A 288,358-nucleotide genomic window follows, 5' to 3' on the forward strand; every position below is an offset into this window, starting at 1 on the left:
AACCCACCTGAAGTTACCTGGAATCTACTTTGAACTGGCATATGGTACCAAGCCTGGGGCCCTGAGGCCCCTGGCTTTACAAAACTCTTCATGTGATTCAGTGAGTTCCTCCCCTGATATCACGACCTCCTTATTTTAAGTTGTTGGCCCTGACTTTTATTCAAGCTGTTAAGATCTTAAGATTAGGAGTCTTAAGGAGTCAGGGTTACTGGTACATTTCCTAGGTGAAAGGGATCTAGGGGGAATTTCCTAGGCAAGGAAAGCCTAGGGGGAATTTTGGAATGAACTGGGCTGGCTGACCTCTTTTTTTTTTTTTTTTTTTTTTTTTTTTTTTGCGGTACACGGGCCTCTCACTGCTGTGGCCTCTCCCGTTGCGGAGCACAGGCTCCGGATGCGCAGGCCCAGCGGCTACGGCCCACAGGCCCAGCCACTCCGCAGCATGTGGGATCCTCCCAGACTGGGGCATGAACCCGTGTCCCCTGCATCGGCAGGCGGACTCTCAACCACTGCGCCACCAGGGAAGCCCCTGACCTCTTTTTAATTTGGATTAAAACTGGAAATATTTATCTATATCTATATCGTCTTAACAAACTGTTTGACAGCAAAATGAGAAACTGAGTTAATTCAGCTTCAAAGAGAAGGGACACTAGCTCCTTCCAGCCTCAAGGTGTTCTTAGGTGACTGAGAACCTAGCAGAAGAGTCTGAGGATTGATCCTTGTGATGTGTAGTGGTCCTATAGGGAACCCCATCATGACACCTTAAGTAATTGTTGGCTTACCAAGGGACACACACATAAGGATTGGTCATCCAGTGCTTCAAGCCCACATGGTGGCTTTAGACTGCCAGAAGGAAAAACCAAGACACGAAAGAGGTGAACCAAAGGTGCCACCTTGAGAAGGTAAGCTCACAAGCAGCACACTTCTGACCCAATACACTGTCCTTAGAAATTGTTCAGACTTTGTAGTAAAATGAAACTAAAACAAAATGCAAAGTTGTGCTTTTAAAGCCTACCAGCTCCAAGATGGACAGGCACCCACTGGAACTCTGGCTGGTTTTATGTACAACATGTAGGGAGCCAATAATTGCAAGTACTTGACAAATGGGAAGATTTAACAAAAAATAACTTAGATCTTAAATGGCCAAAATGGGGCTCTTTTGACATTCCAAAATTGGTTTTTTGCATACACAGTGAGAAAGCCAGCTTGATGAAACGTCTTTTCAAAATTCTGATCCTAAGGGAACTAAAGTCCTTCTAGAGAAAGCTTACACTTTCTTTCTTTCTCCCTTAAAGTTATAAATCTTATGTCTTTGAAATGTAAACACAGCCCACATTGCCTGACACTACAACCTTGGCTCAATCAGAGGAACCTAAAACTAAAAGGAAAAAAAAAAAAGGAAACGAAGCATTTTTAAACTCAAATGAGTAAAGTTAACTTATTCCATCTGTTATGTATGGACTAGTGAGTTTTATATTGTAATACCTGATTCATGACTAAGTCTTAAAATGAAAACTGAGACCTCTGTCTGTGTCTTTCTGGATGTATGTATGTCTATGTATGTATATTATAAATGTTTCTACCTTCAGATGGCATTACCAAAATTAACTTGTAAAAGGGCTATATTTAATTGGCTTAAAGAAAATTAAACACTTATATAAATTCTCTCAGAAATATAATGGAAACTACCCAAAGGAATTTCAGGTTCACATGATCTGGGAAATATTCAATATTAAATTAATATTGATTTTATTTTTACTTTTTATTGAAATATAGTTGATTATCCTAAAATTATCCTAATTTTATTAGGATAATAAAATCCTAATAAATTAGGATATCCTAATTATCCTAATTATCCAGAAATTATCCTAATTTCTGCTGTACTGCAAAATGACTCATTTATACACATATATACATTCTTTTTTTATATTCTTTTCCATTATGGTTTATCCCAGGAGAATGGATATAGTTCCCTGTCCTATACTGTAGGACCTTTTGTTTATCCATTCTAAATGTAATAGTTTGCATCTACTAACCCCAAACTCCTACTCCATCCCTCTCCCTCCCCCCATCCTTGGCAACCACAAGTCTGTTCTCTATGTCTGCGAGTCTGTTTCTGTTTTGTAGGTAGGTTCATTTGTGCCATATGTTAGATTCCACATATAAGTGATATGGTATTTGCCTTTCTCTTTCTGACTTACTTCACTTAGTATGATAATGTCTAGGTCTATCCATGTCACTGCAAATGGCATTATTTCATTCTTTTTTATGGCTTAGTAGTATTCCATTGTATATATGTACCACATCTTCTTTATCCATTCATCTGTAAATGGACACTTAGGTGGTTTCCATGTCTTGGCTATGGTGAATAGTGCTGTTGTGAACATAGGGGTGCATGTATATTTTTGAATTGTAGTTTTGTCCAGGTAGACGTCCAGGAATGGGATTGCTGGATCATAGGGTAATTCTATTTTTAGTTTTTTGAGGAACCTCCATACTGTTCTCCATAGTGGCAGTACCAATTTATATTCCCACCACAAGTGTAGGAGGGTTCCCTTTTCTCCACACACTCTCCAGCATTTGTTACTTGTAGCCTTTTTAAATTAATTTATTTTATTTATTTATTTTTTTATCTTGGTTGCGTTGGGTCTTCGTTGCTGCATGGGGGCTTTCTCTAGTTGTGGCAAGCGGTGGCTACTCTTCATTGTGGTGTGCAGGCTTCTCATTGTGGTGGTTTCTCTTGCTGTGGAGCATGGGCTCTAGGCATGTGGACTTCAGTAATTGTGACGTGGGCTCAGTAATTGTGGCGCATGGGCTTAGTTGCTCTGCAGCATGTGGGATCCTCCCGGACCAGGGATTGAACCCATGTCCCTGCATTGGCAGGTGGATTCTTAACCACTGAACCACCAGGAAAGTCCCACTTGTAGACTTTTTAAAGATAGCCATTCTGACTGGTGTGAGGTAGTTTTGATTTGCAATTTTTGAATAATTAGTTATGTTGAGCATCTTTTCATGTGTCTATTGGCCATTTGTATGTCTTCTTTGGAGAAATATCTATCAGGGTCTTCTGTACATTTTTCGATTGGGTTGTTTGTTTTTTTGTTGTTGAGTTGTATGAGCTGTTTGTATATTTTGGAGATTAAGCCCTTGTTGGTTGCATTGTTTGCAAATATTTTCTCCCATTCCATAGGTTGTCTTTTAATTTTTCTTTAATGCTTCCTTTGCTATGCAAAAGCTTGTAAGTTTGATTAGGTCCCCTTTGTTTAGTTTTGTTTTTATTTCTATTGCCTTAGGAGACCTAAGAAAACACTGGTATGATTTATGTCAGAGAATGTTTTGCCTATGCTCTCTTCTAGAAGTTTTACGGTGCCATGTCTTATGTTTAAGTCTTTAAGCCTTTTTGAGTTTATTTTTGTGCATGGTGAGAGGTGTGTTCAAATTTCATTGATTTACATTCAGCTGTCCAACTTTCCCAGAACCACTTGTTGAAGAGACTTTTTCTGATTTTATATTTTTGCCTCCTTTATTGAACATTAATTGACCATAATTGTGTGGGTTTACTTCTGGGCTCGCTATTCTGTTCCATTGATCTGTATGTCTGTTTTTGTACCAATACCACGCTGTTTTGATTACTGTAGATTTTGTAGGATTGTCTGAAGTCTGGGAGAATTATGCCTCCTGCTTTGTTTTTTTTGTCAGGATTGCTTTGGCAATTCTGGGTCTTTTATGGTTCCATATAAATTTTTGGATTATTCTAGTTCTGTGGAAAATGTCATGGGTAATTTGATAGGGATTGCATTAAATCTGTAGATTGCTTTGGGTAGTATTGCCATTTTAACAATATGAATTATTCCAATCTAAGATCATGGGATATCTTTCCATTTCTTTGGATCCTCTTCAGTTTCCTTTATTAATATTTTATAGTTCTCAGTGTATAAGTCTTTCACCTCCTTGGTCAGATTTATTCCTAGGTATTTTTTTTTTTTTGGTGTGATTTTAAAAGGAATTGTTTGTTTACATTTCCTTACTGTTATTTCATTGTTAGTGTAAAGAAATGAAACTGATTTCTGAATGTCGATCTTGTATCCTGCTACTTTGCTGAATTCATTTATTAGATCTAGTAGTTTTGTGGGGAGTCCTTAGGGTTTCTATATATATCAGTAGTATCATGTCATTTGCATATAGAGTTTTACCTCTTCCCTTACAATTTGGATACTTTTATTTCTTTTTCTTGTCTGATTGCTGGAACTAGGGCTTCCAGTGGTATGTTGAATAGAAGTGCCGAGAGTGGGCATCCTTGTCTTATTGCAGATTTTAGTGGGAACGCTTTTAGCTTTTCACCGCTGCGTATTATATTGGCTATGAGTTTGTCATAAATGGCTTTTATTCTGTTGAGATATGTTCCCTCTATACCCACTGTGGTAAGAGTTTTTTATCATGAATGGATGTCACATTTTGTCAAATGCTTTTTCTGCATCTATTGAGATGATCACGTGATTTTTGACTTTTCTTTGTTGATGTGGTGTATTGCATTGATTGATTTGCATATGTTGAACCATCCTTGTGAACTTGTGCTGAATCTCACTTGGTCATTGTGTATGATCTTTTTATGTGTTGTTGGATTCAGTTTGCTAATATTTTGTTGAGAATTTTTGCATCTATATTCATCAAAGATGTTGGCCTGTAATTTTCTTTTTTTGATGGTGTCTTTGTCTGGTTTTGGTATCAGGGTGATGGTGTGTTCCCTCCTCTTCAGTCTTTTGGAAGAGTTTGAGAAGGATAAGTATAGGTTCTTCTTTGTATGTTTGGCAGAATTTGCCTGTGAAGCCATCTGGTCCTGGACTTTTGTTTGTAGGGAGTTTTTTTTTTTTTTTAATTACAGATTATATTTCCCTTCTAGTGATCAAGGTGTTCAAATTATCTATTTCTTCTTGATTCAGTTTTGGTGGGCTGTATGTTTCTAGAAAGTTGTCCATTTCTTCTAGGTTGTCAATTTTTTTGGCATATAGTTGTTCATAGTATTCTCTTATGGTTTTTTAGTATTGCTGTGGTATCGGTTGAGATTTCTCCTTTTTCATTTCTTATTTTGTTTGTTTGGGTTCCCTCTCTTTTCTTTTCTTCTTGGTGAGCCTGGCCAGAGGTTTGTCAATTTTGTTTACACTTTCAAAGAACCAGCTCTCTGTTTTATTGATTTTCTTTCTATTGTTTTCTAATCTCTATTTTATGTATTTCCTCCCTGATCTTTATTATTATTTTTTCCTTTTTCTGACTTTAGGTTTTGTTTGTTCTTCTTTTTGTAATTCTTTTAGGTGGTATGTTAGGTTGTTTATTTGAGATTTTTCTTGTTTTTTGAGGAAGGCCTGTATTGCTATGAACATCCCTTGAAGACCTGCTTTTGCTGTACCCCATAGATTTTGTATGGTTTAGTCTTCATTGTAATTTTTATCAAGGTATTTTTAAATTTTCTTTTTTATTTCCTTGTTGACCCATCGTTCTTTTAGTAGCATGTCGTTTAGGCTCCATGTCATCATTTTTTTCTCATTTCTTTCCCTGTGGTTGATTTCTAGTTTCATGCCATTGTGGTCAGAGAAGATGCTTGAAATAATTTCTATACTCTTAAATTTGTTGAGGTTAGTTTTATGCCCGAGTATGTGGTCAATCCTAGAGAATGTTCCATGTGCACTTGAAAAGAATGTGTATTCTGGGTCTTTTGGATGTAATGTCCTGAAAATATCAATTAAGTCTAACTGTTCCATTGTATCATTTAGGATCTTTTGCCTTACTGATTTTCTGTCTAGAAGATCTATCCACTGACATGAGTGGGGTGTTAAAGTGTCCTAATATTATTGTATTCCCATCGATTTCTCCCTTTATGTCTGTTAGCATTTGTTTTATGTATTTGGGTGCTCCTATATTAGGTGCATATATGTTGATGGGTATAAAATCCTCTTGTATTAATCCTTTTACCATTACATAGTGTCCTACTTTATCTTTCTTTATGGTCTTTTTTTTTTTTTTACGGTATGCGGGCCTCTCACTGTTGTGGCCTCTCCCATTGCGGAGCACAGGCTCCGGACGCGCAGGCTCAGTGGCCATGGCTCATGGGCCCAGCCGCTCCGCGGCATGTGGGATCCTCCCGGACTGGGGCACGAACCTGTGTCCCCTGCATCGGCAGGCGGACTCTCAACCACTGCGCCACCAGGGAAGCCCTACGGCCTTTGTTTTAAAGTCTATTTTTGTCTGATATGAGTACTGCAACTCTTGCTTTCTTGTCATTTCCGTTTGCATGAAATATCTTTTTCCATCCCCTCACTTTCAATCTATGTGTGTCCTTTGCCCTAAGATGGATCTCTTGAAGGCAGCATATTGTAGGCTCTTGTTTTTTTATCCTGTCTGCCACTCTATGTCTTTTTTTTAAATATATAAATTTATTTATTTTATTTTTGGCTGCCTTGGGTCTTTGTTGCTGCACGCGGTCTTTTCTCTGGTTGCAGTGAGCGGGGGCTACTCCTCGTTGTGGTGCATAAGCTTCTCATTGTGGTGACTTCTCTTGTTGGCAGCACGGGCTCTAGGCGCGCGGGCTTCAGTTGTTGTGGCACGTGGGCTCAGTAGTTGTGGCTCATGGGCTCTAGAGCGCAGGCTCAGTAGTTGTGGCACATGGGCTTAGTTGCTCTGTGGCATGTGGGATCTTCCTGGACCAGGGCTCGAACCCGTGTCTCCTGCATTGGCCGGCGGATTCTTAACCACTGCCCCATCAGGGAAGTCCCCACTCTGTCTTTTGATTGGAGTATTCAGTCCATTGACATTTAAGGTAATTATTGATACATATGTATTTATTGCCATTTTAAACCTTGTTTTCCAGATGATTTGATGTTTCTTCTTTGTTCCTTTTTCTTTTTTTTTTTGTGGTTTGATGATTTCCTTCTATTTTATGCTTGTGTTCTCTTATTTTTGGTCTTTGTGAATCTACTGTATGTTTTTGATTTGTGGTTGCCCTGTTTTACAAGTATGTTAACCCCTTCCTATATCTGCTTACGTTAGACTGATAGTAATATAGGCTCAGGTACATTCTAAAAAAAAAATTCTACATTTTCTTACTCTCCTTCCCCACCTTTTATGATTTTGATGTCCTATTTCACTTCTTCATGTTTGTCCTTTTGCTGTTCCTTATGTTTATCATCACTTTCATAAATAGTTTTTTTTTTCTTCCTGATCTGTTTACTAGCTAATTTAAGTGATTTACTTTCCAATTATGATTTCCTCCTTCCTGTATCATCTTCTTTACTATTTAGAGAACACTTTCAATATTTCTTTTAGGATAGGTTTAGTATTGCTGTATTCTTTTCATTTTTGCTTGTCTGAGAAATTCTTTATTTCTTCTCTTATTCTAAATGGTAATCTTGCTGGGTAGAGTATTCTAGGTTGAAGTTTTCTTTTCCTTTCAAGACTTTGAGTATATTTTGCTATTCCCTTCTTGCCTGTAGAGAAATCAGCTGATAGCCTTATGGGGGTTCCCTTGTAATTAACTCTTTGTTTTTCTCTTGCTGCCTTCAGAATCCTCTTTAACTTTTGCCTTTTATTATAATATGTCTTGATATAGGTCTGTTTGGGTTCATCTTGTTTGGGACCCTTTGTGCCTCCTGTATCTGGATATCTGTTTCCTTCTTTAGGTTTGGGAAGTTTTCAGCCATAATTTCTTCAAATACATTTTCAGTCCTCTTTTCTCTTTCTTCTCCTTCTGGAATCCCTATTATGCATAGATTGACCCAGTTTATATTAGCCCATAGGTCTTTTATATTGCTTTCATTTTTTTAATTTGGTTTTCTGTCTGCCATTTTGACTGGGTAATTTCCATTATTCTTTCTTCCAGATACTTATTCTTTCTTCTGCATTATTCATTCTACTATTCATTGCCTTTAGCTCAGTTATTGTCTTGGCAAATTAATTTTCTAATTTTTCTTGACTCCTCCTTAAAATTTCTAATTCCTTTTTACAGTAATCTGCTTTTCTGTTGATAGCCTTTCTTAATTCCTTCAGTATTTTCATTACCTCCTTTTGAACGCAGTGTCTATTAGACTGAAGAGGTCTGTTTCACTGTTTGTTCCTTCAGGGGAATTCTGTCAGTCTTTTAACTGGGAGTGGTTCCTCTGCTTCTTCACTTTGCTTATATTTCTCTAAGGAAAAACAATTATCTACTGTAGTCTTGGAGGGCTATTTATATGTGGGAGTGGCCCTGTGTAGCTTGTGTGGGTATAATATGTTTTTGGTGTGAAGGCTGTTTTTGGTTTGAATGCTTGCCATCTCTTTCCTCAGTGTGTGCTGGCCGTTATCCCCTTGATAGGGTGTGTGCAGGTGCGCAGCCCACACACACTCCCAGGAAGGCAGGGGCAGCGGTTGGCACCCTTTTTTGGGACCCTCAGTGGTGGCAGCGGTCTGCGCCCACCTCTGGAGTCTGAGATGGTAGTGGCAGCTCACTCCCGCCCCTGAAGTTCATGTAGGCAGTGCCCTGCCACCTGAGAGCTTGAGTGGAGAGAGACGTTCCTATGGCAGTCCCTCCCCTCTTTTCACACCCCCTCTCAACAATGGCGCCTTGCCTTTTTGGCGGGCCCAGGCTTCTTCCTGTATTCCCTGGGTTATGGTACACCACACCCTTGCCCCCTCAGGCTGTCTCCACACAGCCAACCCCAGTCCTTTCCCCAGGTCTGACCTCTGAAGCCTGAGCCTCAGCCCCCAGCCCCCGCCCATCCCAGTGGAGGGGCATTTCAGGTTGGGGAGTGCCAGGTGGTGGTACCAATTGTGCAGGTCCCTCTGTGCTTTGCCCTCCTCAAAGCAAACCAATTGCTGTGCTCTCCTCTGAGGCTCCAAAGCTTCCCCTTTGTCTCGGCTATCTCCCTGCCAGTGAGGTGACTTACAGTGTGTGGAAACCTTTCCTCAGCTTATTTCTGTTACAAAATTTTGTCAACAAGAAAAATGACTTGGTATGATAAAAATTTTTATAAGTAATGAAATAGATATAAATGATATGAGAGTTTTTAGCTAAAAGAAAAATTATGTTTTGGGGTATGTCTATTTAAAAATAGTTTCCTCAAAACCTTTGGTAACTTAAACCTTAGAGTTTTGTTAAGTTAAATTAAATAATGGAAATTCATTGAATGTCTAGATAATTTTTAAATGAGATAAAATACTGAAACATTAATTGCTTAAGAAGTCTATTTTTATCTACTTTTGACCCCTTATTATAGAGACTAAATATGTTTGAGACTATTAATAAATATATTTTGTGCTTTATTGAAATATTGTACTAAAATTACTAGAAATAATAAGATTAAAAAATGACTGTATGTGTAAAGTAGGATATGTGTTTTCAGTAAGAGAAAGTATAAGGAATGGAAATGCATCTTGTTAAAGGAAAAGAAAATAATTTTGTCCTAAGAGAGGTAGGAAAAAAAGAGAAAAGAGAAAGAGGGAAAGTATAGGACAAAATCTGAAGGTAAAAAAAGAAGTTATAGAAAGCTTGTAGAAAAGAAATCCTAAGAAAAAATTTTGTATGTGATCAGGACTGGCTAAGATTGGAATGAATTTAATTAAGTAAATGAGTTTTAATATTAAATGTAAGGGTGGTACAAAACTAGAATCTGATTTTCTCTGTCTATTAAGAAGACAAAGTCTTCTTGGAATAATTATCTGGCTTTGATAAAAGATTGTAAAGTTTCTTTAACCTTTTAAGGAATCTGTTGCAACTTTCTGTATTTGCCTTTGAAATCGTTTTCATTACCTTGGTTTAGAGAATAAGTATTGTTTCGCAGTGACCTATGACCCCATTTGAGTAAGTGTTTTAAGATCTTTTTGGTATTTTTGACAAACTTCCTCCAAATCAAATTCTAATAAAGTCTTTTGACTTACAACTTTGGATGTCCTCTCTCCTTACAAAAAGAGAGACATTTAACTAATCATGTATATTTGATTTGTTAAATTACATAAGAAGCATTATCAGATAAGAAGCAATGTTAAGCTTTCTTTATGTTGTGTCTGTACAGATATAAATGTTCCAGAATATTATGTGAAATTTCTAGAAGCCTTGTATGTCCTGAGGTAAAATGTTATCTGTCATCAAAATTGAAGCTCACACTAAAAGGACTGAACCCAAGTATCAGGGAAATGCCCAAACTGACTTTCATACAAAGGCAGAAACAATAAAAGAATCTGTAAAGATTGTGACATATGTGGATAAAGCCCATTCTGCTTCTGCAAAAATTTGATCTCTCATTGCCAGACTTTTGCAATCCTGATGTCCTTGTAACATGGCAACAGTCTGCTCCTGAATCAGAGAATTTAAGATGAGTAAACAACAGCTATAAAGGAAACAAACAGCGCAGTGGGAAACCCAAGGTGGTCGCTTGGTTCTTCCCAGCTCCCTGGCAAACCTCCTTTTTCATGTGATGTGTGAAAGCCTCCTCTTGCCATGAGGCTGATGCCCTCACAATAGCAAAGAAACTGTTTAAAAAATGTGTTTTCCACTTGGGGTATACCTTTCACAATGTCTAGTGAGGAAGGCACCCACTTCACGAGGTGAATCGTGAAAGTGTTAAGAAAAACCTTGTGGAGGCATCCCTGGTGGTCCAGTGGTTAGGACTCTGCGCTTCCACTGCAGGGGGCGTGGGTTTGTTCCATGGTCAGGGAACTAAGATCCCACATGCCATGCGGTGTGGCCAAAAGAGAAAAACAAACCTTGCAAACCTCTTGAAATTATCACTGTCCCTAACACCTTCAGTCATCAGGCAAGGTCAGTGGAACTAATGGAAAAACTGGACTCAAGCAGAGCAAGAATTAATTACATGGGGGACTTCCCTGGTGGTCCAGTGGATAAGGCTCCATGCTCCCAATGCAGGGGGCCCGGGGTTCGTTCCCTAGTCAGGGAACTAGATCCCGCATGCCACAACTAGAGATGCTGCAAGCCACAACTAAAGACCCACATGCTGCAGTGAAGATCCTGTATGCTGCAACTAAGACCTGGTGCAGCCAAACAAACAAATATTTAAAAACAAAAAAAATCCTTTAAAAAAGAATTAATTACATGGCGGGGGGCTGGTGGTGGTGGGATGAATTGGGAGATTGGGATTGACGTATATACACTAATATGTATAAAATAGATAACTAATAACCTGTATAAAAAATAAAATTCAAAAATAAAATGAAAAAAATTACATAGGATTGAATGAACTGATAAATATGATTATAATTTTTTATCGTTTTGTCTAAAATACTACTGATTTTTAATAATTTGTTTTCCAGATAAAAGGAAAAAATTTTAAAGACTTAAAACAATTTGGTAAATTAAACATTTTTAAGCAGAATTGAAACACTTATCTTTTTCTCCCTGATTTCTCCAGAATTCTCAAACTAAGCCCTTTTTCTGAAGCTAAATGACTTGATACAAACTTCAGACAAATTGCCACAACAGCTCATATTTAAATAATCCTCATGTTTGTTTCTGTATGAGCCACTCAGAAAGTTTACTTGAACACCTGGTGACATCATTAGAGACATTTCAAACTGCAAAAGATGCTTTGACCCTGACATTTAGAAATCCTGATTGACTGCCTCTTGGGCCCAGAAACTGGTTTATAAGTTGCTCTAATGATTAACCTTTGTTTTTCTTTCATTTCTATGAAAGTCCTCTTATTAAACACCAGATTGCTTGCCCCATAGTCCCAGCTTTGGGAACACACCTGTATCACCACCTCCTAAAATGAGATATAACTGTTTAACTAAACTGAGCTGTTTTCAGAACTAAAAACTGGTTCAAAGAAATGGAAGACTCTACTAACCCATTCTCTTCACAGTTACCAGCTCAGCTTTTAATACGTGAAACTTGCAGGGATGTTTCAGAAGAGGAAACTATTGGGCCCCTAGGTAGGCAACCTCAAAATGTGCCTCAATGGCATATTGATTATTTTGAATTAAAGTTACTTAAGAAACAGCCAATGCAAGGGGGACACTCTCACCCTCCTTTCTGTCTCCCTGAAAGCAGGAAATATATCTCCCATGTGAAAAGTGCACCCCCTGCATCTGGAAGTAGAAGGACACCCTTATCACCAGAAATAGGAAATTCAGGCCAAGAATCCTATATAAACAAATATTATATCTTTAAGTTACTATACCAAGCCCAAACTCTGTTAAATTAAAAGGAATTAAATTAAATAATCAGGTGTAATTCTGGTTATTGTAACCAAGTTTCTTTATTGATTACTCTGTAACCAGATATTTAACCATGCCTTTTAAGTCTTATTTATAGACAGTTATTATTGTACTCTGATGCTGTTGCAAAAGTGCTTCATCTTCAAGACGATTCATAAGAAGCCTATGGAAGCAGTTAACAGTTCCACATCAAGAGGATGGCTGTGCGAGGATTCTAGCCCACACTGACTTAAAACAAGGAGCTGTCCTGCAGCTAGAGCCCCTAAATAAGGCATCCAGAGATTTTTACTCCCTGACAGGCAGGGTCAATGCCCCTCCTCAACACTGAAGCAGCTACAGGAAACAGATCATCTATCGCCCCTCTGCTTCCCATACAATTATAGGAGTAAAATCTCTGAAGGGGGAATGAGGTTTGGGGGGAAGGGGCAGGGCACATGAAAAGAATGACACAGCTGTTGAGGATATGACAAAAACTGGTTAGAGCCAATTAGGCCCAACGTGGAGGAAGATTCGACTTCCAGTAGACCTTGAGCCTCATTTTATGCTCATTGTAATATAAATATGGGCATCTAAATGACGCACCCAGAGGTGCCATGACAGTTCTGAGGCCAACCATAAAAGGCCAAAAAGTGGGTGGTGGCCCAATTCCTGGAAATCCCTGCCCCTTCCCCAAAATAGCTGGAATAATCCTCCCAATTATGAGCCTATGAAATTACCCACCCTATAAAAACTAACCACCTCCACACCTTTGAGAGGGCCCACACTCTGTCTATGGAGTGTGTATCTCCCAGGGCTGCTTTCCACTTTTGAGACAGACGCATAAGGAACGTGTATCTCTCTAAATAAACCTGCTTTTCCACTTAGAGCCCCCTTGCCTGTCCGCTTGTATCCTTCACAAGCATCCTATATTAATCTACTTCTTGCCTGTCGTCTTTGCCTCTTGCAGAATTCCTTCTGTGCTGAAACATAAAGAACCTGAGCTTCATTAAGTCCTGAGACCAGGTATGTGATTTCAGCTGGGAGGTTGTGGGTTTGAGTCCCCTCCTAAGCCAGAGATTGTGGATTCAAGTCCCATCTGAAGTGCAAATGGGTTCGAGTCCGAATCTGAGATGTGCAGTTTCAATTATATCCCTGAGGGATCAACTAACCTCGATTGTAATCAAAACGCGACCTGCCTGAGACCATACCCCTGAAGTCTATCTGGGCTCAAATGTGACCCAAGCTTGTAACAGACTCTTCTTTTTCCTCCTTGCAATGTGAATTTCCTGGGGGCAAATCTACCCCAGCTCTGAGGAACTCAGTGGATTTGGAGCAGGTTATTAGCCATTCCGGCGATGAAAGGGACATGAGACCAAAATTGATCATCAGTGCTTTCTAAAGGAAAGATTTCAATGATGACATATTTAAGATCAATTAAAAATTAAGATGGAGTAACTGGGGTTCAGACATCCAAAATGGAGCCTGGTGGCCATTGTGGATATGGTTTCAGACATGTTCCTGCATCCCTGAGAACTTGAATTTTCTGAGCTGTATCAAACTCAAGGATACCACCATTCATTTTCAAAACAGCATCTGCCAGAGGCTGCCAGCTGCAACCTTATGGTCTCAAGGTCTCCCTCTGTGACTGTGCAACTATTTTGGACACCAACTAACCTTGCTTAACAAGCATCCTTACTTCTTGCCAGCTCCAATACTATTTCTTGACAAACAACTTCTGTAACTTTGTGGTTTTTGCCTATATAAGCCTCCCCCATTTTGCAGTCAGGCAGAACACAGTTCAAGTGCTTCTTGAATCTGTGCTCCCTGGCTATAGTCCTCAGCTTGGCTTGAATAAAACTCTCTTCTATTCCTTAATATAGATTGTTTATTGATTATTTGTGTTGATAATAGCATGAGGTAGCACGATTTGGTTATCCCATTGACCCAGCACCATGTATTGTAAAGACCTGAACTACAATGGTGATTTTGTCATACTCGAGTGACTGTGTAAGTGCAGCTATCTGTTCACGAGAGGAATTGGTCAATAAATTCTTTTTAATAATGTCCTTATTGATGTTCATTTTAAGGTAATGTTCTCTTAAAAAGCATTGCAAACTACTACATGTTTTTCTAGTTTCTGGAAATGTTTGTATAAGGTTGGTGTTATCTCTTTCTTAAGGGTTTGGGGAAATTCATCAGGAAAACACTTTGGGCTTGGAGTGTTCTTTGTGGGTGATGTCTAATTTGTCATTCAATTTCTTTAATAGATGTAGAACTTTTCATATTTTAAATTTTCCTTGTATCATTTTTGTTAAATTGTGTTTCTCAAGGAATTTATCAATTTCATCTAAATTTTCAAATTTATTGGCATAAAATTATTCATAACATCCTCTTACTGTCCATTGGTACTGACCAGTACCAATGTCCCCCTTTTCATTCCTCATATTGGTTATTTGCTTCTTCTTTTGTACTTATTTTTTCTTGATCAGTTTGGCTAAAGGTTTGTCAATACTATTATCCTTGCAAAAAGACTCAAATTTGGCTTCATTTCTTTATAGTATTTTCCCTCATTTCGTTGATGTCTACTCTTTATTATTTCTATCTTTTTGTTTCTTTGAATTTAATTGGTTTGCTTTTTGGCTTCTTGAGATTGATACTTAGATAATTAATTTTCAATCTTTTATCATTTCTAATATTTGCATTTAATGCTATATATTTTCTTTTAAGAATGGGTCTACCTGCATCTTTCACATGTTGATGTGGTATTTTTTATCACCATTCAGTTCAAAAATATTTTCTTATATCCATTTGTTGTTTAATTTAATCCCTAGTTTAATTCTAGTTTAATCTGATTATTTAGAAGTGCATTGCTTAAATTCTGAACATCAAATATTTGGGGACTTTTTTAGTTTTCTTTTTTTCTTATTGATTCCTTGTTTAATTCTAATGTGGTCAGAGAACATACTTTTTATGATTTTGGTCTTTGAAAGTGATAAAGCTTACTTTCAGTTACAGTATAAAGTCAATTTTATAAATTACATGTATGAACTTGAAAAAATTCATATTCTGAAGGTTTGGGGAGCAGTGATGCTTATATCACATTTGTAAATCATGTTTTCCAAGTCTTGTGTATGTCTATTGATTTCTTTCTTTCTTTTTTTTTTTTTTTTTTTACTGCTTATTACATCAGTTAATGTGTTTAAAATCTTCCTCTGTGATTGTGGATTTGCCTATTTCTCCTTCAAGTTTGTTAAATTTTTTATTTATATATTTTGAGGCTGGTTGGGTCCTATAACATTTAGGGTTGTTATGGCATTGTGTTGTCTTGACACATTTATCATTATGAAATGTCCTTATTGATGTCTCCTAAGGTTACTAAGAATAGTACTTTCTATGACTTCAACTCTTTGAGAGAGGCAATAACCACTTAGAACATACGTTCTCTGCCTTTGGTTTAGAGATGAATTCAAATACATTAAGCTGCAAATAATTTTATACTTAAGCCTGGGTATATGGTAGAGGAGTCATTATTGATATTTGTTCAAATTTATGTGTAAGCTTCCCTCAGGGGATTTTACAAATTTATTGGTAAGCTTTTTATTTGTAACAGTGATTTGGGAGGTGAGAGCATTAGTGTCTTTAGTGCATTAGGGCCAGGGATGTTATGTATTCTGTGAGGCATGGGACAGTCCTTTACAAGGACCAATAGTTACTGTTTTGCACAACTTTCAATAGTTCATTTGGTTATTCATTTGGGTGATATAACTGTTAATAATTTTATGCTCTATGCTGACTCTTTTACATATGAACCCTAAAATATATTTTGTATTCTTTAGATAGACACTGAATTCTCCATAAATAGTACACAGAGGGACTACTGTGTTTTGTTTGTTTGGAGTTTTATGGAGAGTCAGTCACAATTTGGGGAAAGCACATCAGCTACCCTATTCTGCCCATGGAATTTTTGTTTTTTATACAACTCGCCTATATTTTGTCAGCAGTGCAACACATAGCCTGTATGTGTGTTGAAGAGGATTCTATAGATAGATGCAAGCATCTGATCACTTCATTGATCTTCTACATTTCATAATGAAACAATATTTTGTTATAAATTTCCTTCTCTATTTTTTCTTTAAAGTTGGAGCTTTGTTGTGTATATTCATTTAAAAATTATTTGTTTAGGTACATGATATTATGTACAACTTTAGCTCAAGATAATTAATATTTCATTTAGGGATTTTTGTTGTAAAAAGGGAAAGCCGGAATCTGATTGGTTGAGAACTTGGTAGAATCACGATGTTTGCTAAGACAACTCAAAGAAGTCTTTTTATTTCTACTATTTATTGTTATTATTATTTTTAAAAGTTAGCATTGTTACATAAGTTGGTTTTAGGCAGGAGAGCCAATTGCCTCCGGGCCGGGAACGTTTTGTCCCCCAGTGCCAGAGGCACGCCTAGGCAGTCCAGGTTGAGAGCCGGCCGGAACCTTGGCGCCGCGACGCCAGTTTCCGGCGGGCTCCTTAGAGCGCGGAACAGCTTTGGACCGAAGGACCATGAGAGGGCCGGAACCGGGTCCCGAAGCTACGATGGAGGGGGACGTGCTTGACACTCTAGAGGCACTGGGGTGAGTAGTCCTGGGGCCGCCTTTCCCCCGAAAACGTAAGCTGTACCTCCGATGGCTGCCTCAGTCTCCGCTGAGCTCTTGCCGCTCGGTGCAGGCCTCCGTCCCTGCCTCGCTGTCTCCGGCGCGGACAGAGTTAAGAGAGAGGCGGGAGAGAAATCCGCTTGGGGGGTGGAGCAGGCCCGGAGAGCTGGGGCGCTTGTCCCCCTCTTCCGAACTACTTGCCTCGGAACTCCGCAGCCGGGACCCGCGGCGAAGGCGCGGAGGGGCCCGGCTGGCAGCACTCCTTTGGGGAATTAGTTGCTGCCCCGCGGGTGGTATTATTGTTGACGCTCCGGGGGAGAGGTGCTGGAAGCCGGAGCGCAGCTGTTGACTGTTGTCTCCTACCTTGTACAACCTGTGGATTAATTAGGGCGCGGGAGCGAATCTCCTGCTTCCTTGACCCGAGAAAGGGGTTTTAGTTCAGTGCAAGTCCATTCATTTCACCGTTTCTTCCATTCATTAACAACATATTAATTTGGTGTTAATCTGTATTTGTGTGCTAGGCCGAGGAGGAAGACAGTTTTCAGATTACTAGTAGGTTACCTAGTCGGGGAATATAAAGAGTCCACTGGTGTTTGCAATTCAGAGTGGTTAAGTGCTATGAGAGCTCCTGGAATGATGTTAATACTTGCAGGCATGGGTATCAATACATGCAAAATAGTCTCTCCTTCAGCCTCATCCTGTTTTTCTTCACAGCCCTGGGGTCCCAATCCCAAATTATCTTGTCCTGAACATTTATTTATTGTCTCTTGAACATCCACCCTCCACCCACTAATACACAAAAGTCAGCTCCAGGAGAACAGGTACCTTACTTGTCTTGTTCCCCAAAACATCCTACAACCAGATCTGCTACAATAAATAGTGGTTGGATGAATGGGTAAGTAAATGAAGAAAAGTTCAAAGCAGAGAGTGCACAGAGGTAAGCATAGGGCCAGATAGTTGCAAGTCAAAAAAATACACATTAATTAAAGACATTGGAGCCATCTGTAAAATTGTGTGCCCTGCCACGTCTGGAGTTTCTTGGATAGGATAGGCTGTGCCTTTGCAGTACTATCGTGAAGCTTGAACCACCCTCTCGCCCCCCTTTATTTTTCTTAAAACTGCACTTGCTCCTCTATCAATTGCTTCTTTGGGACCCTGATAGTACCTACTTTGCAGTGACTCATTGTTACAGAGCCTTGCACTTACTAGATCCTGAATAAATATTTGTCAAGTGAAAGAACAGAGCCAGTGATTACTTAGGGGGCATTTTTACTTCTGTGAAATCCCGTGGAAATTTTCACGTAACTTGGTTAAGGAAGTAACCAACACAAAAAGTTAAAATAATTAAAGTGTTTTGCACCCAAATAGTTTGAGCTCCCAAGTATTCCAGATAAGACTAGTGGGATTCTATAAATAGTTTTTGAAAACTGGAAAGTCAGTGCTTTTTTTTTTCTTTCATTCTTTGAATTTGTTTATATTATAGGTGTTTTGAAAAATGAAGTTTGGTGTAATCTTGGCTTTTATCAAGGAAAATTATTTTAGATTATTCACTATAGAAAGTAAAACAGTTTAGAACTGATTTAAAACATACTTTAGAACTGATTTTTCCTGGAATAATTAAGGACAAGATTTTGAAGTTTGAATTTTCCTATAATGATAATGAAAAGTGAAAAAAGTAATTGTTTATTTACAATATGTGTTGTAATTGAACATGCGTTTCAAAATTTCCATGTAGATTGTGAATAATGCATTTTCTGTTGTGATTAAAACATTTAGGATATCAGTGAAGGTACTTCAGTTTATCAGATAAAATAGGAAATTAAAGGGAGGAATTAAAAGGGAAAATCTATGTGAAAGAACAGTTTAGTGATGTAGTACATTATAAACGAAAACAGTGTAGTAATAACTTAGTTTCCTAATCTGTGAAAGGAGCAGGCTGGATCAGATTTCAGAAGTCTCAGTTCTGACAATCTATGATTTTTGTAGAACAGTGTATCTCGACCCTGGTAATACATCAAAATCATGTTTGGAGCTTGTAAAAAAATGTTTCAGTGTGGTATATACCACCAGCTGTGTGAAGCATGATCTTCAGGGGTGCGATATAGGCATGCATATTTTTAAAAAGCTTCACAGCCTAGGTTGAGAACCACCATTGTGGAGGGAAATTTATTTCACATATTTACTGAGCACAGCTCTGTATTGGACGCTGTTCTGAGAAGTCATTGGTGAGCAAAACAGACTTGGTTCCTGTCCCAATGGAGCTTACAGTCTGGTGGAGAAAAAGACATGATCACACAAATATTTATAAACTAAAATAAGTGTTTCAAAGGAAAAGAACAGGGTGACATAATGTGGCAGGAGGACCTATGTAGTCTTAGGGGTTAGTGACAGATTACTGAGGAAGTGACATTTGAGTTGAAATAGGAAGGGTGAGTAGGAGTTAACTAGGTGAAATTGGCTGGGAAAGGAGGACAAAGGTGTCCTTACAGTGAGGACAAAATATGAAAGACCTTAAAGTGGAAAGGATCTGCCATATTAGGAGAACTGGAAGGGGGCTGATGTAGCCGGAGGGCAGAGAGCAAGGACCAGTGTTAGAAGATTGGATCAGCGAGGAACAGGGCATGCAGCACCTTTCAGGCCATGTTGAGGATTTTGTTCTTTGTCGTGACAGCAATACGACATGATTGAAGAATTTTAAATAAAAAAGGGAGTGATTAGATCAGGGGTCCCCAACCCCCCCGGGGCTGTGGGCCAGTAGTGGTCTGAGGCCTGTTAGGAACCAGGCTGCGCAGCAGGAGGTGAGCGTGGAGCGAGCAAAGCTTCATCTGCTGCTCCCCATGGCTCACATTACCGCCTGAACCAGCTCCCCTACTCCCCTCCCTCTGCCCCCTCTGTGGAAAAATTGTCTTCCACAAAACTGGTCCTTGGTGCCAAAAAGGTTGGGGACCGCTGGATTAGATGTCTAGTTTGAAAAGTTACCTCTGTCAGCAAGGTGGAAAATAGATTGGAGAATTAGTTAGTAGTCTAGGCAAGAAGTGATGGTTGCTCAGTGGCAGTGGATATAGAAAGAAGTATATTACTGGTCTCAGTGATTTGATTGGCTATTAGAGCTGAAGGAGATGACAGTATAAAGGATTCATTTCTTCAACAGGTGTTTATTGAGCAACAAAATAAAATGATACACTTTGGAATCTCAATTGGACAGGGAAGAAAGTGAAGACAGCCGGAATCTAGGAAATGCAGAGAATGTGGAGGGACCATAGGAACTGAGGTAGAGATGATATTAAGTGTGGTCAAAAGAGCAAGCTGGAAGGATAGATAGTAGGCTATGGTCAGGGAGTGACATGTTCAAATTAGTGATTTCGGAGGTGACGTAGTTCCAGGTGATGGCATGATCTGGGTGTGGCTTACTTATGTGCAGTGGCAAAGGTTGGAAAAGAGGAGGTTAGGGAATTGAGAGCTCAGGGTATTGGAAAGGGTATACATATGGACTTCGAAGAAACTCAGTATAATTGAAAAAAATAGGAATGGAGAGGAAAAACTGAGCACAGGGAATGTTGAAGAGTGTCCAAGAGATTGATAGGTGAAAACCACGAGAGAAAGAGGGTGGCATATCTGACTGGCCTGAGCCTGGAGAGAGCGGGAGATATTTATAAGATAATGAGGGAGTCGATCAAAAAATGGGCAGAAGATCTAAATAGACATTTCTCCAAAGAAGACATACAGATGGCCAAAAAGCACGTGAAAAGATGCTCAACATCTCTAATTATTAGAGAAATGCAAATCAAAACTACCATCACCTCACACTGGTCAGAATGACCATCTTCAAAAAGTCTACAAACAATAAATGCTGGACAGGGTGTGGAGAAAAGGGAACCCTCCTACACTGTTGGTGGGAATGTAAATTGGTGCAGCCACTATGGAGAACAGTATGGAGGTTCCTTAAAAAACTAAAAGTAGAACTACCATATGAGCCTGCAGTCCCACTCCTGGGCATACATCTGGAGAAAACCATAATTTGAAAAAATACATGCACTCCAATGTTCATTGCAGCACTATTTATAATAGCCAAGACATGGAAGCAACCTAAATGTCCATCGATGGAGGAATGGATAAAGAAGATGTGGTGTATTTATACAATGGAATATTAGTCATAAAAAAGAATGAAATAATGCCATTTGCAGCAACATGGATGGACTTAGAGATTATCATACTAAATGAAGTAAGCCAGAGAAAGATAAATATCATATAATATCACTTATATGTGGAATCTAAAAAAAGAATGATACAAAAATGAACTTATATACAAAACAGAAATAGACCCACAGGACATAGAAAACAAACTTACGGTTACCAAAGAGGAAAGTGTGTGGGTGGGGAGGGGTAAATTAGGAGTTTGGGATTAACATATACATGCTACTGTATATAAAATAGATAAACAAGGACCTACTGTATAGCTCAGGGAACTATAACTCAGTATTTTTTAATAACCTATAAGGGAAAAGAGTCTGAAAAAAAATAGATACATATGTACGTATAATGAATCACTTTGCTGTGCATCTGAAACTAACAACATTGTAAATCAACTATGTTTCAATTTAAAAAAAAAGATAATGGGAGAGCAGTGATATGGATGCTGTATTCGGAAGCAAGGAGGACAAAAACCCCACCATTTGACCATCAGGCACTTAAGAGTAAAATACCCAAAGCTAGAGGCAGTAGGGATAAATCTTTCTGAGAAGACATTGACAGAATAGGAGAGTTGTTTTTTATGGATGGAACATATGGAAGAGTTTGAGAAGCAGGAAGAAGTGGAGAGCTGGATCAGAGGCAAGCCAGTAGGGTGGGTAAATGACAGGGGGAAAGAAAGGGTCTAATATTTTATATGTTGGCCGATGAAAATAGAAAACAGAAAGTAAGTTAGACCCCGGCTGTGTCTTTGTGAAGGTTTACCAATGGCCCTACTGGACTGAAGGTTTGGTTCACCCAGCTTAGAGCAGTGTCAGATCAGCAACTATGGTTCAAGTGTGCATGGCCCTGGGGGAGTCTAGGCCTAGGGGAGGTGTCCCCAGTTACTACTAAGTTATTACTCTTCGGAGTTACTCTTTGGAGTAAGAGTAGCACTTTCCTAATTCAATAAGAATTTATAGAACAAACTAAGCATGATAATAATACCTATCTTACAGGATATTGTGACAGTTAAATAAGGTAATATACATACAGCACATAGCACTGGCCTAAGATTAGTTTATAAATGTTAGTTGCTATATGATTATGATTGTTATTAGATATTCAGGTTTGTTAAATGCATTTCTTTTTTCTTTTTCTTTTTACCTATTTTGAGGAACTGAGGCATTAAAGCTTGTGTATTCAGGATTTAGTATTTTTGGTGATTTAGTAAATTTTTGCTGAATTTTAAAATTGGCATTTCAGTAAAAATAACTTACCAATAATATGAATTAGTTACATTTTTTCAGGAGCTTATGATTATTGCTTTATTGCAGAAGTGAAAGCATGTAGGGGGAAATAAGATATTTACTGCTAAGTCTCAATGAGAGGTGCTGTAAGATATGGTAGAAAGGTAATACAGGGGAACCAGTCTTGGTTGGAGGAGCAGAGACTGGTCTAGTCCCAGCTGTCTTTACCTGGCTGCATTACCTGGCCAGGTTATTTACTTTGTTTCCTTATTAGTGTAGACAGAAGTTTGAGTTCACATGGAGCATTTGGGGTCAAATCTGGATTTAAATCAGAGTGTCGTCATTGAACTTCTGATATTATCTTCTGGTCCTACAGAATTAGGATAATAATAACTTCAAATCATTGCTGTAAAGAGTAGATGAATTGGAATATTCATCTGGCCTGCTACTTAAGGCAGGTATCCTAACCTTGTTGAGCCTTAATTTCTTATCTGCAAAATGGGGCTTTGAAACTACTCACCCTTCGTGAAATATGACCAGAGAATTTAGAGAAAAAGAAACACAAATGGCCTTTAAACATATCAAAAGATGTACAGTCGTGCCATAAGAGAAATGTAAATTAAAACTATACTGAGGTACCAGATGGTCAAAAATCCAGATTTTTGACATGAGTCAAATGTTTGGTAAGTTATGGGTAATGGATACTCTTCTACTTCAGTGGTACAACCCCTGTATAGGCAAATTTAACATTAGCCAGCAAAGTTGGATAGCCATTTACCCTTTGATCCAGTGATCCTACCTCTAGAAATCTATTCCAGATATACACTGACAAAAATTTGCCCAATTTTTTTAATAGCAAAGCATTACAAAAAACCAAAATGTCCTTCAGTGAGGGCATAGCAAATAAAATATGGTATATCCAGACAGTGGATACAACTATAAAAATGTTTGAATAGTATCTCTACAGATCTCTAGTATATATAAATATGTGTCTGTGCATGTGTATGTTTAAAAAAAGGAATAGAACAGTAGATAGTAGGCTGCCTTTTATCTAAAAAAGATACATTTATATATATATATATATTTTGTGTATATATATGTTTATATTTTAAAACATTATGGTTTGACAACCCCAAACTAATAAATACGGTTTCCTATGAGGAAGGGAGGAAACAGAGTACTAGATGGAACAGTATTAAGATTGCAAGCTAGAATTGTCTGAATGTACCTTGTTTTGTTTTAGACTTTGAAACCGTATAAATGTTTTACATAATTGTAAAGCAAAATTAAAATGAAATCAAAACAAAAAAAGAGAGACAAACCCCTAAAAATTAAAAGCAAAATGAAAAAAATACCTATCAGTGTATTGAGTAGGAGGTTTAATCACATGGAAAGGAATTGTTTTTCTATACATCCTTACTGGAATCTATCCTAATGATAAAAATATAAATTGTTTTCATTAATTTTATTTTTAGTAATAATGCTTGTTTTTTCTATTCTGAAACTATGTAATTTATGTTATTTTTATATTTACTAGGATTCTGTAAATGTCATAAAAAAACAGAATTTTCATTGTAAGAGAAAAATAGATAAAAATGTAAAACAAAATAGGTAAAAACCCTATAATTCTAAATTTGAACTGGAAATAGCAGTGTGAACTCCTGATATAATTTCTTTTAAAAAGGTACAGATACAGTGATTAACCTTTACGACCAGATTGTGTATTCTAAATACCATTGAAGAGAATCAGGGCTTCTTGGAGAAATGGCTGATTACAGGTATAGGGGAGGAACATATTGTCATAGAAAGCAAGGAAAATATTTAAAGAATAATGGGGACAAATCAAAGGACTCATTGAGTAACATGAATGTGCTCCCACTAATCAGAGATAGGACAATTTGAGTATCAAACGAAAAGTAAATGCAATGGATTAAAACCCATCAACTGTGCTAAAACTTACAAGTTTAATAATGTGGGGGAAAAAAAGGCTCAGTTACAGAAAGAACAGTAAAAGTAGAAAACTGGTATCAAATTCAATTAAGGTAATATATAAAAATGGTTTGAAAATTTAAGGTTCTATTCAAATACACTTTGTAGCAGTGTTTAAAAGTATAAAATTATAAAAGAAATGGTTAAGGTTAAAGTCTCCTATGTCCTCAGTTTTAATTTTTTTAATTTAAATTTGCATCTGTTCTTTTTTCACTATATTACCTTTTTCTTATTCTTGTAAGAATAAGAAAAGTTATAGTTATTAGACTCTATTCTATTTGACCTTGTTATATGTAATATTTATCTTAAAATTGGTTGATAATTTTACTAAAAAATTTTAAAACAAAGTCAAATGTTAATTATATAGAGCAGAAATCAGCAAACTATTTCTGTAACAGACCAGATAGTAAAAATTTAGGCTTTACTGGCCACACTGTCTCTGTCACAAATACAGGAAAACAGCCAGAGAGAGTTTGTAAATGGGTACAGTTGTTGGCTGTGTTCCAATAATATTTTATTTACAAAGACAGGCAGCAGACGTTGATTAAAAAGTATTAGGTGTATTAGGGTTTTGTTTGTTTGTTTTAACCTTTTATATCTTCCTTTCTAGGTATAAGGGACCACTGTTAGAAGAGCAAGCCCTTATAAAGGCAGCAGAGGGTGGACTATCTTCACCTGAATTTTCAGAGCTCTGTGTTTGGTTAGGCTCTCAAATAAAATCATTGTGCAACTTGGAAGAAAGTATCACTTCAGCTGGTATTGCTATTGAGTTTTATTTACTTTTCTGTTTACTAGTAAAATGAAATGATAGGTTATGATTTACAGTTTTATCTATAATGTGCTCACTGTACAAAGAAAAGTCATTACTACAAACAACTTCAATATGTGATTTAAATATCTTTGGATTAAATTTTATATTGACTAATCCAAAATTGGTTCTTAAATTTATATAAAATTATAAATAATTATTGTTTATCTGCTGCCTTGAATTTAGTATTGTTCTTTAGAAAAAGAAGAGTCTGAATTTGGTTATTTAAAAAGTTTAAGTTTTGAATACTGCTTATTTTGAATTAAGGTGTTTTTTCCCCCTAAAGTATGCATATATTTAATCCCTAATTTAAGTTGTATTACCAAACCTATAACTCAGGACATGGATTCACATAGGAATACGTTTATAAAAAACTCCTGTACTAGCTCACAAGGTTTATTTAATTCACTACTGTACTGGTAGCTGGAGTTCTTGTGGGTCTTTGATTGGTAGAATTTCAGACATGTAATAAAATGAAAAATAAAATTTGTGGGGGCATTTGCTAGGAGACCAGTAGCCTTCCCTTCTGATGCTGTCCTTTTAAATTGTTTTTTTCCTTGCCAAATCTAATAGAATTCACTTGAAGCTAAGTAAAATAAGCTGAATTCAGAACTTATGACACAAGTTCCCACATAATTAGATGATGAAAGAAAGATAAGCGCTGAGGCTTAATTTGATGATAGCATTTATTATCCAAATCCATAGAAATACAATAGAAATGGATCATTTGCTCTGAAGCCAATTAATAATTATAGCCATAATAATGCTTTTAATATTTCAGTTACTAACATAAAATATTTCCATTTTATCTGCTTTTATGGAAAGCCCATTGGAAGATATCAGAGATTTAAATATAAAAATATTTATAATTTCATGATTAGATACTTATGTTCTTGAATTTAAATGTTGCTTTCCATATGTAGAAATATGTTTTGGTTACTTTGACCTAAGCTTTTGGGGTCACACATTTAAGGATTTAATGTCAAAGTGAAAATTTGGAATTGAATATAAAATTAAAATCAACTAGTGGTAGATTTGATAGTATCAGATTACATGGTAAATATTTAGTAAATGTTTTATACCTTTTCTTGTTTAAAGGGAAAGATGATCTAGAAAGCTTCCAGCTTGAGATAAGTGGCTTTTTAAAAGAAATGGCATGTCCATATTCTGTACTCGTATCAGGAGATATTAAAGACCGTTTAAAAAAGAAGGATGACTGTTTGAAACTTCTATGTAAGTTATGTTTCTTTGAACAATTTAAATGCATGTGTTTAATCTGGTTTGTGTTATTTTCAAGTCAAGATTTATGAACTTTAATGAATCATTAGATATTTTGTGTATTAGAAAGTTTTTAATATTTGGCTTAAAATATGAAACTAACTCAGAGATTTTTATATAAATGTAGTATAAATTCTACTAAAGTACTCTTTAAGATTTCTAACACTTATGATTTATTTGGCCAATGTAGAATGCCCAGTGTTTGTGACTTGTATGGTACTTCAGTAATTTTTCCTTCACCTAATTCATCTCTTTACATTTATGACTAATTGGCTAAAGTGGTGATCTCCAAACTGCTATTTAATCTTAAAACTCTCTGAAACTAGGCTGCTAAGCAGATTATTAGATGATAGGCACTGAATGATGGTTCAAAAATATTCATTGATCCCTTTCTACTGTACCAGAAACTGCTCTAAGCATTAGGGATGTATCAGTTTAAAAAAAAAATTGTGCCCTTGTGCCACTTGAATTTTAGTGAGTGTGGCCTATTTTCATCAGGGGTGAATTTGGAGTACAGATTACCTATATCTAAACAATTACTATGAATAACATCCATTTATTTATATTGGCTCCCTTAAAATTTTTTTAAATTCAGTTAGTTTAATTTCATGCTATTTTGGAAGTTCTACAAGCGGTGACTATTTGAAAGAATTTTTCTAACATCTTCTATTATTGAAGATTTCTATTTTAGGTTGTACCATTTATAAAAAGATGCATGTGATATATTCCTCTATGTTCTAGTGTTAAAATGTTAGTTTCATTAGAGCAGAAATCATGTTTATGTGTTTAACTACTGGTGGTGTTGGAAGTGTTGACATTTGAATTATCTTGTTTGTTTCGGGGAGGATAAAAATTATGTGCCCTTCCCCCTTTTCTTACACTATTTCCTTGTCTTCCTCCCATTCAGTGTAAGTCACTGATTTAATGAACCATTGTTACTAATGGGAGGTCACAGTAACCCTTAGGTGTATTGGGACACAAAGGAAGGTAAGAAGCACTGGCCATGAGGAACTTGCATATAGATATAGGTAATCCTTAGATTACCTTATCCTTAACCTTAGATATAGGTAATCTGTAATTCTTTATGTTAGTCAGTGAGAACTGTGTAAATCATCATGTTTCCCTTTTTGCCTTTGCTTCTAAGAAGCTCAGCAATAACGGTAATACAAGTTTCTGGTCCAAATAAAAGTAAAGAGGAGATATAAGAGAGGTTGGTATAGTTTTTTCTGATTATAAACATACATGCTCAGGAGGTGTGGTGAAATGGGGAATTGTTAAATGAGTACAAAGTTTCAGTTGAGGAAGATGAAAATATTCTGGAGATGGATGGATGGATGGTGGTGATGGTTATACAACCGTGTGAATGCACTTAATGCCACTGTACACTTAAAAATAGAATGGTAAATTTTATGTTACATGTTGAAAAAATACATGCTCATCATAGAAATCTTACAAAGTAGATAAATATGAAAAGAAGAAAATAATTTATAATTTCACTCCCCAGAGAGGATCATGAATAACTTTTCAGTGTATTTCCTTTTCCTTCTCTTTTTCCTTTGTACACACATATTTAAATAAGATTTAGATCTGTTACAGATGTAGTTCCTGCTCTTCCTCTTCTTCATTTAATGTATTGTGAGCATTTTCCCATCACTTAGTATTTTTTGAAAAAATGATTTAAATTGGCTACATAACATTCTATGTTATGGGCATTTTTACTTAAGATTTCAAATTTGGGGGTATTTGGATTTTTCTAATTTATCTATCTATCTATCTGTTTATGGCTATGTTGGGTCTTTGTTGCGTGTAGGCTTTCTCTAGTTGCGGTGAGCGGGGGCTACTCTTCGTTGCGGTGCGTGGGCTTCTTATTGTGGTGGCTTCTGTTGTTGCAGAGCATGGGCTCTAGGCGTGTGGGCTCAGTAGTTGTGGCTTGCGGGCTCTAGAGCGCAGGCTCAGTAGTTGTGGCGCATGGGCTTAGTTGCTCCACTGCATGTCTAATCTTCCTGGACCAGGGCTTGAACCTGTGTCCCCTGCATTGGCAGGCAGATTCTTAACCACTGCGCCACCAGGGAAGTCCCAATTTTTCTATTTTAAATTAATTTTTTTGTTCATATTTTTGGTTACTTAGACAAAGATCATGAACATTTAAAAAAATTCTCTGGTCTAGATATATTGCCATAATTTGCTCCAGAAAGGTTATACCAATTCACAATCTTACCAGCATCTATTTCAGCTTTATCTTTAGTTTGACTACCTTTAAAACATACTGATATAATAAGCTTCTTCATGTTCTTTTAGAATTGTTTGCAACGTGTGTAAAATGAAAAGGGCCACATTCCTTACTATGTGGAGAGCTTTTATAGAGATAAAAACTCACTGGACTACTGAGCCTGCGCGTCTGGAGCCTGTGCTCCGCAAAAAGAGAGGCCACAACAGTGAGAGGCCTGCGCAACGCGATGAACAGTGGCCCCCGCTTGCCACAACTAGAGAAAGCCCTTGCACAGAAACGGAGACCCAACACAGCCAAAAAAATAAAAATAAATATAAATAAAAAAACTCACTGGAAAAATATGTAAAGTACATAAGGCATGAAAAGGCATTCTACAGAAAAAAGTTAAAAAAAAATTGTTTCTAAACATGAAAAGATGCACAGTTATACCCCAGAGTTAAAGAGTTACAAAAGAAAAAAAAAAAAGGATACCATTTTTCACTTACCAGACTAGCAAATACCAGAAAAAAAAAAAAGTCATAATACAAGTTTGGGGGGAGTAAGCCTTCTCATATACTACAGGCGTTGGAGTGTGGTGGGAGAGTAATTGGTACAATCTTTTGGAAAGGCAAATTTTCAATAACACAATTAAAATTCACCTGTCTTTTGACTTGGCAGTTCAATGACTAGGAGTTCATACTAACTGTACAAAGATATATGAAAATAATGTTCATTATGGCATTGTTTGTAGTAGTTAAATAGAAATGGTACATCTTTGCAGTGATATCATTCTATAGCCATTAGAATGAGTAGATAAAATGTGTAAATATGGAATGATCTCTAAGATATATTGGTAAATAAAAAATATACAGAACATGTATCGTATGCTCTTGTTTCTCTAAAAGAAATAAAAGTGCATAGGTGGTAGAGACATATACTAAATATATACACACACACACACACACACACACACACACACACGCACATGCCTAAAAATATGCCCAAGAAACTAACACTGCTGATTGCCTCTGGGGAGGGGGAATCTGAGGATCTGTGGTGGGAAGAAGACTTTTCACTGTATTATTTCCCATCTGTGAGGATTAGCATTTTAAATACTAGACTGAACTCTTGTTTGTACTGTTACATACAGCATGTTTCCATAGAACAAAGACAGACTTCAGCCATGATTGTGCACAAAATATAAATTTTTGAAGAACTGGTGATCTGCTTAATGAAGTTAAAAAATCAGAGGGACCTTGGCATAGTCCTCATGTGCAAAGTTTGATACATGTTGGTCTTAACTTTTTGTGGATTCTTTAGACTATCGTGTATAAATTACATGAAAAAATCTTAAATTAGTGGCTCTCGATCCTGCCTGCCCATGAGAGTCACCTTGGGTCTAAAACCACACAGATTCCCAGATCCTACTTCAGACCTACTGGTTCAGAATCTCTGAGGGTGGGACCCTGGTACTTGTACTTTTAAACAATTTCTCAGATATTTTTTCTGCTCAGCTGAAGTCGAAACTGTTGTATTAAATTGTGTGTGTGTATAACTTTAAACAAATAAAAACAAACCCCAATATCTTTACTGTTGTAAAAGTTAATTTTAAAAAAGACTGTAATGATTTAAGATAATTTTTTGCTTTCCAAAATGATATTTTTTAGTTTTTTTTAATTGAAATAGAGTTCACATAAAATATTGTTAGTTTCAGGTGTACCACATAGTGATTTGACATCTGCATACATTATGAAATGGTCATCATGGTAAATCTAACCATCTGTCCCCATACAAGGTTATTACAGTATTATTGACCATATTTTATATTGTGTGCTACACCCCCATGGCTGATTCCTTTTCTTTCTGGAGGTTTGTACCTCTTAAGCCCCTTCACCTATTCTACCCCACCCCCACACCCCTTCTTTCTGGCAACTACCTATTTGTTCTCTGTGTATATGAGTCTGTTTCCATTTTGTGTTGTTTGTTTTGTTTTTTCCATCTAAGATTTTTGAATGATTTTTTAAAATATGGCTGTTGAAAGGATGAAATAAAATGTTGACAGTGAAAGGACTTGTGAACAGCCTGGGGTGGTCTGTCTTAAAGGCAGTTTTTCAAATTGCTCAATCTGCTTAATCAGTTAAAGCTATACATTCTCCCCTGGCTTGAGCTGTGCATATCAGAGAGAGAATATTTTATCAGTCTTACACATTCTTAAGCATTTTAAAATTGTTGAAGTACAGGTGGGTCTCTCCTACTAGGCTTTAAACTCTTTGCAAGTAGGCACTATTTAAAAAAAAAAATTCCTTCTGCCCTCTTTATTATTCTTTCTTTTTGTGATAAGAATACTTAATGTAAGATTTACTGTCTTAGCAAATTTTTAAGTGTACAATATAGTATTGTTAACTATAGGCACTATGCTGTAAAGTAGATCTCTAGGACTTATTCATCTTATATAACCAGTATGTATCAAACTTTGCTTATGAGGACTATGCCAAGGTCCCTCTGATTTTTTAACGTATTTATTTTTTTTTGGCTGCGTTGGGTCTTAGTTACTGCGCGCGGGCTTTCTCTAGTTGTGGCGAGTGGGGACTACTCTTCGTTGTGTTGCACGGGCTTCTCATTGCGATGGGTTCTCTTGTTGTGGAGGACAGACTCTAGGCGCATGGGCTTCGGTAGTTGTGGCTCGCGGGCTCTAGAGCGCAGGCTCAGTAGTTGTGGCGCACGGGCTTAGTTGCTCCGCGGCATGTGGGATCTTCCCAGACCAGGGATTGAACCTGTGTCCCCTGCATTGGCAGGCAGATTCTTAACCACTGCGCCACCAGGGAAGTCCTGGTCCCTCTGATTATAAAACTTCAATAAAACAGATCACCAGTTCTTCAGAAATTTATATTTAACCAATATAAAATTTATATTTAACTAAACGCCTTGTTTCCTCCTTCCCCGGCCTGGCAATCACCATTCTACTTTCTACTTTAGGAGTTTGACTGTTTTAGATTCCTCATAAAAGTGATATCATTAGTATTTGTCTTTCTGCGTCTGGCTTATTTCTCTTTGCACAGTGTCCTCCAGGTTCATCCATGTTGTCACAAATGGCTGGATTTTCTTCTTTTTTAAAGCTGGATAATAATTCCATTGTATACATATACCACATTTTCTTTATCCATTCATGTGTTGAAGGACATCTAGGTTGTTTCCAAATCTAGGCTGTTATGAACAGTACAGTAGTGAATATGGTAGTGAAGATCTCTTTGAGATCCTGATTTTCCCTTTGCATGTATACCCAGAAGTGGGATCTTTAAAGCATTCTTGTGCATTTTAACATTATTTGTTTTTCCCTTTTCTTATTATAGTATTTTTAAGTACAGAGCTTCAAGCTTTACAGATATTACAGAACAAGAAACGTAAAAGTTCTCAATTAGATAAAAATAGTGAAATTTATCAGGAAGTTCAAGCTATCTGCGATACCCTTGGTATTCCCAAGTCAACAACTTCTGACATTCCGCTTATGCTGAACCAAGTGGAATCAAAGGTATTGTATTTGTTTTATTTTTCATTTCCCCCAAATTCAGTTAAATGCTGATATGTAAATGTTGAATTAAAAATGAAAATACAGTTGACCCTTGAACAATGTGGGACTTAGGGGTGCTAACCCTCTGCAGAGTCGATAATTAACATACAACTTCACTGTTGTCCCCCTGTATCTGCAGTTCGCATTTGTAAATTCAACCACCGGTGGATCAGATAGTACTGTAATTTTATTTAGTGAAAAAAATTCACATATAAGTGGACCAGCACAGTTCAAACCCATGTTGTTCAAGGGTCAACTGTATTTCCTTTAAGTACAAGATATACATTCTATTTAAAGAAACATTTATCTTCGTGTAAACTAAATTTTGGATTTGGAGTTAATATGCATGTGACCTAATTTGACTGTAAGTAATATTCGGGAATCAGATCTTAATGAGTGAGTGCTAGGCTTTGTGAAGGTTTGCCCTGATAGAAATCCTTTTGCAAATTTAAGGGTCCCTTTTCTAAACAAGGTTGTATTACGGTATAATGAAAGAAGTATAGTTATCCTATGAAGTCAAAGGCAAACTAAATTTCTTTTTAATGGATGTTGTTAATAGAATTGCAGTGTGGTTGTCTTTGGCAGTGAGCAAAGAAATGCACAATTTCTGGTGAATAAGTGTTTAGTAAATGTTTGTTGTATAGTGAATAAATGAATGAGTACCCTGATGGAGTAGTTAAAAACAACTAAAACCTGTGTACTTCTAGCTTTTTTTTCCCCAGTTATTAAACTGTCCTTGTTCCCAGTCAAGCCATCGATTAGAGAGAATGATACTCTCACAGACTAAATTCTGGCTTAATTCCTAGGTTTTGTAGGAGTCCTCTAGGGGAATAATACAAGATTCATTTTTAAGGAAAAGAAAATTCTCACCCTCAAGAATAGGTACTAAAACTCTGTTTTTAGACATGCTGTTTTAAACTAAATTCTTGAATAAAGTACTCTTTGCATTGATAATTTATGAACTGAAAAATAAAAAGATTTGTCTTACTGAATGTCAGAGAATTTTAGTATCATTAAGATGAAAACACAGTATAAAAACTTTTTTTTTCCCCCTAGAACTTGTAAACCAAAGAATAAGCCTATGAATCCCAGCTCAGAAACACTGGTTAGAGTGTAGAGTTAATAAGTTGCTCTTCAGAATTTGTTTCTCTGGATTAAGAATGATCTGGGGTTGGCTAAAATATCTGGGGCTATTTCAAATTGAGACAGATTTCTAGACTCTTCCTAATCTCCCAGTGCTTACACATATTGATCCCAGAGAGGTTTTTTCCTTTTATGAATTTCAGTTAGAATTTAAAAATACCCCCAAACCTCTTTTCCCTGCTTAAAGCAGGCTGTAATGCCTGTGTTCAAGTGCTGGCAGGCTAATTATAAGGTAGTAGTTACTATGGCCATCATGGCTAAATATTTACCTATAATGACTTACTTCTCCATTCAGTTCCTATCAAAAGCAAAAATTTCCATATTTTCTTCTATGTACGATGTGTCCAGAAGACACTTCTCACCATTGGGGAGGAAATTTATCATTATCTTTTAGCTCGAAGCTGTTCAAATGTAAATCTAAAGTAATTATAGTAATATTAACAGCACACATACAGCATTTACTGTGCTAAATGTTTATATGTAATAACTCATTGCATTCTTACATCACCTATAATGAAGTAGTAATATTATTATTTACAACAGCCATTTGAGAAAATTGAGGTACTGAAAGATTTAATAAATTAGACAAGCAAGTTTCTAAGTAGTAGTAGTGGTAGACTGGAGTTTCAAACCCAGGTGGTCAACCTCAGAGTCTGCTCTTAACTCCCTCTTTATCACAAGTAATTCTCAAAGTTATTAAAACTGTTATCTAATGTTGAAATACAGGGAATGTGATTATATGTGAGAAACTTAAGCATGCATTCAGAGTCCCTCTTGAGTAAGGGGTTATGACTAAAACTTTTAGTAGTATATGAAATATCAAAATCGAAGGTACTTACAATAGTGAGGAATCTACAGAAATGGTATGTTTTAAGAAAATAATAATTCTTTTCAATGTGTAAGAGCAGTGTCAGTAATCACTGTTGTAGTGGTAGATTTACTGTGATGTAAAGCTTAAGCTTTGGGACCCCCTAATTTGCACAAGTTCTTTCTAAGCTCATTTTTCAAAAATAGCTTTCTCAAGATTTAATTTAAGTGCTATAAAATTCGCCCATTTAAAGTGTACAATTCAATGAATTTTAGTATATTTACAGAGTACAACATCATCAAAATCTAATTTTAGAACATTTCCATCATTCTCAGAAGAAACCATGTGCCCATTTACAGTCACTTCCCATTACCACCACCAGTTTCCAAGCTAATTTTGTGTTCATAATTTTTAATTCTTTTTAAAAGAGGTCCCCCAACATTAAATAAGGTTCATACTCCTCAAAATGTGAACTCTTCCTGATTATTTTCTCTAGTTACTTTATAACTAAGCAACTGTAAATATTTCATTCTGTTTGAATGACCTCTGATATTGCTGAAGCAAAAGCGAATGTCTAAATCTTGTTCACCAAAATAAAAATGTTTCAAGTAATTCAAATCAGTGGCTTTGCAAAAGTAATGAAATGTGTATGTGGCGACTAATTGAGAGGGCTTGCTCTCCTGTGTTGTCTTGCTAAACAATGGAATGTGTACAGAATATTTCAGGGAGTAAAACCAACATACTCAGCAAAGGTTTTAGTATCCCTTTTGAGAATTTGTCAGCATGTAAGAGCGTGCCATCTTAAGAAGAAACTCTGAATTTATTTCACATATAAATTATAGATTCTCATAATAAAACCTTTTAGTAGCTACTTCTTTAGTTGTCCATGTACATTATTTCTTACTCTGGAAAAGGTGTGCTATAGCTTGAATTAATGTAACTAATGCTTCTTTGAGAAAGATACTCTGCATTGTAGTGATATTCTTTCCTATTATGTGAAGGTATATTTTAACTATTTCTCTTTAACATTTTATTAATTCTCTAGCATTCAAAGCGTTTTAAGCAAGAATAAGATCGTTTTAAATTAGGGATACACATTTTCACAATCTTTTATGTTTAATTTTAGGTGAAAGATATTCTCTCACATGTCCAGAAAAATCACGTGGGAAAACCACTGCTGAAAATTGATTTAAATCTGGAACAGGCGGTAAGTCACCCCCCCCACCTTTTTATTAGCTTTATGTAATTAAAGTAGTGAATATGACTTAATTTTATAGATGGACATCTAGATTTTACAGTGTGTAGCATGCATTTTTTATATTGGAGAATTAAAATGGAATGATATTCTAGAACAGTAGGTCCTAACATTTCTTCACTCAGATTATTAATTAAAAAAAAAAAAACCTGGCCAAAAGTATTTATAGTCCCTAATATGTTAGCATAGTTGTAATTTGAAAAGTGTAGTAGCTCAACGCCAACAAGATGGGAAGTTGTTGGTATTTTCTTTCCTTATTGGTCCAGACTACTTTGCAAGTTGACGTTTTATGTAAATTAACATGTTTGATTGAAGATCAGGTAAACTGTACCAATTGTAGAGTTTAATTTGTATGTTTAGTATCTTCCGAATATTTTATATGTTCTATCAAATATCTTTATCTAAATAATTTACTGTAAAGTCTCATGGGATCAGAAAATGACCATCAAGTACCACCTTTTGAATTAATAGGACGTATTGACCACAATTCTGAAATTTCTTTTCTGTGCATAATGAGTCTAAATATTCCTTAGGAACAACTGGAAAGAATCAACGATGCCCTTTCCTGTGAATATGAGTGCCGTCGGCGGATGTTGATGAAACGATTAGATGTAACAGTGCAGTCCTTTGGATGGTCTGATAGAGCAAAGGTAAGGCTGTTTTTCCATTTGTGTCCTGTAGGTGGTACTCTGTGACAGCTCTTCCAGGCTCTCTTGTCTGTTAGGTAACGATGCCACATTTGTACTTTATCACTCTGTCTGAAGCTCCTGCCCAGGCCAACTGCTGGTCTTAAATAATGATCCTGGTCTTGTATAAGTCCCTGTTTGCAAATATCTTAATTTCTCCCCATATCTTTCACATTTATTTAAAATTCATAGATGTTGTGATTTATGCAAGGATGTACATAAAAGAAGGCATCATATGTGATAGTGAGATAGATATAGTGAGCAACTGGTCAAGAAAGAAGGATTTACTGCTAAACACCCTACAGTACACAGGATAGCCCTTCACAACAAGATCTGTCTGGTCCAAAAGATCAAAAGTAGTGGTTGACAAAATCTGTTTCTGATGATATGAGATCAGATTTTTCTTTATACATAATATATTGTTATTTTCATTCAACAAATAGTTGAATGCCTACTCTATTTCATGTACACATTAAAGGACATTTATTAAAACATATTTGAACAGCAAGTGCAATGTGGCACACTGTACACAAAAAGAGGTGACTCTTCTGTAAGCATCATGCCTGTCTGCTTATTGTGCTTACTGTCGCTTTGTTTATTTAACTAATGTGAGGTTCATTATTCTTTTTCAGCTTTGCAATCTGGTTAAAGTAACACATCACTCCTCAGTGTTATCCTGTCTAAATCTTCTCTGATAAATAGCACCTGTCTGCAGAAAGCACCTGCTCAGAAGCAGTGTTAGACTCCCTGTTACTGTTAAGCTTGTGAGAGGTCACCCAGGCTGAGAGGAAAGAAATTAACAGACAAGCTGCTACTGTGTTCTGAAATGATGGGACTGAGGCCACGTATTCTCTGGTTTCTCTCCTCATGGCCTTTGCAGTCTTTCCAGTATAGTATGTCTCTCTTCCTATTCCACAGAGGGATCAAAACCCTTTTTTCCCATTTGATATATGTCTAAATCCTTTTATTCAACTGTCGAAAAAGTAAAATACTGATTTCTTTTTTCAAAAGAAAGAAGGATTTAGGAATGAATCAGGTAGCCCTGATGCCTGAACAAACCTTCTTAAAGGTGGCTTAAGGCTGTGGAGTGTGTTCCAGTTGAAGAGGGTGTTGGAGGGTGGGGGCATTCCCAAATATGGATCTCTTCAGGTAGTTTTCTAGAGAGCTGTCACCCATCATTCCCATTATATGCCTGTAATCTGTACCCAGGCGGCGTCTGGGATCCTCCACTCCAGACTGTAAGCTGGGACAATTATAGGAAAACATTTGCTTCCCCTGTTTGAGGGAGCATTGTGTCCTGTGCTCCTTGATGTCCAGTGTCTGAAAATCACTGGTTCTCGTGGGTTGTCCAGTTTTATAGTTGTTTCAGGTAGGAGGGTAAATCTGTGCCTGTTACTCTCAGATATTATTATTACATTGTTTGGATTAACTGGGTAGTTGTCCTGCCCCCATATTGTATCAACTGGGGTCATTTATGCAGCTTCATTCAACTGATACCTGGGCTGGGTTGGGCTGGAACATCCAAGACGGTTGCCTCACATGTCTGGGTTTTGCTAACTGTTTCTTGGGGTGCTTCACTTGTCATCTTGGCCCTTAGGTGGTCTCTCTCTCCATGTGGTGCCCCACATTGGTTTCCTATGGCTGCTGTAATAAATTACCACAAACTTCGTGGTTTAAATAATACACATTTATTTTCTTACAAATCTAGAGATCAGAAGTCCTAAAATGAAGGTATTGGCAGGGTTGCATTCCTCCCGGACACTTCAGGGGAGAATCTGTTTCCTTGCATTTACTAGCTTCCAGATACCACCTGTGTACCTCGAGTCATGACCTCATCCTCCATCTTCAAAATCAATAGTGTAGGATCTTCCATTCTTTCTCCTTCTGCTTCCATTGTCACATGCCTTCTGCTGTCTCTCTCTTATCAGGAGCCTTGTGGTTACACTGGGCTTACCCAGATAATCCATCTCAAGATCCCTAACTTAACTCACATCTGTATCTTCAAGGTGACATATTCACAGGTTCCAGGGATTAGGATGTGGAGATCTCGGGGGAGCCATTCTGTTTACCAGGTGTCTTCTAATTGGAGTTTATTTTTTTCCTGCATTGTATTTTGTTATCATATGCGGCTGCTGCTTTTTTTTTTCTTTTTCTCTTTTTTAAATATACTTTTAAAAATCAAGTATTCTAATGAGTCCTCTTTTCTATACTTTCCCTCCTAAAAGCTTGTATCCTTCTACTGCAGTTTGGGCTGTTTGCGTGCCTATCCTTGGCTACTCCACTATTTCCTGGATTCCATGGCCTTCTCTTTCATTGTTTATTCCCTCAATCTGCCATAGTAAGTCCACAAATAACTTCCTAACAAAGGGTGCATAGGAGTGATTTTTCTGAACCCTTGAATTCTAAAAATGTTTATTCTGCTGCCACATTTGATTGATAGTTTGGGTAAATATAAAATTCTAGGTGGAAAACATTTTTCTCTAAGAATATCGAAGGCAAAAAAAAAAAAGAATATTGAAGGCATTGCTTCATTGTTTTCTAGCATATAGTGCTGCTGTTGAGAAACCCAGTGCCATTGCCTGTCCTTTTGGATGACCTTTTATTTTTCACTGGGAGCTTTTGGACCCTCTTCTTTTTTTGAGAGTTACATTTTATTTGACAGACTTGCTGAGGACTTAAGCCTGGAAGACAGCCTCTCAGATGACTCTGAGGGACTGCTCTGAAGAGAGGTAAGGGAGGAGTCAGGATATATAGGAGTTTTTGCAAGGAACGAGGTAGTAGGAACATCAAAAGATCATTGTTAAAAAAAAAGAAAGAAAGATCATTGTTAATTAAAGAAAAACAGGGACTTCCCTGGTGGTTGGACTCTCTTCTTTATCCTTGGAGTTCTGAAATTTCACGGCATATGTCAGTCTGGGTCTTCCTGAATTCATTGTGCTAAACATTAGGTGGGCATTTCAATCTGTAGACTCTTAGCTTTTATATTTCTCTTTATTAATTTCTTCCCTTTTGTTTTCTCTTTCTGAAACTCTTGTTATTCAGATATTAGACCCCCTGGATAGATCCACTTGAGTTTCTTTATTTTTTTTCTCATTTTCTGTCTCTTCCTTTTTGATTGACTTTCTTGGAAATGTCCTCAATTTTATTTTGTGCTTGGCACTAAATTTTTGTTTCTGCCATAATTTTTTCATTTCCAGGAATTCTTTTTGCTTCTTGAGTTTTCCTTTTTCATGTTTTTTTTTTCTTGTTTTATGAATGTGCTATCTTCTTCAATGGGGATGAAAAATTTTTTTAAAAAAAGGTTGTTTTTTTTTTTCCCCCCTTTAATTATTTCTGTCTCTTCCAGGGCAATTTTTGGTTTGTTTTTCTTGGTCTCTCTCTCGTGGTGGCTTTCTTCAAATCATGATGGTCCTTTGTTGTCCATATTTAAGAGAAGACACTGAAAAACTGATTGGGAACTGTAGTCGTTGATCAGGATTGTTGATGTCAGACTCTGGAGCTGCCTCCTGTGCTGTGGAAATTCCTGATGCTCATTTGGAGAAGTCTTTTCTCTGTAGCTGCTCAGTGTTTCAAGAAGGGAAGCCTCATTTTTTTTTCTATACATTATTCTCCTTTGGCCAGAGGAGGAGGAGTGGCAACATGGCACCAGGGGTTGGAAGAATAGACTATTCCACAAATAGACAGTTAACCCCTATTTTTGGCTCCCAGTTTCATTTTCTGAGATGTTGGTTCCCTTCTTACCTGTATCCCCTTTTTCCATTCTGTTTATTGTAGTATATGTATATTTTTTGAAAAAAATAATTTAGTGTGTTTGAGAAAATACCTTTAGGAAATATCTTGATATCTTCTCATCTTGGTCTTTTTTCATCATGTTTTAGGACAAGGAGGTTGTGTTTTTGTTGTTTTTCCCTTAGTCCGGAAGATTTTTTAAATACCTTTTTTCTCAGAGTATAGGTCAAATTTTGGCCTTTCATGCCATCCTTTTCAATTGATTATGTGAGTATATACATTTATACCCTGAGTTTTCTTTTCTTGTTAAATTTAATATATCTTTATCTTATTCTCCCTATTTCATGTGTCTGATGTTGAATGACTCATCAAATATTGTTCTACAGCATTTAAAATCTTTTGCATACAGATATACTCTATTGATTGACATTGAGTTTTCCTTTAATTTTGTCTCCTTTGACCCTGTAATGAAATTTTTGGCAGCTAAATTTTTGTTCATGTCCATGATATATTCCTAAAAGTGGAATTCCTTGATCAAAGAATATGCATTATAATGCTTTTGATGCACACTCCAGAGTTGCCCTTCAAAAAGATTATACATGTTTATTAGTATGGTTAATCTGGTTTCTCTGTTACTTTGCTGGTATTGAAATAGGACTGAGTATACTTTTATAGTTTGCTTTTTTTTTTTTTTTTTCCTGAATATATTGTGATCATGGTCCCATATCTCTAAAAGTTCTATTTCGGTGTCCTTTTAAAATTGATTTTTAATTTATTTCTTATTTTTTGAGTTATAATTCACCATCTTAAAGTGTACAGTTCAGTGGTTTTTAGTATATTCACTGTATTCTGTGCCATTATCTAATTCCACAACGTTTCCCTCACCGCCAAAAGAAACATGCACCTATTAGTGGTCATTTGTTGTACCTTCAACTTCCTTTTCTGACACTCACTACTATAACCTACTTTCTGTCTCTTTGGATTTGCCTGTTCTGGATATTTCATATATATAAGGAGTCATACAATATGTGGCTTTTTATGTCTGGCTTCTTAGCATAATGCTTTCAAGTTTCATCCATGTTGTCCCATGTAACTGCACAATCAGCCCTCCATGTCTGCAGATGTGAAACCCATGGATTCCTAGGAATTCCTAAATGGAAATTTACTGTGTGAAAGGTTATGACTCTTAATGCTCTTGATTCACATCACCAAATTGTTTTTTTACAAAGTTTGTATGAATTTAAGCTCCTACAAGTAGGGTAAATGAAATTTTGCCTTCACTTTAGCTTCTTTAGTATTTAGAATATTATCAATTTTATGGCTAACTTGATGGTTAAAAAAGACTAAGTTGTTTTAACTTGTATATTTTTTATTAGTGGTACAGTTGAACATTTTTTCATAAGCTTATTAGTCATTTGAATTTCCTCTTTTTTGAAATTTCTATTTGTGTCTTGTCTTTTTTTCCCCTTAAGGTCTTCCTGTTTTCCTTCTGATTGAGCTTTTTATATGTTAAGGAAGTTAGCTAGTTGCTTTATTTGTTGAAAATATTTTCCCCAGTGGTCTTTTGTTTTATGTCTTTTGCTGTGCAGAAATTTTAGTCTATAATATGGTTAAGTTTTTCAGTTTAAAATAAAACTTTAAACAGTGAACTCTTTTTAAAAATTTATAATTAATTTTTTTATTGGAGTGTAGTTGATTTACAGTGTTGTGTGAGTTTCTGCTGTACAGCAAAGTGAGTCAGTTATACATATACCTATATCCACTCTTTTGTAGATTCTATTCCCATATAGGTCATTACAGAGTATTGAATAGAGTTCCCTGTGCTATAAGGTAGGTTCTTATTAGTTATCTATTTTATATATAGTAGTGTGTCTATGTCAGTCCGAATCTCCCAGTTTATCCCTCCCCCCTCCCTTTCCCCCTTGGTAACCATAAGTTTGTTTTCTACATCTGTGACTCGATTTCTGTTTTGTAAATAGGTTCTTTTGTACGATTTTTTTGGATTCCACATATAAGTGATATCATATGATACTTGTCTTTCTCTGTCTGACTTACTTACTATGATAAACTCTAGGTCCATCCATGTTGCTGCAGATGGCATTATTTCATTCTTTTTTATGGCTGAGTAATATTTCATTGTATATATGTACCACATCTTCGTTATCCATTCCTCTTTTGATGGACATTTAGGTTGCTTCCATGTCCTGGTTATTGTAAGTAGTGCTGCAGTGAACATTGGGGTACATGTACCCTTTCTAATTATGGTTTTCTCCAGATATATGCCTATGAGTGGGATTGCTAGATCATATGGTAGCTCTACTTTTAGTTTTTTAAGGAATCTCCATACTGTTCTCCATAGTGGCTGTACCAATTTACATTCCCACCAACAGTGTAGGAGGGTTCCCTTTTCTCCACTCCCTCTCCAACATTTATTGTTTGTAGATTTTTTGATGATGGCCATTCTAACAAGTGTGAGGTGATACCTCATTGTAGTTTTGATTTGCATTTCTCTAATAATTAGTGACATTGAGCATCTTTTCATGTGCTTTTTTTTTTTTTTTGCATACAAATTCTTGACCTTATATATTCATTTTGTCATTTTTTCCCCTGCCTGTAATGGGTTTCTTAACACGAAGTCAGTCCATGCCCAGGATTTCTTTTTTTTTTGTTCATCAACATTAGACTATATTTTGCATTTATATAATAAAATATAGAAGACAATAAAAATAAGTGAGTATTGCTGTAAGCAACAACAGAAATAAAACACATGAGCAATATTCAGCAAAACAAGGCAGACATAAAATGATATACATTGTATGGTTTCTTTTTAAAAAATTCAAAACTGGGCAAAACAAATTTATGGTGAAGGTAGTAGTGATTATGGGAACAGAAAGCAGGGGTCATGACCAGGAAATAGTATAAGGAAGGCTTCCGAGGTGCTGGGAAAGTTCTGTTTCTTGATCTGAGTAGTGGTTATACTAGTGGGAGTTCAGATAACTCACATAAGTCATAAGTTTATAGTTAAACTTACGACTTATACACTTTTCTCTGTGTTATAACTTATTAAAAAAAGCTAAGACAAAAGCCTTATTTAGTTCATTAAGATCAGCAGTTGGCAAAGAATTACTGAATATTATTTTAGACACCTACAAAGTTCAAGGAAGTGTCTTAGGTGATCAAAGATTCCAAGTCCATTCCACTATCAAATATATATTTTTTTCTTATTAGTCATCCATATTATACACATCAGTGTATACATGTCAATCCCAATCTCCCAGTTCATCACACCACTCCCGCCCCACACCACTTACCCCCTTGGTGTCCATATGTTTTTTCTCTGCTTCTCTGTCTCAATTTCTGCTCAGCAAACTGGATCATCTGTACCATTTTCTAGGTTCCACATATATGCGTTAATATACAATATTTGTTTTTCTCTTTCTGACTTCACTCTGTATGACAGTCTCTAGATCCATCCACGTTTCAACAAATGACCCAATTTCGTTCCTTTTTATGGCTGAGTAATATTTCATTGTATATATGTACCACATCTTCTTTATCCATTCGTCTGTCGATGGGCATTTAGGTTGCTTCCATGACCTGGCTATTGTAAATAGTGCTGCAATGAACATTGGGGTGCATGTGTCTTTGAATCATGGTTTTCTCTGGCTATATGCCCGGGAGTGGGATTGCTGGGTCATGTGGTAATTCTATTTTTAGTTTCTTGAGGAACCTCCATACTGTTCTCAATAGTGGCTGTATCAATTTACATTCCCACCAACAGTGTAGGAGGGTTCCCTTTTCTCCACACCCTCTCCAGCATTTGTTGTATGTAGATTTTTTGATGATGGCCATAACAAGTGTGAGATGATACCTCATTGTAGTTTTGATTTGCATTCTCTAATAATTAGTGATATTGAGCATCTTTTCATGTGCTTTTTAGCCATCTGTATGTCTTCTTTGGAGAAATGTCTATTTAGATCTTCTGCCCATTTGTTGATTGGGTTGTTTGTTTTTTTGATATTAGGCTGCATGAGCGGTTTGTATATTTTGGAGATTAATCCCTTGTCAGTCACTTTGTTTGCAAATATTTTCTCCCATTCTGTGGGTTTTCTTTTAGTTTTACTGATGATTTCCTTTGCCGTTCAAAAGCTTTTAAGTTTCATTAGGTCCCATTTGTTTTTATTTTCATTACTCTTGGAGGAGGATCAAAAAAGATCTTGCTGCAGTTTATGTCAGTGTTCTGCATATGTTTTCCTCTAAGAGTTTTATAGTATCTGGTCTTACATTTAAGTCTTTAATCCATTTTGAGTTTATTTTTGTGTATGGTGTTAGGGAATGTGCTAATTTCATTCTTTTACATGTAGCTGTCCAGTTTCCCCAGCACCTCTTATTGAAGAGACTGTCTTTTCTCCAGTATATAGTCTTGCCTCCTTTGTCGTAGATTAGGTGACCATGGGTATGTGAGTTTATCTCTGGGCTTTCTGTACTGTTCCATTAATCTATATTTCTGTTTCTGTGCCAGTACCATACTGTTTTGATTACTGTAGCTTTGTAGTATAGTCTGAAGTCAGGGAGCCTGATTCCTCCAGCTCCGTTTTTCTTTCTCAAGATTGCATTGGCTATTCAGGATCTTTTGTGTCTCCATACAAATTGTAACATTTTCTTGTTCTAATTCTGTGAAAAATGCTATTGATAATTTGATAGGGATTGCATCGAATCTGTGGATTACTTTGGGTAGTATAGTCATTTTGACAATATTGATTCTTCCAATCCAAGAATATGGTATATCTTTCCATCTGTTTGTGTCATCTTTGATTTCTTTCCTCAATATCTTATAGTTTTCTGAGTACAGGTCTTTTGCCTCCTGAGTACAGGTATTTTATGTGGTGGTAGATGGGATTGTTTCCCTAATTTCTCTTTCTGATCTTTAATTGTTAATGTATAGGAATGCAAGAAATATCTGTGTATTAATTTTATATCCTACAACTTTACCAAATTCATTGATGAGCTCTAGTAGTTTTCTGGTAGCATCTTTAGGATTTTCTATGTATAGTATCATGTCATCTGCAAACAGTGATAGTTTTACTTCTTTTCCTATTTGGATTCCTTTTATTTCTTTTTCTTCTCTGATTGCCATGCCTAGGACTTTTAAATCTGTGTTGAATAAAAGTGGAGACAGTGGACATCCTTGTCTTGTTCTTGATCTTAGAGGAAATGCTTTCAGTTTTTCACCATTGAGAATGATGTTTGCTGTGGGTTTGTTGTATATGGCCTTTACTATGTTGAGATATGCTTCCTCTGTGTCCACTTTCTGGAGAGTTTGTATCATAGATGAGTGTTGATTTTTGTCAGAAGCTTTTTCTGCATCTATTGAGATGGTCATATGGTTTTTATTCAGTTTGTTAATGTCGTGTATCACATTGATTTATGTATGTTGAAGAATCCTTATATCCCTGGGATAAATCCCACTTGATCATTGTATATGATTGTTTTAATGTGTTGTTGCATTTAGTTTACTAGTATTTTGTTGAGGATTTTTGCATCTATATTCATCAGTGATATTGGCCTGTAATTTTCTTTTTTTGTGATATCTTTGTCTGTTTTTGGTATCAGGGTGATGGTGGCCTTGTAGAATGAGCTTGGGGGTTGTTACTTTCTCTGCAAGTTTGAGAAGGATAGGTGTTAACCCTTCTCTAAATGTTTGACAGAATTCGCCTGTGAAGCCATCTGGTCCTGGACTTTTGTTTGTTGGAAGTTTTTAAATCACTGTTTCAATTTCAGTACTTGTGATTGATGTGTTCATATTTTCTATTTCTTCCTGGTTCAGTCTTGGAAGCTTGTATCTTTTTGAGAATTTGTCCATTTCTTCTAGGTTGTCCATTTTATTGGCATATAGTTGCTTGTAGTTAAACAATGAACTCTTTATTATATTTGGAATCCCCTTAGTTATATGTTGATTATTATTATTATTTTACAATTAGACAACAGTTCATTGCAGCACGATTTAAAAAATCTATTTCTTTTCTCATTGCTCTTTTTTTTAATGTTTTAATATTCTTCATTTTTAGAGCAGTTAAAGGTTCATAGCAATATTGAACAGAAGGTTTTGAGATTTCCATTTACCTGCTGCCCCCCCCCCACATAACCCGCCCATCATCATCCCCCACGAGAGTAGTAAATTTTTGCAGCTGATGAACCTACATTGATACATCATTATTATCCAAAGTCCCATAGTTTATATTAGGTTTCACTCTTGGTGCTGCACATTCTATGGTTTTGAAAAAATACACAAAGACAGGTATCCACCATTATAGTATCGTACAGAATATTTTCACTGCCAGAAAAATCTTCTCTGCTTTGCCTATTCTTCCCTCCCTCCGCACAACCCCTGACAACCCATTTAATCTTTTTACTATCTCTATAGTTTTGCTTTTTCCAGAATGTCATATAGTTGAAGTCATACAGATTATTATTTTCAGATTAGCTTCTTTCACTTAATAATAGACATTTAAGTTTCCTTCATGCCTTTTTGTCTCACTGATCTTTGATGCCTCCTCTATCATTTATTGCATTCATGCATTTATGAGGCCCTGAATCTCAATTGCCTCTTTTGTTTCATCAATCTATTCCCCCTACCAGTTCCATTTAATTAGACCGAGGTAGGATAGTATAGTGTTATCTATACAACCACTCTAAAAGGATGTTTTGAAGATTAAAGATATGATATTAGATGAAGAATAAATAGCTTGGCTCATTTAACAAGTAGTCAATGAATGTTAACTCTTAAGGCAATGATGATTTAGATATCCCCTACCTCCCTGCCCACCACTCTCCCCCAAAAAATATTCCAGTAGGACTGCAATAATTCTATAAGTTAATTTTGAGGGAAACCAACAATACTCAATGTCCCCATCCAGAAACTTGGTATTTCTGTTTATTCAAGTTTTACTTCTGTTTTTGTAGATTTACTAATGTTTTCTTCTTAAAGGTTCTGTGTGTGTTTTTGGTACAGCTATTTTTAGGTATTTTGCTTTTTGTTAATATGAATGGGATTTTTTTTTCGTTACTTTTTATATGAGTTGTTACTGGTAGTTATGTAGCCTTTTAGCATCTGTTGGGCTTTTTTTTTCCTCATTCTACTTACAGATTATCAGATATTTGAATGTTTTGCTCCTCTGTTTCTTTGCTTGTGTTATTATCTCCTTTTTTTCTTTCTGAAGATTATGATTGCCATCGCCCTTTTTTAAAATTAATTAATTAATTTGGCTGCGTTGGGTCTTAGTTGTGGCACGCGGGATCTTTGCAGCATGCAGGATCTTTAGTTGCGGCATGCAGGATCTTTGTTATAGTACGTGGGATCTTTAGTTGTGACATGCAGGATCTTTAGTGTGGCATGCAGGATCTTTTGTTATTGCGTGCGGACTTCTCAGTTGTGGCGCACGGGCTCTAGAGCGCGTGGGCTGAGTAGTTGGGGTACGCAGGCTGAGTTGCCCCACGGCATGTGGGATCTTAGTTCCCTGACAAGGGATGGAACCCACGTCCCCTGCATTGGAAGGTGGAGTCTTAACCACTGGATCACCAGGGAAGTCCCACCATTGCTCTTTCATTGAAATGTTCTTTGGTTCCTTTTTTCCCTGAATTTTGTCATTTAGATAAAAACAGATGACATAGCAAGAATTTACCAGCCTAAGCGTTACGCTTTGTCACCCAAGACAACAATAACCTTGGCACATCTACTTGCTGCCCGTGAAGATCTATCCAAGATCATCAGGACAAGTAGTGGCTCCAGCCGGGAGAAGACAGCATGTGCCATTAATAAGGTTGGTCTTTCTTTCAGTAACAGCGGATAATGAATTTATAATATCCTTGTTTGATGTTTTTACAGATTTAATCCATTTTTCTTTTAATCCTAGTGAACTCCTAGAAAAGAGAGTGGTGGAGGGCCTTCAGTCAATTTAGGCTTAGTAATGTTTTCTGTGTGCATGTTTGTTTGAATTTCTGTATTCATAAATTAAACCACAGTTTTATCTGAATTAGAGGAATTAAGAATTATTTTTATGAATAGCATTAGCAAGAATTATTTGCCTTCTTTCGAATAATGTAATCATTTTTTGTCAGTAAAAATCTGTAGGAGTCATTTCGGGTACTCACATATTCCTTAGATCCTTGGTGTAAAGGGAGGAGTCCATGCTTTGGGTTCACATCCTAGCTCTTTCATTTACTTAGAGCAGTCACCTTGGGCAAGTTGCGGAATCTCTTGGAGGTTCCATTTCCTGATTCAGAGTATAGATCCATTGCTCTGACAGTAGTCTTAAATAAGCTCAGAGTCTGAATTTTTTACTTTATGACATTAGCATTAACAATAAACTAATTTAGAATGTTTATATTAGCTTGATTAGCATATACTTTTTATTTAGATAGATCACTCTATGACAAACTACTACAAAAGAGCAAGAAATCAGAAGTAAGGGATTTGGGTAATTTTAAAACATCGTTTCTCACTCAATGCAGTGAGAAAGGTATCCTGTATCAAGGGATAGCTGTATGTAAAGTCAGTTTGCTAATTATTGCTAAGTTAGGCACCAGTGTTTGGGCCTTCCTGCTTCCATTTTAGACCAACCTCCTCTCTTCTTAAAGTGTTCTGTCTTTAAATATGTTACTTAATGTCTTGCATCAGGTTATAAGCTAGTCTTGATGGATCAAGAGTTCTATTTCTTTAAGTGACATTACCTATCTCTTTTCTGAGTTTGTAATTTATAGTCTGGTTATTTGAGGGCAATCTTATGAGATCTTGGAACAGCGTCCCTGTATATCCACCCACATAGCATGTTTGGTGGAGAGACCAATGAAGATAACAACCAAGAAAAAAGCTACTGATATTTTTTGGATTTGGTAATTAGGATGTTATTGCTGACTTTTAAAAGAAAGTTTGCTTCTTCGAACCTTGTCCCACAGTGAGGATGTTGTACTTTTTGTTTTTCATTTATGACATAAAGTAGTAAAACATGATTTTGATTAGAGAATCAAAGGAAGTAGAACACAACTGATTCATAGATCATTTTAGTTGAGGCACTTCTGGTTTACCTTCTTTCCTGAAAGAGACTAGCAGGAAGCTATTTGCTTCCTGTTGGTCTCTGTACACAGGCATATAAAGTAGTTCCTTTCTACAGAAAGTTGGGGACTTAAAGCAAACTCTTCCTTGGTTTATCCTTCAAAGCATTATAAAGCATGGTTAAGGAAGTGTATCAAGTCTCTCTTTTCTCTATAATATAGTAACTAGTATCATTGAAAGTTAGCTTAATTTCTCATAAAAAAGGAATAGTTCAGGCTTCCCTGGTGGCGCAGTGGTTGAGAGTCCGCCTGCCGATGCAGGGGACATGGGTTTGTGCCCCGGTCCGGGAAGATCCCACATGCCGTGGAGCGGCTGGGCCCGTGAGCCATGGCCGCTGAGCCTGCGCATCCAGAGCCTGTGCTCCGCAACGGGAGAGGCCACAACAGTGAGAGGCCTGTGTGCCACAAAAAAAAAAAAAAAAAAAGGAATAGTTCATTGAAAATCCTTGTATCTCTTTACAGTGATAACCTTGGATTATAGCCATTATGTTCATCTCTGACTGCATTATACCCACATGTTATCATATATACTTCATACTCTGTTGAAATAAAATGTGCTCAGAAATAGTCTTTTATTGGATAATCTATTACCAAACCAATGGCAATAGAAAGTCCAGAGTTGTTGCATAAACGGATATGAAGTCATGTAAGGTATGTATTTTATGTATACTGTAAATGTTTTGCTAAAAAAATTTCTTAGTGTGATGGGTACTACATTTGTTATAAAATTTGCTAAACAAATTTAAACAAGTCGTTAAGTTTCAGAAATATTCCCCCACATTGCTTAAAAATAACAGCACATTGTGAGGAATTTGTCACACATCACATTTGTATTTTCAATATTAATTCATACTGCTGTGTCTGATACTTTCATGTCCTTAAATACTTGACTTCTGTTTCTTTATTAGAACAATAACTTCAATATTGCTTGTATCCTTTATGTAAATTTTAACTTTTAAAATATTGGAAACTGAAAGAAGATATTTCTTTACACAGGTGCTGATGGGAAGGGTGCCTGACAGGGGAGGACGGCCGAATGAAATTGAACCACCACCCCCTGAAATGCCCCCTTGGCAAAAGAGACAAGAAGGCGGCGGAAGGGGTGGTTGGGGTGGTGGAGGTGGAGGTAGAGGAGGTGGTGGGAGTGGAAGAGGCGGTTGGGGAGGGGGAGGGGGAGGGGGGTGGGGTGGAGGTGGAGGAGGGGGTGGTAGAGGAGGAGGTTTCCAAGGCAGGGGAGATTATGGTGGAAGAGGGGGCTATGGAGGAAGAGGGGGCTATGGAGGAAGAGGTTATGGAGATCCATATGGAGGAGGTGGAGGAGGTGGTGGTGGATATAGAAGATATTAAAAGCTAAGCATTTAGATAGCAGGCTTACTTCTTAATAGATACATTAGGCATAGTGTTCTAACTAACTACTTGAATGTCATCTTTGAAGTAAACACCATGTTAGATTCCCTGATGATATCATTCTTGAATTGGGTTTAGTATGTAAAGAGCATTGTTTTATACTACTATTTGATCTTAGACAAAGTGATGATTTTTTCTGTATTCTGTGTACTCTTGAGCATGTTATGTCTTTTTAAAAAACGAGCAAAAATTATTTTTAAAAGTGTAAATATATTATTACCATCAAACTTGGAAAATAGAAAGTATTTTATTGTCATGATTGAATTTAGATTGTTACCTGTATTTTATTCAGGTCTGAAACACATAAATGACCCCACTTGTAGTGGAAAGGAATATAGACTATTGCCTCATCTGTATTCCTGTGGCTGTGTTTTGTGTTTGTTAATCCTACTTTACAAAATAGGGAAAGGGACTGATTGATAGTTGTGTTCAGGAGGAAGATTTCTTGACTTTTTCTTTCTTTTATATGAGCAATTCCTCTGGCCAGGTTTGTGTTAAAATTCCATTAATTGAAGCTGAAGTCTGGTTTTTGCTATGCATATTTGATTTATTTTCCAACTGGATTTGAAATCTATATGGTTTTGTTTGACAGCAGAATTAAAGACTGAGGTCAGAATTACTCTAAAGGGACAAAGACATGTACTAATTTTACATGGTGGTGTGAAAAATATGTCTGTAAATTGGTTTCTTCATCATTTGTGCCATCACTTTAGGTCTCCAAATATTAAAAGGCAGGCTGCACTGTGCTACACAGGATTAGGACACTCATATCCAGTTTCAGTAGATCAGAGGCAGGGCCAGGGTATCCCGTGGTAATTCTGATTCTCAGCTAGATTTGGGAAACAAAGGGTTGGGGAATGATTAAATGTGGTTTGGTGGTTGGAGCAGTCGAAGGCTTGAGAATCAGGAGTTGTGAATTCAAATCATGGCACTAGTCCAGGGGTGCTATGGGTTGAAATGGCCATAGCTCTCAAGGATTAATTTGTCCTCATTTGTCAAATAAGAAATGTGATACTTGTACCTTCTCAGGTTGTTTTATAAAGACCTAAGTACAGGTCCAATTTGTTGAGAATTTATAAAGGCCTGTTGTGAATGGTTTAAGAGGTGGCCCAAGTAATGCATTTTTCTCTTAGTGTAGAGAGAGAAAAAGATAGTCACATAAATGTTTTCAATCCCACTTTAAAATCTGTAGGCTCCTGGTCAACTCTTGTGCATAACAACTTTCTGTGGTCTAACCAACTCAACAGATAGAAGGCTGAGTACCTGTGGACAAATGGTATTTGATATTTGGCAGTGTTATTCTTGTTGTTGTTTTGTTTTACAGTAAACCCTGTGGAGAAATCTAAAATAATGTTAAACCTTCACATATTGTGTACACTGCAGTCTTGGCCATGTATTTTTCAAGCTAACCCTTTGAGGAAATTTGTTCAGGATAGGAAAACATAAATTTTTTTGGTTATTCTTAAGCTTAGATTTTAAAAAAATTTTACATGTAATGAAGAGACTTAATTTCATTTGTGATAGTTGAAGAAAAGCCTTTCCATATAAGGAAACACTTTTATCAGTAGCTATGAACTCTGAAAAATAAATAATTTTTAAAAATATATACACAAAGACCACTGGAGTAAAATATTTCTAAAAAGTTATTACTTAAACTGTTCATTTAAAACCTTTACATTTCTGCTTCATTTCTTTTCAGGAGCTTTAGTTGCTGATACGGGATGGGTTTACAACTACTTTCAGCTTCTTTTATTACTAAAGGTTTATGGCTGATAATGGTAGAAACATTAGTTTATTAATTTCTGTAAGATTTCTTTGTACCTTCTTAGGAGTGCTGTTGGGTTATCTGCTACTCACTGTAAATCTTATCCAAGTTTAGCACTTGCTCCTGGAATCTTGTTGGAGCCGGAACCACTCTTATTTACACATTCCTATAAACTTCACTTGAATGAAAAGCTGAGTGGTCTAGAACCTAGTATCTTATTCTTTCCTGTGAGGTAGGATTTTCATGAAAATCTTCTTTCAGTAAAAATTTCTTTCATAGAAAAGTTTGCTAAGCAATATCTAGAATAGCAGTAAGGCAATTTGGGGCCTTAATGTGAAAGGCCATAATGTGAAAATGCTTTTATAAATTGAATGCAATACAAATGCAGAGTATGATGAATGGCACTTCACTGCTTCCTAAAATCTAACACCTTCTTCTGTGCCACCTCTTCATCATTCTTTTTTGCCTAGTTCTTAATCTTATTTTTTCCTACTACCTCATTTTCCCTCCCCTTTTTTCTTCTCCCTGCCTTGGTCTATCCTGTGGTATCTAATAGCACCTATAGACATGATCTTACTGGGAGTTTCTGGATTAAAGAAGTAACTGACCTCTTACCTGGATTTGTCCATCCATACATAATTACCACAACATTACACATAAGCTCTCGGTAAAAGAAGAGATGAAGTATTTCCTTTTAACCTGTTCCCTTGTGTTCTGCAGATCAGGGAAATCTTGCCTCACTAAACAGAAAAAAACATCTTAAACCAAAAAGCATTTAATTACCTTTATGTGTGTCAAAAGAAGGTATGATAACCCCCAAAATATTTGTGATGGAGAATGTTCTGAGGAATGATACAATCTATACCTTGTAATGGGCACAGGGTAGAGAGATTTGGAGTGGGAATTGTGGGTGGAGGAGAGGGTAGGTAGTTTAATCTCTCTTCTAGGGCCAAGTTGTCAGTGTGACTTCATTGTTTTGTATGAAGGACTATGAAATGCCAAAATGATAAATATACCACATCCAAGTGTACCAGAATACATTCCACCATGGAATTTGAGTGATTGGAGTATGTCCCTGTTCTCCCCCCCCCACCCCCCTTCATTGGTCTAGTTAAACAAAAGTTGGCTGATCATTAAGGAAAAATCACAGCTATCTCTAATCACTCTAGATAATCATGAGCATAAATGAATTGCTCTGGGTGATCTGTCCACTAGATTGAACCATCCTCTACCAATTCCATCCATAGCTTCAAAGTTTCTCTTCTTTACTTGCTAGTTTTCTTAGATAAAACTGTGGAATTAAAGCTGAAAGCCACAGGAATGACAACCTCAGATTTGTCTCCTTCAGTGTTAAGTATTTGTAGATATAATATTTGGGGATCACTGTAAGTCATTATGCAATAAGATGGGAAAAGGTTGAATATTTCTATGTTACTACTTCATGTTATAGAAAGATTTAGAAAAATGTATACTGAATAATTAGTTGCTTTGCTTTTCCTTTCAGGAAGACTCAGTTTGGTTTGGTTAACAGAAGTAGGGAGTGGTCTCAGCTGTCGATTATAGTAAAAATTCAGGTGAGGCTTCTATATGTTCATGAACTAGAAGAAACACAGGACATCTATGCCGTAGGGATCCTAATGTCTTTTATCATACAAATATTACACAAAGAAAACTTACATTAGGTATCAAAAAAAAACCACCTTTACAATCTGTACATTTGTTTTTTCCTTGCAGTTCTTTTACATTATACATCTTTAAACAGAAATTCACATTTGGCCAGTAAAACAGCAAATCAATTACCAAAGAAAATAAGAAATGACACTGTTGTTAACAAGATTTGTCCTTGTTTCAGCAGATAAATATATGCCCAAATTTATTTCAAGTTGATACAAGACACAAATTTGTATCCTAGGCTTGATGAACAAAAAATTTGTTTCATATTATTTCTGTAGATTTCATTAATCCCATGTAGTTCAGAGCAAATAATATTAATTTATACACTATACTTATTTGGCCCTTGCTGGACTGTAAAGACTTGTGGTGAAACTACTGCTTCCTATCCATTTCAGTGATAAATTCTGGTATGCTTGAGACTTTCTAGCCATGTTAATTTGACTAATTAAGGAGACTGTGACCTTTTGAATTCCTCTAGATCACAAATTATTTACATAGAAACTAACCGGGGCTCTGTATTTTGGATCCTGGGTAACAAGAATGAAAAAAATTTAATTGTGTTTCATAACTATGCTTAAAGAAATTGCATTGTACCGTCTTTGGTCAGAGGAAAAGAATAGGTGAAGAATATGAATTTTAAGGATGATTATAAACTCATATTTGTTCCACATAAGGTAAATAAGTAGCAAAGTACTTCTTATAGGATTATATACCAAGTGGTGGACCTAAGCAGCCCTGCCATGGGGATTTCTGAGTTTGGATTTAGAAAAAGGTAGATTTGTGTGTAAAGTGATTCCTTAAATCACTAACTGAAAGCTTTTTCACTAAAGCTCAGTTCAGTACAAGGAGGTATGCAAATGGGAACTGGTCTTTCATCAAAGAAACTTCTTAAATGATATGAATTCTCCAAGGAAGCTAATACTATATATATAATTTGTTTCTGATTAAGACTTGGTGTTGTTGGCTTTAGGTTTGGAACTTTTGGTTGCTGAGATTATATGCTTGGCAGTTGGTCAACTTGTGTATGAACTTTAAGTCAGCTTGGTGTCAGGCTTTCCAAGCATGGAAGGTAAGTTCTCCCCACCAAAAGAAAATGATCATATGAATTTTTTTTTTAGAGAAATAAAGAGTCTGACAAAGAAATTTGTGAATAGTTGCCCAGATAATTAAATGAGCCCATTTATCATTAACCTTAACAGAAAACTCACAGGACTCTTGTGATTTTGCCAAACAATACAATTTACATTCTGAGCAATTTCTTGATCTTGTAGCAAACTGAACTTCGTGAATTTGTGTACATGACCAAAAGTCGTTTAACTCACACATTTTACTAAAGAAGAAACAGAATTCCAAGCCACATGCATGACTGATGTTGTATATACATGATATGTACATATGTACATGCTGTCAGCTGTTATTGAAGCCTCTGATCCAATTAGCTTATTTCTAAATAGTATTAATAGTGAAGACAGTACAAGCACAAATTCAGTTCAGAAACTTCAAGAAAAAAAAAAAGGATGGCATATGAGAGTTAAACATTTTAAAAAAGCCATAAATTCTTCATTCTATCCAGTGTAGATTATATGAGGGACAAACATCATGTTTGCGTTATGTTTGTTTTAGCTAATTAGCCAGCCATGTGTGAGGTGCTAATAGCCACATTTCCAGGTACTTAACTTGGCTACTTCTTCTATGACTCAGACTAAAACTATGAGTTGACCTGTAATTGGATGATGTCATGTTGTTTAATAGTCCCTTCCTGCTCTCCCCAAATTTATGGCTACATCTCTAGAAGTTCTCTTCTAGGTAGATATCCTCATGTGTGTTAGAATGTAGTGAGGAAGAAGGGGAAAAGGCAAATTGAGTAGATCTGAGGTAGTGAAGTGGGAACCAGATTTGTAAAGAATGCTGAAATATAGAGGAAGCGGTTCTACTTTTGGAATGTGAGTATTTTTCCACTATAAGCAAGCTTTGGATGGAACAAAATAAATGCCTCAGGAAAAAACGGGAAGGAAACAAATTCATTTTCCAGGGATTTTAGTTCTAAGGAAGCAGCAGCTGGGCAGGCCACATAGAAGCTATCTTGTCAGAAAACTATAGTCATGTTTTTTATCATGCTTTTGATATTAGTCCCGGTGGTGGGGGGGTAAATTCTGGTATGAATGGCAAATACTTTGCATTCTTCAGCTTTCCTCCCTTTGATTCAACTGGCTGGAAGAGAAAACCATACCACACAGTTGGAATCTTTTAAGTAACAAAAGAGTAACCAGCTTTCCTTCTTTAAAGTACCCTTTTGAAAGCCAGTCAGTCTAAGGTTTCCCAGGTCTTTGTGTTAAGAGGTTTAGGAAATGAGATCTCTGATACACTCTGCAGTTTGTGCTGCTTGAGTTTCTGGGCTAAGAACAGTCACCCTGCTCCATCTGAGCCAAGACATGATTGCTTCTTGCAAGGTGGAGGGTTTCTATCTTCTTCTGTGCATATTTCAGTTGGATCTTTAGAGCATTATTATCTGCTTTCAGGGTGTTTATTTCCTTTAAAAAAAAAGAATGAGGTATGTTAATAAAGCAGCAACGAATGGCAAATCAGTTACAGTACTGGGAGTACTACACTTGATTGGCATCTATTCACTGTGGCTGAGAATTAAAAAGTGTTTTCAAGGCATGTATTTTGCCCTGAATAAAAAATAATACATTAAATATCAAATGAGCATGTGTAAACAACAATTAGTTTTGTTACATCAAAGATGTGAGTGGCTAGCAGGCAGAATAAACCATTCCTGGGCAATAGATGAATAATGAGAAAATCTTTGAATATTGTGTAACAGACCTAAACTTGGCAGAAATAGTCTTGGTCAGGTCTGAGGTATGAAAGCAGTGACTTGGAATTCTATAATATGTGATATTATAGTTCACATGCGATATTACATATATAATCATATTACATATTTTCTCCTCCAAATCATTGAAAACTAACAGACTCTTGAGAAAGATAAGAATTTTATCCCATCCCCGTAAACTGGGATTTATTTAATTTGCAGTGATTTAGTTATAGAGGCAGCTGTTGATTTCCAGTGTTGTAAGTGGCAGAATTTCATTCTTTGTTTATGGCTGAGTAATATTCCATTGCATGTATGTATATGCATATATATATATACATACATCTTCTTTATCAATTCATCTGTTGATGGACACTTAAGTTGCTTCTATATCTTGGCTATTGTAAATAATGGTAAGAACATTGGGGTGTGTGTATCTTTTTGAATTAAGTGTTTTCATTTTCTTTGGATATATACGCAGGAGTGGAATTGCTGGATCATATAGTAGTTTTTTTCAGTCTTTTGAGAAATCTCCATAGTGTTTTCCATATTGGCTGCACCAATTTTCATTCCCCCCAGCAGTGCACGAGGGTTCCCTTTTCTGAACATCCTCATGAGCACTTGTTATCTTGTGTTCTTGATGATGGCCATCCTAATAGGTGTGAGATGATATCTCATTGTGGTTTTTTTTTTTTTCTTTTTTTTGCGGTACGCGGGCCTCTCACTGCTGTGGCCTCTCCCATTGCGGAGCACAGGCTCCGGACGTGCAGGCTCAGCAGCCATGGCTCACGGGCCCAGCCGCTCTGCGGCATGTGGGATCTTCCCAGACTGGGGCACGAACCCATGTCCCCTGCATCGGCAGGCAGACTCTCAAACACTGCGCCACCAGGGAAGCCCTCATTGTGGTTTTGAATTGCACTTCTCTGATGATGGGTGATGTGGAGCATCTTTTCATATACCTGTCGGCCATTTGTATGTTTTCTTTGGGAAAAAAGTCTATATAGTTCTTCTGTTTTGTAATCAGATTTTGTTGTTATTGAGTTGTATGAGTTCTTTACATATTTTAAATAACTCCTTACCAGATATATCATTTGCAAATATCTTCCCCCATTCAGTTGATTGCCTTTTCATTTTATTGATGGTTTCCTTGCTGTGCAAAAGCTTTTTAGTTAATGTAGTCCCATCTGATGATTTTTTGCTTTTGGTGTCATATCCAAAAATTCATTGCCAAAGACCAGTGACAAGGAGCTTCTTCCTTCGTTTTTTTCAAGGAGTTTCATAGTATCAGGCTTCATGTTTATCTCTTTGATCCATTTTGAGTGAATTTTTATCAGTGGTGTAAGATGGGGGTCGAATTTCGTTGCTCTGCATGTGCTTATCCAGTTTTCCCAACAACATTTGTGAAGAGACTTTCCTTTCTGCTTGGGTGCTCTGGGCTCCCTTGTTGAATATATTAGTTGACTGTATATGCAGGGGTTTAATTCTGGGCTCTTTTCTGTTCCATTAGTTTATGTGTCTGTTTTTGTGCCAGTACCATTCTGTTTTTATTACTGTAGCTTTGTAGTATAATTTGAAATTAAGTGTGGTACCTCCAGCTTTGTGCTCTTGCATCAGGATTACTTTGGTTATTCAGGATCTTTCATGGTTCCATATAAATTTTAGGACTTTTTTTTCTATTTCTGTAAAGAATTCCATTGGTATTTTGATGAGGATTGCATTGAAGCTATAGATTGCTTTGGATAGTATGGATATTTTAAGTCTTTTAAAAAAACTTGTTGAAGTCTAGTTGATTTACAATGTTGTGTTAGTTTCTGCTATACAGCAAAGTAATTCAGTTATAAACATATACATATTCTTTTTTCATATTCTTTTCCATTATGGTTTATCACAGGATATTGAATATAGTTCTCTGTGCTATACAGTAGGACCTTGTTGTTTATCCACTCTGTATGTTAATAGTTTGCATCTGCTAATCCCAAATTCCCAATCGACCCCTCCCCCACCCCTTCCCCCCTTGGCAACCACAAGTCTGTTCTCTGTGTCTGTGAGTCTGTTTCTGTTTCATGGATAAGTTCATTTAGGTCATATTTTAGATTCCACATACGGTAAGTGATATCATACAGTATTTTTCTACTGACTTCACTTAGTATGATAATCTCTAGGTCCATCCATGTTGCTACAAGTGGCATTATTTCATTCTTTTTTATGGCCGAGTAGTATTGCATTGTGTGTATATATATATATATATATATATATATACCACTAAATCCATACTATATCTTTATCCATTCATCTGTTGATGGGCACTTAGGTTGCTTCTGTGTCTTGGCTGTTGTAAATAGTGCTGCTGTGAACAGTGGGGTTCATGTATCTTTTTGAATTATAGTTTTGTCCAGATATATGCCCAGGAATGGGATTGCTGGATCACATGGTAGTTCTACTTTTAGTTTTTTAAGGAACCCCCATACTGTTTTCCATAGTGGTTGTACCAATTTACATTCCCACCAACAGTGTAGGAGGGTTCCCTTTTCTCCACACCCTCTCCAGTGTTTATTATTTGTAGACTTTTTAATGATGGCCATTCTGACCAGTGTGAGGTGGTACCTCATTGTAGTTCTGATTTTCATTTCTCTAATAATTAGTGATGATGAGCATCTTTTCATGAGCCTTTGGGCCATCTGTATGTCTCCTCTGGAAGGAAAGAATTCAGGTCTTCTGCCAGACCTTTTAGCAATCTTAATTCTTCTGATCCATGAACACAGGATGTCTTTCTGCAAAGTCTTGTAGTTTTCATTGTAGAAATCTTTCATTTCCTTGATTAAATTTATTCCAATTTTATTGTTTCTGATGCTGTTGTGAATGGGAAAGATTTCTTTTTCAGATGTTTCGTCCTTAGTGTATATAGAAATACAACTGATTCTATAAGTTGACTTTGTATACTGCAGCTTAACAAAAAATGTTTATTAGTTTCAACAGATTTTTTTGCTTAATCTTTAGGTTTTTCTGTATACAGACTCATCATCTGCAAACAGTGACAGTTTTGCTATATCTTTCCTGATTTGGATGCTTTTTTACTTTCTTGTTTTGCCTAATCGCTGTAGCTGAGACTGTCAGTACTTTAGGTCATATTTTAGATTCCACATGTAAGTGATATTATATGGTATTTTTCTGACTGACTTCACTTAGTATGATAATCTCTAGGTCCCCTCCATGTTGCTGCAAGTGGCATTATTTCACTCTTTTTTATGGCTGAGTAGTATTGCATTGTATATATATACACCACTAAATCCATACCATATCTTTATCCGTTCATCTATTGATGGGCACTTAGTGGTGAGAGTGTTCTTGATCTTGGTGGAAAAGCTTTGAAATTTTCTCCATTGAGTATAATGTTAGCTGTGGGTTTGTCATATATGGCCCTTATTATGTTGAGGTTTATTCCTTTTATCCAGTCTGAGCAGGGTTTTTATCATGAAATTTTGTCAGATGTTTTTCTGCATCTGTTGAGATGACCACATGATTTTTATCTTTCATTTTACTAATGTGATGATTACATTTATTGATTTGCCTATGTTGAACTGTCTTTGCATGCTAGGGATAAACCCTACTTTTCATGGTGTATAAAAATCTTTTTGATGTGTTCTTGAGTTCAGTATGCTAATATTTTGTTGAGAATTTTTGCATGTATAGTCATCAGTGATACTGGTCTGTAGTTTGGTTTTCTTGTAGTTTCTTTATCTGGCTTCGGTATCAGGGTAAAACTGCCCTCGCAGAATGAGTTTGCAAATATTCCCTCTATTTTTTGGAAGGTTTTAAGAAGGACTGGTGTTAATTCTTTGAGTATTGGGTAGAATTTGCCAGTGAAGCCGTCTGATCCTGGGGTTTTCTGTGTTGGGAGGATTTTGATTACTGATTCAAAGACTTTGTTACTGGTCTGTTCAGATTTTCTGTATTTTTCTTGATTCAGTCGTTTGGTTGTATATTTCTGTAAATGTATTCATTTCTTCTAGGTTATCTAGTTTGTTGGCATATAATTACTCATAATAGTCTCTTATGGGCCTATGTATTTGTGTAGTAACACTTGTAATGTCTCCTTTTGTCATTTTAATTTTACATATTTGAGCCTTCTCCCTCCCTTTCTTTCTCTCCCTCTCCCTCTCTTTCTGGCTGTGTCAGGTCTTAGTTGCAACACGTGGGATCTTCCTTGCGGCATGTGGGACCTTTCATTGCAGTGCATGGGCTCCAGAGCACGTGGGCTTAGTTGCCCCACGGCATGTGGGAATCTTAGCTCCCTGACCTGCGTCCCGTGCATTGGAAGGCAGATTCTTTACCACTGGACCACCAGGGAAGTCCCTCTTTTTTCTTAGTGTGAATAAAGGTTTGTCCATTTTGTTTATCTATCTTTTGTCAGTGTACATGAAGCTTTGGTTTGCTGTGGCGCAACTGGCTGTTTTAAGAGCAGTTACTGCTAAATGATTATCGATTTTATCTTTTTTGTCGATCCTTTCTATTTGTTTTTCTGGTCTCTATTTTATTTATTTCCAGTCTGATCTTTTTCCTCCTGATAGCAGCAAGTTGACGTGGGGCAGGCTCACCAACTCCCTTGGCTTCACAGCCCTCTCTGAGGTCCTGTGAAGCTATTCTCTTCTCTGAAGAACAGGTGGGTAGAAATCTACTGGGTGGTCTGGTGTAAGGTGTAGAGTCACTTTTGTTTGTTTATGAATGACCAGTTTAGCTGTAAATAAAAGGAGAGAGAAAAAAGGAGCAACACATGCCACCGTGATGCTGATGTTGCTGGTCTTCAAGACTTTGAATCTCGTGTTTTTACCTTACTTATACCATACTGATTACCCCCCAAAATATGGGAGGGTAATTTGGGATACATGAGTTGTTTCTCAACATAAATTACCTAGATAGCTGTCTGGTAGCTACTGTGTAATATTGAGTATTTGCTATGTGCCAGGTACTGTGTTACATGATTAATAGAGGTGGATATAGTATCAGACTGGGGATTTGAACCTAAGAGGCTTTGCATTTTCTTTTGTCCTGTGGTGGCTTAGAGGTATACACATACTTAAAATAATGTATAATATTTATTAATTATAATATGAATATTACATATTATTTTAAATACTCTAAAACATGCATAGTGAATTCTGGTCCTTAGGTCCCAATGACAAGGATAAAAGTAAAGAGGGTTTACCAGCTCTGGTATTACCGGGTAGGAATGAATACTGGACCTAACTAACTCAGTCACCTGAAATCTTTCTACCTTCTTGCAGCAAGAAGTCACTGTTGCCAACAACTACATTGCTCCTTTTACACGGCATGTAAAATGTCAGGATCTGAAGCAAGCTGTAGAGTGCATGGACTGTATTTTACAGAGGACCAAACAGGTCACAGAGTTTATCAGCAGGAGTAAGAAATATCTGGGACTAGAAGCACAGATCTTTGTCCCCAAGACTGAAGTTCTTTCTACTCTATCAAGTTCACTTTTCAAGGTTTCTTTCATTGTTCTTGAAAGTTGATTCTGGCTGCTTCTACCCCTAGAGAGGGCTTTGTGTCACCCGCATCGGAAGATGTTCTGATTGATTCTTAAAGCATGTCTTAAAATAGTCTGAGTGACTACTTTTAATCCAGAAAATCTGTTCTTTTCTCAAGCGTTCCTCCTAATATTATGTTTTTGTTCTAGGCACCAAACCAAGAGTTTCACATACATTATCTAACATGTTTCTTCAATTCCTGGGGGTCTGACAGGGAAGGTGCAACCCTGAGGACCAGGTAGGGAATCCTGAGAACCTCTTGGGCAGTTTTACTATGTAGTGTGTAGAATTATGTAAGGAATTCTAGGCAGTTAGATGTTGGTTTTGTGTTTGTACTGATTGATAGGCCTCCAAATGATGTTTTGGGGAAAAAAGGCAGACAGGCCTTACCCTATCTTTGGTAAGAAACTACTGTCCCATGACAAGAGGTCTGTCTAAACCAGCTCTCACCCTGAGCTTTGTACTCTAAACAAAAACAAGTTATTAGTGATGACCCTATGGAATTGAGTATTTGGACAACTGCCTGTTGTCCCCAGTTGTCCTAGCTCCTACTTTCTTTTTTTCTATTCTTAACCTTATTATCCCCCTTCTCATCAAAGCTTGGCATCATATTCTTCTTGGTAAACCTTATTTTGTCTTTTCTAACACCTCCATTAGATAACTTATGATTAGGACATTGTGAGCCTAACAGATAAAAAGCAATTCTGCTACCACAACTGTTACCATTTACTACATTATATTGCTATAGATTATAATCAATGGTGCATTTTCCAACTACTGTTGATTTAGCTGTGTGTGTATGTAAAATCAGCACATCCCCTGATGTTTTAGAGAAGAGTTCCCTCATTCTGTATTAGGAAGAAGGCTTTTTCTGCAGTGAGCTAAATACTCCCTCCCTTTTTTTTGATAGCACGGTGCTTACCTCCTTTTAGGAAGATGTCCAGGCAACCATGAAGGCCCCCAAAGACCTCTAGGGAGGGAGGATTTAGGCAACTTGCTTTTAAGTCTAGAAAAAGGGTGTGGTGTCACCACAGTAAAGCTGATCAATAGAAAGTGGTTTTTCTCAAGGAGCCTACTGTGCACAGAGCTTTGGGCCCTGGTACCAACACTTTGAGATTGTACCTTTATGGCAATAGGAGCCCTGTCTATCCTGTCCTAGTTACATAATGTGAACCAGGGCCCCCCACTGGTTTCTTTGAGACAAAGCAGAATCCTTTTTTTCCCCCTTTATCTTTCTAATAATCAACCTGGTCTGAATCTTCAGTTTACATGTTCTTCCCTGGTTGAGCCCCACTTTTCTCAGAGTCTGAAAAAAAGGAAAAGAGGGTACCTGTTCCAGCTCTTGGTAGGTTGGGAGTCTGAGGTGACGGAGCTCCTCCTTTGATTTTATGAGGGATTCTTTATTCTCCCACTTGACGAAAGCCCGCTTTCTGACCAAGACTGGGCTGGGGCATGGAGATGTAGTGCTGGGAAGTACATACAGAGTATCCTGGGCCGTCTTCCTTGGGGAAGATAGCACAAAGTGACTGGAAGGGCCCTCACTGCCAAGCCAAGACAGTGCTTCGGTCTGGGTGGCCTTGTGGGCAACAGTCCTCTTCAACCGAACAGAAATCTTCTGTGAGGACACTCCCATGAGCATGATGGTCCGATCCTTACTTTCTTCATTGTGTTCCACAGCCTCCCCATTAGGGAATGTGAAAGGTCCTTCCTCGGGTGCTGTAGGAAGGTACGTGACATGTTAGTACTTTGGCTCAGAAGAGCAGAGACTCAATGTTGACACATTAGTTTCAAATGAGACTTTTCTTATTGGTACAGGAGTTCCATAGGCCCAAAGTGGACTCATTTTCAAGCAGGCAGTTTAGGGGGTAAGGGGGCTGAAATCCAGGGGCCTTGCTGGCCAAGCTATGGCCACTGGTGTCAGGCTGCATCCACCCTGAGGAAAGGCCATCCTTAAAGGCTCCTTTTCTGTTGCTTTTTTCTATTTGCTTGCTTGCTTTCTTTTGCTCCCCAAAAGGTAGCGTGCCTAAGATTCCGTCCCAAGCTTTGTGTATGTCTAGGGTTTATATTTACCATTTAATAGATAACAGTGATAACCAGTAGTCGGTTTTTTCACTACAAGCAGACCTTGCCGATAGCACTTCTACAGCAATTTTCATTTGTTGCCCATGATACACCTATGTTTAACCTACCTATTAGTCTACTTCCTGGCAGTCCTCCTCTTGTCACTATTGGGCAAAGCTCTGGGGACTGGGGAGAGATGGTCTGGAGAAGAGAAACCTCTAGGTGCAGCCCCTTTCCAGGCTTCACTCTGAGGCCGCAGACCTTCATGGTGCTGTCTGCCACTTTTCTCCCAAGAAAGTCTGCATTGTGTGTGACAGAATTGTGTCCACAGCTGAAATGGAACTCTTAAAATACAGGGTGCATAATATGCAGGCATGTTTGTGGTGGTTTTTATTACAAGTAGGAAGGATAAAGGTAATCTTTCTTCCCCGAAAACCATATTCTTCTACCTTCACTTCCCAAGATGAACATTCCCAGTGCTTGCTTACCATGGTGCAGATCTTTGGCTCCCAATGAGCAAAGGTTGGACGTTGGCCCCACAGAGGTGCTGTTCTCTGTGGGAGCTGTTGAGTTCTTGGCTCGCTTCTTGCACTCGAACACAACCAGGTCTTTGCATTGTTTGTGGCAGTTCATCCCGCAGTCTGTGGACAAGACACCCTGATCAGGAAGTCTTTCACTTTCTCCTCCAGGGTCTCAAAACCACATGCATGCAGTGCTCTCGTCACACATGCCTGTCCTGTCTTCTGGAGCTAGGACACTTAACACTTCTATTGAACTTAGCATTCTTCTCACTGGTTCAACCCTGGATCTCACAACCTTGTCACAGCCCTTATGAGTCTGGGAATCAGAAGTGGCATCCTGCTCTCCTAGACAGAAATGGTGTTTTTCTTGGTCATCCTGCACATACTGCCTACTCTAAGGAGACCCTCTGGAGGCTCCCAGCTGTTAGGTCTTATTCTTTCTTCCTTGCAGTAAAAGGTCTTTTCTCCTTTACTCCTGAACTTTTCTAGTCATAAGGAAGGACAATTATCCTGGGATATCTACTGATAAAAGGAAAGCTGACAAGGGCCTTTGGTAATCACTTACCTTTTGTTTCAGAAGTGATTCTGTGCCTGTCTTTGGGGACCCATGACCATATGAGAGCATAATCTACCAGTCATCCCTATTTCCAGGGCAAACAAGGCAAAGTGAGGCTCTTGTAATGAGCTGCATAACTAGTCACCCAGATTCCTCTCTTCTTTGTGGTGGCAATCACTCTCAGGGGGTGCTCTAGGGAAGCCAGTTTGAAGATGAGGTTGTGAGGTGTGCTGAGAAGCTGTGGACTGAATGGACAACTACTATGGGTAGAGAGACAACACACTGGACAAAGCTGGGCCTTACCTTTACACCGATACCCTTGTTTGATCACTCCCCAGAGCTGTGGGACAAAGAAGAGACAGTTAGAATGCACCACAGGTCCTTCATCTACCTGGTAGGAGGCTAGACATCCATTCTTTGTTTTCCCTCATTCTACTCTACCTCAAGTGGGAAGGAAACCTCATTTATCTCTCATGTGTCTTAATCCCTCCTGGCCTTAAACTGAAAACAGGAAAAGTTTGTGCTGATCAGAGGTGAATGTTCTCAAGAAGCTTACTACAGTGGATTTATGACCCAGGCCTGAAGTGGATGAATCACAGGACAAATAGGCTTCTTGAGACTCCAAACTAAAGAGCAAGTATACAGAATCCTGGGGTCACGAACTGAGTTTAGGAGGAAACTGTTGGTCGGGGTGGGACAGGGGAGGGGCAGAGCCCAAGTGACTTCTTAAAAGGCAGTTCCTTTTGAAGGGGTGAGGATGTCTCATATTTCTCTTTTCTAACAGCATATGGATATAATACTTTAAAAGTATATCCCAAATTCAACATTTCCTCACCATTTATCCCAGGCCCTTCTACCAGAGGAGAAAATAAACCAGGAAGAAACGGGAAAAGATGAGTGCAAGTAAAACCCATGCATTTGAGGACGAGGTTATTGTAGGTGTTTGCTTAGGCTCTAGGCAGGAAGAGTTGATAAAGGTGCATGAGGTCTGTACCTGGCTTAATCACTTTAAACTGCCTCATACCCCTCCCCACGTTCAACCCCGAAGCACTCTGAGAACAACTCACAAATCCAGCACAGTTGTCACAGAAAGTGGGCTTCAGGTAGGTTGTCTCTTGGAAGTTGTGAGGAAAGCCCAGGCCCAGCTTGGAGTAGATGGAGCTGGCCCTCATGAAGTAGGCAGTGATCTCTTCTCTGCTGATGAGACCTTCCCTGCCCGCAAATGAGGGAGAAGGATGTGAGCGGGGCTGGGTAGCAAGGCAGCTTCTAGCCTTAGAAACTCTCTCTCTTTGTATCCTTGAGGGGTAGTACAGTATGTATTACCTGACACTTACTTCCATGAGCCCTCCTTTTAATAAGGATGTCTGGGTAGCATGTGTAAGGAGGTGAGATGGCATTACTCATTTCCACAGAGTCACTCTTTGGCTAAACCAGGTTTTCCTAACTAACTTAACCACTATTCACAAGACTTGAAAAAGAAGTGATGGAAATGTGGGTATAGGGAAATATCTTATGCTGAGGTTTCTGACTTTAGACAGCACCTACTATATAACTGTAACCCACCAACCAAACATTTGGTTTCACACAGAGAACCAACTTCTTGAGAAAAGTAAATATGCAAAATATTAGTAAATATTAGTTGTTCCTCATAATCTGTAAGGACAAAGCAAGAAGGAAGACTAAACTTTTTCTTAACTTACAGTTGACTAGACTATTCCTAAACTGGCAGAATTATGGAGTCTTTGCATTTAAAACATGCATTTTTCATGGTGAAGCCGGACAGGCATCTGCTTGATAATGGCTCTCTTAGCACTGAGATTCATTAAGTGACCACATCAGCAACACATCTGAGTTTACAAATTCTTCTAGTGACACACCCATAAAGCGTTCTTACCAACAGGTTCACAGCCACATATTCCCATACACAAACCCTCACCTGTCTTTGTCCATCACACAGAAGGAAAATGGAAAACTCGCAGCAATCTTTTCAAATTCTTCCTGGGAAATGTATCCATCCTGGTCATGATCATAGTTCTTGAATACAGACTGTGAAAAAGGAGTTTCTTTGGTGATTACGAAAGAGAAACCAATCATAGCCAAATGACAAAGGGGCCAGAACACCTCAGTCTGAGTGAGAGGAACAAGGAAACCTGCTCCTTAAGCTGCTGCCGAGATTCAGTGGGCCACATCCCAGGTCTCTGCAGGTACCAGCATCTGGAGGGTGGCCAGATGCTTTCAATTCCATTAGCATGTCAATATGCCCTCACCCCAGCTGCTCTGTACTCCTAGCTCACTGCACTGGGGGATGTTCCCCCTTCACTCTGCCCTTTCTTCACTGCACAGCTCAGATTGCCACTTCTCTGTGTAGCTTCTACTAACAGCCCAGTCGGAAGTGCTCCCTACCCCCTCTTAATCCTCTACCAATTGTTCTGTCACTTGCTGGCTCGTTCTTTTCTTGTTACACTGGAATGGTCCACAGGATAAATGTAGAAATATGAAGGTATACCCCTCCTCAGCATTTAGCACAGTGAATTGAATCAAGCAGTGTCACACTTCTCAGTTTTAGATTCTCATCACCCTTACTTACACTCAAATCTTTTCCAACCTCTCTCTGCCCCCAAATCAACTGACAACCTTTAAATACATGATCTCTTGCTAGGCCTTTAAGAGGTACACCTCCCCCCAGAAGAGGCCGAGGTGTGTTGGCAAAATGTAACTTCTGAACTGTTCTGCAGCCACAATATGAGAAGTAACTGGTTCCCTGTGCTCACATAGGAACGAGTTTCAAGTTTCTTACCTTTGTGTTTCTACCACTGTGCTCCCCTCTCCCCACACACAACACTAAGCCAGGCAATGCCTTGCTTTTCATCTGTGCAAACACAGCTGTACTTACATCTACCATCCTCTGGACGTGTTTGCTTATGGTCTTTGGATCAGGTTTGGGAGACACTCCAGAGGCCCAGTCCACAACTACTGGTGGCTTTGAAGGTGTTAGTGGCTAAAATGAAATATTCAGAGAAATCCCCATGACTATAATGCAATGCTATAACCTTAAGCTCCTTCCTTTCCCATTACCTGGTAGCTGCAGCTGTGGACAACCCTCAACTATGTGCAGTGGCCAGGAGCAGAGGGCCCGCACGTAACTGAAATCTAGAACAGTAACCTTGCCTAACACAAGTGTTGTGCTTTAACACAAGTGTTGTGCTTTACAGTTTATAAAGAGCTCCTCACATACATTGTCTCCATCTAAGATAATTTAAAATTTTCAATATGCCTGGAGTTTCACTTCCCTCTCTATTAAAGCTTTTGTTGAAGCTATCAACAAAGAGTAAAGTAGATCATTTAAATTTTCTCTTTCTAAAGCAACTACAGAAAGAAGAACAAACAAAACCCAGTTAGTAGAAGGAGAGAAATCATAAAGATCAGAGCAGAAATAAATGAGATAGAGATGAAGAAAACAATAGCAAAGATCAATGAAACTAAAAGCTGGTTCTTTGAAAAGATAGATAAAATTGATAAACCTTTAGCCAGACTCATCAAGAAAAAGAGGGAGAGGGCTCAAATCAATAAAGTTAGAAATGAAAAAGAAGTTGCAACTGACACCACAGAAATACAGACTACTACAAACAACTCTGTGCCAATAAAATGGACAACCTAGAAGAAATGGACAAATTCTTAGAAAGATACAAGCTTCCAAGACTGAACCAGGAAGAAATAGAAAATATGAACAGACCAATCTCAAGTACTGAAATTGAAACAGTGATTTAAAAACTTCCAACAAACAAAAGTCCAGGACCAGATGGCTTCACAGGTGAATTCTATCAAACAAAAAAAAACAAAAAAAGAGTTTAACACCTGTCCTTCTCAAACTCCTCCAAAATATTGCAGTGGAAGGAACACTCCCAAGCTCATTCTAGGAGGCAACCATCACCCTGATACCAAAACCAGACAAAGATACCCCCCGCCGACCGCAAAAAAAAGAAAGAAATTACAGGCCAGTATCACTGATGAACACAGATGCAAAAACTCAACAAAATATCAATACTAGCAAACCGAATCTAATAATACATTAAAAGGATCATACACCATGATCAAATAGGATTTATCCAGGGATACAAGGATTTTTCAATATCTGCAAATCAATCAGTGTGATACACCACATTAACAAACTAAAGAGTAAAAATCATATGATGCTTTCAATAGATGCAGTTAAAAGCTTTTGACAAAATTCAACACCCATTTATGATAAAAACTCTCCAGAAAGTGGGCATAGAGGGGACCTACCTCAACATAATAAAGGCCATATATGACAAACCCACAGCTAACACTGTTCTCAATGGTGAAAAGCTGAAAGCATTCCCTCTAAGATCAGGAACAAGACAAGGGTGTCCACTGTCTCCAGTTTTATTCAACATAGTTTTGGAAGTTCTAGCCATGGGACTCAGAGAAGAAAAATAAAAGGAATCCAAATTGGAAAAGAAGTAAAACTATCACTGTTTGCAGATGACATGGTACTTACTATACACAGAACATCCTAAAGATTCTACCAGGAAACTACTAGATCTCATCAGTGCATTTGGTAGTTTCAGGATACAAAATTAATACACAGAAATCTCTTGCATTCCTACACACTAACAATGAAAGATCAGAATGAGAAATAAAGGAAACAACATAATTTGCCATCGAATCAAAAGAATACCTAGGAATAAACCTACCTAAGGAGACAAAACACCTGTACTCCGAAAACTATAAGACACTGGTGAAAGCAACTGAGGATGACACAAACAGATGGAAAGATATACCATGTTCTTGGATTGGAAGAATAAATATTTTCAAAATGACTATACCACCCAGAGTAATCTACAGATTCAATGTAATCCCTATCAAATTACCAATGGCATTTTTCACAGAACTAGAACAAAAAATTTTTAAATTTGTATGGAAACACAAAAGACCTCAAATAGCCAAAGCAATCCTGAGAAAGAAAAACGGAGCTGGAGGAATCAGGCCCCCTGACTTCAGACTATACTACAAAGCTACAGTAATCAAAAACAGTATGGTATTGGTGCAAAAACAGAAATATAGATCAATGGAACAGGATAGAAAACCCAGAAATAAACCTATACACCTATGGTCAATTAATCTATGATAAAGGAGACAAGAATATACAGTGGAGGAAAGACAGTCTCTTCAATAAGTGGTGCTGGGAAAACTGGACAGCTATGTGTAAGAGAATGAAATTAGAACATTCTCTAACCCCATACACAAAAATAAACTCAAAACAGATCAAGACCTAAATGTAAGGCTGGACACTATAAAACTCTTGGAAGGAAACATAGGCAGAACACTCTTTGACATAAATCGCAGCAAGATCTTTTTTGATCCACCTCCTAGAGTAATGAAAATTAAAAAAAAATAAACTGGGATCTAATTAAACTTAAAGGCTTTTGCACAGCAAAGGAAACCACAAAAAACAAAAACCCAGCCCACAGAATGGGAGAAAATATTTGCAAATGAAGTGGCTGACAAAGGATTAATCTCCAAAATAAACAACTCATGCAGCTCTATATCAAACAAAGCCACAAACGACCCAATCAAAAAATGGGCAGAAGATCTAAATAGACATTTCTCCGAAGAAGACATACAGATGGCCAAAATTCACATGAAAAGATGGTCAGCATCACTAATTATCAGAGAAATGCAAATCAAAACCACCATGAGGTATCACCTCACACTGGTCAGAATGGCCATCATCAAAATGTCTACAAACAATAAATGCTGGAGAGGGTGTGGAGAAAAGGGAACCCTCCTACACTGTTGGTGGGAATGTAAATTGGTACAACCACTATGGAGAACAGTTAAAAGCTAAAAATAGAGCTACCATATGATCCAGCAATCCCACTCCTGGGCATATATCTGGAGAAAACCATAATTCGAAAAGATACATGCACTCCAGTGTTCACTGCAGCACTATTTACAATAGCCAGGACATGGAAGCAACCTAAATGTCCATTGACAGAAGAAAGGATAAAGAAGATGTACGTATATATGATGGAATATTACTCAGCCATAAAAAAGAATGATATAATGCCCTTTGCAACAACATGGATAGACCTAGAGATTATCATACTAAGTAAGTCAGACAAATATCATATATCACTCATATGTGAAATCTAATTTTAAAAATGATACAAATGAACTTATTTACAAAACAGAAACATACTTACAGATATCAAAAACAAACTTATGGTTACCAAAGGGGAAATGTTGGGGGGAGGGATAAATCAGGAATTTGGGATTAACATACACACACTACTATATATAAAACAGATAACCAACAAGGACCTACTGTATAGCACAGGAAACTTTACTCAATGTTCTGTGATAAACCTATATGAGAAAAGAATCTGAAAAAGAATGAATATATGTATACGTATAACTGAATCACTTTGCTGTACACCTGAACAGCAGGTACACTCCAGTAACATTAAAAAAAATTTTTCCTCTCTGTTCTCTACTTACTATTTAGTAGAGACAAGGATGAGGAGAAAAATAGCTAAAAGGCAGGAAGACACGCAAGAAAAAAAAACAAGAAGCGAGGCCTAGACAAGCTGAGATGGAATCCATTCCTAAGTATCTGAGACTTGGCCCAAATTAAAATCTCTTCGAAAAATGAAAGAAGGTCCCCTTTTCGTTGGAATGCCCTCCAACACCCTGAAACCTGCCGAATATGTTCAGTGAACATCTTTGGTTACAATAGCATGCTAGAACTTGGTCTTTCTGTATAGAAACAATGAAATTTAGCCATCTGAACAGATAAGCTGAATTTCTCATGTACAGGCAACTCTCTACCCTTGAGTACCACTTGCTTGGAGCTGGGGAGCTGCCCAGGAGACTGTGGGAATTATTGGTTCTTCAGAAGGAAGACTGAAATTATTTCACCTGCCTGTAGGAAGCCAGGGCCAGATAACCTGTGAAGTCCCTACTGTGCAGCCAGGACTGTGCACAGGACTTCTCATCATAAGAGGTCAAAAGACCCAGCAGACTGCTCTTTCTGACCCACGTGAATACAAGATGTGGGGGCTTTTCTATCTACCAAGTTGAAAGTCCTCTGAAGCTGAGCATCTGATGAATATACATATCATTATCATCAACAAATCATGAAGAGAAACAACTGCCTTGAGGACACTTTATAATTAATAGGAGGGAGAGGTCACTCCAGCGTACCATGCTATATCCCTTCTCTAACTAGTAAACCACTGGCTGATTCCCCCACTCCTTCTGACACTCATGGCATGTAGTTATTTACTGTTCACATATTAGTCTTATCCCCTCGAGTTGTGTACAAACTCTTTATGGTCAGGAACTATTCCTAATACATATGCTGAAGCTTTTCTTATTCCTAGCACAATGTTGGGCACATAGTAAAAAGATAATATGCTTTTTAACCTGAACTAAAGTCCATTCCAAGATGGATGACCTTGATGAGAGGCTTGTAAAGCACCTGTTACACATGGGCGTCTTACTATGAAAAACTCACGGGGGCTTTGTGGTTCCTGGGCTCCCGGGCATAAGAAAGCTCGTAGATTTCGTCTTCAGTGTAGTAGAGATCTAGGGATAACTGCAGATCAAAGGAGAACAGAGTTAATTGCTAGGATGCTGTTTGCCTTTCCCAGGGCCGATGTGTTTCTTGGTTCTTCCTCTCTAGTGGTTTACCCTTTTAGGCTGTAAATCATTTGTTTTTAAAAATTCACAAAATTTGGGGGGTATAACATCTACCATTGCAGTAGGGCAAGCGTTAGTTTTTGTTAAAGTATTTTTAAACTTTGGAGACGTCTCAAGATGCCCACTTTTAAACTATGGTTTAATAGCTAAGCTTCTAGGCAGAGCTTAGGCCAAAGGCCCTATCTAGTCAGATGGTCCACACCTCACGTGTTCTCTCCCAAAGCAGACGGATGATCTGAAGGGACAGTTTGCATGGCCTGATACCATTAAAATTTGATTCCAGCAACAGAACCCAGTTTAAATGAGAACAGGTAATATCAAACAATATTAAGAGTTTCATATAAGAAAAACTTTAGAGGAGAGAGGTCTTAGAAATAATCTTGTTCCTAATCTGGATTCTGTGGATGGGCTTCAGGGGGTTCAGAACTCAAAAACATCCATATTTTTTAGTATATATGGCTTACGTATATTTTGGGAGGGAAATGCTTAGTTTTCCTCACAGAATTTGTGAACCAAGAAAGTTAAGGTTCAGTGCCTCTTTCCTCAGATAATGCGGTCTAAGGCTGAAACTAGCCAAGGTCACCTGGACAATTAGCAAAAGGGCTGGGATTAGACACCAGCTGGATGCAAAGCCTGAGGCACTATCAGAATAATCCTGTGAGGTAGGAAGAGGCTACAGTGATTATTCCGTTCTGCAAAAAAAGCAGATTAAAAATTGTCTAATTTTAGAACTGAAAGAGAAGGGAGAAGTCATTGCAGAGATGAATCCCTCTGATTTTACAGAGAAGGAAACAGAGAGAGTTATGTGCCCACAGTCAGTCACACAGCTGGTGAACTACAGAATCACAGGTCTGGAAGGGAGTTCATCTGATCTCACCCCCCACCCAAAGTGCAAATCCTGGTCTCCTGCATCACAAGTGTTCGCCTGCCCTTGGCTTAAATGCCTCTGGGATCCAAGCCAGTGGTAGCAGGACCCAAATAATGAACCTATTTTTTCCTTTTTTTTTAAACTCAATGCCTTGTCCTTTTTTTAAATGAAAACCGACTGTCTCCAATCTCTTACCAAGCCTTGTATCCTGATTTGCTATCAGCTCCTCCCAGAGAGCTTAGGACTGGCTTTTGTAGGGGGAGGGGAACACTCCTAGAGGTCCAAAGGGCATGGTGCTTAAGAGCACAGCCCCGGAGTCCCACCACCCGGGTCTGAGCCCAGGATCTGCTGCTTAATAACGTGTGGCTTCTGGAAAGTTACGTCTTTGTGCCTCAGAATCCCCATCCATAAAATGGAGGTAATGAGAGTATCCACTTCATAGAGTTCTTGTGAGGCTTAACTGAGCTGATCTTTGATGAGGTAGCGCTCAGTAATTTGTCTCCCATGGAGCCTCACCGTCAGCAGGTGCACCAGGTCCTTGTTGGCCTCCAGGGGTGGGGCCACCTCTTGCAGCTGGACCAGTTCATTGATATGATTGTAAAGGGCCAGCAGCTTGTGGACGTTCACCTTCCCCTCCTCCAGATAGTCGGGCATGGCTTCATACAGGGAGATGAGGTCCTTGAGGTGTACCCCCAGGATGGGGATCTTGAAGCGGGTGCACTCCCCGTAGGCACGCCGGTAGTTGTCATAGTTTCTGCAGGAGGACAGCAGCTCGGTCATCTCACCCAGAACCTACAAAGCAGAGGAAGGGAGCCAGTCACAGGTACCATCCAGGCAGGCTGCGTTTCTGCAGCGGCTGCCTTTTACTCTCAGCTCCTACCATAATTTCACCCCATCCCTGATTTGTCAGGCAGGGGGTGGTCCACCTAAAGGTGTAGATTCTGACTCCCCAGTTAAAACTCCAGCTTATGTCAAACATCGCAGAGTAGATTTAGAAAACGCAAGGTGTGCTTTACAACATAACTGGAAAATTCTAGATGAGGTTTTTTTTTTTTTTTTTTTTTTGCGGTACGCGGGCCTCTCACTGTTGTGGCCTCTCCCGTTGCGGAGCACAGGCTCCGGACGCGCAGGCTCAGCGGCCATGGCTCACGGGCCCAGCTGCTCCGCGGCATGTGGGACACTCCCGGATCGGGGCACGAACCCATGTCTCCTGCATCGGCAGGCGGACTCTCAACCACTGCGCCACCAGGGAAGCCCCTAGATGAGGTTTTATTTACCATTTTTATGCTAAAATTGTTCTTTAAAAAAATAAGTAAGCACACGATAAAAAAGATTTTAAAAGTACACGAGTATACAGTGCATAGTAAGTGTCTCTCTGACTTCTACCCCAAGCCACGCAGTCCCCTTCCCTAGTGTCTCCCGAATGATTCCAAAGACACTGCACCGCACAACACTTCAAGTGTGCTGCCCACGCAGCTGGCGCGGGGAAGCGTGTTTCCAGCGTGGCGCTTCAGTCACCTGTCAAGTGGTGTTATTCCTTATGCTGCGCTCTGTGGGCCTTGGCTCGGTGAGTCTCAAGATGGGCCTATGCCTAGGAAGCAGGTGACATTCCACCCATGACCGAAACCCTAGATAGGGAGACTGAACAGACTAGACCAATTCCCAGCAATGGACCTGAGAGAGGACGAGGCAGAGGCCGTGGGGGGCTCTGCGTTAGAGCCTGTGCTCTGCCGTGGCCAGAGGGCGTGTGGCCGCTCCCAGCACAGCAAGGGCACAGCCAGGTCTGCTGTTCCTTCCAGTGCACCTGCTTTAAGTCAGCACGCAGTTCACAGAACCCCACCCCCACGTGTGGTGACCGGCCTTCTCAGAAGCAAAGACAGGAAGGACAGACTCACGTCACAACACAAAACAACCATTTTAAACACTGTGCCGGAAATTCCTGTAATAAAATCGTGGCCTAAAGTACCCTTTCTCCCGATGAAGAGCTTGAGGTCTGGGAGTCAGCCCCCGGCAGCCATGTGGCTGCCAAGAGAGCCTCCTCACACACCTCTAAGGAAACAGGGCGCGCGAGTGTGGAGTGTGGCAAATGCTCACAAGACGAGAGACTAGCAGCAAAGATGACAGAGGTATTTTTGTTCCCCTTGGAAGGTGACATAAACTACTGCAGGACGCTAGCTTTAATTCTGGACTTAGGAATTCACTATGCAGACCACCCCGAAGGTCAAGCAGCTACAGACAGTCCGCACTGCTATGGGGGGACCCCAAGCTGCAGAGCAGCAAGCTACATCTCGTAAACGAAATGACACGAAGGCCCTTGAAATTCTGTGATTCTCTCCCTCCGAGACACAGGCAGTCTTCAGTTGTTCTGCCAGCTCCCAGCCAGCACTATGAGGGAATTATAAGGTGACCAGACCACTGGGAGGTGGGGGTGGAGCGGTGTCCCTAGACCCCAGCATTGTCAGAGTAAGGATGATTAATAAGAGGCTTTCTGAAAGGAGGCTGAACACCTGGGAAAACGGATGTGGCACCGAGGCTCATACATCTCTCCCTAAGAAGAGAGCTCGCGAGGGGACTGGGGTTTGAGTTCAGTAAGGGAGGCCAAATGAGATGAAATGCCCAGAGCAGCTGTTATCAAACCCATACCATAAGTAGCTGCATTTATACCTGTACTATATCATAGTGGTTTACATGTGTGATAACAGCCGTAGGTATAAAGGATTAAAGTCCTTTCTATAAAATCTAATTAATAACGTAGGAAAGTACATAGGACACTTAAGAAAAATGTTCCTCAATAAAATACCACCTATTAAAAAATGGTACCTGAAAAGCTCATTTCCAACTATCTGGAAAAATTTAGCTCTCCATAATGTCACTCTCCAAGGGTTCCAGCTAGCTAGGTTTCTAACGTGTCACTAAATAACCTCACTTGACATGCAGACTGAACTATGGTCACTGAACCACTCTTCCTTGCTAGAGCAAGTGAGTTCTCACTAAAGATGGTGACTCCGGATACTCAGTGGCATATGAACATGGGAAAGACACACACATTGTTTCAAATCACCAGCGGGAACGGGTGCAGTAACACTGCGGCCAGACTGAGTCACAGTCACTCTCAAATCTGTGACATCCCCGTTCCTGTCCTGTGGGTTTTCTTAGGGTTGCTTCCTTGGTATTTTGCCTGGTTGAAAAGGGATGCTTTGGTTCGGAAATGCTCTCTGGGCTGCCCCTCAAGGAGGAAACGCTGACGTTAGTCCTAGGAATGCTGCTAAGAGGCCCGGGAGGAGACAGGAGCACTGACCTTATTGATTTCATGCGGGACATGTGAACTTGTCTCCTTGAGCCTGGAGATTGAGCTGTGACAGAGCCCTCCTATCACAGCCATCAACGTATTGAAGTTCTGTAGTTGGTGGAGCTTCTGTGACACAGAAAACAGAGTCACTGTACATGTCACTTACATGGGAGCTTAGATGCTGCCTCTCATCTCTGTGTCATGAGTCCTTCTAATTCTGGCCAAAGGCTAGCAATCAGGTATTGCAATTTTCTGTCCATTTCTTTCCTAAGGCTTAATTCCAGACCAGGAGGTCCCAAATCTAGCAAAGCGTCATGTCTTCCTCCTTTAGTTTCAGCTGGTCTGTGGACCACCCTCTACAGCAGTGGCTTCTAACACCCAAAGTACTTGTTTAACCCAAAGATTTCTGGACTCAAGTACAGATGTTCTGATTCCCCGGATCTGGGGTTGAGCTTAGGGATCCGTGCTTTAGTTAACATCAGAGCAGGTGGTCCATGTACCACACTTTAAGAAACACTGGTCTAGAACATCTAGAGATGAAAAAATATATCGTTCAGCATAATCCTTTATATCCTTTACCCCAAAGTAACCAGACTTTTATTTCTGAGGGCAACGCCAATGCCTACATAGGACAGTAACTGGGACAGAGATGCTAGAATCTCTGTGAAATTTCAAATATGTGTTCACAGTATCTGCTTTTCTCTTATCAGATGCCTAAACTCTGTCCCTCCAACACTAAACCCAGCCATTCAACACAACATGGGCTCACAGACCTAAATCAGGCTGGTCCAGCTCCACTAAAACCTGAAATTACCCTTTCCTTTGCCATGTGGGCCACATTTGGTAAAACAATATAGGCTGGTAAGCATCTTCTGAAAAATGTTAAAGATCTAAACAGATCTAACCATATCCTGACCTTGAAGATGGCCTGTAGGGCCCTCTCTATACTGCCCTTGTGTGGGATGTAGAAGAGTTACCGTATCTAGATCTGGGGACAGGTAATAAAAGTGCACAACCCCACCCGGAGGTTCATGATGAGAAAGCAGCTCTAATGGATAGACTAGGCTGGGGGAAGAGGGGATAATTTACCTCTTAGCCCAGGCGCTAAGTCTTAATCCAGTCACTCACCTGAGCCACCTGGATGAACTTGATGAAGACTTCAGCTCGGAGCTGGGGGGTGGGACGGCTGAGAACCATCAGTTGTACCCACTGGGAGATGCCGTTACACAGGGCAATGGACCGCTCCATGGTAGGGTTCTCCTTCACGCAGCTATTTACGAGGTAATTCTGATAATCGGAGAACTGGGGAAAAAGAAACTCATCAGGACTGCCACTCCAGTATTCTGGGAGACCCGAGGGGCATATTACCTCTGCTGAGTTGATGGCTAGAATCTGCTAAGGGACAGAGGAGCTCTTGGCTTTCCTCTCCTGCAGACAAGGATGGTAGGAAGGACATCTTTCTTATTCTACCCACAGCATGGTCCCTCTACATCAAACGTCGTTAGGCCTAAATGGATGTGTACACATACAAGTTAACCCCAATATTATGTTGAGTAGATAGGGATAGTGCCCCTTTTCAATTCTAAAGAATACAGTATACAAGAAAAATCTCAGTACTAGTTCCAGCTATGTTGCTGAAGGTAAGGGGGAAAAAAAAAGATCATCTCACAAAATCTGTGTCACACACTCTTTTTCTCTCTCTCCTAGCTGTTTTCTTAACTTAAAAATGGGATAGGGCTTCCCTGGTGGCGCAGTGGTTGAGAGACCACCTGCCGATGCAGGGGACACGGGTTCGTGCCCCGGTCTGGGAAGATCCCACATGCTGCGGAGCGGCTGGGCCCGTGAGCCATGGCCACTGAGCCTGCGCATCCGGAGCCTGTGCTCCGCAAAGGGAGAGGCCACAACAGTGAGAGACCCGCGTACCGCAAAAACAAAAACAAAAACAAAACCGGGATAACATCTGTCCTATTTAGGACACGGAATTGTTAATAAGATCAAACATGATAACCTGTGAAAGCACTTGAACTTTTCAAAGTACTACATAAGTGTGAGGTGGTGCTAACAGGATATTATTAACCTCATGATCAAACAGACCTGTTTGGATTTCCCTCTATTCGCCAACTCAAGCAGGGGCGAAGTGAGTGGGGTACGTGACACTGGTTAGCTATTATTTGGAGACCACAGCTTCCCATTCACCTGGGCAATGGCATTCACTATGGCTGACGCTGAAACAAACAGCAGATGTGAAGCTGGAAATGTCCCAGAAGATCAGTGTATAAGTCATGACTGCAGCTACTGTGTCCCTGTCACAAACAATCCTTCTGCTCAAATAGTGTAACAGAGGGAGGAGAGTTTGCTCTGCTCCAGTGCTCCCATGGGAGTTTTCAGTGCTGTTCCCCAGCTATTTCCAGCTCTCCATTTCTCAACTCTGCCCTTTGAGATCAGGTGTGACCACATGACAGTTTAGCCAGGAGAATGTCAGTGGAAGTGACGTGATGACTTTTTTTTTTTTTTTTGCAGAAACAAGGGAACTGTTTTAATAATGATATTTATATTAGTAATATGCACATTCCAGAAATAAAGAAAAATCCTCTCGCTGGGATTGTATTGGAACGAATGCTTTTCAGGGAAATTCTTTTAGGAAGTTGAGCACACTATCATTTCATACCCTAAAAATCTTCAGATATTTAGGAGTTGCTGATAGATGTGACGACTTTTGAGATAGAAGAGCCAGTGAATGATTGGCTATGTTGCCTTTCCAGGCTGCAGAGATCGTGGAGATCTATGTCAAGATGAAGCCTCCCACACCCAGGCTCTGAGCACCTGTGGTCAGCAGAGGCCCCTGTGCAGCAGGAGTGAAAAATAAACTTTTGCTTTGTTAGGCCGCTGAGATTGGGTGGGAAGGGTTGAGGGGGTTGTCATCAGTGTACACACCTTAGTCCTGCCTGACTAGTAATACACTGATGAGAAGATCTCATAACCTGAATAAAATGAATGCAGATTAACTGAGCCCCATTCTTCTGTGCTGTTTGCTGATGGGTGGAAAAATATGAGTAGACCAAACCTACTCCTTAAGAGAGACATATACAGCACAAATCTTACCGGTTCTAAGAAAAAGTTCCCCGATTCATTCCAGTGACTACATTTATATACCCCTCCCATTCGAAATGTAACATATTGAATCCACTTGTTTTTTTAAAAGAATTATCTCAGTATAATTCTTCCCCCCTCCAAAGTATTATAATAATAAGCAGAAAATACCAAATGTCACTCAATTCACAGCAGAGATAAATTTCCCTCCCACCCTACATGGGGAAAACTGTTTAGAACTGTGTAGGTAAAACAAAAAGATCCCCCCCAAAAGTCTTCTACGAGGCGACCGTGACATTCAAAAGAAATGAAAGTTCAAGCTGATGTCTTCATTTGCAGCTAGAACCCTGCACCGACACTGGGGGAGCACTGGCGCAGAGGCCTTGTTCTGCACTGATTCTTCCCTTCCACCTCCACTGATCTGAGCCCTGGCAGGGAGCAGACAGCCCACAGGCCTGACAGAGCAGTCCTACCAGTTGGGCCCCAGTACAGCTCAGATTTCCAGTGTGATAAATGGCTCTTTTCAGTGTCCTTCCCCCGTGACACGAGAGGCACTGCCAAATGGAAACCCCCCAGGGGGAGCGTTCCAACTGGGGCCTGTGGTTCTGTCTGAGGGGAGCCAGTGAGGAGACTGGAGGTCGCCATGCAGATGAATGCTTGGAGACGTATTTCCAAATTGGGCTGGAGGGGGTGGGGAGGTTCCTGGCTGATTGGCAAAAGAGCTGTGTGAAAACAGGGAGGCTGTCAACATTATGGGAGAAAAGCTATAATAACCCCTGTAACCTGGTTTGCAGCTCTCCTTCCAAACACAAGCAGCCTCAATTAATTGGTGCTGAGTGACCGAGAGAGGCTTGTGATCCTGGTCTCAGCTCTGACTCTAATAAACTGTGTGACCTGGTCCAAGCCACCCCTGGGCCTCCATCACCTCAGCAGGGAACAGGTACATCTAAGAAATGCATCCAGCAACTAGGTAGTCTCTACTTTTAGAGCAAAGCTCAGAACTGTATCTTTCCATAGCGGTAGGGGCTGAATGGAGTCGTTTCTCAGGAAATCATATCGGCCAGTGAGGCTCTGTTGGCAAGTTCTCTTGTGTGGAGCTGGTGTTCTTTGGTATCACATATGGAGTTTCAGTGAGCAAGGTTTGTGTCAGCACAGTTTCTCTCTAGAATCAGGGGAGACTGCTGGGCCATGTCAGCACCACCTCAAGGGTTTAGGTAAATTCTGGGCTAGACCAGTAGCATCTGATTTATTTTGAGAATTCCCACAGCCATCCAAAGCCTATTCTAGAATGAATTCAAGTCCTCTTACAGGACTTAGCCTCATTTTTTGGGAGGAAAATTAAAAAAAAACATTCTGGAAGCCTAATGATTATCAGGAATAAAATTGTGTGTGTGTGTGCGCATGCATGTTGTGTGTACACTCACGTGTGCAGGGTACCATGTGTGCCCACAGTATTGCCACTTGAGCGAGTGGTGGGCTGAGGGAGGTGGGCTTGGAGGATGGGAGCGTGCAGCAAAGCAGGAGCAACAAACAAGGCAGCGTGTCCTGATTTTCCCAATGACACAGAGTGATGGGAAAGCCTACCAGCGCTGAGGGGGCCTCTAGGGTTAGGAGGTGGATGGCCTGTTGAATTCCTCTGCTTATTTTCAGAGATATCCCAGGGAAGCTTTTCTCCGGCCCCTCGGGTACATACAGATATCCTCCGGAAGGACTTGAACTCCAGGTAGGTAAGGTGCTCGGAGAGCTCTTCTGGTTCCAGATGGTCAAAGAGCAGGGAGACTTTTCGTTTCTTGCTGGTGTTCGATTTTATCCTTTGAGTCAGTTTCCTGGACCAGTCACGGGCATTGCTTTTGTGGGTAAAAATGAAAGGGAGAAGACAGGGAAAAAGAATAAATCAAAATTGCTTTTTAATGCAAATAAATCCATTAACGCTTCCCACAAGACTATGCAAAGCACCGTTACCTAACTTTCCTTGGTCAAAGCAATGCATTAACAGTTTCCCCACATCAGTTTTTCCTACGGTGGCGACTAGGAAGCTTTGATGGTTTTCCCTGAGCCTTCTGAACGTGCCATGGGAACTGGGTAAAATGCATTTGTCTTAAGTCTGTGGGAAGGACAGAGTCTCGGGCATTGTTCACAGTGTCCTGGCTCCTCTGTGTAGCCCTGGCAGGTCTGCTCTCTCCATGCCTTCTGTGTGTTTCCTCATCTCATGAGGGTGATGGGGACTCTATGTGGTTGGAAATCTCAAGGTAGTGGGGCAGTTTTCATGCCAGAAAAGCACAGAGAACCACAGAGAGGAGATGCCATGCTGGGTAATCATGTGTAGGAACAGGTGGTCACTCTGGGCAGACTTGTGGCATTTTCCTCAAATGTCCCCAGCCACTGAAATGACCAAGGAAGTCTAGCTAACCCTAGAGTTAGCCCCCCACACATTTTCTTGTAATCAATCCACGTGTTTCTTACTCAGTTTCAATTTCCTACACTAAGGAAGCAAAGAGAAAGGTAGCAGGCTGCAGATCTGTGTTTCCCAAACCTGTATTCCTGAGAACCTTGTCTCTTGACAAAAGGGTTCTGTGGTCAAATGAGTTTGGGAAATGCTACAAATTCTGCAGCCCCCATAGCCAAAGAGCATATTACACACTCTGAGATGCATTGCAAAAAGGAAGTTCGACTCTCTCAAGTATATCTGGTCGGGCAATATCCCACTGACTAATTCCTAAAGAATATACCGTGGAAAATATTGGTAGAGGAAAGTCAGCTAGGGGTGTATTGGGATAAGGAAATCAGGGTTTGAGAACTGCCCTGGGCCCTGTGTGCTGCATTTAAAAAATGAAGACACTGTTACTGTAAAACCTTCTTTTACCTCTCAAGTTATTATAATTCTAAGCAAAGAAGTACAGAGAGTCCAACCCGCTATGTAGATTTAATTGGGACTCTGACATGTGATTTGGAAATCATTTCCACACGGCCACGGCACAGGGCACTGAGGGCTCTCACAGTCCAGATTCTGCTCTGCCATTAACTCAGCTAGCTGTGTGACCCCAGAGAAGCAAGCCTTGCTGAGCCTGTTTCCCAGGACGTTGGATAAAATCATCTTGAAAATATGTTTCAGTCCTAGAATTCTATGTCCTAGGGATCTGTATTATTCTAAAACAAAGGGGCCACATTGTGAAAACCTTAGCATATGATGAGTGTACTCTCCTCTCCCCAGATTAGGACAGGCATTCATTTTTCCAGAGTGGGACCATCTCATAAATAAGAAATCCAAGGAATAATCTGCAGTACTCCTGAGATCCTTTCTATCTCTGCATAGGTCTAAGTGTCTCTTGCAGAACTTTTTGGCCTACCGAATATGTTATAAACCCTTTGCTCGATCCATTTTCCAGCAGTCCCTTCCCCATTTATAAGTGCAGGGGCCCTCCAGGCGTTAGCTGCTGAAGAGGCACCAATTTAGTCACCACACTTGCAGTTTATTGGGATTTAGACAAATTTTAGTCAATATCTGGCTTCCTGATTTCTTTTTCACTGAGACTTCTTTTTTCCTACTCTTGGATATTAGTCACGTACACCGTTATCACCAGGGGGCTTCTCTGCTTTCCTGCTACATGTCAAGCTTTTCTCTTTCATGAGGCCATCTGAACCTGCCTGAGGGCTTCTTGGGGTGGGTAGAGCAGACGTCACAGCGGGACGCAGAGCCTTGCTGAGCGGCCTGGGTTGTATTACAGGAGGGAGGTGGTTTCGAAAGAGGCGTCAAAACCACGACACTCACATTTGAGTTGTGTCAATCAGGCGGCAGTGCAGCTCCTCGCCGTTAGCTTTCACCAGTTCCTGAAACCCTTCCATAGTGCTTGCCAAGCTGGCATCTATTTTAAACATGATCCAGAATTCTGTTATCCAATACCTACATGGTGGGATTTAAAAAACACAAGCCAAAACTGAAGCCAAGGACTCACATTGTGGTGGGTTCTTCCCGCAAAAAGGATTCAGAAAAAGACAGGGGCTGGTTTGTTCTATATTCCTGGGAATATAGAATCTATATTCTCTACACAGAATATAAGGAACTGGAGTAGGGGTGGGGGGAAGAGAAGAAAACCACCCACTGACAATCCTCTGCGCCCCACATATTAAATGCTGTGCTATGATAAGATGAATCATAATGAAGGGAGCCACTGCAAAGATTTAGGCACAACCATGTGTATCAGAGAGAATGATAAATAAGACAACGGCAGACAAACCAAACGTCCAAAGACTGGACAATGCATCTGTAAATTACACTTTATTATACCTCAGGATATTACATGGCCATTAAAAATAATGTTTACAAAAAGTTTTTAATGACTAGAGAAGATTCCTATGATTTAAAGTTAAGTGAAAACTACAGGATACAAAAGTTTGTATGTATTTTGATCTCTACTATGTTAAAAAAAACCTACTTGGAAAGAGACAAGGGAAATATACCAAAATAGGTAGTTGGATATAAGTGATTATTACTATAGTTATATTCTTCTCTATATTTTCAAAGTGCTCTAATATGAGCTTCATTACTTTTATACTTGGGAATAAAAACAAACAAAATAACCTTTCCCTTATGTCACTTGATACCAAAATGCTGTAAGGTTGACAAAAACATTGGTATAAAATATTAAGCTCAGGCACATCAGAAAAAACCGACTATGCTCTTTGAGGAATTTCCAGTACTAACAATTGCCCTTTCTGGTCTGTCCAGAGGTGTTGTATAGGTGGTCAGGAAGGGAAAGGCAGGGAGGACAAGGAAAGAGCTAGAGTCTCTGGCTCTTTCATTTCACCCCACTCCACAAAGTCCCAAATGCATGCAGAAATGTTACCTTACAAAATAGCAGATCTTCAGGCAAAGCCCTGGTGAATTCTTTGCCAAGGCATCCTTATAGGTATGGCTGTGGTTAAGGGAAATGGAAGCCTCTGTTATAGAAACCAAACAACCTTTCATCTTTGCAAGTATTGCTAAAACTACCCTCCCTCCAGCCCCACAAATAGTTTCTTTTAATGTTTCTTCTCTCCCTGGCCATAGGATAAAACCAACTCAATGTGTGCAGCTGTATGCTTATGAAGGGCAAAGATGGTGACTTTAGCCCATGCTGAAGTCGCTTATGGAAGAAGGCCACAGCATCTCCTCTGCAGAAGTAGGAAGTCAACAGCCCAGCAATCTCCCCGCACAGGTGACCTGTAAGAAGTAAAGAAGGGGCAAGTGACCTCTGCCCATGCCCAAGACTAGGAGTCTGCTGGAGACAAGCTAAAAAGAAGAGCTTGTTCTTATCTTTTCAGCAACTGATAAAAAATCTGTGCATTGAATTAGAAGAAAGGGAAGGAATAAATATTCAGATGTATTGTAATGATAATCAAGGCAATAATAGGAAAATGATAATACATGCCTAGAAAATGTCAGTAGATTGATCTTACAGGTTGTAATAGCAAGTCAGAAAAAGCCATGTAAATGATCCAAATACAACTGGAGAGCACATTAAGGATCAATACCATTCGGAATATTCCACGAGAATGATGCCATTCTAAGAACAAGAAAGAATAGCAAAGTTCCACCAAGTTCACGCATCTCTAGAGATATACGGAAAGAATAAGTGTTTACTGTAAAGGTCACAGAAATGCAAAATCCAATCCAGTGGCGAACCTGGGTGGTCCTACCCTCTTCCATCAACATACTGAGGAATCAGGCTATGTGGGCTGTGTGCCCCGCAAGACACTGCCCTCTTTCTCCTCTAAAAACCATGTCAAATTAACCACAATCCAGGGCTCTGTGAATTTCAGCAGGGCCCCTGAGAGGAATCCACTGAGCAGCCAGCAGATGTCTCAGTTAACTGGGGCTGTGCAGTCTTCTTTCAGTGGCTATGCATATTTTAACCCTTGGAAAACTCAGACTTAAATATAGCAAAGTAAAAAACAGGCCAAATCATATTACTGATTTTTTTATTAGGAAGGGATCTATGCCTTTTGAAATCTTATATACCTGTAATGTTTAAGAGCATATTAGAACGAGAGTCTTGAAACTTCAATCTGGAATATACAATTAAGGGATTTACACTTGTGATTTTAAATTCAAATCTTATTAAGTTTATGCATAGCTTTGGAACATCTAAGATAATGTTAGCTTTACTGTTTATAATTTTAATTTACTGAAGTTATAAAAACTATTTAGAATTCAGAAAAGCCTCTGAAGTATTTAAAAAATCTAAGATTTAAAATTACAAGTACATACCTATCAATAATTACTTTATATGTAAATGAACTAAATGCTTCAGTCAAAAGACATGGAGTGGCTGAATGGATACAAAACCAAGATCCGTATGTATGCTGCCTACAAGAGATGCACTTCAGATCTAAATAGTTAAGACTCTTCAAGAAAAAAAATGGGAGGGCCCAAATCAATAAAATCAGAAATAAAAAAGAAGTTACAATCAATACCACAGAAATATAAAAGAAAGTAAGAGATTACTACAACCAGTTACATGCCAATAAAATGGACAACCTAGAAGAAAGGTACAAATTCCTAGACATGTACAATCTTCCAAGACTGAGCCGGGAAGAAATAGAAAATATGAGCAGACCAATTACCAATAATGAAATTGAATCAGTAATTTTAAAAAAACAAAACAAAAACAAACTCTCAGCAAAGAAAAGTCCAGGACCAGATGGCTTCACAGGTGAATTCTACCAAACATTTAGAAAAGAGTAAACACCTATCAAACTATTCCAAAAAACTGCAGAAGAAGGACCACTTCCTAACTCATTCTACGAGGCCAGCATCACCCTGCTACTAAAACCAGTCAAAGATATCACAAAAAAAGAAAATTACAGGCTAATATCAGTGATAAAAATATGATGAACATAGATTCAAAAATTCTCAACAAAATATTAGCAAACCAAATACAACAATATAGTAAAAGAATTATACGCCATGATCAAGTGGAATTTATCCAATGAATGCAAGGATAGTTCAATATCCACAAATCAGTCAGTGGGATATACCTCATTGACAAATTGAAGAATATATAAATAAAGAATAAAAATCATATGATCATCTCAATAGATACAGAAAAGGATTTGAGAAAATTCAACAATTTATGATTAAAAAAAACTTTCCATGAAGATGTATAGAGGGAACAATACCTCAACATAGTAAATGTCATATATTATAAGCCCAGAGCTAACATCATACTCAATGGTGAAAACTGAAAGAATTTCTTCTACGATCAGGAACAAGACAAGGATGCCCACTCTCACCACTTTTATTCCTAGCCAGAGCAATCAGACAAGAAAAAGAAATGAATCCAAATTGGAAAAGAAGAAGTAAAACTGTTACTGTTTGAAGATGACATGATACTATACATAGAAAATCCTAAATATACCACCAAAATACTACCAGAGTTCATCAAAATTCAGTAAAGTTGCAGGGTACAAGATTAATATATAAAAATCTGTTGCATTTCTATATACTAACAAGAAACTATCAGAAAGAGAAATTAAGAAAACAATCCCATTTAAATCACATCGAAAAGGATAGAATATCCAGGAATAAATCCAACTATGTAAGTAAAAGACCCACAGTCAGAAAACTTTAAGACACTGATGAAAAAAATTGAAGATGACAGAACAGATGGAAAGACATACCATATTCATGGATTAGAAGAATATCGTTAAAATGACCATACTACCCAAGGCAACCTACTGATTCAATGCAATCCTATCAAAACACCAATGGCATTTTTCACAGAACTAAAACAAATAATTCTAAAATTCTATGGAAAGAAAAGTCCCCAAATAGCAAAACAATCTTGAGAAAGAAGAACAGAGCTGGAGGTATCACACTCCCGGACTTCAGACTATACTACAAAGCTAGTGTCATCAAAACTGTATGGTACCAGCACAAAAACAAACAAGTAGATCAATGGAACAGAATAAAGAGCCCAGAAATTAACCCACACACTTATGGTTAATTAATCTAAAACAAAGGAGGCAAGAACATACAATGGAGAAAAGACAGTCTCTTAAATAAATGGTATTGTGGAAACTGGACAGTTACATGCAAAAGAATCAAACTGGACTATTCTGGACACTATGCAAACTGGATACTATGCACAAAAATGAATTCAAAACTGATTACGAACTTAAATGTAAGACCTGAGCTGCCTGGAAGCAGAGAGGCAGCATGTCCAAAGGGCTGCCTCCATAGTGTGGAGTTCAGGAGTTTGGAGAGCCCTTTGGGGGTCCCAGTTTTACCTAAGAGATGTCAACTTGAGAGTGTGCTGAACTTCACCTTATGCTCCCATATCACGTGTAGTCATCAAAGTGTTTTCTCTGCGGTTTGGCAGACATTCTCAGAGGGGAATCAGGAAGATGGTGGAAGAGTAAGAGGTGGAGATCACCTTCCTCTCCACAGATACACCAGAAATACATCTACACGTGGAACAACTCCTACAGAAGACCTACTGAACGCTGGCAGAAGACCCCACACCTCCCAAAAGGCAAGAAATTCCAGACATACCTGGGTAAGGCAAAAGAAAAAAGAATAAACAGAGACAAAAGAATAGGGACAGGACCTGCACCTCTGGAAGGGAGCTGTGAAGGAGGAAAGGTTTCCACACATTAGGAAGCCCCTTTGCGGGCGGAGACTGCAGGTGGTGGAGGGGAAAAGCTTCAGAGCCATGGAGGAGAGCACAGCAACAGGGGTGCGGAGGGCAAAGCGGAGAGATTCCGTCACAGAGGATCGGTGCCCACCAGCACTCACCAGCCCGAGAGGCTTGTCTGCTCACCCACCGGGGCAGGTGGGGCTGGGAGTTGAGGCTCGGGCTTTGGTTGGAGCGCAGGGAGAGGACTGGGGTTGGCGGCGTGAACACAGCCTGCAGGGGGTTAGTGCACCACAGCTAGCCGGGAGGGAATCCGGGGAAAAGTATGGACCTGCCAAAGAGGCAAGAGACTTTTTCTTCTCTCTTTGTTTCCTGGTGCATGAGGAGAGGGGATTAAGAGCTCTGCTTAAAGGAGCTCCAGAGACAGGCGTGAGCTGCAGCTAACAGTGCGGACCCCAGAGACAGGCATGGGATGCTAAGGCTGCTGCTGCTGCCACCAAGAAGCCTGTGTATGAGCACAGGTCACTATCCACACCTGCCCTCCCAGGAGCCTGTGCAGCCTGTCACTGCCAGGGTCCCGGGATCCAGGGACAACTTCCCCGGGAGAACACGCGGCACGCCTCAGGTTGGTGCAACGTCCTGCCAGCCTCTGCCACTGCAGGCTCTTCCCGCATCCATACCCCTCCCTCCCCCTGGCCTGAGTGAGCCAGAGCCCCTGAAGCAGCTGCTCCTTTAACCCTGTCCTGAGCGAAAAACAGACACCCTCCAGCGACCTACATGCAGAGGCAGGGCCAAATCCAAAGCTGAGCCCCGGGAGCTGTGCGAACAAAGAAGAGAAAGGGAAATCTCTCCCAGCAGCCTCAGAAGCAGCGGATTAAAGCTTCACAATCAACTCGATGTACCCTGCATCTGTAGAATACATGAATAGACAACGAATCATCCCAAATTGAGGAGGTGGACTTTAAGAGCAAGGTTTATGATTTTTTCCCCTTTTCCTCTTTCTGTGAGTGTGTGTGTGTATGCTTCTGTGTGAGATTTTGTCTGTATAGCTTTGCTTTCACCATTTGTCCTAAGGTTCTATCTGTCCGTTTTTTTTTCTTTTTTAAAAAAATTTCTTAATTATTTTTTCTATTAATAACTTTATTTTATTTTATCTTACTTTATTTTATTTTATCCCCTTCCTCCCTTCCTTCCTCCCTCCCTCTCTATTTCTTTTTCTTCCTTCCTTCCTTCCTCTTTCTTTCTTTCTACTTTTTCTCCCTTTTATTCTGAGCCGTGTGGATGAAAGGCTCTTGGTGCTGCAGCCAGGAGTCAGTGCTGTGCCTCTGAGGTGGGAGAGCCAACTTCAGGACACTGGTCCACAAGAGACCTCCCAGCTCCACATAATATCAAATGGTGAAAATCTCCCAGAGATCTCCATCTCAACACCAGCACCCAGCTTCACTCAATGACCAGCAAGCTACAGTGCTGGACACCCTATGCCAAACAACTAGCAACACAGGAACACAACCCCACCCAATAGCAGAGAGGCTGCCTAAAATCATAATAAGTCCACAGACACCCCAAAACACACCACCAGATGTGGACCTGCCCACCAGAAAGACAAGATCCAGCCTCATCCACCAGAACACAGGCACTAGTCCCCTCGACCAGGAAGCCTACACAACCCACTGAACCAACTTTAGCCACTGGGGACAGACACCAAAAACAACGGGAACTACGAACCTGCAGCCTGCAAAAAGGAGACCCCAAACACAGTAAGATAAGCAAAATGAGAAGACAGAAAAACACACAGCAGATGAAGGAGCAAGATGAAAACTGACCAGACCTAAAAAATGAAGAGGAAATAGGCAGTCTACCTGAAAAAGAATTAAGAATAATGACAGTAAAGATGATCCAAGATCTTGGAAATAGAATAGAGAAAATGCAAGAAACATTTAACAAGGACCTAGAAGAACTAAAGATGAAAGAAGCAACAATGAACAACACAATAAATGAAATTAAAAATACTCTAGAGATGGGATCAATAGCAGAATAACTGAGGCAGAAGAACGGATAAGTGACCTGGAAGATAAAATAGTGGAAATAACTACTGCAGAGCAGAATAAAGGAAAAAGAATGAAAAGAACTGAGGACAGTCTCAGAGACCTCTGGGACAACATTAAATGCACCAACATTCGAATTATAGGGGTTCCAGAAGAAGAAGAGAAAAAGAAAGGGACTGAGAAAATATTTGAAGAGATTATAGTTGAAAACTTCCCTAACATGGGAAAGGAAATAGTTAATCAAGCCCAGGAAGCACAGAGAGTCCCATACAGGATAAATCCAAGGAGAAACACGCCAAGACACATATTAGTCAAACTATCAAAAATTAAATACAAAGAAAACATATTAAAAGCAGCAAGGGAAAAATAACACACAAGGGAATCCCCATAAGGTTAACAGCGGATCTTTCAGCAGAAACTCTGCAAGCCAGTAGGGACTGGCAGGACATATTTAAAGTGATGAAGGAGAAAAATCTATAACCAAGATTACTCTACCCAGCAAAGATCTCATTCAAACTCGATGGAGAAATTAAAACCTTTACAGACAAGCAAAAGCTGAGAGAGTTCAGCACCACCAAACCAGCTTTACAACAAATGCTAAATGAACTTCTCTAGGCAGGAAAAACAAGAGAAGGAAAAGACCTACAAAAACAAACCCCAAACAATTAAGAAAATGGTAATAGGAACATACCTATCGATAATTACCTTAAATGTAAATGGATTAAATGCTCCCACCAAAAGACACAGACTGGCTGAATGGATACAAAAACAAGACCCATATATATGCTGTCTACAAGAGACCCACTTCAGACCTAGAGACACATACAGACTGAAAGTGAGGGGATGGAAAAAGATATTCCATGCAAATGGAAACCAAAAGAAAGCTGGAGTAGCAATTCTCATATCAGAGAAAATAGACTTTAAGATAAAGAGTATAAGAAGAGACAAAGAAGGACACTACATAATGATCAAGGGATCGATCCAAGAAGAAGATATAACAATTGTAAATATTTCTGCACCCAACATAGGAGCACCTCAATACATAAGGCAAATACTAACAGCCATAAAAGGGGAAATAGACAGTAACATATTCATAGTAGGGGACTTTAACACCCCACTTTCACCAATGGACAGATCATCCAAAATGAAAATAAGGAAACACAAGTTTTAAATGATACATTAAACTAGATGGACTTAATTGATATTTATAGGACATTCCATCCAAAAACAACAGAATACACATTTCTCTAAAGTGCTCATGGAACATTCTCCAGGATAGATCATATCTTGGGTCACAAATCAAGCCTTGGTAAATTTAAGAAAATTGAAATTGTATGAAGTACCTTTTCCGACCACAAAGCTATGAGACTAGATATCAATTACTGGAAAAGATCTGTAAAAAATACAAACACATGGAGGCTAAACAATACACTACTTAATAACGAAGTGATCACTGAAGAAATCAAAGAGAAAATTAAAAAATACCTAGAAACAAATGACAATGGAGACATGATGACCCAAAACCTATGGGATGCAGCGAAAGCAGTTCTAAGAGGGAAGTTTATAGCAATACAATCCTACCTTAAGAAACAGGAAACATCTCGAATAAACAACCTAACCTTGCACCTAAAGCAATCAGAGAAAGAAGAACAAAAAAACTCCAAAGTTAGCAGAAGGAAAGAAATAAAGATCAGATCAGAAACAAATGAAAAAGAAATGAAGGAAACGATAGCAAAGATCAATAAAACTAAAAGCTGGTTCTTTGAGAAGATAAACAAAATTGATAAACCAGTAGCCAGACTCATCAAGAAAAAAAGGGAGAAGACTCAAATGAATAGAATTAGAAATGAAAAAGAAGAAGTAACAACTGACACTGCAGAAATACAAAAGATCATGAGAGATTACTACAAGCAACTCTATGCCAATAAAATGGACAACCTGGAAGAAATGGACAAATTCTTAGAAATGCACAACTGCTAAGACTGAACCAGGAAGAAATAGAAAATATGAACAGACCAATCACAAGCACTGAAATTGAAACTGTGATTAAAAATCTTCCAACAAACAAAAGCCCAGGACCAGGTGGCTTCACAGGCGAATTCTATCAAACATTTAGAGAAGAGCTAACACCTATCCTCCTCAAACTCTTCCAAAATATAGCAGAGGGAGGAACACTCCCAAACTCATTCTACGAGGCCACCATCACCCTGATACCAAAACCAGACAAGGATGTCACAAAGAAAGAAAACTACAGGCCAATATCACTGATGAACACAGATGCAAAAATCCTCAACAAAATACTAGCAAACAGAATCCAACAGCACATTAAAAGGATCATACACCATGATCAAGTGGGGTTTATTCCAGGAATGCAAGGATTCTTCAATATACGCAAATCAATCAACGTGATACACCATATTCACAAATTGAAGGAGAAAAACCATATGATCATCTCAATAGATGCAGAGAAAGCTTTTGACAAAATTCAACACCCATTTATGATAAAAACCCTGCAGAAAGTAGGCATAGAGGGAACTTTCCTCAACATAATAAAGGCCATATATGACAAACCCACAGGCAACATCATCCTCAATGGTGAAAAACTGAAAGCTTTTCCACTAAGGTCAGGAACAAGACAAGGTTGCCCACTCTCACCACTCTTATTGAACATAGTTTTGGAAGTTTTAGCCACAGCAATCAGAGAAGAAAAGGAAATAAAAGGAATCCAAATCGGAAAAGAAGAAGTAAAGCTGTCACTGTTTGCAGATGACATGATACTATACATACAGAATCCTCAAGATGCTACCAGAAAACTACTAGAGCTAATCAATGAATTTGGTAAAGTAGCAGGATACAAAATTAATGCACAGAAATCGCTGGCATTCCTATACACTAATGATGAAAAATCTGAAAGTGAAATCAAGAAAACACTCCCATTTACCACTGCAACAAAAATAATAAAATATCTAGGAATAAACTTACCTAAGGAGACAAAAGACCTGTATGCAGAAAATTATAAGACACTGATGAAAGAAATTAAAGATGATACAAATAGATGGAGAGATATACCATGTTCTTGGATTGGAAGAATCAACATTGTGAAAATGACTCTACTACCCAAAGCAATCTACAGATTCAATGCAATCCCTATCAAACTACCACTGGCAGTTTTCACAGAACTAGAACAAAAAATTTCACAATTTGTATGGAAACATAAAAGACCCCGAATAGCCAAAGCAATCTTGAGAACGAAAAACAGAGTTGGAGGAATCAGGCTCCCTGACTTCAGACTATACTACAAAGCTACAGTAATCAAGACAGTATGGTACTGGTACAAAAACAGAAATATAGATCAATGGAAAAGGACAGAAAACCCAGAGATAAACCCACGCACATATGGTCACCTTATCATTGATAAAGCAGGCAGGAATGTACAGTGGAGAAAGGACAGCCTCTTCAATAAGTGGTGCTGGAAAAACTGGACAGGTACATGTAAAAGTATGAGATTAGATCACTCTCTAACACCATACATAAAAATAAGCTCCAAATGGATTAAAGATCTAAATGTAAGGCCAGAAACTATCAAACTCTTAGAAGAAAACATAGGCAGAACACTCTATGACATAAATCACAGCAAGATCCTTTTTGACCCACCTCCTAGAGAAATGGAAATAAAAATAAACAAATGGTACCTAATGAAACTTCAAAGCTTTTGCACAGCAAAGGAAACCATAAACAAGACCAAAAGACAACCCTCACAATGTAGAAAATATTTGCAAATGAAGCAACTGACAAAGGATTAATCTCCAAATTTACAAGCAGCTCATGCAGCTCCATAACGAAAAAACAAACAGCCCAATCCAAAAATGGGCAGAAGACCTAAATAGACATTTCTCCAAAGAAGGTATACAGACTGCAACAAACACATGAAAGAATGCTCAACATCATTAATCATTAGAGAAATGCAAATCAAAACTACAATGAGATATCATCTCACACCAGTTAGAATGGCCATCATCAAAAAATCTAGAAACAATAAATGCTGGAGAGGGTGTGGAGAAAAGGGAACCCTCTTACACGGTTGGTGGGAAAGTAACCTGATACAGCCACTATGGAGAACAGTATGGAGATTCCTTAAAAAAGTAAATATAGAACTACCATATGACCCAGCAATCCCACTACTGGGCATATACCCTGAGAAAACCATAATTCAAAAAGAGTCATGTACCAAAATGTTCATTGCAGCTCTATTTACAATAGCCCGGAGATGGAAACAACCTAAGTGTCCATCATCGGATGAATGGATAAAGATGTGGCACATATATACAATGGAATATTACTCAGCCATAAAAAGAAACGAAATTGAGCTATTTGTAATGAGGTGCATGGACCTAGATTCTGTCATACAGAGTGAAGTAAGGCAGAAAGAGAAAGACAAATACTGTATACTAACACACACATATGGAATTTAAGAAAAAAGTGTCATGAAGAACCTAGGGGTAAGACAGGAATAAAAACACAGACCTACTAGAGAATGGACTTGAGGATATGGGGAGGGGGAAGGGTGAGAAAGGGAAGCTGTGAGAAAGCGAGAGAGTGGCATGGACATATATACACTACCAAACGTAAAATAGATAGCTAGTGGGAAGGAGCCACATAGCACAGGGAGATCAGCTCGGTGCTTTGTGACCACCTAGAGGGGTGGGATAGGGAGGGTGGGAGGGAGGGAGACGCAAGAGGGAAGAGATATGGGAACATATGTATATGTATAACTGAGTCAGTTTGTTATAAAGCAGCAACAAACACACCATTGTACAGCAATTATACTCCAATAAAGATGTAAAAAAAAAAAAAAAGTAAGACCTGAAACCATAAAACTTATAGAAGAAAACATAGGTATATGATCTTTGACATCAGTCTTCATAACATTGTTTTTGGATATGTCTCCTCAGGCAAGGGAAACAAAAGCAAAAATAAACAAATGAGACTAGGGCTTCCCTGATAGCACAGTGGTTAAGAATTCTCTTGCTGGTGCAGGGGACACAGATTCGAGCCCTGGGCTGGGAAGATCCCACATGCTGCAGAGCAACTAAGCCTGTGTGCCACAACTACTGAGCCTGCACTCTAGGGCCCATGAGCCACAACTACTGAGCCCGCATGCCACAACTACTGAAGTCTGCGCACCTAGAGCCCATGCTCCGCAACAAGAGAAGTCACTGTAATAAGAAGCCTGCACACTGCAACAAGGAGTAGCCCCTGTTTGCTGCAACTAGAGAAAGCCCGTGTACAGCAACGAAGACCCAACACAGCCAAAAATAAATATATTAAAAAAAAAAACAACCAAATGGGACTATATCTAACTAAAGCTTTCGCACAGTGAAGGAAAAGAAACCACCAACAAAATGAAAAGGCCACCTACTAAATGGTGAAGATATTTGCAAATGATATATCCAATAAGGGGTTAATATCCAAAACATACAAAGAACTCATACAACTCAACATCAAAAAACCAACGTGATTAAAAAACTGGCAGAGGATCTGTATATACATTTTCCCCAAGGAAGACAAATGGCCAAAAGCCACATGAGAAGATGCTCAACATTACTAATTATCAGGAAAATGCAAATCAAAACCACAATGAGGTATCATCTCACACTTGTTAGAATGGCTGTTATCAAAAAGACAACAAATGACAAGTGTTGGTGAAGATGTGGAGAAAACAGAACCCTTGCACACTGTTGCTGGGAACATAAATTGGTGCAGCCACTATGGAAAACAGTATGGAGATTCCTCAAACAATTAAAAATAGAACTACCATATGGTCCAGAATTTCCACTCCTGTGTATTTATCTGAAGAAAACAAAAACATTAATTAGAAGAGATATATGCAGCCATGTGTTCAATGCAGCATTATTCACAATAGCTAAGATATGGAAGCAACCTAAGTGTCCATCAAGAGACGAAAGTATAAAGAAGATGTGGTACACACACACACACACACACACACACACACACACACACTGGAATATTACTCAGCCATAAAAAAGAATGAAATCTTGCCATTTGAGACAACATGGATAGACTCAGAGGGTACATGCTAAGTGAAATAAGTCAGCTAGAGAAAGACAAATACTGTATGATTTTATTTATATGTGGAATGTGAAAAAACAAATGCACAAACATAACAAAACAGAGTTATAGGTACAGAGAACAAACAAGTGTTTGCCACAGGGGAGGGAAGTAGGGGGAAGAAAGAAATAAGTGAGGAAGATTAAGAGGTACAAACTTCCATTTGCGAAATAAATGAGACATGGGTAAGAAATGCACCGTATGGGGAATACAGTTAATAACTATGTAATATCTTTGTAGGGTGACATAACCGTAACTAGACTTATTGTGGTGACCAGTTTGATATGTATAGACATATCAAATCACTGTTATGTAACAGAAACTAACATAGTGTTGTAGGTCAATTATACTTCAAAAACGGACAAAGAAACAACAAACATAGAAAAATAGATCAGATATGTGGTTACCAGAGGCAGGGGATGGGAAAAGGGGGGAATGTATGAAGGCAGTCAAAAGATACAAACTTATAAGATGAATAAGTACCAGGGATGTAATGTACAACATGATAAAAATATAATGAACACTGCTCGACGTTATACATGAAAGTTGCTAAGAGGGAAAATTCTAAGTTCTCATCACAAGAAAAGAAATTTAAATTTCTTTAATTTTGTTTCTATATGAGATGATAGATGTTCACTAAACTTATCATGAATCACGCTTCAAACCTTAAACTTACACAGTATTTTATGTTGGTTATATCTCAATAAAACTGGAAGAAGAAATAAAATTCATAATTATAGTTTAAAACCATTATTCCAATTAACCAAACATTTTTCAAGGTTCCTTAAAAGTGCCTGGTGGGACATTCTAGACTTATAGGAAGAACAGTAAGATTTGCAAGCTAAATTTGAACCCCTAAAGAAAAACTATGGCTGTGAAATTTGTACATTTCATAAAATGACTTTAACTTAAAAAACCTAAATTTTGATAGATTTACTGTTATAAAATCTGTCCCTGAGAGCACCAAAATCAAACAGAAACACAAAACACACACACACCAAGAACAAAGGTAATGAATCCAAAAAATAAGCCCAGGCAACTGGCAAATTTCATGAAGTGAATGGTTCCAATGCTTGCCTTTCTTTGGACATAAAAGGGAGGAGTGAGAATGACATGACTTTACATTTCTCTTTACATTTCTTTATACCACATGGGTAAGAAAATGCATCCCTTTGGTGCAAAGAGATTCAAGCATAAGGCACATTCTAGATAAATACGTCTTAGAGTCTATATTTTTATTATTTGATCTAGTTGTTGAAAGATTTAACTTCTTCCTTATTAATGAGGAAGGCACTCACACACACAAAAAACCCACTTTTCTTTTAAGACAACTGGGTGGACATAAGAATCAACATGGTACCTTTCATCATGGAGTTTACCTTCCTTCTGTTTGCTCCCTACCCTTCTCTTCACACGTCCGTTCCCCAGTGCACAGTGCCAGGTGCCATCCAGGAGGGCAGAGTCTCCCAAGGTCGCAGAGCCCTTGTGCCACAGCGGAGGCAGCCTCGAGCAAGGCAGGCACTGCTTTCTCACGTGAGGAGATGAAGCAAACAGCAGCACACGCAGGCCAGTAATCAGGGGCTCAGGCATCTGCTGACCTGGGGTAATCGTCATTGTTTGCTGCAAGCTTCAGGCTCCACATCCTCATAGGCAGTGCTGTGGCCATGAAGTACCAGGGCAGTTCTGGCTGTACTTCTCAGGCATCTGAACTATTCAAAGCATGTTGTTAAATTTTTTTTCTCTCTCTAACAATGGAAAAACAGGAAACAAAAGGAAGGCATCCGAGCTTCTTTAACTGACAGGTAAAAGGAGCCATTCCAGTCTGGTATGTTGAAACGTTCACCGTGGAGGGGAAAGGGTTTCTGAGAGAGCTGAGGATAGAGCAGGAGGGGCACCCTGGGCCAGCCTGTGGAGGGCCATTTCCTGGCAACCGAGGATCTGCCATTACCCTCTATTTGCAGAGGCTCTGGTGCATGGCCTGCCTGATTCGCTTCTCAGCAAAGTAACTGCAGAGGTGGATAAACGAGGGAGAGGGTGGCTGTGAAGATGAGAAGCCCAGGATGGGACAGAGGCTGGGGAGAGAGACGGTGAGGGCCCAAACAAAGGCAGAGACATGGGAATGGAGAGAAAAGAGTCACTTCTGACGCAGGAACCCTGAGATTGGGTGACGGACTCTGTAGATGAAAGGCAGGGAGGACTGTGAGTGCTTTGATGTTGCCGCTTTAAGACCATCGGATGGGCAGCAATACCATGAACTGAAACTGAAAATACAGGTATCAAAGCAGAACTCATAGTAGTAGTAGTTGAGGTGGTGAGTTAATGAGTTAAGTTTTAAGCATATTAGATTGCAGTGTCTGCAGGATAAAGTGGTACAAACGTTAAAAAAAAAATGGTTTGGGTTAGAGAAATATGGACTTGAAAGACCTCAGAGGAATGGTGGTGGAAATCCTGGTGGGAAATCACCCAGGGGAAGTGCAGTGAGAAGAAACCAGGATGTTATTCCCATCTCGAGGAGGTACGCAAAGAAAAGGCTGGATGGAGAGGTGGAGGAGGGCAGCCCAGGAGGAGGGAGAGCCGGGAAGGTGCAGTTCCCAGGGCTCTGGAGGGAGTCTGGAGAGGCAGGGGGTGTCAACAAGGCCTCTACACGGACATCGCTGTAAACAAGGGTGGAAACAAAAGCCACCAGGCTTGGCAGCTAGGAGGTCACTGGTGACATCAGAGGAAAGTCTGAGTACAGGGGTGGGGCCCACAGTCGGGTTAAGGACTGAGTGGGAGTTGAGCGATGGGAGAGAGTGAGTGCGGACTATTTTAAGAAGTCTGTGCATCACATTTCTAACCCTATCAATGGAATGAAGGGGAGGCAGGGTTGAGAGTTTATTTTTAGGTTGGGGAGACTTGAATGTGTTTTAGGCTGAGAGGCAGGTGCCCCTGAAGAGGCAGGGTTTAGAAGGACAGGAGAGAGGGGAGATAACTGATAGAGAAAGATTCTGTGAGAGTGGGAGGGAGGATGGGGAGGAAGAGGGCTCTGCTGTCACCGTGGGGGCAGGTACCTGGCAGGGCACCAAGACAGGCGCCCCAGGTACAGCTCAGTCCTTAGAGCAACAAAATTTTTTCAGCGAGGAGTATTTAATCACTGACATTGTTTAGAATTGCTGGTACGTGGAGTTAATAAAAAGTAGACCAACTCTGAGTCTGTTTTATTACGGTTTTAAAATTCTCTGCAGACCAGACATCCAATTATTACCTGCACCTCTCATCACGTGGACCCCTCCCAAGGTTGCACCCTTGGAATGCCACTAAAAACACCTCCTCTGAGATGAGTAAAGGTTTATGAGTCACTTTAGAGAAGAGATTCAGTCTTTACGTTTTTTTCCGTGTGCCATGAGATGAAAAGGGATGGCTGAGGAGAGCGGTAAAGGATTAGAACAGCTACAAAGCATGACTCAGTGCCAGGGACCTGGGCTGCAAGGTGCTAAACAGTCTCAGCCCACCTACAGCCCACAGTGTCATCAGTCATCAGGGAGAGGGAGAAGGCAGCCGTTTTCTCCACCCAACTCCATTCACACCCCCAGAAGAAGGTTAGAATCCGGCAGGGTTTGCTTGGCACGTAGCCAGCGCCTCTGCCTAAGCAAAAAGGCACCAGCAGCCTCTCCAGATGCTCTGGCATCAGAAAGCGCTCTTCAGAACCTGAGGAAGGCTGAAGAATTGGACAGGAAAGCCACAGTGCAGTTTATCACTTGAGTCATGCTTGCACCCTTGTCATTTTGCATGGGATAAATATGAATTTTGATTAATCTACAGGAAAACGATTTTTCACTAGCAAGAACTAACAAAGAAGACTATGTTTGCATGTTGATTTCTTTGGCCTCTTCCCAGAGCAATCAGCATCAATAACATTGCCTCGCCCAACAGAAGACACACACACATACACATGCATACACACACACATGCACACAGACACGCACACCGTGCCATGAAAGGACGTATGAACCCATTAACCACTCAGGGTTATGCAAAACCAACCAAAGTGAAAGCATCCTTCCAATTTCAAGACACTGCTGAAGGAATCCTACTTGGGGACCGCCAGGCACTGCGCTAAAGGATATAGAGTGATAACTTTTTGGAGCAGTTCAGCAGAGGAAATGAGAATTCGGTGCATGGTCAGCAGGACTTGCAACAGTTGGTTACTTCGACACAGGTTTCCGTCTGCATCTGAAAACATAAAGAGCAGCTTCTGAGCGAGGCCCCAGAGAGGAATTAGTTACCTGGTGGGACACCTGCCAGCCCCCCATCACTCCCGGTGGAAGACCAGAGGGCGGGCTCTGCAGGCCCAGCGCCCTGCCCCCACTGACTCTGACACCACACATCCATCCCTCCGTTCTTTGCTTTTCTTTATCCTCCAGCTGCATCCTCCCCAACCCCAAGTGTCCGTTTTGAGGCTCATGAACCACGCTGCCAGAAAGGTGGTAGAATCGTGGGGAAAGGATAACATTTACACTGGTACGAGCGAGTCTCTGTTGAAAGCAGAAGCAGATCCAGGCTTTGTGATGCCTGAAAGGCATATAACGGGGGAAGGAGGAAGTCCTTTCTGGGGTCAGAGGGAAAAAAGTTAATAGTCTTACCAGATTACAGTTAAAATACCTTATTCTTGCAAGTTTTACAAAAACATATGACCACATGAATACATTTCTAGGGCTGCCCCATGGCCTTGGAAGTGGGCTCATGCAAACGAGGGGCCCTGAAATGGAAGCTTCCCTAGTTTTACGGGCAGTGCGCTCTGGATGGGAATAAAGGAGGAAGACTATGGGCAAACATGACTTTTGGAGATTATGGGTGGGTTACAAGTACCCATGATGATTTGTATCAAAGATCATGGTTAGCTCCTTACTTGGGTTTTGCAAATCCTGCTGGTACCACATAACAAGATGCATTCCATACAATGGCATTGGGTGCAAAGATTCCCCCTGGAGTGGTTTTCAAAATCTTTTAACATTTACGGCATGAAGTGTTAAGGGCTGTGCTGGTTATTCACTGCAGATCTAGTCTCTGTCCTTCACCGTGGACTGCATCACCAGGCTCCTTGCTAGCCAGCTTCCAGTTGGGTTCAGCCATTGGGATGCATCGGCAAGAGATGGGAGGAGAGAGAAGTAGGTACTTCTTTCTCCTTCCCTCTCTGCTTGGCACTACTTCCCTGTAGCTACAGGTCTCTTCAATGAGTGATCACGCTGCTTGGTCCCTCTTTGAGGGCTCTAGCTCTCACTGGGTGAGGGTGGTAACGACTTCTGGCTGTTGATAGTCTCTGGGTGCAGCATCTCTTAATTCCACTCTCATCTCTGTAAGTAGGCCCCCATCATTAAAGTGTCTTCACTTAAACAAACCATGTGAATTCTGTTCCCTGCTGGGAACTTGAATGATTCAGGGGAAAAAATCCAATGAAAGAATATACATGGGTTCTTTTATCATTTGCTAGCTCTTTAAAGCACGTTATACAAAAGGGGTTATCATTTTCATTCTTTCCAAGTATACCAAATGGTAAATGAAGGACATAGTGCATTTGGGCTCAGGATTCAGAAGTTCTGGCTCGCTCGCAAATGATGAGTTAAAGTCATAGCTCATTGAGGAAATATAAGCAAACGCGACAAGATCGCTCACCTTCCCACCGCCAAATCCACCAATTTACCCGCATTCTATTACTCTTACTGCCTGCCTTCCTCTATTACCATGGAAGGCACTTCACAGGTCAATGCTTCCACTGAGCTCTGGGTCTCCTTTTTCTCAAGGACACTGACACTGTCTTTGTCCACGTTCTCTCCTCCAGTATCAACTTTCCTCTTTCTCTCGCCTGGTTTACTTCCACTGGCATTTAAGCACACCCCAGAATCTCCTATTTAAAACGAAATGAAATAAAACTAAACCTGAAACTCTAGGCACCTCTCCATTTTGTTCCCCTTTTCAGCAAAACCTCAGTCATCAATTTCTCATCTCCCATTCCCTTTCATCCATACCATTTTTGACTCCTACCTCTCTTTCTTTTGTTGTTTTTTTTTGCGGTACGCGGGCCTCTCACTGTTGTGGCCTCTCCCGTTGCGGAGCACAGGCTCCGGACGCGCAGGCTCAGCGGCCATGGCTCACGGGCCCAGCTGCTCCGCGGCATGTGGGATCTTCCCAGACCGGGACACGAACCCGTGTCCCCTGCATCGGCAGGCGGACTCTCAACCACTGCGCCACCAGGGAAGCCCTCTCCTACCTTTCTTATTCTACAAAATCTTTTATTTTCAAGGTCTCCAATCTTTTATTTTCAAGGCCCACATTGCCAAATCCAAGGGTTCATGCCTCTGTCCTCATCTTACTTTATGACTTGAGTTGCATTCAACCCAACCCAACCCAAGCTGACAACTCTCTCCTCCTTCCTGGAGCATTTTCTTCGCTTGGCTTCCACAACATCACACTCTCTCAGCTTCCCTCTCCAGCTCTTGTTCTGTCTCTTCTTCGTTTGCCGAGCTTTTAAATGTTACTGTGCTCTGTGGCTTAGTCCTCCCACTTCTTTTTTTTCCTAACAATTTTTAAAGTCTAAAACTTTTTAAGTTTTAAATTAAAAAAATTTAACTTCTTTCTTCTAGGTAGGGGAATTCATCTAGTCGTTTGGCGAAAATACCATTGATATGCTCATGACTGCCCAACAGACATCTTCAGCCCTGAGTACTGAATTCTTATGTCCCACATCCTCCTTGGCGAATCCACATAGATGTGTAATTTCTGACTTAACTCACACAAACAAAATTCATGACCTCTCCGTCCCCTAATTCACTTCTCCTCCATTTTTCCTCATCTCAGGAAATGGTACCATCAGCCATCCTCTCAGTTACCCAAACAAAAAACCTAGTGGTCATCCTTCATTTCTCATTTTTCCTCGCATCCAATACATTAGCAAGTCTTGATTCTACTTTCAAAATATGCCTCAAACCTCTCCATGTTTCCCCATCCTTGCCATCATGCTGTGTAGCCATTACCACGATGACCTAATTGACCTCCCTGTTTTCACTCTTATCCACTTACCCACAAACTGCTCTTCACACAGCAGCCAGGAGTGAGCTCCTAAAACCCATAAATCAGGTCATGTGCTTAATACGCTTCAATGGGTTCCATTATACTTGTAATAACACATGGACTCCTTGCTACAGCCAACAGAGCTCTACATGTTCTGGCCCGTTAGCCTCCCACTTCATTTCATACCATATTACTCCTCTCTATACCACTGTTTATACCTCGAACGCTCCAAGCTTATTCCTACTTTGCATTTGTTATTTCCGTCAGTGTGGCCTTTCTTCCCTTGGCCCATTCATGTCATTTATGTCTTAGTTTCAAGGTCACATCCTCATAAAGGTCTTCCTTAAACTACTTAAGGTAGCCATGGTCCTGCCTGAGTTTCTTCACAACACTTACCAGTGATCTGAAGTTCTCTTTTTTTATTTGATTTTTATTTTCTGAGTCTCTGCTAGAATATAAGCTTCATGAGACCTGACCTTATCTGTTTTTTCCACAACCATATCTCTAGGGTCTACAACAGTGCTGATACATGACAGTTACTCATTAAACACTTCTTGAGTAAATGAGTGAACTACACCAAATAGGAGACCCCTTAACTCTCCATGTATCTTTGGATATTGAGTTTGCTTTTTTCATTAGCTATTTCATTAATGATATATAATATACACACATTTTCTTCTTGGCCACAGTTTATAAAAGAAACAAAGTTACAATCTGATAAATCATTTTTAAGAAGTATTCATCTAGCCTGTTACAGTTTTATAAATCGTTCATTACTTATTCTAAGCTTACACTCTGGTGAGGTGGGGTTAGTACTGCTATCTGTTTTCTGGCCCACATAATTTCTGTAATATTTATCTCCTGCCACAAAAATTCTGCATAACAAAACACCCCAAAATTCAGTGCCTGAAAACAGTAATCTTTTTTTTTTTTCCTCAAGAGTAAGTTGGCTAGGGGTTGGCTGATATAGGCTGGGCTTTGCTAGGGCTCCTATCCTACATGCCCCCCCAACTTCCCTGGACCAGTGGGCTAGCCAGGGTATGCTCTTCTCATGGTGATGGCAGGGTGCTGTAGGACAACTGAAAGTATCCAAGGCCTCTCAGGCCTAGGCTTAGAACTGGCATGCTGTCACTTCTGCTTTATTCTGTGGGCCGAAGAAAGTAACTGCTGAATCTCAAGTCAAAGGGCAGGAACCTCAAAGTCATATGGAAAAGATCACTGACACAGAGAAGGTAAAATTGGGCGAGGAGGCAATAACACAATCAAATCTACCACAATTATACGGATGTAAGTTTTCAAGTCAGCATCTGACAATATAGTTTTTATAAGGCACCTTTCCTCACAGAATTATATAGTAGTGCTTCCATTCCTGTACGTTATGGTACAAAGCAGGAGAAACTGAAATATATTTGTAGGGTATGCATTAGAATGTTCCTGGAGTTATGGACACAGTCGCAGACTTATTCAGTATGAATAAAATCTAAGACTTGCTATCTCAATTGTTCTTTGTGGCTGGCTAGCATCCTTCCTGGATGCTCGTATATTAGGGAAAGGGGCTTAGCAGTAGCCTGGGTGAGATGAAAACCAAGTCACATACAGAAAGATTCAAGGACCCAAATAGGTTTACCATGGAGAAGACTCAGTAGAGATATTAAAATTATCTTCAAATATTTGTAACGTTAACTGTGGGAGAATGTTTAGACTTGTTCTGTGGGGCCACAAATGGCAGAACCAGAGAGGATGAATAGAAAAAGTTATGGGAAAGAGAACGGGGCACAACACGTGGCAGAAAATTCTAACCATTAAGCCTGCCCAACAACGGAAGCATTTGCATCACAGACCTCTGTATTCAAGAGGAGGCTGGGGAGGGACACTTTATTCAATTATTGTAATTGGCATTGAACCTCTTATTTACTGAAGTCCTACTCAATACCAGGGGCTATGCTCAGCACTTTGATGTTATTTCTAATTCTCACAACACCTCTGCAGTGTTGATACTACTCACAATTTATAACTGAGGAAATGAAAGCACAGAGAGATTAGGTCGTTTATTCTAGGTCAAAGAGACAATGGGTGGAGGAGCTCAGGATCTGGCTCCTGGTCTGTTTGATTCCAGATCCCCAGCTCTTTCCAAGACACTGCATGACCATTTGTCAGGATAGGGAATTCAAGTATTAAATGGGGGAAGGGGGCTAGAGTAGATGAGCTTTAAGATGTCTTCCAGTCCCTAGGGCTACAAGTCTAAGAGACACCACTGGAATATTGGATTGGAACCAATTAATGCACATTTGAAAGGATAGCTTTTTGCATCTGATGATTTCTGAAAAACTCTCACATGCCTTGGCGGATTGACAGTGATCATTCAAGTTGACTTTAAAATAAGAAGGGTGCTGTGCCTAAGATTCACAGTCACAGTCATTCTCCACTTTTGCCTCACACCCCCTCTTCCACAGAGTCCTGTGATGGTCCCCCACTACGGCGTGTTAATCCCCACATGCTCTGTGGGAGGGCAGGCTGGCATACGGTAAGGCCAGGAGGGCATCTCTCGGCACCTTGTTTCACAACCCCCTCGTAGATGCCCCTTCTTCTACAGAACTTCCTGGCATGTTCACTTGCCCTCATTCCCGCCACCACCTCTCCCCAACTCGACCATCGACCTCCCTACAACCTCATCAAGGATGCACTCCCCTCCCGCCCTCATCTCACGGAGCAGCACTTCTCCCTTCTTGAGGGGAAGAGCCACCCTTTGAAAGTCAGATTTCAAAGTGGCTGGTCAAGGGGAATCTACCTTCTAGACTGCTGGATTTTATTTTGATAATTTGATATAATTGCTGTAAGCTGATTTAAACATTTCAGTGAATAATTTAATTTTGTTTGCAGCTTTAGGCTTCTGAAAAATGCAGGGTGTCATACTAAAAATTCTAATACGTAAAATGTGCAATGCATAATAAAATGTGCATATTTTCTCATTACCATCTGCTTCTCCTTCTACTTCAGGGGGAGACTTCTTTAAAGGGTTGAAACCTCAGTGGGACACAAATTGCCCATCTTACGTACTCCATCACTCAACCTGGGGAGCAATGTGTGCTGCTAGGGAAGTATGCTAGTCAAAGATCCACCCGACCTGTGGACCATTTGCTCTACAGAGCAAACAGAAAAGCCATGTGGAGAGTCATTTCTCTGTGAGCCAGCAACTGGTTTTCCATCATCAGACTCAGTGCTGGCGTTAGCTATGCTTCATGGAATCACAGACTCTCACGGTGGAAAAGACTTTAGCTGTCTTCCACCTCAACCTTCTAGCTGTTGCATTACTTCCTCCTAAGGGCATCACAGGTAACTGGCTGACTAGGCTCTACTTACACCCTTCCAACGAGAGGATACAGCTCTCTAACTACTCTGTAGAGCAACTTTCATTCTACTTCAATTAAAAACATTTTATAATTAATCGACTCTGTGCAAGGCACTGTCCTAGGTACCAAAGGAGATATGAAGAGCTATAAGGAAACTCTTGTCTAGTTGGAGAATAAGACACGCACCCAACATACTTCATAATATCAGGCAGTCAATGTTAGAAGTGAAACCCGTGGAGATCATGCTGAATGGTGGCAAAGTTCAGGGGAAGGAGAGATCCTATCCAGTCGTGGTGATTCAGGAAGCATCTCTTGCCATCTGCAGTGAGGTGACCCAAAGCTTCAGGATTCAAGAGGCCATCTGGTCTAGCCGTCTATCTCTCAACCTGCCCATAGCCTCTTTTCTTCCTTTCTGTGGTTTAATCTTAAATAAGCTGCTTGCCTAGAGTGATGCCCTGCTCCCTGATATGACTCCTGTGAGAACAAACTTGCAAATGGCTGCATTCGAGGCACTGCTTCTTGCTGACAAGGGGTGGGGGCAACGTTCCTACAGTGAAGGCTTGTCTGGGGGATGAGGCAGCAATGACTCGCTGCAAAATGGACATAAAACATGTCCAACACCAGAGAAACTCCAGTACGGAGTCCCTTCTTCCCCTATGTTTCGGTTTCCATGGAAATCCCTTGATGTGCGAAGGGATTTTGTATGTATCAAAGACAGAATATCAGAAATTGGTATATTGAGGGTAAGCAAGCTATCAGCATTGGGAGGGAATCACACAAAAGAACAGGTGTGTTGAAAACGGGGGCCAGAAAATGGCGATGGGAAAGCTAGTATCAGAAAGCCACGGGGCAGGTTTGGATCCAGAGCCTAGAGCAGGGCTGCAGCTGCTAATGCAGGTCAGTATCTCCAGTAACAGGAGAGACTGGATCTAGGCAGAACCTGACAGATACACACAGAGTTCTGAACGCATTACAACACGGTAAATGTTCCAAAGAAATAAACTCTACTTGACAGCAAGACTATTACACTCATTAGATCCTGTTTGGAGAGTGCAGAAAAACTGACAAGCTGAAAATAAGTTTACTGGTTTGCTGTGTGTTTGTTGGTCTGGTTTTTTAGGGCCGACAGCTGCAGCTGGGGTAGGAAGTGCATGCGAAGAAAGAATGTGGTGACGCACACATACTTGGAGCCCTCAGAGCTTTTACTACCTGAGCAGCTTACAACATGTATCGGCAGCACCTTAATCTTTTCTCCAACCAGGAGAAAGCAAGGGATTTGCTAAGGACGGAGTCTCGCTTCACAGGGCAAGCGTGAGAACCCGCGTGGCTGCCACTGGGGGAGCACTGGTGAGAGTTTAAACAACAGCTCTCCTGGGGGGTGAGGGGGACCCTGATTTGTGGTGCATGCAGATTTCTGTGGTATTAATACCCCCACTGTGGCCGATTCCAAGCCACCAATATGAAGTCAGACGGTGGAGCTGGGAGGAGATGCTTGCAGTCAGCTCTCAGCACCATGGGCTGCCGCTCTCATCCATGGACCCGGGGTCGGAAGGGCGGTGCCTGCTCAGCTTCCGTCCTACCTGGCACCTCGTTCCCAGGTGCTCCCAAACCCACTTTCCTCCTCACCTCACTCCTGACCTCACGCCCTCTGGGCCTTGCCTGGTGACTGCTCACCAGTTAACCCTGATGAGCACATTCCTCGGGGAGGAGGGGAGGACGCATGGGTGGATCCTCTCAGATGTCTGCATAGCAACAGCGACTTCTTGGAGTACTTGGTGCTCTAACCCAAGGAAGAACATTTTAACATAGGGTGAGAATGCGGGAGAAGGGAAGCTCCCAGCCCTTATAAATCTAAGCCCCGCTCTGGTTCCCTCTGGGATACCCTGGTATATCATACCCAGACAAAACGTGCGCGTGCACACACAGCTGTCCTTGAAGCCCCCAGCAGCGGGAGAGCCACTGCTCTCCCTGGATGGGAACGCCTGAGGGCAAGACTTTGTTTTCACAGCACTGAGGCTCAAGGGACAGAACCACCTGGGCTGAGCACCTGAGTGGAACCGCTCTGCGAGCAACTGGCACTGTGGGCACAGTTTCAAAGAGGAGGACACCGAGGCGTCGTGCGTTGGCCATGGTCTAGGGCTGGTGAGTGGAAGGTCCTGGACAGGATCGGCCCTCTGGCCCCCAGCCCAGGGCTCCTTCCTTGGCATCTACCTCTCCTCGGGGGATTGCTGGGAGGTGAGCGGGGGTAAGGCCTAGGTATACTGGGAAGAGCTCTGACTTCCAGCTGTGCACGCTACAAGGCTAAACCTCTTACACCCATATCTCTTTTTCTCCCCCAAAAGCCCTACATCCACATACCAACCCTGCCCTTCTCACTGCAGTCACGGTACAGACTAAAAATCTTCCTGGAGACCCGAACCCTTAAACCCACCACTTCTCATGACATCAGCACAAAGGCTGTTACTGGCACCATTTAGCTAGGACGACTAGACCCCAGAGAGCCCGTGGCCAGGTGGGTGAAAACACCAGTGCCCTGAGAGCTCACAGCCCCTGAGTGGCCCACCTCTCCCTCTTCCTGCAACAGAAGCTCCGCTCCCTCAGCCAAAGCAGACGGCCACGGGGACGGTCCTCCCCGCGCACGGCTTTGCTTCCGAAGCGTGAAGCTCTATGTAAAGGATGACCTAGATTTTTTGGATGAGCGACTGCAATCTATAAATGTCTAATCATGCGCACGAATTGCCTAAAGTGAAGAAGAGCTTTCAGCTCTATTGCCTCTGCTGAGCAAGGCCGTGGCCTTCCTTGGGGACTGCAGCCTCCATCCAGACCTGTCACGTCTCAAGAATCAGGGGTCTGAGAAGTCGTGAGGGAAGCTGTCCTCTTCAGTTCTGCAAATTGGACACAGTCCCGAGTGTGGAGGTCAGGGGGCTGGGCCGGCACTAAAAGACAAGGGGCGGGAGGAGGCGTGATGGGTATGGGGTAGGCCCGGTGATGGGGTCTGCGACCCAGTGATGGAGTCTGCGACCCAGTGATGGAGTCTGCGACCCAGTGATGGAGTCTGCGACCCTGTGATGGACTCTGGGACGAAGCCATGACCTCAAATTCTAAGAGCCGTTGTTGGAAGGCGGCACCAACTGAACACCCTGGGCAGGTGGCCGCTTCTCCGAGGCCCATCTAAGTCCCTGGGAACAATCGAATTGTCCAGCTGGGTAGAGAAGCTGTGATTTGAGTCCTTGGTGAGCTGCTGTCAACGCAGCCTACTTGGCTCACACAGTGACTGTCCCCCGCACAGCACCACAAGAATGTGCCCGGCGGGGGGCGGACAGGCAGCAGGGCCCAGGCTCAGCTTCCCGAGGACATAGAGAGCTGCCCGCAGGTGGCTGGAGGGAGGCCAGCGGACCCAAGACAAAGACACAACACAACCGGGAAGGGAATCTGGGGCAGCCCTCCCTCGGCTCTCTCCTTGCTTGCTGGAGCACGTTCCTATCGCTTCAATCTTGTCTGTTAAATCCTGGGCCTTTTTTAGCGTATTTGTTGACAGGCTGGATAGGTATTAAGCAGCAGCTCAGGGAACTTTCCAAACACTGACCTAGTGAAATAACACAAGGCCTGTCTGAGACTTACTGGTTAGCCACGAACTCAGCCTTCTTCAGAAAGTTTTTCTCAGTATTGATTTGATCCTAACAGACCTAGACGCCTAGTTAATCTCGTTCCGGTGCACGACAGGGCTGAAGCAATCGGTGTACGTTGCCATAAAATGGCACTGCCCCCAACACTGTCTCACCACAAACTGTGCTTTCACCGTACGAACTGTCCTTGACTCATAATTCTCTGCAATGAACAGGCCTGGACAAAAAACATCATCACACCATCATGTATGGTAAAAGGACTGAGTAAAATCTTTTGTAATCAGACAGAAGTTATTCTGAAAGCCTCCTCGCCCCTTCTTTGGTTGTGGTTAGGATTAGATTACCTTTGATTAAAGACAGAGAAACGCTTAGTAAACTGGGAAGCACTGTCACGGTGGCGACCTGTTCTTATTTCTCTTGCTGGATTTGGAACACTACTTTGCTGCTGCTAGGCTTTCGTTATTCCAGAGTGGAACAATGATTTTTCATGAAATACTTCATTTTAACCACAACCCAAAGAGGGGCTGTCCACGCTGGTCTGTCACACTGTCCGTGCCCATGAGACCAGATGTGGTTTCCTGCAAGCATGGTTCCAATCCATGGCAGAGTAAGTAGGGGCCTTCCAAACTTCTTTCCAGTTCTACGTTCTAAGTGCAACCCGCCCCTCGGGCCCTCAAGATAGAAGGATTTCTTAGGGTTTACCGAGGTGCTAGAGAGAAATCTGCATGAGGACCCAGGAATGACTCTGAAAGACAGAGCTTCACAGGTGGGTGAGGAATCTCTTATTCACTGAAGGAAAGAAAAAACTGCTCTCTACTCAGGAGCCAAGAGCAAATAAGAAGGGGTTTCAAAGCAGCTCACGTCATGAACTGGCGCGGTGTCACCATCTTACAGAATAGCCAAAATGCAACGGAGACTCACAAAGTGGATACCAATCGGAAGATGGGAAGGCCGGGAGCACTAGCTGGTGTTCTGCCGGAGGAAATACAGCATCTGACCGGAACAAGTGAACTACATTCAAAGTCCAGCCTGACTTTCTCTCCCTCTCCCTCTCCCACTGGCGGTCTCTGTTGCTCTCCAGCTGTTAAACATACATGGGGCGCAGTACCAGGCCCTGTTCCAAGAGGGTCTTCACATGTATTAACTCTACGAGGTAGGTGGTATTGTCATGATAGATGAAGAAACCGAGGTTAAAAAAGGGGTAAGGCAACGTGCCCAAGTCTAGCTAGTCAAGGGCAGTCCTGGGATCTGAACCCAGGCTACCAAGCCCTGAGATAGCGCTGTCATTTCCACGCCTCAGTTTGCTCGTTTGCAGAATAAAAGCTTGATAATATCTTGCCTCCATCCCTCCCAGCACAGAGATAATCAGGAGATCAGTCAAGATAAGGAAAGCACTTTGATATCTTTTGGGGAGAACAAGGTCCTGCACTAAGTCCAAACCACCGTGATATCTGGTTGATTGGTGGGTCCTAAACATCTAGGCTGCCTGACAGTACAGTAGTCACGTAGCACACGAAACCTCGCGCCACTGCTGAAGTACAAACAACATGCATTTATTAGGGCCTTCTCTCCTCGCACGTTAGCTTATTTGAACCTCACACCAACTCTGCAGGATGGGTATTATTTTTATTATTTTACAGACGAGGAAACGGAGTAAGGTGAGGTGAGCTGCTTAAAGTCACGTGCGTGGTGAGTGCCTGACCTGAGTCCAGGTCTTTCAACTCAAGCCTGGCCCTTTCCACTGTATCCCACTGCTGCTCATTCTGGGTTGAGCAGATTAAAGGCACATCCTTTCCATCTCAGCTCTGGAGGGTTTCTGGTGCCAGCCTACCTGGAAAGGTACTGAGCATCCCTGGTGCTTGGGCAGGCTAGGCTATTGTGGTGATAGTTGTATTTGTTTTTTCTGTTTTGTAGCACAAGTGCCTGACCTAAGCTTTGATTGCTGAGGCATCCATTTCAAAGAGGTACCCTTCAAAGACGGCTATCTCTCAAATAAACACACTGCCAGCCACAAGACTAGATAAAGGGCCAGGCCACCTCCCTGCACTGAGGCTCCTTGGTTTTAGACATTGTGGTTGATTTCAATAACTGACCATTGGGCTACTTGTTTTTGCCTCTCCTCATACTTTAGAAACTCCTGCCCTTATGTCTTAATTTCACCAATAAAGACTGAGCCCATCAAACATTAGACCCACCCTCGACCCCAATATATTCAGAACCCCTGGCCTGCGTGCCCTTTCTCTTTCTTTCTCTCCTCTCTCCCTCCCCCCACCCCAACCTTGCTGTGTGGCCCTAGGTATGCTGTGTAATTTCCAGGTCTTGTAAGCAATAAACTTTTATTTTTTCAAAGTTTCCTGAGGGTTATTGCTGAACAGTGACTTGTAATCATAATAAGAACCATCTCCTTTTGAGATGGGCACAGAAGAGCCCTGCTATAGGCATTCTAATTTTCGCCACAGCTCTGCAGGGTAGACGTTGCTGTTTCACACATGAAGAAACAGACACAAGGGAGGTAAAATTACTCATCCTTACCACTCATTTGTAGTCCCACAGCTAGGAAGTGGCAGGAAGGGACTACAAATTATTGTGCTGGTTATTTTCTCATTCTGAGTCCAGAGCTGTAGTCTCTGGGGTACATTCCAACACCCCCAGTGGATGCCTGCAACCAAAGATAGTGCCAAACCCTATACTATATACACCATGTATGTTTTTTCCTATACCAGTGAGTGGGTAGAGTCTACAGTGTGGATCTGCTGGACAAAGGGATGATTCATGTCCTGGGCAGGATGAAGCAGGACGGTGTGAGATTTCATCATCATACTCGGAATGCCATGCAATTAAAAAACTAAAAATAGAGTTACCATAGGATCCTGCAATCCCACTACATATATCTAGAGAAAACTCTAATTCGAAAAGATACATGCACCTCATTGTTCATAGCAGCACTATTTACGATAGCCAAGACATGGAAGCAACCTAGATGTCCACTGACAGATGAATGGATAAGGAAGATGTGGAGTGTGTGTGTGTGTGTACACACACACACACACACACACACACAAACGGAATATTACTTGGCCATAAAAAGAATGAAATAATGCCATTTGCAGCAACATGGATGGACCTGGAGATTATCATACTAAGTGAAGTAAGCCGGACAAAGACAAATACCCTATGATATCACTTATACGTGGAATCTAAAAATTAGTACAAATGAACTTATTTACAAAACAGAAACAGTCTCACAGACATAGAAAACAAACTTATGGTTACCAAAGGGGAAAGGGGAGGAGGGATAAATTAGGAATTTGGGATTAACAGATACACACCACTATATATAAAATAGATAAACAATGAGGATTTACTGTATAGCACAGGGAACTGTACTGAATATTTTGTAATAACCTATAAGGGAAAAGAATCTGAAAAAGAATATATATATATATATATGTATACACACACACACATATATACACATATATATGTATATATATACACATACATACATACATATATATATATATATCTGAATCACTTTGCTGTACACCTGAAACTAACATGATATTGTAAATCAACTCTACTTCAATAAAAAAAAAATAATAAAAAAACAGATTTAAAAATATCCCATAAAAAATAAGAAAATGAAACCTATGAATTATTTACTTCTGGAATTTTCCATTTAATATTTTCAGACTGCAGTTGACCATGGGTAACAAACTTCAGAAAGCAAAGCCTCAGATAAGGGGAGACTGCTCTGTATAAGAACAGATACTGACTAGTAGCCAGTGATAAACACAAAACAGTAGCTGTGCACTTATTGAAAGAGTTAAATGTCTTTGGAAGAAAGATGTATGTAGAAAGGATTTTTATGCCTGAGATGTGAGGGGATGCAAGGAGGTGATGGTAAAGGAATAATCACAGTTTTTAAGAAGAAAGGGTAAAAAGACGAATCAAGAAATGATAAGGACATAAAGCAGGACCTAATGTTCAGGCTCTTCTTTCAATCTGTGTTAATGCCACTGGCATTTAATTCCATTTACAGATCTAGACAGAGCATCCCCTTGACACAGTGACAATCAGAGATTCCCAGATATCTTTAAGGGTCCTGAAATTTAACGTCATTGTGCAATAGAACAATTCTCAAGTGAGAAAAGCTTCGACTACAGTTCAAAAAGCCTTCCTGGGCTTGCGATCTAGATAAGAATTGCCAAAATATATCCACTGAAAAACTGACATTTTCAGGACTGAAAGGGTAAAGGGAGATGCCTGAAGAAGCTGATATCCTGAGTTTCTGTGGGATCTAATAGGTTGATGCCAAGATTTCTTCGACTTGTGTCCGCAACTGATCAGCAAGTCCTTGGTCAGCTCTGGAGCCTGCTCTGAGCAGAGCAGAGCAGGAGGGGATGCCGAGGGCAGGGCCACCAACCCCACATGGCACTGAAAATAACACTAAACAGCTGGACACGCCTGAGCACAGCACTTTTCACCTTACACAGTACTTCCACATGCTTGGTCTCATTTGACCATCACATCCACCTTGTGAGGTGGGTAGGGACACAGTCACTTTGCAGATGAAAAAGGCACAAAAACAGGGCTGATGTTCAGTCTGTCCAAGTGGCATCTGCGTGGACTGATGGGGCCTGTGCCGTGCCAGTTACTAAGTATTTTGAATATCACCCTGGATGAACAACTGGCCCATGGTTAATACCACCAGTGGCAGGGATGGTGTTCCAGGCTTGGATGTTCTCATAACAAGTCCAGGGTCTTTGTTCTAAGAGAGCTGTGCCTAGTAGTGTGGGGAATGCAGAGATAACCAGGGTCCTGTCCCAGCAACTGTCCAGAAGCTGCTAGCTATAATATGGTACAGAACACAGAAGGGCCTGGAGGGAGGTACAAACAAAACACTAAGGCAGTGTGGGGAAAGGGGAAGGCTAGATGTGACTGGAAGAAATGGCTCAACCTTTATGAAGAGGTGGCATGAGGTGGGTCTTGAAGGAGGGGTCAAATATTGACAGACTAAGATGGAGGTAAAGACATTCTGGGTGAGGGAAGAAATGGTTTCTACTCTCGGAGATCAGAGAGTTAAAAGTATATTCAGGAAAGGATGCGAAGTCCAGTTTGGCTTAGTTAGAAAGCATTTGTAGACAGGAAGTATGAAAATGCGGATATGGGTCACAGTGTTGGGGACCTCATATACCAAACTGGGGAGTTGCCCATACTCAGATCTTCACTTTAAAATGCTGCAAAAGCAGATGGTCTGTCCACAGAAAGGGGAGAGCAGCACCCTCTCACCCAGCAATCTTTTAAAACTGGTTATACCTTACAACCCGAGCCCTAAAGGCTCTTTTCCAGGTGGATCATTTCTAAAGAACCTAGTACCTTATTTTAATTTCTACTTGCATCTTTTCCCTAACTGCATAGCTACTAAGGGAAGGTTACAGAGTGTGTGAGTGTGTGTGTGTATGTGGGCATGTGTGTACACTTACTGCTACAGTGAGATCATATCAGAGCATGAAATAAAGGTTGGTTTTTGCCTAACATGACTAGTTTTGCTGTTCTTCAGGAAGCTCAGTTACTTGAATTGATTATTTTTCCTCCCACACTTGGTCAGCATTAGTACCTTAACTCAGTTTCCTTCCCTGTCAACATCCTTCCCGACTGCTTTAAAAGCCAAGGAGCCATACAGATGGCCATCTATGATTACAAGAGAGCAAGGACTCTAGGGCTTCCCCGATCTGTCACAGGGACGCTGGATCATCCACTTGCAAAAAAATTCAGACCCCAAAATATACAAGAAGTCAGCAAGGATGGGGCTGAACGTTGGCAAGGCCTTGGCTTCATCTGCTTGCTCAGAGTTTGGTCACAGTGGGTCAATATCATTATTTCATCTTTGGCCTCTCATGTGCACCAGCTGACACATGTGTCCCTCCCTGATCCGTGCTAGCGATTTAGGTAAAATGAGGATGCTGTCGCCAGTCTGAATAGGTATAGAGCAGGCTGTGTAGTAGGAAGCACTTCAATACTTTCCCCACTTAGTGTGTTTTCCCCCTTTACCTCTCACCTTTCCACACACCTGGTCACCTGTGGAAACCATAGGAAAGATCTTCCTGTGTTAAGGTGTTGTAGACTTCAGTATTCCTCTGGTCATATTTGTATAATAATTGTCACTCTGAGAGGAGATAACATAATGAAAAAAAATTCACAATTGGTAAATTTGGGGGCTTTAGTGGGTGATTTTTTCTTCTTTTTCTAGTGAGGTGGTCTTAATTTAGTGGAGAGTTTCAGGAGAAAAAAATCAAATGTTTTCTATCCTAGGGTGCATATGTTCAGGCTTACCCAGAAGTAAATGAACATATTAAACCTGACTGACTTTTCAAGACCTGCTGGTTAGCTTAAAAATAAGACGAGACAAAAAATAAACCAAACGACCTTCCCCCCAAATAGATCCCAAGGCTTTATCTCATACCTATTGCATCAAAATATTCAAGGATGGACACAGAATTTGTATTTTTAAAAATCTCTCCAATGATATGATGGTCAGTCAAGTTTGATTAGACTGCTTTAGACCACTTAGTTTATTCCTTGCCCTGGGGTAGGTCTATAAGCTACTAAATGACCTCATGAAGACATCTCCAATTGCAGAAATCAGTGGTGAGGTCTTTCAGTTGTTTTCAGGGCTAGACACAAGGGAAGTACTTAACAAATAGGTGATTTGGTGCCAACGTTACAGACTCCTGGGTGGGGACTCAGGAAGCACAATCGGAAGCACAATCAGAAGCACATCAGAAAGCAATGTGGGCTGAGCCAGAGGACCATGATCAAAGGTAACTGATCTGGGCCACAGGGAGTTTCCCGTCGTACATTAGTAAAGCTCCCCTCTCCCTCGGGCCTGCACAGCCATATTCTGAGGGGATATTTTATCCCTGAAGCCAGAGACCAGGGTCCTTCACACCCTGCAACATAAAGATGTCAGTTCTCCCGGGGCGTTCACAGGCTCTGCTGATTAAGGGTCTTTCCCTGTGGTGTCTGGGCAGTCTTCTCTCTCCCCTCTTCCCTGGAACCCTGGGAAGTGTCCACTGGGGTCTATCACTTTCCAGGCATTAATGAAGGGGCACTGAAAGCTCAATCCCAGGGATGACCCTGCTGTACTTTGTCTGGCCGGGGCATTTTATCCAGGATATGAAAACATATCATTTTCCCTTTCCCACCATCCAACTCTTGGGCCTTTTACCACTCACAATATTTCTGCCAGAGAGAGGAACCAGAAGGGGATTGAACATTAGTCATTTTATAGTATTTCAGCAACTCTGGTAAAACAGCTGGAACAGACTCACAAGTAGGATTAAAATGAAATGTGTGGGTTCTTGGTAAATTTCAATGAACCCCTCTTCTACAATGGCATGGTCTCATGAGTTAACTTTCAAGGAGTCTGCCATTTCACCTCTGTAGTTCGTGGGGTGTTACAAAGAGTATTTCACTAGCAGCAGGTCAACTGATTAAATACGGATGTTCTTGGCAGGGTTTTATTTATCTCCCCACCCCTGCCCAGTGATCATCAGAAGGGTGCTCTGGTTTCTGAGTCACTAGACATTTGTCTCTCCGATCTTGGCCCTCACATATTTGATCACACACAATCATAGAGGAACCCAAAGGATTAAACCAGAGATGAAACAAAAGTTAGTCATCTTCACTTGCTATCTGGTAGGCCTTGAAAATCTTGGCCTTACCTTCTAGCAAGCTCTACCACATGGGAATAGATTGTGAAAAGATGTCCTCTCACTTAAAGTTCCTACAGAAGAAATTTCTACCAGTTTTCTGCTAGCCAGTTTTGGTGTTTTTTTTTTTTTTTTTGCGGTATGCGGGCCTCTCACTGTTGTGGCCTCTCCTGTTGCGGAGCACAGGCTCCGGACACGCAGGATCAACGGCCATGGCTCACGGGCCCAGCTGCTCCGCGGCATGTGGGATCTTCCCGGACCGGGACATGAACCCGTGTCCCCTGCATCGGCAGGCGGACTCTCAACCACTGCGCCACCAGGGAAGCCCTGATGTTTGTTTTTTGAAAAAAAAAATTTCTATCTTACTGAGGTACAGTGGAAAGCACAAATTTTAACATATAGTTTGATGTCTTCTGACAAATACATACATCCTTATAACCCAAACCCTCTCAAGATTTAGCATATTTCTATGACCCAGTAAGTTCCCTTATCTTCCCAGTCAGTTCCTCCAACTCAGCCCGCCATAAAGCCATTTTTCTTATTTTTTTAAAATCATAAATTAGTTTTACCTATTTTAGAACTTCATATATTGGAATCATACAGTATGTATTTTTTGTGTGTAATGCTTCTTTCATGAAGCAAAACATTTTTGAGATTACTCAATGTTGACTACATCAGCAGTGCATTCCTTTTTATTGATGAGTAGGTATTCCATTGTATACATAGCGTATTGTTTATTCTTTCTCATGTTGAGTGATATTTGGGTTGTTTCCAGTTTTGGATCTGTATGGCAAAAGCTGCTATGGACATTCTTGTATAAGTCATATCATGGGCATGTTTTCCTTCCTCCTGTATAAGTGCCTAGGAGTACAACTGATGGGACACAGGGTAGGTGTATATTTGTAAGAAACTGCTGAACAGTTTTCCGAAGTGATTATATCATTTTACAATCCCATTCATAATGTTTAAGAGTTCGAGATGCTCCACATCCTCACCAACAGCTGGTGCTGTCAGTCTTCTGATTTCATTGTTTCCATTTATCTGTTGAGTTACTCTTCTGTTCACCTTCCTCTGAGTCCTTCAACATATTTATAATAGCTGTTTTAAATTCCCTAGTTACTAATTCCAACATCTGTGTCAACTCTGAGTCTATTTCTCTTAACTTTTTTTCCTTCTGGTTATGGGTCACATTTTCCTGCTTTTTCAAATGTCTTGTAATTTTATATTACATGCTGGGCATTGTGGATACAATGTTTAGAATTTGGATCATGTTAATTTATAGACACATTTAATTTACTGGAGCTTTAAACTCATCCTGTCAAGGCCTGGATTTAGGCTTTGTTAGGGTGGCTCAAGAGTAGCTCTTACTCTAGGGCTCTAGTACTCCTATTCCTGTGGTGTGGTCTTTTTCATGTCTCAGCTGAATGCCTCAGGTGTTATATCTTTCCATTCTGGCTGGTTCCAAACTACAATATTTCCCAGACTATAAGACTTCCTCTGACTCACAGACCCCCAGTAACAATTTGGTGGCATGGAGTCTTACCATATTTGTACACAGTTTAGCACTTGGCCAAAGACAAGAGATCCCTTCTTTCCAATACCCTAATCCACAAATTCCAGCCATCCCAGAAGCCCTGAACGCAAACTCTGTTTCCTCTGCCAGGCAAGATGCTGCTCCCTGAGTTCTAGTCCTCTGTACAACAATTTGTACAGTGCCAGGAGAAAGCCAAGATAAGTTTTGAGGTTACCTTATATCTTTTCATTTTATCCATAATCACAAGTCTGTCTTGTTTTCTAATACCTAAAAATAGTTGCTTCAGACTTCGCCGGTGGTCCAGTGGGTAAGACTCTGCCCTCCCAATGCAGGGGGTCCGAGTTCGATCCCTGGTCGGGGAACGAGATCCCACATGCATGCTGCAACTAAGAAGTCCACATGCTGCAACTAAGAAGTCCACATGCCACAACTAAGAGTCCACATGCTGCAACTAAGAAATCCACAAGCTGCAACTAAGAAGTCCGCATGCCCCAACTAAAGATCCCACACGCCGCAACTAAGCCCGGCTCAACCAAAATAAATAAATAAATTTAAAAAATGCATGTTAAAAAAAATAGTTGCTTCACATGTTATGTCCAGTTTTATAGTTGTTTACAGCAGAAAAATAATTCCAATACCCAATAATCTATCATGGCCAGAACTGGGAGTTTGTGTTTTGATATTTAATATGTGTATAAATGGGAAGTCCATTTACTCTGTATCTGTCCTCTGGGAGGACATATACATACTAACTCTTCTATGCATAACATTATCAAGACATACATACACTTAACACTGTTAAGACTAAGAAGAAAGAAAACACTAATTTGTCATCTTTTCAGATGCTGCCATCTTATATCCTCATAGATTTTATTTCTATGTCATTCCTTAACTATTTATCTCCTCTGTACTCTTTCTAGCTTTCTATTCCTGTCTTAAAACCCAGAGACTAAACCTAAATTTAATAATGCCCTGCACTCTAGTGCTCGGTCTGATCTTGGTGTAATAGACAGATGTTGGTTTTTTTTTCTTCTTTCATCACACCACCACCACCTCCCACCCCTGCTTTCCCCACCTTGGTGTCCATACATTTGTTCTCTACATCTGTGTCTCTATTTCTGTCTTGCAAACCAGTTCATCTGTACCAGTTATCTAGATCCCACATATATGCGTTAATATACGATATTTGTTTTTCTTTCTGACTTACTTCACTCTGTATGACAGTCTCTAGGTCCATCCACATCTCTACAAATGACCCAATTTCGTTCCTTGCTATGGCTGAGTAATATTCCATTGTATAAAAGTACCACATTTTCTTTATCCATTCGTCTGTCGATGGGCATTTACACTGCTTCCATGACCTGGCTATTGTAAATAGTGGTGCAATGAACGTTGGGGTGCATGTATCTTTTTGAATTATGGTTTTCTCTGGGTATATGTCCAGTAGTGGGATTGCTGGGTCATATGGTAATTCTATTTTTAGTTTTTTGAGGAACCTCCACACTGTTCTCCATAGTGGCTGTATCAATTTACATTCCTACCAACAGTGCAAGAGGGTTCCCTTTTCTCCACACCCTCTCCAGCATTTGTTGTTTGTAGATTTTCTGATGATGCCCATTCTGACTGGTGTGAGGTAATACCTCACTGGAGTTTTGATTTGCATTTCTCTAATAATGATGTTGAGCAGCTTTTCATGTGCCTCTTGGCCACCTGTATGTCTTCTCTGGGACATTGTTGTTTTAATGTGCCCAGAACATCAGCATTCCTTTGGGAAAAATTTCTTCCCCAAATTCAGTAATGTGGTTCTAGAGAGAAATGCTCCATTCTTAAATTACTCCACCCCTGTGGCCATAGTTGATTGGTTCAAGCAGTAGCCATCTACCCCAATTTGAACCAACCAAAGTTCTTCCCTGGCAATTTTTTCACTGAACTTGAGGAAAAAAATATTAAATCTCTAATGGTTAGAGATACAGGATTTGCAGTTGTTAGCGCCATATTCCCTGTCCAGGGAGGAAACAAATCTTCAGTGAAAGAAAATGATTAGCTGACAAGCAGAGAAGCAAGTCAGAGAAAGAAGAAAGAGACAGAAATACATGCTGGTATCTCCTGATGGTGTTCTAGTCCCTAATTTCAGATGTTTCCAAGGCCTACAGGTATCTTGTACTCCTTCTGTGCTTCAGTTATATGAAATACCTGTATTCCTTCAATAAATTCTGTAAGATAGTTCATGTTGGATTTCTGTCATTGTCCTAATATTTTGAAAAATGAGGGAATTACGTTTTGGGGTCTTATTCACTAAATGCCTATTAATATAGCTCATATTCATGTAAAATTTAAAATTACAGTACTACGTACTAGGTTCATACCTGCCTGTGTCTATTATGACAACATCCGGTAATTCTTTTGACACAACCATTTCAACCAGATACCTCCATCTTGTATCTCCAAGATGCAATTATGCACCCTTTGGCAGTTTGCATTATTAATCTGGGAGGATGATACACTAACATTCAAGTCTATAACCTAACCCTAAACCCTAAATCCTAACCCTAACATTCTGATTATCTACTATTTTTGATTTATCTATTTTTGATTATCTACTATAATGGTATTTTGATAAAATTTTACATAAATGATTTCTTTCTACTAAGATTCCACTTCACAACAATATAGAGGATATGTATTAACTTTCATGTTGATAGAAACTGAGTCTCAGAAATGTTAAGAAACTCGCTAAGGGCAAAAAGTTCTAGCATTAGGACTAGACCTTATAATTCAATCAGGGTATTAGTCCCTTAACCTGGAAAGTCTATTTCGATTAAAGCAATATTTTTTTGAGAAGTCACATGGCACTATAGGCTCATATTGAATTTAAAATCTACTAATAGCCTTTGGTATTTTTCATAAGATGGCAAGTACCCTAGTTTTTCTCCATCCAGAATATATATAAAGCAATATTATTACATTTCAGTGCAAGACATTTATTCCTATTGAAATGCTGTCCAAGTCCTCTGCTCTTCCTTATTGACCTTCCTGAACTTTGATTTTCATCTAATGTACTTATTTCCATCAGTGTGTCTAACAAAAACATAGATTGTGTTTAAGTCTGATGAAAATGTCCAGAGCCACCCGTAAGTGTTTACACCTGCAGAACGACATCCATCCATACCCATGTCTGTATGTATACACTTTGAGTATGATTATTAACCAGCTCTGAATCTATCTGGACCTATATGTAGCCTATATTTGCCCATCCAACATTTACTGAGCATTTACTTTGTAGCAGAGCCGTCAGTACCCCCACCCACATACTCTCAGGCCCTCCTATTATAGTGTATGCCCACCCAACTTCAACCTGCCTGAGGGCTTCCTTTGGAGGTCCTTCCCATCCCCACCTGTGCGCACGGCAGCCCAGACATGCTGGAGAAAACATGCTGGAGAATTAACACCTAGAAGCAGCCCTTAACCAATGACTGGAGGTATTTGCCATATAAATACCCCAGCTCCTTTGCCTTCGGTAGGATAGTTCTGAAGCCTTCTCCCTTGATTCTAGAGTAATGACCCACTTGACAATGCACCCTTTATAAGCCGCCTTCCCAGTTTTTTCCTAGGATCATTTTCCAAAGTAAACTATTTGTATTCAAATCCTTGTCTCAGGATCTGCTTCTGAGGAAACCTACCTAAGACAAACATTTAATTTTCACCCAAACTAAAATGACCTTTAAAACCTTTCACCATTATTATCTGTTTTGCAGATGAGAAAACTGCAGTAAAATAACTTGCCTAAGGCCAACATCTGGTAAATGGCAGAGTCAGGAGTGGATTCCAAAGACTACCATGCTGTGTGGCATCCCATGGCCTCCTCTGTAATCTGCTCACTGCCTTCTTTGGATCAGGCTCTACCAAGACCATGGCATTTCCCTAATCAAAACTGTGTGTGTGTGTGTGTGTGTGTGTGTGTGTGTGTGTGTGTGTGTGTGTGTGTGTGTGTGTGTGTGTGTGTGTGTGTGTGTGTGTGTGTGAGAGAGAGGGAGAGGGAGAGGGAGAGGGAGAGGGAGAGGGAGAGGGAGAGGGAGAGGGAGAGGGAGAGGGAGAGGGAGAGGGAGAGGGAGAGGGAGAGGGAGAGGGAGGGGGGGAGAGAGAGAGGGAGTGAGGGAGGGAGAGAGGGAGGGGGAGGGAGAGGGAGAGGGAGAGGTGGGGTGGGGAGGAGAGTATTACATTCTCTCAGTCACTTAACTCCAAGTCCTGCCTCTGATAGTAGGGTTGAAGATTAAAGTCTGCAGTTTTATTTGTTTTGTTTTGGTCTTTCTGGATACCGGGAGTTCAACATCTCAGTGCTGAAGCAGGGAGTGGGCTGAATGTGATGTGGGGTGTCAAGTACAGGACACGAATAAGGTATTTCAGTGCTGTGCAACCAAAGTACCCTATGTTTATTCTTGACTTTCCTCTTCCCTCTTTAAGACAGACATAGCACTCTGTTTCATCACCCAAGAAAATTAGACTAGATTCCTTTGAATTTTCTGGAATTCGTAATCATATATTTTTCTTAGGTTTGAGAATACTTTTCTTTTTAAGATCTCAATAGGGAAAATTATAAGCATATACCATAGTAGGCAAAAACAATGTAAGGGACCTCTATGGACCTATCTGGCTTCAACAATGATCAGAACATGGCCAATTCATCTATACTCCACTCACTTTTCCCTCCCATATTATTTAAAAGCAAATACCAAACATGATATTTCATCAGTAACTATTTCAGTATGTATTTTAAAAAATAAGAACTCCTAAGAAAAAGAAAACCCAATGCGTCATTAACATGCCTCAAATAAAATCGATAGTAATTCCTTAATATCATTAAATATCCATTCAGCATACAAATTTCCAAGTACATATAATTATATAATAATTATGAATATGTGTGTGTGTACATTTAGAAAAAAGGTTAACATGTTATGACTGGTTGAAATGTCCCTTAAATCTCTTTTAGTCCAGAGAATCCTCCTCTATCTTTCTTGCAATTTTCAGGGCACACTTTCTCAGTTAACTGAAGCTAAGTCCATCTCGGGCAGATGTTGGTGGTTGCTGACCAGGTAACAGGACTCTGAGCCACTGAGGGCAGAGACGGTGGGGGAACCACAGGCACAGTAATTGTGGGGAATAGGTCCTTCTGGGTTCATTTAAAGCGGTGCCAAACAGTCAGGTGGACCCCAGTCACCACACACTCAGCTCATCCTTGGCAATAACTGAAGACAAAGTCCAGCAGCCAGGAGTGTGGCAACTACAGCTGTCTTCTGGAAAGCAACACATCAGAAGCCTGAGTGACTCACTGTGTGTCTTGAACTACCTGGGAGTGGAGGGAAATGGTGAACCCACCAAAGGAGGTTTGGATGGAGTAAATCTGGAACCCAGGATGCAAGTGCCTGGGGAGGAAGAAGGGGGGAAGGGAGCATGAAAACATCCCTATGCACCTGGCATTAAATAAGTGAATGCAAAATTAACCAAAAGGATTAACTGCTCACCAGACTTAAGGATGCTCTGTAGGCTGTAACTACATTCTAACAAGATAGACTCATAAATCATAATGCTGGGACATTTCTTGGCTTCCTAAATGTCCTGGGTGCCTCCTTTAAATGGGGCTCTTCACAAGATGACAAAAACAAGTCCTGGGGGAACAGCGGTTCACAGACATCCGTGAAGGGAAGCCAGCCAAAGCTACCTTTGCTCCCCTACCCCAGAAATTCCCAAGTGACTTCATCCTTGACTGCCTTACTACTCCGGTTACTCCACTCTCTCCTTCACTCTAAAGCTGCCAGTCTCTGCTTCCCCTCCCCCCTCAAGAACAGTACCTCTGGTCCCTACTCCCTTTGTTCATTTCAACTAATTGCTGGTGTCCCTCTAATCCAAGCTCCATCCTGGCAGCATCTTCTGCCTGAAGATTTTAATAAGAACCTCAGCAGGCTCTCCAGGGCCCTTGACCACTCTTCGGAAAAAACCAAAGCAGACGACATGTCCTCCCTCACACCACTGCCCACCGTCTCCACAGAAGAATCACAAACGTACCAAACTGTAGCATCTTTGTGCTTCTGCTATGTAGCTTTCCCAGTTGCTACTTCTTAAGATTCTCTTAGAAAGTTAACAGAGACGCAAGATTTTTCCACTGTTTCTGTTTCCCTTCAGCAAAACCCTGCTGACTTTCCCTATACATAAAAGAAAAAAAAAAACCTCACCTCTAGACTTTTAAGTTAATGGGAGCATTTTTTGTTTCCTTCATTTATTACAACTATAATCAGTCATGTTTATCATAATTCACATTTAGCATTGGAAAGAAATGAGTAACTACTTTTCTTTTCTTGTAATGTTTTTAAGTCCTCATTAGAATCATTTTAGTTGCCAAGCAACCTTCACTTCTATGCCTCATATGTGAAGAGATTAGGCCAGAATTATTTTTTAAAATCAATTTTAGGATTGAATAGCAACTTTGTGTGCTAGCACACCTCTTTATAAATGCTAATACTGATTTTAAGATCATAATTGTTTAAAATGTGAATTAGGAAAAGCAAAGAGGTAATTGTAGTCAATCTACCATAAAAAAGTTAATATCACTGCAGTACATAAACACGCATAGAAGAGAATCTAGTATACCCAAGTGTGTCGACAGTGCTTATCTTGCTTTGGTGGTAGAATGGATGAATGCAATTTTCTTCTTTTTGCTAGTCTGTATTTTATAAGCTTTCTATAGTGAACATAAATAATTTAAAAAGTTATTAAAATGTTAGCAATTATACTCCAATAAAGATGTTTAAAAAAAGTTATTAAAATTTAAAAAGTAAGACAGGAGAGCTGAGTTACAATTAGATCTTTGTAGATACAAATATGAGAAGATGGATGTTAGCTGCACTTATTGTGGTAATCATTTCATAATATATGTCAATCAAACCATTATGCTGTACACCTTAAACTTATACAGTGATGTATGTCAATTATGTCTCAAAAAAAAACTGGAAAAAAAGTAAGTGTGTGAGCTGAGTTATAGTTAGATCTTTGTAAATACAAGAACTTATAAAGTAGTGGGAATTAAATGAGAATGTGTATATAAAAATATTAATATAAACACTGTGCTGTTCATAGTAAATACTCAAAAGGTAACTATTACTAGAAAAAATTTTAAAGTCTACGTACGTGGTATATTTTATGTTATGTACATTTTACCACAATAAAAAAGTCTATGTAAGTACAATATAGATTCAGTCTATACTAATAATTTAGGGAAAAAATCTATTTAAATTTGGTTGGTCTTTTAAGTCTTCACCCTAAGGATACTGGCTCTTCTAATAATCAAAAGTACTTGCTTTAAAAAAAGACAAATTCCCAAAGGACTTACAAGTTCACAGTCAACATCATGATTGAGACCCCATTACGCCTTCTCCCAGACATTTTCAGTCTCAGAAATCATTTCAGGAGTCTGACAGTGAGGGGAAATTGAGGCTCTGAGTTACAAAGTGACAGTCCAAGTGCTCTGGGTTTAAGCCAATGACAACCTCAAAAACAAGACTGAAGGCTTCTTTTTTTTTTTCAGCAAAAACTGTTGACAAAGTTTTTCTGATCATCCACAATAGTGGAATATGGAATGATATCATACAATAGATTTAATAAAACTTTTATTAAAATGACGATGGAATAGTCACAAAGTCTTTGGAATAGGGATTCTTTTTTCAAGTTCAGAGTTAATAAAGGAAAAGATAAAGAAAACATGAAAAATTTAACTACATAAAAATGTAATATTTCATTAATGTCCCCAAAACAACATAAAAACTGAAACGAGAGTGAGGAAAAAAAATGCCTGTAGCAAATGCCAATCAAAGAGTTAACAGGCTTTTTTTTTTTAACCATAAAAAGCTTTCATAACCTCTAATAATAAAAACATTAAACAAGTGATAAATAGGCAAAGATATGGACAGCTCACAAAGTTAGAAATATAGTTAGCAAACAAACTTATGAAAACACACTCAACAAAAACTTGGTTTTATGTATCAATAGTGCCTGTTACCAGATAGAGAGAAACGAAGGTAAACGATTAAACAGATGGAATCAGAAACGAAGAGAGACAGCGTATAATGTTAGCATTTATGAAGAATAGAAGTCACAAAATTGAGGTTTAGTTGATCAGAAATAAGGGAAAGTTTCATCAGGGAGAATTTTTAGAGGAGGTAAATTAAAAAGACAAAAACACAGAATAACTTCGACTCCAAAATGAGAATCTCTCAATCTTAAATTTCCACTGTGACTTTTTTTTCTTTTTACTGTTACATAAGTTTCAGGTGTACAACACTATAATTCAATGTTTGTATATACACTACACAGTGATCACCCCCAAAAGTCTACCTACCATCTGTCACCATACAATTGACCCTCTTCACCCCTTTTACCCACCCCCCCAGCCCCCTTCCCCTCTTGTGACCACAGATCTGACACTTCAAAAAAATTTCTCAACTTCACTGACATGTGACTCCTTATCGGTAAGAGATATGGTTCCTTTTCTTTGAAGAACACATGGAGAGTTGTTTATAAGATACTTAGATGAAAGTAGCAAAACAACGGCAAATAATACTTTCTCCTAAACAGGTAACACAAAGTAAAATTTCCAGTTTTCAGCTTCCCGCCTTTGCCCTTTGCCGTGTAAGCACCCTCTGTAGCTGGGGGAAGGTGCTGGTAAAAGCTTAACGATGGCCTCTCCAGAGGTGGGGTCGAGACAAACCCGATTGGTAGTGTTTGCCCATTTCCCTGGAATAAATACTCCCAACACAGGGAACGTCAAGCTCCTGGCGTGACTTTCATGGACCACGGAGCTGGGAAGAGACGCAGCTATCTCCACACCACTATGTGTATATGTATGATACGTATGTGCTATACGTGTATAGCATATCACTATATAGCATTTGTACCATACAGACACAGTGGCCATCTCAAGAAGATGGATGACAGTAAAATGTGGTAATACACTAGAAAATGACGAGTTTTGAGGGTTTATTTTTATTTTTAATATAACTGTAAGTTTATATAATTTAATTTTTATTGATGCCTGTATTTAGCAATTGGCCTGCTAAACTCCTGATAACGTAACAACCTGCTCTCACAGAGTAAGACTTTCAAGATTGTGACAGCATCCCGTCAAGTGTGGTGCCCTGTGCATCTGCGTAGGACGTGCGTAGCTGACCCTGCTTCTTCTCTCGCTCTTTCCCTGCTGTCTTCCTCATAACCACTCTAGGACAACCCCAACTAGCTGGTAGCCCAAACTACCTGCAGACCAAGGCACCAAGTCCAGCAGCTGTAACAGCTCCAGGCAGAAACAGGCAGGTCCTACCAACAGGAGGTGGGCCAGGGGTGGGTCTGCACTTCAGATAACCTTCCCTGGTGGTCTCACTGCCAACCACAGCCAACAAGTGAACACACCATTTTTGCTTTCATGTTATTTCCTAATGTGTTTCCATCATGGACTTAACAACCGGCATGTCAATATAGGGCCTTAAAAAGTCTGCTGCAAAAGCAGCACTTTTGAAGAAGTGCTCAGAGGAGCACGTCTCCAGTTCCCTCAGCTAAGCCACTACTTCTGGGTCTCTGATCCATGGGGAACTGGCATATACTAGGGAGCCAGGCCCCCAGCATCACACGAAACGGGTCTGAGTGTGGCTTAAAGGTGGAAATACACATTGGGAATGCTGCCTTTGAGTGCAAGGAACCAAATCATAGTAATAATAGACCACCACTTTCCGTTTATTTCCACGGCCAAAAGACTGACAGGCGGGAAGTTTTCAAAAGAGTTCCTGCATTTGAAAAGGGACAGAAATACAGGAAAATCTGGGCTTCCCTGGTGGTGCAGTGGTTGAGAGTCCGCCTGCCGATGCAGGGGACACGGGTTCGTGCCCTGGTCTGGGAAGATCCCACATGCCGCGGAGCGGCTGGGCCCGTGAGCCATGGCCACTGAGCCTGCGCGTCCAGAGCCTGTGCTACACAACGGGAGAGGCCACAACAGTGAGAGGCCTGCGTACCGCAAAAAAACAAAACAAAACAAAAAATATACAGGAAAATCTGACAGCAGTGGGACCAGAGTTGCAAACCTGCTCAAAGGCAGGCCTCTCTCTAGTTAGATCTGGCCTGATTGCTTTAGAGATGGCCAGGACACTGGCTTCGCCTCGTGATTGTCTAGTTCATACAGTTGAAAACCTATTTGCTCTATCGTTTTTCAGAGGATTTGTATTCTTTAAGTTTTCCGTGTTTCCCTAGCAAGCCTGAGAAAATGCTCTGGGATGTCCAAGAAGCAAGTGTGCTATAGGACGGTATTTCTCAAAATCAGTTTGTGGGGTCACCTCCTTCAAAACCACGAGACTGAATGAAAAGCTCTGGAGTTGACCCTCAGGAACCTGAAAGTTGAACACACCCCACAATGATGACTATTCATGCTGAAGCTGGAGAACCTCTGGTAGAGTGGAGAGAACAGGAGTGTCAGAGTTCAGATCTCAGCGGCTCTCCCACTAATGAGTTTGGCCACTTTCCACAGGTTACTAACATTCCTGAGCTTCAATTACCTGTTAATTAAAAGAGCAAAATAATATCCACCTCACCGAGTTGTTGTGAAGATGAATGGGGCCAATTCAGGTAAAGGCCCAGCCTGCCAGGCCTAAGAAAGGAGGAGATGGGAAATTCCCTCTAGTCACTGTACCTCACACCTGGAGAGGGCAGACATGCCAGCCTATCACAGATGCAGCAAGGAGGCTCCTTGCCAATACACAGCATCCCAATCAGAGAATACGAATTCACTCCAGAGGGCTAAGAACAGCCATGCCCGGGAGCTGCTCTGATGCCAGGAGCCTCAGGACGTGGGTGCCCAAAGGACCATCCTATACATATGGTATCTTGCAACCATGACTCCCAGAGATGGGAGATGCCACTGAGGAGGCTGCTGGGACAGCTGTGGTCTTCTTCCCAAAGAGCCTGTCTTCACAATGGCCAGCTTTCCTGACCCTACACTTGGCTTTGTTCCTTGGAGTTGCTGGTTCCTGGGTCCGACCGCCCTTCAACATCATGGCCCTTGGCGCCTGGTCTTGTGCTTTTGTTGCCTCTGGGCACTCGGCTTTGGTGCACAGACTAAGTTGCAGAGGGGTGAGGAACACTGAATCTTCCCTCTGCCACGGAGGGAACAACAGTCCCAACGAGTGTGTGTTTGCCTTTTTTGGATCTAACTTTAAAAATAGATGTAGTGTTTTACCCTTAATACGCTGAGGTCTATACAATGCTTTTAACATCCAACTGCAGGAAATACATCTATTAGTGGTACGGGAAATATACCTATTAGTCTGGAGGTTTCTTTTGTTTGGGAGATACAATGCACACACTAATTTAAATTAATTCAGAATTTGTTTGAGAATTCCAAGCAGATATCTGGTATATAGATGGGGTCCAATGAATGTTTCCTACATTGAATGGAGTTTAATTTCTAATCTGGGAGACACCAGGCCTGCAGACTGTGGGCACAGAGTGCAGACTTGTCCTGTGGGGCATGCAGGTCCCCCCGAGTGAAGGGAGCTTGCCCTAGGAGAAGGACCTAAGCATGGCCCAGCTCAGCTTTCCAGAGGCTTCTGGAAGCGTGTTTTCTCTTTAGACTGGGCTGGGGGGCTGGGGGCATGAGGCAAGTTGTTTCAGTTCTCACAGGCTCCACTTATCGTCTCCTCTGTCCATAGAGACACTAATACCTGCCCTATTTCAGAGTTGTTTTGAGTTTCAAAGAAAATGGATACATATAGCCCTCCAAGGAAGAAATAAACAACACACCGTAAATAAGACACTAGCTAAGCTGTGTTTCCTTTCTCGCTGTCGGGTAAGACAAAGATGTGGAGTTTCTTCCCACACTCGACCTGGGAGCAGGAGAGCTGCGTGCTGAGGGTCCCTTGCTGGGACATGTCTGCAGCTTACTTCCTGAGGCTGTCAGAAGTTGTCTTGCATTCAGAGGGGGCCAGAACTGGGACATCTGAAGCCCTCCATTCGGCCCTCAAAGCTGGCAGCCCTCTTACAAAGTGAACACGTTATAAAAAGCCCGGATGATCTCATAGGTCTTTCCTACCTCTGAAACAGATGGTGTGATTCACATACGTTTGACATAAACGTACCAGCGTTGTGATGATTTGCCTCATTATGCTCAGTGGAAGAGTGGATTAATGAGCAATGATATGGTGACAATGTAAAGCATGACCTCTGATTAAAACAGAAGGTGGGAGTGGGTTGTTTCATGGTGAAAGCAACACACTATGACTCAAGGCTCTGAATTTCTAATCAGAGATCTGTAACCTTGTATGGGGCGTCGGGAGGCTTGCTAGAGGCCTTAATTTGTACGTGCCGGCCACCCATGCCTAACAGCCTTGTAATAAGTCCTTCCTCTGAAATGAATGGTTAATAATACTAAAGAGAGAGCCATCAGTAAAGACTGCCAAATGCCCAGGATGCCTTAGACAGGAGTCAGACTATTAGCTGGAGCTGCTAGAAAAATGCAAATCCCACACTGCTTTTGCCCTTCTGGTCAACCATCTACCCAGGCCAGTGCTATCCCATGGGCTTTCTGCAAAGAAGGGAGTATTTTCTACTTACTCTGTCCAGCAGCAGGTACCACTTGTGGCTATTGAGCACTTGAACTATGGCTGGTGAAGCTTAGGAACTAAATTTTACATTTGATTTAATTTTAATTAAGCAAAATGTCTACATAAATAGCCACAGGTGGGTAGTGGCTGCCATACTGGCCAGCACAGCTGTAGCCAGTTCAAACCTCTTCAAGGCATCTGCATCAAGGTGAGGTTGAGACAGTAGTAAAAAGTAGATGGACTAATTAGTCAGTCTGAGTTCAAAAGAGGTTTTATTTCCTCCCTTTTTTTTTTCAAGTTGTTGGGAGGAGTGGCTGAAACCTGAGTCTGAAGGGAGAGATGAACCCCCCCCCCCCCCGCACCACTCCTCCCGATAAAAAAAACTTTCCCCACACTTTGGTAGTGCTATTTCCCTCGCTTTCCATGGGTATTCAAATGAGAAGACTTCTAAACTCATGAGCAAAAAACTAAGCTCGATTGTTTTACTCTAAAGCAAAAACTCTTCTTTACGAACCAGAGAAAATAACCAGTAAGGTAAGTTTCAAGAGAAGCATCAGCCTCGCGTTACTGTTCTCGGATCACGTCTGACGAAACCTCCAGAAGCACAAGCAATGTCCTACCGTGGATAGCTGCCTGTCACAATCCAGCTTTGGCTCCCCGGCCCCCAGCTCTAGCTCCACACCCCTGCCCCACTAGACACGTCCACTGATTCGCAGACAATTCGCAGACAAAAGGGTCATCTCCCATTCCCTCCAGACATAGGGTGTCTTTTCTTTTTTGCCTCTTTCATGTAAATTCTGTGGCAGGAAACCCTGCAGGACCTCAGGTGCAAACCCTTGCCTCTGATGGCTCCTTGCTGCCTTCTGGCAGCATTCCCACGCCCTGCACGAGAGGGGTTTGAACAGACCGCGGCTGCTCTCCCTAGTCTACGTCCTCACCTTTGGTGTGAACTCGCTCAGAGTCTACATGGTTTAAAGAATTTATTCTTCCTGCACACCTTACCTTAACATTGCCCTGGCTTTGGTACATTTTTTCTTTCCCCGAACGGTGCATTCCTCAGGTATTCTAAGCTTGAATAATGGAATAGAGGTTCGGTCACTGTAATTCTCTCATGCAATGCCCAGCCAAGTGTCAGATGCAATTAGGGGCTTAATTAGGGGCTACTGAGACTTCATGATAATGGATAAAAGACTGTTAGACTCAATGGCTTTTTTTTAAAAATAGCTTTGGGATTTTAAGGTACTTTTCAGTTCAACATAACAGTATCTTTAGCCCTGCTAGGATTCACTGAGGGGAGTGGGTCAGGCTTGGTCATTTTTTATTTCGCAGGACCTCAGAATCGGTCATGTATTTTTCAGGTTGAGGTCATGATGATTTGAAGGTTAGGGCAACAGCCTTGAACTGAGTGGGCAGCTAAATGACTGGCAGGGGAGGAAGAAAGATGGCATGATAAAACTATTGTTGGACCTTGTTTTCTCAACAGTGAAATGGAAAGAGAATAAAAATGCTTATTCATGAAATAGTCACAGTGCCCTGCTAAAGACCAGTAAATAAGACTATCACGACTGTATGAGGAACTTTGCAGCTTATCAAGTCGGGAACCAGGTGAAAGTAAAGTGCATAATGAATAATGGCTCGTTACAGCCATGCTTCCACCCATCCCCCCATCTTCTAGCTTATCTCCTTGCATGGATATTTTCCACAGAGATTATTTTGAAATAGAAAACCATTCAGTCTGCTCCCAAATTCATCCCAGCTGAAAGACTAAAGTGTAACTAAATAGAAATTTAATTAAAATTTAATGCTAAACTAGTAAAAATACTCCCTCTTTTCCAAGTTAAAAAAAATCGATAATAAACAAGAAAGCAGTGATTCTCAAAGTGAGGTTCTCGGAGCAGCTGCAGCAGCATCACCCGGGAAAATGACAGAAATGTAAATTCTCGGGCCCTACCCCAGACCTGCTAGAGCAGCCAGCCTGCGGGTGGGGCCCAGCAATCTGTTTTACAAAAAACCTCTGTGTGATTTCGCAGAACATTTGAGAACCGCTGCTTTAAACCAAATGGTGGAATCACCAAAACTATTCTTTTTTTTTTAACATCTTTATTGGAGTATAATTGTTTTACAGTGGTGTGTTAACTTCTGCTGTATAACAAAGTGAATCAGCTATACATATACATATATCCCCCCAAAAACTATTCAATGTTTTGCTAAATTGTACTAAATGAGAATCTCCAAAATGTCAGTTTTTTCTGAATTCTACAAATAAGGTTTGACTGAGCACTAAACAGGTCCAGCCAATGAATAATCCCTAGCTCTGAGCTCTAACAGCCCGGCATGTTGTGCTACCTGGGATCTGACCAAGCCTCCCCTATACTCCCTGGGAGGCACCAGGGCAGGGCCGGCTGGTGGTGCTTCTGTGCTGAGACACACATGCTCATCTGCTTCCGGTGGGAGATGGAGGGGTTTCTAAAGGGGCAAGGAGGGGGACCGGTGATATTGAAACTCTATGAATCTTCCATCATTTCTTTTTGGGAACGGGAACAAACACTTAGTACTTTTCAATCACTACTTCACATATAACAATCAAAAGAAAGACAGTGCCTACAAAATTTAAAAAAAAAAGGGCATCTTTGTTGATAATTGCTTGTCAGCTGCGCTAAGTTGCTCATCCCTCACTGTGAGTACGGGTGATGACAGAGTGCACGCCTAGATAACTCCCTGCCCCTGTGTCTGTCTGCTCATTTTATAGATCCTCAATCCTCAATCACACTGCTCATTTGCCAGTACCTTTCAGGCACAGACATCTGGCTTTGCCTGGTCCTTTCCTATTGCTCCACAACCACCCTCAAGATTGTGAGGGGAATTATTAAGACTTTATTTTCCAAATGATCCAAAGGCTTTCGAATTTCTATTTGATAACAGCGTTTGCTCACGTAACCTAGTCTTCGTGTGCCCCACGAACACAAGGACAGAAAAGCACCAGATGTACCACTGCATTTTATCATATTTTTCATCACAAGAAAAACCTCCATCGTGAGAAAATTGGAAATGCAAACTCTCCTCAGTAACTTTTCTTGCTTTAAATCGCGCTTCTCATCACGACCTATTACACCCACATAGTCATGTGCCATAGGCACTGCACAGTCTCCAACATTTCAAAGGCTCAAGAGCTATTTTTAAACCCCAAATGCAATCTAGGTTGCTATTCTATAACGCACTTTTTAAGGAAGAACAAAGTAAGAGAGTGATTTTTATGCATGTGGGCAGTTCGCCAACTCACCGAAAGATTGAACACAGCTGTCGATGAGATCGTCCAGGCTGGCTCCTTTGGCTAAATGTCCCAGAGACACCATCATTCGGAACTGGGTGATCTGGGCCAGGCTGGAATGGGAGGGGAGGGGGCTGCTGGAGGGCTTCCCCTCTAGTCTTGCTTTAGGGGCTGCTCTGCAGCCATGAGAAGGTTTCCTGGGGAAAGAGAAAAGGCAGGGAGAGTAGAGCAGCCAGAGGACGACCACACTGACAGCTCTGCGCTCTGCAGGCAGATTGAAGAGGAAAGGAGTAGAGATACGACAATTAATCCCGGGAGTTGGACTGATAAGACATACCCCTCCCACTTGGTAAGGGCACCAAACGGACTGGTTAGCTGTTAAAGAGACATCTCTCACACTAATAGCAAGGTGAGACTTCAGGTTGCAAACAGGGCTCCTCAGCCTGGGGTTAGGATTGCTTTGGCCTGCTTTCTCCAGCTCCTGAAAGGAAGAGGCAGACGCAAGACTATTCTTGGCAGTTTTTAGCTCCTAGCAATACATTTTTATTTTAGCCCTGAGACCACTGACTTGGGTCTTAAGAATTATTTAAGTTTGGTCTCATCTTCAGCTAAATTCGTTTGTCTTGAGCAACATCAGAGTTACTGTAGAAAGTCAGGTGGCCTCAGAAACATCTTTAAGGATTTTGGGGGAGAAGGCAAAGACCGAGGACCCGTGTGCAGGGGGTGAGGGTTATGGCGGTGGTGTTTAGATGTTAATCTAGCCCTTTTTCACAAATCTTGGTTGGTTCTAAGATTCTGTTTTTCATTACTGATAATCATTCTGAGTCATTTTTATCATTCAACATTATTCTATCAAGTCCTTACTGATTATGAGAGCTTTATTCCAGAAGTGAATACAAAAAGACAAGTCTGAATCTGAAAGTGGCTTTAGAGCCCAAGAGGTCACTTTCCTCCACTTTCACTTAGCTTTATCTTTGGTCGTGACCTCAACAGTATAAGTCAAGTTGTTTGCAAAATGATATCAGTAGGTTAATTAAGCATTTTATTTTTCCTTCCATTAAAAAAATAAACATAACATACAGAGACATATCTATCATCTTTGAAGGTTTACTAGTGATACGTGTTGTTGCTGATAACTCCTTTGAGTATATTCTCCTCTCCTTACTGTGGCTTTGGCTATTTCATGTTTATTACCAAAGAGGAGATGAAGAAAAGAAATATATCGGAGATCCATAACTTTAACTAACCACTATATATTTGATAAACACATGATGGCATTAATTAATCAATAAGTACTTAGCCTATGAGCAACACATGTGTGACAGGCCAGAGAGGACCAGTGAGATGGTCTGTGAAAGTACTTTGCAAACTGTAAAACATACTCATTATGTGTTAGTTGTTGTAGTATGAAGGTGATCTGGAAGTTCCTTAATACAAAAATCTAGTTGGAGAATCAGAACCAGACCAAGAAAAGATAACTCTATAAATCTTAAATAACTGTCCTGTGAGTGTCAAGGGCAAAAAGTGTGATGTTCTCAGAGGAGGGAAAACCAGTTCTAGGTGGAGTGTTGAGGAAAGCTTCTTGATAAGATGTAACCTCACCCAGAAGGGACTGAAGAAGTACTCAGATCAAAATAAAATGCTGGGGCACACATGGATTTTGGGAAACCACCCTGTTAAAAAGACAGTGGGACCACTCAGTACAAAGCCAGACTCGTGAAGGGAACACACTGACCTTCGAGTTCCCTTTCAAAGGAGCTCCAGAATGCTGGTCTGGCATTGGCTGCCGCCACCTGTTCCAACCTAGGATGGGCTCAGTGAAATCCAATCAGAAACTGGCGCTTGGGAATCTGCTAACCCAAGGCAGTGATTTCTGAAAGATCAGGTTGGTGTTACAGGACTTGATCAAGTTTCTGGTCATTACTGATTTTTACCCAGGCCCTGTGATAGCCCCAAGATCAGATCAGCATCTGAAAATGAAAGAAAATAATGGCCACTCTGAATTGAGTACCTTTGATAGGGCAGGCTCTGGGCTGGGGATTTACATGGTCTTCAAAGCTTACAGCCCAGAGAGATGTTATCTCCATTTCACGATGCTGAAACTGAGTCTAAAAGAGGCTGAATGACATAGACAAGGTTGTAGAACTCATATGTACTTGATCTGGGATTTGTACTTGGCACCTCTCTGGTTTGGTTTAATAAATATTTACTGTGCCTGGGACTATGCACCTTCCACTACATCAGAATTAGCAAGAGGAACTGAAAGGTTCAATTCAACTTAAGACAAAAGTAAAAACCTCCAAAAGCATAGCTGATAACATAAAGGCTGAATCTTGGGTCCTACTTCTTTTTCAGGTCCCCCAAAGTCCTCAGATCCCAGAGCTGGATGGCCCCTCCATGGTCATTCTCCAAGCCCTTCACCCATACATGTGGGGGTCTGGGCTCGGAAGGGCAATGTGACTGGGCACCAGTGCAGAGCCAGGCAGAAGCCAAGCCTCCTGTGTCCATGCCATGCTCCCTTCCCTCCGCAGAAGCAGTGATGTCTCTCTAAACCTGGCACTTATTGTGCAGTGTTGGGATAAGTCAGCTTTTGGCCTTAGCTGTTGCCTCTTCACCATTAAGACCTCTACCCAAGGCAGACTTGGGAAAGATGAAAACAAAGTCCTTCTTGTTAGAAGCCTCTTTTTCTCTTAGGCCTTCCATATTACTTCTCCTTAGCCCCAAGAGAAGAGGCCCCGGCAACTGGAGGCTGTCTCCACACACAGCTCTTCCCACTGGGGCCGGGATGTGGGTGTCTACCTCTGTCTCTCATCTGGCCAGTCCAGGAAAAATTCTATTTTCTCCCTCAGTTGGTAGCATCAACAATTCAGGACTCCAAAAACTGCCCTGGCTCTAATTCTGGCAATGTTTCCTAGTGTCACCTGTAGGGGAAACTACTTTGGCGCAGGAGGTGATTCTCAGAGGTAGATGCTTTTTATCAGAACTAGGAGGGACTGGTACAATACAAGCAGAAAGAATGAACTTGAAGGGAGTATTTAGGGGACGGGGAAGGGAGGGTGAGATGCAGTCGGGGGGAGGCCGCTGAGACTCAGAGGGCTTGGGCAGGAGAAACCAGGGAGAAGAGAAACTGCTAAAACCCAAATGGCATCCTGAGAGGTCCGGAAGATGGGGGTTATGTGCACCATAAACTAGGAAACTGGGCAATTTTGCTGTGAAAATCTCTTGACTGACTGCTACGTGACAAACCTTCAAAGTGTTCTCTTCTGGTGAAATGGCTATAGATAAGGATTTATAAAATGCTTTATTTTAGACATAGAATGCATTCGCCTCTAAGTCTGCAAAGGCATATGTATTTTTAAAGGAAAGTAGGCAAATGTCTCCTCACCAGCTCCCTCAAGTATTAAGAAAAAAAAGAAAGAAAAAAAAAGCGCCCTAGAGAAACAACTTGAAAGTGTTTCCTGAGGCTAAAACTGGCTAAGGCCCCATCCAGTTTGCCGAAGGAGACTGTCAAAACTCTGAAGTGGTTCAGGTGCAATCCATTCCAGCCTCAGGTATCTCAGTGGGGGTCACAATTTCGGGTTGAACTTTTCATGAAATTCAGCCCAGAAGAGTAAGGGATGAAATGGACAAGGAGAACGAACGGAAGCTTCCACAACTTTCTTTGCAGTGGAAGATGGCTTTGATTGACTTCTAGTGAGGATTTCTTCCAGTCCTGTCCTCTCCCCATTCCCATAATACAGACTCAGTTGAATGTACTTAAGCTCCTCCTCTCAGTCCGGTGCAAGGCAAAGCGCTGGACCTTCACGGTGCAGGACGGGGTGGGGGAGGGCATAAAGGACCAAGAACTTTTAGATCCGTAAGGTCCAGCAGGGCAACACTTCCTGCCTCGACTGGGCACGGCCAGGAGCAACAGAGTCTGCATGGATGGAGGTGGAAAGAGCACAGCTTTCCCGGCCCTATGCTGAGCCCAGGCTGTCGCCAGGCAGTTGTCTAGTTCTGGCCCTTTGGGGGACAAACTCAAAGTTGCCCGGCCCCTCCAGGCCTCCTTCTCCTGCCAATAGCTTTTTCACTCACGGTCACTTTTCCTTCATCTTCTGTCACCCCCAAGACACTCCTAAAACATGTCTCTAGGATCACGGTGGGTGGAGGGGAGTGCAGGTTTCCACCCAGGTGGTTATGTGGCTCACTGACCCCTGTGCACTCCTGGCAAAGGCAGTTAGTTTGTGGGCCTTCTGGGTCCGGCCCCACGTCCGCAGGGCAGGACGGGCCGCCAGGTGGCGCTGCAGGAGCTGCGGCAGATGCAGGGGGCGCGTAAAGTCCGTGAGTGGGAGTTTCAGGGGCCCGGCGCCGGGGGACCAGGTCGCTAAGCGCGATTCCGGGGCTCGCCGGGCCAACTCTGGCCGCGCGTCCGCACAACCCGGCTCCCTCCCCAGTCCATCGGGCGAGACGCGCAGGGCGCTCCGGGTTCGTCCGTCCCTCGAGCCCGTCTCCCCCGACTTCGGCCGAGATCCCGACCGGCTGCCGCCGTCCGCACCCCGGGCCCGCAACTTCCCGGAGGAGGCAGCGCCGTGCTGGCCCCCACCCCACTTCCCATCCCGGCGAGGTCCTGGGGCCGCGCGCGCTGTGGCCCCCGCCCCAAGAAAGGAAACGGGCGCCCCTACTCACCGCGGAGCTTCTCTCGCTTTGCCCAGGGTGCCCATGGCCGCGGCCGCGCTCCAGGAGCCACCTCACCCAGCGCGGCGGGACAGGCTCGGCGGGGTGTGGCGCATCGCCACCACCCCCTGCCGGGCCCCTCCGCCCCGGCCTCCTCTCCCAGGACGCCCGATCGCGGCGAACCCGCAGGCACAAACTTTGTGTGAGCGCGCCCCTCGTCCTCCTCCTTGCGCGCGCGCGCGCACACACGCCCGCTCCAACCACCTGACAAGCGCTGATGTTATCGCCGAGGAAATGTGTGGCGCTGTTCAGCTCTTCCCCGAAAACTGCCCCCATTACTCGGTAGTCCCCGGAGGCCTGCGCCTTCCTCCAATCTCGTCTTTTACCCCTGGCGGCTGCTTCTCCCGGCCCGAGGCTGAAGTCGGAAGCGGAGCTGGAAGGGCGGGGAGGCTCCAGGTGCCCTCGACATCACCAAACCAGCGCCAGGAGAGGGGTTGGGAGCCGGGGGAAACCGGCTTCACCTGGTGGCTCTCGGGGCAACGCCCCCTCCCCGCCCCCACCTTCCAGAATTTCAGTCCAGTTTCCCGAAGACCCCTCGTCCCCTCGCAGGCCTCTCTGGTATATATCAGAGCGTAGAGTTGGGGGTGGGGTAAAGAACGAATACACGGTTGTGGGTCCGCCTTAGCCTGTGCCTTTGGGTGTCTTCTTGGTAGCAATTAACAAGACTGGTCTGGAGATACGTGCTCGGCACCCTGCGGGAGGCAGCGAGTCTGCAGGTGCGCTGCAGGTCAGGCGGGACACAGCTGCCTGGCGTCTGTGGATATGGCAGAGAGGGGGTCAGGGCTGGGGAGGACTTTCTGACGGCAGATCTGGTCAGAAATGGCTGCCTACCCCTGCTTGCCGAAAAGATAGTGATGACAGCAATAGCTAATGTTGACTAAGTGCCTTGTGCTAAGTGCTTTCTGTACGTTCCTCATGTACGCCGTCTCCCCCAAATACCAAGAGGTCACTGTTTTAAAGATGAAAAAAACGAAGGGTTAGAGAATAATATGCTTCCCATCACACAACTAGTATACAACAGAGAGAACCACGACCTGGGCTGAGATCCGGCTGACTCCCTGTAATCGCTGTGGGGTTGTCCTAATAACATACCCATTATCAGTGTCACATGCCCTAACTCTAGTCACATTAATAAGTCCTTTCCCAGCCATAATGTTCTGGACCTTAAAGCCTCATATGTATGTGCCACCTTATCCTAAACACAACAAATAGTTCAAGATAGCTTACAAAGATGTGTAACTCACAAAAAGAAGTGTATGAAATGAAATGAAAAGTGAAAATTAAAGTACATGAAATGCAGCCAGAAATGAATTTTGTTATTAATGCATCCCATGGAGTCCAAAACACTTGCTACAAGTGGGACCAAAGATTTGTCTCCTGGATTTCTAGCAGTCATGTTCAAAAGGGAAGCCTTGTCTAAAATTCAATCTCTGTCACATGCAAGACAAAAAAAAAAAATTGCTCAAGAGAAGATCAACTCTTTTGATCCTGAGCAGTAAGAAATTTCTCCAGAGAATCCTCATGAACATTGTGTAATAGAACCAAGTCCTCAGTCACAGCCATACACACAGAAGGAACATTTGGATATTTAATAAATATTAAATTATGACACTCTTCCAGAATTACACTGTATATGCATATGTATACATGCCAAATGGATAAACACGTACCTTTATATAAATGCATAAATATATGTAAATGTGTTTAGATAGATAGGCTACTGGGTGTATACACACACTACTGAACACAGTTGCAGGCAGTTGTATGCAGCTATACACCTGCAGTTCACTATGTAATAAGTACAGAAATGATTAGCTATTAGTTCATTCAAGAAACAAGTCTTGTGAGTCTTGCTGAGTTTTCTAAAGAAAGAGGCCTGCTTCTATCTAGGAGGCTGCTTCTGCTCGGGCTTCCTGAGAGCTCTGCATTCCACTTGCACCTGATTGGGTTTCTGGGCCCAGCTGAGCTCTTTGAAGAGGCTTTCTGGCTGTTCCTACTTGAGCAACTTGTCTTTTCCAAACACCTAAAAAATGAGAAGTTAGCTCCATCTCTTTCTTCATCTTCTGCCATGTGGTTAGTCTCCATGGTGCTGAGACACCTCTGACCTCAGGAACAAAGTGCTCCTTCTTTTCTCTTGTTCTCTTATCCTCTTTTCTGCTTCTCCAAACTCTTTGATAGGCAGTAGTCAATGTCTCTGTAACAGTTGAGAAAGGTTGGGGACCACTGTTGTCTTCTGCTCACCCTTTGGGTAAGGTCATTCCTTGGGACCCTTTCTCTGTTATTCTTTCTTCTTTCAACCAGGGACTCTTAACTGATATCCCCAGACCTTTTACTTGGCTTTTTGGTGAGTATCTGCGAAGCCTCTGAAACTAAAAACACCTGTTTTCATCAGATTTTCTAAACGATCCACTACTCAAATCCGGTGGGTTTTTTTTTCAAATTAGGTGTTTTTAATTTCTTCCATGACTTCAACAGGACCCAAATGACTCCCATGTCTGAATATCTAACCTTGATATCTAACATCCCAAACCATATTTCCAACTGGTCGCCTCCCCGAATTGTCCCCCAGGGCTTCCTCTCCATCTCCACAGCCACATGTCTTGGCCCCAGTTATCTCTGAACCTGAACATGTGTCATAGCCTCATAAATGGCCTCCCTATAGAACCTCCTCTTCTCTGATCCTTTTTTCATGTTGTTTTCAGAATTACCTGATCATGTCATTTCTTTGCTTCCAAACTGCCAAGGAATTCTCCAGTTGCCTACAGAATAAACTACAAACTTCTTAACGCTGCTCACCTTCACAACTAACCTTACCTGTCCAGCCTGGCCTCCAGCCATGCCCTCCCAGGCACCTGACCTCTTAGGTTGTGACTTGGTCACTGCTGGTAACTGCTGTGCCCTGTGCCCTCACGAGCCTCAGTGCTCTTGCTTGTGTATTTCCTTCCGCCTGCCATCTCTTTTCACCTAGATCACAAAGGCACAGTTACACGAAACGCATAGCAGACTGTCAAGTCGCCCCAGAGGGCACACGCAGGGCTGCCTTCCAGAGGCAGGGGGTGCAAACCCATCTTGCAGAATCTGCCTGATGACTGGTTATGCTTGGAGTACCTACTGGCCACCACAGCTTCCACTCTGTGGTCTAACATTTTTTCATCCATTTGAGATACATTCACTGCGTGCCTACTTAGTGTCAGATGTTGTCCTTGGCATTGAGAATCTGACAGAGAACATGACAGACAAGAGCCTTGTTCACATGAGCTTATGTGTCTAATAAACAGACAAGTCCAAATATGCTAGGATGTTATACGCTGATTTCCAGGAGCTGCCACCGCAGAGTTGGGTTACCCCCGCTCTCATGGGGACACCATGGGGTATTCCGGTTAAGGCACCCATATGGACCAATGAGGACAAAGCTGCCACATTTAGGGACACACAGCTCCACGGGAGAGTGAAGAGAGATGGAGAGAGAAAAGGAAGGAGGGGATGTAGCACCATCCTTTCCTCTCCTGCTGAGTGTTGCTTCTGTTTCTGAGACAGGGAGAATTGGCCTCATTATTTTATTATTGTGACTGGCCATCCCACACTGAACACTGTACATCCCCGGTGCTGCTCACCTTGGACCAAAGCTAGAGAAACTGCCCACGTGAGAAGCAGCCACTTTTGCTCCGGACCTGTAGTTTGGGGGCTTCTGGTTAGACTCCTGCATGTTTCTTTGTCCTCGGCATCTTCTCATGGAGGCAGCCCACGCCTCTTTGGGAGTCTCTCTGTCCATGGGCCAGCTCTTCTGGAGAGCGTTCTACCTCCTTAAGGTACCCCCAGGATTCTCTAAAGGGAATTTGATGAATGTCATATAAATGGTATTTTAAGATATCCATTCTTGTTCTCAGCTGAAGGATGCTGCTCGTCTCTGTTGAAGCCCCTTCTCAGGGACCCTCTCCCCACAACAGGTCATGTTTCTTTACATCATGGAGCCCATATGTTTTATTTGATTTGGGAATTGTTTTAGGATATTAACAAACAAACAGAAATATATGTTGTCTCATGGCTTTTGCTCTCAGCGAGATGGGGGTCCCTGGAAGAGTTTGAACAGAGGAGCGAGGGGATCTGACTTCTGCTTTACAGGGTCCGGCTGCTGAGTTCCAGAGTGACTCATGGGAAGTAAGGGTGGGAGGTTCTCTGTGGAAGCGGCCTTCATAATGTCCAACTTCTGGGTCTGCCCGGTCGGTGGCCTTCCAACAGCTTTGAATATTACTCCGTGGTGAGAAGTGTAACGTCACATTTTACACTCTGTGACTCAGATGTACATTTGTGTTACACGTCAAACTGAAACACAAGCTGTGTGAAACATGATCCTTTCAAATCTTTTTTTTTTTTTTAATGACATTAAAAAACAAATGCTGGTCAGGACCCTCAAAATCGATCCATTAGTAGGCTGGGATCATAGTTTACAAAATACATCTCTAGGGCTACCTCTCATGAGGATAATAGATCTCAGTAGTTATCTCTGGAAAAGGGGAACTAGGTGGCTCTGAGTAGGGGGAATCTTGCTTTTCATTGTTTCCCCTTTTGTAACTTTTATTTTTGTATCGTGTGCAAGAATTTAGTCCATCAATGAATCCTATTTTGAATCATTCTGGCATAGAACTTCTTGCTTTCTGATTCTGGCCCAAATAGCTTAAAAAAACCAGAAGCTGGGGCCAGAAAAGGTTAAGTTGTCGGTGAATCTGCTTTGTTCAAGTTTATCAAAAAATATCAAACAATATGTTTTTCACAAATATTTGGGAGGCAGAATGGCACAGTAATTCAAAGTGTGAGCTCTGGAGTTAGACTGATTTTGAATTTCAGCCCTCATGCTTCCTAGTAATGTGACCCTGAGCAAGTTAACTTTTCTAAGCCTCAGTTTCCATGTCTGTAAAAATGGGTACAAACAAGGCCTACCTCATGCAACTTTGCTAATGACTATATGACATGGTCTATGCCTAGCACGTAGCAACCACTGTGGACACACTAATGTTTTAAGTGCCAGGTTGAGGTGAATGTTTTGGTAACCTAGTAAGTGCTATGCAATCACATCCAAGGGACACCTGCACTAGTCTTGGTCGATGGGGAGCCGACTTCTCAGAGGAAGTGAGGTGGGGGTTAAGATGTAAAGGATGACATGAACAGCTCACTAGCCAAAGAAAAGTGAGGGAAGAGGAAAGGCGAGGCCCGTGTTTCAGAGATGAGGAAGATGCAGAGGTAAAGAAGAAGCAGGGCAGAGTGCTTTGCTGAACTACAAACAGGAACTTTGATTCTCCCCACCCCCTGCCAATACATAAACAAGGTTCTCAAGTCTGACTTAATCTTATTGCCTTTGCAGAATCTGAGAGGCTTCTCACTTTGAAGGGTCCCCCATGAGCGCCTTGAGTCCCTCACTCCACTTTAGATGTGATTCAATTAACGCCGCTTCCCAAGAGAGCCTCTGGGTGCTTGGGTTGAGCGCTGCTGGAAAGAGGGCTGAGTTAATTACCATCCAACACTGAGCTTGTCAAATGGCTGTGCTGCAGTCAGAACAGCAACAATTTAAAAGCTAAAACTAGTTTAGTAATGCAACCGCTATTTTTAAAACTCTGATTGTGCACCTGAGCACCACCCTAGCACTAATACTACTTAATCATTTAACACCTACAAAGACACGGGTAGAAGCTCGAAAAAAACCCAGTTAATAGAAAGATTCGAGTGGCCTGGACCAGTCAAAGGATGTGGTTTTCTGAGTACAAAAACTGTTTAATATGCATTCAAAAAAGTACTGTGATAAGCATAGTATTAAAGTGAAAACTCCTGAGTATTAATAAAGACACTTGCATGTGAGCGATGGAGAAAATCATTGTAAATTTATATGGGTAGGTGCTTCTCACACGGGTATCATCAGCAGACACATCCTTAAGGGTCTAGAAGAAATTTTTTTCCCCCTTAAAAGGGGTCATATTTTACTCATATTTAAGAAATACTGAAGTAGGCCATTTCACACACAACTCACAAGCATTTTACTTCTTGATTTGACAGTGGAGTTCTAACACCCCAGCCCACTCCCCTGTGCCAAAGCCCAATTTTCCACCCTACGTGGGATGTTAAGTATCTTTTTCTTCCGTCTGATTCTTTGTGGTGGGAATAGAGAGTGAAACTCTCATGGGCAGATAGCAGGCTTAGGAAAGTATACATTGGGATGGAATAATCTGTCTTGCCTGTTCCTCTGGATTTGGAGGTGGGAAGTGAGCCCAACTAAAAAGGCTGTGACTTAACCCTGTAGGTAGCTGTGTTCCCTTGGTACAGAGACTGCTCTTCACAAATAATAGTCACACCCAAGACAGCATCATGAAAATTAGAAATTCACTGATTAAAAAACAAAGCCGAAGGCTTAAGTTTGCTGCAAGTATTGATCAAGATTGATCCGCCTCCCTGTCTCACTGGTAACAGACTCAACACATTTTGGTTGAAGAAATTTCTTGGCATTCATCCAAATGATAGCCAGCATTTACTGTAAAAGAAAACTGTCTTTTTTTGTCTTGTCTTGTTTTGTTTTGTTTCTGCACCTTGCATCAAACTGAGAAAACTTGCCTCTGAACAAAGTGTACAGCTGGAGTAGTCTACATGATGGCTTCATAAGTATGGATGGAGACCCAACCAAGTGTTCAGCTGAGTTGATTTTTCAACTAAATCAATCAGTGAAAAGTATCGCCATATGTTGTGATAAATCCAATCAGTGCCCATTTATATATGATTTTCAAGTGCCCCAGAAATGAGGCTTTGTTTCCTGAGGAAGGTCACCTCATGCTGGCCCTTAACCTGGCTCATGCAGGTGTGATCCTGATGTTGTGTTAGTGCTCTGGCATCGTTTGTATTTGGGTGGAGGTGTGAAGAAGTCTGGGTTAGACATATGATGGAAACAGACAAGTTCTATATAATCAATGTTGGCAGTTGTTTAAAACATCCTCTTTTTTAAAAAACTGAAGTATAGTTGATTTACAATGTTGTGTTAGTTTCAGGTATACAGCAAGGTGATTCGGTTATACATATATATGATTCGGTTATATGTATATATATATATATATTTTTCAGATTCTTTTCCCTTACAGGTTATTACAAAATACTCAGTACAGTTCCCTGTGCTACATAAAAAATCCTCTTAAAAATCTGAGTCGCTGTGACTTTTTGTCCTGTACCAGACAGAGGAAATAAATGGGTCACGTAGGAGGCAGGGTCCAGGTGGGCGAGTTTGCCTCCGGTTCTCCCCACATAGGACCACTCTTAACTCAGCAGGAGTGGCAGGGCCACAGTGTATTTGTGAGCCCCTTCCTCCATAAAAATATATTTTAAAGTATATTTTATGATTGTGTTGGCATAAAGATGAATAGAATCCGGAATGGATTCAATGATTATACATACGTTCTTATCACCTTCATTTTTTTCTTTGGTTTTAAAAAGAAATTTGAACCTCTTTGTGGGCCCCTCTAGGTCCTGTGGGCTCTTGGCCCCAAGCCTCCTGAGTCCGCCTTCAGCGTGAGCCTGGCTCCTTCAAGAGAGACAAAGTGCTCTTTTCTGGCTGTGACAGAGTACTGTCTTCTGGCTATTGAGAAATGTTGGTATAAATATAAGGTGAAAGGTGAGTTTCAAGGATGGGCTCCCTCTGTCCCTTTTGAACACCCGGTAGGGAGGCATATGAAAGGTGACCTGGAGGGCAGTGAGGTGAGAAATTGCATGAAAAGTGGAGGTTTGCCTGGGGAGGCGAGATAAAACTAGGGGCGCCGGAGGGTCATTCAAGGCCAGAGGGCCCGGCTTGGAGGAGCTAAGAAAGCAGTACTTACTGACCAACTGGCGGTCGGTATAGGGAATAAGGAATACTAGCGCTGTGCCAGGGAGTGAGTAAGTACCTACTGCTTCCATGTCAGACTTGAACTTGAAACTATAGTACCCAGAGGCCTAGCCAGAAAAGACCTGGCAGCCCCTGGGCTATTGCAGAAAGTAGGCTAGACTGTTGGGCGCAGTTGGTAGGCAGCAAAAACAACCAACCAAACAAACAGAAAAGGGCCGACTTACATGTTAAGCTATGCTGAGCTAGATTCTACGATCAAACAGAATGCTTTTTACTTTTTTGTCTGTATTTTCTGTTTACCCTAGGTTCCTCACGATGATTCTATGAGCTGACATATTGAGCACTTCCTACATGTCAAGCACTGTGCCAAGAAATAAGTACACATTATTTCATGTCACCCTTACAAAAAGAATTTATGATTTACCCTTGTTGTCCTCTCTTTATAGATGGTGGGGTTTAAGGCTCAAAAAGGTTAAGTGACTCATGCAAGGACACACAGCTAGTGAAATGTGAAGCTGGGTTTCAATTCAGTGTGATTCTGAAGCCCAAGCTTATCACCATTTTGTTACACCTCCCACTCATAATATATTAGATTATGTACCCAAAACAGTTGATCTCATTGGCTGTAGCCTATTAGAAAATTCTGGGTGAGGTAAAGAGGATCAGTAAACCAGCACTAACCATACTGTTGATGGTCTCAATGAAGTGCTGAGGCTTTAGCTGTCTTATCAGCCACAGCCAGAGAATCAAATGGTCAGAATTTTGGTCTAGTTACACTGATAGTCGGCCCAGCTCAAACCGGAATTGCCTCTGAAAAGACTTGGCCATTGGTTTGGGGAGGGAGAGCCACTGACTTAAGATTTCTTTAGGCCCAAGTTTTCACTTTCAGTTATTTGAAAAGTGAAAGTATAACTGTTGTCAATGTGCTGTTAATACGTTGGTCGGGGCCTTGTTACCTTATTATGTCACTTCTCATATAACATGTATCATACCTCTCGTGTGTGTGTGTCTGTGTGTGTGTGCCTACACCTGTGAATGTTTCCTTAGCAGATTGGGCTAAAAATGCAGTTCCTACTGTAATTTCTTCTCCATGACTCATTTTTTAGGGGCTTTGGTCTTCTCTTTAAAAATGGGGAATTATTATATCAAGTGATTCCAGCATTATTCCTTAGGGCTTCTTTACTACAACCCAAGAGTGCTGATTTGTTTGTGTGTTTATTCATTTGTGTGAAGAGAGTTTTAGCTCATCATTATACTTCAAAAAAATTCTCATGACTGTACTCCAATCTTAAAATCTACCCTCAACAGGTGTGACTATTTTTCTGAGGTGCCAATATAAGTTCAGTCTTTTGGTCTCACCTGGTCAAATTAGGAGTTAAGTCTGATTTTGACTTCTGGTGTTTATTTTGCCTAGTCCCTCAATTTCCCATTTGGACCATCCTTTCCTGGAACATCCCAGAAACCCAGTGTTCTCAGTATCCCCCTACCTTGTGGTCCCACCCAACGTGCTTACAGCTTCTGATACAGATCTGGGCACTGAAGAAAAAGGGTCCCTCGCTTGCCTTGCTTTCAACACAGAGCAAATCACATGCTGGGAAGTTCCTGACTCAGCAGTGCTGCTTCTCTTCCTGGTTCCCAGCCTCTCTAAAAGACTCACAGATGACATGTCAACTTCCATTTCTTGCTATTTCCATCAGTGTCTTGCCTTTCCTTTTTCTCTTCCAGGACATTTGAGGACCACTTTTTATTTTACCTTCTGTTTAATGTGATGTCTCGCATCTCTGCCAGCCCCAAGAGTACATGACAAAACCTGTCCTTACAGACACTGGAATACATGAAGGAAGGGCAAGATAGCCAACTATCCAAGATGCCTATAAAATGGGGGGCTAGAGATAAGGAAATACATGGATATGCAGTAAGCAGGAAGGCTTGCCTACTTTCTAGCTTCTGCTACAGAGAAGCATGATAGGTCCAGGTTCCTGAGAACTTAACTATGTCCTGTCCTATTTCATCCTCTGGGAAAGATTTTTTTCCTTTGAACAGTCTTGTGTTTTTTGCCCTCATCACTTGGAGGCAGGGGGTTGGGCTGCCTGAGACTGACAACAGTCTTAATATTTGTTGCACCGTAACTTTACTAATGTTGTGGATATCCCAAACCTAGGATAGGCTTCTGAGAGTCAGGGATGGCTTTTGATTCAGACTCTCAAGACCCAATGTTTTTGGCAGATGGAGCTCCTTCTGAACAGTAAGTCATTGTTGAGTGACACGAATAGGACCAGAGCTAAAGGAAATTAGGCTTTAAAAAGATGGCCTAAAACAAAAGTCCTTTCAGTCCCTGGTATTCCTGATTTCACCCCTGACTGAACCAAGGTTGCTCATTTTTGCAGGGAGAAAGCACACGAAACTGTGCAGTCTGGAATCCAAGCACACTTTGATTGGCAGGTCAGTCGCCATTTACAGATAGGAAGTGCTCATTCCTTGGCATTAAGTTTCATCTGGAAGAGGAAGAAACAGCTAACCCTTTCCTGTCCTACCTATACTTATTCTCATCTTGTATTTCATGAGGGGCATGGCTGTCATTATAGGTACGAATCAAACAGAAAACACCATCATTCCAGCAGATAAAAGAACTCAGGGAAATGGTTGCCAGTTTGCCAGGTTCCTTCTTCCCTATGTCTTTTTTTTCCCCCATTTTTCTTGAAAGCTGCTGGGGTCTAGTTGTTCCCTAAGGAGGTTTAACTCAGATCTCAGCCAGTGCTGATCTAGAGGACTCAGGAAGGTCTCATCAATTGTGGTGTCAAACAAAGCAAATCCTGTTCTGGGCATAACTAGGAGGACCCAGAACTCTGAGACCTGTAAGAACCCTATTTATGGACACTTAACGAGGGACTTGTTTGCTGAGGGAGAGTTAGGGTTGTGAGAGTCCCCTGGAAACATGCCAGACTGAGACTTCATGACTGGGGACTAGACTTTCAGGGCTGAGGGGTGGGGAACTGCAAACCTTCCTGAGTTTTTCCTGAGATTTTGGTAGACAGATGGTTCCTCTTAGTTCACAGAGGACTTTCCATCCCTGTTCTTTGCTCATTATTCACAAGAGTCTGTGCCATGGCACGGAGCTAAGTGACTCGGTTTGGGCCACAAGGTGAACCAATTAACTAATTGAGAATTGCATCATGTCTTCAAAGTCTAGCTTGGCCTCTTGACCAAAACAGCATCGAGTCTTTCTAGAAAAGATTATGTCACAGGTGGTAAGGCATTTGTCTTTGTCTTTCTTCATCTCATTTCTGTTTCGTGGTGTCTAGCACGTATTACCTGAAGAGTCTGGTTAGCTTCATAATTGATTCATATTATACAATTTGATTTTTATATGCTCCCCCTCTGTTGAGTTCTTTTGTTTCATTAAAAAGAGGAGAAATCTATGTAATAAAAACAATAAACTGGTATGTCAAAATTGTCTCTGTCCCTGAAATCATCTCCATTGCGACACTTGCTCTGTGCTGCACCTGGTCTTGTAGTTTAGGAAAGCAAGTACTCAGCTCAATCCCTAAAAGCAGTTTTAGTCTTGACCTTAAATATGTCATTTGGGGTTTTTTTTTTTGTTTTTTTTTTTTGCGGTACTCAGGCCTCTCACTGTTGTGGCCTCTCACTGTTGTGGCCTCTCCCGTTGCGGAGCACAGGCTCCGGATGCGCAGGCTCAGCGGCCACGGCTCACAGGCCCAGCCGCTCCGCTGCACGTGGGATCTTCCCAGACCGGGGCACGAACCCGTGTCCCCTGCAACGGCAGGTGGACTCTCAACCACTGCGCCACCAGGGAAGCCCCAAAACAAATATTTTTGTGTATGTCAAGTGTTCTTCGTCCATGGGGATGACTCCTTCTCACATAATTTGGATTTTTCTACTTCCAGATATTATTTGGGATTTCATGGTTTCAAAGTCATTTCCGGCCATATGCCCATATGTCCCTTGCTGGTGGTTCTGGTTGTCAACTCTGGAGAAGTGGTGCTGACACCTGCACAGAGCAAAGGCTTCCTCATCACAGCTCAGGAGTGTGTGGCCAGGGACAGAGGCTTTGGAGAGCCTCTTTCCAGGTGGACAGATAACAAAATGATATCATCAGCGTTCGTTCAACAAAAACAGCTTCCTCACTCGCTGGCTCCTAAGCTTGAGATTCCTGTAGAGTCTTTACCATTCATAGTTCCCTTTAAAAGGCCATACTAGATGTCCTTTGTGTAACAATTAAGGCTATAGTCTGTCTGATTATCTATCTATCTATCTTCATATTATTATATAGTAATAATAAGTATATAAACTACATATAATTATAAATTTATATATATTACATATATTATATATTAATATGTGATATAATATTTATATATAAAATATTTTATATAATTATATCTAATAAGGAAATTGAAGCTTTCTAAGAAAGGGCTACTCAAGTTACATAACTAGTAAATGGAACCTTGATCTTTTGTCTTCAAATTTTGTGTTATTACTAACAATGTTGCTTCCTCTATAAAATATTCTACCATAAAAAATATTTTAACACAATTAGTTCAGCAGATTAAGAGCCTCCAACAGATAAATTTTCCCTGTTTGGAATGGAGTCTAGGGCAGGAGTGTGTGTGTGTGTGTGCGCGCGTGTGTGTGTGCGCGCGCGTGTGTGTGTGTGTGTGTGTGTGTGTGTGTGTGTGTGTGTCTTTTACCCAAGTTTTTATTATCAATTTCAAACATAGAGGGAAGTTGAAAAAATAGTACATAGGACATCCATCTGCCTTCAACCTAGATTCAATAATGATTAACAGTTTGCCATATTTGCTTTCTTTCAAGAACATTCTTTTCAAGAATAATTTTCAACATCATGACATTTTATCCCTGAACACTTCAGCCTAAAACTCCTAAGTATAAAGACACTCTCTCACATACCCATAGTATTTCACTTATAACTAATAATAGTTCTATAATAGTATCTAATAACTAGTCCACAGTCAATTTTTTTTCCATTTGTGCAGTCCCTATTCAAATGTTCTCAATTGCCCTAAGAATGTCTTTTATAGAACTAGATTCCAGATTAGAATCACCCACTGATTTTGGTCATTGGGTCACTTTATTTCTTTTAATAGAGAACCACACTCTCCTGTGCCATAGCTACTAGCCAGATGTGGCTTTTGGGCACTTGAAGTGTGGCTACTCCAAATTGAGATGTGCTTTAAGTGCAAAATATACGGCAGATTCTGAAGACTCAGCATGAAATAAAGAGCATAAAATATCTCATTAGTGTAATTTTAATATTGACTACATGCTGAAATAATACTTTGGCTATATTGAGTTAAATAAAATATATTATAAAAATTAGTTTCATCTGTTTCTTTTTATTGTTTTTTTTAATGTGACCACTCAGGGATTAAAAATGACATGGCTTGCATTGTCTACCAGACAGAGCTATTCTAGAAAGAGCCTCCTTCCTTTTTTCCCCCATGACATTGACTGAATTAAGTGTATATGACAGTCATCTTTAGAATGAGTCAGGTATATTTTGGTGGGAAAAAAGGGGGCTAGGAAAAATCTGCAGGAAGGGCTGCTTCCTGGGAGGAACCCTAAGGAACCTGCTGGAAGGTTGCTATAAACCTCCACTGTCATGTGTCTGCTCAGTGTGGGCCAGCCTGTTGAGCTTTGCTCTGTCTGCCTCCTTCATACAGATTTGTAAAGTGTCTGAGGATTCCCCTTCGTGTTAATATTTTGGTTTTTCCTTTTTTGCCTAAAGAATTTTTTCTCATTTTTTCCCCTTCTTCTTCTTGTGCCTGCTCACTTCTCAATTCATTCTCTCAGTTCACTTTGGGGGAAGCCCGGTGTTCCTGAGTTCTACTCTACCCATCCCTCAAGAGTCCCTGGACATTATCACCCTGGGTAAATTAATGGGTATTAGAGACATTCCAGACCACACGCTGTATCTCCCGTTGACACCCGTTGACCCTTCCCCTCCCACTAAGCTGCAGATGCCTGACTCCTAGCTGGCTCTCTTTTAGGACTTTGATGAAATGTCCTAAAACTCAAGAAGAGTTCTCTTCTTGAAAATAATAACTTCTCATTTTTATTACAAAAGTTATATGTGTTCAATTTGGTAAAGATAAGAAACATAGATAAGCAAAAAAATTCTTACCCCCCCAACCATTATACAATAGGATCGTTCAGCTGCTCCGAGCACAACAGCAATATTCCCACCCTCCTCTATTCGTTTCCTAGTTCTGCTGTAACAATTACTCTGAATTTAGTGACTTAACACAACACAAATATATAACCTCACTGTTCAGCAAGTCAGAAGTCTGAAAGGATACCCAAAGACAAAGCCACTACCAAAAAAGAAAATTACAGGCCAGTATCTCTGATGAATATAGATGCAAAAATTCTCAACAAAATATTAACAAAGAGAATTCAACAACACATAAAAAAGATCATACACCATGACCAAGCTGGATTCATGCCAGGGACACAAGCATGATTCAACATACACAAATCAATCAATGTGATACACCGCATCAACAAAAGAAAAGACAAAAACTATATGATCATCTCAATAGATGCAGAAAAAGCACTCAATAAAATTCAACAACGATTCAAGATAAAAACTCATACCAAGGTGGGTATAGAGGGAACATATCTCAACATAATAAAAGCTATTTATGACAAACCCACAGCCACTATAATACTCAATGGTGAAAAACTGAAAGCCGTCCTGCTAAAATCTGGAACAAGACAGGGATGCCCATTCTCACCACTTCTCTTCAACACAGTATGGGAAGTCTTAGCCACAGCAATCAGACAAGAAAAAGAAATAAGAGGTATTCAAATTGGTAGGGAAGAGGTAAAGTTGTCATTAAATGAAGAACACATGATACTACATATATAAAACCCTAAATACTCCACACAAAAACTACTAGAACTGATAAATGAATTCAGCAAGGTGGCAGGATACAAGATTAACACACAGAAATCAATTGCATTTCTTTACACTAACAATGAAATATCAGAAAGGGAATGTAAAAAAACAATCCCTTTTATAATCACATAGAAAAAATACTTCAGAATAAACCTCACCAAGGAGGTGAATGACTTATATGCTGAGAAAGAAATGGAAAGATATCCCATGCTCTTGGATTAGAAGAATTAATATTGTTAAAATGGTCACACTACTTAAAGCAATCTATAGCTTTAATGTGATCCCTATCAAATTACCCATGACATTTTTCACAGAACCAGAACAAGTAATCCTAAAATTTACATGGTAACCCTCTGCTGAAAACTGGGAAGTGAATGAATCAGAGGTGAACCCACTCTGGTGAGAAGGGGCCCATCTGTTGCTGCCTCCCCGGCCCTCAGCTGCCAGGGGCACTGAGGAACCTCCAGGTCCCTGAGGCACACAGTTTGCAAACCACAGGGTGAGGTGACCTCACATTCCCTCCCACTGACATCTCACCATCAGGTGTTTTGCTGTCAATGAACTGCTGGCTGTCTAGACGGGTCTGAGATCACTATTGCTGGGGCCTGCCGTGCCTGCTCCCTAAGTGGTCAGCAGGTCCTTGTTAGTCTTAGATAATAGCCATTTCACAACAGGTATGAGGCAGGAAGGACCCTGCAGGCCAAGCTGAATGGGAAGAAACTGGGCCACACCCACTTGGGGGAGATGAGTCTGGAGCCTCGATGAGACAGATGAATCAGGGGAATTCCTGTGACTCTGAACTTGGGGAATGTACACAGTATATAATGAACATATCATCTTAAACATACAGGTGACTCTGAATATTGACTCTAACCTCCTCTTTTTGTAGATGAGAAAATGGAACCAGAGAAGGTAAAGGTCTCACCCCAGGGCACACAGCAACTTAGTGGCATAATCAGGCAACCTAAAAACTACACACAGGTTCTTTTGCTTTTACTACATTTGAACATTCCTCCCTACCCCCTATAAAGGGAAAAGGACAGAAGGGAGGAAGAAACTAACATTTAAAACACCAATTATATGCCAGACAATGATCTAGATGCCTTCCTTATACTTTGCTTACCGTCGGGATGGGGCAATGTACTGTTGTGCATGTGTGGTCTTTGCTTCACAAAGACCTGGGGTCCAGAGGCACCCAGCGGTGAGTGATCGTGCTGCGAATTGAGCTCAATCTCTCACTCCAACGACTAACCTTTCCCAACTTGGATCTATTTTATTAACCTAGAAAGGTACCTGTTGCCTAAATATCAGATTGCAGAGGAATTTGGGAAGTAATTTTGAGACTAAAGAAGGTAAAAGGTGATAAACCAGAAAATGATAATAGGTAAGACTCTAAATAGGATGTAGACACAGTGATTTGATTCAAAAACATCGACTTAGGAGAACATGACCTGAAACCCTGCCCAGAACATGTCCTTGAGGGGGTGTTTCTTGGCATGAAGGTTGGTGCTGCAGGAAGTGGTGTAAGATATAGAGAGAAATCCTCTCCCTCGAGTCAGATTCCTCTGGGAAATTCCATCTAGAGGATGGAATTCCATCAACATTCTAATGTCCTCTCTGCCTGGAAAACTTAGGGTACTCTTCATAAGAACGTGAGGTTTGGGTGTAGATCTCTAGTCACTCAGAAGGCTTGGGTACCCAAAATGCAGGCACAGGGGTTAATCCTTGGGGAGATGAGGGGCTGTGGAGGCCAGGATAGGTGCACAACTACCTTAAGTTTGAACTCTAGCACCACCTTTGGTCCAGTCCAAGTCTACAGCAGAAACTGTGGCTGGAGCCCTGCTCTGCTTCTCCATCTCCGAAGAGTGGATTCCAAAGCCACTGCTCTTTGCCCAAGTCATGTAAGAGTGGCCTTTTATTCCTGAAAACTCCAAGCTGCTACAGCAGTCTGGAATGCTCTCCATTGCCTCTCAAACTCACACCTCCATGGAGGCCCATCCCCTGTTGCCTTCCTGGCGGCATCACCCCCTACTGTCTTCCCTATGTACATTGGTTACATCTTTCCTCTCTTAAACCACAGAGATTGTCACTAGCTGCTACATTGTATTGCTCTCCGATTTTTCATGTGTGCGAATCCCATTGAACTCAAAATTTACACATTTCTTGAGATTAAGGCAGAGATGGGGTAATGAATTTGACTACCATTTCAGTGCAGTAAATCTTAGAGAATGAATGCACGAGAGCAGGACTTTAAGTCAGAGTGCCTGAGTTTCAATGCAGACTCTGCCTCGATCAAGTTACTTAACTGACCTGTGCTCCAGTCTCCTCATCCATAAAATGGGCATAAAAATGGCACCTACCTCACAGGGCACTAATTAAATCAGAGAATTCATAGAAAGTGCCTGGCACATTAGAAGTCCTCAGAAATGTCAGCTATTATTATGCCCACGTGCCAAGCACTGCGTGAGCCATTTTCATTCACCCTCTCGTCTGCTCATCACGAGAGTTTCATGGGGTGGTGTAGTGAACATCATTGGTTGCTGCATCAGCCACCTACTGCTTCTTCCTCGTCCACAAAGTCCTGCTATTATTTAGGTTTCTGTCCTCCTATCATCCTGTCTTTGGGGAAGCTGATTCTGCCCTCAGCCTAGGGGTAAGTGCTGACTACTTTAAACCAATCGTGGCCTCTGTCACCAGTGACTGGGTCACAGGTGGTCGTGTGAACCATTCAAGCCAGTGAGGTACGAGGGAAGCCTGGCCGGTGGTGGGTGGGAGTTTGGGAAGCCTTCCTCAATGATGAAAAAGAGGCATTTAGGGAGAGATACCCCTTCTTCCTGCTCTGGACCTTGTGGTGTCTGGATGTTTGCCTGGCGCTTCTATGTAAAGGAAGCCAACACGGATGGAGGAGGTCAGAGCCAAGCAAAGCAGAGGCAGGCCCCAACCCCTGGCATAGCTGTGCACTGGCTGATATGTGAGACGGGACTGACCATTATTGTTAAAGCACTTGAGTCATGCTTTTTCTGTAACCTGCACCCCCGAAAAAGCATCCTAACTAATACACTTAAGTATTTTGCTCCTTATGTCTCAGACAAGGAAACTGAAGTTCAAAGGGATTTGCATTATTTACTCAGAGTCAGACAGACAGCAAGTGGTCCTGCAGAGCAGTGTCCTATGTCCCCTGTAGCCTCCAGTGCCCAGGGCATCACAGGACAAATAATTGTTGTTTAATAAGGAGGTAGCATCTCGGAGACTCCTGATGCTCTTACCTGCCTTACCTGCGGGTGTTCTAAGACTTCTGTGGCCAGGAGTGCTGAACGTGACATGCTTCAGCAGTTTTAATGACTTTCCAATGCAGTGTGCACAGCGAGTCTCATGAATTCTCTTAAAAGCAAGAAAAGTCATTATCTAAAGTGATTCTCGTTTCCAGAGCATACTTCAACACACTCAGCTCTGTCATAAGTAATGCTTGCTCTTTATTTAAATGACAGACTTTGGTTTGGTAGTTACCACTTCTTAACGTCATCTTCTTTTAAAGAGACAAGATTCATGCTATAAATGCTTAGGATGTCTAGTTCTCCTTCTCTTCTGCAAATTGTGCTGAATTGATCTTGACGTTTATCTCTACTCTAAGAGTCCTCTAACTGGGGGTCTGGTAGGAAAGCTTGGGGTGGGTGTATGGGAACAAGAGCCAGTCGGGGTGAGAAGGGGATGTCTCACATTTTTCTTATCTGAGGAGCCTGTGTCATGTCTTAATAGATGCCTCTGATCTTTGTCAGGGCATAGAACACCAAAATACACCTTTAATTCTATGGGAAGCTCACCAAGGGAAAGTAACTACCAGTGACATACTGCATAGTCTCAGAGGCAATGACTGGGTTCCCCTTTGTGTCCCTGCCTCATGCCAAGGTCTAACCAAGCTCAGTCTCCATTGAACACGCACCTGGGCAGAACTTCAAGGACAGTGACCTTGACTGATAGGGCCAAATGAGGGAGTTATGGGCCAGTGGGCTAAGATTGTAGCCGGGAAATTGCCTCAGTATTATACCCGTGATAGCTAAATTAATTGTTAAACCCTCCTCCTACCTGAAGAAATAATCATAGGAGAGAAGCCAAGAGTAATAAGTGTGACAGTTAATATTTACTGAGCACTTAACACACATCAAGCTCTATTTTAAACTCTATACATATATTGATTTTTTTTTTTTAAACAACAGAAATTTATTTTCTCATAGCACTGGAGGCCAGGAGTCTAAGATCAAGGTGGCAGCAGATCCAGTTTCTTGCAAGGCTCTCTTCCTGGCTTGCAGATGGCCACCTTTTCCCTGGGTCCTCATGTGGCCTTTTCTCTGCTTGTGCTGGGGAGGGAGCCATACATACATACATATATATATATATATATATATATATATATATATATATATAAATTTTTAGAATATTTATTTTATATTGGAGCATAGTTGATTAAAAATGCTGTGTTACTTTCAGCAAAGTGATTCAGTTATACATATATATGTATCTATCCTTTTTCAAATTCTTTTCCCATTTAGGTTATTATAGAATATTGAGCAGCATTCCCTGTGCTATACAGTAGGTCCTTGTTGGTTACATATTTTAAACATTGCAGTGTGTACATGTCAATGCCAAACTCCCAGTCTATTCCTCCCCCTGATTACCATAAATTTGTTCTCTAAGTCTGTGGGTCTGTTTCTGTTTTGTAAATGAGTTCATTTGTACCATTTCTTTTTCGATTCTGCATATAAGCAATATCATATGATATCTGTCTTTCTCTGTCTGGCTTACTTCACTTAGTATGATAATTTCTAGGTCCATCCATGTTGCTGCAAATGGCATTATTTCATTCTTTTTAATGGCTGAGTAATATTCCATTGTATATTCGTACCACATCTTCTTTATCCATTCATCTGTCGATGAACATTTAGATTGCTTCCATGCTTGGCTATTGTAAACAGCACTGCAATGAACACTGGGGTGCACATATCCTTCTAGACCATGTCTTTCTCTGGGTATATGCTCAGGAATGGAATTGCTGGATCATATGGTAGCTCTATATTTTTTTCCTTAAGGAACCTCTCCATACTGTTCTCCATAGTGGCTGTACCAATTTACCTTCCCACCAACAGTGCAAAAGGGTTCCCTTTTCTCCACACCCTCTCCAGCATTTATTGCTTATAGATTTTTCGATGATGGCCATTCTGACTGGTGTGAGGTAATATCTCATTGTAGTTTTGATTTGCATTTCTCTGATAATTAGTAATGTTGAACATCTTTTCATGTGCTTTTTGGCCATCTGTATTTCTTCTTTGGAGAAATGTCTGTTTAGGTCTTCTGCCCATTTTTTGATTGGGTTGTTTGTGTTTTTTATATTGAGCCCCATGAACTGTCTGTAAATTCTGGAGACTAATCCCTTGTCGGTCACATTGCTTGCAAATATTTTCTCCCATTCTGTGGGTTGTCTTTTCATTTTGTTTATGGTTTCCTTTTCTGTGCAGAAGGTTTTGAGTTTAATTAGGTCCCATTTGTTTATTTTTGTTTTTATTTCCATTACTCTAGGATCTTGCTGCAATGTATGTCAAAGAGTGTTGTGCCTACGTTTTCCTCTAAGAGTTTTATAGTATCTGGTCTTACATTTAGGTCTTTAATCCATTTTGAGTTTATTTTTGTGTATGGTATTAAAGAATGGTCACATTTCACTTTTTTACATGTAGCTGTCCAGTTTTCCCCGCACCATTTATTGAAGAGACTGTCTTTCCTCCGTTGTATAGTCTTGCCTCCTTTGTCATAGATTAATTGACCATAGGTATGTGGGTTCACTTCTGGGCTTTCTATCCTGTTGCATTGATGAATAAGTCTGTCTTTGTGCCAGTACCATACTGTTTTGATGACTGTAGCTTTGTAGTATACTCTGAAGCCAGGGAGCCTGATACCTCCAGCTCTGTTTTTTTTTTTTCTCAAGATTGCTTTGGCTATTTTGTGTCTCCATACAAATTTTAAGATTTTTTGTTCTAGTTCTGTGAGAAATGACATTGGTAATTTGATGGGGATTGCACTGAATTTGTAGATTGCCTTGGGTAGTATAGTCATTTTGACAATATTCATTCTTCCAATCCAAGAACATGGTATATCTTTTCATCTCTTGTGTCACCTTTGATTTCTTTCATCAGCATCTTATAGTTTTCGGAGTACAGGTCTTTTGTCTCCTTAGGTAGGTTTATTCCTAGTCATTTTATTCTTTTTTATATGATGGTACATGGGATTGTTTCTTTAATTTCTCTTTCTGATCTTCTGTTTTTAGTGTATAGAAATGCAACAGATTTCTGTGTGTTAATTTTGTATCCTGCAACTTTACTGAATTCATTGATGCGTTCTTTGTATATTGTAATTTGAATTCATATAACCTGTGTTAGTTAAACTGTCACAGCTTGTGTTAATTAGGATACCTCTCACAACAGTAATAGTAGATACCACTATTATAGATGAGAAAACTGAGCCACTGATACATGAACTAACTTACCCAGGGTTTCAAAGCTAGGAAGTGGCAAAGTCAGAATTTAAATCCTGGTCCAGAATCCAGCTCTACTCACCACCCTCTAGTGCCTTAATAGCCAAGATAGTTCATGAGAAGGAACAGATGGTTTGAAAATGGTAAGCAGATGGTGAAGAGAAAAACACTTTGATCAAGCCCATTTTATTTCTCCACCTTAACTGTGCCTGAGAGGCAGTGGGGCAGTGGGGAGAGCCTGCATGTCGAGATATCTGGAGCCCAGTTTGAATTCTGCCCTGACTGGTGTTTAAGGCCCACAGAGGATAAGCACCACCCTCCCCTCTTTTTGCTATTTCGACTGAAATATAATGAATTACAAACTTCGAAGCATACTCAAATCACCATTGGTTCACAATCTTTAGGATGGAGAAAACGCATCTGATTTTATTTTATTTATTTATTTTTTTTGCGGTACGCGGACCTCTCACTGTTGTGGCCTCTCCCGTTGCAGAGCGCAGGCTCCGGACGCGCAGGCTCAGCGGCCATGGCACACGGGCCCAGCCGCTCCACGGCATGTGGGATCTTCCCGGACTGGGGCACGAACCCATGTCCCCTGCATCGGCAGGCGGACTCTCAACCACTGCGCCACCAGGGAAGCCCACATCTGATTTTTTAAAAAGTTCTCCTGGTTATTCAGATGCAGGTGGGCTTTGGATCAGGCCTGGAAACCAGCTGATTCTTGGGGCTCGTTCTGCCCCTTATTTAGTGACAACAGGCTCCTTGCCCTGGTGGTTATGTTTCTGGTCTGCTTTTGTCTGCAGAGGGGATCAGGGGCAGTGGGAAAAGCAAGGCTGGGGAGTCAGCAGTTTGTGACTGCGGCCCCTGCCTTGCCAGCGTACTGATTCTTCTGAACTAAGATTCACAATGCAGGGGGCGAACGTCCTGGTGCTGTTGTTGTTGTCGTTTAGGTTCTAATTCGTCCCCACTCCGGTCCTGGTTACTGTACTCAGTAGATTTAGATGGCATGGACTTGAAATAAAGCACCCTTGTGTTTAAAAAAAAAAAAAAAAAAAAAGGCTACTGTTCACTGCCTCCAACCTTATTTTTTTTTTTTTTTCATGTAAAGTAGGATAAAGGAGACCAAAAATCAGGGGCATGGAATGAAATAGCTGCTCGGTAATGTCGGCGGCCATCCCCTGATCATTACAGCCACATTCTAGTCTATGTTGCCATGTCTGAATTAAGAGCACTGCAGAGAAAAGTTGGAATCTAAACAGTCACTAATTCTTTTTTTTTTAATGTTTTACTTTTATTGATTGATTGTGGTAAGAACACTTAACATGAGATCTACCCTCTTAACAAAATTTGTAAGTGTACAGTACAACATTGCTGACTACAGGCATAGTGGATCTCTAGAACTTATCTTGTATAACTGAAACTTTATACCCACTGTACAGTAAACCTATTTTCCCTCCCCCCTAGCCCCTGGCAACCATTTTACTCTGTTTCTATGACGATTTCAGACACTTCATATAAGTGGAATTATGCTGTATTTGTACTGCTGTGACTGACTTATTTCACTTAGTATAATGTCTTCCAGGTTCATCCATGTTGTCACCATGTGGCAGGATTTCCTTCTTTGAAAAAACTGAATAATATTCCACTGATCTTGAAAATGATTTCTTATACATGACACCAAAAGCACAGGCAATTAAAGCAAGAATAGGTAAGTGGGGCTATAAAAATAAACTAAAGAAACCCCAATTCTTTTTTTTTTCTTGCGGTACGCGGACCTCTCACTGTTGTGGCCTCTCCTGCCGTGGAGCACAGGCTCTGGACGCGCAGGCTCAGCGGTCATGGCTCACGGGCCCAGCCGCTCCGCAGCATGTGGGATCTTCCTGGACCGGGGCATGAACCTGTGTCCCCTGCATTGGCAGGCGGACTCTCAACCACTGCGCCACCAGGGAAGCCCCAAGAAACCCCAATTCTTAACTAACTTAAGTAACACAAGTTAGAACTCTCTCTTGCTCTCTTCATCTAGGTTTTTGCATCCCTCTCTTTAAGAAGATTCTGTCCAGGCTCCCTTAGTGTGGGTCTAGCGTACACATGGTGTACCGGCAGACATACCTCTCATGTCCTTTCTTTGCACTGATACTGCGAGTTGATATTTTCCGGTTGGCCCAGGTGCATCTCAGTGCTCCAGGAAGTCTCTGCCAATGAATTAAAGATGCTTTATGAGTCCTAGTCCTCAGGGTGGGGGAAGGATGGGTTGGGAGTTTGGGATTAGCAGATGCAAACTATTACATATAGAATGAATAAACAACAAGGTCCTACTGTATAGCACAGGGAACTATATTCAATATTCTGAGATAAACCATAATGGAAAAGAATATAAAAAAGAATGTATGTATAACTGAGTCACTTTGCTATACAGCAGAAATTAATACAACATTGTAAATCAACTATACTTTAATGCAAAAATAATTAAGTCCTAGTCCCCTTGCAAGGAACCTTTTAAAACTTTATTTACTTTTAAAGTTGCCTCTTTTTGAGCGTCAGCATGATCTGGCATCTGGTCTAATCTTAAGGTCACACCCTAGAAGAGTAAGAAAGGATTTTTATTGCTAGCTATCAAATTGTGGAATCTCTATTGTCAGAGAATAATTCTTTTTAAAAGGTAAAATTGTGACTCTTGGGCTTCCCTGGTGGCGCAGTGGTTGAGAGTCCGCCTGCCAATGCAGGGGACACAGGTTCGTGCCCTGGTCCGGGAAGATCCCACATGCCGCGGAGCGGCTGGGCCTGTGAGCCATGGCCGCTGAGCCTGCGCGTCTGGATCCTGTGCTCCGCAACGGGAGAGGCCACAACAGTGAGAGGTCCGCGTACCGCAAAAAAAAAAAAAAAAAAAAGTGACTCTCATACAAATTGAATACACATCAAATATTCACTCATGAATATTGAGAGAACTAGTAAGATATTACAACTAGCTCAAAGGCAAAGCTGAAGTCCAGTTCTTTATATAGGCAATCAGAAATGCTGGTCTACATTGCTGCTAGATGCAAAAACAGCCTGTCCCACAGGGTGGAAATCAGTTTTATTTTTCACAGGACAAAATTCGTTTGGTTTTTCATGAACAGGAATCATTTGCATCGCTCTCAGCTCTCCATGAGTTAAAGTCTGTCTCTACAGAGTTGCAAAATTGTTGAAGACCGAGAAAGGCACGGACCGCTAATGAATCAGACAATCCTGGGAGGGTCCTCCAGACAATATCTTGCATTTCACTGAAAGGATACTCGATAATATTTTTGCTCATTTCAAAGTTTTTTGCCGTTTTTCTTGACCCTGCTTTGTGCTTAAATCTGCAGGGATGCTAAACATCCTTTGAAATCATGACAGGACATCCCCTCTTGCTACATTATTATATAGTTGGAAACCAGTTAAAATGAGCATAAAGTTCTCCTTGAAACTGGTACTTGCTCTGACCCTCCTGCCTCCTGTCCACCTGACCCGGCCACTGAGACCTAGTGCTAGTGACTGGACCCCAAGAGGTGGTTCTGTCTTGCTTTCCCCCACCACCCAGGACCTTCTCAGGGAGTTCGTGAAAAAGAGCTCAAGGATGAAGAGGGAGAACAAGGCGGAACTCGAGTCTTGATTAGAACTCAAGTCTTCTGATCCCTAACTTAGCCCAATTTCTTAGAAAAGAAGTAGCACTAGGGGGAATGCAGGGGGGCAAACCTGGTGTGTGCGTGTGTGTGTGTGTGTGTGTGTGTGTGTGTGTGTGTGTGTGTTGACAAAGACTCTCTCTTTGACCAAACTTTCATCAGGTATCTCTCTCTGAGCCCCTTTCGCGAAGTGTTGACCTTGTCCTGTCTTGGGCCTATTTGGTGCAATTTTAGCAAGAATCCTGCTGAGTCAGTTAAGCAAGAACGCCCCCCCTACCCTTGATATCTGATCAAGTGCCTCATCCCCCATCTTTGATGTCTAAGTCTTTGGCCTGCCTTCCCAGGTAAGAATCTTGTTAGACCAGTTTAGCAAGAATACCCCTACCTTTGATGTCTCCTCTTAGTAATTTTCCATCCACTGGACCCTCCTGGACTCAGTCCCTACTGGCCCTGAGCACAAGAGAACCCAGCAGCCCATTTTACCCTACTGAGAATGCAGGGGGAGGAGGCAGGGTAGCTCCCAACCAGGTTCATGCTCCATTTCTAGGTGGCATCTCAGCTTCCCAGCCCTGCTCTTTCCCTTCATCTCCATGAGGGGGACACCAGGACACAGAGTCCGGGAGGAAAAGGTAACACCAGCTCTGCCACTCACTACACTAGCTGAATAGGGAATTTACTTTACCTTTCTCTCCCTCAGTTTTCTAGTCTGTAAAATGGACACAATAAGAGTACCTATCTCATAACATTGTCATGTGAGTTTATTAATATTGTATTTATGAAATATAAACATTAATATTTATAAAGCAGTTATGTACATTTCACATATATGTTTGATTTTGTTATTATTTAAATAACTATTAGGTAAAAGTGTTACCTTAACCTTTAAGAGAAGTGTCATTACTAATCTAGGTAGAGTGATATAAATGGTAAAAAGGGCATTACAAGCAGCTAAGAAGGGGAGTCATTTGAGTAGGGGTGCTTTTTTCTGCTCTGGGTGGTTAAATTCTGCAAGAAAGCATCCTTCACTCTGTAATGTCTAGCAAGTTAACTTTGCTCTCGCTCTGAGCAAGCGAGAGAGAGATAAAAGACATGGTAACAGGCTGGACTTCCCAGAAGGGTGACTCAGCAGTGCTCAGGGTTGGCCGTAAAGTATCAGCCAAACGATGGAGGGGGCAGCCCTCAGTCAGCCGGCTCCCCAAGAGGAACCATGCAGGAGCGCACTGTCTTGCTGGGGAACATCGGCTTCAGGGCCCTGGAGATAGTGGAGGCATGGAAGGTGCAGTGGTGGCTGGGAATCCTCTCTCCATCTCCCAGCGGGCGCTCAGGAAGGCACTAACTCATCTCACTCTTGAGAAGCCCTCTTAGAAGGAATACATTCCCTGTTTCTGGAGGGCAGGTTGGACTGCTGAGGAAGTGATGTCTGCAGCCTGTGGGCCAGAGAAGGGGCTGCCCTCTGGGGCACGTTGTCTTAAACACTGAGGCTGTTTCCTGGAAGAACCACTCTGATGGTACAGAAGAAACCTTAGAGATGAGAACATGAGTCGGAGAAAAGTTCTGGGAGCACTAGGCCATGTTGGATCATGTGAGAAGGAAAACACGTTACAGAAAGTGGCCAGTCTCCTAAACCCTCCCTCGGCCCCAGGTGAGGACAAAGACTAGAAAAAACATCTTAAAATATGACTGCTCTTGGGAATGGCCACAGGCGAGGAAGCTCGTGCGTTTCCCCAAGTGGGAAATGTGTTCAGTAAATTGGTAACTTGGATCAATGAATTTAATCCGGATGTAAAAGAGGTAGGGCCAAGCAGTCTCAAAATTAATTCTTTCAAGGGAAGTTGCTTTGGTAGATAACTGGGGAGCTCCGGCCACTGATAAGAAGGTGTGAGAAAGTAGTTTAATAATGAAAGGCTCACTCTGTGCAGTGGATGTTGGTTGCTTAATGAACAGTCCCTTTCTCCTTAATGCTGCCATCATTGTTCCCAGCAACCACAGGGTGGTTGCTTTCATCTTCATAGAAGATGCTGATCTCCAGAAAGACAATTTTCCCAGGGGATTAAAGAAAGTTCTCTTTAGGGGGAAAGCCACAAGATGAGGAAGGAAAGGAGAACCATCTCAACTCCACACAGCTCTGAAACTGACCTAGATAAACGAAAAGTATGTAGGGGGAGAGAAAAAATGAAGAGAGAAGGCTACCTGGAGTTTCTGTAGGCCACCTTGAAGTTGGAGATAGAAACTCTATTTCTATATTAATCAGCCCTCTTAATGCCTACTTCAAATCTTTCAAGTTTCATCTCCCTTTATATGCCTCCTAACAGCACACTGCATGTCCAAAAAGCTTCCTTAGAATTAGTATCACTTCTAGAAATTTGTTTGGGCCTAAGAAACTGAGGATCAAGCAAAACAGAATGAGGCATAATTTTTTAGTTAATTTACTTATGTCACTGAATGATTGTTTTTAACATAGTCTAAAACATTTTCCAAAGAATAGTCCACTGTATGATATTAATAAATAACAGGGCTTCCCTGGTGGCGCAGTGGTTGAGGGTCCGCCTGCCGATGCAGGGGACACGGGTTTGTGCCCCGGTCCGGGAGCATCCCACGTGCCGCGGAGCGGCTGGGCCCGTGAGCCATGGCCGCTGAGCCTGCGCGTCCAGAGCCTGTGCTCCGCAACGGGAGAGGCCACAACAGTGAGAGGCCCACGTACCGCAAAAAAAAAAAAATAAGACTAATAACATACCCCAAAAGAGTTTGATGGTCAAATAGGTTTGAGGATTACAGGGTTAATATAAATTATATAGATTCCTTTGTGTACAATTGCTCCGAGCCTTTAACAAACTAATGTATATTATAAATCAAGATGGGCTACTTGGTAAGCAGTAATTCCCAAGCATATTCTCAAAGCATAATGACACAATAGTGATTTAAGGAACACATCTTAAGACACGCCGGTTATTTCTCAGCCAGGTGATTTCACTATTTGGAAGGTTCCTTCTATAGTTTTCACCATGAGCACACACCACAGGGAGACATCATGGGGCAGTGAAATGACAGGTCAGTCAGGAGACCTGGGTTCTAGAGTCCTTCTAGTTCTTCTCACTAGCAGTGGCAATAGTAGTAATTTGCTTGGCCTCAACCTTATCATCTGGAAAATTGGAGAACAGAGGCTTTACTTTGTTTGCAGGGCAATAGTTGGGAATCAAATGAAAATTTTGAAATAACACAAATATAAGTTGGTGGCTGTTGTTACGCCTGGGCTGAGAAATACCTTATCTTGTTTGTCTGGATGACGCCGCAGGGCAGCACTGCCTCCTTCCGTTCTTTATCTACTCTTTACAGAATCAACAAAAGTCAGAATGCCTGTTTTGTATAAGGCTCTGTTTACAGGGATTCTAGAAGAACTATCTGGGGTTCATAGCAATCCTCTGGAAATGCTTAAATTCCCTGGCTGGGTACGGTGCCATCACTTAGGGATATCGTGTAAATGCATAAACTCACTCTGGCTGTCTGGACAAGCTCAGTCTGACAGTCCTTTTTGCCTGTTATTTATGCTCATTAATGAATGACTTCCTTGTTAAATGGGCCAGTGGAGCAAAACCTATGCCTTCAGGAGCAGAATTTGCTGTTGGGCATATCTGCTTATTGCTTCTGTGAATTCTATTTTCTTCCTTTAAGACCCTCCCAAAGATAAAAGCTAGCATTGGTTTGGGTCACTTTAGAATAGCCCTGGACATTTTCAGACTGGGAATTATCCACCTTTGTTGTCTAAGGGTGTTATCAAACCCACACTGGAAGAGGATGTGCTTCCAGAGACATTTGAGTTTGGCAATTGTTGAAGCATATGTTTTTGGGTTTTTTAAAAATAAATTTATTTGTTATTTATTTATTTTTGGCTGTGTTGGGTCTTTGTTGCTGCACGCGGGCTTTCTCTAGTTGTGGCGAGCGGGGGCTACTCTGTTGCGGTGCGTGGGCTTTTCATTGCAGTGGCTTCTCTTGTTGCAGCGCACTGGCTCTGGGCGCATGGGCTTCAGTAGTTGTGGCTCGCAGGTTCTAGAGCGCAGGCTCAGTAGTTGTGGCGCGCGGGCTTAGGTGCTCCGTGGCATGTGGGATCTTCCTGGACCAGGGCTCGAACCCGTGTCCCCTGTATTGGCAGGCAGATTCTTAACCCCTGCGCCACCAGGGAAGACCCGAAGCATATGTTCTTGAACTAGGTGGGTCAGGCAAACAAACTAAGTTGGGAGTCAAGGGCATAGCATACTAGAATACCAGAGCAAACATGGTTGTAGTACAGCTTGAATAATAATGCCATTCATAGCAATTATTCTGTACCAGGCACAAAGTAATGCACTATACACTTCCCATGGATTAACTCCTTTAAATCTCATCATAGCACGATGGGGATGTGCCATTATTAGCCTGATTCTACATAGGAGGCAAGCAGCAAATTTACAGTGCCTACTCCAGGTTTCTGTTTCCAAGGATAGTGATGTCCCGATATAATGTACATATCTGGCAATTTATCTGTACTACCCATAGTTCTGGGGTGACCCTCCTGGCTATAGGTGATTGGTTCCTGGATAGATACCTGACTCAAAGGCAGCCAATTCACTGGATAGTCATATACTCTCAAGAATCTGAATTGGGAGTCATAGAGATATGAGTCTCTATAAAAGCTCTAGGGATGAGGCAGCCGTCTTGTATCACATGCCAGTAGCTGAGAAAGTAGAAGGAGCTCTTCTACTGAGCGAGGCAGAGAAGAAAAGAGCCACCTGATGCTAAGAAATGGAAAGACTGGATAAACACTCCAACTCACGGGTCTGACAGGCTAGGGTTCTAACCTGGACTCTGTTATTTGTGAACATGGACAAATTACCTAACTGCTCTAGGACTCAATTTCCTCATCTTTAAAGAAGTAGGATGGTATCGCCATCAGGTGAATTGCCCAGCACAGTGTCTGGCACAGGATAAGCACTCACAAAAGAATAGCTATTAGCATTATTATTACTACTTCTGATGGCTTTTCAGTGCTCCTAAGGCTTGACTTAATTCCCTTTTCTAAGATTCCGTCATCTCTGTGTCCTTATCATAACCCTCCTTCTACTAGAATGAGACTTGATGGAAATGCATGAGTTGTCACACAGCACAATGATAACTAACCCTCTCCTTCACTTTTTAAAAATAGACTTTATTTTTACAGAAAATTTGAGAAGGCACGGAGATTTCCCATATACTCCCACCCCACATGTGCACAGCCTCCCCCATTACCAACCTCCTCCGAAGTGGGACATTTGTTACAATTGATGAACCACTGTCAACACATGATTATCGCCCAAAGTCCAGAGTTTACATTAAGGTTCACTCCTGGTGTTTTTCATTCTATGGGTTCGGACAAATTAATAATGACATGTATCCATCATTATAGTATCACACAGAGTAGTTTCACTGCTCTAAAAACCCTCTGTGCTCCACCTATTCATCCTTCCCTCCCCACAACCCCTTGCGACCCCGATCTTTTTACTGTCTCTATGGTTTCGCTTTTTCCAAAATGTCATATAGGTGGAATCACATAGTATGAAGCCTTTTCAGATCGGTTTCTTTCACTTATTAATATGCTTTTGAGCTTCCTCCATGTCTTTTCATGGCTTAATATCTTATTTCTTTTTAGCACGGAATAATATTCCATTGTTCAGACATACCATGGTTTATTTACCCATTCACCTACTGAAGGGCATCTTGGTTGCTTCCAAGATTCGGTAATTATGAATAAAGCGGATATAAATATCCATGATTGGGTTTTTGTGTGGCCATAAGTTTTCAGTAAACACCAAGTAGTACCACTGCTGGATCGTGTGCTAAGAGTATGTTTAGTTTTGAAGGAAATTTCCAAACTGTCTCCCAAAGTGGCTGTCCCATTTTGCATTCCCACCAGCACTGAATGAGAGTTCCTGTTAATTTATATCTTCATTTGGCATTGTCAGTGCTCTGGATTCAGCCACAACCCTTCCCTTTTAAGACCAGCTCTTTACGGCATGGTCTGGGGCATGTATAGGATTTGTTCTTCATAGAATCACAACAAAAGGAAGACATATAAGACAATATAAATCATTCACTTTCCCACCATTCCATTTCCTTCTCTCCTCATCAGGCGTGGCAATCTAGCACCAACAATTTATTATATCTTCACCGTGTACTGCACTGAACTGTGTGTGTGTGTGTGTGTGTGTGTGTGTGTGTGTGTGTGAGTGAGTGGGGAGCCCTGCTCCTGGACAGAGCAGCTGATGCATTGGTAGGAAAAAAAAAAGGTAGCAAACTCCAAACAGTAAAAACCCTTATGACAGTGTATGTCAAATACGACACGGTTCTTTAGAGACCAGTGACTCTTAAATGAGGGTCTACAGGTACATAAAAAAACAAACCAACCCAAACCCAAACGCAAACCAAAAAGACAGATTTCCCATCCTGACTCCCAAAACTTCAAGTTCAGACAGTCTGAGGATGGTGATGGTAAATATTTAAAGAGCTCCTCAGAGAGTTTTGTTTTGCCCCAGATTTCAGAACCACCCCAAGGATTATAAGTACAGTTAGAATTTCTGGAGTTCAGAGTTGTCAAGGATGCCTTGATAGGAGGTTGAAAGTTAGAGCTGAATCTTAGAAGGTACGAGATAGAGAAACAAAAGGGGGAAACATTCCAGAAAAGGAGGAGCATATGCAGGGGATTTGGAATCTCCATGGTTTCTGTTAAGGGGTGGGAGGTGGGTGAAGTAACAAGACCTATGAAACAGGAGCCGTAGGTCCAAAAGGGAGAACCGCTGAGGCGAAGTATCATGCTTACATTCTGCATCTACATTTGCAGAGTCAGCATCATCTTGGCCTATTTTTGCAGCAGTCTTTCGCAAGGTGGGTGGAGCAGTACTCCTGCTGGTCCTGGTGGTGAAGCTAGGTAACCTCTAGTTAGTTCTGAGGAGGTCTCATTTCTACTCCTAGTCTCCGCTGTTAGTGCCATAAAGCATAACCAGCCCCAAGTGAGAGGAGAGGACCAGTGGTGTTTGCTTAAGTGCCACCTCATCTTTGCAGGGAAGTTCTGGATCGGCTGCTTCAAGACACCTGGAAAAGTCGCTTCAGTCCAACATGAGCCCAGCCTCGGGCTTGGCGATGGTCTCCAGGAAGTTGGCAGCTCAGCTGGCTCATGACTTGGTTGTGTGACTGAACCCTCTTCTACAGGAAAGGTTTATGGAGGATAGAGCAGTCTTAGCTCAGGAAGGCTTCTGAGAAACTAGAACGACGTTAACAGAAATATTGGCCATGTGTCTCTGCTATATATAGCTCCACAGTGAACACAGGCCTGCCAGCTTCCTTCTTCCCAGGAACCAGCAACCTGTGCACTGATCTGATGTGGAGTCTGTCTTTTCTGAGATATCTCTTCCTCTGGGACCTGGCCTCCCACAACTTTGCCCCATGTGCTCTTCTCTGTGTTATCCCAGAGTCTAGACACGGTCTGTCAACTCTTCCCTAGTCAGGTCTTGCCTATCCTGTGTCCTTTGATGTCAAGCCAAGACGGAATCTATGCAGAATGAATCCTACAGCAAATATAGCAAAAGCTATAGCAAATTCCATAGTGTTTGGGGCTGTGACTGCTCTCTGAATCAAAATATTGAGGGCCCAAGGACTTACATTGTCAACCATGATTGAATGTCTGATACCCACTGCCCTTTGTGGCCATATGAACACAGAGCTTCTAGAGACATCCTACCTCAGCTGAAGTCCCATGGTGAAAATTTCTTGCTCTGTGATATGGAGGGAGGGGAGAAATGGATTTTGAGTAGAGGGCCTTCCAGGCCCTATAGACCTTAGGTCATCCTCTGTGAGGAGACTCTTGTTGTCAATGAGTTTGATGGGTAGTGTTTGTCAGCACTGACAGATTCAGACTCAGGTGCTCTTCATCTCCAATGTTCAGGTACAATCTGCCTTACTGTTACTGTCCTCCCCACCTCACACAATCCTCACACAAAGGACTGCAACAGAACTTCAGTGAGAATCCAGAACTTCAGTGAGCCATACTCTCTTATGAGAAGTGAAGACAAGAACATTCGCTGTGTGAGCACTGTTTTTTTTCTCCCTCTCTGTGTGCACAGACCTGACGTCGTTGCTGGGGAGCCCTGGGCTGGGTGTGTACTCAGGTGACTCACGAGGAAGAAACATTCCTCTGGGGAGCATCACCTTTCTCAGAAAGCATAAAATAGTCACCAGTATTAGACTTACAGGACACTTACCAGGCCTTTTTTTTTTTTTTTTTTTTTTTTGCGGTACGCGGGCTTCTCACTGTTGTGGCCTCTCCCGTTGCGGAGCACAGGCTCCAGGGCCATGGTTCACGGGCCCAGCCACTCCGTGGCATGTGGGATCCTCCCGGACCAGGGCACGAACCCGTGTCCCCTGCATTGGCAGACATACTCTCAACCACTGCGCCACCAGGGAAGCCCACCAGGCCTTTTTTGAATAAACTGTGTCACTGAATGAGTGAGTCCACATTAGTAGAACAAGTCAGAGTTCTCCAGAAGTATTTGTGGCAACTGTTTATTAGTGTGATGGACCTCCATGTTAAGGAGTGAAGAATCTCACTGTGCCATTCACTGGGCCACATCTCTGAGGGGCCCAGCACAGATGGGACCTCTGAGGGGTATTCCATGGGATGCTACAAAGGCATAAGAGTTCCTTGAAGTGCCAGGAAGGTGAAGGCCTCATCTGTCTTGTTCATCATGGTGTCCTCAGTGCCTGTAGTGGTTGCTCAATAAACCCATGTTGGATGAATGAACTGATTGTCTTTGATGGACCAAGTATGGTGCTAGTAGTGTGAGTTGGCTAAGATATGGGTGCTGTCCTTCAAGAGTTCTCAGGCTACTATGTATGGCAAATAGTAGGAGGAAAAAACAATACATAATGTAGTAATTGATGTATATAAGGGTCCCAGGGGGGTCCAAGGAGTGAGTTAATTGTGTTGGGGGGCATGCAGGTGGATCAGGGCTTTATGCAAGAGGCAGACTTGAAAGGGACATGTGAAAAAGGTTGAGAAACATGTGAAAGATTGAGAAACATTAAACAGTCAGAAAGACTTCATGCTTCACCAAAGCAATGGGAGATGAGATGGCTCTTGAAGCGTGTGTGGGGGAGAGAAGAACAACGCAAGCATGATTTCTATTGCTGAGGAACTCTCCGTAAAAGGGAGGGGCACATCTCTGTGAAGGGACATTAGAAAGCATGTGTTACAGGATGTTACGATGGGACCGTTCTTGCCTCTGTTTTGACTGAGGCGCCAACTTGATAATTACCAGCTGTCAAGGAGAGTAAGGAACAGAATGTGCCACCTGCACACCCTCTGTAGATTTATGGAAGAAATAACCCTGAGGATGCGCTTCACGTCTCCCAACCTCCTCAGCCAGATCAAGGACTTTTCAGGGCAAGCCTGCCGTAAATGTCACCCCATGTCCTGTGGACTAGATGAAGGCCACTTGGGAGACAGATGAGATGGAGCCATCTTGGCTCCTGTCCAAAAGAGGTCCTGTCTTGAGAGGAGAGGAGAAACTCCATCAAAAGGGGCCAGAGGTGCACTGCCCAATGCCCAGGGGATGAGGAAGGAGCTGCAAGCGGCTACCAAGAATACAGATGTATTTACCAGGTCAAAGGGGCTGCGGGGGAGATGAGCCTAGCAGGGGACCCATGAAGAGCTACAAAAACACTTCATGAGAGAAAGAGTTCACCTGCCCAGGGACACCAGCACTAGCAAGTGCCAGGCCCAGAGAGCACAGCTACCCAGTCAAGGAAGTCCTGCCCGATCCCCACCGCTCTCCCCACTCCTCCTCTCTGTTAGGTATGATGGTGAGGGAGTGAGGAAGATCATGAAGTGGGAGGCTGAAGTGTCAACCCTCCTCCCCCACTGTGGGCTCCCAGCCTGAGACAGACCTGAGGAGAGGGGATTCAATACTAAATTGAGTTCAGCCTCTGGATTAGTACACAGGACTGGACATTATCATGACCAAAGTGAGAATGTCTTTGTGGCTTAAAGTGGCTCTAATACTGTTCTATTACCTAAGAGTGAGCAAAAATGCCACAATACTTGCCAAGGTTTTTAACTAGGGGCAGGAAAAGTTAACCCCCTGAAGAACCATTATGGGACAATGGGAAACACCTACACTGTTGGTGGGAATGTAAATTGGTGCAGTCACTATGGAGAACAGTATGAAGATTCCTTAAAAAACTAAAAATAGAACTATCATATGATCCAGCAATCCCACTCCTAGGCATATATCTGGACAAAACTCTAATTCGAAAAGATACATACACCCCGATGTTCATAGCAGCACAATTTACAAGAGCCAAGACATGGAAACAACCTAAATGTCCATCAACAGATGAATGGATAAAGAAGATGTGGTATATATACACAATGGAATATTACACAGCCATAAAAAAGAATGAAAAAATGCCATTTGCAGCAACATGGATGGACCTAGAGATTATCATGTTAAGTGAAGTAAGTCAGATAAAGACAAATATCATGTGATTATCACTTATATGTGGAATCTAAAAAAATGATACAAATGAACTTACTTACAAAACAGAAACAGACTCACAGACACAGAAAACAAACTTATGGTTACCAAAGGGGAAAGGAGGTGCAAGGAATAAATTAGGAGTCTGGGATAAGTAGACACAAACTACTGTATATAAAATAGATAAACAACAAGGTCCTATTGTATAGCACAGGGAACTATATTCAATATCTTATAATAACCTATAATGGAAAAGAATCTGCAAAATTATATATCTATATCTGTATATATCTGAATCACTTTGCTCTACACCAGAAACTAACACAATGTTGTAAATCAACTATACTTCAACAACAACAAAAAAAAAAAAAAGAGAGAGAGAGAGACAATGGGAGACAAAACCAATTCCGAATACATTATGAGTGAGATTATTCAACATGCCGATTACATGTGCAAACGGTGCTTGGCACGCAGCAAGTGTTCAATAAATACCTTTTTACTGAGTAATGTCCACAAGGTTTAATGAATGCTCCAGAACTCTCTACATGGAGACATAGAAGTCACAAGACTTTGACTTTCACAAGTCAAAGTCAAACCTAGATGTTGTATTTCGGGTTGCTATGAACTCTTTAAGGGTTGTTAACTATCTGACCTCACACAAAAAGTCATGATTACAGAGGGACATCAGTGACCTCATGGCACTCTGAATGGAGTATCCAGGGAGCCAAAGTCCATAGATGATGTCTCTTTGTAGAAGACAACTAAAGACCAATGACTCCTGCTTTTCTTTGTCCATAGAAAACACACAAAAGTTGTTTTAAATCTCTTCACAAGTGAGGATAGAATGCTACCTTAGGATTGGCTTGAACATGCTTACTTTGCAATTGATAGAAGATAAGAGGATAAGGCCTTCTCTGAGGTTTCAGCAAAGGAGAATATGGCGACATGGCTCATCAATTCGTCCTGCCCTCCTCCCACACTGCTTTCTTCTATCCTGCAGAGGCTGGAAGTCTAAAAACTACATTTTCTCAACTCCCTGCAAGCTAGGCTTCCTGAAGTGATTCAAATTTGACCAATTAGTGGCACTCATGTAGATCTGGAGGACAGACATGGGTCATGAGGCATGCTTCTGCTGATTCTGAGGGCCAAAAAGCATGTGGGGGCAATTGGCCTTTCCAGAGTCTACTACTTTCATGGGTGATGAGAGGCAGAGTGTGGGGCATTCATTCATACTGCAGCAGGTGTGTTGTGATCTGGAGCTGGCAGCAGTGGAGGATTCCAGGTCTTGGCGCCTTCCTGGTTGCTGTGGCAGTGGTGTAGTTCTGATGCAGGTAGCTTCCTCGTTGTAGAAGAGGCAGCAGCTCCCTTGATGGGCTGGTTCTGCAGTGTGCTTCAGGAGTCTTTCCTGACAGCTCAACCTAGAGTCTGTTCCTTCCCGTCCCAGTGATTCTATAAGGCATTTAATAAATCCCTTCCTACTTAAACTAATTAGAAAGGATTATGTTCTCTACCACTGAACCCCAATGGATGCAGCATGGCATGTAAAGAAAAATATAGAAAACAAAATCAAAATATGTCTGAGAAGCTAAACACAGGGAGGAATAAGGGTAAGAAAGAACTGTTTTATCTAGAAGTGGTGGGTAACATTTATCCCTTCATCCATTTATTCATTCATTCCATATTTTTTGAGGGCTTCCATATCCCAGACACTGGGAGCAGCAAGCCATTCACTGGGGGTAAAAAAATGGGATCCCGTATTCATGGTGCTCAAGGTCTCATGGATTCTTCTTCTTTTTCTCCCCTATTCTCTCTGTCTATCTGGCTGAGAACATTGACTTATACTTCTTTTCATTTAGTGATCAGATAGTTGAGTGACTTGCTTAATCAAAGAATTTGGTTCCTAGAGAGCTAAGAGCTCCAGGAGCAAAGCTTTACCCTCAACTGTCCAGCCATAAACAGTAGCGATTGAGTTTTTCCTATCCGGTACACCAGTGATTAACTAACAAATAGAACCTACAGTTAATCTGTTATCTTAAGATCAGGGTTTACTCCCTACGCATGGAGAACAAGTTTCTACCATCTATCAGGACAGTAGATTCTCCTCTAAGTTCTTTTATGTCAGGATGATGCGAGCGTTTGGCAGCTGTGGAGATGTGTTGCTCAGATCTCCCTTTAGGAGAGAACCTGCCATGAGGCATTGCTTTTAGGGCAGGTTCCTTTGGGATCTGCCTCAGCTTTGGAACCCATTAAGCACCACTCAGGTGGCCCCGCCATGACTGAGCTCAGGGGGACAAGGGCCAGTCATTTCTTCTCTGTCAGCAATCTTTGCCCCCAAACATTCTACCCAATCCTCTCTTCTGTTCCTTTCCTGTCGGGTGTCAGACCTCCATCATTGTCTGAAGACTTTCCCGACCTACTCCTGCCCTCTTTCCTCTTTCTCTTTCACAGGTCTTACCTCCAGTAAATCTCCTGGACTCTTAACTCTGTCTAGGCATCTGCTTCCTGGAGTACACAACTAGCCCACTGTGCAAAAATGCCTTTTCTTTTCGGAGGTTTACCCACGTACTTCTCACTGAAGAGCTTTCCCACTTGCTTTTGTCTCTCTTTTTCTCTGAATGAAGGCTTCCATATCTGAGGCTCTGGTTATTCTAATGTAGGCCCACCTCAATCCCAGCAGTAAAGAAGGTGATAAGGGATCTTTGGAAGTAATCAGAGTAAAACAAATAAATTAGAGGAAATATTGGGTAACTGGCATTTGGCTCAAAAACATCCCTGACCCTGGTACAGCTTGGGAGAGTCCTGGGCTGCCCTTCATGGAGCCAGATCTTCTGTTGTGACGAGAACAGTCACCAGTGGACACGGGTGTACAGCCTGCCCTCCAGCATGTGCTATTGGACTTGTTTGCACAGTGAAAATAAATGACCGAGTGGGAACGCCCTGCCCAACATCAGTACCCTTAGCGAGCTGCTTTTTCTTCAAGGTCCAACTCATCTGTCTCCTTTGTGAAGATTTTTCTGCTCTCCCAGGGAGCATGGCCCAGTCCTTAGGTGCTCCTACTGCCAGGTGGACGCAGTTCCCACAGTGCATGGGGATTATTTGAGCACGTGACTCCTCTCTGGCTAGGCTGGGAATCTTAAGGGAGGGATGGTGTCTGTCTCAGGCATCTTAATATCCCCCTCACAGGTGTGGACCCGACACTTTGTAGGCGTCCAATAAATGTTGGGTGAGTGGACAGTGCCTGCCTGTCTGGAATAAGGCAATGGGCTACACACTTGCTAGGAAGTTCTTTGGCCTGTGATTTCAGTCCCAGGCTCAGCCCCAGGGCATTCCTGTACATCTGGCTGGTTCAGGAGGATTGGCCCTTGTTCACAGCACGGTGAAGAGTAAAGAGAAAAGGTAGGAGGCCAGGCTCAGCTCCTCGCTGGGCTTCAGTTTCCTTATTTATAAATCAGGAGATCTGGTTAGATAGCCTGTAAAGACTTTCTAGCACCATGGCTCCAGGTTTCTATGTCTGAGGACACATAGCTATGTCATCTGCCAGCCTGTTTGCTTCCAAGGAGGATGTGTCTGACCTGGAGATGACACCTCCCTCACCGTGACATGAATATCCTCCGTAACTTCTTGCTCAGGCCAGGGAGGGAGAGGCTCTTCTGCCTATAGCAAGGAGCTGTCATTTGTGTTCAGAACTGAAGGGTCATAAAGAGGAAGAACAAACGTGTTGGGCACCTACTATGCCTGCTGCTTTCACAAATGTTATCTAGTTTTAGCTCAGTTTACAACAACTCTGCAAAGTTAGTAAGATCCCTCATTTTAAAGGTGGAGAAATGAGACTCAGTGGTTTAAAAGAAATTGCCTTAGATCACACAGCTAGTGAACTAGCAGAGGTGGGATTTCAAGCCAGGTGTCCAGACCTCTAGTCTGACCCTCCTCCTGCTGTGATTCCAGGCAGATGGCAGATGTGAATAAAGGCATGGAGAGTGTTGGGGAATTAGGGAGTGGTGCAGGTGGCGGGTGGAAAGCAGAGGGTTTAAAGGGGAATGGGGTGAGACAAGGCTGGCATGCTAGAGTGGGCAGGCACATCAGCCAGGGACAGTGAACTTGTAACTGTGTGCACCAGGGAACCATGGACAGTTCTGAGGACAGATATGACATGCACAGAATTGTGTGTTATGAAGGTTAACCTGGCTTTGGAGTAAAGTATGGATTGGATGGGGAAAGATGAGAGACTTCTTAGAGAGCCTATGGAAACAGCCTTCCTCCATGATCCGTCATTCAACAGACAGAGTGCTTCTATGTACAAACCCCTGAGCTCCACACTGAAAGATGCAGAGATGAAATAGATGTGAGGCCTGCCCTCAAGGAACTTATTATCTCATAGAAGTGCTATATTACCAAGAGGACTATGTGGTCTTAACAGATGTTAGTGCTAAGGAGGTACAGCCACATCCCTGCCTTTGCAGAGTTTCCCATTAGATGAACACCCTCATTTTAAAGGGGTCAGAAGTGAGTTTTTGGATAGCTCTGTGCACCAAATAAGTGGGTTTCCTTTCCTCCTGTTTGCTTGGATGTCTGAGTGTCCACCTCTCAGTATAAAAACAAATTGTGACTCACTGACTTTTCTTCTTCTCCTTTAAGCCTCCACTCTCCTTCTTGTGTGGGTCAAGGTGTCAGAGACTGCGCTCTGGTCAGTGTTTGGACTGCAGTGCAGAGCTCCCTTCCCTCCCATCTCCACCTGGAATTAAGGATCCTCCTTACTGGTTCCTCCCCCCCCTTCTCCACCGAGGCCAGCACTTCTTACATCTCCAGGTGCCCTTAGCTCACTACTGGCCTTGAATCCCTCGATCTCAGGAGATGCGGAGTGGCTCTTACTTGTGTTTCGCCTTTGGCTTAACTCATCTAACGCCTGCTACTTCGCAGGTGGCCCCCGCATTACAGCTGGGCCTCACCTTCAGTCGCCCACTGGGTGCTTAACTAACAGTTCTTGGATGTTTAAATAACAGTTTTAGGAGGGACACTCCTAACTTTCAAATAGATCTCCTTTGAGTGGGACATAAAGGCAATAAAGGAATAGAGGCAATAATAAAGGACATAAAGGCAATAGAGGAACTGACACGTTATTCTTTTATTTTTCCCTTTTTCTTCTTCTCCTTTTGTATGTTTAAACCTTTCCTCTGTGCCCAGGAGAGCTGAGAGATGGAACAGGAGTCAGGGGTGTTTATTTGCTCATCAAAATTTTATAGAACGCCCTATGCCAGACATCTTCCTCTTTGGGATTCCAGCTCCTCAGCAAGGAGCTGCCCCTGGTTAGACTGGTGCCCATGCCATTAGCCCTGAGCGGCTGAGAATCATTCTTTCTTTTTCTTTAGAAGTCTCCCTCTTTTCCCAACAGCCAACTGCACACAGCAGCTACTAGGGAGGAAACCCTATGGAAAATGAACTCTGAAGCAGAAAGGAATTCCAAACTAAAAATAAACAACAGATCTTTACCTGGCTCTATACCCTGGCTGTTGCCCTTGTCGTTGACTTTTCCTTATTGAAAACTACTCCGGGACCTGAGGAAACATTTGTGCTAATACTGATATGATTGCACTTATCACTACCTGGCTCAGCGTCATTAAATATTTACGGAGTTCCACACAGTGCGAGGTGCTCTGTTGCACTTAGTTCTATGTGGAGACTCTCACAAAATCCTCAAAATCACAATGTGGAGGAGGAAAAGCTCTGAGAATCAGAAGGGCTGGGTTCTGGTCTCACTTGTGCCACTTTGCCTCAGTCTCTATATTTTCAGAAGGGGCTGGAAAACTGAGTTTGTGCTTCTGGTTTGAGATTCGGCGATCCTGACCTCACCACTTTCTTTTCACATTCTATTATCACTGTTTTTTCCTTCTTTATTTAACCATCTTTTCTCCTTGTCTCCCTTCTCTCTCCCTCCCCTCTCCCCTTATCAGCCCAGCTTACCATCAACGCTGTTGCCTTAGTTTATAAGGAACCGCTTCTGGAATACAGTCTTACAAAAACACAACTGTCATTCCAAGCTCTGGAACTGAGTCCCTTTTCTCTTACCAATACTTGAGCAAGTGGGCATTAGCGCTGAGCCCCCAATCTACTTGTTTTCCTCTTAGCTGTGAACTTTGAAAAAGGATTTGGGGGAAACAAACGAAGGCAGAAATAAGCTATGTTTTGCTAGATCCTTCTGTTCTCCAGGCCTCTCTCCTTGTCATGTAGTTTACCTGGGCCGTTTGTTACAACTTCTACCCAACAGAGTAGAAAGATAAGCTTGTGATGACCAAAGGTCATTTATTAAGTTTTTAATTGATTTCTAATCAATTGGACCAATTGGGGTTTAGGGTCAGGACGCTGGAAGATTAAGGAAGGAAATGGAATGTCTCACAATACCTATTTCTAGGTATAAAAGAACCTCCAGGAAAATTTTATTCTAAAAAGACAGACATCCAGGGCAATAGTCTACTCTGTGAAGGCTTCAATTAAGATGTATTTGTTTGGAGTGGAACCACAGGGGCTGGGAGGATGGCTGGCTGTACTTCCCTGATGCTAGGAGGATAGCAAGGGCAGGGCCGTTCCACAGGGCCCTGCAGGACTAAGAGCCCACCGAGTGCTAACTGCCATTTCCTCTCACCCAGATTGCCGCATTAGCCTCCTAAACCTGTCTCCCTGCTTCTGCTCTTCTCTCCAATCTGTTTCTCACACAGCAGCCAGAACCTCCTTGTAAAAATGCAAATCAAGTTGCGTCACCTACTGCATGAAACTGTCCAGTGGCTTTCCACTGCATTTAGGATATAATGTGAGCACGTCACATTCTTACCCTGGTCTGGTTCTTATATTCCTACTCTGTGTACAGAGCCCTTTGAAGCCCTGGCCTTCATCCACCTCTCCAGCCTCAGCTAGGGCTCCCTTTCCCTTATGGAATGTGCTCCAGGCACAATGGCCTTTCTTCTGTCCCTTGAGCATGTAGAGCATGTCCCTGCCTCAGGGCCTTTGCACTTGCATCCTTAGCCACTCTGACCTCATTTCTTTGAACGGCTGCTTCCTTCCCAAACTTCTGGTCTCAGCTTAATGACACACCCACTCTGAGACCTTCTCTGACCTCCTATCTAAATGAACTTAGGAAGTCTCTCACAATTATATTGCCCTATTTTATCTTCTTTATAGTCCTTATTGCTTCCTAAAATTATTGTATTTAGTTAATGATTCACTAATTTATCGACTGTTTCCTAACACTAGACTGGAAGCTTCAGAGAGTAGGCTTGTAGCTGCACGGTACGCTGATATATATGCAGATATAAGTTCCTGGAACATAGTAAGTCCAGAATAAATAGTTTTGGTTGGTGTTGATAAATGATGAGACTTAATCCATTCTCCCACCCCTCCCCTCGTATTGACATGCTCTGTGGATGGGACATACCTTTCCTTTGTAAAGTGGGTTGAAGTGTCTGTTGACCTTGGAGGAAGGGCCAGTCCAGGACACACATTAGCACACTTTTCAAGCACTTAGTTTTAGGCAGGGCTCATGCACAGCACCTAACATCACCCAAGAGGGGCAGTATGATGGTCTCCAAAGACGGCCACCACCAATTCCTTCTCTCCTTGTATATACATGCCACTTCACTCATCAAGAGGTGGAAACCATTTCCCCGCTCCTTGAATCTAATCAGTCTCATGATTTGTTTTGACTAATAAGTAGAATGCAGCAGAAGTGATATCCTGGGACGTTTAAGCCCAGGCCCTAATAGAATTGGCAGCATCTTTTTCTTCCTTTTTGGAAGCCAGCTTCCATGTAAGAAGGCCAATACCCTGAGAATTCAATGCTTTGAGAAAGCCTGATCTATCCATGTAGAGAAGCCCCAGGGAAGAGCACTGAGGCACCAGATATATGAGCGAAAACTTGGACCTTGCAGTCCAGTCCGTGAAAGCAGCCCACGCCACTTGAAGCAGAATCTACCAACTAAGCCAAGTCAACCTACGGAATCATGAGAAATAAATCATTAGTGTTTCAAGACACAGTAAATTTGGGGGAGGTTTTTTTATGCCGCAGACAGCTAATGTTAGCTAAATCCTGAGACGTGAAGAAATTTTGAGCTTCTGCAGATAAATCATGAGGGCACATTGTTAAAAGGCTGGTTCTGATTCTGTAGGTCTGGGGTGGGGTGAAGATTCCACATTTCTCACTAGCTCCTAAATGATGCCCATACCAATGACAGCGTGCACGGACTATACTTTTAGTATAGTCCATGCCAGTCCAACTGGCAAGGCCAGTTCCCAGCCTCCAGGAAGTTCCATACCTAAATAATCTTGGAAAACCCCAGGTTTTCCCCATGTATATTTGAGGAAAGACTATTATGAAAAGGGTTCTGGTCAAATAAGTTCGGGAAACACCACCTACTCCATTCTGCAACTGGAGACTCACAACATATATTAGCTATTCAAAGCTCTTAGAGCTCCTCCAGTAGAGAAATCTGTTCAAATCTATTTAGCACAATATTTTCTGAGTACCTATTGATGATACCTATTAATGTCTTAGAGAACTAGCGTCCTGTGGGACATACTTGGAGAAGCACAAAACCACCCTGTGTTTTTGTTTTTTTAAATTAACTCAGCCGGTTTCTCATTGTCCCTCAATAATGAATACTTATGTTACATAGCTTTGCAATCTGGAATCTTTTTTCCTTAGATCTAACCTAATTCCTTACCCCTTGCTGTAGTGTAAGAAGTCTCTATTCATTTCTCATAGAACAAGAGGACAATGCATGTCCCTGTTATCTAGCCCTTTCTGTCCTTGAAGGTCTCTCCTCCTTGTCAAAGTCCCTGATCTTCCAGTTCTTTCAGTTTTTCTTTCCATTTCCCAGCACTTTTTCCAAGTTCTACCTCTTCACCAGTGGAGTGACCTTAGATTAGTTTCTTGGTATCTCAAAGTATAAATATGCCCATTTGTAAAATGAAGCTACATCTAGTTCGGGGGTGAGTATTAAATGAATCAATCTCTGGGAAGCACTTAGCATAAGGCCTGCAAGTCTTAATCACTCGATAAATGTCAGCTCTTATCGTCATTCTTCTGGGTCTGAGCCTCATCTCTTATAGCCCTAACTCTCCAGTGCTATGGGTATTCATGTCCCACTGAGGCTGGGAGGAGGTAAGAGACTGGGGGGGCATGTGGTTGATTGAAACTCATCTAATTCCACAGTCTGATTTGAGCTGCTATTCTTAGCTGCCTTCACACTAAATCTTTCCCCCGGTACTGCTGAGCAGCTTTGGAAAGTTCAGGCTAAAGTTAGATTCTGAATCTGTGTCTCTGGAAGTCCACCCACTCCTCGTCTCTGGAAGCTGTTCTTTGAGGCTGACACTGGCATTTCAAGGGTTATCTGCTTTTTTTAACATTTTAATCATCTCTTTGCTGAAACAAGTCACAAATCGCCCTCCAGAAGCCAGTCTCGATACTGGTAGGTTTTGCACTGAAACATGGTCTGAAAAACATCACGTCTCCCGTTTACCCGTTTATTCCAGAGATTCCCTGTAAATAGGGTTGAATTCCTTGCTTCTCTTGTTCCTCACTTGCTTAGGAGAGAGCAGGCAGCTTTTCATCCATATTAAAAACCTATCGCACTTTTCTTTTCATTGGCTACTCTCTCCTGACATTTGCAGACCCCCACTAATAGCATCACACTGTAAGTCTCTGCTCCTATAAAAGATGCACAGGGTAACTCAAGCTGTCCTTAGTTCTCTCTTCCTTGGCCTTATAAGGAAGTAGCTCTGGTCACAAGACAAACTTCCTTTTCCATGAAGTAGGAGGAAAACCTGTTGGATTTTGTTTGCGTTCAAGCCTGATATGATTTCTTAGTATGTGCAGATATGACGTAGCTATTATTGTATTTCTTTGCGGCCACAGATTGCTGTCCTTCACATAGGCTAGAACCCAAGCCAGGACAGAGGACAGCATGTGCTGTACTTGAATGCAGTGATTCAGCTTTTCTCTGTAAGGGACATCAAGGCTAGTATTTCCAATTAACTTAGAGATGGAGGAGAACCCGACACAATAACAGCTAGGGTTTAACGTTACTAATGTGCCATGCACTGTGCTAACCAAACACTTTGCCTATAATCTCTTCTGTTTCCTTTTTTACAGAAGATATGTAGGAACCCAAGGCTTAAAGCAAGTGACATGACTTGTCCTAGGTCACAGAGCCACTCAGTGGAAGAGCAGAGATTCAAACCAGAGCCTGGGGAGCTCCAGAACCTCACTCCTGTCCACTACAAATGGGACGTTCCCTTGGAAAGCCAGTTGGGGCTGTTCCGGGGGGGCCAGTGCAGAGTTATGGACTTGGGCCGTAGGGCTGCAGGGCCCTCTTGAGGCCACTTAGCCCACTTACATGACTCCAGAGAGCATATCACGTGGCCAGTCCACTAAGACATGGGGGCTCCTTTTTGTAAACAGCTGTGAGTTAAGTCATTCCACAGCAGAGCCTGACAGATCTGTTGGGTTTCACGACCCTTAGAAAGGAAACGTCAGCCTGAGGTTTCTGACTATTCGCATTGGAAAAAAAATCTGTGTGCTGAAACTCAAACCACTGTTATTTTCTTTAGCTTCCCACGGATAGGAAATGAATCCAAAGAAGTTGCAACTTGAAACGGGAGTGCACATATGGTGCTAGTCTTAGGACGATTGGTGATCCAACGAAACTTTTCATTACCAGTCTCATTATAAATTTTGCTTATTACATGGATTATAAAGTAAAAAGTAGCAATGACTTTGATTTGAAGGTGGTTTAGTCCTGTTTATTATTATTATTATTAATGGCCTTGCTCCTTAAAGTGTGTCTCAAGGACCGGCAGCAGCACCTGGGAGCATGTTATCAATGCAGTCTCTCAGCACCCTCTGCCCGCCTAGAACTGTGGAATCAGAATCTGCATATTGTTTTCAACATCTTTTTTGGAGTATAATTGCTTTACAAGGGTGTGTTAGTTTCTGCTGTATACATATACATATATCCCAATATCTCCTCCCTCTTGTCTCCCTCCCACCCTCCCTATCCCACCCCTCTAGGTGGTCACAAAGCACCCAGCTGATCTCCCTGTGCTATGCGGCTGCTTCCCACTAGCTATCTGTTTTACATTTGGTAGTATATATATGTCCATGTTACTCTCTCACTTCGTCCCACCTTACCCTTCCCCCTCCCCATGTCCTCAAGTCCATTCTCTACGTCTGCATCTTTATTCCTGTCCTGCCCCTAGGTTCTTCAGAAACTTTTTTTTTCTTTTTTTAGACTCCATATATATGTGTTAGCATACGGTATTTGTTTTTCTCTTTCTGACTGACTTCACTCTGTATGACAGACTCTAGGTCCATCCACTTCACTACAAATAACTCAATTTCGTTTCTTTTTATGGCTGAGTAATATTCCATTGTATATATGTGCCACATCTTCTTTATGCATTCATCTGTCAATGGACACTTAGGTTGCTTCCATGTCCTGGCTATTGTAAATAGTGCTGCAATGAACATTGTGGTACATGACTCTTTTTGAATTATGGTTTTCTCAGGGTATATGCCCAGTAGTGGGATTGCTGGGTCATATGGTAGTTCTATATTTACTTTTTTAAGGAACCTCTGTACTGTTCTCCATAGTGGCTGTATCAGTTTACATTCCCACCAACAGTGCAAGAGGGTTCCCTTTTCTCCCCACCCTCTCCAGCATTTATTGTTTGTAGATTTTTTGATGATGGCCATTCTGACTGGTGTGAGGTGACAGCTCATTGTAGTTTTGATTTGCATTTCTCTAATGATGAACGATGTTGAACATTCTTTCATGTGTTTGTTGGCAGTCTGTATATCTTCTTTGGAGAAATGTTTATTTAGGTCTTTTGCCCATTTTTGGATTGGGTTGTTTGTTTTTTTGATACTGAGCTGCATGAGCTGCTTGTAAATTTTGGAGATTAATCCTTTGTCAGTTGCTTCATTTGCATATATTTTCTCCCATTCTGAGGGTTGTCTTTTCTTCTTGTTTATGTTTTTCTTTGCTGTGCAAAAGCTTTTAAGTTTCATTAGCTTCGACTGCTGCTGCCCCCATCTCAGCATCACCCTCTCACGAAAAAGCCAGAATCTGCATTTTAACAGCATCCCGAGCTTATCCATCTGCATAGAAAGTTCGAGAGGCACTACTTTATGGGACTTAAAGCTTGAAGACAGGGTACAGATGGCTTAGGTGTTAAGGCAATTGTTCACAGCGTTGGCTGCACCTTAGGGTCACCTGGGGAACTTTAGAACGTGTTAAAGACTGGGCCTCACTGCTCGAGATTCTGCCATCACTTTATCCGGGGTGGGTCTGGGCATGGGCATATTGTAAAGTTTTCTGGGTGATTCTAGTGTGTCATCAGGGCTCAGCACCACTGTCCGTGGAAAAGCAGAGTCCTGGCTCTGTGTCTGCCAGCATGAAGGCGTGGATTGGTATGAGGACACGGGGTCTCTCTTCTGAACTCTGTAACTAAGGCAGCATGGCTGTAGACGAGGCTCAAGGAAGGGCAACAGAATAAATATTGAAGCACACAATCAAGCCCTATCACGTGTAGATATTTTTTTGAGAAGGGGAGCCATGGGGACTATGTTTAGACAGAATCAGGGTTTGGAAAAATGCACCTCTAACTCAGTGGAAAGATGTTTACGGGGAAGATTTAATGTCCTTCATCCAAGATTTTAGCATCTTTCATTCAGCACGTGTGCCTGTTTTAAAGTCATCAGATTTAGCAAATATAAGATATAGGATACTCAGTTAAATTTGAATCTCAGCTGAGCAAAGAGTTATTGTTTAGTATAATTTCTAGTATGCAATATTTTGGACATACTTACATTAAAAAATTATTCGCTGTTTATCTGCAACTCAAACTTAACTGGGGTCCTGTATTTTACCTGGCAACACTAGCCTGTTTAGAACAGGGAATCTCAATGCTTTAGGACACCATGCATATCAAAAAAGATGTCCTTGGTGATCGTGAGGGTGAGCATCTGTGTGTGTGTGTGTGTGTGTGTGTGTGTGTGTGCGTGCGCACGTGTGTGTAAAGGGTACTGAAGGGCTGGGGTTGCTTGGTGTTGGGAGTGAGGAGAGAAGGGCAAAAGTTTCAATAACAGTAAGGAGAATTCTCCCAGCATGTCAGGAAAAAATTTACCCAGAAGTTACAGACTAAAAAAAAACTGAAGAAGCCTTCATAAAGGAAACTTTCTCCCATGAGAAAGTTTTTGGTGTGTAAAATTATCTAAGGGATACATGCTTGTTGAATTTTCCAATGGTTTAGACAGGTGTGGAAAGGAAAACAAAAGCATCACAGCCCTTCGATATCACCCCTAGAAGTTAACCGCTCTTAACTTTGACTTCTGTGCCTCCCAGAAATTTCTTGGGCATGGATTGACATCTGTGTACATGAATTATTCAATTTCAAAGAAAATTTAAAATTTTACACACTTCTGCAAGTTGCTCTTATTTTCACTTAACAGTACATCTTAGATATCTTTTCATACATGCATATATACACTTACCTCATTTTTTAAAAGAACTATATTATAGTTTAGTTAATATTAGAAATATTTAAATTTATTATTTCTTTAAAGGACACTTAAAAGTACTTTCTCTCTGCAGAGCTTGGCATAAGTGGTTGCTTCCCCTCACTCACTATTTAATTCATCATCATTACTTGGTAAAAGTTCAAATATCATCAGTCCAGAGGGGCCTCCCCTGCTGCCCTGTAGCAAAAATAGCTTTGTGCCTACCCACACCCTCAGTTTTCCTAACAAATTACCCTGGGTTATTTTTTTTTTTTAGTGGTGTTTTTCTCAATCGGAAATGACCTTATATTTTGGTTTGTTGGTTTGTCTATTTCGACCTGTCTTTCCTCACTATCCTATAAGCCTGAGAGCAGATATTGTCTAGTTTGTGGCTGTCTCCCCACCACTGACAACGTTGCAAAATATACAGCAGGTGCACAAAACGCATCTGTTAGTAGATAAACGATTGAATGATTGAATTGAGCATACTGTGGCCTATGTAGAGCTAAAAAAGGGATAGCCAAGAAGCATATGATTTATGGAATAGGGAGCAACAGATGGCAAGAACTGTAACTCAAGGATGCTGTTTTAAGAGAGAGATAAAATCCACTCTATGGGAGCCCACTGAAGGGAGCAAATCATATACAGTAGGCAGACAGGAAAGGTGTCTTTGGGAAGGTGAGTCTGAAGTGACAGTTTAAGGATGAGAATGACCGGCAGGCAGGGACTGTGGGCCTGGTCCTGCAGGGTAGAGAACACGTGTAGACAAAGTCTGGAGGCAGTAACTGCCTGGCATGTTTGGCGACGGGCACCTTGGCACCATGGTGAGAGCTCAGGATGCCCGTGGGAAGGCAGAGTGGATTGTGGAGGGCTTCAAGGCTGTATGGAGGAATTTGTATTTTTTGCTGTAAGCATTGGGGAGCTATTAGAGGGTTTTGAGGCAGGAGTGATGGGTTCATGATACAGTCAGTCCTTGAACAACACAGGTTTGAACTCTGCGGGCCCACTTACAAGCAGATATTTTTCAATAGTAAATACTATAGTACTATTGGACCAGCGGTGGCCTGGATCCAGGGATATGCAGGGGGTTAGCATTCTTAAACCCCATGTTGTTCAAGGGTTGATTGTGTATTCTAAGAGGATAATATTGTCAGCAATGGAAAATATATGTTGGAGAGGGGAAAGACTGGGATGAGAAGAGGTGTTGATAGAGAAGATGAAGACCTGAACTAGGGCAGGGGTCAGACAGATTTGAGGGAGTGGCCTTTTTCAGATGCGGAGAATTAGCTGTGTTTGCTGTTTTTCATCAAGATCAGGGGTCAGCAAACTGTGGCCTGTGGGCCAATTCCTGCCCACTCACCTATTTTTGGGAGTAAAGTTTTATTTGGAGACAGACACACTGTTCTTTTATGTATTGTCTAAGGCTGCTTTGGTGCTCCCTTACAGCATGAAAAGCCTGCACAGAAAAAGTTAGCTGATTCTTGGTCAAGATTGACAGTATCTATATATCTTAGATATAGGTCTTACATGCTCAGTTCAGAGCCATCTTAAAAGAGAGCAGGCTCTGTCCCCGCGGTCTGGGAACCAAGGGTCACAGTCTTCCCATCAACCAGCTGCTGCTCTTTGCCTTTGGTTTTGTCCTAAATCCTAGTGAAGCTGGCAGCCATAGAGCCAGCGCCATGAGATACAGCTCTGAAAGGCTGACTGGGAAGGAGACTGTCGTCTCTGACCAATGACCAAACAGCTCAACCTCCTGAAGAACCAACCTTTGCCTTTGCAGAGCCCACCGGCTTGCCCCTTTCAGGACACTGCCCCCTTCAACCTCAGAGCCACTTGCAACCCGGTCTCTTGCCCCAGACTGTACTTCCTCCAAGGACACTTCAAAGTTTTCTGATTTTCCTTAGCAAAAAGGAGGGCAGCAGTGACATGACAGCCTTTCACAATGCTGATGGTCTCTCTATACACAGGCACGTGGAAACCTATCTCCAACAGAGTGAAGAGCCCCATGTTCACAGCAGACAGCCTTTTGCCAGCATCCCTGTTGCTAGGATACGTGTCATCTGATTGATGTTTTCAAGATCCTGTATGAAATCCCTTTGTTTCCTTTGTCTTAAGGATGTGTCTTCAGGTTTTGTGTTTTAAATGGAGTCTGTGGTTGTGTCAAAAACAGTGGGTTGACGCTTTCGACAAGCTGAAAACTCACTGAAACATCATTCCTCCATTAGTAACAATGATGCAGACTTTCCATTTTGGCAAATGGCCCTACAGTTCCTCACTTCAAGGTACTGGGTGAATGGGAATTTCCTTGCTGGCTTTTTTCAGCTTGTTTTTCCCCTTTGACCTACCCACTTGAAAATCATCTCTTGCCTATAAATAGCTCATACTTACTTCTAGAGTCAAGAGTTTGTTTGTAGGTTGTTTACTGGGATGTCATCCACCAAACTGCAGTGTCAGGCCACTCAGGGGAAAGCTAATTTCCTTTTGAAAATTGCAATTCTGAAAGGTGCACGCATTTTATCTCCATCATCAATAGGAACAAAAGTATACATACTTCATGCTGAGTGATATGCCAGCAGGCTAAATATCAATAAAAATAATCCTACTCTTGCAACTAAAAATAGATAACATTGGTGTGAACTGACCCCACAGTTGCACACACAAAATTAACTTTCAGGACCTCTGAGCCATCATCCTTCAACAAGAAGCAAGCCATAAGCAGTATGACTCTGAAGAGAGGAAAGAAGCAGTAGTTTCAAGTAAGTTCCAAATTGAAAGTGACAAGGACAGATGCTTCAATTTACGGGCAATGATTTGCAAATAAGTTATTTCACACACAGGCAACTCTAGGTAGTATGCTTCAGGGCACATAGCCTAGGGCAGTGCTTTTCTCAACTGCCATGGTTTTGCTCCCCCCACCCCTGCCCTCACCCCACCCCCACCAGGGAACATTGATAATGTTTGGAGCCATTTTTGGTCTATTGGAAATGGGGATGCTACTGGCATTTAAAGAGGCCAGGGATTCTGCTAAACATCCTACATTGTACAGCCTTCTACAACAAAGAATTATCCAACTGTCAATTGTCAAATTAAATCTAGGGATTTAATTCTTTAATGGTGATTAGATATCCTCCTGAGCAGCGCCTAGGTGGCCAGATATTACATGTGTATTTGTAGTCAAGTGTCTGTTACTGCAGAAACTTGTCATTGATGGGTAGTACATAGTGAGACCTGTGAAACCCATGCCAGTGGGCCCCACTTGGAGGAAGAGGTGGAACTCCAGGAGTCCTAAGGGTGATGCAAGGGAAAGCCTGTGGAGAGCCAGAGAAGGGGCTGGGCTTTCCATGCCCAGGTTTGTGGAATGAGAAGTTTGGTTTGGGTTGAACTGAAGAAGAGTTTGCTAGAAAGTAGGTGATCCTGTAAAGAAGGGAAGGGGAGCAGCTGGTGACCTGGTGGCAGGCGGAGAGTTCCTCACTAGAGCACAGATGGCTTCCCGTTCACGGAGGCCGGAGCCTCTGCTCTCACTCATGCTTACAGTGTGACGCTCCTTAAAGGAACCCCTTCTCTTATGGAGGGAGCAGGACTTCCACCACTCCTGGTGCTCCCTCTGCTTGCCTTTTGAGTCTCCCTTCTATATGAACCTGCAGGGAAGCAGGAACATGCTGTTCCCTGGGAAATTCCCAGGCAGCTCTCAGCAAATGAAGAGGACTTGGGAAATGAGGTCCTAGACAGTGAAAAAATTCCTTTTCCAAAATGATACAAGCTTGCTAAAACCTTTCCAGTTAGAATCAGAAACAAGTGGGATTGCCTGCCATCAATATTATTATTAAGTATTGGCTTAGAGATTCTAGTGAGTGCAATGGTATTTTTAAAAATGAAATGATTTGTAAAAACTTTGGGAAAAGAAGAAAAAAATAATCTCTTCTGATGGATATGCAATTGTATACTTGGAAAATTAGAAGATCAGGTAAAAAAAATACTAGAATAAAAGAATTAAGTAGGTTGTTATCTATATGATAAACGCATATAAATCATTAACTTTTCTCCATATTACCATAAGCACCTAAAATGAACACAGAGAAAATATTTCATTTCCGATAGCAATAACAATTATAAAAGATGTGTAAAGACATACTTTGTTCTTATAAAAAAGCTTAGAATTGCAAATAAATCTTCCTCAAACTAATGTAAAAAATCTGATTAAACTTCAATAAGAATCTCAATAGACTTTCCCCTTGGAACTGGATAAAACAATCTTAAATATCACACAGGAGAATAAATGTCCAAGAATAGCTAGAAAAAGGGCAATAAAAAGAAGGGGGGATTTTCTTGAGTTGGTTTTGCTTTACCAGATATCAGAACATTTTGTAATCATAGAAGAATAATGTTTTAGGAATAGAGAAATAGATTAGCATAACAGAATAAAGAAACTAGAAAACAATTGAAGCATATGAAGGATTTAATATACTTCTAAGGTGATTCCGTGAGGAAATGATGGATTTTTAAATAAATGGTGCTGGCACAACAGTTTCTTCATCTTCATCTGGATAAAGATAAAATTAGCTCTATCTTACAGAAAGTTAAATAAGTTTCAGATGACTAAAGATGTACATGCAAAAAAATTAATGCAACAAATACAATAAAATCTAGGAAACTTCATGAATAATCTCAGATAGAGAACATTTTCTTAACTAAGATAGGAAAACCAGAGACTATAAAAGAATAGATAAAAGAGTCTAAGAATATATATATACATACATGCACACATACAAACACACATACACACACACACAGAAATGACAAGGAGAAGTCGGAGACCATAAATAACATGAAGAAACAAATGATAAATATGGAAAAATATCATTCCAATGTAGAAGATTTTCTCTAAATATGTGAAGAGATCTCATAAGTTAATAAAAGACAAATTATCTAACAAAAATAAGGTAAAGGATATAGAAAAAACAATTCATTAGGGAAAAACCAAAATGGTAACAAATACCTGAAGAAAAGCTCACAATCACTAGTAGCAAGAGAAATGCACCGTAAGTAACAATAAGCTATCTCTTTAGTCCCATCAGACTGGAAACAATTTCTAAGAGCCAGCAATCCTTTTTCTGAGCACACAGCTCACAGAAATAAAACACCAAAATGTGGAGCTCTACATTCGGCCTTGTTTGTAAAAAAAAAAAAAAAATCTGGAGACAAGTAAGTGCTCATTAAGATGGGAGTGGACTAAAAAAAGATTGTGGGCCAAGGTCATATCATAAGATACTATGTAACTTTAAAAAGAAGAATTTGGAACTGTACCATTTGACTTGGGGGAATTTCTATGACATACTGTTGACTGAAAAATGCATGATGCTGAAATGCTTGTATAATGTGGTTCCCATTGTTGTTAAATAAGTAATGACCCATTATTGAATATGTATGAGTGTGTGCATGGAGAAAAAGATACAGAAGGATACCTACTAGGTTTTTAGCGCTCTGGAGGCAGGAGGTGTGGTGGAGGAGGCCAGCAAACAAGAAAGGACTGCAATACAATCCCCTCTCATATCTATGACTTGATTCAATTTATAATTTAAAAAATTTAGTATTATATTTATGTATTATGTGTGTTTATTTAAAAACTTTTATATGTGTGTATCCATATGTGCCCAAGTTAACTGGTTGGGAAGAAAAAAGAAATTAACGTAAATAATGGTTTTCAAAAAATATGCTAATGCTATTTTGAATTTATGCCGCAGTTTTCTCTCAAAGAATTCTTAATACTTTCATGTATGCCATTCATTTCATCCTCTCAACTTCCTAGGACATGTGACCTTTAAATGTCAGAGCCTGCAGGGCTCTCTGCCTGGCTCCAGGGATGGACATGTGCAGTGACATGCCTGGGGCAGCTCGCTTCCTCTGTGTGAGCGGATCCAGGGAGCTGGAGCTGGCTGCTGGGCGCTTCCTGCCTGCAGGGCTCTGGGTTTCTCCAGGCTCCTCTGTAATGTGTTTACTCCTCCAGACACAACTCATCCTCTAGGTGAAAGGGAGAGCTTCCAGGCTTTACCCAGCTGGGGGTTCCAGAAACCGAATCAAAGCACAGGTGAAGAGAGAAGGAATATCCTCAGAAATGACTTTTAGGGACTGATATGGGAGGATCACTGAGCGAGAGAACTCGTTCTAGGAAGAAGTAGGTACACTGTTCAGTACAGTAAAAGCAAGGGGCCTCTTCCTTACAGAGGCTGAATGGGGTTGTGTGAAGAGTGTGAGCTTAGAATGCAAGAATCAAGGATGAAATCCTGGTTTTGCCACTTCCTTGGAAAATTATTTAACTTTTCTGAGCTTGATAAGCAAACCCTCCCCAAATCATTCTTATTTATTAGATTATTGCAAGGATTTCATGAGATGACGACTATGAAAGCATTTAATACTGCCTGACACATCGGAGAAGCTTAACTAGCAGATGGTAGGAAACCAATGTCATGAAATCCTGTTAAGATCAGGCCCTATCTTCTATTTCTCCTGTCTTCCTTCTCATGCTTTCTTCAAACATTTATTGAATTGCTATTATGCCAAATATTGGGCCCTGGAAGCCTCACAGTCTAATGAAGGAGACCTAGAAGAATATAAATACTCTGTGATTGGTTAAGGGTTTTACACTGAGGTACGTCCAAAAAGCTGTGGAGACATAGGAGGATACCATCCGAAGTGAGCCATTGTCAGGAAAGGCTTAACAGAAAGAGTGATATTTGAGAACTCATCTGTGCGACTGGTGAATGGAGAATAAGTAGTAATGAGTATGTGCTGGTTGGAAGAAAATGTATGCACAGGCAGACAGATATGTTAAAAAAAAAAAAAAAGCCCAAAGGGGAAAAACCATTGATATTTATAGTACTATTTTGGGTACAAGAATTAACATGATTTGACAAAAAGATCTGTACAAATGCGATTGCCCTGGGTTAGCTGTAATGGCTTGAACCCAGTAATACTACAGTGTGGAAACAGTTCAGCAGATTATGGGGATAACTAAATAAGGTATTTTAAATCACAACTGTGACAGCCAACCTATCACAGCCAAGATGGCCCCCAATGATCCCTGTCTTCTGGTTTTCAAACCCTTGTATAGTCTCCTTTCACATAGCAGAGTTGGTCTGTGGGACCAATAGAATATGAAAGATGTGATGTATGTCACTTCTGAGATGAAGTGACAAAAATTAGTGTCTGTCTTGGGCTTTTTTTTTTCTCTCTCCCTTGGATCACTCACTCAGGGGGGAGCTGGCTACCAAGCCATGGGGTACTCAGGCAGCATCTGGAGACATCCATATGGAAAAGAACAGGCCTGCCAACCACCATGGCAGTGAGCTTGGAAACAGAGCCTTCAGCCATCGAGCCTCAGATAGCTGCAGCTCTGACTGACAACTTGATTGAAACTTCATGAGAGACACTGAACCAGAATCACCCAACTAAGCTGCTCTTGGATTCCTGACCCATGGAAGATGTGAGATAATAAATATTTGCTGTTTTAAAGATAATGTGTTATGCAGCAATAGATATTTTTTCTCAACTTTTTATCTTTCTCTGCATCAATGCCCTTTGCTATATGATATTGCAGTTTCTCCTACTAGAGGTAGAATATATTTCTCTGCCCCACTGATGTTGAGCTTGGTCATGTAATGTGCTTTGGCCAATGAAATGTGGGCAATTGTAAAAGTATGTTCATTCGTAGTTATCTACCCTTAAGATGTATCACGTATTTCTGCCCATCTTTCATTGGTTGAAAGGGTTGAACTAACTTGATTAAATTTCCAGGCAGATCTCATTATTCACTCCTCTTGGATCTAAGGAATAAGTGTAAGTTAGTCCATAGGAGGTTAGGCAAATCCACTCCCCAAATGCCTGCTGGGGTACATCTGAACCTATGGTGGGTATTCAAGGGTCCACCCTGCTCAAGGGAACATTCCCTTTGTACACATGTAGGTCATGTCCCTCCTCCCTTTGACCCCACTCCACCCATTTCCTCCAAAGTTAGAGGAGTATAGATTAGCTGTGGGTTTCTTTGGTAAATGTACTCTCAGATGAAGTTCAGAGGTTGCCCAAGAGAAAGTTGGTTGGAGTAGGGCCAAAGGCTTCCTGAGAAACTTTTCTAGTTTCTACCACTGGATACGAATTAAAATGAGTATTCCAAATAGGACAGCTTTGGGAGACCTTCCTCTGCACTCTAAAGTCACGAGTTGGGCTAGCAAAGTTTGCATCCATCTGATATCTTCTACACATTAACCTACTAGCTGGGAGGAGTCTTATGTTACCGCCCAAGAGTGGGAGATCCCATAGGCTGATTGTGACAATCATTCCTATGTGCTGGAAAAAAGATGTACGCTTCTCATAAGTGGGATTATGCTAAACAAAGCCCAATAAATATTGTTAATATGAAATGTTCATAGAATCAGCTTGGCTTAGTCCATATCTGTCTGACAGAATCACAAAGTTTATATTCTTTTTTTTTTTTTTTTGTGGTACGTGGGCCTCTCACTGTTGTGGCCTCTCCCGTTGCGGAGCACAGGCTTCGGACGTGCAGGCTCAGCGGCCATGGCTCACGGGCCCAGCCGCTCCGCGGCATGTGGGATCTTCCTGGACCGGGGCACAAACCCATGTCCCCTGCATCGGCAGGCGGACTCTCAACCACTGCGCCACCAGGGAAACCTCTACAAAGTTTATATTCTTAACAGTGAAGATGGAGTTTGGGAAATTTGTAAATGGATCAGGGATTTCCAAATGTGAGAGACTTAGAGCCACGGGAGAGAGTATCATGTCACTTTGGTGTCTTGTGATCTAGGCTCAGGCCAACTTGTGATGTAGTAAAGGGTAGTTCATAGGCTCCCTGACTCCGTTTTGTCACATGGAAAACTGTTTCCTACAGAAATTTCCCTACTGGTCTGTTGAGAGAATTAATCAGCATTGGCAAAGAATTTACAAAGACCCTTGACAACTGGACAGCAGCTGAAGGGTGCACTGTAGCAGCCATTTCCCCCAAGTTAGGGGGGGATGGGTTAGCTGTGGACCTCTTTGGTAAATGAACTCTGGAGCCTGAGACGGAAGAGATTAGGAACAACAATAATTTTTGGTGTGGTGTGAAGTAGCAGGTCTTAGAACTGTTGGAAAGATTCGGGGTTTTTCTCGTCCAGGAGACTGCTATGACTTGAAGAGAAGTTTGAGTAAGGAAGAGGTGAAGTACAAAGACCCGCTCTGAAACCACAAACACCTGTTACCTTGAACATCACAGCAACCATGGCTTAGCAGTGATCTTCTTTGGAAACAGTGCCGTTAAATCAACAAGGGCTGCCAATGTCAGCGATGGCAAAGACTTCTCGAGTCGTGTGCACATTAGCTTCAGTGATAAGACTGGATGTGGTTGTTCTAGGGTTAAACACCACACCTCTACTCACATGCCACTTGCTGGGATTAAAAACAAAATTTCTGTTGCACTTCTTATCTAGATCAGAGGCTCTGCCAGGGGACATTTCACAGTACTGAAAAGCAGGAAAGGTGCTCACTTGGGATGATGAAGAGTGAGGACTAGGGGTGAAGTTACTGCCCAAGGTCATACAGCTTGTCTGTGGTCAAGCTGGAACCCAGCACCAGGTCTTCAAATTTCTAATCTATCATTTTTACTGTTTTACCACTTCTGTTCTTGACTTCTTGAAATTGATCATATCCCACTCTGACTGCTAGAAAGAGGCCACCTGCCTCCTTCAAATGAAGTAGATAAACCTGCCCCCAGCTTCCTTTCTCCCTCCTGAGGAGCTGCTTGGGTGTCTCCCTGACTCATCTACCTGGGCTTCTCTTCCATCAACCTCATTGGACCTGACCTTTCTCCTCCACACACTGTCCCTTCCCTCCAAACTCCCCCCGCCGCCAGTAACTGCAAATCTTTTACACTTGTATTTGATGTTACCCTTGTCAAGGAATATTTGAATTTTTACCAGCTCCTTTTAATATAAGAACCCAAGGGGTGATTAATGGGAGAGAGAAGGTACTTAGAGAATCCAATAAGGGAATTAAGACAAGTTGATTTTCTTGCACTCCTGAAAATCACACCTTATAGCTGGCCCCTTAGCACACAGCTAAACTTGAACTCTACTACTTTGTCTTAAAGGAAAAGGTGACTCATAGTTTTGGGTATGCTTTGATAAAAAGTAAATTAGTAGTAGTAGTATAGTGATAACCCATCCTGTGAGATACTAAGCCGAGAAGTAGAAATAGAGATGGGTAACCATGAACATGCTGGCTAAGTTGTAGTTAGCCTATAGCAAAATGTAAATAAAGTTAGGACATAATTTTTAATATCCTACCACCTACTTGCAAATGTCTTTTAGTTAAATGGGTCATGACACCCTGTCTGAAATATAATCACATTTTTTACATGTCATCACACCAGAGAATAATAACTGGGCACTTTCTAATACAGTAAGTTCCCTACATACGAACCTTCAAGTTGCGAATGTGCATTCACATGTCCAATCACATAAGTTAGTTCACGTGTCTGGCATACATGTCACATGCATGCACCCTCTACAAATGGTTGTACTTTTGTGTACTTTACTGTACAGTACTGTATAGAGTACAGTATCTTTATTTCAAGCCCAGGATGTTTGGAAGTGAGCATAAAAGCAGTGGTGATGTAGCTGGTACTACTGTACTTTTCAAGGTACTGTACTGTAAGATTAAAAATATTCTATTTTTTGTTTGTTTTTTATGTATTATTTGTGTGAAAAGTATTATAAACCTATTACAGTACAGTAATATGTAGTCAATTGTGTTAGTTGGGCACGTAGGCTAACTTTGTTGGACTTAATGAACAAATTGGATGTAAAAACGCACTGTCGGAATGGAGCTCGTCTGTATGTAGGGGACCTACTATGTTATCCTTTGTGACTTTGGACAAGTAAATTGTCTTTCCCTTATCCTTCAGAATCAGTATCTGTTTAAAAATCAGGCCCTTTGAATTTAATCTCCCCTAAATTTTCTTAGATCAATTATATCAGTTATCTGTTGCCACACTTATGATGAATAACGAACAACCACAAAAATCTCTGTGGTGTACCATGATGATCTTGTCCGAGGTTAGGTATCCACTGTGACTACCGTCAACCAGACTTGAGTCAAAACTCCCTTCATCACCCAACCTCCATTAGAACTACTACTACTACTGACTAGTTGAGACAGTGGTGCTTTGGATCTCCAGAAATTAGTGAACGTCCAATAATCCCTGAAAAGTCTGATTAATTTTCCTTCTCCAGTGCACAGTCACTTTGATAAATGGCCATAGGTGCCTTTGGGGAAAGTTAGGAGGATGTGCAATACAACTTTTTAGTCTGTGCAGCAGTGTCCTTACTCAAGGGGGTCCTTATTCTTAATTCAAGGGGTTCTATGAAGTAGCTCAAGTCTGGGAACTGGTTGTTACTGAGATTTCTTTTGATGTAAAGTGGCAAAATAATCCAATTTTTTTTGGTGTTTATTGTACCTCCTCATGAGCCTTCTTGGATTTTCTGGGACTCAAGTCTAGGTATAGGAGCAGTAAAGGCTGGTGGGAAGGAAGGAAGATCACCAATTCCTTGCAATGCAAAATACCTCAGGGAAGGTGATTACAGGTTCTTCAGGCAAAAGGACACTAACCTCCTTGGACAGGGAAGGAAGAAGAACTGCTTCTACTGGCAAAGTGGGCTTAGTAGAGTTTCGGAGTTCAAGTTGCCCAGCTTCATTGGAATTTACCCATAAAGCCCCGTCCCAATATTCAAGGCCCCACTCTTTGATAATTATTACTCTAACTTTAACTTGTGAAACTATTAAGGTAGGGAAGTCAATTTGCATTGTAATTCAGCCACCTGCAGAGTAGACTTTGGGTGTAATTTTGGAAATCTTGACCCTAAGGCTGTAGGAGAGAAAGATTTCTATTAGGGAAGTTGTGTATTTTAGGCCTCTTCTACAGATTTTGAGTTGGGAATTTAAAGCTCTGAGCTCATTATTCCTTTTTCCAACCCCTCCAGTGCATTTAGAAGCAACCGACCAAATCACTCCCAGTATCAAATTTTGTATTAGTCAAGGTTCAATCAGAGAAGCAGAAACCACTATGAGCAATTCTATATCATTATATTACAACAAGGTATTTCTTATAGAAATTTGGCCTTAAGCAATTGTGGGAGTTTCTGTGCAATTGTTGCAGTTATGTCTAAATATTTTATACATAAATATATGTACATATAAATATGTAGAATACATAGAAAATAGAGAAGATACAAGTATATAGAAAACATATACAAACACATATATGTATATATACATATATGCATATACACACACACTACATAGAAAAGCTATGGCTTCTGGCAAAAGAGTAGACTAAGAGAACCTGAAACTCTCCCACTACAAATTCTGAGAAAAGCTAAATAAAATGTTGAAAAATTCTTTGAAATTTATAGTTGAGTTTACAAGGGAAAAAAAGGGAAATCCCTAGATCCCAGAAATGAAGAAGGAACTGAAGATCAGTAAGCTTGTAAACGGACCCTGGCTGCCCTTGCTATGGGGGTTATGGGTTCCTGCAACAAGGGCCGTGGGCTTTGAGGACCATAGTATGTGAAATAAGGAGCTAGAATTTGCATGATGTGGGGAGTGAACCTGAGGTGTCTGCAAAAATCAGGACATTCAGAGGCTGAGGCTGTACTCTCAGTGAAAGGACGAAAGAGAAAAAAATCTACACCATGGCCCAAGACTCAAAAACGAAACTTCTCTGTTTCTGTATGGCTCTTGGTGAAAAATAGAGTCTGATCTGAGAAAATGCAATCATAGACTTATGCCTTGCATGGGCTTGCTATCCAAAATTATATTGCCTACAATGTCTGGGAATTCAAAGTGCAAAGTATTTGATATGAAACAGTGAGAAATTGATAAGGAGTGATATAGACAATAACAATAATAGCACCAACAAAATGATGAGTATCGTGGGGATGTAATTCAAAGTGAAATTAAAGTAGAAAAAAACAATAACATGTAGGATAGGATAGAGCTTACCGAATTTTAAAAGTTCTAGTGTTTTTCTATTATGTGTGAGGAAGTTGGGAATATTGATTAAATTTAGATTTTGTTGATCAATGTGGTATGTAGAATTTAAGAGTTATCCTCAAAATATAGAAATAAAAAATATAACCTCAAAACCAGAAGAAAGCAAAAGAGAAAATAGGAGATGTGATAAATCCAACAGAATTTAAGAAAGAGCAACAATAAGAAAGGAGGAGAAATAGAAAGCATAAAATAAAATTATGGAATTAGATCCAGCCAGATAGATCAGTAATCATGATAAATGTAATTGGGCTAAATTCAGTGGTTCAAATACAGTGGCTCACGTTTCTTTCTTTTTTTTTTTAAAACTCACAATCTTATAGTCTAGATATACGATGGCTTCAAAATACATAAAGTGTAATTCATAAAAGGTTGAAAATAGGGCTTCCCTGGTGGCGCAGTGGTTGAGAGTCCGCCTGCCGATGCAGGGAACACGGGTTCGTGCCCCGGTCTGGGAGGATCCTGCATGCCGTGGAGCGGCTGGGCCTGTGAGCCATGGCCGCTGAGCCTGCGCGTCCGGAGCCTGTGCTCCGCAACGGGAGAGGCCACAACAGTGAGAGGCCTGCATACCGCAAAAAAAAAAAAAAAAAAAAAGTTGAAAATAAAATGCTGATAAAAGAGATACCATGAAAACACTTAACGAAGAAAGCTGGGATAACTACCTTAATATAAAATGAAACTGACTTTAAAATAAAAAACTACATTATTATAATGTATAATAATAGATCACATTATGTAGGGATTATGTATCATAGTAGAATTGTTTAAACAATGGTTTTGTTTAACAGCACAGGCTCTGATAATACCTCATAATTGGCTTGACCTTAGCAATGTGATGGGCAATTCTCAAAATCCATTTGTGACGTTTCTCTCTCCTCTGGGCAGAGCTGTATTTGACTTTGTGAAAATCACTTTTTAGGCTTTCAAGGCTGAACAAAACCTCTCCTCCCTCCACCCCCAAATATCTTTAGATTAGTTAATAGGTGTTCCAGTTGGCTAAGGCTTGAGACATTCTGCTCTTTATGGAACCTTTCCATTTATCTGCTTTGATTTAATTTGGGTTGATTTCACAATTTTTCTCTAAGTACCATCTTGTTCTCTTATTTCCGAAGAAGTTAAGAAGGAACAATGGACTGTATGCCCCAAGAGAGGACACGTTGACCATAGTACTTTCCTGCTTTAAACACTCCAATACTTCCCCTTCTCCTGGGCTAAGGTTCAAGCTCCCTGCAACGGCACAATCTGGCTTCTGCCTACATCTGCAGTCTGCTTCTTGTCCCTTCTGGCTTAGCACTTAACACTCAGCTGTGTTGCAATGATACTCTGCTTCTCGTTCTACATACGTTGTACTATCTCTTGCCTCTGCCTTGGTTCCAGCTGCTGGAGGGTAAACCTATCATTCACTATTCACTCACCTATTCCCTTCATTGGGCAGCCTTTGCTACCCTCCACATCTCCCATTTGAACTCATCACCCTCCCTCTGTGCTCCAATAGCCACCTTTGCAGACTTCAGTCTGCATTTACCACACAATAATTGAAATTTTCTGTTTATGTTTCTGTCTCCCCAACTGGATTGATTGCTCCAGCAAAGGTAAGAAGTGTGTCATTTTAATTGTCTATCCTGTAATGTCCTTGATGCTGGTCACTGACTGTTTCTAACTCTCTGCTTCTGGGCATGTGGTAGGATTGTACTTCTTGACCCCCCTAAAGCCATATGACTAGTTCTGACCAATGAGTTATGTTGAGAGCGATTTGTGTCCACCCTGGGCCACTGAAGTTATTTGCCAGTGGCAGACCTTTTAGACTCTGGCTGTTCCTTTGCCTGACTGGCCAGGTAGTTATTGGTCTGTCAACCTAGGACCCAGAGTGAGAATGATGAAGACGGTAAGCTGATCCCCAGCCAACCCATGGTGCACATTTAATGTGAGTACAAAATAAACCTTCTTTGTTTTAATTCACTATGGTGTGGGGTTGTTTGTTACTACAGCATAAGAAAGTCCAACCTGACTGGTACACATCCCCAGTACTTGCCCTGGTACTAAAAAAACCCAAAAAAACCAAAAAAAACCCACTACTCCAGAAGAAAATGAAATAAAGTCGTGTTTGTGAAAAGTACCAGACATCTAGAAGGCACTCATTAAACATTAATTGAATCTAAGAAGACATCTATATTTTAGGTCTCCTTTTAAATACTTTCTTCAATTGTATGTGAGAATAAGTGTCTGCTGGAATGAAAATTAAATTACTAAGTCAAAAATAGTCATCCAGAAGAAGAGAAATGTCACGTATAGCCAAAGATAAAAAGTGATTAGGGAACACTTTTCTCAAGCAGAATACTTAGTCTCCCAAATTAAACAGGCATTCTATGAAGAAAAAGCTAGCATTTGAAATTTTGTCCTAGGTCTCTTATGCTCCTGGCAGGCTGTATTAATTCATTTGAGAATTATTCATTTAGCTCTTCACTGCCCTTTCCAGATTTTACAGGTTTTCCTAAGGTAGGGAAAGACTCATTTACTATCAGCTGTAGGGGGCAGGAGGGGTGGGGCTGGTAAAGTATGAAAAGTGTTTAGTTTGAATAGTTCTCTTGGCTTCTCTAACTGTTGTTACCACCTGCAATAGTGGCATGGCAGCTGAAATAGGACTTCGTAATAGTGGAACTCCAAGGAAAGTTAATTAATAAACAAGCAGCCACTAATGTTTATTGAGTATGTGATAACATTCCAAGAATTTACAGTGTGTGCAAAAGATAAATACAACTCTCACAATAAACTTATAAAGTACCTGGACAAGAAGTACTTTGCACAAGAAGGCACTTGCAAATGTATGAGGGATTACTATCCATCCGTATTGGGCAAAGACCAGGTACGTGTGTTAGCATGTGTGAACATGTATTTCCTTTATGTGTAGAAAATGAATTGCCTCTTATGTGACTGTGCTAAATGCAGTGGTTGTGTGTGTTAACTGGTAACATTCACACTGCTTTTCTCCTCCAGGAAGAAGAGCTGTCAGGTCCCAGGAGAATAAGAACAGTGCTCCCAATCTCAGAGGCCAAGGTAGAGAATGGGCAGTGAGTGGTAGGAGAGAGCCAGTGCTAATGTTGTAAGGTGAGAAAGAGTGAAAATAATTAATGCAACGGGGGCAAACAAACAAATAAACCAGCAAAAAATAGAACTGAGCCACAGGCAAGAGTGGAAGCCAGTTGAAACCCAAGCTCTTAACCCTAACCTAGGAAAGCCTATGTAACCTGGCCCCTGCTGTCAAACTCACCCACCACACTTGTCCATTCACTCATGGTTCTCCACCTATACTCATGTTCCTGAAACATTTCAAACTTTTTCTCTTTGAATGACTTAGCATTTGATGTTCCCTTTGCCTGGAAATCCATTCACTAGATCTTCATTCACAATGGCTGGCCTCTCTTTTTAGGTCTTACTTCAGATATCACCACCTCAGTGAGACCTTGCCTGACTGTTACACTCTAACTGGAAGGTGTCCAGAAGTGTTTGTTGAATAAATGAACTTGATATACATGGAAACAGCGTGCTCTGCTAGGTGTTTTGCAGAAATGGAAACCAAAGGCACCAAGTGTTGAGGTGATGTATTGTGGATTATCCAGGCAGATCTGGAATCTGGCGTCTGACTCTAAATGTGCTGCTATCCAAAGTCTGACATGGAGAACCAGAGGCCAGAGATATACCTCTTGTAATTAACTACTGTTAACCTATGTTTTTTTTTTTGTTTTTTTTTTTCGGTACGCGGGCCTCTCACTGTTGGGGCCTCTCCCGTTGCGGAGCACAGGCTCCGGACGCGCAGGCTCAGCGGCCATGGCTCACGGGCCCAGCCGCTCCGTGGCATGTGGGATCTTCCCGGACCGGGGCACGAACCCATGTCCCCTGCATCGGCAGGCGGACTCTCAACCACTGCGCCACCAGGGAAGCCCCTAACCTATGTTTTATTATCCATGAAATGTACAGTCTTTTTTTCCCCAGCCTTTAGGAGCTTCTTTTTTTTTTTTTTAATAAATTTATTTATTTAGTTTTGGCTGCTTTGGTTCTTCTTTGCTGTGAGTGGCTTTCTCTAGTTGTGGCAGCAGGGGCTACTCTTTGTTGTGGTGCGCAGGCTTCTCATTGCGGTGGCTTCTCTTGTTGCAGAGCACGGGCTCTAGGCGTGCGGGCTTCAGTAGTTGTGGCACACGGGCCTCAGTAGCTGTGGCTCCCGGGCTCCAGAGTGCAGGCTAAGTAGTTGTGGCGCACAGGCTTAGCTGCTCCGTGGCATGTGGGATCTTCCTGGACCAGGGCTCGAACCTGTGTCCCCTGCATTGGCAGATGGATTCTTAACCACTGTGCCACCAGGGAAGCCCTAGGAGCTTCTTTAACTCTTTTGTGTTTTAGTGTTTTTATCTGAGGGTATCAAAATATATTTTTAAAAAGGGTTATTAGATCTAGAAGAAATATTTGCAACTTAGATAGCAAGGAGCTAATACTGCAATGTAAAAGAGCTTCTGAAAACATAGAAAATAATACACCAATACACCTATGAAAAACGGGCTGGAAATATGAGCAGAAAGTTCACAGAAAAACAAAGGAAAATGGTCCTTAAACATATGAAAAGATGCTTGACCTCACAAAAACAGAAATACACATGAAAACTTCACTGAGATATAATTTTGTCACCTGTCAGGTCAGCAAAAATATGAAATATTGATAACATATTTTGTTGGTGAGAAATAGACAATCTCATACATTGCTAGTTTGGAAAGCAAAATGGTACAGACACAATGGATGGTTGACACATCTAGTAAAATTATATACACACTTCTCCTTTGAGAAGGAAATATGTTGTAAAAGAAAAATATGTTGTAAAACAACAACAAAAAAAGACTTTTATATATGACTATACATTACAGAATTGTTTTTATAGCAAAAAATTGGAAGTTAGTTGAATAAACTATGGAACAACCTTTCAGTAGAATACTATGCAGCTATAAAGAGGAAGAAGGCTATTTTTATACATGGCCATGGAGTGATCAGCTCAATAAGATGTTTTAGTGGAAAAAGTGAAGATAAAAAAGTGTATATATCAATAGTATTTTAAGATTTATCTAAGGAAGGGTGATATGAGTGTATGGATGACATTTAAAGAACCATAAAATAAATAAAACAATTACTTAAAGGAATAAGAAGGGGGAAGGTAAAGAGAATAGAGTTGGAAGCTAGACTTTTCTGAATGTACCTTGTTTTGTAGATATAACATTGATACAAATGTAAATGTCTTATATAATTATTTAAGAATTAACTCAAAGTTAAAGAAACAATTCCTAAAAATAAAAAACAAGATTTAAGACAGTCATGTGACTGTACAATCCTAACGTGGTAAACTGTGAAGATAAAAAGAACTGCAAAAGAAACCAAACAATAACAGATAGCAATAACAACAAACATACAAAAAAACTTGCTGATGGTATTGTTTGTATCATTACCTGAAATGGTTACATATATTGTAGTATAACATAAAAGATTATGTTAAAGAGATTAGAAACTTTGATTTTTCATGTAAGACAAAATCACCAAAGCAAAACCCTGTAATCCTATTAAATTAAAATATCAGTATGAGCCTATGATGTATTTTTTTTTAATACTTCTTTCCTGGTTCCCTCCATAACAGAGGTCAACCCATTAGCAATAAGCACCCCTTGTGGCTAGATTGTAGCATCTAAATAACATTTTCCAGTAAAAGGAACCAGGGATTTTTGGAGAAATGGATGTTCCAGGTCTGAAGGCAGACAACAGACAAGAGGAGTTTGGATATCTTGTCATACCAGTTTGCAAGGAAGTTATCAAAGACTATTGGGCTTGTATTGAATTTCCCAAGAACCAACTTGAACTTCACACTGGCCGAAGATAGAGCCATTTGAGCATCAGAAAAGCTAAAAATCACAATGATTTAAAATATATCAGATATGTTAAAACCCATGAATTCATAAAGATACTAAAAAAATGCTAACTGGTCATCTTTGGAGGATGTTGGAGGACCAACTCATTATCCTGAATTATTCGTAAGTAGAGGGAAAAGGTCAAGCATTTATCTTTCTTTTTGTGTGAGAATTCCATCTCAGGGTAACCAAATAGTTAAAAATTTTCTCTCTATAGGAGTATTCCAGTAAACAAGGAAGAGTGACAGAACTGGGATAACACTATTTTGCAACTCCTAATTGAAATAATGGATCTAGGTAATGACCATCAATGGCTGCTAATATCACCAAAAGAGAGACAGACATCATATGCCTACTGATGGTTGCACACACCACCACCTAGGAAGTATTCTTCTAAAAAAGATTAAACCTGAGTCAAACTAGGCTTCTAGATCGAACATCAATTTGCATAGGAAGTTGAATAGACAAAACCGAAACAAAACTGTGAGGATGCAATCAGCCAAATCCAGAAGGTGAGAATCTCTGCAAGTCAAGCAACCCAGTTTATTCAACAAATAAATCTCAAATAACCCCATAAAGATTAAAACAGACAAGGTCAATCACAGCCAAATGCCAATGTACCCTGTTTAGATCCTGATTTGAACAAATCAACTCTAAAATTAAAAATTATATGCAAACGCAGTTAGTGTTCAAATTTTCCTGGTCATCTCATGAGAGTGAACATGGTCTGGACGTTCGATGATTTTAAAGAATTACTGTTAATTTGGGGAGGTGTAATGCTGTTAATTGTGGTTATGTTTAAAAACTTAGTCATTATGTTTTATACATTTATATGGAAGTTTTTATGGATAAAATGATATGATGTCTGTGATTTCCTTGAGAATAATCCCAAGTATGTGTATGTTCAGGCGTGGAGGTGGCAGAGTTTGACAGTGGTCGGGGTTAGAGATGCAATAAGGGCCAATGAGTTAACTACTGCGGTAGCTGAGTGTTTACGGGATTATTCTTCGTAGTGTTGAGTATATCTGGATCTTATTTATTTGAGACAGTGCCTGGCATATAGTAAGCACTCAATAGATGGGTCCCTCAGGGAATCTGGGGCTTGAACATTCTGGAAGCTCTGGGAAACAATATAGAATACATCTTCTTTTGTGGATCTCCGAAAAGCTATGTGTGTAAAAAAGGAAGATTATTTTACACTAGTAGCAGACTATCATCGTTCTGTACCTTACTTTTTATCACTTAATAGTATCGCTTGGTGATTGTTCCATATCAGTGCCCAGAGAGCTTCCTCATTTTTTTTTTTTTTTGCAACTGTTCAGTTTCCCACTTATGGTTACACCCTATTATATTTAACCTAGGCTTTATTGATGTCTGTTCCCATTTGTTTTTTCATTTTGAGTGCAGTAATTAAGAACTCGTTCTTATAGAACACAGAAAGGATTTTATTTCCTGCGAAGAGCCCCATGGCTCCATAACTTGTCAGAGGCAAATCAAGACACTCTCCTGACATTGGAAACCCACGTTAAACGAGTGCCCTCCACAACAACAACTAAATCAACTGATCTTTGAGTGAGCACCTCCTGGGACACACCCCTCCAGTGTGGGTTTAGGTTGGTCAGATTGGGGTGGGTGTCAGGTGGGTGGAGCACAATGAATACTTCATTATTGTCTGTCATGGTTGAATGCAGATCTTCTTCCCTAGCTGGGGCCAGAGTCTTCAAGCTTCTAACAGGCATTTCTAGAGCCCCTGAAACCTTCAGAGAGAACTGATATCAAAACTCTCAGCAGGTATAAGAGAGTCAAAGGAAGTACCTTTACGCAGGGCTGCTTGGAAATGGGGTAAGCTGCTAGATAAAAAAGTGAAAAAGCAGAAAAGGGCCCCGGGGTATTTTTAAACCTCTTACAAACAGGAGCAAGTCCAAATTTAACACGGGCTGGTTGTTTAATGTGGCTTTCTCTTTCACCCACCTTCCCTTCAAAGGGATAGTTTTTTCCCCCTCTCTGCCTAAATACATGGGCTCGGGAGCAAATACTCAGCTCTGAGAAGCAGAGCAAGTTAACACTTGTGAGAGCTGCAGCCAAGTAGCAAAGGAAGCTGAAGTTAAAATAAAACCACACCTCCTTCCCCTCCAGGTGACAAAGATAACCCTCCCTGGTCTGGCCTTGATGCTCCAGCAACGAGCATGCTGAAGTGAAGGGCCGTTGGACAAGAAAGAGGAAGCAGAACCAGGGTCATCCCCATATCCCCAGTCCTTACTCCCCACTCCCTGCCTCTCCCGTCCCCATCTCCGTGCAGATCTGGCCCCGTGCAGAGATGTGAGGGAGGGAAACTTTTCTTTCTCTAAAATACTTTCTCAGGCAACCTTAAACTTCTTTCTTCTCTCAAAACACGATGGTATAGAAGGTACTATAGAATCATCTATAATGTAGATAATTAATGAGCTTTGATGTATCATCCCTTCTGAGGATATTCTTACCCTTAAGCCAAATTACTTAGTGGGACATTTCAGGAATTAGTGGCTCATGAATGGGAGATGGTGTGGGTAGAGGGTAAGCTCTGGATTCTAGGATCAGAGAAAATGAATGGCAAAAACACTAAACACACTTAAATACATGTGTAAAACACTCACTGTTACTTGACCTGTGTTCCTACACTCCTCTGCAGAAAAGCAAAGGCCCTTTGATAGGAGTGAAACTTGCATTTCTGAGCAGTGATCAAGGCCCAGGCAGGCCAGTCCCTCAGTCCACAGCATGCTGGGTAGCTCTGGCCTCTGAGCCTTGAGGTTTAAGTAGTATGAAGTCAGCTCAGCGAGCTGAGGTCAGAAGCTTGGTGTGACAGCTTAACATAAACTCTTCATCCACTTCTTTATTCACATCCAACGTTTTATTTGGTCTAAAGCCCAGTGTAACCCGTTTGGATTTGAATCTCTACCCCGTTGTCAGCCTCTGTATTCTGGGACTCCCAGTTTGGGACAGAGATGATGCAAGGTACACGCAGGTCTTTCATCTGACTACTTCATAAAATAGATGACTCCCTGACTTTAATCCCTGAAACGAATTAACTTCAAGGTTTGGAATGAGAAGGAACTCAAACTGAAAACCTGTGCAAAGCAGCATGCAGATTAGAAGAACCATCAGATTAAAAGTGAGGAGACTTGCAGGCCCCCTCGTGCATTCTCCTTTACCCTTGTCTGGAAGCCACTTTCTTGCAACCCAGCTTTGTGTAGCTGTCAAAACCCCAAACTTAAAGCTATTGGCTCAGTGACTAGACTCTGGGTTTTGGGGTCAGGATGTTAGGTTGGGGAGGGGGTGGAGTTTTCCTGTGTCTGTCTGAGCAACTACAGAAGAATTGTTTGATCTTTGCAGGCTCCAAAAATGATAACCAGCTTCAGTAAGACTTTGGGTGACAGGTCACGGTGGGGGGACCTTTTACCTGTCTTTGAAGAATGTGAGACTGGGTCAGCTATTTGACATTCAGAGGGGCTGTTTTGAAAGGGAACCAAGCACCAAAGCCCAGGTAAATAGCTGATGCAAAGGAGGGTAAGGAAAGGAGTCCAGGCCTCATCATGCTAGCTCTTCCCCAGGCTCTGGCAGATTCTGTAAGCTTGTCCTAATGACCTGGCTTTAAACCATCCAAAACGCTTTAAACTTTCACCAAGAAGAGCAAGAGACTGTAAGAGCCTCAGGAGAAATCTGTGGACAGGTGCTGAATGATGTCACTGATAAGCAAGGTTGTCCAACAGAAGTCTTGTACTCTCTAACTGGCCATTCTGACAGGGGCAATGTATCCAGGAGAAACCTCTTTTCTCAGACCTCATTCAAGGAAAACAATAGATTAAGTCAACCCTCTTCATAGGAAGGTGAGAATAAATGTTCTCCTTTCCTAAAACCCTATGGTAAACTAATAGGCACTCTTCCCCTTCCCACCCTCCATTACACAGGAAGCTCAGGATTAAAACATAAATACAGCGGTCTGGACGTTTGATGATTTTAAAGAATTACTGTTAATTTGGGGAGGTGTAACGCTGTTAATTGTGGTTACGTTTAAAAACTTAGTCATTATGTTTTATACACTTATAAGGAAGTTTTTATGGGTAAAATGATATGATGTCATATTTAGTAATTTCCTTAAGGAAATTAGGAAGATGTCTCAGATGAGTCAGCATGCAGGTGCAAATTATGTCTAAGAAGGATAATCTGTGTGGTAGTTGTGAAAGAAGGACACACAGGGAAACATGAAGCCATAATGTAGCGCTCCAAGGAGGATGAGCTGGAGAAGGACCCGTCACCAGGACTGGAACCTGGCCTCAGAGACAAGAATCACACGGTAGGATTCCTAGGGAAGAGTTCTTCAGGACTTAGCAAAGCAGGGAAAACACTCCTTTCAACCTTAGCCAGTTAGGGACTTCTAGGGCCATGGAGGGAAGACTTACTCCTTAGAAACTCAGTGGAGTTGATAGCATTGTTCTGTTTGGGACTGGAAGACAGAAGCAGGATCTGAATAAAGAATTGCAACCCTGAGCAATTTAGGTTCTAGACTAGCTCTGTTCCACAGAAATATAATGTGAGCCACAGGTATAAATTTAAATTTTCTAGTAGCTACATTTTAAAAGGTAAGAAGAAATAGGTAAAAATATTTTAATTAATCTATAATCTATTGAGCTAAGTAGCTCAATATGTCCAAATTATTACCATTTCAAAAGATAATCAATATAAGTAGTATCTGAGGTATTTTATGTTAACTTAAATATTGAATTAATTAAAATTAGATTAAACTTAAAAATTTGATTCCACAGTTGTACTAACTACATACATTCTGAGCGCTCAATAGCACATGTGACTCGTGGCTACCGTGTCAGACAGTGCAAGTCTAGAACAAGAGCTCTCAAATTATGGAACATTTCAGCATTTTATATTTGCATCCAGAACACTGAGTTATATGAACATATGTGTTTTACCTGACCTCAAGAGTCTATATTCTCTCTTGTAAAATTTAGCTGTGTATGCCTGAACAACCATGTGTGCGGGACTGTGATGTCTAAGGTGGACAGACTGCATCCTTCAGGAGGTTGTAAGAATGTGTGTGGGAGAGGGTCAGAAATGATAGTAGCTGGCTTTATCAGTCAGGATAGACTAGGTTTTGCTTCAGGAACAAAGAATCCCAAAATGTTGGTGCTTTACCCAATGAAAGTTTATTTCTCACATGTGCTACATATCTGACCTGGGTTGGTGAAGGGGGGATCTGGGGAGATGGGGAGATTCTCTCTGCGTCCTTCCTCCTGATCCAGTCCCACAAAGCAGTTACTACCTGGAATATTGCTGGCCACAAAGGTAGAGCAGAAGAGCGCTCTGGACAGTCTCATAACTAAATAAATGATGGATCCAGAAGTGACACGAGTCACTTCCCTTCATTGGCTAGAACTAGTTTCATGGCTACACCAAATCCCAAAGGGACCAGGAAGTACAATTCTACAATGTACCCAAAAGGCACACAGAGAGGTGGAAAACTAGTGAATGGGACTTCTCACTGTCTCACTGTCTTTCTGACCTTGGCTAGTTGTTGTGTAGTTGACTCAAATTTATATACAGGGACCAGAATGGAGTACCGTGCTGAGCTTCATTAAAGAGGCTGGGCCATGCCTGTTTTGTTAAAAAAAAAAAAAAAGTGCTGCCTGTGCATTTGTGCTTTTGTGGAGGGGAAGGCCCAGAAAGAGAAATTTTCAGGTAGATGAGGTTCAATTAGGAGAGAAGACATAGGAGAGTAGTTTTTTTTTTTCCTTCCTCTGCCAAGAAATCAGAAACACAGCTTCTCAATTGCTCTGGGACAAGAACAAGAATTCTTACTCAGATATCAAGCCTTGCAAAGGAGAGAAAGAAACACAAAGGACTGTCTATGTTTGGGGAGCAAATTCATCCCAAGCACTATACAATGTAAAAATAACCAAGACCAAATGTGGTTTCGAAGGCAGTGACTGTGAAGATGTTAATAAGGGGAAAGGAGATAGTTTTAAAAATGGAGAATATTGCCTTGTTTATCTTTTTTATTTTTTGGCTGTGTTGGGTCTTTGTTGCTGTGCGCAGGCTTTCTCTAGTTGTGGCAAGCGGGGACTACTCTTCGTTGCAGTGCATGGGCTTCTCATTGTGGTGGCTTCTCTTGCTGTGGAGCACGAGCTCTAGGCGCGCGGGCTCAGCAGTTGCAGCACGCGGGCTCAGTAGTTGCGGCACGTGGGCTCTAGAGCGCAGGCTCAATAGTTGTGGCGCATGGGCTTAGTTGCTCTGCCGCATGTGGGATCTTCCCCGACCAGGGAATGAACCTGTGTCCCCTGCGTTGACAGGCAGATTCTTAACCACTCTGCCACCAGGGAAGTCCCTGCCTTGTTTATTTCTGAATCACAAAACCATTATTTTTTTTTTTGGCATCAGGATGTCTTAATCCCATTTTACAGAATGGAAAATTAAGTAAGAGAGGTTAGATGCATTGCTTGAGATTGGCATTTAGTTTTGGACTCCTAATTCCCTGATGAATGCATTATCTATCCTGTTGACATAATTTACACACTGGTGGAATCAGGGGCTCCTCATTATTTCCTCTTCATTTCTAACTCTGTTTTCAATCTTGATAGATGGAGATGTGAATTTCATGAGATCAGGGACCATGACTCTCCCTCTTTCTTTAATTAGCATTTCTGTTTGTAGACAAAAATAAAGCTAGGCATCTGTTATGGAATGAACTGTGTGTCCCCTTTCCCTCCTCCCCAGTTCATATGTTGAAGCCCGAACCCCTGTATGGCTGTAACTGGAGACAAGGCTTTTAAGGGGATAATTTAAATCAAATGAGGTCATAAAGGTGGGGCCCTAATCCCAGAGGACTGGTGTCCTTATAAGAGGAAGACAGCTCTCTGCATGCACAGAGGAAAGGCCATGTTTAGGTCTCTGGTACTTTTTTATGATGGCCCAAGCTGGCTCATACAGAACCTATCCCATAATTTGCTCCACTAGTCATACAGAATGACTTGCTAGGATACAATGAACAAGATATTTCACTGATGTGTTCAGTTGCTACCTGAATTTGATGAGGCGTGTATTTGTGGTTGGCACCAAATTGGATGCCAAAGGGGACAGGAAGCACAGCATGACACTGCCTTCAATGAATGCAGAGACAGAGATACAGAAATAGCCACAGTAAAAATCACTGTGGTCTATAAACAATAGAGTGGGCCCAGGAAAAACAAATTCTGACAGGGACATTGAGAAGCTTCCATAGAGGAGGCAGCAGTGGTTGGGTAGGGATTTTCCCCTCAGCTCCCTCATCCCGAATTATCCTTTCAGTTTGACTTATTTGTATGTCATTGGCACACACATATCATTTCTCAGCGAAGCCAACACGGTCATATTTATTGAAAAGAAAGAAACTAACATTTATTGAGCACCAACTATGTGTAAAGCACTTACAGATTTCATTTCTTAGAAACGTACAACATCTCAATTTTGTATTTTTATGCCCACTTTGCAGATAAGGAAATAGACTTCAGGTAACTTGCCTAAGAAGACAAACTTGCTAGTGACGGAGATGAGATTTGAACCCAGGTTGGACTGACTCCCAAAACCCCAGCCTATTGCCCCTGTAAAGTGATAGATGTTGCTGCTAAAGATCTCAGATAAATTCTTCTCAAAGTTCAGTCATTGGAGGCCTTGGCATTTCATTGTACCTGTAGGTTTATTTATTGATTTTCTTAAACTTAGATGTCCTTGCTCCTCTATGTCAGGGATCATTGTGTGTTTTTTCCACTGATGTTCCCTGATCAGTGCCTGGCACATGGCAAGTGCTTAATAAATACCTGCTGAATGGATAACTGCTCTTAGTTCTTTAAAAAGATATAAAATGTAGCTCTTAGAACAATAAAGAGATACTAGGTGAACAGCTCTCTCTACTTGGCTGAAATGCAAAGAGGTACGGATGCTTGAAGATGGAGATGGGTGAAGAGGTTCTTTCAGGCTGATGACATGTATGGACTTGTGGAATCTGAGGAGTCGTGGGGATTTGAGGAGATATCGAACAGGTACCTGGAAAAGTCAGCCTAGAGATGAAGATATGTTTGTGGGGCCACCTTCAGAGGAGGTAGCTGAGGTTACGGAAAGGCAGAGTTGAGGGAGAGAGGGCAGGATGAGAGTGGAAGAAGTAAAAGTCAGGGAAACTTGCCGACTCCCTGTTACTAGTAAGCACGTGTGTCTCAGACTGAGCAGTTAAGCCTTTATTCCTCCCCACTGCCAAGCCCTGAGAAGTCAGGTCTATTCTCTAACATCCTTTTTTTATGTCTTTCTTGACACCTTTTTCTTTCATCTGGACTCACCTTCTCTGTGCACCCCCATCCTTCAAATCCAAGTTCTATGAAACTCTCCCTGACCTCAGCTTTTACTGATTTATCTCCCTCTGAATTTCCACTGTTCACTCTTAAACCAGTGATCTTTGCTTTTCTGATTGCATATCCCTACCAGCAGAGCATTTTTGAGCTATTTCCCGATATACGTATTTACTGATTCTTTGAAGTGTATACATACAACTGCTCTTAAACATATGTAGAAAAGAGGGAAATTTTAAAAGCTGAGATAAAAAGGAAATAAACAATATTTAAAAATATCATGCTAATTGTGATGTCTTCATGTTATTATTAGTTTATATCTCAGGGAAAAATACTCACTTAGGGACATGGTTCATTGTTAATAACAGTGGATGTAAATCTATGTTTCAAATGCTTTTTCTTTTTTGATAATTTCAAAACTCTGTTGGCACCCTGACATACTTGAAAAAATCATCCTTGTGTTTACTTATATTGAAGCTGATGAGGAGCTTGTTCCAGGAGAGGTAGAAATGTCAGACCTGCCACTTTCTTGTAGTTAATTCGTACTGAAGTCATTATTTTCAACCCATGGATAATTTACCAAAACAATTCATGGCATTTGTCCATTTTGTGGGAGCTATATTATCTAGTCTTTGCTAACTAATTGATAAATTCATTCAAGCAGGGACAGACAAATCCATTTGTCACAATTATTGGAAATAGAGCAGCCACTGTCAGCTCTTCCTCCTTGTAAATATTCTTCCCTTAGGACACATGACTATCTGACATACAGTCCAGGTGAAGATTCCTGTGTCTCCTTTTGGGGTATATGCACCCTCTGTTGAAGAACTGTGGTCCCACCCATAGTCCAAAGCACTTGATTACTTATTGGCTTGAGTTGGTCTGTTTCATATGTGCTTCTCTTTACCTTCTCAAGTTGTTAATAACACTTTAAAAGTCGAGATGACCATGTTGTTGGTCTCTGCTGATGGAGTGGTAACATATTTTAGCTCTTTCCTCCTCCTTTATTCATGTCACTTTTTCATGAAGTTTGAGTTAAGGGGAAGCTAAGGCCCAAAGATGAATTGTGTGGCCAGCATTTCCAGTGTGATGTATGCAAACAAACCACAAGAGTGGAGTCCAGTTCCTATACCAATATCTATGGTTGTTTCTCTGTGGATTTCCCAATTTACATCTCTTTTCAAGGAAGGGTACTCTCCCTTAAAGGCCCTGCATAGTTCTCACTTTATAGCTGTTAATTAGAATGTTCTATTCTTGTACTCTGTCAATCTCCCCTCCTCCCTTCTCTCCCTCTACTCCCGGCTCCTTCTGCAGCACAGAATATCTCACCTGATGAAGTGTGCAAAAAAACCCAAAACCAAACAAACAAAAAAAACAACAAGAAAACCCCAAACCCACAAAACAACTTGGGACATTACATTTTTTTTAGCTTCTCTCCCTGGGATAGCAATTCAGAAATAGCACTTTCTGTGCAGTCTATTTGTAAGCAGCATTTCTTGGCCTGAGTCTCAGCATCGGCACCTCGCTAAGCACTTTCATGTCTTGTGTGAGATTGAGGCAGACTCACCTGAGCCCTTTACTGTGTACAGTAAAGTCATTGATAATGACTGACATGGATGGAAAGACCCCTCACTGTGGTGATATGGGGTCTTGTCCAGGTTCCTTCTATTCATAGTGGTGGATAAGTCACTTCATTGGTCTGTATATTTCAATGTAGATAAAAATCGTACCCACTTCATAAGCTTGTTTTCAGGATTACTGAGGATTGGTACAGTAAACATACTTTGAAAAACATACATCTGTGAACAGTATCCATTTGTCCAAACCCATAAAACATATTAACACTAAGAGTGAACCCTAATGGAAACCGAGGTCTTTGGGTGATAATGTTTTGTCACCATAGGTTCATCAGTTATAATGAATGTACCTCTCAGGTGGGGGATGCTAATAATGAGGGAGACTATGCCTGTGTGGGGAAAGGGGGAATGTGGGAATTTCTGTACCTTACTCTCAATTGTGCTGTGAACCTAAAACTGCTCTAAAAAATAAAGTCTATTGAAAAAAAGTATGAGATATTATACAAATGTAAGATGTCGTAACAAATTTCCTCTCTTCTGCAAATATTCTCCATTCTTCTGCTCTTGTGACCCTGGGCAATAGGTCAATACCCAGGGAGAATGAGATGCATAGGGAAATTATTTCTTTTTAATCAGTGCTTAGAGAGTAGGATATTCCTGCACAGGAATATCAGTGGTCGCTTAGAGTGGCATTTTAAATTGGATTGAGGATGGTAGGGGTAGGGGTGGGGATGGGAGCTCCCTAAGTTTTTGTTTTCTTATTTATCCTTCATCTATTAGCCCATTCTTTAACAGTTTCCATGTTCTCACTTACACAGCATATTGGCATTCAGGCTAAGGAAATGGTATTATACCATACTGTAGATAGCTACCTGATTAATTCTGTATTCATTAGTTAATTCAGCAGCATGTATTAAATACTAATCTGTGCTAGAAATTATTTAAAGTTCTGGGGAGAAAAATACCCATAAAAATACCCATATATAAGAAATATTCTCTGTCCTCCAGAAGCCCTAATTCATGACTTTTGCTGTCTTTCAATACTGAATATGCACACTAAACCATTTTCCCCTAAATAAATGCTGGACTCCTGCAGAAGTCATCAGGCTGAATGTCTTATTGAGGTCTGCATTGTAGTGTGTGTGATGGAGTTAAATTTATTCAGATACCCCAGGAAATAAACCCTCTTGTAAACTGTCTCAGTTCTTACTACTTCTTCTCCTTTCATGGTGTCCACATCAACCTAGCTAAGAACCTTCCCCAAGAAATCCCCATTGCATCACTAAGTTAGGAAGCAATCCGCATGTAGACTAACCTAAAACAGGCAATGTTTTTCTAGATTGGGACTAGCAAGCGGGGTGTGGGTGTTGTTTGAGGGCCTCTGATTTGTGCTTTTTAGAAGGAAATTATTTGCACCCCATAGAGTTCTATCCTATAAAATACGGCGCTTCTATTTTCAAAGCATTTATTCTAGTCTTGAAATCATCCTATGACAGGGGCAGGACAATTATTATTCTTATTTTTACCGTGGAGAAATTGAGGCCAAGTTGAAGTAAATGACTATCCATTGTCTGAGATTCCTAAGTGGTAGCGTTAAGACTAAAATTCTTCCATAGAAATTATCCTGTGATAACATTCTGCTTCTCATCATTTGTTGCCTGCATTTCATGCTATGTTATTCCATGACATCTCATGTTATGGCATGTCATGCTGATTAATTTCCTTTCATTTTTAAAATTTACAAGTATTTATAGAGTACCATTTTGTGCAAGGCAATGTGGTTTTTTTTGTTTTTTTTTTTGTTTTTTTTTTTGTTTTTTTTTTAACGGTACATGGGCCTCTCACTGTTGTGGCCTCTCCCGTTGCGGAGCACAGGCTCCGGACATGCAGGCCCAGTGGCCATGGCCCACAGGCCCAGCCGCCCCGCGGCATGTGGGATCCTCCTGGACCGGGGCACGAACCCGCGTCCCCTGCATCGGCAGGCGGACTCCCAACCACTGCACCACCAGGGAAGCCCAAGGCAATGTTTTAATGGAGAGATAAATGTGGTATGTTCCTTTGGTTCAAAGAACTTGCAATCTATTGCTTATGTTTCTACTGATGCTTCCAAATTTTAGTTGCATTCAGCAAAGGCACCTACTCCTGATGGCACAGTTGGGGTTATTCACATGTTGGAGAATCCAGGGTACAGCAGCAATTTTAATGGTGAGTGTCCAGTGACACTAGATCCAGATGGCGTCAGCAAAGCACTGTAGATAGCATGACTTACTTATATTTTCTGAGTCTGGTTCTCATCTTTTCTGTCAATTCGCTGATGTACCCAGTATCCTTCCAAAAATTCATTTTTCTTTTTAAATTAATATTAGTTTCTGTTGAATTTGACCAAGCACCCTGATATATTTTCCCCAGTTTATACATACATGTGTGTATATGCATATATGTACATATATAAAACTTCTATTTATATAACATATAAATATACAAAATCTATATAAATTTATATATTATATATAAGGTAAAATATAAATTTATATATATATTTCATATGTGTGTGTGTGCATGTAGAAAGAAATATTTATGTAAAGAAATTATATTCCAAAGAAAGATTCTAGTACAAGATTTCAAGTCTAGCTTTCCATGGTCACTCATACATAGAATGCCCCCCATGGGTCACCATTCCATGCTGCTGCCCCTACAGTCCTCAGCACTGTCCTCCTTGCCCTCTGTGCCCACCTGATCTCAGAGTCTCCCATCCTGCACTCAGTGCAGACTCAGTTGCAGAATCAAGGTAGAGAAGGAAGTGCTAGTGAAAGCAGCAACTGTTATCACACGAGCTTATGCCCTTCTTGAAGCAAAATGTTGCCTATCTAGTTATAAAACCTAGGCTTTGGGAAGGGATGCATTACATCCATTACCAATACATCCGGCTAGCGCATGCCTATCTTGCAAAAGGAGTTCCAGGGCCACTGTGAATGGCAAGAGCTTGTGGTCAATCTGGGAAAAGATTTTGACAAGAGTCTGTCTTAGAAAACCACAGAATGAAGTAGAAAGGTAGCACTTGCTACAGACAAACCAGAGTGCATTGTCCGTAAAAGAAAATAGTCCCAGATTTGAAGTAACTAAATTCTGGAATTTTCTATGGACCTTAGAGACATCTACTGCCATCTACAGGTCTTGGTAGACACCTTTGGTTTTATGTCCTACATGGGGCCTGTTTACACATTCAGAACTTTGGACCAAATTAATAGGCAAAATGGATTTTAACTGAAGTTTCTACAGAATGATCTTGTTATACTATCTATAACAAGGATTCTCACTCATGGCTGCGCATCAGAAACATTGAAGGAGCTTCCTAAAAACTGATGCCCAGACTTAGAAATTCTGATATAATTGGTCTTTTTTTTTTGCTGTTGTTGTTGTTGTTGTTGTTTTTGCGGTATGCAGGCCTCTCACTGTTGTGGCCTCTCCCGCTGCGGAGCACAGGCTCAGCGGCCATGGCTCACAGGCCCAGCCGCTCCGCGGCATGTGGGATCTTCCCGGACTGGGGCATGAACCCGTGTCCCCTGCATCGGCAGGCGGACTCTCAACCACTGTGCCACCAGGGAAGCCCGTTGTTGTTGTTTTTAAGATTCCCCAGGGGATTCTAATATGAGGCCAGGTTGGGAGCCATTGATATATAAGAACAAAAACATTAACAACAAAAACTGTTGATTCAGTCAAAGTTTAAGGCAAGGAAGAGAAAAATGGGATCGCCTAAGGTAGGAATTTGAAACTCAGAACAACGCTTAAAAATAATACCTTTGTAAATCATGACTCTCTTATTACAGGCAGGGCAAGAGCCAGTAGCTAAAATCATTGACCTTCTTAATTCTACAGATAAGAAAAGTCTTTGCTTTCTTGTACTTCCCAAAATGTCCAGCATAGTGCTGTGCTCAGAGAGCTATATAGATAAGAGCGATACATTGTACTTTCTCATACTTTGATCCCTTTGCTTCCAGCATTCTTTTCTGTTCACTTTAGGAACACACTCAATCTCTTGTTCCTCAACTAGTTTCATCTGGGGGTGGGCAGACAGCTTAGGACACATAAATTCAAACCACACATCTTCAGGAAGCCTGGAATGTCTTTAGATGTGTTGAACTGAAAGCTCCAGTTCTTTTCCCTCAAGGATTCGTCGTCCATAAGGGCAATGCTTGCATGTACATTTAGATAGGTTTTTTTTCCTTTTTCTTCTTCTTCTTCTTTTTTTTTTTATTGTGGGGGAAAGGATACCAGAGCTCTGCATGAACGCTTACAGCCCCGTGGTTTGCCTCAATAGGTATGCGCACACATGAACACCTCAAATGTTCGTGAATCCCCATCAGAACAGTACTATTTAAAAATTGTAATGCTCTCCATTGACACCTCCAGCTGAAGAGCAATTTTAAAGCATAATTATAATGTATTGCATAATTTGGAAAAGCTTTTGTTCTCATTGCGATTATCCTCAGAGAGCTCATTTTTCACCTCCCCCTTCCCACATTGACTGACTTAAGAATATCCGACGCTCAAAGGCTGTTTTGCCTTCATAGAATAAAAACGAAGCTTTAAGATGAAGTGCATAAAGTGATGGGTAGGAGAGAAATTTTGGCACATGATTCACTGCTTTATTGTGGTGAAGGTAATTTACTGTTCTTAAGAACTTTCTTCCCAGGATTTCACTAGGGATAAAGGACCCATGGGAAAGAATTGTAGGCATCAAAAGCCCCCTGAAAGAGGGGCTCCTAGTTTGTTCATGGCCTTGGGCAAGTCTCAGGGCCCCTTGAGGCCCCAGTTTGCTCATCTTCAAAATAAGGGAACTAGACCAGATGACCCTTAAAATAAATTCTTAAATACTACAATTCTATCATTTGGGAATACTATATGCGAGGGAGCGAAGAAAATGATTAGAAACCAAACATCGGATCAACTTTTTGTAGACCTTGAAAATGAAAAATTCTGGTTCCCTTTGGGATTAATGTTTTAATAGTCAGGACAAAGCATTTCAGAATGGTATTATTTCCAAGTCCCCTGGAAATGCTGATTTTCCTGTAAATGAAAGTGTCGACTTTTACTATTTAACCACAATCCATAGCCCTTAAAAAGGGAAAAAAGAGTGAAGGCTTCAAAATATACTATCAGTCACGAGGCACCCTATACTGGAACTTGTTTAGCATGAATGAGATGTAAAGAACACCTGCATCTCCTCTTTTTCTTACTAAGTCCTGAATTTTGAAGGAGTTATTGTTTTCCCCTGGCCATACCTAGCATGGATCGTTGCACAGGATTTACTTGCTTGCCTCTCTGCTGTTGATTCCCATCCACCACTCCGTCCAATACACTAGTTTAAATGTCCTCATTCTTGAAGAGCTTAACTCAAATTTAAAAGCTGGCCATCCTTTAGTCATTCTTACTCCATACATTCACAATGCTAATGTAATATTACTTTTTATGGGCTTACCTATATCCTTTATAATGGTGTCTGTGCTGGTCCTAACTTCTTAACCCCATCAACTAATTGAGGGCAGACATGATGTTATTTCCAATCTTCCATAAAAGCTGATGCAGATGGAACTCTGCAGTGGAAGTGTGCTCACTACAGGCTGCTGATTAAAATAACTAAAGAGACATATTCCCGTGCCCCAAATTACTGTTGACAGTTTTGAACTGTCAGTGCCAAGTCACAGTTCTGAAAAAAAAAAAAAAAAAGAGATTCTTTCCAGCCTGGAAGAGCACTTCTGTTCACCTTGAGAGAGTGTTAATTAACTGCTGTCTAGTGCGTCTGCAGCATCCTTTGAGAGTTACCACCTTTCTTGGCAATAAACCAAATGGGTTGGCGTTAAGCCTTGCAGGAGTAGATAGAGGCTAGGTGTACTCCATACATTTTTTTGGATGTGGACTTGGTTCTTGTGTTGTCTGGTATAAGGTCTGATGATTCTTGGTTTCATTTCTTTTTTTTAAATAAATTTATTTATTTATTTATGGCTGCGTTGGGTCTTCGTTGAGGTGCGTGGGCTTCTCATTGCAGTGGATTTTCTTGTTGTGGAGCACGGGCTCCAGGTGTGCGGGCTTCAGTAGTTGTGGCGCATGGGCTTAGCTGCTCTGCGGCATGTGGGATCTTCCCAGCCCAGGGCTCGAACCCATGTCCCCTGCATTGGCAGGCAGATTCTAAACCACTGTGCCACCAGGAAAGCCCTGATGGTTCTTGGCTTCTGACTGATTTTTTTTTTTTTTTTTTGCGGTATGAGGGCCTCTCACTGTTGTGGCCTCTCCCATTGCGGAGCACAGGCTCCGGATGCGCAGGCTCAGCGGCCAAGGCTCACGGGCCCAGCCGCTCCGCGGCATGTGGGATCTTCCCAGACGGGGGCACGAACCCGTGTCCCCTGCATCATCAGGCGGACTCTCAACCACTGCACCACCAGGAAAGCCCTGATTGATTTTTTTGATCTGGCTGGATGAAAGTGAGGAGCACCCATTGGAGATGTTCTTGAGAGAGAAGGAAAAGGACTGTGCAACCTTGACGTGGTTCTATCTTCACCATGGTAACATGGCAGGGGGGACACTATTGGAAGGTTAGGAATCTTCTTCTGGGATGCAGGATAGGCATAACACATTCAAATCAGCTTGGTAAAACTGGCTTTCCAATCTTTTGATTGTTTTATCCATTAGCTCTTATTCACTTTTTGATGAGGCTTGTCATGAAGAACTGAAAGCACTACAAAGTCTCCAATGCCTTTTAAAAATCATCAAATAAAAATTCAATTCAATTCAACATCGTCCTAAGTTTTTGAACAGTGGCAGCCTATTTGGCTAACAGAAAGCATCCCATTGCCTGACTAGGGCAGGTCATACATTTTATTTATGAACTCAGGAAGTTGTTCCTCCTCTACTCTCTACATTTAATCTGCTGTTTGTGGGTCAGCCAAGTGATGAAGATTTCCATCTGCTCTGTGGTAACCCCAAATCAGCACGCCTTTAACTGTGGCCTTTAACTATTCACGGTAATAGGGGAGCCCCTCGCCACCACTGCTCCACCATGACTGAAAGCAATACCCATGCACTGAATGGAATTCTATGGGGCAAATAAATATTGGCTCTATATCCTAATTTAGTACTTTTTTGGGGGGGAGAGGGAGTGGTGGTAAAAGCGGGGGCTTGCCTAGGGTTTAGCCAGTGTGACTATCACTACCAGCCACATAAAAGGGATGTGGCATCTCCAGCAGAGGGGCTCCTGAAAATCCATGCAGTATTTTCCCAGAGTCCACGACTGCCTATTCAAGAACATTTTCCCGTAAGTGTTCTGTGGGAGGTGGCCATGGTATAGGCTTACTACTGCCTCGGGAAAGCCGAGCACATCTCCTTTAAGAGTGAAGAGCTGGTCTTCAGCTCTGATGGAGGAAGAAGAATTCCTAATATGGACTCGCAGAGGTGGAAATTGGTATTTATTGGCTTCTAATTTGCTGTCTGTCTACCTTAACACTTATCTGAAATACAAACATGACGGAGGAAGAACTGGTCTCTGCAAAGGCTATTTGGCTTTCGCTCTCAAACCCTGAGACAGCATGACAATGGGGAGGCCATTTCCCTCTCAGCTGGCCATCTGGTCCTCTGTCTAGGCGGCTGCAAAGGCTTCACCCTGAGGGTGTTAGCTGATCAATGCCTTCGGCTCTACGCCCGCTCTGTTCCCACATTGATTGCCCAGATGCCTTAAAAATAATCCTTTCTTTTCACGTGGAGTGCATTTGCAGGTCTGGAGTCTGTAAAGCCAATTTTCATTTTTAATCCGGTTTGAGCAGATCTCATTAGTCAGTCAAGGCCTCCTTTTCATGCTTGCCTTGAGACACAAAGGGAAGCCAGTTATGAGCTGTTAATTAGCTATTAGGGGACTGGGAAACTTCCAATGGGTCATTATTCACACTGTCTGAGGCTCATACTTATTTAATTAGAACTATTCCTTTCCCGTCATAAATCCCTAGTTAAAATGAATTTAGCTCAAAATTTCAGTTTGGCTTAAAAAGAAACTGGTGGCTATTTCCAATTCTACTGACTTTTTATGGGACAAATGCTTGAATAATCGCTGTCCTGCCAAGCATAAAGACTAGAAACTGGCGAGAACTCACACTTAGTGGATGTACGTGTGTGTATGTAGATGGAGAACACTCATGAGACCAAGGAAGTGGGCTCCCCTTGGGTGCATGTCATTCTCCCACACATTTTCTTTAGTCTTTTGAAAACTCTGAGGAGAACCCAAGATCTGATCATGGTAGAGGCGAGCAGTAGTAGAACAACATCATCCTTACATTCACCTGCTATGTGTCCCCATCTTACTATGTGGTCATACATTCTTAAATCCAGGATTAGCTGAGGCACTGGGGGAATGGAGTGTGCTGACTAATGAAGTTTCTAGATAGACAAGGGTTCAGCAGAAAGCTTTTTGTTTCTGTTACTGAAGCTTGTGAAAAAAGAGTTTATATTTTCTTCTCGTTTCAGTTATCTATGGCTGTACAATAAACTACCACAAAACTTCGTGGCTTAAAATAACAATCTTTACTTATTTTTATTTGTGAGTCATGAATTTGGATAGGGCTCAGCTGAGTGTTTCTTAGCTCTCTACGGAGTCTGCTGGGGTTCACTTGGCTGCATTCAAGAAGGTTTTATCATGTCTGGCACCTCGGTGCTACTCCACAGGGTCTGTCTGCCTGTCTGTCTCTTTCTCTCTTACGGCTAGCTTGGGCTTCTTAATGGCAAGATGGTCACAGGATAGGTGGATGTCTTACAGGGTCACTGGGTTCTAAGAGGGAGTGTTCCAAGTGGCAGGATGAAAGTTGCAAGTTTCTTAAGGCCCAGCCTCAGAAGTTATCCAATGTCACTTTCACTGCATTGTGTTAGTCAGAAGAGGCCAAATGGCCAGCCCAGACTCAAGGGAAGGGAAAACTGACTTCATCTTTCAGCAGCTGCCCAATGACAAAAAACTTGTTCTATCTTTAAGGTACCACACGAAACTTGCCACATCCAAAACCTGGCTTTTGTTTGTTGATTGAGGGTTGTATGGGGTCTCTCAACCATCATTCAAAATGTGAAGGATGAGTACATAGTCATGTGGATGCTGGAGATGTGACAGATCCCAGCATCAGTTAAAGATGCTTTCAGCTGTGAAGAACAAACAACCTAAATCAAATCTGTTAACATCATGTAAAAATGTATTTGCTTATTAGGCATAAAATCCAGAGATGGAACGTTGCCTTCAGGGTTGGTTTATCCAGTACTTTAGTGATGTCAGTGAGTGATGTCGTATTATTCTCATTTCTCTTCTGTGACATTCCCCATATTGGCTTCATCCTAAGCTCCTCTTCTTATGACTGGGTGGCTGCCAGTAGTGATTGTGGCTGTTTGCTTCCCTGTTCACATACAGTGGGAGAGAGAGAGACACTATTTCTGTTTTTTTCTTAAGAGCAAAAAAGAAATTTTCAGAAAACGCCATCAAATTTCTCCTCATATCTTATTGGTCAGAATTGGGCCACATGCTCATTTCTACGACAATTAGAAATTGTTTTAGACAAGACGTATGGGATTATTTTTATACCAGTCTGTCCCATCCTGAACCTGAAGCAGAGTTAGTTTCCCTAAGAGATATTGGCTATGTAGAATAAAAAACAGAGTTGGGGTTATATTAAGAAGGAAGATGGCAATTGTTGGATAGGCAGCCAAGAATGTTATTGCCTTGCTTCAAAAATAAATCCATGGCATCAATTTATTTTCTTAAGATAGAAAATAAAAATTCCTCTTGAGACACAAGACCCGAACAGCTAAAGCAATCTTGAGAAAGAAAAACAGAGCTGGAAGAATCAGGCTCCCTGACTTCATACTATGCTACAAAGCTACAGTCATCTAAACAGTATGGTACTGGCAGAAAAACAGAAATATACATCAATGGAACAGTATAGAAAGCCCAGAAATAAACCCATGCACCTATGGTCAATTAATCTACAACAAAGGAGGCAAGACTATACAATGGAGAAAAGATAATCTCTTCAATAAATGGTGCTGGGAAAACTGGACAGCTATCTGTAAAAGAATGAAATTAGAACATTCTTTAACACCATACACAAAAATAAACTCAGAATGGATTAAAGACCTAAATAGAAGACGAGATACTATAAAACTCTTAGAGGAAAACATAGGCACAACACTCTTTGACATACATCACAGCAAGATCTTTTCTGAGCCATCTCCTAGAGTAATGGAAATAAAAACAAAAATAAAGAAATGAGACCTAATTAAACTCAAAATTAAACTCAAAAAAGCTTTTGCACAGCAAAGGAAACCATAAACAAAACAAAAAGACAAACCACAGAATGGGAGAAAATATTTGCAAAAACTATGTAACCGACAGGGATTAATCTTGAAAATTTACAAACAGCTCATGAAGCTCAATATCAAAAAACAAAACAAAACCAGTCAAAAATGAGGAGAAGACCTAAATAGACATTTCTCCAAAGAAGACATACAGATGGCCAAGAGGCATATGAAAAGATGCTCACCATCACTAATTATTAGAGAAATGCAAATCAAAATTACAATGAGATACCACCTCACACCAGAATGGCCATCATCAAAAAGTCTACAAACAATAAATGCTGGAAAAAAAGGAAACCCTTCTACACTGTTGGTGGGAATGTAAATTGGTACAGCTACTATGGAGAACAGTATGGAGGTTCCTTAAAAAATTAAAAATAGAGTTACCATATGATCCAGTAATCCCACTCCTGGGCATATATCCAGAGAAAACCATGGTTCAAAAGGAAACATGCACCCCAGTGTTCACTGCAGCACTGTTTACAACAGCCAAGACATGGAAGCAACCTAAATGTCCATTGACAGATGAATGGATAAAGAAGATGTGGTACATATAAACAGTGGAATATTACTCAGCCATAAAAAAGAATGAAATAATGCCATTTGTAGCAACATGCATGGACATAGAAATTATCATACTAGGTGAAGTAAGCCAGACAGAAAAAGGCAAATATTATATGATATCACTTATACGTGGAATCTAAAACAAAAACGATACAAATGAACTTATTTACAAAACAGAAGCCGACTCACAGACTTAGAAAACAAACTTATGGTTACTGAAGGGGAAAGGTTGGGGGAAGGATAAATTGGTAATTTGGGATTGACATATACACACTACTACATTTAAAATTGATAACCAACAAGGACCTCTTGTATAGCACAGGGAACTCTGCTAGATATTCTGTAATAACCTAAATGGGAAAAGAATTTGAAAAAGAATAGATACATGTATATGTATAACTGAATCATTTTGCTGTACAACTAAAACTTACACAATATTGTTAATCAACTATACTCCAATATAAAATAAAATTTTCTTTCTTTTTTTTTTTTTTTTGAGGTACGCAGGCCTCTCACTGCCACGGCCTCTCCCATTGCGAAGCACAGGCTCTGGACGCGCAGGCCCAGCGGCCATGGCTCATGGGCCCAGCCGCTCCGCGGCATGTGGGATCTTCCCAGACTGGGGCACGAACCCGTGTCCCCTGCAACGGCAGGCGGACTCTCAACCACTGTGCCACCAGGGAAGCCCCTAAAATAAAATTTTCTAAAATTTCCTTTTAATTGAGGATTAAGTTTAGGGAGAAATTATTATAGAATGGGTAACATTATGGAGGAAAACCTGTTGAGAATCCTGCTTCTGTACCGAGAGAGTAATCTTCTCTCCAAAGATCCTGTTTTCCTTCTCTAAAATTAGGATAATACTACATGCTTCTTAGGGTCAGGATTAAAAAGTGACAATGTATGTAGGATGCTGAGACAAAGTAAACAGCCCTATGACTGGGACTACAAAAATAGGGGTCCCCCCTTGAGCAGACAGCAGGGTATTTCTGAAGGACCTGGAAGAGAGGGGAAGTGGAGCAAGTAGCCTTTCAAGGCAGAATATAAACATATCTGAAAGCCCAGAAGGTAAACTTTCACAATGAGAACCATCTGGAGTGGGGAGGGATGGTGATACAGAGCTGGGGCAGATTCCTCTGGGTGTTTCCTCCTCCACAACATGTTTTTTAGAAGTGAAATCAGGTTATGAAGAGCATCAAGGAAGCTTTGAAGAGGAAGTCATAAAAGGACAGGCTACAGCTTGGGGACATGAGTGTGTGCTGTGTGCTCCTTGGGGAAGGAGGTGGAGGAGAGCAGGCCCACCTCCTTGACCTTCCCTGATGGCATATTAGGTCATTAAGGACGGTCTCACCTTCTCCATGTCTCCTGCCCCTCTGACTCACCTCTTAGTCTGGGAACCAGTGGGATCATCCCAAACCCAGGCTAGGCTCCAGGCCCATTGTCCCCACCCAGAGGGATGACTGCGATCCCTCTGACTCCCACTATTTCACGCCTCCTATCAACAAAGCACAGTTCTCTCTCTCTCTCTCTCTCTAATTCTCCACCCACCCCTCTTTTCTCCCCACCCTCCTCTCTCAATACTGGCAGGACCTTTATGCTCTATAAGAGTATTTGGAAATTGAAGGAAGAGATTCTCAGGGTGAAGTTTCCATCCAGGTATCACTCAGTGAGAATTGGTTTCTCATGTGCACTACCTCTAGCCAACATGCCAATGTGTCTGATGTCCCATAAGATGTAAAATTATGAGGCAATATCTTCTTCAAAGGTGAAAAATAAGCCCCAGATGTTTCCAACAGCAGTTAAGAGCCACAAAACACTTTAGAAAATTTCCTCTAACTTTGACTCTAGCTCAGATGATCTAGACGAATAACTTAAAAAAAATTCACCTTAAACAGTAGTATTTTTTTTTTTTTTTTTTTTGCAGTACGCGGGCCTCTCCCGTTGTGGAGCACAGGCTCTGGACGCGCAGGCTCAGCGGCCATGGCTCACGGGCCCAGCCGCTCCGCGGCATGTGGGATCTTCCCAGACTGGGGCACGAACCCGTGTTCCCCGCATCAGCAGACGGACTCTCAACCACTGCGCCACCAGGGAAGCCCTAAACAGTAGTATTTTGATGTTGCATGTAGAGTTAGCTAAAGCTTCATATTTTAAATATCTGAGGCAATTTTGAGTATGTTTTGGGGTGACATTAAACCTGAAATGAATGCCAGAGCCTGGCTAAATGACAGCAAAAGACACAGAAATCTTTATATGATGAATGTCAAGAAGCACAGGCCACGTGCATGTCCTTTTCCTCCTGTACAGAAGCTGTAAGGGAGGTATTACCGTCCCATTTCACAGATGAGAAAACAGGTTCACAGAGTCAAGGTCAGACATGCAACTTACCAAGTCAATTCCAGTTCTTCGTGTGTTACACCAGCTTCCCGCTGACACAATAACCTATCTTATCCATGTTTTAGCTCCTTGCATAAGGTAAGTCATGCCCAAACTAGGAAATGTGGGTTCCTGCCCTAGTCCTGCCTAGTTCTGTTTTTTGTTTTGTTTTGTTTTGTTTTGAATTTCAGCCTTAGTTTATTCTCCACCTCATGTGAGAAGCTCCCCTTCCCTCTCCTGCTCTGGTCTCAGGAAGGACACTGGGTTCACAGAAGGAACAGTGCTGGCGGCATAGAAGGGAGCGAGGTGAAAGAGCCCATGGGCTGCTGATGGGGGTGGGGGGGGGCGATGGCGGTGGGGGGGGATGGCGGGTGGAGGAGATGCTGAGCTGGCCAATCCCTCTGGCTTCCCCGAATTGCCCAAATTAGATTTATTTTCCTTCTTAGAGGTTAGAAACCAGGAGACTTTTCCTTTCAATGTTTCCACTACCGAGATTGTGCCTCTTACTCCTAAAGCATGTGGAAGTTGGCTCCCTGCCCCACTGGATCGGCACTATGGTCATTCTATGGCCCTGAGGACTGGCCTTGGCTCTGACTCTGGCTGACCAGGTTGTGAGTGTGTCAGAGGTTACCTGGGCCCTCGCTGACATACTCCTCAAGTTTAGGACTTTCCCGTGTTGGTTTGGTATTTAAAAGGAAAAAAAAGAGAGAGCATGAGAGAGCTAGCAGAGAAGAGAAAAGAAGTCTCCTGGAGATGGAGGGCCATTTGCAGGCTGCATCTTAAATACTCGCACCGCCCCGAGAATTCCGGCTGCGCTCTGGGGCCAAGAGGCTTTCCTTGGCTGCTCTCAAGACTGCTTTGTGATTTTGAGGGGTTAAATCCTGCCTGTGAGGATAACTGTCGGCATAACTGTCCAGCCCTCTGTGGCTCACTCTTTTCTTGTCCATGTGCTGCCTGTCTGCCTGCCTGCCAGCGTCTGCTGGGTGGCTTGGCCCCGGGCCCTGGGCCCACATTTCCCCAACAGCTACAGTTTGTCTCTCTTTCTTCCTCTCTCTCGTGTGTTGGGTGGTTTCATCCTATCCTGGGCTTTGTTTCTCCATTAACAGGGAGGAGTTGGATAAGCCACTTCCCCTCTCTGAGTGAGTGGGCCGGCTCGAGGGTCTCTGAAAGCAGAATCAGCTCGGAAGAGCTGAGGTTGCTTTAGCTATTTTGTGTGCCCATCTGAATGCTTAATTAGCCTAATCCTGCCCATTAGCTGTCCTCGAGGCATGTGACCGGGGCAGAGCCTCACACAAATGTCTTGGGAGGAAGGAGCAGCTATAAAAATCAGATCTTTCTTGGCCCAGAGAGCCACCACCGGGCACGCCTTCTCTGCAGGCGGCATTGGAAGTGTGCTCTTGGTGAATAACTTGGGCTGCAATGTGCTTTCACCCCAACATCGCATTGTCAAGTGTCCGCAGATTGAAAAATCAAGGACGTGTTCCTTGAGTCATTATTAGGAAACCTTATGTGTATCTCTAAAAATGACTCGCCTGTGCCCTAAGGCAATATAGGAATGAGGTCACACTGGCATGCCCAGCTGTTTACAAGCTGTGAGAGGTGGAGTCAGGGAGTGAAGCAGGTGGGTGAGATTCACTGGCAGGCTGCTCAGAGATGGGCGGTTTTGAGAAAAAAGGGAGGGGCAGATCCAGGCACCGTACAGAAATGGTTTCCTGATGGATGGGAACTTGAAAAGTAGCTGGGGGAAGCAAAAGGGAAAAAAAAGCTACGAGGACACTGACGATGCTTGTTAGGACTGGGCTCTGTAGAAGGTGATAAGAGGTCGATTTGGGATCCGCGGGATGATGATCAACTGATTTCCTCCGCTTTCTTTTCTTCTAGGACAGTTGCTTGGGGTGGAGCCCACATTCAGTCATCCACAGCAGGTGGCTGGCCCTGGGCGTAAGGGCTGGGAGACTGGGGAGGAAGGGTGTGTGCAGATGTTGAAGGCAGATTAAGGAGACCTTTCAGCTCCCCAGAGGACAGCCGCCTTCTATTATAAATATTTCCTCTCTCTTCATCACCCCTTTTCTGTGTTTATCCAACTCACTGACAGCAGCTCATAAAAGATTTGCCGAGCCCTAATTTTTCATTTTAGTGGCAAGCTGGACCTTGAAGGAGGATAAGGCAGACTCTTCAGTAGCATTTGCCTTTGTGGATGCTGTATTCCTGTTTATCAGGGATGAAGACCTCATACTGCCTGTGGCGATCCAGTAGGGTGCTTGGAGAACAAGGCTGAGAAGGACCCTTTCTGGTAAAGAACGCTTTGAAAGTAAGAACACAAAATCCACTTGGGGCCCTGAATACTCAGCCTTAGAAAGTTTTCATGTCAGCAGCTGGTTCTGAGATGCTTGGAGTGAAAAGCACATGACCTTGTTGCCAATGTGAAATATACGAGGTCAAAAACCACACTAACTAACTAGTATAAAGTGGAGGTAAAGCCCAGCTTTGTCTAAATTGAAAACCACAGAGTCATAGGAAGATGTCCTCTCCCACCTAATGGGATGTCCTTTAACAGAATCCAAGATAAACAGCTATGAGCCTCTTCTTCAACATCCTCTGTAATGAGAAACTCAACTGCTATTCAAGGTACCCCAATGACCTGTTGTTGAAAGATGTTCCTCTTTATATAGAGCTGAAAACTGCCTCCCAGTAATTTCCACCCACAGGTTCTAATTCTGGAACTACATACACAAAATTTATTTCCTCTTTCAGATGACAGCCCTTCTAATATTGTGCGACCATTATCTTGTCCCCCTTTTCCTTCTCTATTCTTCCTCATAAAAGTCTGTTTTCTAGGTCTGAATTCTCTCAACTGTTCCTTGGTCTTAACTGACTTCCAGACCCTTCTTCTGGAGATGCCCTAGATTGTCAGTGTCTCAACTAAAGAGAATTATCCGAGAGGAATAAATATTACAGATGGGGCTGCCCTGCATAGAGCCTAGAAGGGCTATGATTTCCCTTGATCTGGGCTGAATTGCTATTACGGCTAATCTCAAAATATGTTAAATGAAAGAAGCTAAATATAAAAAATTACAAACAGTATGACTGCATTTATATGAAGTCTAAGAATAAGCAAAACAAATCCCTGATAGAAATCAGAAAGTGGTCCCTCTGTCAAGGGGGACGGGTGAATCCACTGGAAAGAAGCACAAGGGAACTTTCTGGGGTGATGGAAAAGCTCCTTGTTTTGTCTCGGGTAGTGGAAATAGTTGTCAAAACTTATCAAATCGATCACTGACCTGTGTACTTTACTGTATATAAGCTATACCTCAATACAAAGAAAACTCAAAATTTTCATATAGTAAACCACCTTTTTTTTCCCCCTCAAATTTTCCGTCTATTTGTTCAGTTTGAGGTATTTATAAGACAGCAAAATGCCACAAATGTACATCAAGAAGAGCAGCTGCTAGCTTTTCTATTGTTAGTCAATTAAACATGCACAAATTTGCTTTCTTCATCATGTGACTGCGCTTTTATGAAAAAAAACTAAATCTTAAGCACAAGTAATATTTCAATGCCAATTACCTTCATAAAAACTAATTGCTCCTTGGTATTTTATTAAAATACAAGGATTATAAAGAGATTAGAAAAACATCTTTATTGAGCTGAAATAAGACTTAGGCACCCTTGTGATGGGGGAGGTGGTACCACTCAAACAAATGCTAATTAAATAAAAGCTAATGGTAATTACTAGGCTTCTTTATAGGCTCGGCAGTGCAAAGAGTATGTCTTTTTTGAAAGCAAATATTCTAATACGTTTGCTTCTACTATTTCTGACTCTACTCAGAATTTGAATATTAGCTCAACCCACTAAAGCAGCAAGAAGTTGAGGTTTTCCAGAGATCAGACAGAACTCTCTTCAGCCAGTAACTGGGATCATTTTCAAAGTTATCCAAAACAGGATAAAAAAGCCAAGGAAGTCCCACAACCTCAGTCTCACCACGAGGAGACTATCAGACAAATTCCAGTACATAGGGGCATCCTACGATATACCTGACCAGCACTCCTCAAAACTGTCAAGGTCATCGAGAACAAGGAAAGTCTAAAACTACCACAGTCAAGAAGAGCCTAAGGAGACATGACAGCCAAGTGTAATGGGGTGTCCTGGATGGGATCCTGGAACAGAAAAAAGGACATTAGGGAAAAACTAAGGAGACTGAATAAAACATGAACTTTAGTTAATAATAATGTGTAAATGTTGGTTCATTAATGATAACAAATGTGGCCTACTAATGTAAGATGTTAATAATAGGGAAACTGGGTGACGGGTATATGGGAACACTCTATACTATCTTCTTGGTTTTTCTGTAAATCTAAAATTAAGTCTACTTAATTTTATAGAGCTTAATTACTATACAGCTTACAGAGCATGGAAAACATCCAGAAAAGTTACACATTGAAAAGTTTTCAGAGGTTATATATTTTCACAGTGGAATTAAAGGTTTAAAAATTTTTTTTAAAAGCCATGAAAGAGGGCTTCCCTGGTGGCGCAGTGGTTGAGAGTCCGACTGCCGATGCAGGGGACACGGGTTCGTGCCCCGGTCCGGGAAGATCCCACACGCCACGGAGCGGCTGGGCCCGTGAGCCATGGCCACTGAGCCTGCGCGTCCGGAGCCTGTGCTCGGCAACAGGAGAGGCCACAACAGTGAGAGGCCCGCATACCGGGGAAAAAAAAAAAAAAGCCATGAAACAAAGGATTCACAACCTGAACCCTTTACATCCTTCTTTGGGTCTGGGGGAGGGACGTGTTAGCTTCTGATCATGCGCTTTGACTACAATAGGTCTACTACCTGATGATTATGAGATTGAGTTTGGATCCCCAAATCAAATGCTCTGCATTTTGTTCAACGTTTGGTAATGCCAGTCTTTCAGGTAATAGCCATTTTAATGGGTGTGAAATGGTGTCTCATCTTGGTTTTAATTTGCATGTTTCTGAAGACAACTGGTATCAGCAGGTTTCCATGAATTGTTACTGGCCATTTGTAGATTTTCTTCTGCAAAGTCCTTCCTTCTGGGAACCCAGCCTTTCCTTCCACCGTTGGCTCTAATCTAAAACCTGGATTAAGTCCAATAACTGGTCAAGTGATCGCGGATTTTTATTGGGGCAATTGCCCTCAGCTTCTTTTTTTTTTTTTTTTTTTGCTGTACGCGGGCTTCTCACTGTTATGGCCTCTCCCGTTGCGGAGCACAGGCTCCAGACGCGCAGGCTCAGAGGCCATGGCTCACGGGCCCAGCCGCTCCGCGGCATGTGGGATCTTCCCGGACAGGAGCACGAACCCATGTCCCCTGCATCGGCAGGCAGACTCTCAACCACTGTGCCACCAGGGAAGTGCGCCCTCAGCTTCTTGATCATCCATTTTTGGTTTATTCTGATGGTAAGTCAGAGAGTAGCTTTGTTGAATCCCATCTATTTTGCCCCAAGGGATGCTGTGTTGTATTAACTATTTCTATAACTGTCTTGGCCAAACCCTCTTGGCTATTACTGCAACTTGCCACTCATGATAATTAGATTCATTCTGAGAGTTAAGCATCATTATCTGGCCTCTATTTTTAAGAGGTGGGGTGGGGTTCCTGTTACCTCTGTTACTATCAGGTAGCTTAGTTCTGTAATCGCTTTCCTACCATCATCAGCAGTCTACAAAGGAGAGCCACCACTGAACTTCTTAGTGACGCTGGTGTGCCTTGCACCAGTGTACTTATGTCTTTCCGTGAAATACAATTCTGGCATTTTTCTCTCATTTACCAGGAGCCATTGCTTTTTCCGTGTATCTAGAATACAGCCTAGTAGCAAGTATGTACCATTTCTTGTGTCGTTACTAGGATGTTAAAATCTGTATTTCAGAAAAATACTTCCAACTCAATAAACTTCCTCTTATTCAGTGCTATGCTCCAGCCTCCTTGATAGTGCCCTCAGAATCCAATCTCACGTGTGCACCTGCCAGGTAGGGCCTGGTGCTCTGCTGTAGGTGCAGTCCCTCTTTTCCTTACCAGGCTCGGCATGTCTACAGCTGGGTGAGCTGCAACTTAATCCTAGTTGTAAAGCGAAGTGGCCAGTAGCTGGGGCGAGTAGAGGCCTCTGCAGTGTCTCTAAGCGAGAGAGTGGATCATTTCTTCAGGTTCAGAGGTTTTAGAAGAGTTCGGGAATTAATTCAAGTGTTTGGGAGAAATCAACCCAGATATTCCATCCCATGGGTCAGGATTCATTTCCCCCAACCAACTTCCTGATTTTGGTATAACAAACCTGCCTTGACTGGGAGTTTTAACCTTCACTGGAGTTTGGGCTATACTTCCTATTAAGGTCTGGGCCTTAACTTTCCTTGTCCTCCATCTTCAGGCGAGGAAACCCTCATCATTTGCTTTTATGGAGAGCCTCTGGCTTTGTCACTTGGTTTTCAACTGCCTGGTAAATGCTCTTGGCCATACTCTGAGCTATATTCTTTTTGTGGAACTTCAACACAGTGTAGCAACAGGCATCCTCTTTCACTGCCCTCAAGGTTACTCTTTCCCCAATACTTTTCTAACACCAAATACATAACACGAGCTCTTGCATTCCCATCCATCTATGCACTAGCCTATTTCACCACAGGACAGTGTTAGCGATTGCATCAGAGGCCATCTGTAGTCCAGCCACCCCAGCAGGATGGCGAATGATCCAGCTCCTACACATAATTCCATTGCCTGCTTCCTTGGGCCACTCCTGGCACCAATGTTTCCAGGCTGGGCTCTCTGGGAAGCTGACTCTAAGATGGAGTTTAGCGCGCAGGATGTTTATTAGGGAGTGCCCCTGGGACCCATATCCGTAGAAGGAAAGAGAAGACGGCAGGACTGGGTAGTGGAAAAAGTCATTTAAAATTTTATACTACAAGAATTACACTATCGTTGTAGAAAACATAGAAAATAAAGAGAAGAAAAATGAAGCAAAAATCTACCACAATCCTAACACTGCTAATCTTTTGTTTGAGGAATACATTTTATACATTCTTAGATAAATGCGTACATAATTCCTTATTTAAAATGGTTTTCACACTGTACATAATATCTCATAATCTGATTTTTCTCCATCATCTATTATGAACACTTTTCTGTGACAGTGAATATAAATATATTGTCATCTTAACGGTGGCAGAGAGAGGCTTACACACCCTGTGCGAGGTTGGACGATGCATGTCTAAGAGGGCAGATTCGGGCCAGCTTGCCAGGGTGCCAAGGTTAGCTCCACATCCAGCAGCTTTATGACCCAGGATGAGTTAGCGAGCCTCTGCACTTGAACTTCATCATCTTTAAAATGCTGACAGTAATTGTAGTGCGTATTTGTTGGGAGGATTAGATGAGTTAATATATGCAAAGTGTTGAGAACAGAGCCTGGCATTCGGTAAGCGCAATGTAGGTGGTGTTATTAGTGCTTTGTACGAAACACCATTGTTTATTTCACCAAAGTCCCTACTTTCTGACATTTACTCGGATAAAAATAATGTCATGATGAATACCTTTCTGCTCAGGGGAGGGTCAGGGGCATGTATTTGCCTATTTCCCTCAGATAAATTCCTAGAATTAAAATTGCTACGTTAAAAGACAAGTGCATTTTAAAAAAATTGATTTTTGTTGCCAGATAAGCCAATCAGAAAGTTGCAGCAATTTCCAGAACCAGCACTAGTGTATGAGAGTGTCCATTTCCTCAGACCGTTTCCATCACAACTATTACCACCCATGGAAAGCTTGGTCAGTCTGCTCGGTGGAAAATGAGGTTTCAATGTATATTTAATCAGTAGAGAGGCTGAATTTTTTTCATAGTTCTATTTGCCAATTCTACTTCTCTTGTAACTGTCTACTTATAGCCTTTGCCTATTTTTCCAGAGAGTTTTACTTTTTCTTTATGAGTTTGAAAGAACTCTTTACCTCTTAAGGATACTCTAAAAATTTTGTTAAGTCTTAAATATAAAACTGGTTTATGAAACTAGAATGTTAACACTGAAGTTTGAGTTAGGTATTAAAGCTATGTTTGGTATGAAAGAGATCAGTTGGTTTCTAGAAACCCTTCTGAGGTGGACTAGTGAATCTGGGCAAAACGGTGAATGAGTGTTCTTCCCACTCTTTTTACATTTTTTTTTCCTGTAAGTATGAAATTATATCAGAATAAGAAGTTCCCCCAGGGGCTTCCCTGGTGGCACAGCGGTTAAGAATCCGCCCGCCAATGCAGGGGACACGGGTTCGAGCCCTGGTCCGGGAAGATCCCACATGCTGTGGAGCAACTAAGCCCGTGCACCACAGCTACTGAGCCTGCGCTCTAGAGCCCACGTGCCACAACTACTAAAGCCCTTGCGCCTAGAGCCCATGCTCCGCAACAGGAGAAGCCACCGCAATGAGAAGCTCACGCACCGCGACAAAGAGTGGCCCGTGCTCGCTGCAACTAGAGAAAGCCTGTGCGCAGCAACAAAAAACGCAACGCAGCCAAAAAAAAAAAAAAAACCAAAACAATAAATAAATTAATTAATTTTTTTAAAAAAGAAGTTCCCCCAAAATACATAACTGAAAAGAAAGCTGGCTGGGGGGTTACTGGTGCCTGGTTTAGCCCAACCACGAAATACCTGACTGCTCTCCTTCATTATGTGTGTGGCAGCTATAAAAAGACCACGCGGTCATCTCTGCGGCGAGGCTGAGATAACAGAATGTGAGTTGGTCCTGCTGAGTTCAGCTGCCTGCAGCTCTGCCCTTCCCCGGCCTGACCTGGGTCTGCTGGAAAAATCATACCCTCTGCTCTGTTGTCACGTGCTCAGTACCTGGCTTGGAATGTTAAGAAAAGGTAACCTCACCTAGCCTCTTGGGTTAGGGAGTCTCCCTTTCTCCCCACTGGTCTCAGGAGGATTGGAGATGGCAATGCAGCTTGCTTGTGCTTTCTCGATCCTCACAAGTCTGTGCTTCTCATGCAAGGCCCACTTACTTAGAGGAAAAGGATCTCACTCTTACTTCCACCCTTGCAACTAGAAAGCATGGTATGGTCCTCAGTCAGACGAACGTATGTTCTAGGTTATACTGCAGAAAAAAATTATCGACCCCCCCATCTCTTTGGCTTAATTCAATAAAGATTCATGCTACCTACCCACTGTGAGCAGTGAAGGTTTGGGGTGAAGCATGGGGATTAGTGAGGGCTCTGCTTCACAGAGTCACTCAGGGATCTCAGGCTAACAAAGGCTCGAGCATCTGTCATGTCACCAGCTACCACAGCAAAGGGAGAGAAGCATGGAGAAATTACACTCGCTTTTCTCTGCTTTGGCTGTAAAGTGTCACATATGGTTTCCACTCACATCCCATTGCCCTGAACCAGTCACAAGGCCCCACCAACCTGCAAAGTGGCTGGAGCATGTGCAAAAGCCCATAGAACGTGGGGTGAGCTTTCTGTCTCTGCCCACTCCCAGCATTAGCCTCTTGACGCTTCCTCCCAGCATTGCAATTTAACTATTTATAATATTTTGTTCAATGTCTGTCTTGCTAGACTTGGAGTTTTTTGGGGGGGTTGGCACTCTGTCTTTTCTGTTCACCATTGCATTCTTCATGCCCAGCCAGGTATGCCGCACAAAGAACAGCAATAGAACTGGGACCTTTGATGCCATCTAGTGGCAGCACACATATATTACAGGAGTTGTTACTTCGATGTACAGACCTCTGCCTTCAATTCTCTTTTGGGGGGCGGGGGGCGGTGCAAGTGGGAGCGTGGGGAGGTGGAACAAGAGTGTTAGAAAGGGAGAGATGTTTCAAGATTTCAGTAGACAAATGCCCTAGAATGAGAATCTCCAGACGTCACCTGGTAGTTATCCTATCAGCTCTGCCCCCATCCCAGTTTTACCCCTTCCCCAGTTTGGCTGGTAAAAGAGCTTTTGGGTTTCAGAGCTGGAAGGCGACAAAATGAGTTAAAATTCCATAAAATGCAAAATTCTTTTTACAAATAAAAAAGTTAAAACCTACCTATAGCTGCTCAATCAGTTGCAAAATAAACTGGTTTACTGGTCTATCTCAATGCTGGCCTGCCCATCTTCAGCACCTGGGACGGAAAACAGACAAAGCTAGTGACCTTTTCCCCGCCCTCTGGTACATCACTTCTTCAGGATCCATGTTCCAGTGGCTTCTGTCAAAGCTGAAAACGTTCAAGGCAAAGAGCCATGTTAAGGTTTCTAAAAAATTATCTGGCTCCAATTATCTGGTTTCTTGAGGTTTCTGAGAAGTGTCAGGGCTAGCTCTGGCTGCCAACTGCTGCGCCGGATGAAAGCTAATGACCCCGTGTGCGGGGCAGACAAAGGGTTTAAAAAGCAAAGCTTAATTGAAGTTAATCATGGAAGACAGGAAAACTTGGAGGACAGTGATGGAAGGAGTGCATTCCTGTGGTTTCTGTGCTGTCACCCTTTATCCAGAGACTCCGGGCTCTTCTCTGTAAGTGGCCCCTTGCTCTCTGGAATCCATTATCTCCCTAGGATGCCCCATTATATGCTTGGTGAGATGGAAACCATGGTGCCTTGCTGCTGGCTCTGGGGAGGAGGAAGCTGGGGCCGACAGCATTTCCCAGAAAATAAGAAACAAAACTAAACTTAGTTAACAATGAAGAAAGAAAGAGGAGGCAGGGTGTTCTTTTTTTTTTTTTTTTTTTGATTGTGCTGGGTCTTAGTTGCGGCTCACGGGCTCCTGAGTTGCGGCATGCGAACACTCAGTTGCAGCATGCATGTGGGAATCTAGTTCCCTGACCAGGGATCGAACCTGGGCCCCCTGCATTGGGAGTGTGAAGTCTTAGCCACTGCACCACGAGGGAAGTCCCCAGGGTGTCCTTTTGACCGTAGAGCAGGCTGGGAGGTTTGCTTTGTTTATAAGAAACTGATTAACTGAACGTGGATAAGGTGATGAAGGAAGAATTAAAATATATATGCTTAACAAATACCACTTGTAGACATAATAAAGAAAAAACAATGAGAGAAAGTTCACATAAGTGACAGACTTTCTTTATGAAGGATGACCTTGAATTTTTAATTAATAATAACATATTTATTGGGCACTTGGTAGGTGCCAGGTACCAGGCGAAGTGCTTCTGTGTGGTTTATCCCTCAATTCTCATGGGTACTCACTCTGTGAGGTAGATGTTGCTATGATCTCCGTCTTACAGAGGAGACATGGGCTCAACAAGATTCCATAACTTGCCCCAAATCACGCAGTTAGACCAGCATTCCACTCTCTCTCCAGAGCCCTGGCTTTCGCGGCAGGTTTATACAGCTGCCGCTCTGTCCTTCTCTGTCCCCTGAATCCTAGCTCCTAGCGTCACTAGTATTCCTACTAACTCATTTTGTCTCTCAATGCTGCCTTTCCTGCATGACCTCCTTTCTTCCTTGCCTAAGGAAGAGCCATAATCAACATCATCAAAATACATGTATTCTGCTATGCTGGGGACAGGGGATGTAGCCATGTGTTAAGGAGGGGCCCTCTGTCCCCAGAAGTGATATATTTGTCAAACCAAGGTTTTGCATGGCTGGTTCTTCTGTCCCTTGATTGCCCCCCCTCCCCTCCCCGCAACCATCTTATCTTGGTCCCACCCACACTTCAAAACTCTGAGCTCAGAGGAACCCAGAGAGAACAGCCAGAGGCCCCCGAGCCACTCTTTCCTGTGAGAGGGTTCTTAGAATTCTTCAAAGGGTTTACCCAGCGTTACAGGGTTACAAGTATCACTGAGGAGCTAAACACCACATTGAAGTGTATCTTCTTCAATGAAATGCTTTAAACTGGTTGAAACTCAGTTTTCTGAAGATTAATTATTCTTTTTTGATTTGACGTGGACAGGGAAAGTATCAAAGGCAGAGTGAAAAAGATCAGGTGGGCTCTGAATTTTCTTTCTTGCTGTGTGAATAAATGTTTGCACCTACAAATATAAGACCGACCAAAGGTGGCAGAAACTTCTCTGCAAAACTGTGGGAGAGTGTGCAGTGTGAGACAGTGCAGCATGAGGGGGCCCTGAGCAGGGCCATGGTGGGTGGGTGGGGCTCAGAGGTCTCTGTATTTTTTAGTACAGGTAAGTGTGCCTGGCTGGCTGTCTTCTTGGACTCAAGCATTGGGTCACTGTTAGGGACAGAGTTCAGGACCTGAAGCTGGAAGATTAGGGCACAGGTTTTGCTTTGTCACTGATGACCTAAGAGCCTAAGCATGCCATTTAACTTCTCTGCTTGAGTTTCCTTACCTCTACAATGGGGGTGATAGCGCTATTATCCTGCCTCATGGGTTTTGTTAATTAACTAAAATCAACCAAAAGTAGTAAATTATTTTGAAATACTCTGGTTAAAGGTCTAAGTAATAAGCAGATCTGATCACATGGAAACTCTGCTTAAAAATCTACTGTGTTCTTGGATTGGAGGAATCCATATTGTTAAAATGACCATACTACCCAAGATAATCTATAGATTCAATGCAATCCCTATCAAAATACCAATGGCAGTTTCCACAGAACTAGAACAAATAGTTTTAAAATTTCCATGGAAACACAAAAGCCCTGAATAGCCAAAACAATTTTGAGAAAGGAGAATGGAGCTGGAAGAATCAGGGTCCCTGACTTCCAACTATGCTACAAAGCTACAGTCATCAAAACAGTATGGTACTGCCACAAAAACAGACACATAGATCAATGGAACAGAATTTAAAGCCCAGAAATAAACCCATGCACTTACCATCAATTAATCTATGACAAAGGACGCAAGAATATACAATGGAGAAAAGACAGTCTCTTCAATAAGTGGTGCTGGGAAAACTGGATGGCTACATGTAAAGGAATAATGTTAGAACATTCTCTAACACCATATACAAAAATAAACTCAAAATGGATTAAAGACCTAAATGTAAGACCTGATACTATAAAACTCTTAAAGGAAAACATGGGCAGAACACTCTTTGACATAAATCTCAGCAATTTTTTTTTGGATCTGTCTTCTAGAGTAATGGAAAGAAAAGGAAAAATAAACAAATGGGACCTAATTAAACTTAAAAGCTTTTGCACAGAAAAGGAAACTATAAACAAAGTGAAAAGACAACCTATGGACCGGGAGAAAATATTTGCAAATGATGTGGCCGACAAGGGATTAATTTCCATAATATACAAACAACTCAATATGAAAAAACAAACAACCCAATCAAAAAATGGGCAGAAGACCTAAATAGACATTTTCCTAAGGAAGATATACAGATGGCCAAAAAGCACATGAAAAGATGTTCAATATTGCTAATTATTAGAGAAATGTGAATTAAAACTACAATGAGATATCACCTCATGCCATTCGGAATGGCCATCATCAAAAAGTCTACAAATAATAAATGCTGGAGAGGGTGTGGAGAAAAGGGACCCCTCCTACATGGTTGGTGGGAATGTAAATTGGTGCAGCCACTATGGAGAACAGTATGGAGGTTCCTTAAAGAATTAAAAATAGAGTCACCATATGATCCAGCAATCCCACTCCTGAGCATATATCTGGAAAAAGTGAAAACCCTAATTTGAAAAGGTACATGCACCCCAATGTTCAATGCAGCACTAATAATAGCCAAGACATGGAAACAACCTATATGTCCATCGACAGATGAATGGATAAAGATGTGGTATATACACATATATATATATATGTATAGATAGATAGATAGATAAAGATAGAGGGGGGAGGGGGAGAGGGAGAGGGAGAGGGAGAGGGAGAGGGAGAGGGAGAGGGAGAGGGAGAGGGAGAGGGAGAGGGAGAGGGAGAGGGAGAGGGAGAGGGAGAGGGAGAGGGAGAGGGAGAGAGAGAATGGAATATTACTCAGCCATAAAAAAGAATGAAATAATGCCATTTGCACTAACATGGCTGGACCTAGAAATTATCATACTAAGTCAGACATATATCTGACAAATACAAATATTTGTACTTGTATACAAACACAAATATCATATGATATCACTTACATGTGGAATCTAGAAAGTAATACAAATGAACTTATTTACAAAACAGAAATAGACTCACAGACATTGAAAACAAATTTATGGTCACCAAAGGGGAAAGAGGAGGAGGGATTAATTTGGAATTAACGTATACATACTACTATATGTAAAACAGATAAACAACAAGGACGTACTGTGTAGCACAGGGAACTATATTCAATACCTTGTAATAACCTATAATCGAAAAGAATCTGAAAAACAATATATATAAACTGAATCACTGTGCTGTACACCTGAAACTAATACAACATTTTACAATCAACTATAATTCAATTAAAAAAAAAAATCTGTGGCTCACAGGAGAGTGCTGTCTTTCAGCTTGGCAGACCAGTCCCTCCACTCCCTATATGGTTGTCCCTCGGTATCCATGGGGGATTGGTCCCAGGAGCCCCACGGCTACCAAAATCTGTGGATGCTCAAGTCTCTTATAAAAATGGTGTAGTATTTGCATATAAACCTAAGCACACCCTCCCGTGTACTTTAAATCATCTCTAGATTGCTTATCATACCTAATACAATGTAAATGCCATGTAAATAGTGCCAGTGCAGTGTAAATTCAAGTTTGCTTTTTGGAAGTTTCTGGAATTGTTTTTTCAAATATCTTCAGTTCTAGTTGGTTGAATCCACGCATGCAAAACTTGTGGATATGGAAGCCCAATTGTACTCCCCCTACACACACCTGTCTGGAGATCTTAATCAAACACGCTTCTTTGTACTTCTGTACCGGCCATTTCCTTTGCCTGTGATGCCCTAACTTTTCTTGTTTGCTCTGGAACTTGACGTTAACCAATGTCCATGCATACCTCCCTCCCCAGACACCAGAATTCTTCCTTTATAAGCTGAATGAACTTGCACAAATTATTTAGCTTATCTGAGCTTCAATTTCCTCATCTCCAAACTGGGACTAATAATAATTCCTAGTGGTGTAGCAAGAGGTCCTGGGGGGAGTGAGAGGAAGCACCGTTGTTACCCCAGATATGACTGTCGTTGAGATTCAGATGAGAGGCCGTTAGAGGAAGCAGTGGGAAAGCTGGGTCTGTTCAAGTGCATTTGAAACATCTGTGGTCAGAACAAGAGACAAGAAGAGGAGATGGTCCAAAGACAGGGCCTTTTAAAAAATGTGCTCCCTCTCCTGGATGGTAGCACCTGCCTGTGCTTCTGATGTAATTTCCAGACCAGCTGGTGGGAGGGCTAAGGAAAGTTCACGCAGCATCTGGCACAGGGCTGGACATACAGAGCTCCAGAAACATTTGTTATGACTATTATTTAATTGTTTCATCAATGCTCCCATAGTGCTTTATGCATAAATTACATCATTTATTTGGGGGACACTGCTGACCTGCTTTGCACCTCAATGTCCTCACCTGTAAGATGGGAATGGGAACACTGCTCGCCTTTGGTGGTGAGAAGCCAACCTGAGATAATATGTGAAAGCTCTCTGAACATTAAGCACCCAAAAGATACAGCTGTTATAGTCACTCGTTGTGAGGAAGTCAAGCAACACGTAAGAGTAGCTGGGCCTCATAAACATCAGGTAAATTCCGGTGTGTTTCGGAAGAACAAATATGTTAGGTCTCCCTCTAGTGAGGATCCGGAGAAGTGCAGCCAGTGCCCCGCCCCGGCCTGTGACCTGTGGGCATCCGCTGGATTGCTGATTTAGGACACAGCTGCAAGGGGCCTTTGAGCTGGGAGTTTACCAGGCTTTGCTCACCTCCTGGGTTGGACTAGGAGATTCATGGAGAGACAGGCGGATTTCAAATGTAAAGGTCGTGAAAAACGTTATACATCATATGCCCTGGGACAGGCCAGGGGTGGTGCTAGCTTCCCCTCTTTACCGTGAAACTGCTTGTGGATGGGAGACTCTGGGAAAGATTCCTTTCCCAAAGACCATCCCAAGTAAGAGTGAAGGTGTGGGTCACTGTATTCAGTCAACCCCCTTCAGTGACCCAGAGTTAGTCTGGGTAACAAATACTGGCCAGAAAGAAGAGATGTCAGGGATTGTGTTGACATCTAACTTAAAATATACATGTGGATTAAGGGAATGGGCTGAGGATTGGGGGGAATGCAAGCCTCAACCAAAGTCCTTTTGGGTTCTCAGGCCCCCTCTGTGGCTCACCACCTTTCCACAAGTCTGCCCTTTGATGTCCCTCTTTTTGAACCCCTTCCCTCCGGAAGCAACCCTGGGAGAAGGAAACCCAAGGAGGCAGGTGGAGAAAGTCAGGCCAGGCCATCAGGCTGCAGAGTGGAGAGAAGATAAATGGAAGATCTTCTTCCTTCTAGCAGGAAGCTGTGGCTCAAGGAGCCGTGGAGGCGGTAAGGCTGGACCCGTGCTTACTGGCAATCGTTTCTATCAGTCTCCGTCTTGGCCACCTTTTGCATCTGCAGTCCAGCCCAGGCAAGGGCCTGAAGGGAGGAGGGGTGAGAAGGAATTTTCTTCTCAGACGTGGGTTGGGGGGCTCTAAGTAAGAAGGTAAACTCTGCTTTCTTCCTCCAAAGAGCTCAGTAGGATTTGACCTGATTTTCAAGCATACACGCAAAGAACCAGAGCAATCTTACCTCAGGGCTTGGGACATTCTAAACACAGAGGGAGGCACTGTGGGAGATCAATTCCATGCTGGTCTTTCTTGGTCCAAGGTGGGAAAGTGCTGGGGCATGGGGATGTTCCATATCATGGGGTCATGTGGAAGCAAGAAGGGAGGGAGGAGGTCTGTTACTGCCAAAGCAAGCGAAGAGAAAGAAGTGTCTACTCTAGAAGCAGGTTACTCTTCAAGGAGGCAAGGACACACTTCGATAGGGTTTCCCATGAGGATGCAGGCTGGAGAAGCAGGGCAGAAAATGCAAACTTGGTTGCCTTGCGGTATTGTTTAGATGAGTGTGTCTTGCACTTTGGAGCTTCACAAACCCCATGTTAGGGAAAGCCACTGCAAGGGGAGGCTGTAAGACTTTCCATCAGGCAGCAACTTCAACACCCAGCAAAGTGTAAAAAGCATGCAGCAGCCTCCCCTTATCCACGGGGATATGTTCCAAGACCCCCGGTGGACGCCTGAAACCATGCATAGCACCAAACCCTATACGCATACCTATGATAGAGTTTAATTTATAAATTAGGCACAGTAGGAGATTAACAACAACAATAAAATACAATTAAAACAAAATACTGTAATAAAAGTATGTGAACGTGGTCTCTCTCTAAATACCTTACTGTACAAATGTTAACACCTTTTCCATCTTAACTAAGCACTTATCACACACCGTGGCTGTAATTTTTGCAGTTTGAGGTGCGACAGCAAAACTAGCACGAATTTCTTTTTCCTTCTTCACAACTTTATGGATAGAAGATTCATTCTTACTGCAGATCAACCTTAGCATATGACTTTTTTTTTCTTTCCTTATTAAACCAAGGACTTTCAACTTTTCTCTTAAAGGAAACACTTTACGGCTTCTCTTTGGCTTATCCGAATTGCCAGCATCACTCCTCTTGCATTTGGGGGCTGTTATTAAGCAAAATAAGGGTGACTTGAACACAAGCCCCATGATACCAGGACAGTCAGATAACGCAGGCAGCTACCATGTCACTAATGGGCGGGATGCGCTGACATCCCTGGCAGGACTGAGGAGGGTGGCACAAGATTTCATCACGCTACTCAGAATGTTGCACAATTGAAAACTTACGAGTTGTTTATTTCTGAAACTTTCCATTTAATATTTTTGGACTGTGGTTGACCATGGGTAGCTGAAACTGCAGAAAGTGAAACCATGGATAATGGGGGACTATGGTATTTTACTCATGTGAATGTACATGCGAAACCACTGTGGGAAAATTATGTGTGAGAAAATAGCACGGGGGGGGGGAAGGCGGAAGATGGCGGAAGAGTAAGACGCGGAGATCACCTTCCTCCCCACAGATACACCAGAAATACATCTACACGTGGAACAACTCCTACAGAACACCTACTGAAGGCTGGCAGAAGACCTCAGACCTCCCAAAAGGCAAGAAACTCCCCACGTACCTGGGTAGGGCAAAAGAAAAAACAGAGACAAAAGAATAGGGACGGCACCTGCACCAGTGGGAGGGAGCGGTGAAGGAGGAAAAGTTTCCACACTCTAGGAAGCCCCTTCGCGGGCGGAGACTGCGGGAGGCGGAGGGGGGAGCTTCGAAGCTGCGGAGGAGAGCACAGCCACTGGGGTGCGGAGGGCAAAGCGGGGATATTCCCGCACAGAGGATCGGTGCCGACCGGCACTCACCAGCCCGAGAGGCTTGTCTGCTCACCCGCCGGGGCGGGCGGGGCTGTGAGCTGAGGCCGGAGCGCAGGGAGAGGACTGGGGTTGGCGGCTTGAACATAGCCTGAAGGGGTTAGTGCACCACAGCTAGCCGGGAGGGAGTCCGGGGAAAAGCCTGCACCTGCAGAAGAGGCAGGAGACTTTTCCTTCCCTCTTTGTTTCCTGGGGCGTGAGGAGAGGGGTTTAAGAACGCTGCTTAAAGGAACTCCAGAGACGGGCGCGAGCCGCGGCTAAAAGCGCGAACCCCAGAGACGGGCGCGAGCCGCGGCTGAAAGCGCGGACCCCAGAGACGGGCGCGAGCCGCGGCTGAAAGCGCGGAATCCAGAGACGGGCGCGAGCCGCAGCTGAAAGCGCGGAATTCAGAGACGGGCGCGAGCCGCGGCTAAAAGCGCGGACCCCAGAGGCGGGCGGGAGACGTTAAGGCTGCTGCTGCCGCCACCGAGGGGCCTGTGTGCGAGCACAGGTCACTCTCCACACCCCTCTTCCGCGGAGCCTGTGCAGCCCGCCACTGCCGGGTTCCCGGGATCCAGGGACAACTTCCCCGGGAGAGCGCACGGCGCGCCTCAGGCTGGTGCAAAGTCACGCCGGCCTTTGCCACCGCAGGCCCGCCCCGCACTCTGTGCCCCTCCGTCCCCGCCGGCCTGAGTGCGCCAGAGCCCCCAATCAGCGGCTCTTTTAACCCCATCCTGTCTGAGCAAAAAACAGACGCCCTCCAGCGATCTACACGCAGTGGCAGGGCCAAATCCAAAGCTTAGCCCTGGGAGCTGTGAGAACAAAGAAGAGAAAGGGAAATCTCTCCCAGCAGCCTCAGAAGCAGCGGATTAAAGCTCCACAATCAACTTGATGTACCCTGCATCTGTGGAATACCTGAATAGACAATCAATCATCCCAAATTAAGGAAGTGGACTTTAGGAGCAAGATCTATGATTTTTTTCCCCTTTCCTCTTTTTGTGAATGTGTATGTGTATGCTTCTGTGTGAGATCTTGTCTCTATAGTCTTGCTTCCACCATTTGTCCTAGGGTTCATCCGTCCATGTTTTTTTTTTTAATTTTTTTTTCTTAATTATTAATTTTAATAACCTTATTATACTTTACCTTCGTTCTTTCTTTCTTTCTTTCCGTCCTTCCTTCCCTCCTTTAGACAACGAATCATCCCAAATTGAGGAGGTGGTCTCTGACAGCAAGATTTAGGATTTTTCCCCATTTACCTCTTTTAGTGAGGGTGTATGTGTATGCTTCTGTGTAAGATTTTGTCTGTATAGCTTTGCTTCCAACATTTGTCCTAAGGTTCTTTCCGTCCCTTTTTTTTTTTCTAAATAAGTTTTTAATTCAATAACTTTATTATACTTTATTTTATTTTTACTGTATCTTCTTTCTTTCTGTCTTTTTTCCTTCTTTCCCTCCTTCCTTCCTTCCTCCCTCCCTCCCTCCTTTCTTTCCTTCTTGCCTTCTTGCCTTCTTTGCTTCTTTCTTTCTTTCTTCCTTCCTTCCTACCCTCCTTTCCTTCTTTCTTTCCTCATACTTCTACTAATTCCCTCTACTTTTTCTCCCTTTTATCCTGAGCCTGTGGATGAAAAGCTTTTGGTGCTCCAGCCAGGAGGCAGGGCTCTGCCTCTGAGGTAGGACAGCCAACTTCAGGACACTGATCAACAAGAGACCTCCCAGCTCCACATAATATCAAACGGCGAAAATCTCCCAGAGACCTTCATCTTAACACCAGCACCCAGCTTCACTCAACGACCAGCAAGCCACAGTGCTGGAAAACCTATGCCAAACAACTAGCAAAACAGGAACACAACCCCACCCATTAGCAGAGAGGCTGCCTAAAATCATAATAAGGCCACAGACGCCCCCAAACACACCACCAGACGTGAACCTGCCCACTAGAGAGACAAGATCCAGCCTCATCCACCACAACACAGGCACTAGCCCCCTCCACCAGGAAGCCTACAAAACCCACTGAACCAACCTTAGCCACTGGAGACAGTCACCAAAAACAACGGGAACTACGAACCTGCAGCCTGCAAAAAGGAGACCCCAAACACAGTAAGATAAGCAAAATGAGAAGACAGAAAAACACACAGCAGATAAAGGAGCAAGATAAAAATGCACCAGACCTAACAAATGAAGAGGAAATAGGCAGTCTACCTGAAAGAGAATTCAGAATAATGATAGTAAGGTTGATCCGAAATCTTGGAGATAGAATGGACAATAGATTGGACAAAATGCAAGAATCAGTTAACAAGGACCTAGAAGAACTAAAGATGAAACAAGCAACGATGAACAACACAATAAATGAAATTAAAAGTACTCTAGATGGGATCAATAGCAGAATAACTGAGGCAGAAGAACGGATAAGTGACCTGGAAGATAAAATAGTGGAAATAACTACTGCAGAGCAGAATAAAGAAAAAAGAATGAAAAGAACTGAGGACAGTCTCAGAGACCTCTGGGACAACATTAAACGCACCAACATTCGAATTATAGGGGTTCCAGAAGAAGAAGAGAAAAAGAAAGGGACTGAGAAAATATTTGAAGAGATTATAGTTGAAAACTTCCCTAATATGGGAAAGGAAATAGTTAATCAAGTCCAGGAAGCACAGAGAGTCCCATACAAGATAAATCCAAGGAGAAATACGCCAAGACACATATTAATCAAACTGTCAAAAATTAAATACAAAGAAAGCATATTAAAAGCAGCAAGGGAAAAACAACAAATAACACATAAGGGAATCCCCATAAGGTTAACAGCTGATCTCTCAGCAGAAACCCTACAAGCCAGAAGGGAGTGGCAGGACATACTGAAAGTGATGAAGGAGAAAAACATGCAGCCAAGACTACTCTACCCAGCAAGGATCTCATTCAGATTTGATGGAGAAATTAAAACCTTTACAGACAAGCAAAAGCTGAGAGAGTTCAGCACCACCAAACCAGCTTTACAACAAATGCTAAAGGATCTTCTCTAAGCAAGAAACACAAGAGAAGGAAAAGACCTATAATAACGAACCCAAAACAATTTAGAAAATGGGAATAGGAACATACATATCGATAATTACCTTAAATGTAAATGGACTAAATGCTCCCACCAAAAGACACAGATTAGCTGAATGGATACAAAAACAAGACCCTTATATATGCTGTCTACAAGAGACCCACTTCAGACCTAGAGACACATACAGACTGAAAGTAAGGGGATGGAAAAAGATATTCCATGCAAATGGAAGCCAAAAGAAAGCTGGAGTAGCAATTCTCATATCAGACAAAATAGACTTTAAAATAAGGACTATTAAAAGAGACAAAGAAGGACACTACATAATGATCAAGGGATCGATCCAAGAAGAAGATATAACAATTGTAAATATATATGCACCCAACATAGGAGCACCTCAATACATTAGGCAAATACTAACAGCCATAAAAGGGGAAATCGACAGTAACACATTCATAGTAGGGGACTTAAACACCCCACTTTCACCCATGGACAGATCATCCAAAATGAAAATAAATAAGGAAACACAAGCTTTAAATGATACATTAAACAAGATGGACTTAATTGATATTTATAGGACACTCCATCCAAAAACAACAGAATACACATTTTTCTCAAGTGCTCATGGAACATTCTCCAGGATAGATCATATCTTAGGTCACAAATCAAGCCTTGGTAAATTTAAGAAAATTGAAATTGTATCAAGTATCTTTTCTGACCACAACGCCATGAGACTAGATATCAATTACAGGAAAAGATCTGTAAAAAATACAAACACATGGAGGCTAAACAATACACTACTTAATAATGAAGAGATCACTGAAGAAATCAAAGAGGAAATCAAAAAATACCTAGAAACAAATGACAATGGAGATACAACGACCCAAAACCTGTGGGATGCAGCAAAAGCAGTTCTAAGGGGGAAGTTTATAGCAATACAAGCCCACCTTAAGAAGCAGGAAACATCTCGAATAAACAACCTAACCTTGCACCTCAAGCAATTAGAGAAAGAAGAACAAAAAAACCCCAAAGCTAGCAGAAGGAAAGAAATCATAAAAATCAGATCAGAAATAAATGAAAAAGAAATGAAGGAAACAATAGCAAAGATCAATAAAACTAAAAGCTGGTTCTTGGAGAAGATAAACAAAATAGATAAACCACTAGCCAGACTCATCAAGAAAAAAAGGGAGAAGACTCAAATCAATAGAATTAGAAATGAAAAAGGAGAGGTAACAACTGACACTGCAGAGATAAAAGAGATCATGAGAGATTACTACAAGCAACTCTATGCCAATAAAATGGACAATCTGGAAGAAATGGACAAATTCTTAGAAATGCACAAGCTGCCAAGACTGAATCAGGAAGAAATAGAAAATATGAACAGACCAATCACAAGCACTGAAATTGAAACTGTGATTAAAAATCTTCCAACAAAGAAAAGCCCAGGACCAGATGGCTTCACAGGCGAATTCTATCAAACATATAGAGAAGAGCTAACACCTATCCTTCTCAAACTCTTCCAAAATATAGCAGAGGGAGGACCACTCCCTAACTCCTTCTACGAGGCCACCATCACCTTGATACCAAAACCAGACAAGGATGTCACAAAGAAAGAAAACTATAGGCCAGTATCACTGATGAACATAGATGCAAAAATCCTCAACAAAATACTAGCAAACAGAATCCAACAGCACATTAAAAGGATCATACACCATGATCAAGTGGGGTTTATTCCAGGAATGCAAGGATTCTTCAATATACGCAAATCTATCAATGTGATAAACCATATTAACAAATTGAAGGAGAAAAACCATATGATCATCTCAATAGATGCAGAGAAAGCTTTTGACAAAATTCAACACCCATTTATGATAAAAACCCTGCAGAAAGTAGGCATAGAGGGAACTTTCCTCAACATAATAAAGGCCATATATGACAAGCCCACAGCAAACATCATCCTCAATGGTGAAAAACTGAAAGCATTTCCACTAAGATCAGGAACAAGACAAGGTTGCCCACTCTCACCACTATTATTCAACATTGTTTTGGAAGTTTTAGCCACAGCAATCAGAGAAGAAAAGGAAATAAAAGGAATCCAAATTGGAAAAGAAGAAGTAAAGCTGTCACTGTTTGCAGATGACATGATCCTATACATAGAGAACCCTAAAGATGCTATCAGAAAACTACTAGAGCTAATCAATGAATTTGGTAAAGTGGCAGGATACAAAATTAATGCACAGAAATCTCTGGCATTCCTATATACTAATGATGAAAAATCTGAAAGTGAAATCAAGAAAACACTCCCATTTACCATTGCAACAAAAAGAATAAAATATCTAGGAATAAACCTACCTAAGGAGACAAAAGACCTGTATGCAGAAAATTATAAGACACTGATGAAAGAAATTAAAGATGATATAAATAGATGGAGAGATATACCATGTTCTTGGATTGGAAGAATCAACATTGTGAAAATGACTCTACTACCCAAAGCAATCTATAGATTCAATGCAATCCCTATCAAACTACCACTGGCATTTTTCACAGAACTAGAACAAAAAATTTTGCAATTTGTATGGAAACACAAAAGACCCCGAATAGCCAAAGCAATCTTGAGAACGAAAGAAGGAGCTGGAGGAATCAGGCTCCCTGACTTCAGACTATACTACAAAGCTACAGTCATCAAGACGGTATGGTACTGGCACAAAAACAGAAAGATAGATCAATGGAACAGGATAGAAAGCCCAGAGATAAACCCATGCACATATGGACACCTTATCTTTGATAAAGGTGGCAGTAATGTACAATGGAGAAAGGACAGCCTCTTCAATAAGTGGTGCTGGGAAAACTGGACAGGTACATGTAAAAGTATGAGATTAGATCACTCCCTAACACCATACACAAAAATAAGCTCAAAATGGATTAAAGACCTAAATGTAAGGCCAGAAACTATCAAACTCTTAGAGGAAAACATAGGCAGAACACTCTATGACATAAATCAAAGCAAGATCCTTTCTGACCCACCTCCTAGAGTAATGGGAATAAAAACAAAAATAAACAAATGGGACCTAATGAAACTTCAAAGCTTTTGCACAGCAAAGGAAACCATAAACAAGACCAAAAGACAACCCTCAGAATGGGAGAAAATATTTGCAAATGAAGCAACCGACAAAGGATTAATCTCCAAAATTTACAAGCAGCTCATGCAGCTCAATAACAAGAAAACAAACAACCCAATCCAAAAATGGGCAGAAGACCTAAATAGACATTTCTCCAAAGAAGATATACAGACTGCCAACAAACACATGAAAGAATGCTCAACATCACTAATCATTAGAGAAATGCAAATCAAAACTACAATGAGATATCATCTCACACCAGTCAGAATGGCCATCATCAAAAAATCTAGAAACAATAAATGCTGGAGAGGGTGTGGAGAAAAGGGAACCCTCTTACACTGTTGGTGGGAATGTAAATTGATACAGCCACTGTGGAGAACAGTATGGAGGTTCCTTAAAAAGCTACAAATAGAACTACCATATGACCCAGCAATCCCACTACTGGGCATATACCCTGAGAAAACCATAATTCAAAAAGAGACATGTACCAAAATGTTCATTGCAGCTCTATTTACAATAGCCCGGAGATGGAAACAACCTAAATGCCCGTCATCGGATGAATGGATAAAGAAGATGTGGCACATATATACAATGGAATATTACTCAGCCATAAAAAGAAACGAAATTGAGCTATTTGTAATGAGGTGGATAGACCTAGAGTCTGTCATACAGAGTGAAGTAAGTCAGAAAGAGAGAGGCAAATACCGTATGCTAACACATATATATGGAATATAAGAAAAAAAATGTCATGAAAAACGTAGGGGTAAAGCAGGAATAAATACGCAGACCTCTTAGAGAACGGACTTGAGGTTATGGGGAGGGGGAAGGGTGAGCTGTGACAGGGCGAGAGAGAGTCATGGGCATATACACACTAACAAACGCAGTAAGGTAGATAGCTAGTGGGAAGCAGCTGCATGGCACAGGGATATTGGCTCGGTGCTTTGTGACAGCCTGGAGGGGTGGGATGGGGAGGGTGGGAGGGAGGGAGACGCAACAGGGAAGACATATGGGAACATATGTTTATGTATGACTGATTCACTTTGTTATAAAACAGAAACTAACACACCATTGTAAAGCAATTATACCCCAATAAAGATGTAAAAAAAAAAAAAAAAAGAAAATAGCACGTACCAAGTGGATGTGTTCTAAAGTCAAGAAGAGTGGACCGGTAACTGCAGACCAAGAGCTCCGTCCCCTCGGGAGCCTGAACACGAACGCAGGCGTCGTCCCCGCTCCAGACACCCTTGTCCCTGAGCATCAGAGCTTCAGAGCATTTATACCACTTGTATAGAGTGTGCTCATCACTGCTCTTGACAGAGCCTCCAAATTACACCTTCTGTAATTTTGTTACTCTTTTTGCGCCACCAAGTCTTATGCTCTGCAGTAACCTAAGGCAATTAGCTTCATCAGGGAGACACTAGCCTTGACTCTCTTCTCTTTCCAGATGCTGAAATTGCCTGATCAGATGCTCTGTTCCTATCACCCTTCGGGCAGTTGCTTAGTACTGCTGTGGAAATTTCTAGCCATCTCAACTCTGCAGGTGAGCGGAAACAAGCCCCCCTCCTTACGCTGCCTGTAGGGAGAGGGTCCAAGAACCACCGCAGAAGCACTTGTATATCTGGCGACCGCTTTTCACTGGACCTTTGATTATTTTATAGTGACCAAATAGTAAAGGGGCCTTTCTAATGTTTAACTTGGGTGCCCTGAATGGAAAAGTTACTGGAGACTCAATTCGGTTGAACACCTGGTTAGACTCATTAGTCACTGAGATTATGGGCTACATGAGTAGATTTACTAGATATTAACCAAACTCCAAGACAATCCAGATTTCTTATTTTAGCTATGAATTTCAAGAATTTTCCAAACTTCAAACCTGGCCTTTCTTTCCAATTTTATTTATTTTTTTACACCAGAAGCTGGCAGTTAACCAGATAATAGTCTTCATTTTCGGACAGGGATTCAGATGAACAAGAAAAATACATCAAAAAGATACCTCCTAACTTTAGCAAACTACCTTGCATCAGTGGAAAACTGTTTAGAAATCCAGTGACCTGATCCAAACAACCTCCCCGTCGTCCCTCGGCCTCTCCTGACTCTTGGCTTCTATTGGCTGCCTTAGCGTTAGATTGGACTGGCCTCCACTCTGCCACTTTCTGTAGGATGGTATCACCTAGGATGCTCTCAGCTGCAAGGAATGAAAAACCCAACTCAACCTTTATTAACTCTCTTAAACAGAAAGTCCAGTGAGAGGGCAGTTCCAAGCAGTGTTTGTGGCCCCCTTAAACTCGACTCCCTAAGAGTTACTTCTCACACTTGGGGTGCTCTCTTGAGTTTCCTGACTTGAGGATGTTCTGAAGGTGCTGTGTCTTTGTTTCCAGAAGTCTTCGTGGAAGCTCTCTGGACATAAGATCTTGCCAAAGGGTCTCCAGCCCCGGCTTGGAGGGCCCTAGTCATTTTACACTTCAGGGCTCTTCTTCCGTGGGGTGGGAATGACTTAACACAGCCTCATGTTTGATCTGGAGTGGCCATTCCTTAGGGCACCCAGCCACCTGGTCCCTCCCTCTATGCCAGAGTCCTGGTCCACTCAGGGGTACCCCTCGGAGTCCCTGACCTTGCTCTCTCCCTCAAGTCCGACTCCTGTGGGGATGGATGCCCAGACCAACCCACACATTCATCTGAATATGACTTTTGACATTCCTGCAACAAATGTCTGTTGGCTGCCAGCTACGTGTCAGGTACCATCTGAGGGCCTGAGAACACATCAGTGAACAAGATGGACAAGAGCCCTGCTTCCATGGAGCTCACACTCCTGTAGGGTGACACGAGGCAGCAAATAAGCAAACCAGATCAGATTTAATGTCAGATGGTGATAAGAAGAATACGAGACGGTGGTGGGATAGCAAAGCCTTGGGGTGGCTGGGCCACTTCAGAGAGGGTGTCAGGGAAGGCCTCTCTGAGGGGAGATGGTAGAGCTGAGGCCTGAAGCATCGGAGCGACCCAGCCATGCAGGGAGCTGGGGGAGGAATGTTCCAGACAGAGCGAACGGCAGGAAAGGCCTCCGAGGTGGAAGCAGACTTGGGATGTAGAAGGAACAGCAAGAAGGCTGGTGGGCTGGAGTTAGAGGGGCCAGGCTCCTATCTCCTTCCAAGCACACACGTGGGACTTAATCTCAGGACATGAATGGACACCTGTGTTAAAGGTTCCCAGAAGGTGATGGGACAGTTGAGAAATCTGCCAGATGTTTTATGACCAGAGCCCTGTCTTCCCAGAGCACGTGAGGCTCCCCCCGTGAGAGTGTTGCCTAACTACCTGCCCTAGCTGCCTTTTCGTGGCACCCTGGCTCTAGTTCATTATAAATCTATTGTTTTCTGCAATACTTTATATACGAATCTCTCTATCACCATGACAATACAGGGGACTTTCCCTCTGTGCTCCGAGAGCCATCTTCCATCCTCAGGTGACAAGAGCTGTGGTGGGACAGCACGTCCTGTACCTGCCTGGATGGTGCACGACATTGCAGACACTCTTAGCCAATGAGTCCTCTCCTGAGCTGAAGATCTTCTGCAGCACTTGACTTTCCTTTTGCTATTGACTTTCTGCTCAAGACAATTAGGCTATGTTCCTGGTAAAGAGACTGGGTCTGTGACCTGGGCTAACCACGGTGAGAAGGGAGACAAGGATCTGCCTCACTTCCCAAAAGTCGGGCGGTTGAGATGACGTTGGCAGTTTTCAGGTGGCACAAAACCATGGTGGTGGGGGGGGGCGAGGATCTCCCGTTCTGGTGGGGGGCTACAATCCCTTTTAGGTAAGAGCTTGTCGGATAGATGAACTTTACGACCCCACTGAAGCTGAAATGTGGGGAGTTGGTAGGACGTGTGCCCACGCATTGGATATCTCAAGGAGGTGCAGAGTTTTCCAGGGACGTTTCACTAAAAGTAGATCAGGAACAAGAAGGAAATTATGTGCCTTCACTAAGTAGAAGCTACGTCTATCAGTAATCACCAATCAGAGACGGCAGGGGGTCAAATAACCTTGTTCCTTCCGGTAATAAAGCAGCAGCCGAGTTCTCTGTCACACTTGGTTCTTAAAGTTCAGTGTGCATGTGATGAGAGACACTGATAATTCTGGTCCTTGTAATGGTGCTTTTTGTGGGAGGGAAGAAGCGAGAGGAAAGCTTTCTCCCAGGCTTAGCTGGAGGCCGATGTCCTTAAACAGAAAGCCAGGGGCATACACGTACCCTGCAAGAGCTGCTATAGAGTAATTCAGGACTGGGGTGGGGTAGGGGCTCTTTAGAGTAAGACTTGTCTTCCAGGCCACAGAGGTGTCATCTGGAGTAGTAATTGCTGACAGGTTTCCTCCCTGCTACCAACTGGTTTTGTATCACTCAGGGCAATCGCCAGTGACTTAGCCCTGAAGAGGGGTGCGGAAGAGATAAAACGAGGAATGTTACGTGTGTGAGGGCATCACCCCCTAAAGGTCTCCCCTGCCAGCAGGTTCTAATTTGGGGTTTTGTGGTATGAAGAGTCTTTTAAATGAGAGGTACTGAACAGCCCTTCCTGGTAGCCATTCCTGCCACTGGAGGCCTGGTTGGCCGGAATGTGGGGACGTGAGGTGGACTCTACCTGCAGGATGCTAGCTGTCAGGGCCTGGCTCCCACATGGGAATTCTAGAGCAGAGAGGACGGCAGAAGGCCCTTCCAACTCCCTCCCATCTCCAGTCTGGCTGAAAGCAAAGAGCCTGAGGTGATCTTGGCCAAATGCCAGCCTGTGCTTCCTGGAGCCGGCTGAAGACCTCTTTTCTGGTTCATCCGTCACTTTCCCCTTTCATACTGTGGCTTTGGAAGCCCTGCACCCAGCTGGAGGCACGGCTGCTCAGGTGTGCCCCCAGGGGGCCAGCTAGCCCGGGGAGGCCCCTTCCGGCCTGGAAGGAACACAGCGGCAGGACCGCGGGGATGGGCTGATCAGGGAGCCACACCACCTGGGGCTCTGCTGGGGGCTGTGGCCTCCCAGCTGAGAACTAACCACTGTGCTGACTCACCATGATTGTGGTTGAGAAAAACCCAGCAAGTTGGTGGCTCCCACGAGCTCAGGGGTTGTAAAATATAGGCCAGGGAGCCTCAGCCGGAAAGGGCTTCAGTAAGTGAGAAACCAACCTTTTTTCTGCCCTCTCCACATGTCTCTTTTATGCTATGGAGTTACAAGGGGCCCTAGAGGACCCCAGAGGGCATTTCCCGCTCTAGTCCCTCGGGGGACTGTGAACCAGGTCTGGAAATGGGCTGAAGGACAGGAGCAGCAACCAGGCCTGTGTCCAAGGCTCTCGGGACCTGTCGTTCTTTCTGCTGTGGCCGAACCTGGATCTAGCGGGTTCCTCCATCTCAGTCCTTTGGCGAGCTCCTCAGCTTCCCAGAGAATTGAAATGACCCTCTCCAGAGACCTCCAGCAAACTCCAGACCGGGCTGCAGCCTGCATGATTCAGGGGCGAGGGCCCGGGAGCCAAGGAGGTGAATGGGGTAGGGGTACAGTTCATATTGCATTTTATGTAAATGGTGCCCCCTGAGGTGCCGCAGACAGATGTCCCCCTGTGCTGCCCCCAGCTCAGCTTTCTCCCTAGCCTGAAGCCCCTGATGCTGGCATCTGAAACCAGCACCTAGCACTGTGCCTGTCCCATTAAGGCACTCAATCAAATCTTGTTGAATACATAACGCTATGGTAGGCAGCATAATGGCTACCCAAAGACATTCATATCCTACTCCCCAGGACCTGCAAATATGTTACCTGACTTGGCAAAAGAGGGGTTTTGCAGGTGTGATTAGCGTTGCGGACCTTGAGATGGAGAGATTATCCTGGACGATCGAGTGGGCCCATTCTAATCACAGGAGTCCTTAAACGCAGACAACCTTTCCTGGGTATGCCCAGAGAGAGAATTGCGAGTGTGGAAGAAGGTCAAGGAGAGGGTAATGTGAGAAGGACTTGACGCCCCATTGGTTCTGAGATGTCTGGGGCCACGTGAATGAACAGAGAGCCCTCTAGGAGCTAAGGGTGACCCCAGCTGACAGCCAGCAAGGGAACGGGGACCTCAGTCCCACAACCCCATGGAAGTGCCAACACCCGAATAAGTAAAGAAATGGACTCTCCCTTAGAGCCTCCACAAAGGAACAGCCCTGCTGATGCCTCGATTTTAGCCCCGGGAGCCTCGTAGGACTTCCGGCCCACAGAACTATGACATAATATGTTTGTGCTTTAAGCTGTTTACGTTATGGTAATTTGTTATAGCAGCAACAGAAAACTCATAAGAATGGCTACAGAGTGGAATGTGTTTTATAAATGAATATAATTTTCTTGCCTTTGGCACCCCAATTTCCTTGGGAGCAGCCAGTGTCAGAGAAGTCCCTTTGCATGGCTGGCCATGTGCCGGCGGTAGGGAGGGCATCCTTCCTTCTGGTCCTGTACCTTTCTTGGCACATCTGAGTTTACTTCTCTGCTGGTATTGTTGCTGTCATCGCCACCCACCTGGCCCCTGGGAGAGATGTTGCTAGAGGCTGGCCTTTTCGGGAAGCACATAGGACCTCCTACTGCTTCTCGTACTCTCTGCTGCTTCACAGAGGCAGCCCCTGGCCCCTTACTCCAGGCTGACGGCCCTCACACAGCCCCCATGCACCCGTTCTTTCCTTCAAGGGTCCTCCTGGGGCTGGCAAGTTGTCTCAGTTTGTAGCTGAGGCCTCCAGATCGCGCTGTGTCCGAGCAAACTCACGGCTCTCCTCCATCACACTTCACCCCAGGGAAGCCCGGAAATGACCTCCCGCCTGACCACACCCTGCCCTCTCCCCACCTTCTCCCTCCTCATGACCCAGCGGCAGGTGTGTCTCTTGTGGCTGCTGCTTAGGGAATTCTAGCTGGGGTGGTGGTGGGGGGAAACGTACGATCTCTCCTCTTAGGTGCTTTGTGGGGAGTCCTGCTTATTTCCTCCCTTCCCCCCACCCCACTTGGGACAGGGCCTGAGGGCTGCTGTTGGTGGTGGTGGTGATGAGAATGGCAGGGGAGAAGCTACAGGCCCCTTCCTATTAGCTCTTCTTTCAAACCTTTCTCTCCCTCTCCTCCTTAGCCTCTTGTCCAGCTCACACTCCGGCAGGGAGAAAAGTAGAGAAGCTGTTCCTGTTCACATAGCCTGTGATCCCCAGTGGTTATTAACTCACAGCTGGGGCAGCGCCCTCTGAATCTAGCAGGTTTTTTTTTTTTTTTTTTTTTTTTGTGGTACGCGGGCCTCTCACTGTTGCAGCCTCTGCCGTTGCGGAGCACAGGCTCCGGACGCGCAGGCTCAGTGGCCATGGCTCACGGGCCCAGCCGCTCCACGGCATGTGGGATCTTCCCGGACCGGGGCACAAACCCGTGTCCCCTGCATCAGCAGGCGTACTCTCTACCACTGCGCCACCAGGGAAGCCCTGAATCTAGCAGTTTGGTCTAGCCTCGAGTGTCTTCCTTTTGAGCAGTCTTTGTGGGGTTGGGAGCAGAGAAAGAGAAAGAATGAGTAATTTGATTTCTCAGGTTCTTTGTGGTGTCTTAACGTCAGCAGGGCAGCTGCCCACGGCCTCTGGCTCCTCAGGCCCATCTAAGGTCTCAAGGCCTTGCTTCCTATGGGCCTCAGTTTCCCTATTCTAGGCCAGAAGGAATTTGTGGTATAGAAGAAGTCCAGTCCTGATAGAAGATGGTTGAGACTTTCAGCCTTCAGTCTCCTCTGAGCTCATTATTCAGTCCGTTTCCTCAGGTCCATGGTGGCCTGTGGGGATGGACCCGTTAAATGCCTGGACTTGCTGTTCTAGGAGCCTCCTTAGGTTTCTGTGGAGACAAGCCCTGGCTCTGATTTACACTTTGGGCCTGTAAAGACTCTTATCAGACTTAGAGTCAGAACTACAAAGACTAAACAGAGCCCCTCTGTTCCTTTTGCGGTTACCCAGAAGAGGGGAACCGGCCAGTCTTGGGTTACAGACAACCGAGGGCAGTTATTCCAGGTCAGTCACTGCCCCCTGGCCCAGTTCCCCTCCAGCAGGACCTCCGAGAGGTTCCTCTTTGGGTGGTGAGAACGTCACTTTTAGGTGAGATCAACATGGGCAAAATAGTGAGGTCTGTCTACAGGCCGCTGTCTTTTCTGGGGTCCAGGGAAAATGGCTGCAGCTTCCAGCTTGGAGGGCCTTGATGAGGAAGGACCTTGCGCCTCTGGTGACCTCTGTTTACTGGTGCTGACTGTGCCCCAGACATGGTGCTAGGCTCTCTATGAGCACCATCTCCCTTCATCCCACAGCAATCTGAGGAGGGAGATGCTCTCATCACTCCCAGGAGAGGAAGGTGGGATTTCTTGGGAATCAGCCTGGGCTTATGGTAACAGTCAGAGTGCTGGGTTTCAATCCCCAACCTCGCACTCTGTGGTTTTGGATGAGATATATACTTGCTCTGAAATTCAGCTTTCTTATCTTTCATATACAGTTGTAAGGATTACAGGAAATAAAATCCACGAAGTTGCCTGTACCGAACAGGTGATTGATATACGTCCTCTGCCCCCACTCCTCAAACACAGAGCAAAGTTTTGGCGTGGGCTGCACATAATCTCAGGGCTGACAACAGACTCAACCAAAAACAGTTGGACAGAGTCCCATCCAGTGATGTCTAAAGGCTCTAAACAGGAGAATTTACGAACATTACCAGGGGCTCAGTCCTACCAGTGAGTACCCTTACCCTATCTCCCCTCCCTCACCCCAAGGGACTGGGCTCCATCAGGGGAGGGCCAACAAGAGACTCCTTTGCCTTCCAACACTGTCTTACCTGTCTCTGGGATTGTACATCTTTCTCACTAATTTTTGGATGTGGTCAATTTAGTTTTTGCTAACCTTTCAGTGAAACAATATCTAATGGCATTCCTTTCCATTTTCCACATGCTGTATTCCCCGTGACTCCATTTTCTTCAGGGATGATTTCTGGCCTTTATTTTTCCACCAACAGGCCTAGTTAAGCAAGTTTCATCCCATGGTTCATCCTGCACCCCCAGACTACTTGGACAGTGCAAGACCCTGTCACGCTGGTCATATTGAGAGTGAAGCTGCCACCTAGTGGTCACTGGAGGTGTGACTGCCTTGCCATGAGCTCTCCTGTGACTGGTATCTGAAAAAAATGTAGTTAATAGTTTTCTTTTAAACTAACCTAGAAGCTGTGGAGTGAATCAGACCAAGCAATGTAACTGTTTCAAAGCCTTATTGGAAAGAGGTTGAGTGTATATGAATATTTTCAAATCAAAATGATTCGTGAAACAAAAATCAGATTGACAGGTTTTGACCAGAGGGCCAAACTAAGATACAACATTTTTTCTTTGACTAAACTTAAGCCCAAATGAAGTCCCACAAAGACAAAACAAGCAAACCAGCCAACAAACCACCTAAACCAAACCACTCAACAACAGCAAAAGGAATAACTTCTTTTTTCCCCCCAGTAATCCAGTACACATCTACCAAGTGCTGGGGTGGCTGTGGTCACCACACAGAAGTTTAGTGGGCACTGAAGCAGCTCATCACAATACACTGTGGTGACTTAAAACCAGGCGAAGGAGAATGCAGTGGGAGACCACAAGGAAGATCTACTAACTCTACAGAGCAGTGGAATTTGAGTTGAGTCATCAAGGAATATTCGATTTTGTCAGGTAGGAGGGATAGAGGCAGGAAGGGATTCCACCTGACTGAAGGAAGGGCACATGCAAGGCCCAGAGGGGTGGAAGAGAAGGGCGAGTTCAGGTGTTGGTGGGATGAGTAGTGTGGCTGAAAAATATAATTCAGCCTAAAGCCTTGTGCCAACAGTGCATTTGTTGACTGCCTATTTTATGTATTTATTGGCTACCTATTTTTTTTCAAAGTAGACAAAAGTATGAGACACTGAGAAATTTAGAAATTTAAGACGGCGTGGAAGCATGTTGTAAAGATGTCAATTCTCCCCACTTATAGTTTATAGATTTAAAACAAACCCAATAAAAATCCTATCAGGTATTTTTTTTGTTTTTTTGTTTTTGGTGCAAATGGACGAGCTACTTCTAAATTTCATTTAGAAATGCAAGGGGCCGAGGATAGCCAAGACTATCTTGAAAAAGAAGAACAAACTGCAAGCCTTATATTACCAGATAAAGACTTAATAAAGCTAAATTAAGGAATCATTAGAAAACTAGCAGTATCTACTAAAAATGAACATACACGCACCTTCTGATCCAGCAATTCCATTCCCAGGTATGTGCCCAAACAAAAATGCATAGATATTTAATAGAAATTTATACTACATCATTCAAAGCAGCACTATTCATAACAGCTCTAGACTGTGACTATTCAAATGCCCGTCAACATGGTGATGTCTTTGCAATACGGAATTCCATTTAGCAACAAGAATGAATGATTTACAAGTACACATAACCCTACGGATGCATTTCACAAACATTAACAAAGAAGCCAGAATACACACTGTACAATTCCCATTAATAAAGTACAAAAATGGTCAAAACTAACTGTGGCGTTTGATTGCATTACTAGCTCTGATTCTTCATCTTTCCTGATATCCTTGCCCTTTGCCATGTGACCGCAGCTCCTCTCATTAAGGATGTGGCGCACATTTCCCCAACAGGGCCAGGACAAGGGTGAGACAAGTAAGGCATTTAATTACCCTGGACACAAAATTTAAGGGGTCCCCCAAACCCTCAGTAATCAAGAAAAAGATTTTAATGAAATGTTTTTAAACAAATCAAAATTAATGCCAAAAAACCCCATGGTGAACAAAATATCAACATTTCCAATCAGGAAATTGACCCTGCACCTGTAACAACTACTAGAGTATTCAGAAAATCTGTGTAGTTATTTATTTTGAACTCTACCCACAATTATATATAAGAAAACACTTCGCATTATTTGGATCATTATTTTTAAACCCTATTAGGCCCAGACAAAATCAAAACGTAAGAATATTTTCTGAACCAGCATTTCATTTGCTTTGAGTTTTTGCTAAATTCATCTTTACAGTTAGCTTTAAACTGGCCTCATTTCAATGAAAAGAATATTTTTTATGATCGTTGTTTTTTCAACCATAAGTTTACTGCTAACAAGTGTAATCTATGCACAGAAATTAGATGCAATTATCATTCAGCATTGATTGTTTGAGGAGCAATTCCTTACCCAGCTGTCAACCAACTCTATCATCTATTGACCCACCATCTATCGTTCTTCATTCCGGATGGGAAGAAACTCAGCAACTAATTAGAAATGTGACTGCTATGGTTTCCCTGCTGTGGAAACTTCCTTCTCCTTTCAGCTGGGTAGGATTGATTCTGAGTTGGGTGGGAATGGGAAGATCTTGTCATCGCTTTGATGTCAGAGAAAGTAAGGTTGAGATAAAATGGAAAGGTATGTATCTAAATAATAGCACTTGTGATAGCTCCCTGCAGCTCCCAAAGGGATAACATCTATTTGCTTTTCAAAAAGACGTACATATGTTGTGTGCTTTCTGGAGAAAATAAATTTCTCTTTAGTGTCAAATTTTCTACCTAGTCCAGGTGCCCCCCCAACCCCGGCCCTGACAGTGCTGTGCCACACTTTCTACAGCAGAGGAGGGCCGGGCACAGTGCCAAGAACTGTATCATATCTTTTTTTTTTTTTTTTACAAATGAAGATACTGAAGCTAAGAGACGTTGTCTCACTTGCCCAAAGTCACACAGCGAGAAATGAGCAGAGCTCACATTGAAGCCAGCTGTCAGACTCTGGAGCATGTGCTCTTAATCACCAAAAGCTGCTTTCAAATTGTATCATAAACTCACAATTTGAAAGGAGCCGTGATAAATCCTCTTTTACAGTGAATAATTATTTTATAAACAGGGCTACCTCTCGCTAATTTATGGCTAGTGTAAATCCATGTTTTTATATACATCAGGTTTGCTTAATGTGGGGAGGGGCACACCTATAGTATGAGTTTATAATAAATGAGCTCATTCTGAAACTAATGACTTAGAGCACGTGCTTGTAGACTGATTAACGGGACTAAAGTCAATGTCTCATAGCTTAGCAGAGACTCTGGAGAGAAATGGAATAAAATGCAAACAGTGTTCTGTGAAACTGACTACTGGTACACACGTAAGCTACTCAAATGTTTTCACTGATGGGAAAAACAACGATATTTCTGGTTATAAAGCTTCTTTCTGTTCGGCCCCTTCTGTACTTCCTGTTTGTAGTAGACTTCCTCCTCCCCTTGTCCTCCCCCACCAGTGTGAACAAGAGCAGAACTGGAGAAGGTTTTAGTAGATGATTCAACAGACCCCCCTCCCTGAGCTTCTCTGACTGTCAAAACACTTTAGCTTTCAGGAGGCCATGATCTTCAGTACCTGTTTTTTTTTGTTTGTTTGTTTGTTTGTTGGGCGGTACACGGGCCTCTCACTGTTGGGGCCTCTCCCGTTGCGGAGCACAGGCTCCGGACGCGCAGGCTCAGCGGCCATGGCTCACGGGCCCAGCCGCTCTGCGGCATGTGGGATCCTCCCGGACCAGGGCACGAACCCGTGTCCCCTGCATCGGCAGGCGGACTCTCAACCATTGCGCCACCAGGGAAACCCTTCAGTACCTGTTTTAAAGTCTATCCCACTCTGCTCCCTGGGAAACTCACAGAGCGCCCCCCCACACCCCCCTGCATCTACAAACAGCCTTTCCTTTTTCACTGTCAGAAGGGTTAGTTGTGAGATTTCCAGGATATGGTGGGAAATCTAGAGGTTTCTTCAAGTCCCATAATTCCTGCTCTGCTTCCTGCCCACTTGAGAAGGTATTTCTGCGGAGACCATTCTGGGCTCCCATTCCTCCCTCGGTCACAACAAAGAGGTCAGGGCCAAAAGGATTCTTTGAGTGCACTTGACATCCCTGTTGAGGCTGTCTATTCTCTTTTGTGATCTCTATCCTTAGGAACTGCAGTTTCTATTTTTAACAAAGTGCTCGTTCTCATCGCAGACGGTGGCGACACCCCCTGCTCCTTAACCAAATCGGTCACTATTTACGAGTTTCCATTGTGGGCAAAGTACTATTCTAGGTGCATCAGGGTATGAAAAGATGAGAATGCAGGTCTGTCCTCTGGGCAGACTGGAATCTGTCAGATGGGGAATTAGAACACACACCGACCGATCGACTCCAATACTGTGATATGTGGGCTCTGATGAGGGATGTGAGAGTGGGATAAACTCAAAAGGTGTGACAGGCGAATTCTGATGAGGGGATACAGGGTGGCCTTTTCTTGGAAGTGGGATTCATGGGCCACTTTGAAGAAAACATGCCTCCTTTCAATGCCCATCTTAGTTCTGGCATTTATTAATTCGCTCCATATTTGCCCCAAGCGCATTTAATGAACCTTCCAACCGCCAGCCTTGCGCCACTAGCTCATTGCCACAGCTAATGTTCCACAGTCACCCAGACAGTTCTTGGACCAGAAGGGTTTCCTTCTTGGGTAACTGTGCACCCCACTCCCCAACATCCAAGACATTTTTCTTCCTGGACTTAGATTTTGGTGAATATTAAAATGATCTTAACTTTCACAGTTCATAGAGAAAAGATTTGGGAAGAAAGCAGTTATAGATTATATACAAGTTGCGCTATTTCTTCATTTGAAAACAGTCTGCCCCAAAGAAGCTCAGTTAAATATTAGCAAACTTTTGTAGTAAAGCGTGCTTACCTTTGACGATCCGGAGCTGAAGCTACGTCTCTTGAAAGCAGCGCAGGACTGACAAGGCAGGGATTTTATCGAGTCTGTGTTCCTTTCTCAATCAGATACAGCTGTGACCCTCCAGGGGTCACAATTGTGAACTTGTGAGCTGGTTACTTTTAGAATCACCTGGGCAGCATTTTGAACCTGCAATTTCTTGAGTTCCAGACCGAGAGTTTCTGTTGCAGTAGATCTGAGAATAAGGATGAGAAATTTATTTTTAAAAAGCTCTCTGAGGTTTTCTGTATAAGCCAGGTTTGGAAGTGACGGTTGTAGGGACTGTGTGATTGGCATGTTAAATTCCTGGTGATTAGTGATACTGGATTAATGCTCTCCCATGATTCCAGTTTCACGGGTCCTTACACACATGATCTACAGCTGATTTAGGAGAGAAAAAGAATGGTTTGTTGGGCAAGGTTGATAGTGGTCACCATGTGTGAGTTGGTTGCACTTGGTTTTTTTCCATATGGGAGAACGTCTCCTGTGAGTATGATACACCATCACAAAGTGGGGTTGCGCATACCACACATAATATTAAGTGACACTAGAAAAATCAATCAATCATTTGTTGCCATCTTTATACATCCCACTTTTCCTCATTCCTTTCGTTTTATATGCTTGTGATCATAACTGATACTCTTTTATCCTCCTGTTAGTATCTTCCTGGAAGTTTTCTCACATTGTTACAGAGGCTTTTTTCATTTTCCTTTTTAACACTTGTATGTTCTTGCCCGCTTTTAGCGTATCTGAGTGTACACCACATTGGTTATTTTTAATACTTGCACCAATCAATGTCCTGGGGATTTCTGAGAAGGCCATGCTCACACTTCCATATTTTGGGGATTGTTCATCGACACCACTGTTGGCTCGATGTACTTTCATGTCCGGAAAGTCTCTCTTAGAAGTGCTCAGCTGTTCCCTGACGCCTCTCACTCTCAGTGTAATGCATAAGACAGACCAGGAGATGGCGCTGTGGGTCAACTTTTCCCTCACATCCTGCACTGCAGGTGGTTTTCCTAGAGAACCCAGGCGAATTATCCCGAGATAAAGCTTTCATTCCTTTCCTACTGGGGCTAATGAACTGTTCAAATCTGCAAGCTAAATGAAATCTTTAAAATTAAAAAAATTAACTTTTAGCTGGGCATGAAAGATGACAATGGACTGACTTGGAAACCTGCTCTGAAGACATCACATCTGAACTTCACACTGAACTTGAACTAGGACGAAGTAGTGAGTTGAGTGTTTACTGGTAGCTTCCAGTTGTTAAGAAACAGGTCAGAGAAAATTTTGAGGAAGGCTAGAGGCCAATCTGGGGCTTCCTGCTACCCTTAGAGAAGCACGGAGAAATGACTGCAATATAAATGGAGCTCTAAAAAATACATATATTTTATGCTTTTTCCTTGGTTTAACCCTGAAAATGTTGCGCAAAAGTTGCTATCTACAAAATTAGCATAAGGAAACCATCTGATGCCAAGGGCCATAGGATTTTGCCCAAGCCCTTTGTAACCACTAAAGCAGTTGGCTCACTTCCCTAGGCATTCTGAGAAAATGCTAACAGGGTGTTTGGCTTTCCTCTTGTGTATTTATAACTTCTTCTGGTATGTGTAGTTAGAATGTGGCCTGCTGGAATGGATTTTCCTTTCCTATTTGCATGTAAATAACATGACCATGACCCTGTAAATTTCCCACAGGCCATTTTAGACATAGGGTGTTGTGATCCCAGAGGTGGGGGTCTCTGCATCATCACTAAGAGTGTCTAAGCCAATTAGCTCAGTTGGTTTGAGCATGGCTGTAAGACATCCAAGGTCACAGGAATCATCTGTGGCAAGACCAGCCAAGTTAGAGAAGAGAGAGCCTGTGTATTCCCGGCACCAAGAGGAATGTGCTCTAACCCAGGCAAAATGTGAGTTATTGGTAACATGGAAAAATATAATGCGCATGGCTCAGTGTCCCTTGATGGTTAACAGAACAGGCACTCAACTCAGTGATGTCGTCATCAACAGCAGATTCCTTTTTGTCTATACAGGGCAACCGCCTTCCTAAGAATAAAGTTGTTTGAGGCAGTGGTTCCGGACTCAGAGTTTTTATTTTGCGACTCTTTCCACAACTCCCTATGTCTCCTAAATTTTTTACCCTCACACGCAATTAGGAAGAAATGGAAAGATGACTCTGCTTGTGGATAGAATCAGGAAACAGTTTAACAGAGGGGATGATTCTCCCACTCGAGGGCCCCCACCAGCTGCACAATTTTAGGGAAACTGTGCAAAACGGGTTTCTCATCATTTTTGCCGGCTTTCTGCTGTGTCTCTCTGTTGGCCACTATGAGCCAGATGTGTACTTGAGATGTGTAGCTGTTTTCTTGGGAAGCAAAATCTCATCTGAAACAGGAAATGGATTTTTCAGATAAAGGATAAATATTTGTGGTCGAGATGGAGAAGAAAGTCTTTCTGAGCTGAGTTTTTCCTGCTGGCTGGTTGAATGTCTGGCACATCGTAAGAGCTCACGTTCATTACTAAGGGACAGGCTCTGTACTAAGCACAATTTCAGTTCTACTTCTTTTTTTTTTTTTTTTTTTTTTTTTGCGGTATGCGGGCCTCTCACTGTTGTGGCCTCTCCCGTTGCGGAGCACAGGCTCCGGACGCGCAGGCTCAGTGGCCATGGCTCACGGGCCCAGCCGCTCCGCGGCATGTGGGATCTTCCCAGACCGGGGCACGAACCCGTGTGCCCTGCATCGGCAGGCGGACTCTCAACCACTGCGCCACCAGGGAAGCCCTACTTCTTTTAATCCTCACAAAACCTTGTGAAGTAGGTACTGTTATGATCTGCATTTTTAAGGATGAAGAAATAGGCTCTTAAAGATGAGATGAATTCCCTGGGGTTCCCTGTTAGTAAATGGCAGAGCCATAATTTGAACCCAGGCCATATAATTCCAAGGACCTACATGTTCTTAAATACTATCCTATTCTATTTGGCCTATAGCTTATCAGAGACAATCTAATTACAATCTGAACCCTTTTTTTTTTCCCCCAAACAGGATGATATTCTTGTAATTCTGTACTTGGGGAGGAGGCCCAACTTCTGTGTTCATATATGCCTCCCTCCATATGTCTCTTCAATAGGCTGCAGGTATGTAGTGAGGTTAGGAATCCCAGGTTCAGTGTGCCTGATTTTGATTAAGTCCTGTGTGTGTTTAACATCTCTCCTTGGAACAGGAGGCTACCTTTCCTCTACTGTTCTCAGCTTGGGACTGTGTCAAAAACTTTGACAACAAGAAAAGACTCATTCGGTATCCTGTTACAGTGGAATACTCCACTCATTTTAGTGCTCAACAAAATGAAAGTCCTAGGGTTAATAGGAAATACCCTCCTGACTGGGCATGTAAGTAATCCACCTATTGTTACTTGAGCATATTCTCTGGCATTTCATCCATTCAAAGTATTTCCTTTATCTCTGGCAATATATACACTACTCTTGCAAAGGAAAATTCTTCCATAAGTAATTATCAAGAGGATAAAAATTTCTGCCTACCATTTAGACATGCAACTTTAAAGCAAAACATAGACAAGGATTGGCTTTTAATGTTTACCTCGAACACATGCTTTTAAAAGTTTAGAACCTTGGAGGTTCATTGTTATCTCCCTGCAGAGGCCTTCCTCCCTAGGAGTATCTGCCTTGGGAAGACAGTGTGGCACTTTGCTACAGGGGCTTGGATAAAGGTCATGCCATCATAGATAGAAGAAGTTTCCTAGAAGTTGGATTTGAGTTGGGCCTTGAAGGAAGTGCAGAATTTGGACTGATAAGGAGGCAGGGTTCATCACGTGGAGAAAAAAGTAGGATGAGCCAAGATTAAGTGTGGAACTGAGCCTAGCGGTATAGCTTGGGAAGCCTGACAGAAGTAGAAGGTAACTTGTCTATATGGTGTGGGGTGGGGACATAGTTTGAATGGATGGGGAATGTGAAATTAATGAAGGATTCAGTGGAGTTGGCAGGATACTAATGGCGATATTTTAGTGGGGACATATTTTTGGAAACCACCTACTCCAAACCTGGCATCTTACTGGCAGAGCAATGGAGAGTCAAGGTGATGAGGCAAACTTCCCAGAGTCTCACAGGGTATCAGTGGCACAGGGGTCCTTCAGTGCTTGCTCCTTAGTCCATTCCTGCTTCTGTGCTTGGTCTGAGCATAAACGTGAAGCCATTGTAGGCTAGGAAGTAAAGAAGCTCTTCTGTGGTACAGTACTAGTTTGTTGGATGTGTGGAACAGGGAGAAAATCAGGAGAACTATTATTATATCAAAAGCGTTTATGGAAAAGAACAAATAACGAGTGTTGGCGAGGATGTGGAGAAAAGAGAACCCTCGTACGCTGTTGGCAGGAATGTAAATGGATGCAGCCACTATGGAGAACAGTATGGAAATTCCTCAAAAAATTAAACATAGAACTATCATCCGATCCAGCAATTCCACCCCTGGGTATTTATCAGAAGAAAACAAAAACGCTCATTAGAAAAGACATATGCATGCCTGTGTTCACTACAGATTATTTACAACAGCCAAGGTATGGAAGTGGCCTAAGCGTGCATCAATAGATGAATGGATAAAGAAGATATACAATGAACTATCACTCAGCCATAAAAAAGAATGAAACCTTGCCATTGGCAACAACATGGATGGACTTTGGGGGTATTATGCTGAGTGAAATAAGTCAGACAGAGAAAGACAAGTACCATGAGATTTCACTCATATGGGACATCTAAAAAAACAAAGCAAATGAACAAACATAAAACAAAACAGAAACAAAGATATAGATACAGAGAACAAGCAGGTGTTTGCCAGAGGGGAGGAATATGAGGGGAGGAAAGAAATAGGTGAGGGAGATTAAGAGGTACACACTTCCAGTTAAAAGATAAATAAGTGCTTGGTATGTAATTAACAACACGGTAAATATAATTAACACCGCTGTATGTTATATTAACATATCAAAGTTAAGAGAGTGAATCCTAAGAGTTCTCATCACAAGGAAAACATATTTTTTCTATTTTTAAAAATCTTGTACCTATATGAGATGATGGATGTTCACTAAACTTACTGTGATAGTCACTTCATAATTTTGTAAATCAAATTATTATGCTGTATACCTTGAACTTATACACCTTGAACTTATACACAGCTCTGTCAATTATTTCTCAATAAAACTAGAAGAAAAAATTATACCTCAAAAAAAAAAAAAAAAAAGCTTGAGGTGTGTACTGTGGCCTTAACTGTTGGCCCGGGGACAAAGGAGATACTCAGATATATTAAAGGAGAAGTTGGTAGGACCCAATATAGGGCCCAAAGAAGAGAAACATAAGCTGATGACAAGTTTCAAATTCGGGTTTCTTGCAGAATAGTGTCAGGAGAGCAAGAGGGGGAGATTCTGAGTTTGAGTCTGGATATATTTGGTGAACAGACTTGGTGATAGACTACTGGAAACAACCATTCATTCATTCATTCATTCATCCAATGAATACTTACTGAATGTGTACTCTGAGCTACTGTGCTAGGTGCTGGGTAAGTAAGATGTGCTTGGACTGGGACCTTTTGAAGCTTTCATTCTAGTGTTTTCTGATGGGGAAACATGGGCTTTGGTGAGAGGCATGGCTGGGAGCCATCAACAGCGTGGTGCTTGGCGGGTGACCTCTCGCAGGCAGTGAGTACGGCAGGGGGCTGAGGACAGAGACTGTGGACTCCCAATCATTTCAGGAAAGATGCCATCATTACTGCTGACTGAAAAAAGAATGCACAACTTGAGAGCTGTGAGTTTCAGATTTATCTGGGGACCTACTGAGGACTATAACCTGGGAGACAGCCTCTCAGGTAGCTCTGAGGACCTGCTCCGAAGAGGAAGGAGAGGCCAGTATATATGTGATTTTGGCTACGGAGTACGTGCAATCCAGCATACGTCTTGGTAGGTTAGCGCTAGTCATGAGGAACAGGTATTTCAGTTAATCATTTTAATGCTTTGCTTTTCTAAGTATGGGAAGATGCAAGAACCCAGGTTCATAAAAAATTTTCTCCTGAAACATATCTAACTAAGGGCCTGTTTCGCCTGTTTTCCCAAAGCACAGAGTGTCTCATCCCGTCCTTCATCCTGAATTCCTTACAGGGTGTACTGCAGTCAGTGACTGCAGGGCTGATGACTTGATCTTTGTAGAACCAGATGGTGAACGACATTCTTTGTTTTACAGTATCAACAGATTATGAGTTTTAAATACGTTGTCCGAAGAGTTTTAAAACCATTGCCCCTCTCATTTCTTTTATTTAAATGAATTATTTGAGCTTGTCCCCACCAAAGAATTCTCAAACATTCAAGTGAATAGAGTGAATGATTAAATGGGCTGCCAATGGGGTGAATATGTCCACTGACCCAAGATAAAAGGTGACAGACTCTAATTATATGTAAAAAAATTCCCCTGGCCCACTGAGCTGGCATCAGCCCCTTTTGTTGGTTTCATTTGTCAGGATTCTTCAAGCTTGGCCTTGCTCCACCAGGTGATGGTAAGTGCTAAACCCTCTCTTTTTTTTCTACCTAGTTTTAACCCAAGCTTGGACTGGCCTTCGGGTAGATAAGGACAATGGGCTCCTAAAAGATTTAAGAGGTTAAGGACAGGCCAGGGAGCACCCCGCAATATCCTGATTAAATAGCAAAGGTAGTTGTTGGAGGTTAAGAGAAAATCTTTTTGAATGTTAGTACAAACTAAAATTAGCATTGATTTACATTTTCAAAGCCTTATTTACTACTTCATTATATTATAATGATTCATTTTGTTAAATTTGAAACCTCTAAAAAGCTCCCAGAAGCAATCATAATGTAGATCTTACAGGTGAAAGATCAACTGTTAAAATAGAATCTGTAACAACAACAACAAAAAAATGGAGAAATTGTCTTAATAACTGAAGTTTTAAATAGTCTTTTCCAGAAATGTCTTCTTAGAGTCAGATGTGTATTGAGAAGAACTGTAGGAGTTCACTCTTTGAAAGACTGCAATGACTGGTGATCTGAAGAAATTTCTAGATTCCTCAAGGGCAGCCATTCTCCATACCCTTCTTTGTTCTGCCAACTTTCCATTTTTCTCCTTCCTGTGTAATTGTGTGTGTGTGTGTGTGTGTGTGTGTGTGTGTGTGTGTGTGTGAGATCTTTCCCTTTTTGTCTGTGGAAATGCTACGCACCCCGGCACCTCCTCTTCAGTCTCTTTAACTATATCTCTCTAGGCTTCCTCTCACTTTTCTTTCCCAGGACACAGAGACTCTCAGAATTTTACTTCTATCTGCTCTGACCCATTACGATTTTATTTTTAACACCCAGAATGTCATTATTTTATGTTGTAGCTCCTGTTGGGAATGGGCAAAAGTGTCTCACTGTGTCCCCCATGTCTAGACAATAATAATCTCTGCTCCTGGAACAGCTGGCAAGGTCAGCTCTGGGAACTGTGGCTCTTAAGTCATAGCAGCACGTCTCAATCTTAAGTCATAAGCAGCACGTTTCAGTCTTTTCTCAATCTTTTCTCAATCTTTTCTCAATCTTGTGAATACTTTTCAACCATTAATAATATTAGCACCCAAGTACGTGAGTGACAATTCTCAGAAAATAAAATCAGAGAGGATTGCAAGTTATCCCTAAAATCACTCATCCTCACCTTCTGCATTCCAACGTGTTCTGGCATAGAAGAGAAAGCCACAAAGTTGCAGAAGTGAATCAGAAAGGAATATAACCACAGTCAACCTGGGTACCTACAAGCAGTGTGTTCACATGTGTCCTTTTTAATTTATTATTTTTAGGGGTGGGAGGTGGGAAATGCATCATGAACCTATCTGGGGAAAAAAAATCCAGATTTTATTTAATAATGAATCAAGCAACCCTGAGGTCCACAGCCCTTCCCTCATGAATATTCAAGTTTCTCTGAGTGACAGAGAATGAAAGGGAAGTTCTACCATAGTGTAGTTACATCAAAATGTATACACTGAACATGATTCATAATTATCTGTACAAATTAACTTCATTACACACACTCTGCTCTTCAGAGATCTGCCCGGACATTTTGGCCCTGCCCATTGATGGCCAGCACTTACTGCTTCTCTCTCTACCTGTCTCTGTTTCTCTCTTTTTGCTTTCCCGCTCTCCTTCCTTCCCTCCCTGCCTCACTTACACCCTCACCAGACCCCATCTTTCCTCTTCTCTCAACAGAGAGTCTGTCTTCCTACAGTGTGGCTCTCTGCCAGGAATAATGGAAATGGTGAAAAGTTTCTTGTGGTTAGAGGTGAAGCCAACAGTGAGTGAGGCTTGTCCTTCTCTCTCCTCCCCTCTAGACACCCTCCTCCCTGGTATGCATTCAGGATGGGGGCAGGGAGCACAGGGCTGGTGGCCAGAGAGCGAAGGGATTCCTGTTGCTTCTTTCTGCCTGCTGTGTGCTCTGAAGCAGGGATTACGAACATTTTCTGGAGGTGCTGGGAGGATGCGAGGGTGCCAAGCAAACACGGCTCTTCCTCAGAGAGGAAGAAAGGCCCCCAAATTCCCCAAGGGGCCCCTCCTGGACTCCCAGGACACACAGGGGCCCAACGGAGTGGATGCCAACATGCATCCTGGGCCCATCTGGCGCTGTTAAAACCTTGCCCCTGTGTGTTTGGGTTAGTCCATGAGAGAATTTCCAGGACTCTTGAAATGCTTGTGGGTAACCTGGAATTTCCTGAGAGACCTGGATGCCGAGATCACTAGCCAGTTTCAGGGATCTATGCCTTCTGTGAGCGACAAAGACATTTGTGTAAAAGTGAGTCGCAGAAAATCCTTGGAAATTTTTGAGCCTTAAATTCCCTGTAAGGCACAAACACACCAACTATAAAAGTTCTAGGCTACGGCAGAGAAGGCCTAACTCTCAATCAAGCCAGAGATATACAGGCAGCTATCACGTGTCTTCGGCTCACTCTAAAAGCCAGCTTTTTAATATTTGTGGATATAGACCCTGTGACTACAAGATCAACAACCATCTTCTTAGTTCTCTTTGAAGTTGAAAGGTAAAGGCCTTATGGGGCTCACTGGAATTCCCAAGGTCTCCTGGGCCAAGACACAGAACAGTGGTTGAACAGTTGATGTTCTGAATAGAGACTTAATTGAATTTCCTAGCCAATGCCAGACCTAAATTCCTCCAAAGGAAAGCCCAGAAATGGCCATCTGTGCTTTCCTTTTGGGACGGATGGGCAAGGTCACTCTTATGTAAGCCTCCATCAAGCATATATATGCGCACACAGAAACCCTTTTGGGGGCCACCATTTTCCTTAACTTTCAGTAGCGTCAGCATATTCCTTTCTTGTAGATCACATCATTCTGTCATTTTTGAGTCACTTAACATATTATTCACTCGCGCCAGATCCTTTATTAGGTAGTGGGGAAATGATCATGAGCGAGATAGTCCCAGGTCCTTGCCCCTTAAAAGTATAAAATCCCCACAAAGCAGGATAGAAGGTTCCTCTGATGCCACACCGATGGGCACAAGCTCCAGAGCCCGGACAGTCCTGCTTCTCTTGTCCATCCCTCCCTCTAGATCAGGGGTCCCCAACCGCCAGGCCGCAGACCAGTGCTGGTCCGAGGCCTGTTAGAAACAGGGCTCCACAGGAGAATGTGAGTGGCGGGCGAGCGAGTGAAGCTTCATCTGCCGCCGCTCCCCACTGCTCCCGTTACTGCCTGAACCGTCCTCCCCCGGCCCCCTCACCCCCAGCCGTGGAAAAACTGTCTTCAGCGAAACCAGTCCCTGCTGCCAAAAAAGGTTGGGGACCACCGCCCTGGATACTGTGGCTTCAGGATGTGAATGAAAAGTGTCGCCTGCCGCCTGCCGTATCAGTAAACAAAGGAGGTTGTAGCCATTAACCCACCCTCCCGTGGTGAGCCCCGAGGGAACTCAGGATGGAGACAAAGGGGCTGCCTGCTGCCAAGCCCTCAGCCACTGCAACAACCTCCAATGGTGCCCCGAGGGGACTCAGGATGGGAAAGAACCGGACACTGGCCCCAGAGAGTTGAGGTGCACATCCAAGGAATGATTTCAGTAAACCCACACGCTTGCGTGTTCCATACATAGAAAAGTGCTACATTCCTCAACTTGAGATGTCTGGTTTTCTTTAATTAACAGTAATCTTTCCAACTACCTGGTCTTTGTTGCAAAAACTCCTCTATATCCTGGTTCCTCCCTCACCTCTTGGGAGCCGTCCCTCACAGCTAGCTGAGAGGCTTAAGTCCTCAGTTTTGTCCGCCGAATAAAACATCACTCTCAACTTTTAGGTTGTGCATTTTTTTCTGTTTTCAGTTGACAAGGATTAGCTACATCAGCCCCAACCTTGGCTCCAGCACTTCCACTTTTGGCTTTTCTAAGAGAGATGTTTGGGAAGGACAAAGAACCCGCTTCCAAAACCAGGATGTGATGCTGTAGGCCACCTGCTTTTGACTGCCATTTGATGATGTTTTCCTAATGGTAATTGTTTCTGCAAAGCCTACAAGACTTCGATTTCCTCCTAGAAGCAAAATAAACGTGTAAATGCTATCACTGTGCTCTGACAAAGTCCCAAGTTTTCACTTTCCTTCTAATCGTTATAATTCAATCCACTAAGGATCCTGTGCCCGAGGAGTTGACTATCTGGTCTAGGAAACAACTACAAACGTGAAAGCATCTCGGGGGAGGGCCATGCAAGGCAACAGGAGTCAGACAAGAGGTTATTCTTTTGGGCTAAAATAACCAGTGACTGCTTCCCAAAGGGGATGACATGGGGTCTGGAGCATGAAAGACAGCTGAAATGTGGCCGAGGGAGGCGCTTCCAACAGAGGAAAAATATGTGTACAGGTGTAGAGAAGGAAGTATTTGTGGCATGTGAGGTGGCAAGGAGGAGACTGGCCCACCTGGAGCTCCGAGTTTTGTTTGGATAGAAACCCAGCTACTCTGTCCAGAGACGCCACCCAGGGATCTCCATGGCTCAGAGAGAACTTTCCATGTGGAGAGAGTAACTCATGTGGCCTTTTGCCCACCACTGCCACCACCATAGAGCCATCAAGGATAGAAATTAGGAGAAAACAGCTCATTTCCTCATCCTTTGCTTAAAGCATCCATTTTCCAGGGGCAGTTTTGTAAACGAAGAATTTTCCTGTTCTAACGGATAGGTGAGTTTCTTGAATAAACAACAGGTTGAAGGAAATGATCACACATTCATACTCAATTCCCCCAGTACTCCATGGCAGCCTTCACGCATCAGAATGGAAAAGCAGAGTTCCCCTAATGGTCACAGCCACGTTACATGTCTGCAAAGAAAAAGGCCTTAAACTGCCAGGAACTTAAGCCAAGAAAGACCATAAAAGGTACATTCTCTTTCAAGGTGATGCAGTCAGCACAAAGGTGTTCTGTCTGAGATTTGTAAAGCTGCTTGTGCATGAGTTGGATTGTGAATTTGACTGGCAGCCAATTGTAAGCCAGCAGTGAGGAAAACCTGCTCTAGATAGATTTCCACGCCAACACGTACGCACGGCATCACTGTGGACAGAGCTGGTAATCAAGAGCGTCCTGGGTGAGGACAACTGCATCAGAGAATCAATACTGGACTCAAATACCACCACAGTCGGAGACCTTTCCAAAGAAAGCTTTCAATATTCATCACCATGAGCATTAGACAGGGCTCTATTTGTGCTGCCTGAGGTTTTCTCTTCCACATAGATGCAGGGAAATCTTCTTGGGTGAAATATAGTTAATTCCCAGGTTCTGGAAACCTTAGGTTCATTTTTCCTCCATGTGGTCAGAGAGAAGAGCGAAACGAAGGGGTGAACCTGCTAGGGCGTGTCCAATCTAGCCCCAAACTACAAAAGAAGCTACAGAACATGGCCCTCACTGTGCCTCTTTCTGAAAAATAAGGGCTTCCCCCCACGTTTCATCCCTTTCCAAACCTCTGTCTGTCTCGTTACTTCCCCAAGTAAATCTTCCTTGGCAAGGTGCTCAAATCACGTTTCCCAGGACACGCTGTCAGCCTTTTGCCCTCATAGCTTTCTGCCTGCCATTCCCCTTGGCCTGGAGTTCCCTTTCCGTTCTCCCTGGTTATCTAAATCAAATCCAGCTTTCAAGATTCATCTTAAATCTCTCTTCCTCAGAGCAACTTCCCTGATCACCGCAGTCTAGTTGAAAGTCTCCTGCCTTTTAGCCACTATAGCTCGCCGAGTAACATTAAGTAACGACTTTAGCACTGTGTGTGTGACACGCTGCCTCGTGTAATTATTATCTGTGAGTTAACCCCCTAACTAACCCAAAAGCTTACAGAGAGGTAGAGAGGATGGGCCACGTATGGCTCATTTTTTATAGCCTAATATCCAAATTTCTTTGTGTTTAATTTTTAGATACACATTGGTTCCCAAATCAATGCAGACACATTTAAGAGGCAGGTTTTTTGGAGTTTGAAGGATTCATTGAAAAAATCAGCTAGAACCAAAATAATACTCCCTCAGACCTCAAGGAAACACGCCTAGCCTTTAAGCATGAAAAGTTCTTTTGATTTCTTATGGAACCCAAGACGTATTTAAATTGTGATTCAGAGCTTGTGCACTGAACATCAGAAGCCTAAACAGATGTTGTCATTGACTGATATGGTAATGGATGCAAACTGGTAAAGAGAAGGAAGAAGCATATTCCCAGAGTGGTGGGAGGGATGGAGGCCATCACAGACTACTACTGTAGTGACCAGTCTGGACACTGATTTGGGGTCTGTCTAGTTTTAGTCCACGGAGGTATGGGGGAAAATCTTTGATCAAGATGAGGAATCCAGGAAACACCAATCTGTTTCAATCTAAACTTCTTGTAGCCTCAGCTAACCTTCCTCTGGGTGACTCTCGCTGTTCATACTTAAAGCCATCCACAGTGGACTTGATTACTTCCTTGTTTGGGGGCCCTTATACTGTACTAACACAAAACTCACTTTCTGCACTGAGACATAATTTTATTTATTTAATTTCTTTGGCTGTGTTGAGTCTTCGTTGCTGCGCATGGGCTTTCTCTAGTTGCAGTGAGCAGGGGCTACTCTTTGTTGCGGTGCGTGGGCTTTTCATTGCGGTGGCTTCTCTTGTGGAGCTCGTGCTCTAGGCGTACGGGCTTCAGTAATTGTGGTGTGTGGGCTCAGTAGCTGTAGCACACGGGCTTAGCTGCTCCATGGCATGTGGGATCTTCCTGGACCAGGGCTTGAACCCGGGTCCCCTGCACTGGCAGGTGGATTCTTAACCACTGTGCCACCAGGGAAGCCGTGTATTAAGATATAATTCACATGCTATGAAATACATCTGTTTTAATAGTACAATTCAATGGTTTTTAGTGGATTCACGAAGTTGTACAGCTATTACTGTTAATTACAGAATAATTTTCATTACCCCGCAAAGAAATTTCATATCCATCAGCAGTCAGGCTCTATCCTTTTGTTCCCTCAGCTATGGGAAACCATGAATCTACTTTCTATCTCTATGGAGTTGTCTGTTCTGGACATTTCATTGAAAAGGAATGATACTATGAAACTACCAATGGCATTTTTCACAGAACTAGGACAAAAAATTTCACAACATGGAAGACCCTGAATAGCCAAATCAGTCTTGAGAAAGAAAAATGGAGCTGGAGGAATCAGGCTCCCAGACTTCACACTATACTACAAAGCTACAGTCATCAAGACAGTATGGTACTGGCACAAAAACAGAAAGATAGATCAATGGAACAGGATAGAAAGCCCAGAGATAAACCCACGCACATATGGTCACCTTATCTTTGATAAAGGAGGCAGGAATGTACAGTGGAGAAAAGACAGCCTCTTCAGTAAGTGGTGCTGGGAAAACTGGACAGGTAAGTGTAAAAGAATGAAATTAGACCACTCCCTAACACCAAACACAAAAATAAACTCAAAATGCATTAAAGACCTAAATGTAAGGCTAGACACTATCAAACTCTTAGAGGAAAACATAGGCAGAACACTCTATGACATAAATCACAGCAAGATCCTTTTTGCCCCACCTCCTAGAGAAATGGAAATAAAAACAGAAATGATCAAATAGGACCCAATGAAACTTAAAAGCTTTTGCACAGCAAAGGAAACCATAAACAAGATGAAAAGACCACCCTCAGAATGGGAGAAAATATTTGCAAATGAAGCAACTGACAAAGGATTAATTTCCAAAATTTACAAGCAGCTCATGCAGCTCAGTATCAAAAATACAAACAACCCAATACAAAAATGGGCAGGAGACCTAGACATTGCTCCAAAGAAGATATACAGATTGCCAACAAACACATGAAAGGATGCTCAACATCATTAATCATTAGAGAAATGCAAATCAAAACTATAATGAGGTGTCACCTCACACCAGTCAGAATGGCCATCATCAAAAATCTACAAACAATAAATGCTGGAGAGGGTGTGAAGAAAAGGGAACCCTCTTGCACTGCTGGTGGGAATGTAAATTGATACAGCCACTATGGAGAACAGTATGGAGGTTCCTTAAAAAACTAAAAATAGAACTACCATACGACCCAGCAATCCCACTACTGGGCATATACCCTGAGAAAACCATAATTCAAAAAGAGTCATGTACCACAATGTTCACTGCAGCTTTATTTACAATAGCCAGGACATGGAATCAACCTAAGTGTCCATCGACAGATGAATGGATAAAGAAGACGTGGCACATATATATAATGGAATATTAGCCATAAAAAGAAATGAAATTGAGTTATTTGTAGTGAGGTGGATGGACCTAGAGTCTGTCATACAGAGTGAAGTCAGTCAGAAAGAAAAAAACAAATACTGCATGCTAACACATATATATGGAATCAAAAAAAAAAAAAAGAAAAAAGAAAAAAAAATGGTGCTGAAGAACCTAGGGGCAGGAAAAGAATAAAGATGCAGACGTACAGAATGGACTTGAGGACATGGGGAGGGGGAAGTGTAAGATGGGACGAAGTGAGAGAGTGGCATGGACATATATACACTACCAAACGTAAAATAGATAGCTAGTGGGAAGCAGCTGCATAGCACGGGGAGATCAGCTTGGTACTTTGTGTCCACCTAGAGGGGTGAGATAGGGAGGGTAGGAAGAAGACGCAAGAGGGAGGAGATATGGGGATATATGTATATGTATAGCTGATTCACTTTGTTATAAAGCAGAAACTAACACACCATTGTAAAGCAATTATACTCCAATAAAGATGTTAAAAAAAAAGGAATGATACAATTTGCAACCTTTTACACTTGGCTCCTTTCACTTAGGATAATGTTTTCAAGGTTCATCCATATTGCAGCATGAATCAGTACTTCATTCCTTTTTATGGCTGAATAATATTTTACTGTATGGATATCCCACATTTTTTTTATCCATTCATCAGTTGATGGATATCTGGATTGTTTCCACTTTTTGGCTATTATGAATAATGCTGCTATAAAAACTATACAAGATTTTTCCTTTTTTTTTTTTTTGTGGATATATGTTTTAAATTTTCTTGGGTATATACCTGTGAGTGGAATTGCTAGGTTAAGTGTAAACTCAGTGTTAACTTTCTAGGGGACTGTTTTCCAAAGTGACTGCAACATTTTACATTCCCACCACCAGTGCATAAGTGTTCCTATTTCTCCATAGTCTCACTAATACTTCGAATTTGTCTGTCTTTTTGATCATAGCCAGCCTAGTGTGTGTGAGTGGTGTTTCACTGTGGTTTTGATTTGCACTTCCCTGATAATGTTGAGTGTTTTTTCCTATGTTTATTGACCATTTGTATATCTTCTTTGGAGAGATGTCTATTCAAATTTTTTTGGCCCATTTTAAAATTGGGTTATTTTTCTTCTATTATTGAGTTGCAAGAGTTCTATGTATAGTCTCAAAATTCACTTTCAGTTGCGTGTTAATCAACTGATTCCCACAGCAGTTTCTTCTTACAATACAATCCTCAGCATGCTGATGTCCTGCACTGCTTTTTAACTTAAAAATAGTTTTGTCTTGCTTGACCGTACAGCTGTACCTTTTAGTACTCTCTCCTATAGCTGTGCTCTCACCTGGCTCTGATTTCTATATCTGTGTAATAAAAAGGATGGCAGGTCACTTTGGGGAGAGAAAAGAGCCATTTCCTAATTGGATCTGTATTAGTTTTTATCGGTGCATAACAAATTACCACAAATGTTGAGGCTTAAAATAATATACATTTATTATCTTACAGTTTCCAAGGATCAGGAGTCTGGGCATGGCTAAGCTGTGTCCTCTGCCCAGACTCACACAGGACTGCAGTCGGCTGTGTAATGTTCTCAACAGAGGCTCAACTTGGGAAAGATCCACATTCACACTCCCTCAGCTGGCATGAGGAATGGCAGAACTGATTTCCTTGCAGTTACAGGACTCACAGCCTCTCACTTCTTCAAGGCCAGCAGAAGAGAGTTTCTCCCACCTCCGGGAGGGCTCCCATCTCTCGTTTAAGGGCTTTCACCTGATTAGGTCAGGCCCACCATGGTGCTCTCCCTTTTAATTAACGCAAGTCAACTGATTAGGGTCTTTAATTAGATTGCAAAACTCCTTCACCTTTGCTATATTCTGTTGGCTACAAGCAAGTCACAGGTCCCATCCACACTCAAGGGGAGGGAGTCATAAAAGGGCGTGAGCCATTGGGAGCTTCCTTAAGGTGTGTCTACTACAGGATACTAACTGAAAAAGGGTTTTCTACTAAGCAAAAAGAAACACCGTGAGTTCTTTTTAAGATAATGCCATTAAATCACTTTCCTAGCTACAGAGGCTCCAAAGTTGTTCCTGTTTCACCATGTTTCACCATTTCAGTGACGTAAAGGCTACAGAACAAATGTGCATAAATGACTGTAGGGCATCATGAAATTCTTTTCAATACATAACAGTCATAAGTCTCGCAATGACTGGCTTTCATTAGACAGCCTACATTTTCCATAATCACATATTAATAAGATAAAGAGAGTTAATGCATGTATAGTGCTTTCTGTGGTCTGGTACTTTACGCATATTGGCATTTAATCTCCGTAATCAATCTTAGAAGTGGGTATTGTTGTTTTATCATCCTGTGTTACAGATGAGGGAACTGGACACAGAGAAACTGTTACCAGAGGGAGCTGGTCAAGTGGATGCACTGTAAGAAGCAGAGCTTGGACTGAACCGAGGGAAGCTGCACTCAGACCCATCACGCCCTTTGCCCCTCCAAGAGCTGAAGAGTCACTCAGTGGAGGAAGTGCACATCTGGGTGTCATCAAGGCCCTCACTCCACACAGAGCCTCAAGTGAAAACACATCCGCTAGCTCACTGTCGTCTATGGAAATGGGTCATCAGCAGAGGGTCTCTTGGGTCATTATAAAAACTGTTGACTAATACACACAGAGCCAAAGAGAAGAAAGTAGTTTAAAGTCCTAAGAAAGCACCTCATATGCTTTCTCCATTTTGTAAGTCACCTTTGGTCAGAGGAGAGTACCATTCACTCAAGCTGCACTAAAACAGCTCACATTCTGCACGTACCGGTACAGGAAGCATCAAAGCACTCATCTAACTTATTATTAAGAGCCAAGTATGTGTCAGGTGCTGTGCTATGCACTAGGGACTCAGCGGAGGAAAAGAGTCACGATTCCACTTCCAGGGAGATAACCTTCCAGTGGTGGGAGGACACAGTAAAGAAACAAACACAAATACAATATCAGGGCATACAGTATCAGGGCAGCCATAGGTGTCACACTGAGAACAAGACAAGATGATGGTTGAGACTAGCACCCACGGTTACCCCTTCTCTGGATTAAAAAATGGAAGCATGTAAATCCGTCAAGAGCCGCAATGAGTGCTTTTAATTTTGAGAGAAGAAACGCCGACAAGTAAACTCATTGAGGAAAAAAATGGCAGATGGAGCAGCCTCCAGCTGGAGGCTGAACTCAACCAGGCCCTTGGGCGTGTTCATGCCACTCCCAGTCCCAGCTTCCACCTTTTCCTGGCTGCTCCCATCCACAGTCATCTTGCTCCTGACCACACCTCAGTCCAAATGGCTGCCGGCTCCCAGAATGGACACACTGCACCT

General features: G+C 41.8%; 2 protein-coding genes and 1 long non-coding RNA gene across 5 annotated transcripts; 2 read left to right on the forward strand and 1 right to left on the reverse strand.

Annotated features, from left to right (window-relative positions):
* Positions 1-16,664: 16,664 nt before the first annotated feature.
* On the forward strand, positions 16,665-51,807 carry FAM98B (family with sequence similarity 98 member B). Its single transcript, XM_060168725.1, has 8 exons — positions 16,665-16,797; positions 24,835-24,980; positions 26,131-26,265; positions 31,870-32,048; positions 35,165-35,245; positions 35,827-35,943; positions 47,361-47,528; positions 49,816-51,807. Exons 1-8 carry the CDS (start codon positions 16,727-16,729, stop codon positions 50,164-50,166), a joined length of 1,248 nt encoding a protein of 415 aa, XP_060024708.1. The 5' UTR covers positions 16,665-16,726; the 3' UTR covers positions 50,167-51,807.
* A 1,578-nt stretch (positions 51,808-53,385) lies between these two features.
* Positions 53,386-60,853, forward strand: LOC132519032 (uncharacterized). The gene is made up of 3 exons (XR_009540104.1): positions 53,386-53,565; positions 54,636-54,734; positions 60,657-60,853. It is a non-coding gene; the product is annotated as an uncharacterized LOC132519032 (long non-coding RNA).
* On the reverse strand, positions 53,618-140,886 carry RASGRP1 (RAS guanyl releasing protein 1). Of its 3 annotated transcripts, XM_060147018.1 has the most exons (17): positions 140,757-140,886; positions 136,104-136,288; positions 101,029-101,134; positions 84,978-85,040; positions 83,903-84,034; positions 81,827-81,980; positions 78,172-78,345; positions 77,053-77,169; positions 74,271-74,546; positions 72,702-72,782; positions 68,055-68,159; positions 67,098-67,207; positions 66,229-66,373; positions 65,465-65,501; positions 64,573-64,725; positions 63,354-63,739; positions 53,618-56,196 (listed from the first exon to the last, which is right to left on the reverse strand). In XM_060147018.1, exons 1-17 carry the CDS (start codon positions 140,789-140,791, stop codon positions 56,062-56,064), a joined length of 2,394 nt encoding a protein of 797 aa, XP_060003001.1. In that variant the 5' UTR covers positions 140,792-140,886; the 3' UTR covers positions 53,618-56,061. The 3 variants fall into 3 exon arrangements, with proteins under 3 accessions (XP_060003001.1, XP_060003002.1, XP_060003000.1); XM_060147019.1 differs by lacking the exon at positions 68,055-68,159; XM_060147017.1 differs by lacking the exon at positions 53,618-56,196 and having other exon boundaries at positions 61,631-63,739.
* Positions 140,887-288,358: the final 147,472 nt, after the last annotated feature.

This window comes from Lagenorhynchus albirostris, chromosome 1, assembly GCF_949774975.1.
Source record: "Lagenorhynchus albirostris chromosome 1, mLagAlb1.1, whole genome shotgun sequence".
NCBI classification, from domain to species: Eukaryota; Metazoa; Chordata; class Mammalia; order Artiodactyla; family Delphinidae; genus Lagenorhynchus; species Lagenorhynchus albirostris.

What these genes read in the sequence shown, in the direction of transcription:
- FAM98B (XM_060168725.1), top strand. Translation starts at nt 16,727, where the DNA reads ATGAGAGGGCCGGAACCGGGTCCCGAAGCTACGATGGAGGGGGACGTG. An exon ending in AGAAAGTATCACTTCAGCTG is followed by an intron (nt 24,981 to 26,130) that starts GTATTGCTATTG and finishes TCTTGTTTAAAG; the next exon opens with GGAAAGATGATCTAGAAAGC. An exon ending in ATTTAAATCTGGAACAGGCG is followed by an intron (nt 35,246 to 35,826) that starts GTAAGTCACCCC and finishes AATATTCCTTAG; the next exon opens with GAACAACTGGAAAGAATCAA.
- RASGRP1 (XM_060147017.1), bottom strand. Translation starts at nt 140,791, where the DNA reads ATGGGCACCCTGGGCAAAGCGAGAGAAGCTCCGCG. An exon ending in TGTGTGATGGACAAAGACAG is followed by an intron (nt 66,374 to 67,097) that starts GTGAGGGTTTGT and finishes ATTTGCGGGCAG; the next exon opens with GGAAGGTCTCATCAGCAGAG. An exon ending in AGCCAAAGATCTGCACCATG is followed by an intron (nt 63,740 to 64,572) that starts GTAAGCAAGCAC and finishes ACCTTCCTACAG; the next exon opens with CACCCGAGGAAGGACCTTTC.